The sequence below is a fragment of the Solanum dulcamara genome, chromosome 5 (genome assembly GCF_947179165.1).
Source record: "Solanum dulcamara chromosome 5, daSolDulc1.2, whole genome shotgun sequence".
NCBI classification, from domain to species: domain Eukaryota; kingdom Viridiplantae; phylum Streptophyta; class Magnoliopsida; order Solanales; family Solanaceae; genus Solanum; species Solanum dulcamara.
The window spans coordinates 77,469,420-77,698,506 of record NC_077241.1 but is presented as its reverse complement, the minus strand read 5'-3'; the positions used below and the strand labels follow the sequence as shown (position 1 = coordinate 77,698,506).

The 229,087-nt window shown below is 34.3% G+C and overlaps 22 protein-coding genes, 2 long non-coding RNA genes, 2 other non-coding genes and 1 pseudogene across 48 annotated transcripts; 14 read left to right on the top strand and 13 right to left on the bottom strand.

The window, feature by feature from the left end:
• Positions 1-3,925: 3,925 nt before the first annotated feature.
• Positions 3,926-5,881, top strand: LOC129890050 (5-amino-6-(5-phospho-D-ribitylamino)uracil phosphatase, chloroplastic). The gene has a single exon (XM_055965557.1). It carries the CDS (start codon positions 4,566-4,568, stop codon positions 5,706-5,708), a length of 1,143 nt encoding a protein of 380 aa, XP_055821532.1. The 5' UTR covers positions 3,926-4,565; the 3' UTR covers positions 5,709-5,881.
• Positions 5,882-14,173: 8,292 nt separating this feature from the next.
• LOC129890049 (glutamate--cysteine ligase, chloroplastic) lies at positions 14,174-22,010 on the top strand. The gene is made up of 16 exons (XM_055965556.1): positions 14,174-14,421; positions 15,312-15,649; positions 16,351-16,501; positions 16,715-16,822; positions 17,846-17,938; positions 18,377-18,460; positions 18,667-18,735; positions 18,814-18,884; positions 18,968-19,036; positions 19,828-19,921; positions 19,993-20,082; positions 20,172-20,252; positions 20,539-20,631; positions 21,225-21,305; positions 21,387-21,456; positions 21,630-22,010. Exons 2-16 carry the CDS (start codon positions 15,321-15,323, stop codon positions 21,716-21,718), a joined length of 1,572 nt encoding a protein of 523 aa, XP_055821531.1. The 5' UTR covers positions 14,174-14,421; positions 15,312-15,320; the 3' UTR covers positions 21,719-22,010.
• Positions 22,011-25,724: 3,714 nt separating this feature from the next.
• Positions 25,725-52,190, top strand: LOC129890048 (lysine-specific demethylase JMJ17). Its single transcript, XM_055965555.1, has 34 exons — positions 25,725-25,918; positions 26,030-27,409; positions 30,642-30,699; positions 31,534-31,656; positions 33,233-33,290; positions 33,421-33,557; positions 34,204-34,362; positions 34,453-34,539; positions 35,045-35,221; positions 36,158-36,310; positions 36,404-36,595; positions 36,687-36,758; positions 37,215-37,310; positions 39,376-39,459; positions 39,552-39,668; positions 39,749-39,956; positions 40,038-40,102; positions 40,354-40,412; positions 40,499-40,630; positions 40,734-40,890; positions 40,963-41,295; positions 42,196-42,375; positions 42,523-42,584; positions 43,634-43,712; positions 44,542-44,688; positions 44,796-44,929; positions 46,573-46,693; positions 46,779-46,852; positions 48,156-48,300; positions 48,532-48,681; positions 51,004-51,099; positions 51,180-51,275; positions 51,368-51,570; positions 51,879-52,190. The coding sequence occupies exons 2-34, from the start codon at positions 26,079-26,081 to the stop codon at positions 52,111-52,113; spliced, it is 5,520 nt and encodes a 1,839-aa protein (XP_055821530.1). The 5' UTR covers positions 25,725-25,918; positions 26,030-26,078; the 3' UTR covers positions 52,114-52,190.
• A 387-nt stretch (positions 52,191-52,577) lies between these two features.
• Positions 52,578-55,987, top strand: LOC129888584 (uncharacterized). 2 transcript variants are annotated; one of them, XR_008766688.1, is made up of 3 exons: positions 52,578-52,804; positions 52,899-53,011; positions 54,892-55,987. XR_008766688.1 is itself a non-coding variant. In XM_055963536.1 (2 exons), exons 1-2 carry the CDS (start codon positions 52,696-52,698, stop codon positions 55,500-55,502), a joined length of 720 nt encoding a protein of 239 aa, XP_055819511.1. In that variant the 5' UTR covers positions 52,578-52,695; the 3' UTR covers positions 55,503-55,987. The 2 variants fall into 2 exon arrangements, 1 of the variants encoding a protein (XP_055819511.1); XM_055963536.1 differs by lacking the exon at positions 52,899-53,011.
• A 1,189-nt stretch (positions 55,988-57,176) lies between these two features.
• LOC129890046 (uncharacterized) lies at positions 57,177-60,485 on the top strand. 2 transcript variants are annotated; one of them, XM_055965552.1, is made up of 3 exons: positions 57,177-57,490; positions 58,684-58,767; positions 59,307-60,485. In XM_055965552.1, the coding sequence occupies exons 1-3, from the start codon at positions 57,292-57,294 to the stop codon at positions 60,179-60,181; spliced, it is 1,158 nt and encodes a 385-aa protein (XP_055821527.1). In that variant the 5' UTR covers positions 57,177-57,291; the 3' UTR covers positions 60,182-60,485. The 2 variants fall into 2 exon arrangements, with proteins under 2 accessions (XP_055821527.1, XP_055821528.1); XM_055965553.1 differs by lacking the exon at positions 57,177-57,490 and adding an exon at positions 58,188-58,597.
• A 93-nt stretch (positions 60,486-60,578) lies between these two features.
• On the top strand, positions 60,579-65,412 carry LOC129890047 (uncharacterized). The gene is made up of 4 exons (XM_055965554.1): positions 60,579-61,095; positions 61,811-62,037; positions 63,651-63,713; positions 64,425-65,412. The coding sequence occupies exons 1-4, from the start codon at positions 60,854-60,856 to the stop codon at positions 64,631-64,633; spliced, it is 741 nt and encodes a 246-aa protein (XP_055821529.1). The 5' UTR covers positions 60,579-60,853; the 3' UTR covers positions 64,634-65,412.
• A 2,342-nt stretch (positions 65,413-67,754) lies between these two features.
• LOC129890043 (uncharacterized) lies at positions 67,755-71,765 on the top strand. Of its 5 annotated transcripts, none has more exons than XM_055965547.1 (4): positions 67,755-68,211; positions 69,614-69,667; positions 70,131-70,193; positions 70,766-71,765. In XM_055965547.1, the coding sequence occupies exons 1-4, from the start codon at positions 67,980-67,982 to the stop codon at positions 71,596-71,598; spliced, it is 1,182 nt and encodes a 393-aa protein (XP_055821522.1). In that variant the 5' UTR covers positions 67,755-67,979; the 3' UTR covers positions 71,599-71,765. The 5 variants fall into 5 exon arrangements, with proteins under 5 accessions (XP_055821522.1, XP_055821524.1, XP_055821523.1 ...); XM_055965549.1 differs by having other exon boundaries at positions 69,608-69,667; positions 70,775-71,765; XM_055965548.1 differs by having other exon boundaries at positions 69,608-69,667; positions 70,772-71,765.
• Positions 71,766-76,898: 5,133 nt separating this feature from the next.
• On the top strand, positions 76,899-78,734 carry LOC129888583 (uncharacterized). Its single transcript, XM_055963535.1, has 2 exons — positions 76,899-77,182; positions 77,813-78,734. Exons 1-2 carry the CDS (start codon positions 77,011-77,013, stop codon positions 78,592-78,594), a joined length of 954 nt encoding a protein of 317 aa, XP_055819510.1. The 5' UTR covers positions 76,899-77,010; the 3' UTR covers positions 78,595-78,734.
• Positions 78,735-86,036: 7,302 nt separating this feature from the next.
• LOC129890042 (AT-hook motif nuclear-localized protein 5-like) lies at positions 86,037-91,313 on the top strand. The gene is made up of 5 exons (XM_055965545.1): positions 86,037-87,046; positions 87,739-87,806; positions 88,297-88,428; positions 90,488-90,649; positions 90,742-91,313. The coding sequence occupies exons 1-5, from the start codon at positions 86,587-86,589 to the stop codon at positions 90,955-90,957; spliced, it is 1,038 nt and encodes a 345-aa protein (XP_055821520.1). The 5' UTR covers positions 86,037-86,586; the 3' UTR covers positions 90,958-91,313.
• Positions 91,314-91,447: 134 nt separating this feature from the next.
• On the bottom strand, positions 91,448-92,660 carry LOC129890041 (putative ripening-related protein 1). Its single transcript, XM_055965544.1, has one exon. The coding sequence runs from the start codon at positions 92,277-92,279 to the stop codon at positions 91,704-91,706; it is 576 nt and encodes a 191-aa protein (XP_055821519.1). The 5' UTR covers positions 92,280-92,660; the 3' UTR covers positions 91,448-91,703.
• A 1,628-nt stretch (positions 92,661-94,288) lies between these two features.
• On the bottom strand, positions 94,289-97,440 carry LOC129890040 (probable phospholipid hydroperoxide glutathione peroxidase). The gene is made up of 6 exons (XM_055965543.1): positions 97,152-97,440; positions 96,034-96,110; positions 95,170-95,231; positions 94,868-94,986; positions 94,564-94,731; positions 94,289-94,481 (listed from the first exon to the last, which is right to left on the bottom strand). The coding sequence occupies exons 1-6, from the start codon at positions 97,410-97,412 to the stop codon at positions 94,449-94,451; spliced, it is 720 nt and encodes a 239-aa protein (XP_055821518.1). The 5' UTR covers positions 97,413-97,440; the 3' UTR covers positions 94,289-94,448.
• Positions 97,441-98,917: 1,477 nt separating this feature from the next.
• On the bottom strand, positions 98,918-100,988 carry LOC129890039 (probable xyloglucan galactosyltransferase GT20). Its single transcript, XM_055965542.1, has 3 exons — positions 100,679-100,988; positions 100,541-100,576; positions 98,918-100,294 (listed from the first exon to the last, which is right to left on the bottom strand). The coding sequence occupies exons 1-3, from the start codon at positions 100,986-100,988 to the stop codon at positions 98,994-98,996; spliced, it is 1,647 nt and encodes a 548-aa protein (XP_055821517.1). The 3' UTR covers positions 98,918-98,993.
• Positions 100,989-101,704: 716 nt separating this feature from the next.
• Positions 101,705-113,180, bottom strand: LOC129890038 (phosphopantothenoylcysteine decarboxylase-like; annotated as a pseudogene).
• A 1,466-nt stretch (positions 113,181-114,646) lies between these two features.
• Positions 114,647-116,771, bottom strand: LOC129890037 (xyloglucan-specific galacturonosyltransferase 1-like). Its single transcript, XM_055965541.1, has one exon. The coding sequence runs from the start codon at positions 116,754-116,756 to the stop codon at positions 114,765-114,767; it is 1,992 nt and encodes a 663-aa protein (XP_055821516.1). The 5' UTR covers positions 116,757-116,771; the 3' UTR covers positions 114,647-114,764.
• A 693-nt stretch (positions 116,772-117,464) lies between these two features.
• LOC129890034 (probable phosphopantothenoylcysteine decarboxylase) lies at positions 117,465-128,604 on the bottom strand. Of its 9 annotated transcripts, XM_055965531.1 has the most exons (6): positions 128,333-128,604; positions 125,951-126,102; positions 122,891-122,979; positions 120,402-120,692; positions 118,394-118,740; positions 117,465-117,974 (listed from the first exon to the last, which is right to left on the bottom strand). In XM_055965531.1, the coding sequence occupies exons 5-6, from the start codon at positions 118,727-118,729 to the stop codon at positions 117,681-117,683; spliced, it is 630 nt and encodes a 209-aa protein (XP_055821506.1). In that variant the 5' UTR covers positions 118,730-118,740; positions 120,402-120,692; positions 122,891-122,979; positions 125,951-126,102; positions 128,333-128,604; the 3' UTR covers positions 117,465-117,680. The 9 variants fall into 9 exon arrangements, with proteins under 9 accessions (XP_055821506.1, XP_055821501.1, XP_055821500.1 ...); XM_055965526.1 differs by lacking the exon at positions 120,402-120,692; XM_055965525.1 differs by lacking the exon at positions 120,402-120,692 and having other exon boundaries at positions 125,978-126,102.
• A 1,457-nt stretch (positions 128,605-130,061) lies between these two features.
• Positions 130,062-132,186, bottom strand: LOC129890033 (xyloglucan-specific galacturonosyltransferase 1-like). The gene has a single exon (XM_055965522.1). It carries the CDS (start codon positions 132,169-132,171, stop codon positions 130,180-130,182), a length of 1,992 nt encoding a protein of 663 aa, XP_055821497.1. The 5' UTR covers positions 132,172-132,186; the 3' UTR covers positions 130,062-130,179.
• Positions 132,187-132,884: 698 nt separating this feature from the next.
• LOC129890035 (phosphopantothenoylcysteine decarboxylase-like) lies at positions 132,885-140,149 on the bottom strand. 7 transcript variants are annotated; one of them, XM_055965535.1, is made up of 6 exons: positions 140,019-140,149; positions 139,848-139,889; positions 139,625-139,701; positions 138,817-138,905; positions 133,813-134,159; positions 132,885-133,394 (listed from the first exon to the last, which is right to left on the bottom strand). In XM_055965535.1, exons 5-6 carry the CDS (start codon positions 134,146-134,148, stop codon positions 133,101-133,103), a joined length of 630 nt encoding a protein of 209 aa, XP_055821510.1. In that variant the 5' UTR covers positions 134,149-134,159; positions 138,817-138,905; positions 139,625-139,701; positions 139,848-139,889; positions 140,019-140,149; the 3' UTR covers positions 132,885-133,100. The 7 variants fall into 7 exon arrangements, with proteins under 7 accessions (XP_055821510.1, XP_055821513.1, XP_055821508.1 ...); XM_055965538.1 differs by having other exon boundaries at positions 139,677-139,701; XM_055965533.1 differs by having other exon boundaries at positions 139,625-139,889.
• A 1,247-nt stretch (positions 140,150-141,396) lies between these two features.
• Positions 141,397-149,722, top strand: LOC129890031 (glutathione S-transferase T1-like). 2 transcript variants are annotated; one of them, XM_055965520.1, is made up of 8 exons: positions 141,413-141,501; positions 145,708-145,858; positions 146,128-146,201; positions 146,326-146,386; positions 147,714-147,767; positions 147,951-148,030; positions 148,545-148,750; positions 149,170-149,722. In XM_055965520.1, exons 2-8 carry the CDS (start codon positions 145,794-145,796, stop codon positions 149,362-149,364), a joined length of 735 nt encoding a protein of 244 aa, XP_055821495.1. In that variant the 5' UTR covers positions 141,413-141,501; positions 145,708-145,793; the 3' UTR covers positions 149,365-149,722. The 2 variants fall into 2 exon arrangements, with proteins under 2 accessions (XP_055821496.1, XP_055821495.1); XM_055965521.1 differs by lacking the exon at positions 145,708-145,858 and having other exon boundaries at positions 141,397-141,501.
• Positions 149,723-150,314: 592 nt separating this feature from the next.
• LOC129890030 (glutathione S-transferase T1-like) lies at positions 150,315-155,535 on the top strand. The gene is made up of 7 exons (XM_055965519.1): positions 150,315-150,520; positions 151,466-151,539; positions 151,638-151,698; positions 152,076-152,129; positions 153,265-153,344; positions 154,091-154,296; positions 155,012-155,535. The coding sequence occupies exons 1-7, from the start codon at positions 150,456-150,458 to the stop codon at positions 155,222-155,224; spliced, it is 753 nt and encodes a 250-aa protein (XP_055821494.1). The 5' UTR covers positions 150,315-150,455; the 3' UTR covers positions 155,225-155,535.
• A 10,404-nt stretch (positions 155,536-165,939) lies between these two features.
• Positions 165,940-169,876, bottom strand: LOC129890029 (probable copper-transporting ATPase HMA5). 2 transcript variants are annotated; one of them, XM_055965517.1, is made up of 5 exons: positions 168,367-169,876; positions 167,999-168,253; positions 167,797-167,919; positions 166,890-167,375; positions 165,940-166,611 (listed from the first exon to the last, which is right to left on the bottom strand). In XM_055965517.1, the coding sequence occupies exons 1-5, from the start codon at positions 169,756-169,758 to the stop codon at positions 166,195-166,197; spliced, it is 2,673 nt and encodes an 890-aa protein (XP_055821492.1). In that variant the 5' UTR covers positions 169,759-169,876; the 3' UTR covers positions 165,940-166,194. The 2 variants fall into 2 exon arrangements, with proteins under 2 accessions (XP_055821492.1, XP_055821493.1); XM_055965518.1 differs by having other exon boundaries at positions 166,448-166,583.
• An 8,051-nt stretch (positions 169,877-177,927) lies between these two features.
• LOC129890028 (probable copper-transporting ATPase HMA5) lies at positions 177,928-184,124 on the bottom strand. Its single transcript, XM_055965516.1, has 6 exons — positions 183,767-184,124; positions 180,777-182,168; positions 180,438-180,692; positions 180,237-180,359; positions 179,174-179,653; positions 177,928-178,630 (listed from the first exon to the last, which is right to left on the bottom strand). The coding sequence occupies exons 1-6, from the start codon at positions 184,049-184,051 to the stop codon at positions 178,211-178,213; spliced, it is 2,955 nt and encodes a 984-aa protein (XP_055821491.1). The 5' UTR covers positions 184,052-184,124; the 3' UTR covers positions 177,928-178,210.
• Positions 184,125-188,378: 4,254 nt separating this feature from the next.
• TRNAG-GCC (transfer RNA glycine (anticodon GCC)) lies at positions 188,379-188,449 on the top strand. The gene has a single exon. It is a non-coding gene; the product is annotated as a tRNA-Gly (tRNA).
• Positions 188,450-188,456: 7 nt separating this feature from the next.
• Positions 188,457-188,544, top strand: LOC129890907 (small nucleolar RNA snoR114). The gene has a single exon (XR_008767091.1). It is a non-coding gene; the product is annotated as a small nucleolar RNA snoR114 (small nucleolar RNA).
• A 13,960-nt stretch (positions 188,545-202,504) lies between these two features.
• Positions 202,505-204,942, top strand: LOC129890027 (uncharacterized). Its single transcript, XM_055965515.1, has 2 exons — positions 202,505-203,510; positions 204,631-204,942. Exons 1-2 carry the CDS (start codon positions 202,732-202,734, stop codon positions 204,698-204,700), a joined length of 849 nt encoding a protein of 282 aa, XP_055821490.1. The 5' UTR covers positions 202,505-202,731; the 3' UTR covers positions 204,701-204,942.
• A 3,147-nt stretch (positions 204,943-208,089) lies between these two features.
• Positions 208,090-214,804, bottom strand: LOC129890026 (uncharacterized). The gene is made up of 12 exons (XM_055965514.1): positions 214,303-214,804; positions 213,384-213,512; positions 212,327-212,419; positions 212,162-212,241; positions 211,478-211,591; positions 210,391-210,464; positions 210,204-210,280; positions 209,628-209,711; positions 209,456-209,548; positions 209,241-209,348; positions 209,051-209,122; positions 208,090-208,683 (listed from the first exon to the last, which is right to left on the bottom strand). The coding sequence occupies exons 1-12, from the start codon at positions 214,582-214,584 to the stop codon at positions 208,234-208,236; spliced, it is 1,656 nt and encodes a 551-aa protein (XP_055821489.1). The 5' UTR covers positions 214,585-214,804; the 3' UTR covers positions 208,090-208,233.
• Positions 214,805-215,765: 961 nt separating this feature from the next.
• LOC129888582 (uncharacterized) lies at positions 215,766-218,267 on the bottom strand. The gene is made up of 3 exons (XR_008766687.1): positions 217,767-218,267; positions 216,861-216,902; positions 215,766-216,024 (listed from the first exon to the last, which is right to left on the bottom strand). It is a non-coding gene; the product is annotated as an uncharacterized LOC129888582 (long non-coding RNA).
• Positions 218,268-223,131: 4,864 nt separating this feature from the next.
• LOC129888581 (uncharacterized) lies at positions 223,132-225,627 on the bottom strand. Its single transcript, XR_008766686.1, has 3 exons — positions 225,127-225,627; positions 224,221-224,262; positions 223,132-223,384 (listed from the first exon to the last, which is right to left on the bottom strand). It is a non-coding gene; the product is annotated as an uncharacterized LOC129888581 (long non-coding RNA).
• Between the last annotated feature and the right edge of the window lie 3,460 nt (positions 225,628-229,087).

Genomic DNA, 229,087 nt, shown 5'->3' with positions numbered 1-229,087 from the left:
CTAACATAATACTCCCCCTTGGATGTTCACAAAAAAAAAATCTAGTGAAAGAATAAATCTATATAGATGTTATGACTTGTTACTAGGAAAAACCTAGTGGGAAAAAGCCTAGTAAAAAAAATACACACATCTGGTAATACGCCTTGAGTGCTGTCTCATTAAAAACCTTACCAGGAAAACCCAATGGGACAAAACCGTGGTTAAGGGAAAAAGAGTGCAGCGCGTATTTTACTCCCCCTGATGAAAACTTCATTTGATATTTTGGAGACGGCGCATTCCAACCTTATGCCTTAGCTTCTCAAAAGTTGATGTTGGTAATGCCTTTGTGAATAAATCTGCAAGATTGTCACTTGAACGAACTTGTTGTACATCAATTTCACCGTTCTTCTAAAGATCATGTGTGAAGAATAATTTTGGTGAAATGTGTTTCGTTCTGTCTCCTTTTATGAAGCCACCTTTCAATTGAGCTATACACGCGGCATTATCTTCGAATATAATTGTGGGTACTTTAACAATATTTTCCAGACCACATCTTTCTTTGATGAACTGTATCATCGATCTCAACCACACACATTCTCTACTTGCTTCATGAATTGCTATTATTTCAGCATGATTTGAAGAAGTAGCAACAATGGACTGTTTTGTAGATCGCCATGATATAGCAGTCCCTCCGTGTGTAAACAGATAACCTGTCTGAGATCGAGCTTTATGTGGGTCTGATAAATAACCTGCATCTGCATAACCAATAAGGTCTGCGCAACCTTTGTTAGTATAAAACAAACCCATATCAATAGTACCCTTCAGGTATCGCAAAATATGTTTGATACCGTTCCAATGCCTTCGCGTTGGGGATGAACTATACCTTGCTAGCAAATTAACAGAAAATGTTATGTCAGGTCTAGTTGCGTTAACAAGATACATAAGTGCACCAATAGCATTGAGATATGGTACTTCAGGACCAAGAATTTCTTCATCCTCTCTTGGAGGTCGAAATTGATCTTTTTCCACTTCAAGTGATCGAACAACCATTGGAGTACTTAATGGATGTGCTTTGTCCATGTAAAATCTTTTTAAGATTTTCTCAGTGTAGGCAGATTGATGGACAAAAACTCCGTCTGCTAAATGTTCAATTTGTAGGCCTAGACAAAGTTTTGTCTTTCCGAGATCTTTCATTTCAAATTCTTTCTTTAAATATTCAATCGCCTTTTGGACCTCTTCAGGGGTTCCAATAAGATTTATGTCATCAACATAAACGGCGAGTATCACAAACTCTGATTCCGTTTTCTTAATAAAAACACATGGACAAATGACATCATTTATATAGCCTTCATTTATCAAGTACTCACTGAGGCGATTATACCACATACGTCCTGATTGTTTTAAACCATATAATGATCTTTGTAGTTTTATTGAGTACATTTCCCGAGACTTTTTACATGCTTCAGGCAATTTTAATTCATCTGGAATTTTTATGTAAATTTCATTATCAAGTGAACCATAAAGGTAAGCTGTAACTACATCCATTAGATGTATTTCAAGATTTTTATGTATAGCTAAACTGATGAGATATCGAAAAGTTATTCCATCCATAACTGGTGAATATGTTTCTTCATAATTGATTCCGGGTCTTTGAGAGAATCCTTGTGCAACAAGGCGTGCCTTGTATCTTACAATTTCATTTCTCTCATTTCGTTTCCGCACAAAAACCCATTTATAGCCAACTGGTTTTACACCTTCAGGGGTTTGGACTACAGGTCCAAAAACCTCACGTTTAGCAAGTGAGTCTAATTCTGATTGAATTGCCTTTTGCCATTCTGGCCAATCACATCTACGTCGACAATGTTCGACGGATTTAGGTTCAAGACTTTCACTATCTTGCATAAGGTTAATTGCAACATTATATGCAAAAACATTATCCACTGTAATTTTTGATCGATCTAAATTTATCTCATCACCGGTAGAACTTATTGAAAGTTCTTCATTCACTTGAGTCTCGGGTTCACTGATTTCTTCACGAATATCAGGATTACTCAAACCTTGACCTTCTTCAGGAAGTTCGTGTGTAGTATCATCTTTATTCTTTCTTACGCTTCTTTTTCTAGGATTTTTATCCTTTGAACCCAATGGTCTACCACGCTTCAGGCGTGTTTGAGATTCAGAAGCTATGATACTAGTAGATGGTCCTTTAGGGACATCAATCCGGATAGGTACATTCACTGCAGGGATATGTGACTTAGTTATCCGTTTCAAATCAGTAAATGCATCTGGCATTTGATTTGCTATTTTCTGTAAGTGAATGATCTTCTGGACCTCCTGTTCACATGTGCGGGTACGTGGATCAAAATGTGATAGTGATGAAACTTTCCACGCAATTTCTTTTTTTTTTTGGGTTCCTTTTTCTCTCCCCCTAATGGTGGGAAAATTGTTTCATCAAACCGACAATCTGCAAATCGAGCAGTGAATAAATCTCCAGTCAACGGTTCAAGGTATCGAATAATGGAGGGTGAGTCAAACCCAACATATATGCCCAACCTTCGTTGAGGGCCCATTTTTGTACGTTGTGGTGGTGCTACAGGTACGTATACCGCACAACCAAAAATTCTTAAATGGGCTATATTTGGTTCATGACCAAATACTAATTGTGACGGAGAATATTTATTATAATGTGTCGGTCGGAGACGTACAAGTGCTGCTGCATGTAAGATAGCATGACCCCAAACAGTAATTGACAATTTTGTTTTCATTAGTAAAGGTCTTGCTATCAATTGTAGGCGCTTTATAAATGACTCTGCAAGGCCATTTTGAGTATGAACATGAGCAACAGGATGTTCAATTTTTATCCCAATTGATAAGCAATAATCATTAAAAGCTTGGGATATAAATTCTCCAACATTATCAAGGCGAATGGCCTTAATTGGATAATCTGGGAATTGCGCCCTTAATCTTATTATTGGTGCTACAGGCACATATTCGCGGGTGGAAATATGGAGTATGTTTTTTCAAGTTTATCTTGTTCCGTGATTTCATCTCCGCATAAAGTTAACTGAGCTATAATTCTAAATAAAGCAGAATTATATTCAGTTATATTTTTAAAGTCCATCAGTCTCAGATTTAACCAGTCATAACGTGCTTGTGGAAGCATGACCAACTTCAGGTGGTCATACCTTTCTTTTAAATTTTTCCACAATTTCAAGGGATCTTTTAATGTAAGATATTGTAATTTAAGACCCTCGTCAAGATGATGGCGGAGGAAAATCATAGCTTTTGCACGGTCTTGACTAGATGCCGTGTTATCATCTTTGATGGTGTCTGCCAGACCCATCGATTCAAGATGAATTTCGGCATCTAGTGCCCATGAGGAGTAATCTTTTCCAGAGATATCCAAAGCAACAAATTCAATTTTGGAAATATTTGTCATTTTATAAAAATAAAATTAAATAAAACTCTTACCACTTTTGTTACCTTGAAAATTAGCCGGAGTCTCGTGCTGATAACGTGTTATAAATATACTAACTTGACAAATTATAACATAAAGAGAGTAAGAGTATATAGAGAAAGTAAAAAAAGGAAGGAAAACATAGCAGAAGTATATATCTTAAATTATATCTGTATTTCGATCTTGCCAATCATTGGCAATTTATAGGGAAATTACTTGCTATGAAACAAGTAAATTATTATGCTAGTGGGCAACTAACATCCACTAACACCCACTAACATCCACTAACATAATATGTCTAAAATTCTAATTAAATTTTGATTGCATTATAAAAGTGTGAGAAATGAAGTACTTCATATTACTAAACAAAATAATACTTCGTATTTTAGGGTCAAAAAGTGTTATAAGAGCAAAAGTGAAAGCAACCCAAGCTTAAACCGACACGTGTCCTTTTTTTGACCCGGTTCAATCTTGGCCGGCAACTACCGATTCAATTTCTTTTCCTTCTCCTTCTCTATAAACCACACCTTTTCTAAATACCATTAGGAGTACTATTCATAATAACCCAAAAAAAAAATCTTTCTCTGTATTTTGCTTTCTTCTCCAATTCACCTCAGGTTCCTCCTATCTTTATCACTTTGTAAATATAAAAAAAAATTAAGTTGTTAGCTTATTAGTGTATATTGTTCACAAATCTCAGATTTTTAGATTAGGATAATTTTATTTGTCTGAAATCTTTTTGGGATTTTCCTTTTTTTGTGTATATTCCGATTTGGGTTTGGGTGGGCTGCTCTTATCTTTCCTTTTTCCTTAAGTAATCTACTTATTACGTGTTGATTCTTGAATTGGCGTGTTGTGAACGAAATTTTGGTTGTATTGTGTTATTTAATGATGGCTATTGAGTAAAGTTTGGATCTTTATTGTTAAAAGGGTTGTTTTCTTTGTTCCCCTTGGTCCCTTTACTTGTGTGGTGATTTGGGGGAGTTTAAAAGTTCAAAAGTTCAATTGGGTTTGTTGGATTTATTGAGATTGTGTTAAGTTGGGGTGATTTGAGTGGTTTTGTGGTGGAAAGTTTGATTCTTTGAAGTTAAAGATTTGGTGTTGGTGGGGTGTAAGTTAGTTAGTGAGGATGGTTGAATCAATTGGTGCAATGTCACTTTTAGGGAGGGTGCCAGTTTATGGAGTTAATTGTAGCAAAGATGTGTCGAGTAAAAGGAAGTCGATCGATGTATGTCGATTTCCTTCTGCTGATTTTCTTGGCAGAAAGCTTGTTTGTGATTCTAATTTACTGAGATTAAGAGGTGATTGTGTAAGGTTTTCTTCAATTAGAGGTCAGGCGATGGAATTGACCAAAGAGGCATATTCGTACAGAGAGGACGAGAGAATATCTAAAGATTTCCGTTATCGGATTGAGACTGGTGTGGATAGAAAGCCGGGGAAATGGCCACCAACGAATAAAGCTGACAATCCAGCTCTTCGTAATCCATTGCTTAGACAAGAGAGGATGGGTTGCGGATGGTTAGCAGCTATATTTGAATGGGAAGGTGTGTTAACTGAAGACAATCCAGATCTTGAGAAGCAGGCATGGTTAGCTCTGTCTCAGGAAGAAGGAAAATCACCTCCTCCAGGTTTTATTTTGAAGAGAATTGAAGGAATGAAGAATGAGCAAGCAATATCAGAAGTTCTCTGCTGGTCAAGAGATCCTGTACAAGTGAAGAGAATGGCTACTCGGAAGGAGGAGATTTATCAAGGGTTGCAGGGGGGAATTTATAGCTTCCGTCCTGGATCACAGGAGTTTGTCAATACCCTGATGCACTATAAGGTGCCAATGGCTTTAGTGTCTACACGCCCGAGAAAGTATGTCGAGAATGCAATTGGTACCATTGGCTTTGAAGGGATTTTTAGTGTCATTGTAGGTGCAGAGGATGTTCACAGAGGGAAGCCTGATCCGGAGATGTTTGTCTATGCATCACAGCTTCTACAATATATACCAGAGAGGTGTATTGTGTTCGGGAACTCAAATCAAACTGTGGAGGCTGCACATGACGCTCAGATGAAGTGTGTCGCTGTTGCCAGCAAACATCCAGTGTATGAGCTTGGTGCTGCTGACTTGGTTGTTAGGCACCTTGATGAGCTCTCAATCGTTGACCTAAAGAACCTTGCTGCTGTTGAGCTGACTGAATTTGGATCCAGTGAACCAGAGTTGGAGATGGAAGAAGAGGATGATCCTTATCCTCCATCTGCAGTGGCCGTTGATGATGGTTTCTGGTGACATCTCCCCAATGTACAGTAGTTGCGCTTAATAATATTCAAATAGGATATAGAAAAATGCAAACTAAAATTGCAGGTCAAGAAGTGTATCAGAAGGTGGTCTACATTGGGCTGCCATTAATGTGACTTTGTATGTGATATTTGTATTATATGTATATCTTCTGACAGTCGCTACTTGCTTTTGGATTTTAAGATGTAACTTGGAGTGTTTTAAAAGGTTGGACATAAATAATAATGAAAATAAGATGTATATGAATGGCTCCATTTCAAAAAAGATAAATATGAATGGCTGAAAGCTTTCCCTGGAAAAAGTGAACTCGCAACACAAGCGTTGCTGTGTAGTTATCTTGTCGAAATCGTATTTATCTTTTAGTTGTAGCAGTGAATGTGCTGCATATGTTCCTTAGCTTATTACCTCCTTTTTGTTTCCTGGTTTTCTCTGGCTAGGCACCATGATTTCCACTGCACATTAGTGGAGATCCTCGAGTCCTGATGAGTTACTTTCTTGAATGTCTTAAGACAATTGTGCTGCATACTAGTGTTTTACTTCTGGTGTCCAATGTTTGCGATAATAATTATGTTTCTTAGCCTCGTGGTCAGGGTGATGCTTAGCAACATTTTTGCCAATCAGCAGTAATTTTATTGTGTTATTTGGTAGTTCGTTTGTGAGCAGCTTGATTGTCATCAAGAAACTAGTTTGTTGTCTTCCATACGATACCTGAGAAGAAACAAGGATAAGTATCCTGCACACTCCAAACAGATCATGAGTTGATGTTTAGTGATAAAGGGGCATATATTTTGATGGTTAAACAGGATCTGGAACGCTCAGTGAAGAAGATAACCTCGGAATAGTTCAGAATTTGCTCGAAGTTTGGATCGAGAGCAGTTCTGTTTTGAGCCAACCTTTCCCCATGCTGTTGCTTCTATGTTGTGATTGTATGAATGGAAATCAAGAGGCAGTTTCCCCTTTATATTTGAAGTTTAAATGATTAACATTTAGAACTTTATCCTGCACATTTAGTCATGTTGGTGGGTGGTAACTATACACTTCTGAATAGAATCTTGTTTCTCTAAACCATGAAACAAACAATACACTGGGACAAACAAGGTGGAGAGTTGCTCGAGTGGTAAGCACCCTCCACCTCCAATCTTGAAGTTGCCAGTTCGAGTCACCAAGGGAGTATAGTGGTGACACCCCAATGGATGGGTGTAGAAAAGGCCAATACACTGGGAATGAGAACAACTAATGGATGGGTGTAGAAAAGGCCAATACACTGGGAATGAGAACAACTAATGGATGGGTGTAGAAAAGGCCAATACGCTGGGAATGAGAACAACTAAGGGAGGAAAGGAGAAAAATCCATATGCATGAAGAAGCATATGTTTTTGGTGGTTGTGTTTGTTGATATATTGTCTTTATTTCATTTTTTAAAGGAGAAATGCCTTAAATCTTCAACATATTTGGTCAGAAGAACATTGGTCTGAGTGGATGTAATAATAATAGGGCTGTTATGTTCATTTATAAACTTGTTGAAGAGATGAAATATAATTAAGGTACAACTTTTTTATCAGAGGTTGAATCGATCATCATTAAAAAAATTAAGACATGTAATACTTAAGAGTTTATTTAGTAGGTGGAGACTTGGAGGGTTGGAAAACCCCACGGAAAATCTTTTGTCGTGTCACGCATTCTTTGCAACAAATTGCGGTGGGCTGTGGGGTTAATTGGCTTTTGTCGCCCAACCCATTATAGTTTGGGCCAGATGCGTAGCTCAGTTGTTTAAGGCCCATTTCATAATAAAAGACATGTAATAAAATTAAGGGAAAACTAAATCCATGCCTCATAAAAGCAAAATAATTACAGATAAATACCTTTTTACAATTCATACATCCCAAAGCATGAGATTCATGATCAAGATATCGTCGCAGTATCATATACTGACATGGTATCATTGAGGCGGCTTCAATCCATAATGATATTACCACAGTATATTTATATACTGTCATGGTATCATTAATGTCTACTTCAATCCTTCAGCTACATCTCCATGAATCCAACATTTATTGGCATGGTATCATTAAGGATCATTCCATACAAATGTTAAATGATACCATCGCAGTATATACAGTATCATAATGATTTTTCTAAGTCATTCGATATTACACGAATGATACTACCACAGTATATTTGTATATTTTTATGATATTAAAAATTCCTAATGAGATACTTTTAAAATCTTCAATGATACCATAACAATATATTGATACATTATCGATATCATATATGATTGAACTATTTTTTTAAGAAATAAAAATAAAACAATTAAGAAAAAAATATTAAAATCACAATCTTATTTATTAAACTAATTAGTAAATATATTCTTTGTGATACTCCGTCGGCATATTATATAAGACCGAGTTTAATCCTCTGTGATACTCCATCGGTATATGATACCCTATCGGTATCATGTAGGGTGGGCGCAGACGTCAGCGTGCGAATTTAAAAATAATTAAAGAGGTACAGGGATAGTTTGCCGAATGGGTACTGAAAGGAATTATTTTGGGGTGGGGTATGAAGTGGTAAATAGTTTGTTTAAAAAGTCTATTTATATAATTTTTCCTAAAATTAAATATCGTTGATTTGCCTGTTATTTATAATTTCTTCGTCTCTTCAATACTTGCTTGCATTTTAACCATTCAGAATTTAGAATTTGTTTTAAAGTTAAATGGTTTTAAAAAAAATAGAAGCTTAGTCGAATAAACTATAATTTTACAAGTTAGAAAAAAATATTATTCGCCCCGTGTATTTGAAAAAAAGAAGAATGAATTCACTCATTTCATCTTTTCTCGATAAAAATATATTTATAATTCTTTTTGTAATTTTCTTTTATACTAATAGAAAATGATGGTTCTTCAAATTTTACGATAAAGTTATAGGTGAACTCTGTGCATTTATCACATAATCATCTATCTGGATTGAAATAACTACTTCGATGAGAAGATAGTTTAATAGTCTAATTCTAGGTTATTATTTTTAAAATATTTTTTTTATTGATCCTCGATTTAATAAATTAGATAGCATTCTTTAGTTAGTTCAAATTTATCGAGAACTATTATTATTTAAAATAATTGCGCTTTGCATAGGAACTTGGAAGAATTTTCAGCTAATGATTGCTACACACCATAAATTGTATTTGGTACTACTTTTTATATATATAAAAAAATAGTTGGTGACCTTTTTAATTAAAAACAAATAAATTGCTCTACCAGACTACCACATTTGCGTCATCAACACATTAGTTTGTTGGAATTTAACTTTTACAATACTTATTTAGACATATTACATATGCACATAGGTAATGCAAACATCATTTATATTGCTCACTAAAAGTCAAAAAAAAAACAAATCTCTTACCAACAATCTATGAACTTTTTTTGACATTCTTTTTTTAATCTTAAAGAAAATAAAAATATCACTATTATGAGATCATCATTTTTTGAATATAAAATTTAGTTACCATACGACGTATAACTAATATATAATGTGTATCCATTATATACTAATTATATACCTGTGCGCTGTTTGATCCTAAATATTTTTTGAAAAAAACTTGAAAATTAGCGTTTGATCATATAATTTATCATTTATTTGATAAATATTTCCAGTATCCAAGTTCTAGAAAAAATTAGAACTTAAAAATTTGGGATGTTTTAAAAATTTAAAAATTACTGTGATCAACCAACATCATTAAATAATATCTCTATTTATTAACAAATAACCGGATTATTCCTTTCTACTATATCTATAAAAAAAGGAAAAATATTTAAATATGTTATCGAACTTTGAAAAAAGGCTTATTTATGCTACCCGTTAAAAGTTTAGCTCGTTTATGTCATTTTCGTTTGAGAAAAGACTCATCCATGCCATCATTTGTAAACTGAAAATATTTTTCGTTTTGTAAAATTATTTTGTACATGTTATCAATTATGATTTGACCACGTCATTAACTAAATTATTATTTAAAATGAAAAAGGTTCAACTAGGCCATCGAACTTTGAGAAAAGGCTCATCTATGCCATCCGCTAAAAGTTTGGCTCATCTATGTCATTTCAGTTTAAAATAATGACATGAATGAACATTTTTTCAAACGAAAATGACATAAATGAGTCAAACTTTTAACAAGTGGCATAGATGAGTTTTTTCTCAAAGTTTGATGGCATATTTAATCCTTTTCCCATAAAAAAAAATGTCCATCAACCCTTCTAAATATCTATTTCTTTCTACGAAACACGAACAACTATGACTTAGACATGCAAGTGAAAATAGTTGTTGTTTGTGCCGTATTACATAATTTATTGCGTGAAAATCAAAGCTGTGATAAAATATCCACTGAATATGAAAGTGATGATATGATTGCTGAGCAATCAACTCAGAGTAACAATATTACTTCGTCTTCTCGGTCATCTGATCTAAAAATGAAAGCTTGTCCGAAAAATATTGTTCGTAGAAGGTGGAAAGATTTTATAAAATAATAGTTTATTAACCTTCTTCGAAAAAGAATAATTTGATTGACAAGATTGAAAAAAAAAATTATTTTTAATTCGATCAATGCATTTCTCTTGCCCATATTGTCATTTTGTTGTTGTTGATTGTTATCAATTACGTTATAATTTTTTTTAACGGAATATGTTTATTATAAAATGATAACACAAACTTATGAGTATTTTTAAGAGATAAGTGTCAAAAACATACATAAACTATCCCTCTTTTTTGAATTTATACCTAAACTATTGGAAGTGTGAGTTTCAAACCTAACCTATCACTTCTAAGTTTGAGAAACACACCTCAATGGTATGTGTAATACACTCTCTCTATTCTCTGTATTTTTTGAATTTGTTTTGTCACATGGCTAAAATATTCTATATTGATAAAAATTAAATAAACTATTAATATTAGTTAAAAGTTAAAACTAAAGTATTTTTATCCCCCAAAAAAGAAATTATTTTTTTTAAAAAATGAAATTATTTTTTTAAAAAAGTTATTTTTTTAAAAAAGTTATTTTTCTCACTCATGTATATGTATTTAACACAAAACGAGAAAAAAATTGAAAGCGGAGGATTAGGTGTAGCTGGGTAGATTTTTTTTGAAAAAATATATAAAAATAATATCTAAATTATTATTTGAAGGGGGAGGGAGAAGATGAAGTAAGAATTTTTTTAAAAAACTTTTATAAAAGAAATTTAGAAAATAAAAATAAAATGAAAAAAATTGGTGGGTTGGGTGGGGGTGGGGGGTGGGGGGATTGGGATTATGGTGAGAAAAAGTGGAGTAGGGTAATAAAAATATTTTTTTATTTTTTTTAGGATGGGATAGTAATACTTTAATGTTTAATTTTAACTAATTCTAAGATTTTTTTTTGTCTAGGTAATTTTTTTTGTCTATTTGGAGTGTGATGTGACAAATTTTTTAAAATAAAAGAGAGAGTGTAGCACGCACACCATGGTGAGAGTGGAATAACAGAGAGATGTGTGTTTCTCAAAAACTAAGAAGTGATAGCTTAGGTATGAAACTGAAAAAAAAGGATAGTTTAGGCGTGTTTTTGACACTTATTTATATTTTTAATAATTTTTAGAATTTACGGATATAAAATAACATTTTTTTAAATAGTCAAATATTTTTTGAAAAAAATTGTGGCCACATAATAAAACTTGACCAAAACTTTACTTAAAAATTACTTATCAAGAATATTTGTAAACTTAGGCAAAACGCTAGCCTATTATAATTTTTTTGTTTAGTTGATATTTGAAACTATCGAAAGTTGAAATTTTTTTTTTTCACCAATGACTTTATTGGTATTTTGACACTTGTCTTTTCGGAAAATATAATAAAAATATTGTCCATAAAAGAAAAGTGGCCCTAATGTATATAGACCGTTCAATCTAAAGGTTACTTAGGGTAGTTTGGTAATCGGGGAAGGATAAAATGAGATATTTTGTTGGAGTATTTTATTGGCAAATTATACCAATAAGTAAATGTATACTAAATAATTAGTCAACATAATTATAATTTATCACTAATATTTAACGTTAATTATGGTTCGAATTTGTATAATTCGCACGTTTGTATAATTCAAAAATTGTATAATATAATTTGTATAACTTTTGTATAATGTAATTTTGTATAATATAATTTGTATAAATGTATAAGTTCAGATGTTTGTATTTATATAAATTCGTTATTTCGATTTTATACAAAAATAGCTCGATTATTCGCCAATTATAAAATCTACGAATTATACAAACGAGACAGCTTAAACTATAGTTACGTAAATATGGAAATAAAGCTAAAAAACATAATAAATTGGTTATTTGTGAAATTTTATATGGAATAATAATTTTATCATTTTAATATAAACGGTGGATAAATTAATCCTCATATAAGTTAATACCTCATACCAAAAGCTTAAAAATGTCGTGTATGTTTTTCAATTTCAATAATAGAAAGCAAAAAGGACTCTGCTTGTGCTTCTTTAAGAAACCAAAGACAATCTACAGACAAGTGAGGCTTGCTCAATTGGTTAAGCACCTTCACCCACGACCGGTAGGTCCTAGGTTCGAGTCACATTGGAGGGCAAGTGTGAAAACACTATAAATCCTCCAAAATGAGAGGTAAAAAATAAATAAAATAAAATAAAAAATAAAAAAAAGAAGACAATCTACAAGTATGACTTTATTTAAACTAAACTCAAATACTATTAATCAAGAAATGCATTCACAAATATAATTAATCCTTTTTTATTTACTTATTTTATAATTTAAACCCCAGCATTCCAAAAAAATAATAAATCTAAATCATATCAAGAGTAGAGTATATTTCAACCTTGAATGGTACTTAATATCATTTTTTTACTCTTTTTTTTTATGTAAATGTAAATGAAAAAAAGGCAAAATGTTTTTTATTATATTAAATAAAGTTTAAATTATTTATAAAATCAATACAATTGATATGAAAGAATACACTTATTTATACTATAATAAAATAAAGGAAAAAATTGTCATTTCACAAAATATTTTAAGCTTAATCACATTTACTATTATAGAATATCGTAGTACAATTTAAGAATCTTTGTATTCTTTATTGAACACATAAACAATTAGGCCCCTTTTGGGAATCAATTCCAATTGAACGTGGCACAACACATGTAATTATTTCTTTGAAATTTAGTATAATCAAGATTACGTCTGGAATTTATTATTTCAAAATAAAAAATAAATAAAGTCAATAATAGAGTCAACTAATAGTAACAATTGAATTTAGATTACAAGAATAATAACTTTATCAAAATGATGAAAACTTGAAAAGTACTAAATTTAGATTACAAGAATAATAACTTTATCAAATTGATGAAAACTTGAAAAGTACTAAATTTAGATTAAACTATTAGCGTCACTACTTACGTAAATGAGATAAATAAATAGCAAGTATTATCCGTGATTATTCTTTACGGTATTAATTTTTTAATTCGTTGCCTTCTACAATCTCTTTAATACAAATCAAAAAATGAATTACTAGTTAGATTAATTTATTATATACAGTTTCCAATTTTAAATATTCGTGATATAAATAAACAATTATATTCATAACACTTAAAGAATAATTACACATGATTTTATTTAATAACCTGCATGCATCAAAAATTCTATCCGTGAAATCAAAATTAGCGGAAAATATTAATTACTAAACAATTGACAACAAATACATTATTTTAAGAATCTTTACAATGAACTAACTTATCATTACCATAAAAAAAAAGTGATAACTTATGCTCCTTTCTTAATCAGAAGTATTGATTTTGAGCTTTGATATAATTTTTTTTTTGATTGAAAGTATTTTTCCTAAAAAAGTCCTACGAAATGCAAATTCAAATAATTAGCTGAACTTCAATGCACGTATCGTAGATATCGGAGAAAATTCTTAATAGAAAATGATTCCGTCGAAAATCCCTATAAAACTTAAATTCAAATAATTAGTTGAACTTCAATACACGCACCGCGAGTATCCGAGAAAATTCTTGATAGAAAATGATTTCCTCGAAAAAAACCCTACAAAATGTAAATTCAAATAATTAGTTAAACTTCAATACACGTAAGGCAGATACCACGAAAAATTCTTGATAGAAAATGTTTTCTCAAAAAACTCTACAAAACACAAATTCAGATAATTAGGTGAACTTCAATATACGTGGTATCAAAGAAAATCTTTGATAGAAAATACTTCTCTCAAAAAATCCTACATAATACAAATTTAAATAATTAGTTGAACTTTAATATACGTACACACGGAGAAAATCCTTGATAAAATATGCTTCCTAGAAGATTTCAATACATGTACCAGATGAGGACGGGAAATAAAAAATGCGGGACCACAGAAAAAACTATGGATAGTGCCGCACCTTTTAGTTCCCCGTGCCACATTAACCATTCTTTTTCATTCAATCTGCTACAGTACGCTCTCCAAAGCTAAAAGAAAAGCAACAAAATTAAAGAAATGGGAGTGATAGAGCTGTAGCCGCCCCAGCACACCAAAACAATCCAAATCATTTTTGCTGATACACAATTTCTCTCTCTATATATTGGAAGGTTTCTTTGAATTTCTAGTCACTTCTATAGAACAAACCCTACAAATTCTCTCTTTTTCTGTTTACTGAGCCAAGGTATCATCTTTTGTCACCCTTTATGCTGGTTTCACTTAGTTTTGTTAATCAAGATTCAATTTTTCTGCAATACCCATGATTCTTTTGTTTGTTGTTGTTGCATTTCTGTTCAGTTTTGTTTTTTTCTTTCCTCATGGAGTTGTTTTGGTTAATCAAGATTCAGTTTTTCTGAAGCCCCATGATTCTTTTTTTAGTTTTGGTTGCATAGTTTTGTAGTAATTCTTGTTTATTTCTACGTGGGTGTTGATAGTATTGATTAAAGATTCAAAATTTATACATGTGGGTCGTGGTAGTCTGAGTGAATGGCATGCATACCTAACTAGAAAGGAGAAAAAGACAAATGCTTTAGATAATGTGCACAATACTTGTATCATAGACTAGACTGCTATACAAGTTTCAGTTTTTCGAGTTCTTCCGATTAATTTTAAGTGTCAAGTGAAATGACAGTGTAAGATTGCATTTGATGGTCTGTGATTCAAGTATAATTGATGCATGATAGCGATACCAAGGCACATTTATTTTATTGTATCCGTGTAGTCAATATGGAATGAGGAGGAGGGGAGGGGGAAGTTTACAGTATGTAAAATTTTAGATCACTGTAATGAAAATTTCTAGATTATTGTGATTCAAATCTTTTGTTGCTTCTATAGTATGCATTAATTAACTTTAATATTCATTCGGATTGGTGATTGAACCTGCTGGATAGTTGGGTTTGCCCTATGCTCAACCAAGAAGCGAGAGGTTTATCTTGCTGTGTCTCGTACAGTTGGTCTAAGAATAATGTCGTGCTTTTTCTACTTGAGGCACTATAATCTGAATTCTGTGTCCACTCAAATGGTACAACATTCTTGTTAAAAGTATTCGACATCATTTTTTCCTGTGATTTTCAGGCACAAAGCATGGCCTTGATGTCTCAGGCTGGTTCTTCACATTGCATTTACTCTGAAAAGATAAGATGTATTGGTGGACAGAGCAACATCACAAACAATATGGATATGTTCAAAATGAAGGAGATATGCTTTGGCGTGGATATTTTTTCACGGAACTCCTCAAGACGAGTGCAAGGGAATTATTTGAATCACATAGGAGTGGGAAGTAGACGAGGAGGCCTGGCAATTGTTGCTGCAAGCCCTCCAACAGAGGATGCTGTTGTTGCAGCAGAGCCATTAACAAAAGAAGACCTTGTAGGATATCTTGCTTCTGGATGCAAATCCAAAGAAAAATGGAGGTTCGAAGTTAAAATTTTCTTAGTGTGCTTAAATGTCAGTTGCATGTAGTTCGCCAAAAAGATGAGTATTCATTCTCCCGTTTGGCCTTTATAAGTAGATTAGTTTTTTCATTCACCATATATATGCTTTGATTGTCTTTCAAGTATGTTGAGTAATTCACGGATCCATCTTCATCGCTTGTGTATTTTTACTGTATGGCCTTTTGTTATGCAGTTATTCTTTCTTCAGCTTCTGTTGTAATGTATGATATGGTATATGTATTATATACTTTTTGTATATCATTATTGTGGTTAGTTTTCATTTTCCATTTCAAAAAAATAAAATATCATGTGTAAGTTCTCACTGTCATGCATTTCAAAATGTGGGTACGAGGGAATTAAGACTTGATACCTGCTTTTTCATTGAACTAACAATTTGTACCATTTGGGAAACTTGAGCACTGGAAACATTAATCTATTTCCTAGGACACTTCTGTTTGTAATTTCTTGCAAATTTTGAGTTGTTGAAATTTTGGTGATAAAGTTTATGAACATGGAGTTTCGGGAGACATTTCCGTGGATCAGGTAATTTGCATAATTGTGGTAGCTAGGATTCTGCTTCACATAATTTGGATATTTTGTTTTACTTAACTCTGTGCGTCTGGATCTAGACCATATCAATCAGTTCAACTTTTCTTGTTCTCTCAAAACTCGATGTGCAGGATAGGCACTGAACATGAAAAGTTTGGTTTCGAGTTTGGAACTCTGCGACCCATGAAGTATGAACAAATAGCTGACTTACTAAATGGTATTGCCGAGCGGTTTGATTGGGAAAAAGTAATGGAGGGTGACAAGATTATTGGCCTGAAACAGGTAGAATGTGAACTTGGTGCATGCAAACTTTGGTTCAAAATATTCTAGGATGAATTCATCATGTCTCCATACAATGTATTCTGCAACTTAGCATGAATAGAATCATAATTTCCCGATTCATTTTGTTCTCAAGTGCAAGTCTGTAGTAAGTAGTAATTCTTCCGACTTTACTTTAGCATAATTGATGGATAAATTTGCACTGCCTTCGCACAGGGAAAGCAAAGCATATCATTGGAACCTGGTGGTCAGTTTGAGCTTAGTGGTGCACCACTTGAAACACTGCATCAAACTTGTGCAGAGGTTAATTCACATCTTTACCAGGTTTGTACTTTTGAAACTCCGTCAATTTCCTTTTTAATGAAATATTGGGCACGTAAGATCTTTCTAACTATAATCTGCACTGGGGACGTGTAAGCAAACTTTAATTATGCGATAACTTTGCTTGGAATAAAAGGGAATCTTATTTTTGAGTTGGAGAAACCCTACGAATGTGTCGATCATTTTTGCTTCAGGTGGTTGATGACTTATTACACTAGAGATTCTTTACCCAGTATTCTGGTACTTCTGATCAGAGTCTCGAGTTGTATAAGAAAATCTTGCTGCAAAGAACATTGTTGGGGTGAAAGTACAGTTATGACTTCCTAACTGGTCCTTTCAATGAACATTTGGAGGGAACAAAACAGAAGCTATTCATCTCAGCTTTGACGTTTATCTATCTCAACCTTGCCCAAGCAACCTTGTATCCAAAATAAGGGTTTCACTTATTCTCTTGGAGCTTCTTGGTCTCATATCTCTTGTTTTCCTCGCTTTGTTAAGTGTATGAACATTGTCCTTTAACATATTGATAAACATAACCATTGTGTGAAACTGCAAATGAGCTTGGGTGTCAACTTCAAGCGAGTTTGACATTGTGTTTCTCAGATCATGAAAGTTCATTTGTTTATTTTTTTCTATTGATATATCAAGGTATTATATTACTACTAAGAACCATGCATCTGTACAAAGATCATTGTTCCAAATATCATAATTACACACGCAAAAAAAAAACGTTGCTCCAGAACACTTATACACGACAAAATAGATCTCTTAAGCTTCCAAGAGACCTTTCTTTAAATCTGGTTTCTTAGATTGTCTTAACTACCTTTTGATGTCTTTTTGAAAGTCACTAAGATCCTGCATATTCCTTCTCTCCTTGATCTTTAATTTTGGAACTTTCTCACTGTATGTGCCCGTCTAGTGTGCTTGCAAAGGACGTAGGCCCTTTCTCCCCCAACCCCAGGAGAAATCTGCACGGATAAAATTTAAGTTTTGCTTATATGTAATAGTTTTCGTTTAATGGCACAGGTTAAAGCTGTTGCAGAAGAGATGGGAATTGGATTCTTAGGAACTGGATTCCAGCCAAAGTGGGGACTGAAAGATATACCAATAATGCCGAAGGTAAAACAATATGCTGATTGATGCTGTAACCAAAAGATTTGTTTTGCGTGTTGGTAACTTAGCATCTTATCTCTTTGAGACTGCTATTTATCAGTGAAAAGATGTTAGTTTTTTTGTACTCGACCATTTCACATATTGGTTCAGCATGTCAAGTGCAGTAAAAGCCTGTTCCTATTGTAATTTCATGGTTCATTGCTATTGTATGTTATTTTGATTTGCTGCTGTAATTTAGAAATAATATTTGCACCATCTACCTCTATTCATATTCTATACTATATACAACATCATGTGCTTCTCACACCTCAATATTACGTGTGTTGTCATCTGGTCTTTTAGCTCTGAAAGATATATGTAGTTTTTTAATTTTTTTCAAGTATGATTTGACCTCTTAGATCTGCGATCAGCTGGTATTTTCACTGACAAAGTACTTTGACTCAGGGGAGATATGAGATTATGAGAAATTACATGCCTAAAGTTGGCTCACTTGGGCTGGATATGATGTTTAGAACATGCACTGTTCAGGTAAGCTAAATGGTTTTATTTTCTTCTTTTTATTTCGTTGCATTTTGATGGGATTCCATTGCCCCTTTGCCATTGGAGTGCAGCATCCAAAAGCTATATATAATTCTTTTCTTTTTGCCCCATTTGTGTCTGGGCTCCACGTCATGCTCTGCATGGTAGCATTCTCTAGCAAGTTGAATTAGTATGTACGAATATGTTGTTGACAGGTAAATCTGGACTTTAGTTCTGAAGCTGACATGATCAGAAAGTTTCGTGCTGGGCTCGCCTTGCAGCCTGTATGGAACCTTTGTCCTTTCTGCCCTTTCTCTCTCTACATGAAAGTTATGTAGTTATCTGACTATATAATGAAACAGATTGCTACAGCTCTATTTGCAAATTCTCCTTTCACTGAAGGAAAACCTAATGGTTATCTCAGCATGAGAAGGCATGTGTTTAAAAATATAGTTCTTGTTTCTCTGAGGACTATAATCAGAGTTGTACATAACAAATTTTTGTTTGTTTCACCAGCCACATTTGGACCGATACAGATAATAACCGCGCTGGGATGCTTCCTTTCGTCTTTGATGACTCTTTTGGGTAAGCTCTCTTGTTTTGGCAAATACTTATAGTTTCTTTAGTCGTGACATATTATTTTCTTTCTTCAGTCGAGATTACGTTTGTTAAAGTTGGAGGGCAGATGGTAGGGGCAGTAGGAATCATATTAACATTTTCTTTTTCTTGTGGTATTTGTTAATTAATTCCTTAAACTACTCATTTGTCTAACCTGATTGTTTTGAAAAAATGAAGAAACGATTCAACCTTTTTATTTACAAAGAAAAGGGTAATTTAACTTACACTATTTAACCACATATGTGCCCTGGTGCATAATTATATAGTACATGTGACCACATGAAGGAGACATTCCTGTTTACTAGCAATTAACTTCACTTTTTTGAATGCTGAGTTGAGGTTCATTACAGGCATTTATGTCTTCACAGTATGATTATCAGCTGGAATTGCACATTCATCTTTTTGTTACCTAAGGCTGCTGTGGGATGGTCATTTTATGAAAAGGCTTCTTGACTTGTCAGAAAAAAGCGTGTTTCCTAGTACTTTTAAGCGCATGGTTCTTTTGTTAAATGTATTTCACGGTGAATGTATTTGTCGTACATTATATACGAGCTAGGTTAGGGAAATGGATAAGATTTTGTTGGAGTTTGAATGGGCTGTCCTAACCTGCTTTGAGGTTCGCCAACAGTTTTGTGATGGGTTAGGAATCAAATGAAAATGTGTATTTAGTGTTAACGAATTCATTCTTTGTCATCTTCAAAACTTCCATTGTTGAAATTCATTGTCACAGCAAACACTTTCTTTTCTAATGGGCACAGGTTTGAGCAGTATGTGGATTATGCACTTGATGTCCCTATGTATTTTGTCTATCGGAAGAAGAAGTATGTTGATTGTACTGGATTGTCTTTCCGGGTATGTTATTTATAAACATAACAGATTTATAAATGTCATTCTCTTGTGCTTATTTAACAACATTGCTGCAGGACTTCATGAATGGAAAACTCCCGCCTATTCCCGGCGAATATCCTACTCTTAATGATTGGGAGAATCATCTCACAACAATATTTCCTGAGGTATGCGAGCTTCATCGAAGAAAATGTCCTTTACTACTGGTTTGTCTATGTATGCTTATGGAAGTTTGAACTCGGATTAACTTTATCAGGTCAGACTCAAAAGATATCTGGAAATGAGGGGTGCTGATGGTGGGCCTTGGAGACGGTTATGTGCATTGCCTGCATTCTGGGTATGAAATTAGTTTTTTTTAGGATTTATGGTGTTGATTTTTGTAAAAGAAGGCAACAAAAACGAGTATTACTCAGTAAAGCAACAGGGAAAGGGAGAATAAAATATGGTAGTGCTCACCTCAACTCACCTCCCTCTGAGAGGAACTTCTTACTCTTTCTCCTTTTTTTTTTTCTTTAGATAATGGTAATTGTACTCTTTTTCCTGTTTATTGGACACTTCCAATGTTTGTTATGGGCTACCTGGAACCAAATAGCTCAGTTCATCATTTTTTCGTTAATTTTCAGGTGGGTATACTCTATGATGAGGGGTCTTTGCAAAGTGTTTTGGACATGACGTCTGATTGGACTGCGGAAGAAAGAGAGATGTTGAGGAATAAGGTAAAATATCCTTACTCATTGTAGATTAGCATGCATTTCCTACCTAATCTGTAATTAGCTAATGTATCCAGGGCTGCTGATATATCTGCACTTTTTGTGGTGCAATTCACTGTTTTATTGTTAAATAATAATTCCTTCTTTTTTTTTCTTTCTATTTTTTGGTTGAAATCTTCTCATGATGTCAAATTTGAACTTCAGAAATTGTCAACATGTTAGTGCTTGAGAAAATGAGAAAGCATTCAATTGTCTTATTGTTGAGTCAATATTCAATTTTCTTTCCGTTATCTTGTCAATGTTGTGTGCGGAAATTGTCCATATGTTGCTTGAGAAAAGAGAGACTGTAATAGGCCTTTATTTAGTTTTTCAACTGTGAAATCCTATCTGTAATAAAATATGCTTGCTTCGCTCTTCTCCTTGTGGATCTTGGACAAGCAAAAATCATTTGGAAACAAAACGGGGCAATGTGACCATGAACTCTCCTTCTAAGGAAAAAGCAGTTGCTTTTCATCAAGTTATAATTTTCAGTTCATCAGATTTGTCATTAATAATTCATATGGAATATTGGAGATGACTAATATCATCACATTTAGTAGGTGCCAAAAAGTGGTCTGAGGACTCCTTTTCGAGATGGATTGCTTATGCATGTTGCTCAAGATGTTGTCAAGTTGGCAAAGGTGGGCTAAAGCTTCCAATGCTCCATGGCTTGGCATATTTCTACATGTTTACTAACTTATTAGTTGCTTTCTGATCTTCAGGAAGGCCTGGAAAGAAGAGGGTTTAAGGAAACAGGATTTTTGAATGAAGTAACCGAGGTTGTCAAAACAGGCAAGTAACTTATTTAACTACGTAAAATTTTGGTTGACAGATTGTCTCTTTGAACTCGTGTTAGTATCTCTTTACTTGTTCTCTGGATACAACAGAATGTCAAAATGATACGTTATTTAAACTGCTAGAGCTGTTTAGAATTTCAATTGAACCGTTCTTTGTTCTTCTGGTAGGTGTAACACCAGCTGAGAAACTACTGGAATTGTACCATGAGAAGTGGGGACAAAGTGTGGATCCTATCTTTGAGGAGCTTCTCTATTGAAGTTGCTTGAGAGTGCCATTTCAATTCTGTCTTTTTTCCTGGGTTGTAAATGATTTCTCAATTTCTTTTTGAGAGTTATGTCGGCCGATTTTGTCCACTGTTAGACAAATAATCTAGCTAGCTAGATTAAGATATGTAACATGTATCTATGGCACGAAAACGTCATATGTAGCTCTTCCCTTGGATCTGATCAATCTGGTTCCAAATAGCATTTGGATACACTGGGACATACATTTTCCCCAGAATAGTAACATACAAATGCTAAAGAAATAAATGAATCTTGGCTGACCCACTTTTACTTCTTTCTGCTTAGACTGTCCCCCCCCCCCCCCCTCCCCCTCTGTCCCACCCACCTCACAGTGATGCACCGCGGAATTAAATGCCTATTTAGCAGCAAAGTTTACTGTAATTTTATCAGGTAGATACTGCATTACTGTTACTACAGCCATAGGTAGCAGCTACATTTGCAACAGTGCTAGCTGCACCATAGAGTATCTGATGCACAAGGTTCAGCCTTATCCAAACAACATACCTAGTGTAATTCCACAAGTGAGGCCTAGGAAAAGTAGTGTATACGCAGGCCTTACTCTTATCTTGTGGTGAAAAGGTTGTTTGCGATAGATCCTCGACTTATCTATGGTTGATTATTCATATTGCTTGATCAGGATAAGTAGCAGGACTTTGTCATGTCAAGATTGAAGTGGTGGATCAAAACAAGACTTTTAGCTATGGTGATTTAATGAAAAACAAAGACTTTAGCTCTTTCAGTATAGTGGACTTCCATCTTCCTGCAGGTCAAACATGTAGAAATTTTGTTTCTGAAGAGCTGCAAAGTAGCATCTTTATGAATGTTAACAAATAGGAAACTAAGATGAGCGGATGACACATAGAATATAAGTAGGTTCTTGTGAAAATTAGCAGGGATCCGGTGGATGAATAGCTGAGGTATGCGAAACTTCATGAATATAAGTTATGAAGCTGGTGGAAGGGTAGCAAGTATCTGGTGCAATAGTCGATGTATGTGGAAGCTAATAGCAAGTATCTGGTGCAATAGTCGATGTATGTGGAAGCTAATAGCAAGTATCTGGTGCAATAGTCGATGTATGTGGAAGCTAACTTGACACCTCCATGAACATAAGTAGGCACTTGTGAAGTTGGTGGGGAAGCTAATAGCAAGTATCTGGTGCAATAGTTGATGTATGTGGAAGCTAACTTGACACCTCCATGAACATAAGTAGGCACTTGTGAAGTTGGTGGGGAAAGTAGTAGGTATCCGGTGAATTAATTGAGATATACAAAAGCTAATTTGACGCCGCTATCATATAAGTAGACTATTGTGAAGCTAGTGAAATAGTCTAGATATACGAAAGCAAATTTAACACAACCATGATATAAGTAGACTCTTGTGAAGCTGTATCCGATGGAATGGTCGAGAGGCTCTTGTGAAGTTCGTAGAAGGTAGCAATTAGCTGGTGGAACTTGATATAAGTAAACTCTTGTGAAGTTGGTGGAAGGGTAGAAAATATCTAGTGAAATAATCATGATGCGTGAAAACTAACCTAGTTAGCAAGTATTTAGTGAAATAGAAGTCTAAGCACACGAAAGTAATTCAGACACCACATATTTTTAAAAAGTGAAATTTTTTTAAATGTCATATTTAATATAAGAAATGTCATATTTAACTAGGCTCTGAGAGCTTAAGGGCTACAGTCAATTTGTATATGATTGGGCCCAAAAAGTTCATATGGGCCCAAGTGGCTTTACCTTTTTACAGCCCACCGTTTTTTCCTTACGGGTCAAGAAAACCACGGGCCAATCAGCGAAAAGCCCTAGACAGTTTTTTCCACAATTAAACCCCAATCACAACTACTTGACGCGCACATCAAGAGCGTGCTGACACGCCAAAATCTTATTCTTAGCTGAGAGGTTAAATAAACAAATACTAATCAACGTTGACTTGACTTGACTTGGTGTTGAGAAAAAAAAATAACAAAATTATTTTTATTTGGCATTTATGAGATAAGTTAAAATGAAATGGCCAACAAGAGGATTACTTACATGGTAAACATTTTTTACCTTGTGAGTTTGAGTCATTTACGAAGCGAAAATGTGAGAGTTTTTAGGGTGGGATTGATAAAATAAATAAATGAAATCGAGGATTATGATTGGAGGTTAGTATGTAATCAAATGTTATTTTTTTTTCCAGTATTAATGTATTGTAATTAACTCTCTTATTGTCAATTTTTATTTTATTATTACTAATTGCGTTCTGTGGATTGATTATCACAACACTATTATTATTATTACTATTCTTTTCTTCATTATTTTTTACATGACTTTTTTACCAATGCATATATTTTCTCACTGATTTGATGTGTTTTAATTGAATCGAGAATTTTTTTTAAAATAATTTTTTTACTTTAACAAAATTGATAAAAATAAAATTACGTATACAACACTCTTTTTATACCTTACTTATTAAGTTAAGCCGGAAATGTTGTTCTTGTTATTGGTGGTGGTTAGCCTAATGTAATATTATACCCCGTTTATCAATTGTGTTATTTTAAGTTGGGTAAAAAGAAGTTCACAACAATTTTGATTTAAAAAATGAACAATTAATTTAAAATATATATATTGTGAGAAGAAATAACTCAAGTTACAAATAATTTGGGTTCAGTAATTTATAATAAGATATTAAAATCTATTAGTTTCATCAATTATAAGAAGGAGAAAAGAAAGAGTTTTTGTCCTTATTTTAGTTTTAAAAGATCGGGTTCAAATCTTTTTAAATATGGAATCACCTTTATTAGTAAATACTTTATTTTTAATGTAAAATTATTCAGTGTAGATTCGAATTTAATCAGACTTCAATAAGCGTATTACTTAACACAGTGTGAAAAACATCAATTATTTTTTTTAAAACAAAGATATTAACATGCATTACTTTATATATTTATGCTACCGTAGAATCACTTATAAAAAGATATTAAACAATTAGTAATTCAACTAAATAATAAATACCACGTGAGAAACTATTTTTATTTTTTCATATATAAATAGCACTGTGTACCAAAAGAACTACACATTTAAATACTGATATGATTGAGAAAAACTTGAAAAGAAAACCCAAAAAGTTGACATACAAGGCTGTGTTGGGATGAATAAATTTCTTCATTTTAATCAAATTAAAGATCTCATAGATTAACAACAACAACAAAAATATATTTAGTGTAGTTCTACAAATAAAGTCTGGAGAGAGTAACGTGTATGCAGATCTTACCCACCTTATAAATTAAATTAAATAGAGAAGTTATTTTCGATAAACCCTCTACTTAAAATAAAGTATTTTCAAGTGATTTGAAAGTGGAAACACAAAATAGAAAGCAGTAAAGGTAATGATGATAAAATAATACGATAATCGAAACATAAAAACACAGGTGATAATCAAAATCGAAGAAAATAAAACTAAGAGAATAATGGTAATACCATTGATAAGAAAGAAAGTCCAAGTACAATCACCAAACCTATTTGGCAGGAGAACAATGGAACGCTCAACTATCAACTAACCTTTTACTCTAATTCTCGACCTCTAAACCCTTCGATCTAAAATCATGCCCTCTCAATACTAATAAGTTCAATTTTTAAGCTTTTCAACATTGCAGTATTCATTGTCTTGTTAAAATGACAAGTTGAGACATAACATTTCATATATAGATTAAGATAAACTCGCAAAAAAAACAATATTCACTTCTAATCTCAAGTTTGAGTCCTAATAAAATTTGTTTTGATAGATTTTTTTTTTAAATAATTCGATTAATCAGAATATCAATATAATATCACACGTCAAGTCAGTGGGAAACTAATTCTCTACCATCCTCACAAAGGATCAACCAAATATCGTGACCTCACGCTCTTAGATTCTTCAAGTCCCATAGATTCCTTGACACTGTTCCCACAAACCTGCAGACGAATTAACCTACAAAAGCAATAAAAATAAAAAAAAGTTAAAAATTAAAAAAAAAGGAAGAAGGAAAAAAGCTAAAAGAAGACTTAACAAAAACACCGTTTTCTTTGGTTTCCAACTAACGAGCAAACAAGAGATATCTACAACACTAAAACACACCCACGTTGGGAAAGGGAGTTTTTTTTTAGGGACAAGAATCTATCAAGACTCAGTTTTTATGTTTTCTTTATTCAAAGGTATGTTAAAGATTTCAGTTTTAATAGTTTTTGTTCCTTTACATTTCAAGAATCTTGAATTTTTAAGCGATTTGAGATGTATATGAATGTCTGTATGGATCTTTCCTGCAGATTTTGTTATTAGGTATTGATTATCTTGATGACATAGTAGTTGACATTAATGGGGAGAGGGAGACCTAGAGCTGTAGAGAAAGGGGTGTTAGGGCAAAATACAAGTGCATCCCCAAGTGGGTTATTGAATATACCACCAGGGCCAGTATATTATCCAACTGAGGATGAATTTAAGGACCCTTTAGAGTTTATTTACAAGATCAGGCCAGAGGCTGAGAAATATGGTATTTGTAAAATTGTCCCACCTAAGAGTTGGAAACCCCCCTTTGCATTGGATTTGAATTCCTTCACATTTCCGACGAAAACGCAAGCTATTCATCAGTTACAGGCTCGGTGCGCGTCTTGTGATCCGAAGACCTTTGAGTTGGAATACAATAGGTTCTTAGAAGATCATTGTGGGAAGAAGGCGAAAAAACGTATTGTGTTTGAGGGTGAGGACCTGGATTTGTGCAAGTTGTATAATTTTGTCAAGCGGTTTGGAGGGTACGATAAAGTAGTGAAGGAGAAGAAGTGGGGCGAGGTTTTTAGGTTTGTTCGGCCTGCTGGGAAGATTTCAGAGTGCGCCAAGCATGTATTATTCCAATTGTACCTGGAACATTTGTATGATTATGAAGAGTACTATAATAAGTTAAATAAGCTGGGAAATAGAAGTTGCAGGAGAGGAAACCAAAGTGAGAGGAAACGGGAGTCAGACTCCCAATCCTCAAGTAGTAAGAGAAGGAGAAAGAACAGTGAGGGTGATCAAACTGAAACATGTAAGGCGAAGGAAGAAGAACACGATCAAATATGTGAGCAATGCAAAAGTGGATTGCACGGGGAGGTGATGCTTCTCTGTGATCGGTGCAACAAGGGGTGGCATCTGTACTGTTTATCACCGCCTCTGAAACAAATTCCACCGGGGAACTGGTATTGCTTGCAATGCTTGAATTCTGAAAAGGATAGCTTTGGTTTCGCACCTGGCAGAGAGTTACCATTGGATGCATTTAGGCGCATTGCTGATCGTGCCAAGAAAAAATGGTATGGTTCCACATCAATTTCACAGGTGCAATTAGAGAAGAAGTTCTGGGAAATTGTGGAGGGTTCAGCGGGGGAGGTTGAAGTGAAGTATGGCAGTGATTTGGATACTTCCATCTATGGTAGTGGATTTCCTCGTCTAACCGATGAAAAACCATCATCAGTTGAACCAGGTACATGGGATGAATATTGTGCTAGCCCATGGAACCTCAATAACTTACCCAAGTTGCCAGGTTCGATGCTTCGAGCTGTACATCATAGCATTGCTGGTGTTATGGTGCCTTGGCTGTATATTGGAATGCTATTCTCTTCATTCTGCTGGCATTTTGAAGACCACTGCTTTTACTCCATGAATTATCATCACTGGTACGAGTGCCAATTATTCTTTTTTATCCTAAGTCCATTTTTTTGTTCCTACAAAATAAATGACTAAATGGTAAGTTTGATCAGAACCATATTATTGTGTAATTTCTCTACTTCTTTGTATACGGCTTGTTAAGATTTATAGAATTATTTAATTTATAGAAAAAAAACACTCTTCTTTCACTTCTACTGAATAGCGAAATGAATACAGTTCAGAATCTTTAGACTTTATGGCAGACAAACAATAGAATAAGATCTGCGTAGAAGGTTTGCTGTTGATTTAGAAAAGAATTAAGTTTGATTCATTAAATGACATACAATCACTCGTAGAAATGTCACAGACCTCTATCTAACCGGTAGTTTCATCTAATTTACATGTGCATGCAATAAAAGATACGTTATTTGCTTAGTTGCGATGCTATGGAACTTCTTTCAGATACTTTTTTGCTGTTGAATCTTGATATTTGTTATTTTGCATTATTAACTAATGTGATGTGATATGCCTTCCATAATAAGATCAGAGATTTGGCATGATGGTAATATGTCTGAATATTACAAATGTTCTTCATAAAATCTGCTTAATGTTGTCTACTGGGTTTTCACCATATACAATTTGCTTTCACTAGGTCCTATTCAACTGTGTTTGGCTGATGTAGTTTCATGGTCTTTCTTAGTTTTTTTTAGTGACCAAGAAATTCCTTGGGGCCGCCAACCTGTAGGACCAACCGCAAACTTCAAAACTTGGGATATTGGGCCCACCCCTCTATCCTTCTCCATTAAATACTAGGCTTGGAGGTGGCCAGCATAGCTTTTAATGCTGAGGAATGCAAATGTTACCAGTTCCAAAAAAAATAAAAATACTAGGCTTAGTTCGGAAGGTGTAGGGCTCGAACTTGTGACCTAAATTACACGTTCCTTAACCTTTGCCCCTTAATTAAGCCCTTGGGGCATGAATCTCTATTCATGGTCTTGCTTAGGTTGCTAGCTCACTGGCAGCTTCATCACTTATATCCTCCTCCTTTGACTTCTCCTCTTCTGCTCAAGTGTTTTATAATACCCAAGAGCTTATCTCATTCTTTGCGCAGAATAGGCTGTTTATAAATTATGAAAAGTGTAATCTACATCTACTCCTTTACTAGTAGCTTGCATGTCTGTCCAATGAGAATAGAGATTCTAAATTATTTCTTGAAAATGCTAGTGCATCTGTAGATGTCCATTGACTTTATATCGTTTTTTCATCTCCCATTAACCAATTGATTCCCCCCTTGTTCTTCTTTTCGAGTAACCTTTCCCTTCTGTAAACTGCGATGTGATCACTTTCTATCCAACCGAGTGGAGCTTCCCTTTGACCTTCTGCACCCCTCCCCAAAGACACGCACATCCGCACACATATATTTCATAGTTCATTGGTTATTGAAGTTTAATTACAAGAATGACTAGACCTCAACCCGGAATAGTTGGGATCGGCTATTTGAAACCTCAATAACCATTACACTTCATTTGGGCCTTTTTCATTTTAATACTTGAGAATTTTTCTGTTAGGACAAACTAGCTCTCTAATACTAGGGGGGATTCTTTCTCACAGTAATCCATACGGTGACATATAGCTTCTACTAACTAAGTGATATCAACAATAACTAGATTTTTCGTCCTAACTATTTGGTATAACTTATATGGATACATTGCTTCCATTGTGTTCTATACCTTGCTAAGTCCATGTGAATTTCAAGAGGTTTAAGGTCTTTAAGACAACTCAATGATATTTGATTTTAGGTTTAAATTTTAATTTGTCTCTTTTTTACACTTCCAACTATCATAGAGTCATATCGGGTGGTGCATTTCTTTGTTTACGTAGGATATGACCAAAAATCTCTTTGGTGACCTGACCTTATCTATTTTTTCATCCGTGTGTTCTACGTGCACCTTCTATCAGATTTGTCATTTTTAATCTTGTTCAAGTATGATTACACTCTTTTGTTTGGTAAGGTAAGTACTTAATTAGAAAAAGAGTTCCGAGAAGGTACCAAAAAGGTTACAAGGAATGACTACACACTCTTTTAAACCTCCGAAGTACCTAGGTATGATCTCCTTTTGTCTTCTGGGTACTTCGGATCGATCAGGCTACAATTTATCCATTTTCCGTTCTTCTAGGTGCAAGAAAATGTTACTGCTAGTATTAAATGAAATTTCTGTATCTGAGGAGGACATATACCAATGATTGACGGCTTAATATTGTCATAGATTGATCTAAATATATTAAATTTAATGATACCAAATGAAATTCCTTAAACTAACGTAAGATGCAACACGTGTAGTTATTATTTTTTGATTGTTTAAAGTATTGTATTAATCTCAGCAAAATGTGCTTTAAAATATTTACAATAGGGACTATATTACTGAATATGTAATGAGCTCAAAGAGTCAACCATGGTGCCACGTTGCACGTGAAAATGTTTTGCAACGATGCTGACAAACCCTGTTATGAATATTGTTGTCAATTTTTTTCTTCTGTAATTCAGTGGCAGCAATGATGCTAAACCAAGCAGAGAGACTTGACATTATGAAATGTAGGTTTGAATTAGGTTCCACTTGCTTTAGTACCATTCTGGAATTGGTTTCATCGCATAATGGATGAATGAGTATTTGGGAAAATAGAGGCCTAGCTTACTTCTTTTTTCCTTTGTTGGTTGTTGATGCTCCTGTTTCTCTCCCTTCAGAGCTCTAGAAAAAGCAATTTTTTTCATTATGCAACTTCAATTGACACCTCAGGGGGTCAAATGTTTGAAAAGTGACGGAGGGTAATGAAGTTGCTCATGTTGATAAAGTTAAATTGAACTGATCAGAGATCTGAAAGGTTGAGAACAATATAAAGTAGAATTCAGTTGGAAAAAAGCAAGAAATAGTACCGAACAAAACAAAAGGATAGTGCAAAAGTAATTTGAAGTACTTGTTGACAGCATACCAAGTGTATCAGACAACAATTCTTGGGGTTTTCCTTTAGGCATATTGATTATGATTATTAAGTTGGAAATGTCTTATTAACATGTCTGAGTTTGTGCATCTTGTCTTCGTAAATCTATTTGCATTTCCCTTTGATATCTTTTCTGCAGTCACTTGATTGATCTTATGATGTTGTTATGACGTTTTTTATCTTGTGCATGACCAGTATCTTGATAGTCATGTAAAGAATCTTGATAAATTTATCAGTTAATGAGTTCTTCTTGCTTCCTTTCAGGGGAGAGCCAAAATGTTGGTATAGTGTTCCTGGAAGTGAAGCCCCAGCTTTTGAGAAGGTTATTCAATGAATACTTCCTGTCCTGTATTAGTGTCATGGACTTTGCTTCTGTGTATAGTGCAAATTGTGGGTTATAAAGTTAGAACAGATCTCTTCTACTGTGAATGGAAATTTGGCTCAAATACATGTTGACCCAAGTTCTTGATATTTGAATGTTGGGCTTTTAGGAGATATTTAGCGTAATGATTGCTTTGTCTTTTTTATTCAAATGGCTTTTTGGGAGACTTGAACAAAACTGAGGCAAGTGTAAAGTCATGGGAAATATTGTTTTTCTTCATACTATTTGGATCTTCAATTTTATCGATTTGTATCATCTAATATAAGTAAATGTAAGTTAATTTAATTTGTAATTCCATGTATAGATGAATGTGTTTTAAGGTCAGTTATTCTAGCATATGAACTTGATAGATGTAGAGCATAGCTGGAGTCCTGCTAAACCCACAGGTACCTGATGACTAAATACAATAACATGATTAACCAACATTCAGGGCTTTGCCAGAAGGTGCTCCGGAAGATGTTAATAATCTCGATTCATTAGGGTATAAGTTTAGTGTCTGTAGTGTTAAGAAAATTGTTGCATATTCCTTTATTACATTTTGGCATAAAGAGATTACTTTTTCACTTTCCTTGATCATTGCATAATGGCAAGTTATTTTCCTGTTTTAGTCGCCAAAGAAGTGATAAAAGAATACTTGATTGCTGTTTCAATTAACTTTTATCAGTGTTATAATGGTTTTTATGTGTAGCTTTCCCTTGTATATTTCAAAATTTTGACCTTTTCTTTTGACTTACTCAGCTGGTTGCTGCCCTTTAACTAGCAATTTTTGTGCAGGTAATGCGTAATAGCCTTCCTGATCTGTTTGATGCGCAACCAGATCTGCTATTTCAGCTTGTAACCATGCTGAATCCACGTGTGTTGCAAGAAAATGGGGTTCCTGTTTATAAAGTGTTACAGGTTTGTTGTGGGACTTTATACTCAGATCTTGCTCCTTCTGTTTTGCTTTGTCTTTTTACATTGTATTTTTCTGGTAATTCCTCCCAAAATTCATGGACGATGTCATAATACTGCATTTGAGTCTTTCTCTTTGTAAATAGATGAACATGACAATAAGGAGAAGCTGTCATGAAAGTGGAAAAAAAGGAGAGTTTCTCATATGAGTTCTCTTCTTTTTTACTGCGCCAAACTCTCTTTTCACTTCCAAACATACATTCAACTATTATATGGGCAAGGATTTACTTTCTATAGATACTGTAGCTTAGGGTTTAGTTGAGAAACTAGGAAAATAAGCTTATCGTATTCAATTGAAAGTTGGAACTTAAATTATCTTCCCATGGCCCAAATACTACACTACAAAATAGCGAAATAAGAAAAATAAGTGCGTCATCACTCCTATGCCACCCACCACTAATGCATCCAATATCAGGATTTACGAGGGGTATCACACCAATACACTGTGAAAAAAGAGTTTTAAATTTAAAGACATCTTTTTCTAGGGTCACATGAGGGGCGCACTTGTAGGAATCTGAAGCTGTTTAGTTCGATTGAATCTGAAGATTGCAAAAAGGATGAGGGATGAGTAGGTGATAAACAACTGGGATTTTACTTCACCACTACATATTACGTTTACTGTATGCTTTTTTGAGTATGATTTTTTTTATACTTCCAAAAACAACTTCTGGTATATTCTTTGAAGCTTGTTTTCTCTTTTATTTATTCCTCCATTTTATTGGTAAAATTCTTCCACATTTTTCTCTTCCTTTTATTTTGTATATTATGAATTTGGCCTCCAAGCTTCATTGCCAAAGGTGCTTGGGATCCCTCAAACCCATCAGGATTTGGTTTTCTTGGCCTTGGAACTGCCTAAATACTACGTCATACGACAAGGATGCTATTCACATGGTGTATACTGTAGGAGCCTAATTCTAGACTTTGGTCACATATTTGGGACCATAAATTATAAGTAACACAATGTTTTTTCCTTTCCTGGTCTATAGTACCTAATATGTGGTCAAAATGCGCCTTTAGGGCTTTGGTCTAGTGGTAAGAGCACAAAGTGTGATGTCTGTTTAGGCATGCCACATGTGTCATGGGTTCAAACCCTGCTGCGAAAAAAAACTTGGTATTTAATTGGAGAATGGTAGTGGGGTACACTCATTATCCACTGAGTTTCTAATGCGTTTGTCCCTGAACCTTAAAGATTTCTCTGTTATAAAAAAATGTGGGAGAAATGTTAAAAGTCTTAATACCAACCAAAATAGGATTTTTTATTTTTGTCAATAAAGTAAAAAAATACTAAAACTTCTGATGAATCTCACAATCAAATGATCAAAGATCTTCAACAAATTATAAAGATATATATTATGATTAGGCTTTAACAGCAAGCAGGAACTCGATGAGCAATTCCCTAAACAGTACTTACAATCCCCTTCATGACTGCCATTCCAGGAGTAACTGAATTTTAAGCTTTTCCCGTTTTGCATTTTCCATTTTCCATTTATGTGGCTTGTATTTGCTTGTTTACTTGGTGCAGGAGCCTGGGGACTTTATTATTACCTTTCCCAGATCGTATCATGGAGGCTTCAACTGCGGTGAGCCCAGATTTTTTGCTAGTTTATCTCTGATTTGGAAAAAAATTCAAAGGGTTCTTTCTTCTTCAAATGGTTAGTCATGTATGATGCAGCTCTCTCCTGTAGTCTTACCTGCATCTTGAAATTGCAGGCTTAAATTGTGCTGAGGCTGTCAATTTTGCCCCTGCCGACTGGTTACCTCATGGCGGTTTTGGAGCAGAGCTTTACCAACTTTATCGCAAAGCTGCTGTTTTGTCTCATGAAGAGCTGCTCTGTGCAGTAGCCCGGGTTTGTATCCTTGTTCCCTTTGCCATTTTAATGTTGGAGGTTCCAATTAGGAGAAATATAATAAATTACCCCTTCCTTTGGAACCCCACCACTCAAATCCATGGTATGCTGTGGACAATGCTATACTCATTTGTCTTTTGCCCGCAGATGTAGAAGGCTGCTCTTTTGCATGCTTTATGTGGGGGATTTTATCTAGTTACTAATGTATTCATATTCTTTCTTTTGTGCTATTGTGATTTTTTCCCATTTGCCTAAGCCTTGGGGGCAGAGTTAACTGGTACATGTGCTGGTGGGAGGTAGTTGTACCCTGTTGAAAAGTCAAGGTGCAAGTAAACTGCCTAGACGCTACTGTTATTAAATAAATGTTATTTGTGATTCATTTCCAAGTGAGTGGGATTACTCTTTGGTACTTTAATTCCACATTACCAATGGATGGTGCACTAAATTTTGTGACGTAGCTGTTAGACTGCTTCCATTGCTTACAATATTTTCTAATTTTTCTACTGAAACTTATGCTATGGTGCTTTTTCTGTTGAACTTCTGTTTTCATATTTTCATTGCTTTGTATTTGTAGATAACTTTTCCATGCTTCTGTGTATATTTAAATTTTAATCATGCCAATTTAACAATTTTCATCACCTTGCAGAGTGAATTTGACAGCAAGGCAGCACCTTACTTAAAAACAGAATTGGTCAGGGTCTATTCTAAAGAGAAGACTTGGAGAGAGCGGCTTTGGAAAAATGGCATTGTCAATTCTTCTCCCATGCCGCCTCGTATGAAGCCTGAATACGTGGGCACTGAAGAGGTACTTTAACTTTGATGTTGCTTCTTGATTTCTTTGATTATGAATGTGTTCTGAAGTGTTTTTTCACAAATTTTACCTATCTTGTTGAAGGATCCTACATGCATCATATGCCAGCAATATTTGTATCTTTCTGCTGTAGCATGCAGCTGTGCACCATCGTCTTTTGTTTGTCTTGAGGTAAGCATTGTTTATATGTGTGGAAAATACATTGTTTTCCTCGTCTCTCCTCTTCCTATATGTCTTATGCTTTTGTGAGTTCTGTCTGTAGAATGTTACTCTGGTCAAATTCAAGCTAAACTTAGCTGATCGTTGATGCATAAGATCATCTTTCCTTGTAGGTTGTATGTTCTAGCATCTAGGAGCTAGAACATTCTCAGCATTGTCCTATAATGTATAACAATTTTCACATCATTTTGCAGCTTTAATTTTGTCAATTTCAGAGCCTAAAATGAATTATGTAGTTCTTTTTGCTTTTGGGTGGATTGTTGTTGTTGGGGTGTGTGTGTGTGTGGGGGGGGGTATTTAGTGAGTACACTGCTGAATGCACTGCTGTACTGCAGTCGGCATTTTGAGTGTAATCACTAAGCACTTATGCCATATTTAGTCGTAGTCTGTTATGTTCTTTGTCATCAATTTTGGTGCTTGGTTATGCTTTCTTGACTTAATATGACTTTCTTTGCAGCACTGGGAACATCTGTGCGAATGTAAGCCACAAAAGCGTCAACTCCTTTTTCGTCATACCCTCACTGAATTGAATGATATGGTGCTTATTACTGATAAGAGTAATCATGAAGAGGCTGCAGAAAATATCAGAGGGCAACTTCTGTCGTCCAACGATCCACCTGCTTTGTCAAAAAAGGTTCTGATTATCACTTCTCAATATGGAACCTTTTTTTGGTCAATTGTCTTGTTTTTCATATTCATTTGATTCCCTTGTTTTCTGGCCTAGTGAGTATCAAAACTTGCTTTTGGACCCTCTCTTCGACCCTACACAGTGTTCTGCATTTTGTTGCTAGCTTTTCTAATTACCTGTATATTCCCATCTAACCACTTAAGCTGCAGAGATTTCTATACCTATGTTTTCAGCAGATCTGTAGTAATCGGTTTTTAGTTCAAAAGAGGTGTAGTGGGGGAACGAAGGTTCTTGCTTTCTGTTGCTTGATATTATTTATAGCAAGCAGAACACAATTATATTTCTTGGTATCAATAATTACTAGGATGGAAGGACATGCTCAATGATTCTATACCAGTGTTTAATCAATTGTGCTCTGATCTTATATATCTAAAATGTTAATACTACTAATTTTCCTTCGTCATCTGTTCATCTAATACAATATCTTTGGAGAGTTTACAACTTTGTGTCAAAGACTGGTAAGAATTTTCTTAAATTTCTCTCTCACTTTCCTTTTCCCTGTCTGATTTTCTTGCTATCGCACACCCTATCTTCTGAGTTGTCAATAAAGAAGCTTAACTATCTTAATGATACTAGTGGTCAAGAAGCTTAACGATCTGAATGATACTAATGGTCTTGGTACATATCCTTCTTGAACCTTTTCTGCTCTGTTTGGGAAGTTTCTAGACTTTGATAGGCTGATACCTCAGTGAGCTGTTCACATCTTCTGAGTCACTTGATACTTTGAGATGTGACATCTGCAGTCTGTTTCTTGCATATTCGTGATACAGTGTGTTATATAGTCTTAAGATAAGAAATAGTTCTTGGTAATATGTGGCTTCTGCAAACTTATAAAGTGATAGCTTCTAACTGTTATTGGCTCCAATCAATGATCAAATGTAGATAAAAGGTGGCTGTATCACTCACATGCAACTTGCTGAAGAATGGCTAATAAAGTTCAGTAAGCTTTTCCAAAATCCTTATTCTTCAGATGCTTATCATCGTGCAATAAAGGAAGCCGAACAGTTTATGTGGGCTGGTCATGAAATGGATCCAGTGAGATTTCAGCCATTTCATTTTCTATAGCTTATTAGTCTTTTGATTTTATAACTGTCTTAAACTAAATATCTATATGCAAATGGGGTTTAGGTAAGAGATTTGGTGAAGAGGTTAATTGATGCTCAGAGTTGGGCTCAAAATGTCAGGGACTCTCTCTCTAAAGTAAAAGCTTGGGTGTCTGATCACAATAGTGATGTAGTGAAGGTGCAGATGGAAGTTGTTGACAATTTGCTCAGTTTAAATCCCGTACCCTGTAATGAGCCTGCACATCTCAGATTGAAGGTGAAGTGCATTTTGTTTCTGATTTTACCTCCCTTTATATGCAATTTAATTTTGCACTGGGTCTGATAATCCGAGTATGCTTTGTGTACAGGATTTCCAGAAAGAAGCGAGCCAGCTGACTCTGGAGATTGATTCTGTTCTTTCATCATGGTCAAATATTCTTGTAAGCCAGTACATTCACCTTGTTGATAGTTTTCTAAGTACAGTGTGGTTTGATATTCTATGTATCCCTAGTATTTTTTGTTGCTGTTGCTGTGCTGCATTAGCAAACAGAATATTGACAGGAGCTAATGCTGCTTTTTGAGAATTGTAGTTCAGCTTAGGGTATAATTTCAGGCTTTCGTTATGACATTTATGGCTAATATAGTTTTATTCTCCCCTCTCACGCCCAAAATAAAAGAAGGGAAAACAAGGTTCCTTCTCTCTGAACCTTTTATCTGCCTTTGGCATCTGGTCATTTCATACTTCTTACATTTTTGGATTGTTTGGAAATGTTTCTTCTTTCCTTTGAGGTTTCTAGCAAAGTCTAAAGGACATATTCATTGCCGATTTGGGGTTTGGAAGTGTTGCTCATTCTGTTCTCTTATGTTTGTTAATTATTGTCTCATTGCCTTTACAGGTATCTGATTTGGAAACCTTGTACTCCAAGACTGTAGATTGCCCCATCTACATCAAAGGAAGTGAGGAATTGTTGCGCAAGCTGTCTTCAGTTAAGGTATACCTTCTTATTATGTATAGTTTTTTTTGAAAATTCTTATTTTGTAAGTTTTACGTCTTATATATTGTTGATAAAGGTTACCTGGCTGATGTTGCCAATTTTTATGTTTTAGTAACATTGGCACCGCCTTGTTATTTTCTCCTAGAGAAAAAAAAACATTAGAATCAAATCAAAGAAGATTGGGAGACGAGGGGAAAAAAAGAAGATAACTCTGTTTTTGTGAACAAAATCTTTTGCTTAGAGAAATAATAAATACATAAAATAGAAGACAAACCCCCTGAAGTTTGGTTCTTTTGTCAAAAGAAAAGTTTCTGGTTGTTTTTGTTGGTGTATGTTCAAATATCATGAAGTAGCCTTTTGTCTCACTGTAAATGCAATTGAATGTTGAAAAGAGGATCAGCATATTTATGATCGTCCTTTGTGTTCCAACTGGTCAGTTGTTACTTTTCCTCACATTCCTGCTGGCACTTTCAGTTGCCGCTTTTTCTTTGATTTCTGGTCTTTTTTGTTCTTTGTGCAAACCTTGGAAATTACGTTGAAGGTATAAGATCTTGTGAGGTGAAAAGATGTTAATGCTTGTCAATGAAGATAGTGGTACTTTCAATGGTCATTCTTGCAAATAGTAGTATTGTTATCAAAGAACTGGGAGTGATAGCGTTCCAGTGCATGTACAAGCTTGTTAAAGGTTTTCTCATAGGTCATGCTGGCTTTTACTGTGAATGAGATGATAGAGGTTAAGCCCCAATTAGAAAGATGAGCTTTAGTGATTTGGATAGATTTTAAAAATGAAAACAAAAGATAAAGTTTGAGAATATTTTTTATGTTGACATTAGAACCAGCAAATATTTGAAGATGAGTTTGAAGATACTAGCATTCTAATCAGAAAATTAGGTTGAGTTGTCTCAGTTAGTTCTTTTTTTTTTTGTGTAAACAGAAAATATGGGGTGATATAGGAGACGTAAAAGATTTAATTGGCAATGTATAAGTTCTCTGTTTTTTGAATAGGGTTTTTTGTCTTCTGCTGTAAGTATGGTTTGTAAAGTTATTAACTTAGCATTGTTTTAGGTGTTAAGTTATGATTTTATTCAATTGGTTACCTTTATCTCAAAAAAAGAATCATCAAATATTTTCTTTCCTGCAAAGACTCGTTTACTTATCCAAATTATAAAAGCAATGAGAAGAAAACTCACCTGGGGTCGGCACTGCAGCTTTTAGGGTTCTCTTTTTTCTTTTTATATTCGCCTCCTTCAAGGATCAGGATTGGCCTGTTATAGAAAGATCATACAGGTTTTCTCCATCTACATACAATAAGCAATCAATTCACGGTTAGTCCGAGCATTCAATATCTAAAAGTTCCCGCTTCACCTTTGTAAACCAGATCAACACATCCTTTCCATTGGTAGCTGTTACAATGCTGTAGGTTTTTTTCCTTCCTGAGAATAGACTCCTTTGCAGACTTACTGGACGATGTAAGAATATCTGATAACTTGATTCAGCCTTATAAAAAACTGATGAGTGATGTCCTGATTCAGTGGATAATCCACATAGGAGGCAATTAGCTTTGGAGATGGTCTCCATTTTCCTATAGCGCATGTTGGAGCACAGATAGTTAAATCTTCAAAATATTTTTCTTAAAATGTCTATAAAAGAAAAAGGAATTCTTTTCCCTGTCAAAAAACAATAAAAGTGAAGTATCCTTTTGGCATAGTTTCAGCATTGATTCACTTTAAGCTCAATTGAATTGCATTTAAGGACACACTTTAAATTCAATTTAGAATTACATCTGCAACCCATGAAATGCTCTGTATTTACATATGCAACTGGAAGTGACACACATTCACTGGTGATGCTTTGGATGTATGGCAACTGCTATCTGAATCACCTTTTGCTGTTTCAGATGTCTATCAACTTTGTGTCTTCTTGCTAGTAGGATTATAAATTTGTTCGAAGGGTAGCTCTGTATGATGTGACTATTCGCTTGCTGTGAATTGTCATTTGCTGCCACAATCTTCAGAAATAGAATGGGTTCTGCTTTAAAATCTCACATATTGAGCTTTTTCAGGCTTGGGCTGAAAGAGTAAGGAAATGTGTGTCTGAGACTTCTGCTAGAGTTGAGGCAGATATTCTCTACAAGCTAGAGAAGGAGGTGAATTATTTATCTTTGCTTTCTGTGATGCTGTCTTTCTTTTTGGGATTATTTGTTTTGTGATTATTCTATTACTTTTTTTTTGTTTCCAGAATTTAAGCCTTCAAGTGCAACTTCCAGAAGGTGAAATGCTCCTAGATTTAATTAGACAAGTTGAATGTTGTCAATCTCAGTGCTGTGAGATGTTGAGAGGTTCTCTCAGTGTCAAGGTTGTTCCTACCTTGTCAAAGTTTGAATAGTGTTGATGGATGTAGAACATTGCATAAATGCCACATTTTATGTTGTACAGGATCTTGAATCGCTTCTCAACAAATGGGGTGGTTTTGCGGTTAACATTCCAGAGCTTGAACTTCTGAGACAATATCATAAAGATGCTGTGTCTTGGATTGCGCGTGCTAACAAAATTCTATTGGGCATCAGCGAAAGGGAGGATCAAGAAACTGTAGCTCATGAGTTAACTTGCATTCAAAAGGATGCAGCATTGCTTAGAGTTAAAGGTTTGAATATCTTAGTCGATCTTTTGTTTAATAGCTGTGATCTAATGCAAACATCTAATATTTCTCACGCTTCTGACATAGTTGACGAGCTTCCTTGTGTGGATATTGAGCTAAAGAAGGCTCGTTGTAGGGTAAAAGCTCTGAAGGTAAGTAGAGTGGTCATTCTTTTCACTTTCTGTGGATCGTTGAGTTACATTTTCCGCGCTCTTATAATGTCCTATTCCCCTTTTCCCTTTTTCTTTCTTGGTATTTGATTCTTCTTATGGTTCATGATTGCTTTGACATCTAATCATTTATGTGTACCTAAAGTAATTCATAATTCATTGCAATATTTTGGTCTCATAAATCTCTAGTTCCTTCCTCTATCTGAATTTTCTGAAATTCTTCTTTTGTTCAGGCATTTCGTTGCACAATGTCCATGGATTATATTGAGCAGCTGTTGATGGAGGCTAGCATGTAGTATTACAATTTTTGCTTTACTAATAATGATTGTCTTGAAAAAACTATTGTTCACCCCATTTGATATGTGAATATATCACCAGATTGCAGATTGAGAAAGAGAAGTTGTTTACAGATGTTTATGAGGTAAAGGCAATTGCTGTATCTTTAGAGGAAAGAGCCAAGCGCGTCCTTGAGAATAAGGAAGACATATCTGAATTTGAGGATGTTATAAGGTGTTGCCTCCTTCCCTGATTTAGTTATTGTTTTGTATTTCTTGTGTGTGTTTGTGTATTCCTTTGACTTCTCGTGTAATTTTTATGTTTTGCAAAATAATAGGGCTTCAGAGGAGATATTTGTGATACTTCCTTCTCTTGATGAGGTGAAGTATGCGGTATCAATGGCTAAGTCTTGGCTATCTAGGTCACATCCCTTTCTATCACGTGATTCCACGGCACTTGGCTCAATTCCTTCTCTTGAAGTTGAGACTTTGAAGGTTAATCACTTGCAAACTCTGCCTTTGTGAAACATACCCAAGCTCTTACATCTTTTGTTGTAATTTATGCAGATATTGGTATCAGAATCTAAGCTTCTGAAGGTATCTCTGAGAGAACTACTGATGATTCAGACATTGCTTGACACTTGCACCAGGTGGGAGCAGGATGCCTGCTCTGTGTTGCATGATACAGAGTGGCTGTTGAATGTCGAAACTATAGATGATGCAATATTGAGCAAACTTGATAAAATTGAAAAACAAATTCAAGCTATAGACTCATTTGTAGAAGCAGGTCAGGGTCTTGGTTTCAAGTTTGATATGATTCCAAAACTTCAAGACGCTTGTTCTACTCTTCGTTGGTGCTTTAGGGCTCTATCTTTTGCTACTGAAATTCCAACACTTGAGGTAATTAATTGTCTCATAAAATTTCTGTTCAACATAAAACAGATAGATCTGGACATTGAATTGAGGTTTTGACTCTTCTTGTTATGGCTGTGCATGCCCTCCTTACTATTGGGGTAAATAGATGTGATTTTACTAGTTTTCTTTGTGCTTCTTTGGTATCCAGAGCCTAAATGTTTGTTGCTGGTCCCATATTCGGCCTCTGGTAGCGCCCATATTCGAGGATCAATAGCTCTAATACCTTTTAGTATGTCATCACCGTGGAATTTAAAAGTTTACAGTGTGAATTTAGTTATTGATGGTTAGCTATTTGGAGCACAATTCTCTTTTAGCTACTTTGCAAAGTTAAATGGTATATCTCTTTGGTTCATGTAAATCTACCTGAGTTTGGAAACTACAGGTGGTGGTATAGTTGGAGCACCATTCTTGTTCACCTTATCCTTTTGTTATGTTGGCAAAACTTTAAGTTGTAAACAGTAAGCTATGTTGCTGACCTGAAGATAGTAGGTCACTTACTTAAGCAACACCTCATTCGAGAGTATTGCTAGTGTGACCGCGTATGACACCCCCAAAACCCTTCTCCCATTTCTCCTTCCTTCATATGCTTGCCAACTACCATGTTGTTAGGAGCTTAAGACTTTTTCTTTTCAATTTTTGTGGGTTATCAGTTGTTTTTTCTTCTTTAGCCCCTAATTTGGCACATCAGACTGTCTTTTTGATTAAAAAGATCTTTTGGCTCTGTCTCTCCACACGTAAGCCTTTTAATTCCATAGTTTGTCTTACCCCTGTATAATGGATTTGTTGCTTTTATGGTGCACCTGGTTAATAGATTTTCTTACTGTTCATTTGTCCCTCTTAAAATATGGCGTATGTGCTTAAGTTTATTTGTTAACATTGCTGTAGGAACTGAAGACAAATTTGGAGATTGCGAGCCACCTTCCTCTCATGTATACAACTTGCAGTTTGTGTATTGCCTTAATTGATTGGGTGAATTGGCTTAATAGAGCTTTGGAAGTCTGCATTCAATCTACTGCTGGAAGATCCAACTTAAGTGACGCTGAAGAAGTTCTCAGACAGTATCAGGTACTTCTTTATCCATTTTCTATAGCCTTTATGGGGAATTATTCCCTCCTTGTTTGTGTTAGGTATTTTGATGTTACTACCGTTTGAACTTTTATTCTACTTACATGTGAAATTTCATATTCTATATTTGGTGCCTTCGTGCTGCAGAACATTTGTGTCTCATCTCCGGCAATGATTAGTCAGCTTCAGAAGGCTATTGAGAAACACAAGTAAGTTTTCCACTGATACAGATTTCATGTGTGTGGGTTGTGTATCTGCTTGTCATCACATTTTCATGATGTCCAAAAATAGCTTCTTCAGCTACTATCAAGTGTGGAATTGGAGAGACCTAAATTTCTCCATGTTATTTACAAATAATACCATAGGTCTGATATCTCATACTATAGGTAAAATATCTTATGCTTCTTCAGTTTTCTTTTCTAGGATTCCACTGGTGAATTCATGCAAGTATCAAGTTTGCTCTTTTGAGAAAGTATCAATATCTGAGATTTAGTTCCATGCTACTTTCTACATTCTTTCCACAATTTTCACTACTTTTTGAAGTAAAATTTGTTACTTTTATTTAAGAATTATAATTATAATTATAATAACAATAACTTTTATCTTATTTAGTCTCTTGCTTCTACTGAAAGGTTGGGTTAGGATTCCAGTTGGCATCTATGAAAAGTTAGGACCGTTCTGTTGGTAGAATTTGGCATTAAACCTACTGCACCACCATCCCTGTACATACCCTTTCTACCCTGCCTGGTAAAAGAAACTATAGGAAATAGTCAAGTATCAAAAGCAATGACACGTGAATGAAAGTATAACTGAGAAGATAGTCGTGTACAGAGTTCTAAAGTAAAAAGGGAAATGGCTATTACAGAGTTCGCTGGCAGACGCACTGCCACATCTATGTTTTTCATCTTGTTTGCTTTTCGCTAAGTTCTTTTTCTTAATTAGTTTTATGAGTTTAGCTTTGTTTACCGCGTTGTTTTGTTGTTGTTGCCTTTTTTCCTGAGGGCTATATAATGTTTTCTCTATTATTTGCTATGTCCTTTTTACTTCAGTATGTTCCTTTTCATACTGCTTTGATATGCATTATTTGAGCCAAAGGTTTTTCAGAAACCACCTCTTTACCTCAATGAGGTAAGGGTTCGGCTATGTACATTGTACCCTCCCTAGACCCTACCCTCCCTAGACCCTACTTGTGGGATTACAGGGTATGCTGTTGTTGTTAGTTTTATGATTTTATCACTTACAATTTAAATTTCTGCAGCTCATGGCTGGATCAGGTGCATTCATTTTTTGTCCTTAACTTTAGGGATCGATCATGGGATCTGTTGCTGCAGCTTAAGGTAACATATCTTTGTGTGCTGTATTTTCTTTCTTCTCCTCAAGGTCAACATTAAATTTTTGGTTTATGTTAGACTAGGTTCCTTCTCCCTACTACAAGTCGTAACTTTTATTTTTCTGGAAATTTTGTTATTGAGGTATTTTTGTTGCTTTGGATTTCCAATTTATGAGTTTTTATTATGCTGGAAGTTGGAAAAGTAGTTTAAATGTCTCATCTTTCGGCTCTGTTCTCAGTAACTTTTCTATAGATTGTTAAATTTGGTATTTGAATTTTTCCACCAAATGAGAGGGGATAACCAATAATATTCGTCTTCACTATGTTTTTCCTTCCTCTAAATCCTATATCACACCGCGCATAATATAACAGCAGTCTAAATTATCCCCCGCTATCTCGCAATCCATTTGGACTGGAGTTATTGTTTTCTTACTTTTGATTCAGATTCGTGCTTTCAGTTAACCTTATGGAGAATTATTCGGCAGGACATCTTGTCTGGAAATTTTCGTCCTTCTACTATGTGTCAGAAATTGAGGAAGCGAAAGGAAATGTAGAAACACACTAGTGGAGAAACTTATTGAGAATTGATAATGAGAAAATTCCCGTGGATTTGAATCATTGGTTTATTAACTGGCTTGTTGTCCACAACTGTGAACTTTTATCCATTGAACTGACCCAAAAATACTGTCAACCTCTCCAAGTAATTAATGTCGATCCAATTTCATGGTTCTTATACTTTGAAACTTCAAACACGTTTTCTCGTACCATATATTGGTATCATGTGATATTCATTAATTTCATGGTTACTTAATGTCTGGTGATTCGAATACGTTCAGGAAAAAGGGAATAATGATGCCTTCAGTTGCTCAGAATTGGACATGGTTTTCTCTGAGGTTCATAAGACAGAGGAGTGGAAGCGCCGGTGTGAGGAGGTCTTACACCCTTCAGTTAGAGATGCTCACCTGCTTACTGCTCTTTTACAGGTTTAAAGTTGTTTTCTCTTTTTATTTTGTTCCAATTGAGCTTTGTTGATTGGTTATATAGCTATTATGGGGGTAGATGTGTAATGCAATCTAATGGAATTCTGCAGACTAAAAATGCACTTGAGAGATCAATCAACATTTGTGGGAAATCTAATCACACCAATGCAAGGGCGTCATGTATATTCTGCTCACTTGATGGTGTGAACCAGAAGCTTTTGACATGTTCTACTTGCAATGACTGGTACTTTATCTGGCTAATTAACCTAAGACTTTTGTGTTTCTCAAAAAGATTTAAGATAGATGTTTGGGAAAGGGGATTTTGAATGACTGCGTTATTTATCCAGAGCGTGATATAATACTTAGAACCTCTATGGTTTAACTTCCAAAAACATTTTATTTTCAGAAGTACTTTTATCAAAATAGCTTTTCAGATAAGTACTTTTGGAGAGTACTGATAGTTTGTATATGTTCAATTTATATGAGAAGTGTGTTTTCTGATATTTGATAAACATATTTGTTTGGTCAATCTCTTTAAGAAGTGCTTGATTGTCGAATTACCAAAAAAAGACGGTATCAAGGGTCATTTTTAAATTAGTATTATTAAAATGGAGAAACAATTTTAAATATTTATTATGCAAAATTTTTATTTATGCTTATTATATTTATTTAATTAAAATAGAAAACATAAATAAAAATTACATACTTAAAATTTTAATCAATATAAATGTAGTTGAAGGAAAGAAATGATATTGAATATCTTGTATAATTATTTATTTTTTCCATATTATTTAAATATATCAAAATACATCATGAAATATAAATTAAAATTCCACTCTAGAAGAAGGAGAAACGGTATAAAAAAGAAAGGAACAGGGAAGAGGGTTTTACTTATATTTGAGAAATAGATGGATTGAGTTGATATCAAATAGTTTGGTAAATATAATCTTTTGGCAAGGATATGGTTGTCGAGAACGCCCACGTTCAAAAGATGAATGTAGCGGAGATGAGGATACTTAGAGATGAATGCGTGGGCATACTAGGTTATATATGATTAGGAATGAAGTTATACAGGAGAAGGTGGAGTGTTCTGTGGCAGACAAAATGAGGGAAGTGAGACTGAGATGGTTCGGACATGCAAAGAGAAGGTGCTGGATGCGCTAGTAAGGAGGTGTGAGAGTTTGACTGTAGCTGGAGTTAGGAGAGGTAGGGTAGGCCGAAGAAAAAATGGAGGGTGGTGATTAGATAAGACATGGTTCAACTCCAGTTTATTGAGGAAATGACCGTAGATAGGAAGGTAGAAAGTTAGTTGGTAGTCGAGTGTTGTCGCACTTTATGTGGAAGAGACAGAGAGATAGCCTCCTCTCCTTAGTAATCACGTAGTTCCTTATTCTTTCGTGTTTATTACTATCTGTTGCTTCATTTTCTTTGTATTTTGCTATTTTGCTGTCATATTGTTCTTGCAACCTCTTTTGAAATTCTTTCTTTTGAGCCGATGATCTATTGAAAACAACCTCTCTACTCCACAAAGGTAGGGGTAAGTTCTGTGTATACCCTACCCTCCCCAAACCCCATTTGTGGGATTACACTGGGTATGTTGTTTGTTGTTGCTTTTATTTTTGGAAGAAGCACAAATTTGTAGCTTCTTCCTCTACAACAGAAAATCTGCTTATACTACTTCTCAAAATCACTTTCCTTCTTGACCGTGCACCTCAAATCTTAAAAAAAGTGCTTTTAGATTCCAAGAAACTTGGCCAGACGGGCTATTAATTTCTTTCTTCCAAGGGAAAATGGGACTATTTTGTCGTTGAACAACTATTTTGTCATTATTTTTCATCTGAGATTGCTTTCGTTATCACTTATAAACAATGTTATGCTTTTATACAGCTTTCACTTGAAGTGCATTGGATGGTCACCAGGAGATGCCAATGATTCAAAAAAATTTATTTGTCCTTATTGTCATTTTATGAACAGTGGAAAAATATCAAGAAATGCAAGTGATCCTCTGGTATGCTCAACCCAGTAGCTCTGTGATTGAGCTTGCACTTACAGTTTTGGTAGTAATGTGTGATTTGTCGTTTTACTTGTTCCAGAATATTGGAAGGAAAAGTCTCAAGTTGCACAAGCTCGTTGAGCTCTTATCAGATGCTGAAGATCTATGTTTATGGTACTGACTAATAACCTGTTTCAATTGAAATTTTATGCTTAGAAGACTCCGAATTGCTTTTACAAACTGAGTAGGATGCTAGGATACCAATTGTCTTGTTTTCTTGTTTCTTTGACTTCTCATTTTGGTTTGGACAATGTGGAGCTCTGGCAGTTAGTGGATGTTGTATTAGGCAGCTTTTGATATCCATCCTTGTATTAGTAGTTTGTAACTTTTGATCTTAGAATATATGATAGAAATTCTGGAAATTGAGAATAATTACCATTTGAGATTAAAGATATGCGTCTAGGAATTTGCGTATATGGATTTTCAATTTGTTTCCTCCTGTACTATTTTGACTAAGGTATAAGGTAGGTGAAAGGAGTATGATTTAATTTCCTGATGTTTTCAAGTGTCTAACAGAATATCCAATTAAATCTGAATGGATTAATGGAATTTTTGCAGTGGAGATATTGTCAATAAGCTTTGCTAATGATCTGGATATATGGTGGAGTTTGCTTGATGTTGGTGTTATATGTAAATGGATCTGAAGCAATGGTGTAGATCTCATGGGGTCCTTTTAAGATTAGGAAGGGGCACACCTTAGGACTCCCTATAAATTGCTGCTTGTTTTTTATACTACACTTACCTTTCTAAAAGAAGTGTGTATTTAAGTATATTCCGTCTGTGAAAGTAACAATAGAGCTAATATCTGAAAGGCATCATTAAGACTGGTTAAGGTGCTTATTTATATGTAAGCCTCTAACACATTATGGGATCAAGATTTAAATTGTCGAAATCTGAATTAATCAGTTACAAATTCAATCAGCTTTTCCAAAATTTAAAAATTAAATTAACAGAGTGAAAGCTGTCTTCAATGTCTATCCTACGCATGAGGTGTAGCATGTTTACCTCAGAGTTTATTTCCTCTCTAGCTGTCACTCGAACTCCTGCAAAAAAGTGGACATCAAGTGGTGTTTCAGGATATACATGTTAAGGAAATAATAGGTACATCCTTTCTTTGCCGCTCCAACTCCTTCGAAAAGGTTCTCCAAGAGAAAGACTATGCTTACTCTAAAGCACTTGAATCACCTAGTTTGCAATAAATGGCTTATGTTAGCTTCCTTCTCTGCCCACTCCCCAAAAGAATAAACCACCTTCCATCTTTTTGTTCTCTTGTGAAGGGGTGGGGTTTCTTCTTTGCTTCTTTGAACTTTATTGTGCATCTATTGTGTATAACTTTGCTCTTACAAATATGTGTATTTACACCGGCACCTCACGTTCTCTAAAGTGTTTCACTTAACCATTGACATTCTCCTGGCAGGATTCAGGAAAGAGCTGTACTTCATCAAATTGTTCAAAAAGCTCTCGATTTCAAAGCTCGCATAGAAGAGATTGTCAAGTTTGTTTTAGCTTATCCAGATAAAGACCTTAGCATTATCGCTAAAAAATTCTGTGTTGCTTTGAAGGTACCAAATGTCTTTTCAGTATTCAGTTTCAATGACAATATTAGTGTAGTGACCTATTTTGAGTCACTGATATGATAATGCTTTCTCCTGCTGATGTATTTCTTTAGTGGTGTCTTCATCGTTGTGAGCATATGGTTTTCTATTGTGTCTTTTGCCTTCATAGCCATTTACCACTACTTCCTCAGAGTATTAGCCTTGGAACTTATTTTTCACTTTCTGTTGACTGCATAGGCTGTACATGTTGGTGGTGCCTATGATTCTGAGGCAAACAGCAAACTTGAGTTGGCATTAGCAAGAACATCCTGGAAAATCAGAGCTCAGAGATTATTAGACGGTTCACAGAAACCCTCAATTCAAGTGCTTCAACGGCATTTAAAAGAGGTGTGCTGCACTTTATTTGTGTTTTGATTTTTCTATTTATTTCTCTTGGAGTGCTCCTGCTCCAGTGCACTTTCCATATGGGTTATAGCTCGTATAATAATATTCAATTCTTGTTTTTGTCTTTTCAAAGAAAAAATGGAGAACTAGGGTCTACTCACATGGACCTTTCATTTGCCTTGTCATACATGAAAAGAATGTTTGAGTGTGCTGCAATAAATCCTTCAAAGTAAACTTAAAACCTGCAAATTATTGCACCCAGGGTGTGGCCTAGTAGTCAATGAAGTCGTTGAGAACGCTGAGGTCTCAGGTTCAAAACTCAGTGGAGACAAAAAAACACTAGGTGATTCTTCCCATCCATCCTAGTCTTGGAGGACAGAGTTACCTGGTACCTGTTGTTGGTGGGAGGTGGTAGGTATCCCGTGGAATTAATCGAGGTGCGCGAAAGCTGGCCCGGATACCATGGTCATTAAAAGAAAACCCTGTAAATTATTTTATGGATCCACACCCATATCACATACTCATTTCCAAATCCTTGTAACATAGTTGTGGGATATCAGGAAATGGGAATTAAATATAATAAAGGTGCCAATTTTCTTATGATCATGGGCAATTTTCCTTTACTTTTAGTGAATTGTAAAGTTTCAGGATTCCCATTAGATTCTTGTGCCACTCCAGCAATCTTGTATTTAACTCCCGACTTTCTCTCACTTTTTTGAAAGTCCTATTATCATTCTTTTCTGTTCAATAAACAGTTTTACTGGAGGAAGCATCAAGTGAGTACACAACAACATCACCCCAGTGAAATTCCACTAAGTAGGGTCTGAGGAGGGTAAAGTGTACGCAAACCTTACCACTACCTCGTGGAGGTAGATAGTCTGTTTCCGAAAGACTCTCGGCTCAAGTGCATCAAACTCACATAAAAGAAGAAGAAAACAATGAAGAAAGCATAGCAGTTAATAAGAAAAGCATTGTAAACTCTATCAGAACGAAATAATAATACCATATGACAAGAACTACAAGGGTACGACTAGTACTACGATAGACACTAGCAAGCCTAAACTTTTGCAAAGCAAGACAATACTCTACCCCTACTAACCTTCCACCCTATACGCGATCTCCACTCCTTCCTATCTAGAGTCATGTCCTCGGTTATATGAAGCTGTGTCATATCTTGTCTAATCACCTCTCCCCAATACTTTTTCGGCCTACCTCTACACCTCCGCGTACCCCGTAGTCCCTACAACCAACCTCTTGCACCTCCTCTCTAGGGCGTCAGTGCCTCCTCTTCACATGTCCAAACCATCTCAGTCTCGCTTCCCTCATCTTGTCTGCCACAGAGTCCACTCCCACTTGCTCCCGGATAACCTCATTCCTAATATTGTAGATTAAATTATTATAGCAAACCCCAAACTGAAGCATCAGAGACTCCCCTTACACCTATTTCTCTGAAGAAGTAGCGGTCAATTTCCTATGTGTAAATTCAAAGTGATCTACAACCTCCTTAATCCACACCACCTAATTCCTGCCCTTCTTCTCTACAATTTTAATCTGCTAATTCCATTTCTTGCAGTTGCCTTCTTGACCTTTGTCCAAGTCCTGATCTAGATTCTTCCTCTGTATCCATATATTTGCTTTATAGCAAAAAACTGGTGCATTCTGCCTATTACTCTAGTTCTATCATGCTCTGGTGCCTTCTGCCTCTACCGTAATCTGGTTTAGCTCGCTGCACATTGGATATTGCTGGTTGTGTAATCTGGCCCCTCCTTCGTGTGGATATCTCGCCTTAAAGAGTTATATTGTTCACCACATTATTTTCCCTTGTATGCCTGTGTTCTACCCCTTTTGGGGTCATTGGGTATTGATGATAAGATAATAGGGGCAAGATTTGGTATTTGGTAGATTGTACTAAAATCAGGGCTACGTGGGTGTAAGTACAATATTCAGTTCCAGACGCACTAACGGTCCTGATAAAGTTTCAGTAGTCAGTTAACTGATTTCTGAATGAGCTTAAGAAAGTAATTACGACACTTCAAAAGCCTTGGCTGTTTTGAGTTTTCTCATCAGGCTCACTGTCGAAGTAAGTGGGCTCTACTCTCGGCAGTTTGTTCACCACTACTGAAACTTCCGTTCTCTTTATGACGCTCATGAAACCTTAATGGAATACATTTGTTGCCCTTTTGGCTATGATAAAAGCATACTGACCTTAGTAAATCATTTCTTGATATTTTTCGGCTTATCATTAGTGCGAGGTTTGATTGGTAATCGCTTGCAACCTAACTTATTATAGCCTAATATGTTGATTGTTCAATACTACTACTTCAGGGACTAGCTGTCGGCATTCCTTCAGAAGATTATTTTAGACAGATCCTGGCAGAAGTGAAGAACATTGGGTTGCAGTGGGCTGATATTGCAAAGAAGGTAAAAGTTTACATGTAGTGCATCTCAGTGGTTATGTTCTTGATATATGATACCATCCTTAACCATTTTCCTTGTAACAGGTTTCAACAGATGGTGGCACACTTGGATTGGATAAGGTTTTCGAGCTCATCAAGGAGGGTGAAAATTTACCCGTGTCATGTGAAAAGGAGCTTAAGGTAAAATGTTTAGAAACCCACTCCTGTGTAAGGTGAAAGTTAAGCATAGTCGTGTGACACATCTAATTAGGACATGTTTTTGGAACATGCAGTTACTTAGGGATCGGAGTATGCTTTATTGCATTTGTCGGAGACCTTATGATCAGAGACCGATGATTGCTTGTGATAAATGTGATGAATGGTATCATTTTGATTGCATCAAGTTATCCTCACTGCCAAAGATCTACATCTGTCCTGCATGTTGTTGCATGGAAGGAGAGGATTTTGCATCAACGTCAACAAGCGGCGAAGAGAAGTGAGCACTCTCTCCTTTTTCCTTTACCAAAACTAGTAATTGCTTGAAGAAAATAGCCCATTGGTGTTCTTGGAAAACTAAAGTAAAGCGTGCTTCTAGAGGCGGATCTAGAATTTAAACTTTGATAGGTTCAAGGTTCCAAGTTCTTTGAAACCCGGTCTATACCTGTATGCATCCAACTACAACTATAGACATAAACATAAAAAGTATTGGTCATCAAGATGAACCCCTCTTATATGGTCAACAAACTCATACTAATGGTAAGATCTGTTGCGATATGAGTTTCTGACAGCTCATTTGAACTGCAGGGTTGTCACTGGTAAACATGAGGTACCTCAGACACCTTCTCCGCGACACAGAGAATCAAGAAGGAAATCAAGAAAAACCAAATGGGAGAGAGTTGATGTTGCTGCTGATGCATCAAGAAGTACTAGTAATATTGAACAGTTGTTCTGGAAAAATAGGAAACCTTATAGACGAGTAGCTCGTAAACGATCACATTTTGAGAGCTTGTCTCCTTTTATTTTTGTGCAAAATAGTTAATCCGTGTAAATACATTTTTCTCTTTTATTTTTTTTAATTCAATTGATCCTCATTTTTTTGAGCTTTTTTTTTGGCCATCCTTTTCACTTCCCTTTTGATGATGATCACAATAGTATCATCTCGCAATTTCTTACTTAAAATATTTGTTCATGCACATATATTTGCAAGTCAACTATTTAAGTTTAAATAGAAATAATACTTGAAACACTTAAAAATAGGAATATTTTTAGTTCCCAGCTTTGGGGGACTGCGAACATTTTATTAATTTTGAAATTTCACAATAAATTGGTCAGTTGATGCAAATATTGTTGAAATAGTACAAAATTTGTCATTTTCCTTTTCTTTCTCATTCACTTTCTCTTTGTACTGAAATAGTACAAAAAGGCACAAAGTGTGTACTGAAATTTATTTTATTCTCATAAAAAACTGAGTAAAATCTTGCCTTGATGGCTAAAAGGACCATTTTTTCCACCATACCCCTACAGCTTAGGCTTAGTTTTCACAGAGTAAATAGTAGTACTACTACTTTCTGTTTTTTTTTTAATTTCTTGAAGACAATATTCAAGCTCCATTAAAAGAAAGATGGTAGCAACAAGGTCAAGTTTACAAGCACCTAGCTCTTCTTCAACACTCCAAGGTCGGTTTCCCTATAAGAAGAAAAGGAGCTACAGAAAAGTCTCTAGGATTTGCGGTAAGTTTTTTCTTCTAATAAATTGTTGTATTAGGAAGGTGAAATGTAGAACTTGATTGAAGAAAGCAAGTTTCATACCGAGAGTTTTCTACAGGAACCATCATCAAATGTTAAACGAAATACACCTCAACTATTGGTGGAAACAACTTATAGTTGATGTGATAAGTATTTTGGAGATAGTTTAGATAGGAAACTCGTGCAGTTCAGGTATGAAATTCGAAAAGCTGAAAATTAGGATATTTTATCCGTATTTTTGACCATTCAGTCATTAGAAACAGACAAAAAATCCTTTACATGCATGACTTTCAGTTTTTTCAAGAGGGTATTTAACATTTTGTGCTAGCTGTGTAACACAAATTGGCAACCTGGGGTGCCCTTCATTTTCTTGTTTCTTCACTGAAGCATCAAAAAGATGCAATCTTTACAAGATTTTAGTAGTTTCTTGGCATTTGGGGTTCTACAAGTAATATCATGTATTTCTGCATTCAAAAAAACAAACCTCAGTTTCTTAGGCTCTGTTGGCACCCGGTTTTGTGTGTGTGAAGAATATCGAAATGGGATGTGATAATATAGAGTCTGATTTGTGTATATAGATGTAACTTGCAAAAATATTAACAGTAATTAAATCAATGGATTTGTTTCAGGTCAAATTATGTTATTTGCGTAATGTAGTGAACAGTGTCGTTTTATCCTTCGGTTCAAGTAGATCAGAATCACTTGGAAGTGTTTGTTAAAATGATTCCTTTTACACTTCCTCACAGAAAAATGTGGTTTTCGAAGTATTTAACCATTTTCTAGCGTTGATAAAAGTCTTTATAATTTATAAAAGGTTTGCTATCCTAACCGTTCTTAAGAAAAAATGATTAGTTATTTGTGGACGAAATTAGAGTCTAGTCCAACTATTTGTAAGAAGTTTCCTCTAATTATTGTCTCAAAAGATTATCCACTACTAAGTGGTTACAATTTTGACAAATCTTGATTCACCTCGCTACTCTTCATAATAGTGGCAAAACTATGTTGATTGAGTGCAATTTCTAAATGGCAGAATACTACCAATCTAAATCAAAGGTTCCAACAGTGAAAGTCTGCCCCTGTAGGCGGGCTGCTTAGGTCCAAGTTGACTTTTTGCGAAAGGGAAAATGGGCTTTCTGTTAGAGAGTGATTGAGAGAAATTTTCAGTTGGGAGCCATTCTTTTGCAGCTAGGAGACATTGTTGTGTTGTCCCTTTCGAGCGGTTCCTTCTTTTCTTTTCCTCGTCCTACTCCTTTTCCTTCAGTCCTAGTGCTAAGAGGGCATATTCCTTGTACTTAAGCATTCAGTTCCCTTTCAACCGGTAAAATCTTTGCAAGCGTATTAACTAATCTTTTCTTCTATTCTTTCTAGTATAAGATTGCAGCTTAGTTGATTGAGTTGAGCAAAAGTGTTTTGTAATCGAGCTTTCAATGATTGGATTTGTTTGGATGGGATGTAGTAGGCTGCTTGTATGTTCTATGTTGGAATTTTGTATAATAGAACCTTCCTTTTCCTGAGCAAAGTAGGGATCTTTTTGTCATCATATTTGCTAAGTTTCATCCTGTCCATAGCAGCTTCTCCTTTTCTTGCACAAGGTAGGATGAATCCCTCATTTATAGCAGTCTTAAATTTGGTGCTGTTTTCATATCGCGTTGTATGTCCTGCTAAATCATTGAAGGTGCAGAAGGAGTCAGGTAGCTTCTTTTTGGCTGCCAGAGCTGAAGTCAATGGAATGGACATTAAAATTTCCGTGTGCTTGTATTCCTGCATAATATGAGTATCTCTATCATACTTTTAACTGAGTTTCTCTGTGTCATTTCGACTTTTTAGTTGCATTCTTAACTACAAGAATGAAATACTAACGCAACGACCTCTGTTGGAATTCGTTCCTTTTGTTGGAATATCATGCAAATATTTCAACATCGAAGCTTTTTGTTGATAGGTTTTCCTTCTAATAAGTTGTTGCATTAGGTTGCGTGTTGATCCTCAAAGACTAACTTCTGGAGGATCACACGTCCGTTTCATTGTTTCTTCTGATATCTTAAACTTAACTGTTAATATTGCTAATGTGACAGTGCCAACAAAAGCTCCAGCAGTTCCCTCACCACCTGTGCCTTCAATAGGATCAAATGAAGATACTCCTTTGTGTGTTTCAACAAGCACAAATGCATCAAAGCCCCCACCTCCTGTGCCACCGTTGGGGTCAACCAGTGATAGGACTCTCCTAATTCCTTGTGATGAAGAGGAGGAACAGAGAGAGACAAAGTTAAAGTTAAATCCTTTATCAAGACTGAAGGCAGCAAAAGAAACACATACTAATGCAAATGGACATTCTTCCCAAATGCATGAAAAATCGAAGAAAGTGATCAGTGATGAAGTCAAGTCTATGTTGGTGTCTCATCTCACTTCTGGGATGACTACTAGCGTGGATGACATGGTTACTTTAGCCAATCATGCTTTCACCACATTGAATTGGTTTGGTGCTTATTATGGTTCATTCTACAAAGATGTCAAGGACTTGATTGCTTGCAAATATGATTTACTCATTATTGAGAGAAAACTAGATATGTTATCTATTGCAGAATTGGAGAAAAAATATCTCGACATTGTTATTTTTGCAGATGATATCGAAGAGGAGATTGAACACATTCAAGTGAATCAAAAAATGGATGAGGAGAAAAAGTAACCTCTGAAGATGCAAGAGAGCTGATTCGCAGACTGGAACGTGAGGTTGCTGATATTGAACAAGACGAGAAGTGCTTAAACCATGATGAGAAAAAATACAAAGCAGCCCATAAGATTGCACAAGCTAAGGTATAAATACTTGGTACACAAATGGAATGGAGGCAGCTAGAGAAATGCAGAAGGAAATTGAGCGGCACAAGAATGAAGCTCTCCAAGGGTTTGAATCCACCACTCAACGCCTACTGTCTTACAAATAGCATTTGGTGCAGTTGCTCCTCAAAGTTTCTTGTTCAGTTTTTAAGTACATACAATTTGGACTTAAAAGAATCAGAATGTTCTTTTCTTCAGATATCATATCAACTTTTATTCTATTATGAGTATTGGCTGTTTAAAAAGTTTGATGTCATAGAAAAAGAGAAGTAAAAAAATGAAATGATGGCAAGGCTTTATTCAGTCTTTTAGCATGTACAATCTTTAACTTGTGGCATCAGATTGCTTTTTTTTTAAAACTTAAATTTCATATCTCATTTTTTTTTAAGTATGAGAATGACTTTACAAATGTCTTTCGTTTCAAGTTAATTGTGCTAAATTATTTTATCCCCTGTTTAGTTATGGATATTAATTAGTCCAGAGAACCATTTTGTACTAAAATAGCGGGATTAACTAATTGAAAAGCAAAATAAAAACAAGAGAACAGAGTAAACTGTTAATGGCAAGATATTGTTTTTGAACACCATCATTATCGGATCAACTCTATACGAGAGGCGAGTGGTACTAGGAGTACCTACGATTGCACAAAACTGTTAATTAAAATTTTTCATTTTCTGTCCATTTGATTTTCTATTTTTAGAAGAAAAAAGAAATCTACTAACTTATGTAGAAAATGATCAAGAGCCTTATTGATTAATCCGAAAATCAAATCATTAACGATTAATAATTACTTTTTTTGTTTCAATTTCTATGACTCACTTTTCTTTTTAGTCAATCTCAAAAAATACAAATATTTATGACTTATTTTAAACCGCAAATTATAAATTTTTTTTTTCTTAAACTCTGTGCCAAGTCAAACTATATCATATAAATTGGGATGGAGGGAGTAATAATCTGATACGTGACACTTTTTAGTTTCCGATAATTAATTTTATTTAACCTTGAAGCTAAATTGGATTATATAAAATTATATGGAAAATACTATAAATTGTAGTATAGTTTGTCTCTTTGAGTGAGGAAGAGAGTAGCTTTGTATAGACAATTTTGAGTCATGTTCATTGTCTTAAGCTTATTATTATTTCATTTCATTTTATTGATTGGTTCTAGCTCTAAAGAACATATATATGGAGCTATGTCAACTTAACGTATATCTTGTTGACTAAACGATTGAGTATACCATGACTAAACTGAACTCCTGCCTCCCTCATCTCTTTCAAATTTATGTTTCAATATCTTCTTGTCATTTCTCCCCGCAATCTCCCTTTTTTATTTTTATTTTTTTAAAAAAAAATATGAGAAACCTGAACTGAAATAAATAATTGTTCGGATGGAAAGAGCAATGACCAGTTACAGGCTTACAGCTAAAAAGCTGATTCTTTTTTTCCCTTCCCAATATTTGCATGTCCTTTTTTCCCACTCTTTTAATTACTTCTCTGCAAGAAAATCCCACCATTTTGTCATTATCTCCACCTTTATTACTCTCAAAGAAACAATCTTTTTCAGTCATCTTCTGTCTTGAAAGCTCATTCCTTTGCTTTAGAGTTACTATTTTTCTTTTGCAGTCAAAAAATCACCTAAGAATGTCAGAGGAAAATTCTGATTCAGAAATAATACCTGGGATAACAATACCTTTGGCCAAGATTGTACCTAAGAGGTGTAGTTCAAGAAAAAGGGCACCCCCAACTTTCTATGTGCCCACTCATTTTCGTCCTTCTCCACGACTACACGGCCAAGGTTTACGACGTGGTCCAGGTCGCCCTCGGAAACAGAGCTCAGATGGTGAGCACTAGCTAGAGATAGCTAGCCTTCTACTTTTGCTAAATGATTTTTATATCTAGTACTACATGAGTAACATTCTCTTTATTTGGTTCAAGGTTTCTTTGTGGGGCTTCTAACCGTTGTTTATTATGTTTAGTTGATCCCACTATTTTGTGATGATGTTACTGTTTTGCAGTGCTTTTTCTATTAGTTATGTTTTCTTTCTTTTATTATTATTTTGATTTGTTTTACTTGCTTTTTCTTGTAAACAACTTTTATTATTATTTTGATTTGTTTCACTTGAGTCGAGGGCTTTTTCGGAAGGCAGTCTCCCAGCCCCACTTAGTGGACTTCTGGTATGTTGTTATTGTTGAGTCGAGGGTTTTTCCACTGTACGGGTAAGATTTGTGTACATGTTCTTTCCAGACCTCACTATTTCTTTGTGGGGCTTAGTATTAAAGTAGTTTTACGGATTCTAGGGCAACCACCTAAAGTGCTAGTAACCACCTATTGTGCGTCATTCGCATGAATGCCCCTATTTTGGATGGTGTTTTGTTTTTGCCCTCAAATTTGTAGTGTTGAATTTTTGGCCTGAAATATGTGGTCTTTAATTTTTGTCCTCTAGCCGGATAACTTTTTTCCTACTGTTCTTATGTGTCTTAAACTTTTTGCCTTGCAAAAATTAAGTCATAGATGCCAGTATTTTGACTCACAAATTTTCATTAAATGAGTAGCAGGAGCAAAAGTTGAAGACCACCATAGGGTCAATCCGTGCGAAAACTTGATTTCTTATCACATATATGGGATTTGGGCCAAAGCTACTCGGTTTTGCGGAAGCCATTTTTTAAAGCCTACATCCGCCCCTAGTTCACTGTATTTTTCATCCCTATGTAAATGATACCAGTGAATGAGGAGACTTTAAACTGATTGGTGAGAGTTCATATAGTGTTCCCAATATGATTAGGACTGAGGCATAGTTGTATATAAATAGTTGAAACCACAAAAAAAACATGTGTGAAGTTCTAACTTAGGAACACTCATCTTCACAAAGTAAAAGCTTACGTCTTTTTTGTAACTAAACGTTCAGTTAGTTTTCAACAAATTCTAACTTGAAAACATCCTGCTTCAGTAAGTTCTATAACTGTTGAGCATATATCTTTTTCCTTTACTTCTTCCAATTTCTTAAGCTAAACTTTCCCATGTTGATGTTGAAGTGCCATCCATGGATACAACACAAAGTCCAGCCTCGCGACCTTCGCGACGTGGACCAGGTCGCCACGGAAAACAGCGATCAGAAGGTGAGCCTTCTCCTTTTCCCATACTTTTGCCTCTAATTAATGATTTTAAATTGGTTCGAGGTTTCTTTTCCTTTTTTTTTCTTTGTGGGGGTTACCATTAAAGTAATTCACTGTTTTTTTTTCCTTCTTAATTCCTGTATAAATGAAATGATACAAGTGCGCAAGATAAAACGGGGATCAATGCTTTCACCAGTATGTTAGTATTACACTGTTAGCTCTTATTTATTGTTTGAGCTTGAGTCATCTTCAACAATCCAAGATTGTTTTCTGTTTCCCAAGTTTTCACTATGTATAAAATTTTACATTTTCCAATATGAATTAGAATTGTGTCACAAAGACGAAACTTTTTGGTGAGTAATATGTAAGCCAACAAAAAGATACACAAATGACAAAAAGTTTGCATTTTTCAGTAAGTTCAAACTTCGAAGTGTACATCTTTTTAAACTTAAGATTTAGTGTGCTTTGAATAAGTTGTAAATATAAAGTATATATCTTGTAAACTAGCCTTAGTTTTAACTTTAAATTGTTAATGCTGTTAGCTCTAGCAGTTTCACCACCTCCAGCATCACCATCGGGGTCGACCAGAGATAGTCCTTTGCAAATTTCAGCGACAACAAGTACTCCAGAGGCAGTTGCCCCAACTCCATTAGGGTCAACCAGTGATAGGCGTACTCCAGAGGCAGTTGCCCCATCTCCATTGAGGTCAACCAGTGATAGGCCTTTGGAAGTTCCCTCTGGTGAAGAGGAGACAAAGTTAGATGTAACGCCGTCAAGAATGCTGATGCATCCCCCAAAGACAAATCATTCACCCCAGATTCTTGATGAAGAATCGAAGAAAGTAATTCTTAAAGTCAAGTCTTTATTGGTGAAGAAGTTACTTACTTCTGGGAATAACGTTGACTACTTGGTCCATCAGGCCAATACTACCTTTAGATATTTGAAAGGGCTTGGTGTTGATTATGTCTCTTTTTACAGAGACATCGTAGAACACATTAAATATCGCTGCGATTTGCAAGACACAGAGAAAGAAGAAACTATGTTGTCTTTGTCAGCACTGCAGAAAGCATATGAAAATGATATACTTAGTGTAAATCTTGTTGAGGAGGATTTGGGGCGCACTCAAGGAGAATGGGAGATGGCCAAGGATAAAAAGAAAACTTTGAAGAAGCAAATCAAGGATCTGAAGAAAGAGGTAGCACGTATCGAACATGAAGAAGAGCGTCTGAAACGTGACGAAATAAAATACAAAGAAGCCCATGAAGTTGCAAAAGCGAAGATGCAAGAACTTGGTACTCAGTTGGAGGCAGCTCAAGCAAAGAAAAGGGAAATTGAGCAGCGCAAGAATGCAGCTCTCCGAGGAATTGAATCCACCACTCGACACCTAAAATCCACATTTCCTGATGATCTCAATTAGTTGGATTTTTGATACTCACTGAACAAGCTCCCTACTAGATGAACTGAAAGTCCCCTTGACCATCTTGAACTGTTTTGGGATTTCATTTTTGCAGCAGCAGACAAGAATTGTTTCTTCGTTTGGTTATCAGCGTGTAGTAGATTCTCCTTTAAAGTTTCTTGTCATGCTTTCCGTCTTTTAGCATGTACAATCTTGCAGCAGCAGATTGCTTTTTTACTTCTGTTTTATGTCAACTTCCTATATTCTAGTATGAGAATGACTTTTAACAAATGTCATTTTTTTCAAGGGAACATCCATAAAGCTATTGTGTTCTTCCGAACCCGTAATTTTGACTACATATGTGCACTTGCATTTAATTATTCTTCAAAAGGTGGACGTGCATCTATATTGTAAAAAAAAAAGTATGGACCACAGCTTAGGGGTTTTTGTTGGAGAATCTTTTAATGACATTTTCCTAATGGAAAATTGACAGCTCCATTGTTCTGTTTTAACTTCTTGGTTGGGTGATCAGATTACTATTAATTTGTTCATTTGCATGTGTAACACCCCTGCAGTTGGTCTTCAAGATCGCGTGGCATCAGTAAAACCATCAATTCATCAGTCCGAAGCTAAAGGATGTTGGATTAGTGCTGTGGTGAAAAGTCAGATAGGCCAAACCAATACTCTCTAGCTATGCAGTCACAGTCAGGATTAATAAAAGAAGTGAAGTCAGAAATTGAAGATGTTGCACCTGATATTATTCAAGGAGGTACTGATGAAGGTCCTCATACTACTGTCGTTCAAGAGACCAATGTTTGTCCCTCGATACAAGAAGGACGAACGACTGGCTGTAGAGTGATTTCCATTGTTGGCTCAACCGCAGAAAACTCACCAAATGAACTAGTCCTCAAATTCGGGGTTGATATAACAATAGAGTGAGTTCCACTGTTAGCTTTATTTTTTAAGCAAGTTTTCAGTGAGTTCCAACTCTAAAGCATATATCAAGTTCTAAATTTGAAGCATACATCATCAAAAATAAAAAGATTTAGTTTGTTTCATTATGTTCTAACTTCCAAACATACAGATTGTTTTCATTTCTCAGTAAGCTTTAAGTTTAAAGCATGTATCTATCACTAAAGCTTTAGTAAGTTTTCTTTAAGATCATTTTGAACTTATTACTTAGAATCTGTCACCCATCGCCTGAAGTTCGTAAAATTTAAGTTATATGCTAGCTAATATATCATAGTGATTGAAAATAGATTGATCATGTCGTTTTGTGTTCGTGAAGAAATATGATTGACGGGGATTCATGTAATCGATTTCAATTTGTTTTGAATTGGCTATTGTTATCATTAGCATCATTGTGATTCATTCGTTTTAATTTAAGAGTCTTATATTTCTTTTTAATTTGTTTGAAAGGAACGTAATGTTCGATATTTAGTAAAATTTTCACGACTTCTTTTTATTTTTTCATGTTATATACTTACCTTATATGACTTGGTCAAAGATTACCACATTTGAGGCGCAATCGGATTATATTATTAAATCTAAAATTTAATATAAGAACATTCTAGAGTCTTTTTCCCACACTTAACTACTTCATTAACTACTTCATCTACACCTCATTCTATCAATCATTTTCCCATCCAGAAAAGCCTTTTTTCAAGTAGAAGTAAGGATGTCGGCGGAGAACAATGAAATACCACCACCACCTGTGATTCCAAGACTTTTGGCCCGGATTTCACATAGGAGGCACAGTTCAAGAAAAAGGAATTCCCCAGATTTCTTTGTTCCCACCCTGTTTGGCCCTTCTCCAAGATTACATGGCGAGGGTTTAGGACGTGGTCCAGGTCGCCGTCCAAAACAAAGATCATATGGTGAGCTAGCTAGCCTCTTACTTTTGCTTAATAATTTTATATCTGCTACATGATCAGTAATTTAGTTCAATGTTTTTTGTGGGGCTTAGTATTAAAGTAGTTCCAGAGGCAGATTCATAGGATTCTAGGGCAACGACCTCAAGGGTGATATTTATTTGTTTTTTAATTAAACTTTTATACATAATCAAGGGTTGTTTGTATGATGGAAAAGGGATTACAGTCCTGGTATAAATTACGGGATTATTCTATTATGCATTTGGTTTTGATTATTACTTAGTCCCGGAAACCATTTTGTACTAAAATAGTGGGACTATCTATATCCCATATAGAATGTGGATAAGCTAAGTGTCTGTCATGTTCCTAGATTGAGTCATGACATTTTTATAGTTGCAAAATTGTAATTATCGAAAATGTATTGCTCACGTTGTTCCTTGTATTTATGAAGAAATATGATTAGTGGGGATTCATGTGTTAATTCTTCCACATCAGTGCGGGATGGGTGCTTTGGTCTCCTTATATGGACTTTGGCAATCCTCCCCTTAGAAGCTAGCTTTTGAGGTTGATTTAGACTCACGTGCTTTATCTATCATCATGTAATCACTATCAATTTGTTAGGAATTGTGGTATAGTTATTATTATCATGATCGTCGTCATGATTCATTCGTTTTAATTGATGTGTCTTATATCTATCATCATGTTCGAACATGTAAAGATATGACATCTAGGCCTAACTCAACCTTAAAAGCTAGCTCAAGAAGAGATAATTGTCCAAGTTCATATAAACAAATCACCAGTCCATTCCACATTTGTGGGACTTTTATCCACTCTAACATCCCCCTTCACGCCCAGGCCCAACTGGAGCGTGGATCAGGAACCTAAACGGGGATGAGCCTGGCTGGCTCTGATATGATGTCAAGAAAAATAACCTCACACAATTTACTCAGAATAAAAAGAGGTTCACACAAGTGTTAACATAACACTTGTGTCTCACAAATTCTCTCATTAAACAAAACTCTCAAAGCCCCTAAGACTACATTGTGGATGCTACCAAGTTAGAAGGAATGAACCTATATTTATAGAGTCATAAACATTTTTCTACAAGATAAAGGATTAGCCAAATATGAAGACTTTGTATTTTTCTTGTAGGAAAAGGAAAACCCAATTATGCTTGGAAAGTCGGGCAAACATATAATTCTCCCCATTGGCCTGAATTTCTAAGAAAATAAATTTGCTCCTTCTTCTTCACATAATCTTCTTCAAACAAAATTCTCCAACAAAACATTTTTCATTACTGTCCAATAGGTTGCGGTTAGAACTAAACCCGCCAAGATGAACGTCAATTTTTAACTTGCTCTGATACCATGTAAAGATATAGCACCTGGCCTAACTCAATCCAAAAGCTAGCTCATTAGGGGAGGATTGCCCAAGTCCACATAAGCAGATGACTAGTTCATTCCCCAACCAATGTGGACTTTTACCCACTCTAACAAAACTGTTAAGCATAAATCCAGCTAAAGCTTCAGTAAGTTTGAATTGTAAGCTTATATGTTTGTCCTTTACTTCCAATTTCTTAAACTAATCTTTCTGTGTCTTTGATGTTATGAAAACAACAGAAAGTTCAGCCTCACAACCTTTGCGGCGTGGTCCTGGTTGTCCTCAGAGAAAGAGATCAGATGGTGAGCCTCCGCCTTTCCTCACTCTGTACTCATGCCTCATGAATATTCTATTTTTTTCTCTGTTGGGGGCATATTTAGACTGTTCACTAATTTATTAAGTTCCTCTATAGATGATAAAAGTGAACAAATTTGTAAAACAGAAAAATATTATCAGTGAGGGCTCATATTAACAACCCAAACTTTGTTTAGGAATTAGTGTTGTTATTATTGATGTATTATAAAATGACAAAAGTCCAATATATATCATTGTACTGGTGCTATAACACTACTTTTTATTGTTTATTTTTGTACAACCAAAACTGCTGAAATGATAACCGGCCACCTCTATTTTCATTTCCCACCCTTTTGATAATGGCAGAGAAAAACTCCTATCTAGAATTTCATGTTAAAAGGCCATGTAGTTTAAGATATAGAGCTTCCCGAGATCTCAGCTGCATTTTGTGTGATGCCACCTATAGAACGTCTTGGAGGAAACAGAGAACATTACTTACTCTTAGCTCTTATTTATTTTTTGAGCTCCACTCATCTTCAACAGCCCATGTTTCTGCATTCTCAAATTTTATGTGTTCTACTGAAGTATTATCGTGTGTTTCTTCATTCAAAAGTATATGAACTACATTTTCGTAGTAAATTCTTGAATAGGTTCTGTTAACAGCTATGTTTCATTGTTTCTTTTAATATACTGAACTGTTGACATTGTTAATGTGACAGTGCCAACAAATGCTCCAGACGTAGTTCTCTCACCTCCTGTGCCACCAACTGGATCAAACGGAAATATTCCTGAGCTAGTTCCCCCACCTCCTGTGCCACCATTGGGATCAATCGGTGATACGCCTTTACAAATTCCATGTGATAAAGAGGATGATCAGAGAGAGACAAAGTTAAAAGCTGAATCCTTTATCAAGACTGGAGACACCTAAACAAACACATTCTTCCCAAAGCCCAAATGCCTGAAAAATCGAAAAAAGTGGTGACTGATGAAGTCCAGTCTGTGTTGGTGTCTCATCTCACTTCTGGGACGACGACCAGCGTGGATGACATGGTTAATTTTACCAATTCTGCTTTCTCCACATTGAATTGGATCGGTGCTGATTATGGCTCATTCTACGAAGATGTTAAGAACATGATTTCTTAAAAATATGATTTGTTCATTGCAGAGAGAGATGGAAATATGTGTTCTGTTTCCGACTTGGAGAAACAAGGTTTAGATGCTGTTCTTCGTGCGTATAATATTGAAAAGGAAATCAAAAATACTCAAGCAAAACAGGAAAAGGATAAGGGAAGAAGGAACATTTGATGATAGAAATAGAACTTGAAGAAAAATGTTTCGCGAATTGGAACAAGCGATTTCCACATTGGAACGAGAGGTTGCTAATATTGAACAAGATGAGAAGTGCACGAAAGATGAGGAGCAAAAGCATAGAGCAGCCCATAGGATTGCACAAGCTGAGGTAGAAAAGTTCAGTACCCAAGCAGAGGCAGCTAGAGTAGTGCTGAGGGATATTGAGCAGCGCAAGAATGAAGCTCTCCAAGAGATTGAATCCATCACTCGAAGGCTACTGTCTTATGTAAATGGAGAGAAGTAAACATGGAATGATGGTAATGCATACTTGTATGTAAGTCTCTCTAGTTGAAAATGTTTTATGTTTGGGATCTAGCAAAGTAGTACCAATTTTCAATATTTAGGACCTCTCTTCTACATTTTACCTTTTAGTTTTTAATAGTTGCAAAAGATTGACCTCATTGCTCTCTATTCCTCCGCTTTGTGATCTTTGATCATTTATATTGGCTATTTCAATGTGTAATGTCTTGCTTTCCTGAATGTCGACATATAGCAGGGAACAAAGATTCCAATTGTCTAAAGAAGACTTTTGTCCTTGTGGTGCTTAGTAGACAGAGTTATCCGATATCTATGTTGGTGAAATGTAACAGTTACCTTGTGAAATTAGTCGAGCTATGCGTAAGCTAACCCCAATATAAAAAAAAGTAAGGACCACAGCTTGGGGTGTCTTTGTTGGAAAGTATTCTGATGTATTGGTGACATTTTCATCTACTTGCAAGTTAGTTGTGGCTCCTTGTGTTTTTGAAGAAATATGATGTGGTGCTTAGTAGACAGAGTTACTCAGTATTTATGTTGGTGAAATGTATCAGGTATCTTGTGGAATTAGTCGAGCTACGTGTAAGTTGGCCTCGATATAAAATGTTAGAATTAACAAGATTCTAGATAAATTAATGTAGCAACTTGATAGGTGAAAGTTTGGTAAACTTTGACATCTTTTCACAATGTGATGTTATGGATGACATAAAAAACTAGAATTTATTCCTATAAATAGGTAGCTCTTGATTCATTTATAACACATCTCTCATCACATCTCTCTCTTGTCTTCTCATATTCTAAGCCATTTGTAAAATACATTAGAAGAGTAGAGAAGTGATAGAGCAATTCTCTTAGATGTATTTGGGATCTCTCCCATTTCTTTGTTAATATAAAGGCAATTGTTTTCTGATGGACGTAGGATCATTATGATCCGAACCACATTAAATATTTTAATTCTTCCTTATTCTTTATATTTTCACATTTCTGCAGTAAGGGCCATAGCTTGGGGGGTCTTTGTTGGAGAGTCATCCGATGTATTGGTGACATTTTCATCTACTTGCAAGTTAGTTGTGGTTCCTTGTGTTTTTGAAGAAATATGATGTGGTGCTTAGTAGATAGAGTTACTCGATATCTATGTTGGTGAAATATATCAGGTACCTTGTGAAATTAGTCGAGCTACGTGTAAGCTGGCCCAATAAAAAAAAAGTAAGGACCACAACTTGGGGGATCTTTGTTGGAGTCTTTCAATGACCGGTGATATTTTCATCCACTTGCAAGTTAGCTATGGTTCCTTGTGTTTTTGAAGAAATATGATTAGTAAAGATACGTGTAATCGATTTTAATATGTTTAGGATTGAGATATAGTTATCGCCAATCATCAATATCGTCATGATTCGTTCGTTTTAATTCGTGTGTCGTATTTTTCTTTTTAAGTTGTTTGTAAAGAATGTCATGTTTGATATTTAGTAAAATTTTCATTATAATATTTTTTCATGTTATATACTTTACCATAGAAACGACAGAGTCAAATATCAAAATTACAAGATTCGAGGTGTTATTTGATTATATCACACGTATGTTAAAATATATTTCAATTAGTCAAAATTTAATAGATTGTGGATAAATTTTAAAAAGATAGGGACAAACCTTAATGTTGAGTTTAGAAAAATTTCATGTGATGGAACAGACATCAACAACAAGAATGTTGAGTACTTGAGTCCATAAGAAAGGGGAAAGGGGGTATTTTTGACACTTTAGCTTATGATAAAGAGTTTTAAATCCGCTAAACACACAAAAAATGTTGGAATATATAAATAAGTAGGTCTCACACTTTAGTGATGATTTTAAAGTCTATGAACCTAGACTCAGAGTAGACAATATTACTAGTCGCTCAAAACTTTATAATTTTTGATCATACAAGATTAGAAAATAGCATTACTCACCATCCATTTTTTACCTAACATTTTTTAAGGAGCAATAAATAAAATAATAATTTTACTATATCATTTTTTAAAAATATATTTTTAAAATATAACTATAATTAATAATATGAATAAATTAGAAATTAAATAATTAATTATTTCTTAATTTTTTATAATAAATATTTATTTTTAGTACAGTGAAAAAATAAAAGTTAGTCAGTATGATTTAAAAATAGCATAATAAATAAACATGTTATTTAAGTTGGCTTTCTCTAACATCTACGCCCTTCATTTTTGATCTACACAAGTAAATATTTTAATTTGTATAAAATTGAATAAGTAGATACACATAGGACACAAAGTTGACATGATGAATATATTTATTTATTAAATTTTAGATAGTTAATTTGTTTACATGTATACTACTAAAATTAGAAATCATAGTAGCGATGTTGAGGATTATAAATTTTATTATGCCTTTAAAAATCTCGAGTTGCACTAATTTTCTTTTCTTTTTCCCACTACTCCTCTGCAAGTCTTTTTTTTGTTTTTTGTTTTTTCGTGATGTGTGTTTCTGCAACCAAACCAAAATCACTATAAGAAAATTCCACCATTTTTTTTTATCATTAGCTCCATTTTTTCCACCATGTCTAATCCCTCTTGAATCTTTTCCCCTTCAAGAAATCAGCTCATTTTTCATGTATTGAAAGAATCCTTTGTAAGCAGCAGAAGGAATCAACAATATAAATGTCAAAGATAATGGAAATTCCACCTGGGTTTACAAAACCTTTGTGCAAAAGAATTTGTATTAATGATACATACATGCAAGATGATAAGAGCAAAACTGGCTCTGTTAATGAACTTTCTGGTAAAATGTGCAGTTTAAGAGAAAGAGTCCCCCCAAATCCCTTTATTCCCGTCCATTTCCGGCTCCGTCCACGTGTCCCCCCGGGTAGCCCTCCCAAACAGAGATCAGATGGTGAGCTTGCTAGCTACTTTTGCTTTATGATTTTCTAACTTCATCACTAACATTCCCTTTTTTGTGGGTCTGCATTAGAGTCTGACTACATTATTATTGGACATGAGTAACATTCTATTTTGGTTCAAATTTTGTTTGTTGGGGCTTACTATTAAATTATTCTCTCGGTGTCAATTTATGTGGCAGCTACGGAGTTTAAGAAATAAGGGTATGCTACCAAATTGCCCTTATTAAATTTACTTTAATGTTTACTTTTACTTGATTTTTCTTTGCAATAAAGTACTTAGGCTAAAATGGAAATTGTGTCATTAAATAGTTGTTAAATAAGGAGATGTGATATTCTTTTGGGACTGATCAATTGAGACCCATTGAGTAGCTTTTAAATCCCTATTATTTTTTTTACCTAAAATATCTACTCTCATTGAGAGTGGATCATTTTATTGATGTAAATAAGAGCTAATACAAAGAAGGAAATGATGTATATCACCCCTTCTATGAATGGGAAACAACAACATATCAGGTGTAATTTCATGAGTTGGGTCTCTCGTAGGGAGCACACAAATCTTACCCCTACCTTTGTGGGGGTAGTGAGGTTGTTGCCCATAGTAACAGGTAGAAGAGAAAATAACAACAGCAAATTAGCAAGATAAACACAATAATCAAAGTAACAGGTAGTAGTGAAATTGAATAAAAAGAATAGCATGCAAATAATACGTAACACTTCTAAATAAGAAGATAAAAAAGGAGGTTTATGGATGATAATGTTGATCTATAGAATGATCTTTATGGAGGACAGCTTAACTTCTTCAAATCTCTACTTACACCTTAGACTTCCAGACTTGCCAGATTAAAATACTAGGTAGAATTTGAAGAACCATTTCGTCAACTTGAATTCCCTATATAAATGATGAAAAGCTGGAAAGATGCAAGAAGACTGAGGAGGCGCTGGAGTGAAGTGATTCCAGGGCTGGGATCAATGAATTTAAACGGAGCAAGAGATCATATAGCCGTATAGCTGTCCCCAATTTGTTCTAAGAATGAGGCGTCAAGCTGGTTTTCCACTTATAAAGCTTAGATATGAAAAGGGAAAAGGGGGAAATAAGAGAGTATGAAATAGGTGAGACAACAGAAAAGTGTGTTCCGATCCACTATTAGTTGTATTTTCTTTAACTTCAAAGCAAAAGATTTGGTAAGTTTTCAGTAAGTTGCAACATAAAGCTTACATCTTTTTTTTTTACTAAAGAAAGGTTTAGTAATTTTCAAGAAGTTTTAACTTTTAAAACGTCCTGCATCTTTTTAAGCTAAAGCATCAGTAAGTTCTAACATTTAAACATATATCTTTTTCTTTTACTTCTACCGATTTCCTTAACTAAATCTTTCCATGTTGATGTTGAAGTGACAGCTTCGCAACCTTCACGCCGCGGACCTGGTCGCCCTCAGAAACAGAAATCAGATGGTGAGCCTCCTCCTTTCCCTGCCCCGTACTTTTGCCTCACGATTAATGATTTTAAATCTAGAAAACTAACATTTTGTTTTGGTTCAAGGTTTCTTTTCCTTTTTTCTTTGTGGGGGTTACTATTAAAGTAGATGAGATGAATAAAAGGAGAAGCATGATCATTGAGAGTTCATATAGCCGACTAGCCGTCCCCAACTTGTTTAGGAATGAGGGTAGTTATTGTAAACGAATTTTCATACTGGTATGCCATGTGTATAGCTTTGATGTGAAAAAGAAAAAGGGGGAAATAAGAGAGTATGAAATAGTTGAGACCACAAAAAATGTGTTCCAGTTTTAGCTCTATTTTCAGTTAGCTAAAGCTTCAGTAAGTTTCAACCGTTAAGCATATATCGTTTTCTCTTCCAATTTCTCAAACTATATCTTTCCATGTTGTTGATGTTGGACCCATCCATGGAAACAACAGAAATTTCAGCCTCACAACCTTCACGGCGTCGCCCAGGTCGCCCTCGGAAAAAGATATCAAATGGTGAGCTTCTTCCTTCCCCGCTTCGTACTTTTGCCTCATGATTAGTGATTTTAAATCTAGTAAAGTAACATTCTGTTTTGGTTCAAGTTTTCTTTTCCTTTTTTCTCTGTGGAGGTTAATAATATTAAAGTAGTTTACTTTTTTAAAAAAAAAATTCCGCTGTAAATGATAAAAGTGCATTTGATCAATTTTTAAAGGGAGAAACATGATCAAAGAGGGTTCATATAGCCGGCCTGAACTTGTTTAGGAATTAGGCGTTGTGGTTGCTTATAAATGATAAAAGTCCAATATATATCATCGTACTGGTGCTATAAAGCTATTTATTTTGTTCTTGCACAATCTAAACCACGGAAAGGAGAACCGGTCACCTCTGTTATCATTTTGTCTTCCATCAACTCTTTTCACCATTTTTTCAGTCCAAAAATCATTCACTCATATTTTCAGGAAAGTTCCTGTTAAAAGGCTGCGGCTTTACGTTTTGCCAACATGAAATAGAATTATGTTATAAAGATGAAATTTCTCAGTAAGTTTTAACTTTAAATTGTTGATGTTGTTAATGTGACTGCCACAAGCTCCAGCAGTTTCACCTCCTGCACCACCATCGGGGTTGACCGAAGAAGTTCCAGTACAAATTTCTGCGACTGCAGGTGCTCCAGAGCTAGTTGCCCCACCTCCCGGGCCGTCTTTGGGATCAAGCAGTCATAGTCCTTTGGAAGTTCCCTATAATAGTGAGGAGGAACAAAGTGAAACAAAGTTAAATCTAAATCCTTTATTAAGACTGAAGAAACCCCCAAGGACAAATTGTACACCCGAGATGCTTGATGAAGAACTGAAGAAAGTGATTCTTAAAGTTGAGTATTTATTGGTGCAAAAGTTGCTTACTTCTGAGAACGACGACGTAGATTGCATGGTTCATCAGGCCAATACTACCTTTACATATTTGAAAGGATTTGGTGTTGATTATGGCTCTTTTTACAGAGATGTCACTGAATACATTGAACATCGCTACAATTTACATGATGCAGAGAGACAAGAAACCTCGTTGTCTTTCTCAGTGTGGGGGGGAAATTATTTAAACGCTATGCGAAATGTAAATGATGTTGATGAGGTTATCGTTCGTACTCATGGAGAACATGAGAAGGTCAAAGAGAAAATGGGATCTTTGAAGAGGCAAATAGAAGTTCTGAATCAAGAGTTAGCACATTTCGAACATGAAGATGAGCGTCTGAGACGTGATATGATAAAATATAAAGAAGCACGTGAAGTTGCAGAAGCCAAGAGAAAAGAAATTAACACACAGTTGGAGGCAGCTCAAGCAAAGCTAAGGGAAATCAAGCAACGCAAGAATGCAGCTCTCGTAGGGATTGAATCCACCACCCGACGCCTAGAGTCTACATATCGTTGATGATCTTGGTTAGTTGTATTTTGTATGCTCATTGAACAAACTCCCCTTCTAGATGAACTGAAAGTCCTCATGACTATCTTGAATTGTTTTGGTTTTCACCTTTTCTGGCAGCTAACAGGTTGTTTCTTCGTTTAGTTATCTATGTGTAATAGATTTTAACTTGTGGAGTGTTAGTAAACTGTATTGTAAATATTAAAAACAGTAATAACAACTAAAGGTAATAAAACACAGAATCTGAAAAATTAATGCAGGAACAAAATCGAGCCCACTGAATGCACAGTGTGTCCTTAAGGAAATTATTCCCCTCAAAGTACCCGAGGTTTTGGAATCTTTCCTTGCAGGATAGAACGATTTACTCATCAAAGTAGAGGTACTGCAAATCTTTGATGACTGCGAACCACTTGAAGGATGTATATCACACGATTTTAGTAAATGCAGAAAGAAGAAGAAGAAGATGTTATTTCAGAATTTTCGTATGGAACATTCTGAGGATTAACAGATATATATAGACTGTTTACACCTTTTAAGAAAAGGCACCTGTTGGGAAAAGGTTTGCCTATTGAGAAAAGGTTTGCAATTTTTCGGACAAGGTCAAAAATTCGTTGGAAAAACGGAGGGAGATTTTAAATTAATCCGGAAAAGAAACGGGTCGCGGGTCAGGATTTTTTCACTTAATTAATTAAATAAATAAATAATATTAATTAATTAAAATTTAAAGAAAATTTGGTCCAAAAAGATTATCAATCCGAAGCCGAAGCCGAAGCCGTAGCCGTAGCCGTAGCCGAAGCCGAGCCGAGCGAGCGACGACGACGACGGCGCGAGGGGAGACCCTCTTCTTGACCCTTTAGCAACATGAAGGAGTGCTTCTATTTTTAAGTAGGAGACTTTTCATTTCCACCACTTATGTGTACCAAAGCTTATTTAATAAAGCAAGAGAGAACATATCATTTTTCTCTCCACTATTTTTTCCCTCAATTTCCCATTCAAACTATCAATTAAACCCAACATGGAGTCGGATTGTTTTTTCAACTTCAGTTTCATGGATGGTATTGATTCTATCTAGGGGTGGAAAATCAGCTCATAAAATCACTATGCATTTTAAGTTTTGGTAGGTTAATTATTCGTTTATTTTAATTAATTGGGTTCATTTGATCTGCTTCTGTTATGTCATCTAGACTGACCTATAATATCTTTATAAAAACGTTATTTTTTAAGGGGGGTTGGAGTTATTTGGAAGCAGTTCCCCTGCTAATTTGAAGACGAGAGTGAGGTACAACAAGGCCATTTCTGTCCACCGCCCTTCTCACGGGAGCGAATTTCTACGAGTTCGATACTTTTCTTGATTCGGGATGATCTTCTCTCAAAAAGAGAGAGACCAGAGATTACAAAGGAAGATATTCGGTTCAAAAAAGATACGGCAGTCAGAACAGCTTCAGTCCAAAATTAACCAAAGAAAGACTATACCCGGCGTCCCTTCCTCTCATCAGGCAGCTATCTCGAGCTCATTGAACACTAACTTTCTTCTTTTTCTTCCCGGCTTGCCTCGCTCTCAGGTTGGCCTTTCTACTTGACTAAGTAGTATTCCACTCGTGCAGTGGGTAGCCCACTTTGCTTCGTTGCTCTGCTCGCTCCGATGATTCGCTCGTGAAAACCCGGGTCGGTCGGTCCTCCATTCATCCTTGTCAACCAACCTGGCATGTTCAGACCGGGGCGCCTCGACAATGATGTAGTCGTAGTAGTCCTCTGATGGGATCCTATCCTAAAGGAGAAGGAGGAGGAGTAGGAGCTAGCTTTAGGGGCGGAATCGAAGCGCCCTGGGATTGTAGTTCAATTGGTCAGAGCACCGCCCTGTCCAGGGATTTTGGTTTTTAGTGTCGGGGGATCACTTCCTCGGGTATAGGTCTAACCACCTCAACTCCCCGTTTCTGGCATGCTATAGTTATTAAAGTCTCCCTTGACTTAAAAAAAGTAATCTTTCTCGATAAAGTCGGGAAGTGGTTTAAGAATAAGAAAGGACTTTAGAATCGGATGCACTCGCCCAGCGAGAAAGGCCCTGACCAAGTAAAGTATAAGAAAACAAAATTAAAATCTTTGCGAGTATTTTCAAGGCACTTGTTGCGTAGATAAGTAACCACTTAAAATTTTTTGTGTGTGTTCTCAAGATTTGAAGAGTATGGAGGTTGGATAATTATATAATAGTTAGTAATCTAACAAAATATATTAAAGTAAGGCGAAATTCATCGGTGGCCCCCTAAAGTAGGCACCAACTTTTATTTAGACACCTAAATCAGGAGATGTTCATTTTAAACACCCTAAGTAAGGGTCGAATGTGTCATCTTGACACTTTTTTGACAATCATCAAAATATATTAAGTGTGTGTAATACACTCGTCTGACGTGTCAAAAAGCAGCGAATTAAATAAAGACACGTGACATAAATATATATATATATATATATCAAAAATAATTATCAAATAATGACTTTTGAATAGAAAAAAATGACCAATAATTTGATAAGACGTGACATTTTTTTATCCAAAAAAAGTAAAAATTAACAACTATTAACCCCCACCCACCCCAACCCCAACCCCACCCTGTCGTCATCTTTTTCAACCCCACCCACCCCAACCCTAACCCCTCCCCCAGCCCACCAGATCTTCTTCTCCTCCAACACCCACTCAACGCTATCCATATCATCTAAAGAGGAAAATATGGAGCTATAATGGCAAACGAAAATACAAATCAAATTGGGTCAAAAAATTCGACGAATCTCCATTTTTTCCGGCAAGATTAATACAAATCTAAAATTACTCACTAATTAACCCCCACCCCCACACCCTATCAGTGGTCTTCCAATACCACCCACCCCGCCGTCGTCTTCTCCAAAATCGATATGCTTCGTTGTTCAAGTTTTTTTCCAGAAGATGGTTAAGTCGCCCCAAAATTTTGATAGAAATTCAGACATAAAAAATAAACTTAAGAATTTAAAAGTAACAAGAACTAAAACAAGTAACTGTAAATACTGATGGATACATGTAACAATATTAAAAAATGAAGAAGAAGAACAACAACAACAAAAAATAATAATAATAATAATAATAATAATAATAATATATATATATTAAGAAAAAACAGCTTTTACGCGTCTCAGATAGGTGGAAAACACGCGAGGTGACAACTGTGTAAAAAGTGTCAAGATGACACGTTCGATCCTTACTTGAGGTGTCTAAAATAAACATTTTCTGATTTAGGTGTTTAAGTAAAAGTTGGTGCCAAGTTTAAGAGGTCACCGATGGATTTCGCCTTAAAGTAATGAATGAAAAGAAAATTTAGATTTTATTACGTTGATGATAGGTAGAAGATATTTCGTGAAATTAGTGCATGCGAGCTGGCAAAACGAAAGCATGGACCACAACTTATTAGGAGTCTTTGTTGGAGAATCTTTTAATGACATTTTCATCTATTTCCAGTTTCAGTTCAAATAATTTTTACAGTCAATTTCTGCCAAAAAACTAATTTGAGGAAATATGAAAATTTGATCCCTTGTCATTATCACAACCATTGAATATGTTTCCTCACAAGGCTAAAGATAAATAGAGAAGAAAACTCTGAACTTTCCATTTGTATCATTTGCCAAAAAGAGCTTTACCTTTTTCTTTGTTTTTTATTTATTTATTATCCTTCACATTTATAGTACACAATAGGGATAATGCATAATGGATAAGTAACTCGCGGATTGAAATTTCAATGACACACTTTAATTTAAGGTAAAAGGGTTAAAAATATTCTTAAACTATTTAAAATGAATAAATATGTCATTTAATTATAGTTTGGTCCAAAAATATTCTTGCAGTTAATACTTTGGTTCAAAAATGCTCTTATTGTTATTTAATGGATCAAAAATATCCTTTTTTTAAATAAATAAATTATTTATTTGCTTTTTGAACACATTTTTCCCTAATAATATTTCTTTTATTAGTAAATGTTTATTCTATTTCAATTAGAAAAAAAAATAATTAAAAATATTTCTTATTTATATAATTATTTTTTATTATTATTTGAATAAAAATTAATGATGGATTTGTTATGATCTTAAATTTATGACATATATTATCCGTTTAAACTTATAGTACATGAAATTATTCTTTTTTAATTGATAAAATGAGATTACGAAGAATAAAATAATCTCCGACATTATTATTACTTAAAGTGGTTTAAAAGGGAAGAGAACAAGAATAAACTTCCTTAAAAGTAATAATATTATAAGGAACAAGATTTGTTTTTAATATATATATATATTTGAAAAGGAGCATTTTTGACCTATTTTATAATAATAAGGGCATTTTTGATCCATTAAATAACAATAAAGGTATTTTTGGACCAAAGTATTGACAACAAGGGCATTTTTGAATCAAACTATAAATTAAGGGTATTTTTATTCATTTCAAATAGTTTAAGGACATTTTTGACCATTTTTCCTTAATTTAATTAGTGCTCTATTACTCTCGAACTCAAAAATCACTTGATTATTGATTCTTTTTCAAAAAATCATTAAACTTTAACTTTTAACTCAAACGTCACTTAACTAACTATAAGTGTTTTTACTTACAAAGTGATACAGTCTATTTAATTGAATTTTTTTATTAAAACTTGCTGACATGAATTTTTTATTTCTAAACAATTTTTTTTTAAAAAAAACAACATTTAAACTACTTAATGACCTCCACTAAAATATAATATTAACTCTTTTATTTTACCCTTATTTTCCTAAATTTAATGCGTCAATAATTTCTAATCCAGTAATAACCATTATAAACAATATATTCAAGATCCTCCTTTCTCATTGACCACGTTTCCCTCCACTAAGCAATGAGTAAATAATTAAATAGGAACAGCAAAATACTAAAACAATTTGTTTTTAAATAATCAGCGACAATTTATTTGATGGATGAGAGGTGCTACTTCATATTTATGTCAATGATAAAATAATATACGACCCTTTTTTTTTTAAAAGGAGAATAAAGGTAAAACGATTAAATGATTTAAATCGATATTTATTTATTTTTACAACTTTTGTTACAAATAAAAATTTTATGAGTAAAGTAAAATATTTATAGTTAAGTCAAAATTAAGTGACTTTTTGATAAAATAATTATGACTTGTATTATTAGAAATCAAATTTGAATGATCGAGCTATTATCTCTTTGTTTCTTGCAGCTTTTCTTAGTTTTGTCTGTGTGCTTTTCCCTTTCCCCACAGTTAATTGATCTCCTTCCCATTTCATCCTCTGTCTTTCTTTTTTTTTTACAGCTAGCTCTTTTTTTCCATCTTTGAAATCCAAAATCATTTGCCTCTTTTTTTCTTTGGTGTCTCGAATTACCAATCTTTCATTAAAAATAAAAAAAAACCAACAATGACAGAGACAAATTTTTATTCAGAAATGACACCTGGATTTGCCAAGATTGTGCCTAGAACCATTGAAACTCCAACAACTTATCATCATCAGAGTGAGAAATGCATGGATGATTTCGAAAGAGGTGGACGAGGTCTCCCTCAGAAACAACAGATACCACTTTCAGCAGAAGGTGAGCTTCAATTTCACTATTTTGCGTTTATGAATTTTAAATTCTAAAAAAAATATTCTAAATAAATTATTTATAAGATATTTAATGGATCTTAACATAAAAATGAATCTAAATTAAAATTATTGAGTTCGGCCGAATCTCTAAAGCCCACTTTTGCCTCATCACTAGTATAGTTTACATTCTGCTTTGGTTCAATGTTTCTCTTCTTTTGGAGGAGGGGATTTAAATTTTTCTTTTTACTCCTCCTGTTTATTTTTAATTATTATATTTGGATTTGACATATTTATTAAAATAATAATAATTGATAGGACTATTTTATTATATTATCCTTGTTAATTGATGTTTGATATTAAATCTTGAAAAATGATTTAAAAATAAGTAATTAATGTTGAGAATAAAATATAAAAACAAATAATTACTTTTCTTAATACGTTAAAAATAACAAGTAAAAATAAAAATTTATTTCTAAAGTAATGAACAAATAAAATTGAACGTATTTTGGGAAGGGAAAAGGGAAAACAGGGAGCGCACCAAGTTCAATTGAACCCATAAAGTAAAGCTTTAATGTTGTTGATTTCGAAGTAAAAGTTTCAAAAAGTTGTAAATCTTTTCATGTTGTTGATTTTGAAGCGTCATCGATGGCAATGCCAACAATTCCATTGGGATCAAACATAAATGCGCCTGTACTAATAATAGATCATGAAGAACACAAAGATACAAAGATAAATCTGAATCCGTTGTCATTACTAAGTCCACCACCAAATCCACGTCTTCGGATTAATGATTTTTCGTCTTCCCACATCAACGATGAATCAAAGACCGTAATCTCTCATGTCAAATCCGTTTTGGTGTTCCAACTCACCTCTGGAAGCACAAAAAACGTTGAAGCAATGGTTAAATGTGCGAACAACGCCTTCTTCAACTTGGATTTTCTTGAAGCAGATTATTCATCTTTCTACAACGATGTCAGAGATTTCATCGCATATCACTATGATTTGCTCACAGCTAAGAAACAGAGAGAAATGCAATCTTTTCCTGCTGAGCTGAAGACGAGATATGAAGACATGATAATTTGTGCAAATGATCTTAAAGACGAGATCTTTCAAACTCAAGGACATATCGCGATGGTCATGAAAAAGAAGGAAAATTTAGAAAAACAGATAGTGGACGCGATGGAACTAATTGGTAAGCTGAAAGAATGCGTAGCTGTTCTTAAACAGGAGGAAGGGGCTTTGAAATACGAGGAACAAAAATGTGTTGCAGCGTATGAGATTGCAAATCATGAGTTGCAAAAAATCTGTACTCAGGCTGAGGCAGCTAAAAATATACTAAGAGAAATTGATCAGCGCGAAAATGCAGCTCTCAATGGGATTGAATCAGCCTTTCGTCGTCTGAAATCCATACAATCTTAACTTTAGTTTCAGAAACAGTGTACACTTTTTATCTGTTTCGCGTATTTTATGCTGTTTTATTTGAGCTTTTTAGAAGTCTAGTAAACTAAATGTGAATATGATTCTAGCTTCAGTCATTTCTATGTGTTTAAGTCGTTACGTATTGGTGGAATTGTCTGAAAATAGAACTTATTTTACTCTAACTCCTGACAACCAGGTTTGTAAGTAGCAAATCATCGGGGATTTCAGATAGTTTCTTTTCAAGTTTGGCAGATTAAGTGATACGGAATTAGATAATTATAGCATTACTGATAATTTGTGTTTGAAAACTGTTGTTACGAAGAAGTGGAACCTTTATCAGATTACCAATTAGAATATCAAAAAAAAAATATACACATAAATACCTAAAACAGCCTGATTGTTTTATAATTTTTTTAAAAAAAACTATTAATGTATTAGATATTTGAGGTGTTTGGTCAAACTTGTAGGGGAAAATTAGAGTAGTACTGTTGAAATTGTTTTTCCAAAAACTATAAAAAGAAATAGTTTTTTCTTTTAATCAAAAGTACTTTTGGAGCCTGACCAAACATAAATTGTTGTTCTATTATACTAGAAACATTTTTCAAATTAATTAACCAAATACAAAATGTTGTTCTCTTCATTTCAAAATAAGTGTCGTTTTAGCACTCCAAAAGAAACACAGGCATGTGTAGTTATAGTGTTTTTCTTGAGCTTCTTAGCATACTGAAATATACTTATTTATACAAGATTATTGACTTACAACATGGGATACGTCAGAAGTTGTATTTTGTACTAGTATATGGATTAGGGTGAACATAAATATCGAAAAACTGAACGTAAAACTTCGGTATTAGGTTTGGTTCGAACCGAAGAACAAAACTTTTAATACCAACAACTGCTACTGTTGGTGTAGGCTTGTTGATATGGTTTTTTGGCAATTAGAATTAGGGACAATTTCAAATATATACAATAAACTAGTTTACAATAAATATAGTCATATTTTATTTACATAAAAAAAATAGCCAAAATAATAAGAAATATACAGTGACTATACAATATAGTTTGTCAAAAATCATAGAAACTAGAAAGTATACTTTGACTATACAATATAAATTATTTATACATGAGGTATACACTGAATATATATTATGATACACTCAAAATCTGAATATAGCTTAACTATACATAAAATATACACCAACTATACACGTCTATACACTGAATGGCCATTTTTTGATAATTACTTTTACCGAATGACCATGTAGTATAATTATCCTTTAGAATTATTGGTCTGCATTAAGGCCCAATCTTTTAAGAAAAAGCATAAAATAACCCATTTTGAATTGGAAAAATTACTTGATTGAGTACTTTTTAAAAATTAATTACTGATTTTAGTGATATTTTTTATTTATTACAATTTATAGCAATACTATGATAAATCTACACTTGTATTAAAAGTGAATTATGCATACAATATAAATGTATTATAAGTGTTTTAAAATATATATTATGTTTATGTAGTAAGAAACTAACATAATGTATTATAAGTCTATTAAAGTATGTGATACATGTATTATCCATCTATAAAACTTGTATTATATATGTTTTATAAATAGTTCTATGCAATATGTATTAAAACTGTATTATAAATGTATTATAAGTGTTCAGTGAAATATATTTTTTATTGCTATAGATGATAAATATTTTCTTAATATTTTTTTTATTGCTATAGATGGTAAATATTTTCTTAATATTTTAAAGCCCATTAGGCGCATACCGAAAAATTGAATCGAACCGAACAAAATTAATTAAATGAATAATTAAATATCTAAGAACCGAACCAAATTAATTCGGTTTCTTATTTAGTACCGGAGAGACTAAATTGAGATCAAAGAATAAATAATGATAATTTAGTCAAGTTATCATTTAAGTTAATGTTTTCTTAAGAGGTATAATTGATTTGATAGTGTGAAGCTGGAATATATAGTGCTTGAAATGGAGAATAAAATGTTAAGAATACTTTGTTGAAGTTCAATTATTTTGTTTATTTACTAATTGAAAATTGACAAACTCCATTTTTGTATTTTATCTTATAATAATTTGGCAATTTACACATTTGCAGTCGGTGTTCAAGATGATGTGGCCCTATCAATTCGTCTTCGTGGTCTTCCCGCCGTCGACGCTCCTTTATCACGTCCAGTGATTTCTAAGGCAAATGAGACATTCATGCCTCATGAAAAGTTTCAAGTTATGGAGACGTTGTCTTTTACCTCTGCTGAGCTTTCGGGGTGTGGATCCAAAAAGAAACCTCCACCAGGGCCATATTACCCGTCCAACATAAAACATCGGCCCACTCCACAGAATCAAATGCCATGGTGTAAGCAACCCCCTGTTCTAAATTTTCTTTTCTCATTTAAAGTTTTATCTAATTTAATATAGCAGATAAAATTACCTGATACCTGATGAGAGGTAGCAGGTGTTTTTTAAAATACTCGAAGTAGCCCAATCATCAATGAAATGAATTAGAAATCATGAGGTTTTAGATTCAATTTTTTTTATTTGTCCAAATATTTGATGATAAAGTTACCCGATGCTTGTGTTTAGGAGCGCTCATGAAAAATCAAAAAGTTGAACCAAGTTAAATTAAACCGATGGTAAAAAATTGACAATTAGTTTGGTTTCATTTTGATTGTTACTTTTAAAATTGACAAAATTTGAGTTGATTTTAATTTAAGCAAAAAATAACCTAAAACCCCAAATCAAATCAAACCAAACCAACCCTCCCCCTATCTCTCTATATATACACACACATATTAATATATATTTTGTTGATTTTACTGGGTATGTTTACAATAAATTTCAATGGGTGTGTTATTGTTGTTTTACAATTCATGTTAATCTTTTGGATTCTAAATTCGTTATCTAGGTGTTTGTCTTTATAAAAAAATTAATTATTTGTCTTTACTTTCTAGTTTTATTTCTAGTCCTTAATTTGATAATTCAAAAATGTATTCATATTCAAAATAACTTGTCTCTGAGTCATTGCATTATTTAATTTAATTATTAAGATATCATGCTAAATAGAACTTTTTAATTTTTTTACACACAAAAAAGTTGTAATAAGTTTTGATAATTATATATATATATATTTGGCTTCATAACACTAGCCTTGTTGTGGTTTGCATTATTATGTTTATCTTCCATGTTTTTATTTCTTTGTAACAATTTTTTAAACTTATTTGTCATCATTATTTGTTTAAAACAATGATCTGATAAATTTGTCTTTCTAATATACATTTCCCTGTAAAATGGTTAAATTATTGGACAATACAAATGATTTTCTGGAAAAAGCTAGCTATATAGTTTCTTCGTTTTAAAAAAAAAGTAATTCATTTGGTAGAGTTATTTTAGGATATAGTCAATCTAATATGTGCTTGAAATGGAGAATAGAATGTTAAGAATACTTTGTTGAAACATTCATTTTGTCTATTTACTAATGGAAAATTGACAACTCCATTTTTTTAATTGTAACTTATAATAATTTGGTAATTTATACATTTTCAGATGGTGTTCAAGATGATGTGGCGTTATCGATTCGTCTTCTTCGTCTTCATCCTCCTCCTCCTAATACTGACATTGATGGATGCAACCCAGTTAATAGTTCTGCTACATAAATGGTGAGGGACGAGTTCATTAATTGGTAAGAGATTTTCGTACCTTTTTGATTATGTGATAAGGTTCAAGTGGGAAACTATAAGCATTTTGCTAGTATTGATATGAAAGATATGTTACAGAAGGTTACACCTTACACTCATATAAATGTTTACACATATATTTATGGGGTGTTGATTTATTCACTGTGTACTTGTTTTTTTAGTGGGTGATGATTTGTGACTTAATTTGTTTGATTACGTGGAATGAATCTGTCTATTTGTTTTGTGATTGTGATTATATATTTGATACTAATTTCAATCGATTTATGATGCCTATTAGTACATAGTGTTTGTACTGATACTATTTCGACACCTTTTTTGAGTGCAGACTGTGATCTAGAGACGTCAGCTAGACCTCACATTTAGCTGAGTTACTACCAAATGTGAGGATGAGTTACTTCCGTCAAGGCTGCCGCAAATCCTCTTCATTTTTATGTCTTTTTTTCAGACATTAAACTAATTATTTGTTGTTTTGCGAGTCTTAAAGACTATTAGAATGTTAAGCACCTCCACCCACGACCGGTAGGTCCTGGGTTTGAGTCACACTGGAGGGGAAGTGTGGAAACACTATAAATCCTCCAAAATGGGGAAAAAAAAGAAAAAAAAACAATCGAAAGGAAACTAAAGCATGGCAGGCTAGGACCTCATCAACACCATCCAACACCCCTCATTACCTGCAGCAGCCATACTTCAGACAAAATCTTTGGAGCCCCTTGTTGGTTTATTTGTGAATATAGGCACAAAAGAAGATCCTCTACTAGCTGGGCTGAACAACCACAGCATCAGTGACCTAGGTACAAGGCAGCAACAGTTCTACTCCATAACAATAGCCACACTCAAAGCTACTGCATCTTCAATTTGCAGCAGGCAACAAGCTTTTTCAAGGCCTTCCTCAACAACTCCAAGGATGCTGGTTGCTACAACTCAATATACTTCCTCTACCTTCATCCTCCTTAGCTGATATATGCTCAATCCTGAAGTGGATGCAACCTTCCATTGGGACTTACTTGGTATGACAAGACTAAAAAGGGCAAAGATGAAAAGAATTTTCTCACCCCATGCGAGATAGAAGGTTCATATACTTGTTCTTCTTCAATTTAGCTATGTATGGTACGTAGCATAGTTAAATAGGACTAGTGTAAGTTACTTTCTTGTTTTCTCATGGAAGGGGAGAGTCTCCCTCATTTATGCTTTCTTAGTCGATTTGTACCGGGAGGAGTCCTCTCATAGGTTTACTACTTTCTAGTTATAGTTAGTCTTCTTTTTGTATCGGGAATGAGTTAGCCGACCTTAATAGGTTAGCCGACTTATGAACCACCATAGGATTGGAGGTAAGGTTTATGTCCCCTTCCTTGTATTTTTACTTTATTTATTTATGTTAAGGCTTGGGGGTGATGCTCAACCCCTGACTGTGCACGAGAGGTGGGAGCCTCGTGTAGGGTCTGTTCCCATAAAAAAAAAGTATTGATTTGCCTACAGAGGAATTGATGTGGATTGCAGTCACGATGATTTGAATCGCAACATAATAACTTTTTGATAAGTGCCTTGTAAAAAATAGTAACCTATCAGAATAGTTAAGTTGGTGCAACAAATACTATTTCATAAGGAAAGCCAAATATCGATTTCTCGTGGTACTATCTTTACAATCGAGTTCATCAAACTAGATTTGTCTAATGCCATTTAAATTTTCTATTTGATTGTGAGCTATTACTGAACTAAATTAGCCATAGTTGAAATTGATAACTATTTTAATTCATATATTATTAGTGGGTGTTTGTTTGCCATTTTTTTTTTTGTTGCAAAGCTTAGTAAAAAAAATAATGTTATATTAGTGTAATTTTACAAATTAGGTTTGAAAAAGATAGCGCATATGTAGTTTTATTCCTATCTTATTAGAGTTTGTTTCTAATATTCTTAAAAAATAAATAAATCAAATATGGAAAAAAATTATTAAAAAATAGACATATTAAACATATAAAAAAAAGTAATAACAATAAATATTACAACATTCAAAGTTACTCAAATAGCCAAACACCATAGTTTCATAAAATAAGCATCTTTTAACTTTTCAGAAATTTTATCATAAGATTGCTGTTGAGTTCATAATTTTTTTAAAAATTTTTTTTTAGTGAAACTTGGTACTCCCTCAATTTCAATTTATTTATCTAATTTTGTTAAAATTATTTTAAAAATATATATATTTTTTTCTTTTTAGTAATTTTTATCTCAATTTTACATATAATATGCTTTAGACTATAAAATTAAAAAATATTTTGATATATTTAACATATTTTTAATATAAAATTATAATTTTTTTATTTTCTTAAATGATCCCTATAAGTGGAAATATGAGGAGCATGAAATATAATTTTGCATTCCTTGAACTAATAAAATTTAATTTTCCTCCTTTGTTTGACTATATGTTTGTCCTTTTATTCAAAGAAGTTTGACTCTCTGTCTTTCTCTCTCCTCATCTATTTAAAATCACTATGTTGTCTCTTTCTTTAATGTCCAAAAAGCAAAGGTCTCTCAATAAATTCATCAGAGAGTACATAACAGGCCTTGCATTTAAGAGAGAGAAAATAGAAAGGAAAATGCCAAAAACAATTTCTCTTTCTCTCTCATCACTGTTTTTCCTTAAAAAAAATTAAGATATGATAATACTCTCTCTTCTCGCTTTTACTTATTAAATTTTAATTTGAGATACTTATTAAAAAAATAATAATTGATATAATAAATTTATTATTTTATTTTTATTAATTTATAAAGTTTTAAATATATTTATTTACTATATTTTTTTAAAATATTAATTTAATATTAATAAATTGAGGAATATAATAGATTTTTTTTTAATTTATCAAAATTGATAAGAAAATAAAGAAATTAAATTAAAAAATATTTGATAAGTAAATAAAAACGAAAAGAGTAATACTAATTTGACAAAGACATTTTGGTACTTTAGGTGCACCAACTGTCCTCCAATCACCCCTTAAAGAAACTCCCCCCACACAATTTTTTTTTATTAAAAATAACACTAATTTGAAAGCCAAAGATTAAAAACCATATATTTCTATTTGGGCTAAGACTAGATTAAAATTTGCATATTGCAAGATTTGTCCATTTTTAGAGAGTTAAATTCAAGACTTTTAATTAAAAGTGAAGGTATTTTAATTATTTCATCATAATCTATGTTGATAATTAAAAAGAGTACTATTATTTTTTGATAGAAAGGTGAGAATGAATTTTTTTTTAATAGGAAATATTATATCCCCCGATGAACTTACAAGTAAGTTGAGGTAGTACTTGATCGTAGATTTTTAAATATTTTTGAAAAATTAGATTTGGTGAAATTTGTAAATTTTAAGTTTCAACTTCGATTTATGAGAAAACGGAAGCTAATTAGATATCATAAAGAGATTAAAATCACAATTTTCTAACAATTGAGGGATCAAAATTGCTAAAGATAATATATTGTGTTTCATAATGTGACAAATCTAGGAAGCTCCCTTGGTGGCCTACAAATTTAAAATAATGAACTTTAATATATATAGGGGGAAATAATAAAAAAATAATCTAAGAAGCCCTTTTGCACCAAACCTGACTTCTTAAACCCTTTTGGCCTTTGCCAAACCCCAAAATAAAATAAATGCATTTATTCTACTTCTGTGAAAGAAAGGTGTCTTCTCCTTACTTTAATTCAAAAGCTGAAAATTTTCTACTACTATTTCATACTTGCTTTTGTCTTTTACCCTCCTCCTCTCTTCCTGTTTTCCCAAAAACTCAGTTTATCACCTCTTCTCTCTCATTTCAAATCTAGGGTTTTCATTTTTTCTTTCACTTTTCCTGTTTGGTGTGCCTTAAGCACAGGTTTTTCTTACTTTTTTCACTCTAAATTACTATTTTGGTGGGGTTTTAGAACTAGAAATTCTAGGCATTATTTAAAGTAAAGCTTAAATGTATGATCTTTGGAAGTTCTGTTGGTTCAAAATTCAATCTTTATGTTTTTTCAAGATTTCATTTTTTACTAGTTTTTAGCTTCTTCATGAACTTCCTGGAAAACCCATCTTAAACCCTTCTGAGGAGTATAAGAAAAATCTTATCTTTTTCATGGTTTAATTAGATTCTGTTGTTGGGTTTTGTGTTTTTTGCTTGTACTTTGTGTTCCATTTTGAATTGGTTGATTGAACTACAAAATTTTCCCACCTTTTTAGTTAGTAAATAGAAGGATCCAGACTCAGTTTTTTTCTCTTCTGGAGTTTAAATTTTAGTGAGTAAATGCATGGATATAAGGGAAGGGATGGCACTATCTGGTTCTGCAGCTTACTATCTTAACAGAGGGATTAGTGGTTCTGGTTCTAGTGTGGGTAGTGGGTCTGGGACAACTACAGGGGTACCTACACCATCTGGTTACAAGTCCCTTACAAATGCTAACATTGCGGCTCAATCCAATATGGGGAGTGGTAGTGGTAATGTGAACTCAGGATACCAAGTTGAGAACTCATCATCCAATTTTGGTCATGGGGTTAGCATTAGTATGGCCTCTAGTGTTTCACCTGGTAGTGATCCAGTGAAAAAGAAGAGAGGTAGGCCTAGGAAATATGGTCCTGATGGGACCAACATGTCTTTAGCATTGTCCCCTTTGTCTAGTAACCTTCCAAGTGGGTCCATTACTCCCGGGCCAAAGCGTATCAGGGGCCGGCCTCCCGGAAGTGGGTGGAAGCAACAATTAGCTTCTGTTGGTGAGTTATGATGATTTGAACGAGTGTGTTTACTGTATTTTATCAATGTGTTACTTGAATGATGGTTGTTGTCTCCTACTATCTTGCTTGATAGTTTTTTAAGTTGTTGGCTAACTATAACTTAGAATTTTTCTATTTCTTTGTTATACTTATTATGTTGATGCTACATTTATGAGGTGGTATATGGCATTCACGTTACATGTTTAGCATGTGACCATCATTCTTATTCATGTGCTTCACCAGTGTTGAGTTCTTGGTCCTTCTAAGTATGCTAAATTGTGTTGCCTGTCATCCAGAATCAGGGCATATAGTCAGAATCTTGTTAACATTTAGAAGAGAGAAGATAACTTCATGCAAATCAAACTATTTTTCGTGCAGATTCACTTACTCTCATTTTGTTAGAAAATTTATTCTAATGTGGCATAACAGAATGATTTGCTTGAATTGCTTGGATGTGTTACGCTCGGCATGTTGATGGCTACATATCACACAATAATGATATTGAACTTCCCCTTCCCGAGTTTAGGCCCCATCACTCTTGGTAGGGAGGATATAGGTGTTGGGGTAGGTGGGGAAGTTCTCTCTAATATTTCCAATCATGTTGGTTAATTTATATCTCAACTGATGTTTTAACTCACAAGATATCATATTTATTTGGTTATAGTTTCTGAAGATTAAATTGCTTGCTGCAGGTGAATGGATGAGTAGTTCTGCTGGACTGGCTTTTACTCCTCATGTTATACACATTGGTGTAGGAGAGGTATTGCTTTCCCACATGTTGTATGTATAACTTTTCTTTCGTTGATAAAATAGGGTAATTTTGTATGTATATATTTTTTTGGTTGAGAAAATGCTAAAAAGATTGTCTATAGCATATGGCCGAACTATTTTTTATGATGTTTCCCTTTTTTGGATCTTAGGGAATCAAACTGTGATTTTGGCATGTGATGTTTGTTACCTGACAAACAAAATTAAAGTTAATGCTCTGTGTTTTTCTTTCTGACTCATTCCTATGGTGGGTGGTTGAGGTGATGCGAACAAGCAAAGAAGCACTTTTGGTAACCGAAATGGAACAATGTAGACATTGTTGGTCCAGAAGGAAGAACTTTTTAGATGTGGGAAAATGTGATTTGACTGTTCCATCTTAAACCATATGCTTAAACATTCTATATCATCAACTTTTTTAACCTGTATTTTATGTTGTTTGATGTGAAATTCACTTTGAAATAGACTCTCCTTAAACTTCTCAGGATGTTGCGGAAAAATTGTTGGCATTTGCACAGCAGAGGCCTAGGGCTTTATGTATCTTATCTGCTAATGGCGCAGTTTCAGCTATAACGTTATGCCCCCCTGCCAGTTCTGGTGCCACTGTTACTTATGAGGTTAGACTTTGTCCGATATTTTGTGATTTACTTAGACTTGAAGAGTTGTAATACCAGTGAGTTAGTTATTGAGATATTTTAGACTGGGATTTTACATAAAGTATTCACCCTTGGAGATCCTAATCAAGAATATGGGGAAGTGAAGAGATGATAAATATCAGTAGATGAGGTATTGAAAATTGTAACATAGTAATAAATAAAATGTTGTATGTGCCTTGATCAAAACTTGTTGAAACCGTGGAAGAAGCGCGGGTAAATTAACTAGTTTTATTTTTAAATGCTGAGATGTTGAGGCATATTTTATCTGACTACTAGAGCATTGCAACTCCCCCCCCCCCCCCCTTTATTCCCCAATTGGTTCTATTTAGGGAGAATAAAGAGAAAACAGGAAGTGGGTGGGCTCTTTGCTTTGTGGGTGTTACTTAGGAGCTTTAGGTTTCTTCTGAAAGTACCGAACTGTTGATATGCGATAAGGAGAGATCTGGGATACACTTCAATTTTAAGAGTTATTAGCAGGTGGTTAAAATCTCAGATATTAGGATGATGATGTCTGATTGCGACTGACAATGTGCATTTGATAGGGACATTTCATAAGCTTGTCTAAAACAAAGCAATATATTGTTGTGATTGGGGTTCAGGGACCTTTCAACCTTAAAGATTGACATATGTTCTGTAACATTTCAATGGAACAAATTTAGGTACTAGGTAGTAGTGCGTTGTCTTGCTACTGCCCATACTACTAGTTGTAGTATTGCTCCTATAGTTTCTTGTCCTTTGATTTCTGTTACTAGTTGATATTTCTTGCACTTGAATTATCGTATTATTTTGCTGTAGTTACTGTTCAGTATGCTTTGTGATGCTTTCACTTCTGTTTATTCTCTTTTTGGACTGCTATGGCAAGGTCTGTGTACAATCTGCCCGCCCTAGACCCCATTTTGTGGGCTACACTGGGTATATTGTTGTGCGTATAAACTTGATCTCTTGGAAACTGGAAAAAAGTACTTCCTATCGTTAGACATGAAGATAACATATCACATATGTGCTATAATTTCTTATTTCAAAGCTATAATTTCTTATTTCAAAAAGTAAGTATTTCAATTCTTTATTTATCTATTTGCTCGATTGTTTGTTTGTTATTTTTACTTGTTTATAACATACTATATTTAACAATATTGCTTACATATGCAAAAATCCAAACTAACCTTCTGTAACATGTTACCTGGTCATGTAACCTGTATCTTTTATATTTAATTTCACTCCAATGTTAAAGACCTGAATTGTACTTATTTTACTGATTCCAAGAAGTATGAGCTTTTCTTTTTTCTCTATGTTTATTGTTAGAATGTTTGAATTTTTTTCTTCTTCTTTAATCTAGTTGGATTGTACTAAAAAATTTCCTGTATCTAAAAGAGATGGAAGTTTTTTATTGGTACATGATACTGCCTGTGATTCTTCCACTTGTTTATCAACTTTCTTGTTTAATACTACAATGATCCATGCATAATGAGTCGTTGGATGCCTAGGAAGAACACAATGAAAGTCAGTGCTGCATTAAATTCTACTTAAAATGATAGTATAAGATCCATATCATCCTTAAGAGATTTATTATTATTCTTCCTAACAATGGTTTAAATTATACTTACCGAAACAAGAAAGCAATGGTTTTTAGATTTAGAGAAAGATGTGTTTTTTTTTTTGATGCAGAACTACAAAGGCATGGATATGAACATGAGATATAGACATTTGATGCTGTAAATCTAACAAATTTAGCAAGTTCTTCGACATATTAGTCAATACAATAATCATATACCAAGGCTTGGTAACTTAATGGTGTACTTGAATACTAAATCTGTTACCTACTTATAAAAAACAAACTAATGTAGTACCCATGACTCGAGAACCTTAACCTTCAATAAATTGTTTTGTTTTACTCATCAGCATGTACATATTATAGCAATCACCAATTTAGGTTAACTTGCCTCTCCTGTCCTCTCATTTCATTATAGTAAAAAAGTTTCCACATGTATCATAAGAACTACATGTTTCTTATTCTATGCAGGGCCGTTTCGAGATACTATGCCTGTCTGGTTCTTACTTGGTTGCTGAAACTGGTGGCCCACGCAATCGCACTGGTGGTATAAGTATCTCAGTTTGTAGTCCTGATGGCCATGTAATTGGAGGTGCTATAGGGGGTAGGCTTGTAGCAGCCAGGCCTGTTCAGGTGTTTGCTTTAAGCTTGTTTCTCTGGCTTGTAGATCAGATATTTGTCATCTGTTTTCTGTGTAACAAGCAACTGAATAACATTTGCTGCAGGTAGTCGTATGCAGCTTTGTCTATGATCCAAAGGGAAAGAGCAAACCAGAAAGTAGCACTAAAGACAAGAAAGAGTCTGCTGAAAAGTCATCTACACCAATTGGTGCCACTCTGAATGAAGGTCCTACTTCAGGGTCTGGTTCAGGTGTTTGGCCTCCAAGTTCCCGACCAGATGTAAGAAATTCCCAGACCGAGATTGACCTGACGCGAGGATGACACAATTTGCTGCAATGCACACATGAGGAGTTTGTATATATGTGCTATTGTAAATGAAATGTGCCAGGGGATCAAGCTCAACTATTTTAACTGTCTGCTGATTAGTAGATGATGGATTATGCCAACTTAGTAACAAAATTCTTCCTTTAGGTACTGTTTAGTGGCAAGGTAGAGGATGGTATGGTTGTTAGAAGTAAAATGCATTATTGCTTCTTTAGAAGGTTAACTTTGTTGGACCAAATTAAATCAGGAAAAGTGGTGGAAGTGCTTTTTGTCTCTTTTTTTATTGTTACTTGGAATTTTTTTAGGTTTTTGGAACAAATAAACAGTCCAAACATGAGTCTTTTTTGTCTCCATGTCCTGAAGCAAAGTTATTTTCTTTTTTCCTTCAAAAATTGTTTCCATTTTGGCTAGCGAACTCTTTCCCCTATCGTATATGCTGGTGGTGGGGGGAGGAGGATGTTAAGTTTGGTTTGCTTCGAGAGACCGGATTTCTGCATACAATCCACATTTAAAGAGATCTATATGATTTTCTTGGCTCAAAGATACGTGGAAGTAGATAAAAAAAAACAAGAAAAGAACATTGTTATTGTTGTGATTACATAATGAAGAGGAAAACTCAACTTTGCTATCAGTTCCTTGGGGATGTGCAGGGTATTTATTGTACCAAGGAAACTAATGATGATATCCAGATAACTTTTTTTCTTTTACGACGTAGTGTGACAAAGGAATGATATCAAGATTCATTATTCAGACCAGAAGATTTCAAGCCAACCCCAGTCTTTCTTTGGAACATGTAAAGCTTTCCACACTGCTTCAGAAGCATCAACAATGTTGTTCTGGCAAGGTGGAAGGTATGCATGTGGAGAATCACATCCTTTACCCGAGTCACATTCATCGACAACCATAGCTTTCACACTCCTCCCATTCGCATGGATGGTAATGTTCTCAAAACAACGTCTCCCTTTACCGTACCACCCCGTGGACAGAGCCACCACAGGGACAGAGTTGTGGTAGTACTTGCCACTACATTCTGATGGACCACCACCATCACCTCCTTTGTCAAAGTTGTTTATGGTAAGAATTGCCTTTGTGTGACCAGAAACTGGAGGTGAACATTTGTAAGTAGTGTAAAATTTTCCTTCTTTACAACATTCATCACCAGGGCTACATTGATCTTTTGGGGGATTTTTTCCTTTGATCTTTCCACTTGGCTTGCAATTTTGAGGTTCCACTATTAATGTGCTGCTACAAGCCATGGAAATTGCAAGGATCAAGAAAGCAATAAAATGAACTAGGCTAAGGTAACTCCCCTTGTTCATTGTCGCACTTTGTTTCGTCCAAAATTGTTTGAGAATGTTAACTTGATTTTTTTAATGTTGAAGAGTTTATACAATTGATTTGCTATTTATAGAGAGTTTTCCACCAAAAAATGTTAACTTTTGCCGGTTAATATCTTGTTTATTCTTGAAATGCAAATAGTGGTGGTCATGTAAATGCAAATTATGGAAACGATGGGGAATAAGAAAACAAATCGACAAGAACAATAATCTCCTGGGAAAATTTCAAAAGGGAGTGAAAATCTACTTCCATTTTAAGAAAAAAAACAAAATACTACATATTACAACAATAACAATAGCATACTCAATAAAGTTTCACAAGCGGAGTCGGAGATTAGTAATGTTATATGCATATCTTATCTCACCTTTGTAGAACAGAGAGATTGTTTTCGCAAGACCCTCGACTCAAGAAAATAATGAAAGAAATACAAATTTCAAAAACGATAATGAAAATATTGAAGAAAGAAAAGTAATAATAGCAAAAAAAATAATGTTCACCAAAGTAAAAGAAACAACAGTAGCAATAGAATTGAAGAATAGGATAACGCTAGCGTAATAATACTAACCCTGTTACTGATAAAATAATCGACTACCTTCTAATTGCTTATGTTTACTATTATACTTGAATTTCATGCTCTCCTATCTAGAATCATGTTTTCGATGAGCTGAAGCTGCATTATGTCCTGTCTAATAATTTCTCCCTAATTCTTCCCCCGCCTATCTTTTATCTCTCTCAAACCTATCACCATCAACTTCTTGCACCTCCTCACAGAGGAGTCTTTGCTCTCCCTCTTAACATGTCTAAACCAACTCACCCTCGCTTTCCGCATTTTGTTCACCATGGCTACTCTCACCTCTTGCCCTTATATCTTCGTTCCTAATCTTGTCTCTCCTCGTATGTCCACACATTTATCTAATTCTAATACTACGAAACAAATAAAATTTACAAAAATGCCACATCTACAACACAAACAACAGAATTGAGCATATTTTACTCGTATTATTCGATATCTAATAAAAAGCCAAAACTTTCCTAATCGTAGAAGTTCCTAGACATTGTTACTTTTCTTGTACCGTTAATTTCTATTATTTTTACTCCATTGTGTTCCATGATTTGGATTTACGTGGCCAATAAGTATTATTGGGTGGAAAATGTTTCTATAAATTCCAAACCAACTATATTAACTCTACACTACACAAAAAAGAAGAAGAAAAATACCAAGTCAATTTTTTTCTCAAACTCATTTGTGCAACAATGAAGAAGGGGACTCAATTAAGCCTAATTCATTTTTGTTGCTTCCTTGATTTTTATTTCCATGGCTTTTAGTGACATACTAATTGTTGAAGCTCAAAAGCACAATGGTCATATGAAGGCAATTTTAACAATTAATGACTTTTCAAAAGGTGGTGATGGAGGTGGTCCATCAGAATGTAGTGGTAAATATTATCATAATTCAATTCCAATAGTAGCTTTATCAACTAGATGGTAAAATAAAGGAAAAATATGTTTTCAAAAAATTACAATTTATGCAAATGGGAAGAGTACAAAAGCTATTGTTGTTGATGAATGTGACACAAGTAGAGGGTGTAAGAATAATATTGTTGATGCTTCTTAAGCTGTGGAAAAAATTGGGTGTTCCTAAAAAAGACGGGCTGGCTCGAAATTCACTAATCTGACTAATGGATTTAATCTTGCTCAAAATTCACTGATTTAACTAATGGATTTGATCTTGGTTTACTTGCCTTGATCGAGCGATCATCAAGTCTACTAGTTGATCGAAAAAATCCCATAAAATTCGTATAAAGAACTTTTACAGTAATAATACTTGTTCATTTTCTTGCTACTCATGGATGTGTATGCAGCTGTTTGAACTACATTTAACATTAGTAATCTGCTTATACTGGTTTCCCTGAGTAGACACAATGTAACTAGTCTTGAATAATCTTCTCTAATACCAAAACTATGTTCCTGAGCTTGTAAAGGGTAAACATCACAATAAGAGAAGTATATTGAATATTGAAATTGTACAAGCAACACAACATAGTAGTGTAGCTAAACAAGAAGAAAATTACATCAAACATAGAGCTTATTTGCTATAATATGCTCATTATTTCTAGCACAAAATGCAGAAACAGTGCAGAGTCCAGAGTTTAAGCAACCCCCAAGAGTTTCTTGATATCCTTCTGCAGAATACAATAGCTATATTGTCAGTGAACAATTCTAGAGTAAGGAAGACAATCATAGGACAGGACACTGGATTCTTACCTCCATACTAGCTGGAGAAGTGGTTGGAGAGTAGCGATGGACGACGTTTCCTCCTTTGTCAATGAGGAATTTGGAGAAATTCCACTTGATACCTTCCCCAAAGAACCCACCTTTGCTTGATTTCAGAAACTTATACAATGGAGCAGCATTATCGCCATTCACATCAACCTAGATATTTAAGCGAAGATGTTAGTACATACTACTTGCATCATCTATTTGTAGCATTCTTGAATGGGCCTATATCCTAAAAAATAATGGAATGATATGCAAGACTAGAAGAGAAGAAAATTTATGCAATTGCAACCTTATCAAATATAGGGTACTCGGCCTTGAAGCGAGTGCAAACCATCTGCTGGATATCTTCAATGCTTCCAGGCTCCTGTTCACCAAACTGGTTGCAAGGGAATGCGAGAATCTCCAAGCCTGTGTAACAGGGAGGACATATTATTAACAAACTAAATTAGGAATTAACAACCATTGTGTTGAGTTCTCTTTGCAGTAGGATAAGCGCCTCCATTGCTGGGGGATTGATAAGAGTGTGGGTCTTTCTCAATAGTTCGACATACAGCAGCAGCACCAGTTTAAATTTAGGAGAACTGAACAAACCTTGATCCCTGTATTTCTTGTACAACTCCGTCATGTCAGTGTAGTTCGAATTAGTCAGGCCACTGCATCAGAAAATGGAAATCAGTTAACAATCATAAGCAAATGTTAAACAAGATCACAGAATGATATCATCAATACAACAAATATCTGTTCAGACTTTTCAGAGTAAACTTTGCAATGAGATCAAAATATAAAGAAATGAACAAGACATTTTATCTGAAGATGCACAATCACTTGTCATTAGCTTTACCAACAAATAGCACGTCGTTTGAGTCGGTGACCTTGGACCAAGCATGGCAAGAATGTTTACTCAGGGCTCGAGTACAATAATATCATAATTTCTCCTAGGCTCAGTTTTTTATAAAATGCATAGTATTTCAGCATGGGAAAGGAACGGTTATGTAAGATAAGGCTAAAGTTTAACAGTTGGTTAACTTTACCAAACAGACATGCCAACGTAATAGTTTGGTGAACACCGTAAAATTTAGACCACACTAAGTTGATCTAACTGCAGACATATGGAAAAATAACAGGTCCACAAAATGCGCCAGATCAAACGGACTGTATTCGTACACAAGCAGAAAGAGGAGTATGAAACCACAAAATGTAAATAAACAGAAGTTGAACAATTAGTAGTATGTGTTCTTTCAGTTGATCGATAAAAGACAAATGGTTAATGTGGACATCTCATCGGGTTACTTTCAGTCAATTTCATGGAAAACAGCACATGGGAATTTCATCAATTAGGAAGAGGAGCAAAACGAATGATTATTTCTCTCATCAAAAGTTCCCACTGAAATCTAGGAATATAGCCAAAGAGGTCTCAACATATAATGAATAAATAACTATGAAGCTAATGCATACCACTGTGATGCAACATTGACAATGATAAGGACTTTGCCCCTGTAAATACTGAGTTCAACGTCCTTGCCCTTAGCATCCTGTAAAAATAAAATGAACTTCATTTATCCAAGATTTTATCAAGTTTACAGCCCAAAACTGTATAATCACGAAAAAGAACTACTCTCGATCAATACCGTATTTATCAATATCAAAACAGACCAAAAACCAAACTTTTTGACAATAAAGAAACAAAAACAAGCTCCAAATTTAGATAAAAGATGCAGCAACAAGCCTTAGTTTGCTGCTAGCACCAAGTTGATACCAAATATCATAAGATTACACCCTCTGCTATTTTTTTCTCTCTTTCTGATAAGTCAAATCACTTGTACTAATAGCACTTATATGGTTGGAAAAGGTATACATCACACGATGCTTATGTGGTTCAACCCCATTCATCAAACAACTTATCTCAGCTATCTACACACCGAGGCTATCTCTCTTAACACCCAAACCATAAGTGAATAAAAAAGATTGATATTTTACACAGTTAGCTTATCATGTCAATTCAAATTTATACAAACAAACAAAGGGCTAATCACTTGAAAACGATGCCTCAGAAAAGGCAACCCAATGCACTAAGCTCCGGCTCGGGGAAGGGCTGGAATACAAGATCTATTGTATGCAGCCTTGCTCCGGCTCGAGGAAGTCTGGACCACAAGGGTCATTGTAGGCAGAGGTCTGGACCACAAGGGTCATTGTAGGCGGCCTTACAGTGCAGAAATGCACGAGGCTGTTTCTACCTCTCGAACCCATGACCATAGACCAAGAAACTAAACAAAAGCATAAACAAAAAAAAAAAAAAAAAGCGACCATTACACAAAAGAAAACAAAAATGAATGATCATTCACATTCTTTGCTTATGTTGGTGATCCATAACCAATATAAAAAAAAAAGTTCAAATCACCCACTACCCCAAAAATTGATACAAATCACACCACATAACTCAATTTCCTAATCCAAACACTAACAAAACAAAAAAAAACAAGATTTCTTCAAAACCAATTAATCAAAATAAGCAAAATTAAGCAATTTAGAAAAGAAAAGAAAAACCCCAAATCAAAATAAGCAAAAGTTCTTACCTTGACAGTGAAATCATAAACAGATTGAGGTTTGCTGGATTGACTAGCCATGGTATGATCTGATCTTAAACCCCACAACTCAAAACCTTTAGAGGTAACAAAAGAATTGGGAAAAACTGTATGGATCCGCTTAGAGAAAGGTGAAATAGGAAGATTAGACACAGAATTGAAATGGGTTGAGCTTATAATCGAAGAAAATCGCCTTAGAAAAGTGAACTTTTTCTGTGGGATGAGAAGAACACGAGCTGTAGAACAAAGCATTTATTGCTGAATTTTCTTTCTGGAAGATGCTTATAAGGTCGACATAATATGTGTGTGCTGTATTTAGATACGAGGACACGGTTTTACACGTGGCATGGAAATAAAGAGACACGTGGCATAGTATAATGCAAACACGTTTTAGACAACATATGATAATTTTTATTTTTATTTTTTTACATATGTTGTCAATATTAATTAATAGATTTTATGTATATTCAATATTAATATTAATTTCGTTTTATTGGATGGTATTTATTATGTGCTACAAATGTTATGTATCGATTAACCTTCGTTAATTGGCTAAGTTTACCAACGATTAAGCAATTTCATAGCTATATAGACTAAAGAGGATCAATGAATTATTCTTTGTTCGATAATATTTTTAGCAAAATTTTTGATTTAACTATTTTAAGAAAATATTTTTATTTAATTTTGACTAGACTCGGATGATTTGATTATTTATTTTTATTCACATAAACAATGATGTGAAGGTATATGCTATGAACAATGTATATGAAACCATATTATAAAAGTTGTGCTTGTGCATGTAGGTCCTACATGTCCAATTGTTTTACATAATTTTTTTAGTCAAAGTTGTGTTCTATTTGTAATTTAATGGATAAATCTTTTGGAACACTTTCGAAGATTCCAACAAAAGAAAAAAAAAACAAGTCTTCTTTTTCCACTTGTTCAGACAATATGGATAGAGTTATATATTTATATTGTCCAAAATTCATTTCAACAATGGAGAGAGAGAGAGATTATTAGAAAATTAGAATTGAATTAGAGATAAATATTAAGTGTTGAACAATATTTTATGGTGTGAGTTGATTTTACAAATAAGTAATTACATGTTTAAATTAAATTATTAAAATTGATACAATAAATAGTTGATGTGTTTGATAAAAAATTAGTCATAGTTACCATGAGTAAGATGTCCCTTTTAAAAATTTACACATTAGAAAGTAGTATCTATATAAGGAGATCAAGGAACGGAGAGGAAGTTAGGAGTTTTATTTTAGAAAGAGTTCTTAGGGAGGATGTGAACACCGTAGCTGAAGATGTCAAATCAACACCCTAAGCGATCATTTCAGATCAATTCTTCGCTGCAATCGCTTCGATCCACCCCCTCGGTGAAAAACTTGTTGATGACTCAAGGTTTTCTTGGTTGGGCCATGAAAATCGGGTTGCGAGAATGCATGTTCTGATGCTTGCACAGGCTCATCTTCTTTCTTGGTCAACAACCAAGTACATTTCTAACAAGTCTATCTTTTTTTTTCGGGGAAAGTCGATCTGATACCTTCCTCAGGGTACTCAACAACTCGGTCGGGCACATTCAGAGCATTTACAATACACGTTCTCTACGAAGGGAAGGGGTTGGGTACTTGGTTAGGAGCGTTTTCAATATGATGTCAAGAAATGCAGAAGTCTACAAGGAAGATTATTTCAAACTTCTTAGGTAGTGTTTGGACTAGAAATGAACTTATCTACGAAACAAAAACAAATTGAGTGAGAAACTTATAATTTATCCTCATTTTTCCTAATACAAAAGTATGATACATGTATAACAAGTCAATACTGTCATAATTCCAATTTGTTCAATCTTTGAAACAAATTGTTTATAGTTATTGAAAATGCATCTTGAAATTTCTCTAGCTTAGATTTTGGATCTCCATATACTAATCCAGGTAACAACTCATATATTATATAACTTCTCATGTTCTCTCTTTCTTTTGTTGGAATTTGCATAAGCCTCTCCACAACATTGACTTTCATTCTCCTCACATCTTCTTGATCTATGAAAACTGAGTACTTTTTATGATCTTCTGGTAAATGCCATGAGTATTGATAGTATGCTGTAAAGGGATCAAAGATCACAGGTATACAACCTGATATCAACGAATCGAAAACTGATTTTCTTGTTGGACTGTCCCCTGGAGGCTGCAAACAGAATTCAGATTCCATGAAGAGTCCTATTATCGACTCTGGCTGATCACATTTGCCTAAATTGCAATTCAAGAAAATACATTCTTGATCATTGGCTGATGTGCATTGGTTGATCAAGATTGACCTTATGTTTTCTGGTGCATCAGGCCTTGCTGCACTAGCGAAGGACACTAGGCTTTTTCGATTTGACTTGATGGTTCTGTCCTGCCACGCGATTATATCATTGTCTGATTGTGGATGGAAATAAGTAGGATGTGGTATTCCTATGTCGTTAACTTGCCATGGTTGTCGTTCAATCAAGAGCTTAACCGGATTCTGCATTTCATCTAGTTCCAAGAACCTACTTCCCCATATGGTATTGCTATATCTTCTGAAATCCCAAGAAATTTTCCCTAAAACAAAGACATGATCATTACCTGATTTTTGAAACCAATGCTTCTGTGATTCTAACCATCTTACAAGTTCTACTCCCAACGAGTCTTTGACATCGTTCGATACATTCTTGAAATGCCATCTTAAAATATCAAGTCCACCATAAAAAGGCACATAAAACAGCTTTGCTTCATCTGCATTGTGAACTCTGCAAGGATGATTGAGAACGCGCGAATGAAATATCAGCTCTAGTGAATACTGATGTGTCTGATACCATCCTTTGCCAAGATTCTGTATTGGTTCGCCCATTGCATCGTTGCTGAAGTACTTGCAGAGGTTGACCCAAGGATTTATATCTGCACATTGAGCTACCAAGTCTTTGTTGAACTTTGTTGGTAAATCATACACATAAATTCCCCTGCCATCGCAAGTTGCATTATTTTTGCTCGTTGCTGCCCATGAACGATGCACCTGCAATTGATCCTCCACATCATTATAAGCTATCACTAGTTCCTCATCACCACTTTTAACCATACTGTTTCTGAAAGAAACATTTTTGTTTCCTGAAAAAGAATCAACAGTTATTGTACTTTCTTGTTTCACACTAGGAATGGATGTAACACCATTATTGACACGCGAAATTGGGATGTCAAGAGGACTAGATTTTTGTAGTGAAACATCAACCACATTTGATATAGTATCAATTGATGTGGAACTATCATTGACATGCGGAATTGGGATGTCAAGAGGACTAGAAACATCAACAACATTTGACGTGGTATCATTTGATGTGACACTATCATTGACACGCGGAATAGGGATGTCAAGAGGACTAGATTTTTGTAGTGAAACATCAACAACATTTGAGATGGTATCAATTAATGTGGAATTTTCATCGACTATTGCTATTCGAGTGTCTGAAGGACTAGATTCTTTTGACGCGGTATCCTTTTGATCAACAAAAACAGAAGGAGAAGTACCATTGAGAGGAGAAACTACGGTGTCAAGATTTGGTTCAGTGCCAGCAGAAATGCAATAAAGATCATTGAGTTTACGCGATGAGATGCAAACATGTACTACTTTACCAGAAATAATGGTAGTAGAAGAAGACCATAAGAAGATAAGAATCAAGATAACGACTATAGATGGAATCCTAAACAGAAGTTTAGCTAAAAAAGAAGAAAAAAAAAAACTTTCTTCTTTATGTTCAACTCTTTTGTTAATCTTAACTTTCTTCTTTGAAACAGAAATTGCCATTTTAGTGGCTGCTAACAATAAAATTTTCTTGTTCTTTTGCTCTTCTTTTCTACTAAGGTGAGTATTATTTGTTGTGCCATAAATAAATTGGGTATAACATGGTAGCACGTACTAAGATGAAAAAAAAAAAAGAATCACAATATTTGCAGGCACGTTTATATGTTCCATTGCAGTTGCATGTATTAGAAGGAATTAACAAATAAAAAGTCAATGTATCCCTTTCTGTATATTGGTCCCATTACTTAATTAGTGGTTACCAAATTTTGTTTACCAAACTCTGAACATAATATCCTTGAAATCAGTTATTGATGTGCTGATTAATTAAAAAATTGATGAAATAAAACAGGTGATATGAATAATGTTTGTTAATTATACATAAAGATGTAGATATGCCATGAGGATTTATTAATTGTCCTGATCAATACCTCATTCTCTCTGGTTCAGAGCTATGGTTGATTGTGAACGATGGGTCGTCACACTCATCTGATATGTTAAAATTGTGCATCTGAGCTCTCTTTTTTTTGGCCTTCGGGTTGACATATTTTTTGTTTCCACCATGATCTTCCCTATTTTCTGGTAACAAAGTGAAACACAAACACACAAAAATACACACATATTGTGACCCAAAGAAGCTACGTCAATTCCCCCCATCACACATTTGATTGTTCATGGAGATCATGATCACATACATAATTAGCAACAGTTACTATATAGAGTCGCATAATATTCTCATTCAATTGACTAGGATGAACGTGAACCTTGATTGAAAGTTAGCTCTTGGATACAAACAGACACTAGGTAGGTGATGAAATTTAGGAGAAAAATAAACACAACTGGTGTATGCTAAGTAACATTGCTCCAGCTCCTGAATTTCAACAATATCTATCACTTGTACAAACCAACAAATAAAATTTAATGATCTGTGGATCACGCCATGTTGATGCCACCTGATTGTGACCGTGACTCATAGAAGAGTCTTACAGTTGAGTAGATGAGAGAGGGTTCAGCCATTGCTCCATTTCCATAATCTCCACAAGCTAGTCTCTTTGAAACTGGTGGTATGAGAGAGATTCCAAGCTCATCAATTACCATAAGGTGTCGTTCTGTGAATGGATTATTCCACATCAATGTATTCATGGCTGGTGCCACAAAAAGGGGTTTATTGTAGTCCCATGCTCGTACGATGCAGGTTAACAAGTTATCACATAGTCCACCAGCAATCTACAGTACAGAAGGCATATGTCAGCTTATTTGCAAAGTAGAACGCAATGTAAGCTAATAACATAAAGCAACTTATAAACCATAATACCACAAATTCTTTTTCATGATGTGGGGAATTGAATTGGTGTCTTTCTTAATGTTAACCTTCCATCATGGATATGTTCAGCTAGTATGTTTAACATTGTTGATAGTCCATTTTATAAAGAATTCCGCCACTCATGCTACCAAAATCTTTCAGGATAAGCTAATTTTATCATATCTTCAATAAAATTATCTTTTCACTCCCTATTTTAAGCTTTGAAGACCATCCGATATTACTGTAACCTACTAGGATAAGGGAATAAATTGTATTTTTGAGGCAGAATGAGTGTTACATGAAAAGAAAATTCAGGAATAAAACCGTGGAATGATACATCACCTTCCCAAGTGTGTTTGCTGACAAAGGGGCAATAACCATAATATCAGCCCACCTGTGGAGCTCAATGTGTAGCACACTATCACCAATCTTCTTCCAAGTGGACCATTCCTCCTCGTCAGTATAAAGAATGACATCTTTCGGAAGTGAAGCTTTGTCTATGAAATGAAGAGAAGGTTTTGTTGCAACTGCTTTAACTTCTGCCCATTCAGAAAAACAACGACATAGATTGGCAAACTTAATAGCAGCCACACTTCCACAAGCAGAATACGAGGTCTCCTAGGTGCACCGTTTATCTGAACCGGTTCCATCTCTGAAGTCACAGGCTCCATATCAACCTAACCTGTGAAACAGAAAAAAAGGATTCTTTACTGCACCAATAGAAAGATACAAGTAATTGTACATGCGTGCAACTAAGGGGAATGCCAGCAGTAGATAAGAAAGAGAACATCCCCTGGCAACTTGCTTCACAATCATAATTCTTTGGACTTAACTCACCCTAGGTGGGGTCAAATCCATGCTTATCTTAATTTCTCAAACCCATTTTAACCCTAACTCTTCACGAACATCAAAAAACAGTTGGCCACCAGATGATCAGCTGATGTAGTTTCAAGGATTTGGACTTGCTTACTGTTCATGTTGCTCTACTGAACTGGTTAATTGGTCCTTAATTTGCTAAATTGGATTGCTGGTCTTTCATTCTGCTGAAATAGCCCTCCGCTTGACTAAACTAACCTAAGCTTAGCTAATCTTCTTTTTACCAAGGGTCACATCGTCATTTTTTACTGGAAGTTCCAACTGATGTGCCCATTCTTGTAGAGAACTAGTTGTGGACCAAGTCACTGACCGTAACGACCTTCTAATATTTGATCAAAGGCTGTAACTTTCCTACCATCACGGTAATTCTAGATTTCTCATCTAAGAAGGTGAGCTTCAAACTTGTCTTGATGCTTCATGGATTGGATCCAAGTTATCACCATCAGTTTCTTTCTTAAGTGTTATGGGCTTGGCAAATACTTTATGATGACCTATAGCTCAAAAGGCTAATTCTGGAAATCTTACTTGAATTTCATGGCCCAATCTCTTCTAGTCCAAGGCCATAATAAAAAACCGGCATTGGCAATAGGTTTATCAACAACGTGTTTCCTTTTATTACCTTTTTTTCTAGAAAAGGACAAGTTTTCAAGAACACCCACCCCAACACATTAGGATAAGAGCAGACAAAAGGACAGTATCGATTGAGGGAAAAAAAGGACATGACCCATCCATAATATGTAGTGTGTCTAATAAATTAGTCATTGAGAAAGAGAAACATTAATATAAAATGATACGCTTCCAACTCTGCATATTAGAGAAGATTGTGAAGGCACATGGGAAAACCTCTCTGCATATGTACTCAAGAGTTTGATTTTTCAAAGAATCTACTTAGTTTAAACAACAATACCTCAAGTCCAACTTATTTTGGTTAGGCCATATTAATCATCTATTTATTTATTTGTTGCTTCTTTTATTTTTTCATGTATCCAGATAAGGTAGTTATAAGATGGATGAATACTAAGCTAGTGCATCAAAAAACACAGTTACAAGTTCTGCAAATCGAAACAATCATATCTAACATGGCATCTACATCGAGTGCAAAGATCAGGTTGCACCATAAAACTAGCTAAGTAAAGGCTCTAAACTTAAGACTAAGTATGCTTCTCTTGTTGCCTTCAAGAATTCTGCTATTCTTTCTATCCAAATTGTTCACCAAATAGCATGTGGTATTGTTGCTTCTTTTTAATCTATATGTTGTTTCAAAACACGAGGGTCTCCAGGAAACAGCCGTCCTACCTTGGTAGGAGTAAGGTCTGCGTACATTCTACCCTCCCCAGACCCCATGTTGTGGGATTTCACTGGGTTGTTGTTGTTGTTGTATGTTGTTTCAAAACACTTAAGTAATTTCATCAGTCTCTCTCTCCAAAACACTTCACTAATTTCATCTGTCTCTCTCTCTCTGACACACACACACAGAACCACACAATCACTCATTTATTTAGTTTTAAATACATCAGAATTCACTCCCAAGGCACATTCTCTTTTTTCTTAAATTTTGGAAGGAGGTGGCGAGAAGAGAGAGCTCATAACCCCCTCCCCCCAAAAACAGAAAAAGAAAAAAGAGGATCAACCAATCAATAATCAGCAGGATGTCAATACCAAACTAGTGGGACATGCTATATCAGTGTTTTTGGAAGCGCAAAGCGGAAAAAGGCGACTCTAACTCAAGCCAGATAGCAGCAATCACTCGAAATAGTCATGGAACACATGCAAGTCCAGATTGAAAGATAAGGAAGGCAAGTCAAAGCGGAAAGAAAGCCTTAGCCGGAGCAGTAGCCAGAGAAGCAAGGCTAAAAGTGGTCTCAGGCATTCCAACTGCATGAAGGATCTGCATTGCTTAAAGCGAGAAGCGAAGATAAAGCTTGCACAGATAAGTAAAATAACTAAACTGAAAGGAACTCAATAGTCATAAGAGAAAAAAAAAATCAAACACAGCTAAGAATTTCTCAAACTACTGAAGAAAATAGAGAGCACATGAAAAAATAAAACAGTAGCATACCTACTGAAGAAAAACAGTAGAGAGTAACTCTTAGCTTGTATAAACAAATACATTTCAATTAAATTAACAAACTGAAAAAAGAAGAAGGAAATAAAATAATTTAAAAATTCAATTTAATTACTTCAGTGAAAAAAAGACAAAGAAGTAATAAATTAAGCTGAACACATCAGAGAGCGCTAAAAACAAAGCAGAGAAACACTAAGAGAAGAAGAGAAAAAAGAAAAAAAGTGCGACAGCAGCAACAGATAAGAGAAAGAAAAAGAAGTTGCAGACAGCAATATCATAACAGAAAAGAGAAGATAAGGAGGAGAAGAAGAAGTAGAAGAAGAATAACTGGAGCTAGAAGAAGATAACTAGAAAGTAGAGAACCCTAGTGCAGGAGAATGTTGCACACAAAGAAGGATAGAAATAATTCGACTAAATCTACGCGTAGATGCTACCTCCCACCAACACATGCATGAAACCAAATCGCATCACTTAGCACAATTCAATGAGATACATATATGTGTATAAATTTATATATTACCGTGCGTATATCTTAATTCTGATTAGAATTAAACTGGTATTGGTTCACAATAACAATTTATATAATCTCACTTTAAAGAGATCAAAAAAGCCAAACATATGATCTTAATATCTTAATAACATGAAATCTAAACAATAGCAGGCTAATATGCATCATCATAAGAGAACAGATTCTAAACCAAATTAACAAGTGCAAGACGAAGACCTTTGGCAACTGGAAATAATTATCACTCAAGTTACGACAAAGAAGAACTGAAAACACTTGAGAGGTACCATCTGATTAAACATTCACTGGGAATTTGAATAGAAAATAGGCCAAAATTATCAAATTTCATTCGAACTACATCACATTATAAACACGGCAGCTTTCAACTAAACAGGACAGAATGAGATCATAGAACTAAAATAAATCAGCAATATAAACACAGTACAATTTTCCAAGCCGATTCACGCTCAAACAATTATAAATTTCCATAACTTAATAAGCAATGAAGAAGAGATCTGGACAGTAACATTATAGATTCCAGATTTATGCTAACCAATACATCAAATTTTGAACCAGAACAATACCAACAAAGACAACATATTGTCATCAGATGTTGAAACTAAATGAACCAGATTGCTGCCAATATAAACACTTAATCGTGCCACAGATTACAACAACTCTAAGCAACTAAACTATGCTTTCTTTGATTCAATATGGAGATAGGTTCAACTAAAATCAAGCATAGAGTGGGCAGAACAGTTTGGAATCAAAATAAACTTGAGGAGAAAAGAAAACATGCTCGAACTAGGCAGATTTTAAAGTAATAGGGCAAATATTTGTCATTAATAACCCCGTCAATGAAAATTTTTTTAGCAGAGAAGAGTATACAAGCAAAGAGAGCTTCAAACAAACAACAGAGGTATGGCAAGATTCAAATGATAAAATCCGAAGCAAAACTAGACCAAGTGAACATGAATTGAGCTTAAAACGGAATGATATAGATTAAGACAGAGGGAACAAACAGCCATGAACTTGAGCAGACTATAATCTGGAATATAAACTTAAAAGGACATGATCATGTTATAAGGAACTGCATAATCATTGAACTGCTCATGACCGGATTGAACTCAAGCTAATAACATCAAGAGGTAAGCCATGAGAATCTAACGAGCTAGATAGAAGTTTAACAATAGCTGATTCAAAAAAAATGCAGAATAGAACATTTTAGGAGCCCTATATCAGAATTGAACTAAAAAGCAGTCCAAGTGAATATTCAAGAATTACAAAGCTAAGTCATTAATGAGATTAACTTAAAACCAATAGAGCAGTGAACCAGTAGCTAAAATCAATATTGGAACTAGTTCGATATTTATTAGGAAGATGTGTCAGATAGAAATGAAATATCAATTCGAAGACTTCAAATCTTCAATATTTAACAAGAATAAAACTAAGAAAGTGAAAGACTATAATAACAAAGGAACTAACGGTAGATAGAATGGAAGAACAATTTCTAACTAATATTCATCAATACCACCAGATTCATACTCTCAACAACACATAAACGAAAAATAAATAAAGAAACTGGAATCAATCAGAAAGCTAAGAAGAGTTTACCTCTTTTTGGGCAGTAAACTGAGAACTCGAGTTGGCTAAAGACGATTCCACCACCAAAAATGGACTCCGGCAAAGCCTCCGGGGAATGACTAACAGACCAAAAGAGAAAACAAAATTTAGACTTACGATTTCCTTTCTATAGACCCGAATCTGTAAAAGCACTCTTTCTAGCTTAGATTGCTATTCTCTCAAAAATAAATTCAGCCAAGAACCCCTTCCAACAGTGAATGAGGGGGTTTAAGTAGGAAAGGATTTGGGGGAAAAAACAATAGGAATTTTGGGAGTTTTTCGGATAGATTTCAAAATTCGAAATTCGCATCCCCTTTGGGATAAGGAATATCCCATATTCCAGTCCCAAAATTCCAATTCTTCAACAGATTGGGACGAATCCAAAGCGAGGTGAACGGCTAGGATTGAATAGAAGCTTCTCGAAGCCACTACGTGGCTCAATCTCGCGAGCCAAAGACGAAACGCAGGGAGCCAAAGAAGCTTCGAGCATGTTTTCGTTTCTCCTCAAGTTTATTTTGATTCCAAACTGCTCTGCCCACTCTATGCTTGATTTTAGTTGAACCTATCTCCATATTGAATCAAAGAAAGCATAGTTTAGTTGTTTAGAGTAGTTGTAATCTGTGGCATGATTAAATGTTCATATTGGCAGCAATTTATTGGTTAGCATAAATCTGGAAGCTCTAATGTTACCGTCCATATCTCTTCTTCGTTGCTTATTAAGTTATGGAAATTTATAATTGTTTGAGCATGAATTTGCTTGGAAATTGCACTGTGTTTATATTGCTGATTTATTTTAGTTCTATGATCTCATTCTGTCCTGTTTAGTTGAAAGCTGCTATGTTTATAATGTGATGTAGTTCGAATGAAATTTGATAATTTTATTTTAGTTCTATGATCTCATTCTCTCAAGTGTTTTCAGTTCTTCTTTGTCGTAACTTGAGTGATAATTATTTCCAGTTGCCAAAGGTCTTTAGTCTTGCACGTGTTAATTTTGTTTAGAATCTGTTCTCTTATGATAATGCATATTAGCCTGCTATTGTTTAGATTTCATGTTATTAAGATATTAAGATCATATGTTTGGCTTTTTTGATCTCTTTAAAGTGAGAATATATAAATTGTTATTGTCAACCAATACCAGTTTAATTCTAATCAGAATTAAGATATACACACGGTAATATATAAATTTATACACATATATGTATCTCTATTAGATCTCGTTGAATTGTGCTAAGTGATGCGATTTGGTTTCATGCATGTGTTGGTGGGAGGTAGCATGTACCCGTAGATTTAGTCGAATTATTTCTATCCTTCTTTGTGTGCAACATTCTCCTGCACTAGGGTTCGCTACTTTCTGGTTATCTTCTTCTAGCTCTAGGTATGCTTCTTCTACTTCTTCTTCTCCTCCTTATCTTCTGTTTTCTGTTATGATATTGCTGTCTGCAACTTCTTTTTCTTTCTCTTATCTGTTGCTGCTGTCGCAGTTTTTTTCTTTTTTCTCTTCTTCTCTTAGTGTTTCTCTGCTTCGTTTTTAGCGCTCTCTGATGTGTTCATCTTATTCTTCAGCTTTATTTTATTACTTCTTTGTCTTTTTTTCACTTATGTAATTAAATTGAATTTTTAAATTATTCTATTTCCTTCTTCTTTTTTCAGTTTGTTAATCTAATTGAAATGTATTTGTTTATACGAGCTAATAGTTACTCTCTACTGTTTTTCTGCAGTATGTATGCTACTGTTTTATTTTTTCATGTGCTCTCTATTTTCTTCAGTAGTTTGAGAAATTCTTAGCTGTGTTTGATTTTTTTTTCTCTTATGACTATTGAGTTCCTTTCAGTTTAGTTATTTTACTTATCTGTGCAAGGTTTATCTTCGCTTCTCGCTTTAAGCAATGCAGATCCTTATCGCTTTTTTCCGCTTTGCGCTTCCAAAAACACTGATATAGCCTGTCCCACTAGTTTGGTATTGACATCCTGCTGATTATTGATTGGTTGATCCTCTTTTTTCTTTTTCTGTTTTTGGGGGGAGGGGTTTATGAGCTCTCTCTTCTCGCCACCTCCTTCCAAAATTTAAGAAAGAAGAGAATGTGCCTTGGGAGTGAATTCTGATGTATTTAAAACTAAATAAATGAGTGATTGTGTGGCTCTGTGTGTTTGTGTGTCAGAGAGAGAGAGACAGATGAAATTAGTGAAATGTTTTAGAGAGAGAGACTGATGAAATTAGTGAAGTGTTTTGAAACAACATATAGATTAAAAAGAAGCAACAATACCACATGCTATTTGGTGAACAATTTGGATAGAAAGAATAGCAGAATTCTTGAAGGCAACAAGAGAAGCATACTTAGTCTTAAGTTTAGAGCCTTTACTTAGCTAGTTTTATGGTGCAACCTGATCTTTGCACTCGATGTAGATGCCATGTTAGATATGATTGTTTCGATTTGCAGAGCTTGTAACTGTGTTTTTTGATGCACTAGCTTAGTATTCACCCATCTTATAACTACCTTATCTGGATACATGAAAAAATAAAAGAAGCAACAAATAAATATATAGATGATTAATATGGCCTAACCAAAATAAGTTGGATTTGAGGTATTGTTGATTAAACTAAGTAGATTCTTTGAAAAATCAAATTCTTGAGTACATATGCAGGGAGGTTTTCCCATATGCCTTCGCAATCTTCTCTAATATGCAGAGTTGGAAGTGTATCATTTTATATTAATGTTTCTCTTTCTCAATGACTATTTTATTAGACACACTACATATTATGGATGGGTCATGTCCTTTTTTCCCCTCAATCGATACTGTCCTTTTGTCTTCTCTTATCCTAATGTGTTGGGGTGGGTGTTCTTGAAAACTTGTCCGTTTCTAGAAAAAAAAGGTAATAAAAGGAAACACGTTGTTGATAAACCTAGTGCCAATGCCGATTTTTTATTATGGCCTTGGACTAGAAGAGATTGGGCCATGAAATTCAAGTAAGATTTCCAGAATTAGCCTTTTGAGCTATAGATCATCACAAAGTATTTACCAAGCCCATAACACTTAAGAAAGAAACTGATGGTGATAACTTGGATCCAATCTATGAAGCATCAAGACAAGTTTGAAGCTCACCTTCTTAGATGAGAAATCTAGAATTACCGTGATAGTAGGAAAGTTACAGCCTTTGATCAAATTTTAGAAAGTTGTTACGGTCAATGACTTGGTCCACAACTAGTTCTCTACAAGAATGGCCCATCAGTTGGAACTTCCAGTAAAAAATGACCCTAGGCAAAAAGAAGATTAGCTAAGCTTAGGTTAGTTTACTCAAGCGGAAGGCTATTTCAGCAGAATGAAAGACCAGCAATCCAATTTTTGTTAAATAAATTTTAATTTATAATTAATTTTAAATAATTAAATTGTAATCAATAGATGGTCACCACGTGTTTAAAAAAATTATTCAAATTATTTAATTAAAATTCTATTAAATAAATTTTGATTTATAATTAATTTTAAATAATTAAATTGTAACCAATAGATGGCCACCACGTGTTTAAAAAAACTATTCAAATTATTTAATTAAAATTCTGTTAAAAGGGCCTAAAATGCCCTCGAACTATTGATAATGGCACAAAAATACCTCTCATCCATCTATTGGGCCTAAAATGCCCTTTTCTGTTAAAGAAAAGGTCAATTTTGGACCTAAAGGTGGATGTCAAGGACATTTTAGGCCCAATAGATGGACGAGGGGCATTTTTGTACCTTTTTCAATGTTTCAAGAGCATTTTAGGCCCTTTTTCCGTTATTTAAATTGAAGTCCTAATATCTAGAAAGGGGTATTGTAGAGGTTAATATACTTAATGTTGTTGGTCTCTTTTACCTTTTGAAAATAGCTTTCACTTCTTACATGTATTTCCTTATTTGAACTATATTGGAAGTTTAAATATTTAAGATTTTAAAATTAATATTTTTACCTTGTATAAATTTTACTTAAATTATGATAAATAAATAAAAGAATTTAAAAATAAAGAGGTTCTTGTTTTTTAATAACTTTTTAACCTTCATATATGAAATTCTTATCTTTTAGATAGGTATAACATTTATTTTTACTATCAAGTTATCAATTGCTATTTTCTAATAATTTTGTTCTTCTTATATATAATTTTATTGATTGACATGAGACATACGTGCAAAACACGTACACTAAACTAGTGTGTGTGCGCGTATATATATATATATATATATATATATATATATATATATATATATATATATATATATATATTTGTGTCATAATAAATCATCTCATCAAGTGTAAACTGAATATCTGATAAATATTATTAATATTAATAAATTTTAAATGGTGTTAATTTAATGATTTTGAATTTATGTTATACAATAAATTGTTACATTTGTATGGTCGTAAATTATTTCATCTTTATTCTCTCGAAAACCTAATGTGAGGGGCCTCATTGATGTCCATATTAAGAAAAACATTTAAGTACATAATTTGAATCGTACTTTCCACTATTGTTCTTTGTAAAATCATGAATATAACTTTACAAGTAGTGTGATTTATCTCCAAGAAAATATAAAATTTCAAATGAAAAGGCAAATATGAAAAAGGTTTCAAACATCTATCTTGAACTTTGAACAATTCAATTATTTTGAACAATGAAAAATCCTTTAAAAATTCACTTAATATGGAATGGAGGGAGTATATGATTTTGAACCATTTTCATTTTATGAGTTAGTTTTTGAATTAAATTAGATTCAAAATCTATTTCTTATCATGTATAATGTATTACAAAAGTCAATATCCTCCAAATTTTTTTACTCGACTTGGATCCTTATATTATGTTATATTTTTGGACGCGCAGGAGAGGGAGGGGGTTGTTGAATTATCCCACATCAATTCACGAGAGATCGGAAATTAATCTCTTTATATAATTTTGAACCATCATCCTCTCATGAATTGACTTTTTAGATTGAGTTAGGCTAAATACACTTTTTAAATACTTAACAAGTTAGGCAAACATTTGTTTTTTTTGCGTGGAAATAACAGTGTGTGTCCCATGAATAGACTGCATTAACAATGGACCACAAGTATATTGTATGCAGCCTTTCCCAATGCACTAAGCTCCGGCTCGGGGAGGTCTGAACCACAAGGTCCATTGTAGGCGGCATTGTAGGCGGCCTTACAGTGCAGAAATGCACGAGGCTGTTTCTACCTCTCGAACCCATGACCATAGACCAAGAAACTAAACAAAAGCATAAACAAAAAAAAAAAAAAAAAAGCGACCATTACACAAAAGAAAACAAAAATGAATGATCATTCACATTCTTTGCTTATGTTGGTGATCCATAACCAATATAAAAAAAAAAGTTCAAATCACCCACTACCCCAAAAATTGATACAAATCACACCACATAACTCAATTTCCTAATCCAAACACTAACAAAACAAACAAAAACAAGATTTCTTCAAAACCAATTAATCAAAATAAGCAAAATTAAGCAATTTAGAAAAGAAAAGAAAAACCCCAAATCAAAATAAGCAAAAGTTCTTACCTTGACAGTGAAATCATAAACAGATTGAGGTTTGCTGGATTGACTAGCCATGGTATGATCTGATCTTAAACCCCACAACTCAAAACCTTTAGAGGTAACAAAAGAATTGGGAAAAACTGTATGGATCCGCTTAGAGAAAGGTGAAATAGGAAGATTAGACACAGAATTGAAATGGGTTGAGCTTATAATCGAAGAAAATCGCCTTAGAAAAGTGAACTTTTTCTGTGGGATGAGAAGAACACGAGCTGTAGAACAAAGCATTTATTGCTGAATTTTCTTTCTGGAAGATGCTTATAAGGTCGACATAATATGTGTGTGCTGTATTTAGATACGAGGACACGGTTTTACACGTGGCATGGAAATAAAGAGACACGTGGCATAGTATAATGCAAACACGTTTTAGACAACATATGATAATTTTTATTTTTATTTTTTTACATATGTTGTCAATATTAATTAATAGATTTTATGTATATTCAATATTAATATTAATTTCGTTTTATTGGATGGTATTTATTATGTGCTACAAATGTTATGTATCGATTAACCTTCGTTAATTGGCTAAGTTTACCAACGATTAAGCAATTTCATAGCTATATAGACTAAAGAGGATCAATGAATTATTCTTTGTTCGATAATATTTTTAGCAAAATTTTTGATTTAACTATTTTAAGAAAATATTTTTATTTAATTTTGACTAGACTCGGATGATTTGATTATTTATTTTTATTCACATAAACAATGATGTGAAGGTATATGCTATGAACAATGTATATGAAACCATATTATAAAAGTTGTGCTTGTGCTTGTGCATGTAGGTCCTACATGTCCAATTGTTTTTCATAATTTTTTAGTCAAAGTTGTGTTCTATTTGTAACTTAATGGATAAATCTTTTGGAACACTTTCGAAGATTCCAAAAAAAGAACGTTTAAGACACAAAAAAAAATAAGTCTTCTTTTTCCACTTGTTCAGACAATATGGATAGAGTTATATATTTATATTGTCCAAAATTCATTTCATTTCATTTCAACAATGGAGAGAGAGAGAGAGATTATTAGAAAATTAGAATTGAATTAGAGATAAATATTAAGTGTTTGAACAATATTTTTTGGTGTGAGTTGATTTTACAAATAAGTAATTACATGTTTAAATTGAATTATTGAAATTGATACAATAAATAGTTGATGTGTTTGATAAAAAATTAGTCATAGTTACCATGAGTAAGATGTCCCTTTTAAAAATTTACACATTAAAAAGTAGTATTTATATAAGGAGATCAAGGAACGGAGAGGAAGTTAGGAGTTTTATTTTAGTAAGAGTTCTTGAGGAGGATGTGAACACCGTAGCTGAAGATGTCAAATCAACACCCTAAGCGACCATTTCAGATCAATTCTTCGCTGCAATCGCTTCGATCCACCCCCTCGGTGAAAAACCTGTTGATGATTCAAGGTTTTCTTGGTTGGGTCATGAAAATCGGGTTGCGAGAATGCATGTTCTGATGCTTGCACGGGCTCATCTGCTTTCTTGGTCAACAACCAAGCACATTTCTAACAAGTCTCTCTTCCTTTTTCGGGGGAAGTCGATCTGATACCTTCCTCAGAGTACTCAACAACTCGGCCGGGCACATTCGGATCACTTACAATACACATTCTCTACGAAGGGAAGGGGTTGGTTACTTGGTTAGGAGCGTTTTCAATATGATGTCAAAAAACGTAGAAGTTTACAAGGAAGATTATTTCAAACTTCTTAGGTAGTGTTTGCACTAGAAATGAACTTATCTACGAAACAAAAACAAATTGAGTGAGAAACTTATAATTTATCCTCATTTTTCCTAATACAAAAGTATGATACATGTATAACAAGTCAATACTGTCATAATTCCAATTTGTTCAATCTTTGAAACAAATTGTTTATAGTTATTGAAAATGCATCTTGATATTTCTCTAGCTTAGATTTTGGATCTCCATATACTAATCCAGGTAACAACTCATATATTATATAACTTCTCATGTTCTCTCTTTCTTTTGTTGGAATTTGCATAAGCCTCTCCACAACATTGACTTTCATTCTCCTCACATCTTCTTGATCTATGAAAACTGAGTACTTTTTATGATCTTCTGGTAAATGCCATGAGTATTGATAGTATGCTGTAAAGGGATCAAAGATCACAGGTATACAACCTGATATCAACGAATCGAAAACTGATTTTCTTGTTGGACTGTCCCCTGGAGGCTGCAAACAGAATTCAGATTCCATGAAGAGTTCTATTATCGACTCGGGCTGATCACATTTGCCTAAATTGCAATTCAAGAATCTACATTCTTGATCATTGGCTGATGTGCATTGGTTGATCAAGATTGACCTTATGTTTTCTGGTGCATCAGGCCTTGCTGCACCAGCAAAGGACACTAGGCTTTTTCGATTTGACTTGATGGTTCTGTCCTGCCACGCGATTATATCATTGTCTGATTGTGGATGGAAATAAGTAGGATGTGGTATTCCTATGTCGTTAACTTGCCATGGTTGTCGTTCAATCAAGAGCTTAACCGGATTCTGCATTTCGTCTAGTTCCAAGAACCTACTTCCCCATATGGTATTGCTATATCTTCTGAAATCCCAAGAAATTTTCCCTAAAGCAAAGACATGATCATTACCTGATTTTTGAAACCAATGCTTCTGTGACTCTAACCATCTTACAAGTTCTACTCCCAACGAGTCCTTGACATCGTTCGATACATTCTTGAAATGCCATCTTAAAATATCAAGTCCACCATAAAAGGGCACATAAAACAGCTTTGCTTCATCTGCATTGTGAACTCTGCAAGGATGATTGAGAACGCGCGAATGAAATATCAGCTCTAGTGAATACTGATGTGTCTGATACCATCCTTTGCCAAGATTCTGTATTGGTTCGCCCATTGCATCGTTGCTGAAGTACTTGCAGAGGTTGACCCAAGGATTTATATCTGCACATTGAGCTACCAAGTCTTTGTTGAACTTTGTTGGTAAATCATACACATAAATTCCCCTGCCATCGCAAGTTGCATTATTTTTGCTCGTTGCTGCCCATGAACGATGCACCTGTAATTGATCCTCCACATCATTATAAGCTATCATTAGTTCCTCATCACCACTTTTAACCATACTGTTTCTGAAAGAAACATTTTTGTTTCCTGAAAAAGAATCAACAGTTATTGTACTTTCTTGTTTCACACTAGGAATGATTGTAACACCATCATTGACACGCGAAATTGGGATGTCAAGAGGACTAGATTTTTGTAGTGAAACATCAACCACATTTGATATAGTATCAATTGATGTGGAACTATCATTGACACGCGGAATTGGGATGTCAAGAGGACTAGAAACATCAACAACATTTGACGTGGTATCATTTGATGTGACACTATCATTGACACGCGGAATAGGGATGTCAAGAGGACTAGATTTTTGTAGTGAAACATCAACAACATTTGAGATGGTATCAATTAATGTGGAATTTTCATCGACTATTGCTATTCGGGTGTCTGAAGGACTAGATTCTTTTGACGCGGTATCCTTTTGATCAACAAAAACAGAATGAGAAGTACCATTGAGAGGAGAAACCGCGGTGTCAATATTTGGTTCAGTGCCAGCAGAAATGCAATAAAGATCATTGAGTTTACGCGATGAGATGCAAACATGTACTACTTTACCAGAAATAATGGTAGTAGAAGAAGACCATAAGAAGATAAGAGTCAAGATAATGACTATAGATGGAATCCTAAATCGAAGTTTAGCTAAAAAAGAAGAAAAAAAGAAACTTTCTTTATGTTCAACTCTTTTGTTAATCTTAGCTTTCTTCTTTGAAACAGAAATTGCCATTTTAGTGGCTGCTAACAATAAAATTTTCTTGATCTTTCGCTCTTCTTTTCTACTAAGGTGAGTATTATTTGCTGTGCCATAAATAAATTGGGTATAACATGGTAGCACGTACTAAGATGAAAAAAAAAAGAATCACAATATTTGCAGGCACGTTTATTTGTTCCATTGCAGTTGCATGTATTAGAAGGAATTAACAAATAAAAAGTCAATGTATCCCTTTCTGTATATTGGTCCCATTACTTAATTAGTGGTTACCAAATTTTGTTTACCAAACTCTGAACATAATATCCTTGAAATCAGTTATTGATGTCCTGATTAATTAAAAAGTTGATGAAATATAATAGGTGATATGAATAATGTTTGTTAATTATACATAAAGATGTAGATTGCCATGAGGATTTATTAATTGTCCTGATCAATACCTCATTCTCTCTGGTTCAGAGCTATGGTTGATTGTGAACGATCGGTCGCCACACTCATCTGATATGTTAAAATTGTGCATCTGACCTCTCTTTTTTTTGGCCTTCTGGTTGACATATTTTTTGTTTCCACCATGATCTTCCCTATTTTCTGGTAACAAAGTGAAACACAAACACACAAAAATACACACATATTGTGACCCAAAGAAGCTACGTCAATTCCCCCCATCACACATTTGTTTGTTCATGGAGATCATGATCACATACATAATTAGCAACAGTTACTATATAGAGTTGCATAATATTCTCATTCAATTGACTAGGATGAACGTGAACCTTGATTGAAAGTTAGCTCTTGGATACAAACAGACACTAGGTAGGTGATGAAATTTAGGAGAAAAATAAACACAACTGGTGTATGCTAAGTAACATTGCTCCAGCTCCTGAATTTCAACAATTTCTATCACTTGTACAAACCAACAAATAAAATTTAATGATCTGTGGATCACGCCATGTTGATGCCACCTGATTGTGACCGTGACTCATAGAAGAGTCTTACAGTTGAGTAGATGAGAGAGGGTTCAGCCATTGCTCCATTTCCATAATCTCCACAAGCTAGTCTCTTTGAAACTGGTGGTATGAGAGAGATTCCAAGCTCATCAATTACCATAAGGTGTCGTTCTGTGAATGGATTATTCCACATCAATGTATTCATGGCTGGTGCCACAAAAAGGGGTTTATTGTAGTCCCATGCTCGTACGATGCAGGTTAACAAGTTATCACATAGTCCACCAGCAATCTACACTACAGAAGGCATATATCAGCTTATTTCCAAAGTAGAACGCAATGTAAGCTAATAACATAAAGCAACTTATAAACCATAATACCACAAATTCTTTTTCATGATGTGGGGAATTGAATTGGTGTCTTTCTTAATGTTAACCTTCCAGCATGGACATGTTCAGCTAGTATGTTTAACATTGTTGATAGTCCATTTTCTAAAGAATTCCGCCACTCATGATACCAAAATCTTTCAGGATAAGCCAATTTTATCATTTCTTCAATAAAATTATCTTTTCACTCCCTATTTTAAGCTTTGAAGACCATGCGATATTACTGTAACCTACTAGGATAAGGGAATAAATTGTATTTTTGAGGCAGAATGAGTGTTGCATGAAAAAAAATATTCAGGAATAAAACCATGGAATGATACATCACCTTCCCAAGTGTGTTTGCTGACAAAGGGGCAATAACCATAATATCAGCCCACCTGCGGAGCTCAATGTGTAGCACACTATCACCAATCTTCTTCCAAGTGGACCATTCCTCCTCGTCAGTATAAAGAATGGCATCTTTCGGAAGTGAAGCTTTGTCTATGAAATGAAGAGAAGGTTTTGTTGCAACTGCTTTAACTTCTGCCCATTCAGAAAAACAACGACATAGATTGACAAACTTAATAGCAGCCACACTTCCACTCGCTGCAAGCAGAATACGAGGTCTCCTAGGTGCACCGTTTATCTGAACCGGTTCCATCTCTGAAGTCACAGGCTCCATATCAACCTAACCTGTGAAACAGAAAAAAAGGATTCTTTACTGCACCAATAGAAAGATACAAGTAATTGTACATGCGTGCAACTAAGGGGAATGCCAGCAGTAGATAAGAAAGAGAACATCCCCTGGCAACTTGCTTCACAATCATAACTCTTTGGACTTAACTCACCCTAGGTGGGGTCAAATCCATGCTTATCTTAATTTCTCAAGCCCATTTTAACCCTAACTCTTCACGAACATCAAAAAACAGTTGGCCAACAGATGATCAGCTGATGTAGTTTCAAGGATTTGGACTTGCTTACTGTTCATGTTGCTCTACTGAACTGGTTAATTGGTCCTTAATTTGCTAAATTGGATTGCTGGTCTTTCATTCTGCTGAAATAGCCCTCCGCTTGAGTAAACTAACCTAAGCTTAGCTAATCTTCTTTTTACCTAGGGTCACATCGTCATTTTTTACTGGAAGTTCCAACTGATGTGCCCATTCTTGTAGAGAACTAGTTGTGGACCAAGTCACTGACCGTAACAACTTTCTAAAATTTGATCAAAGGCTGTAACTTTCCTACCATCACGGTAATTCTAGATTTCTCATCTAAGAAGGTGAGCTTCAAACTTGTCTTGATGCTTCATGGATTGGATCCAAGTTATCACCATCAGTTTCTTTCTTAAGTGTTATGGGCTTGGCAAATACTTTGTGATGACCTATAGCTCAAAAGGCTAATTCTGGAAATCTTACTTGAATTTCATGTCCCAATCTCTTCTAGTCCAAGGCCATAATAAAAAATCGGCATTGGCAATAGGTTTATCAACAACGTGTTTCCTTTTATTACCTTTTTTCTAGAAAAGGACAAGTTTTCAAGAACACCCATCCCAACACATTAGGATAAGAGCAGACAAAAGGACAGTATCGATTGAGGGAAAAAAAGGACATGACCCATCCATAATATGTAGTGTGTCTAATAAATTAGTCATTGAGAAAGAGAAATATTAATATAAAATGATACACTTCCAACTCTGCATATTAGAGAAGATTGTGAAGGCACATGGGAAAACCTCCCTGCATATGTACTCAAGAATTTGATTTTTCAAAGAATCTACTTAGTTTAATCAACAATACCTCAAATCCAACTTATTTTGGTTAGGCCATATTAATCATCTATTTATTTCTTTGTTGCTTCTTTTATTTTCTCATGTATCCAGATAAGGTAGTTATAAGATGGATGAATACTAAGCTAGTGCATCAAAAAACACAGTTACAAGTTCTGCAAATCGAAACAATCATATCTAACATGGCATCTACATCGAGTGCAAAGATCAGATTGCACCATAAAACTAGCTAAATAAAGGCTCTAAGCTTAAGACTAAATATGCTTCTCTTGTTGCCTTCAAGAATTCTGCTATTCTTTCTATCCAAATTGTTCACCAAATAGCATGTGGTATTGTTGCTTCTTTTTAATCTATATGTTGTTTCAAAACACTTAAGTAATTTCATCAGTCTCTCTCTCTCTGACATACACACACAGAACCACACAATCACTCATTTATTTAGTTTTAAATACATCAGAATTCACTCCCAAGGCACATTCTCTTTTTTCTTAAATTTTGGAAGGAGGTGGCGAGAAGAGAGAGCTCATAACCCCCTCCCCCCAAAAACAGAAAAAGAAAAAAGAGGACCAACCAATCAATAATCAGCAGGATGTCAATACCAAACTAGTGGGACAGGCTATATCAGTATTTTTTGGAAGCGCAAAGCGGAAAAAGGCGACTCTAACTCAAGCCAGATAGCAGCAATCACTCGAAATAGTCATGGAACACATGCAGGTCCAGATTGAATGATAAGGAAGGCAAGTCAAAGCGGAAAGAAAGCCTTAGCCGGAGCAGTAGCCAGAGAAGCAAGGCTAAAAGTGGTCTCAGGCATTCCAACTGCATGAAGGATCTGCATTGCTTAAAGCGAGAAGCGAAGATAAACCTTGCAAGATAAATAAAATAACTAAACTGAAAGGAACTCGATAGTCATAAGAGAAAAAAAATAATCAAACACAGCTAAGAATTTCTCAAACTACTGAAGAAATTAGAGAGCACATGAAAAAATAAAACAGTAGCATACCTACTGAAGAAAAACAGTAGAGAGTAACTATTAGCTTGTATAAACAAATACATTTCAATTAGATTAACAAACTGAAAAAAGAAGAAGAAGGAAATAGAATAATTTAAAAATTCAATTTAATTACTTAAGTGAAAAAAAGACAAAGATGTAATAAAATAAGCTGAACACATCAGAGAGCGCCAAAAACAAAGCAGAGAAACACTAAGAGAAGAAGAGAAAAAAGAAAAAAACTGCGACAGCAGCAACAGATAAGAGAACGAAAAAGAAGTTGCAGACAGCAATATCATAACAGAAAAGAGAAGATAAGGAGGAGAAGAAGAAGTAGAAGAAGCATACCTGGAGCTAGAAGAAGATAACTAGAAAGTAGCGAACCCTAGTGCAGGAGAATGTTGCACACAAAGAAGGATAGAAATAATTCGACTAAATCTACGGGTACATGCTACCTCCCACCAACACATGCATGAAACCAAATCGCATCACTTAGCACAATTCAATGAGATACATATATGTGTATAAATTTATATATTACCGTGCGTATATCTTAATTCTGATTAGAATTAAACTGGTATTGGTTCACAATAACAATTTATATATTCTCACTTTAAAGAGATCAAAAAAGCCAAACATATGATCTTAATATCTTAATAACATGAAATCTAAACAATAGCAGGCTAATATGCATTATCATAAGAGAACAGATTCTAAACCAAATTAACATGTGCAAGACGAAGACCTTTGGCAACTGGAAATAATTATCACTCAAGTTACGACAAAGAAGAACTGAAAACACTTGAGAGGTACCATCTGATTAAACATTCACTGGGAGTTTGAATAGAAACTAGGCCAAAATTATCAAATTTCATTCGAACTACATCACATTATAAACATGGCAGCTTTCAACTAAACAGGACAGAATGAGATCATAGAACTAAAATAAATCAGCAATATAAACACAGTACAATTTTCCAAGCCGATTCATGCTCAAACAATTATAAATTTCCATAACTTAATAAGCAACGAAGAAGAGATCTGGACAGTACCAACATATTGTCATCAGATGTTGAAACTAAATGATCCAGATTGCTGCCAATATGAACATTTAATCATGCCACAGATTACAACAACTCTAAGCAACTAAACTATGCTTTCTTTGATTCAATATGGAGATAGGTTCAACTAAAATCAAGCATAGAGTGGGCAGAACAGTTTGGAATCAAAATAAACTTGAGGAGAAAAGAAAACATGCTCGAACTAGGCAGATTTTAAAGTAATAGGGCAAATATTTGTCATTAATAACCCCGTCAATGAAAAAAAAATTAGCAGAGAAGAGTATACAAGCAAAGAGAGCTTCAAACACACAACAGAGGTATGGCAAGATTCAAATGATAAAATCCGAAGCAAAACTAGACCAAGTGAACATGAATTGAGCCTAAAACGGAATGATAAGATTAAGACAGAGGGAACAAACAGCCATGAACTTGAGCAGACTATAATCAGGAATATAAACTTAAAAGGACATGATCATGTTATAAGGAACTGCATAATCATTGAACTGCTCATGACCGGATTGAACTCAAGCTAATAACATCAAGAGGTAAGCCATGAGAATCTAACGAGCTAGATAGAAGTTTAACAATAGCTGATTCAAAAAAAATGCAGAATAGAACATGTTAGGAGCCCTATATCAGAATTGAACTAAAAAGCAGTCCAAGTGAATATTCAAGAATTACAAAGCTAAGACATTAATGAGATTAACTTAAAACCAGTAAAACAGTGAACCAGTAGCTAAAATCAATATTGAAACTAGTTCGATATTTATTAGGAAGATGTGTCAGACAGAAATGAAATATCAATTCAAAGACTTCAAATCTTCAATATTTAACAAGAATAAAACTAAGGAAGTGAAAGACTGTAGTAACAAAGGAACTAACGGTAGATAGAATGGAAGAACAATTTCTAACTAATATTCATCAATACCACCAGATTCATACTCTCAACAACACACAAACGAAAAATAAATAAAGAAACTGGAATCAATCAGAAAGCTAAGAAGAGTTTACCTCTTTTTGGGCAGCAAACTGAGAACTCGAGTTGGCTAGAGACGATTCCACCACCAAAAATGGACTCCGGCAAAGCCTCCGGGGAATGACTAACAGACCAAAAGAGAAAACAAAATTTAGACTTACGATTTCCTTTCTATAGACCCGAATCTGTAAAAGCACTCTTTCTAGCTTAGATTGCTATTCTCTCAAAAAACAATTCAGCCAAGAACCCCTTCCAACAGTGAATGAGGGGGTTTAAGTAGGAAAGGATTTGGGGGAAAAAACAATAGGAATTTTGGGAATTTTTCGGATAGATTTCAAAATTCGAAATTCGCATCCCCTTTGGGATAAGGAATATCCCATATTCCAGTCCCAAAATTCCAATTCTTCAATAGATTGGGACGAATCGTAAGCGAGGTGAACGGCTAGGATTGAATAGAAGCTTCTCGAAGCCACTACGTGGCTCAATCTCGCGAGCCAAAGACGAAACGCAGGGAGCCAAAGAAGCTTCGAGCATGTTTTCGTTTCTCCTCAAGTTTATTTTGATTCCAAACTGCTCTGCCCACTCTATGCTTGATTTTAGTTGAACCTATCTCCATATTGAATCAAAGAAAGCATAGTTTAGTTGTTTAGAGTAGTTGTAATCTGTGGCATGATTAAATGTTCATATTGGCAGCAATTTATTGGTTAGCATAAATCTGGAAGCTCTAATGTTACCGTCCATATCTCTTCTTCGTTGCTTATTAAGTTATGGAAATTTATAATTGTTTGAGCGTGAATTTGCTTGGAAATTGCACTATGTGTTTATATTGCTGATTTATTTTAGTTCTATGATCTCATTCTGTCTTGTTTAGTTGAAAGCTGCCATGTTTATAATGTGATGTAGTTCGAATGAAATTTGATAATTTTGGCCTAGTTTCTATTCAAATTCCCAGTGAATGTTTAATCAGATGGTACCTCTCAAGTGTTTTCAGTTCTTCTTTGTCGTAACTTGAGTGATAATTATTTCCAGTTGCCAAAGGTCTTCGTCTTGCACGTGTTAATTTTGTTTAGAATCTGTTCTCTTATGATAATGCATATTAGCCTGCTATTGTTTAGATTTCATGTTATTAAGATATTAAGATCATATGTTTGGATTTTTTTCTCTCTTTAAAGTGAGAAAATATAAATTGTTATTGTTAACCAATACCAGCTTAATTCTAATCAGAATTAAGATATACGCACGGAAATATATAAACTTATACACATCTATGTATCTCTATTAGATCTCATTGAATTGTGCTAAGTGATGCGATTTGGTTTCATGCATGTGTTGGTGGGAGGTAGCATGAAACCGAAGATTTAGTCGAATTATTTCTATCCTTCTTTGTGTGCAACATTCTCCTGCACTAGGGTTCTCTACTTTCTAGTTATCTTCTTCTAGCTCCAGTTATGCTTCTTCTACTTCTTCTTCTCCTCCTTATCTTCTCTTTTCTGTTATGATATTGCTGTCTGCAACTTCTTTTTCTTTCTCTTATCTGTTGCTGCTGTCGCAGTTTTTTTCTTTTTTCTCTTCTTCTCTTAGTGTTTCTCTGCTTCGTTTTTAGCGCTCTCTGATGTGTTCATCTTATTCTTCAGCTTTATTTTATTACTTCTTTGTCTTTTTTTCACTTAAGTAATTAAATTGAATTTTTAAATTATTCTATTTCTTCTTTTTTCAGTTTGTTAATCTAATTGAAATGTATTTGTTTATACAAGCTAATAGTTACTCTCTACTGTTTTTCTGCAGTAGGAATGCTACTGTTTTGTTTTTTCATGTGCTCTCTATTTTCTTCAGTAGTTTGAGAAATTCTTAGCTGTGTTTGACTTTTTTTTTCTCTTATGACTATTGAGTTCCTTTCAGTTTAGTTATTTTACTTATCTGTGCAAGGTTTATCTTCGCTTCTCGCTTTAAGCAACGCAGATCCTTGTCGCTTTTTTCCGCTTTGCGCTTCCAAAAACACTGATATAGCATGTCCCACTAGTTATGAGCTCTCTCTTCTCGCCACCCCCTTCCAAAATTTAAGAAAAAAGAGAATGTGCCTTGGGAGTGAATTCTGATGTATTTAAAACTAAATAAATGAGTGATTGTGTGGCTCTGTGTGTTTGTGTGTCAGAGAGAGAGAGACAGATGAAATTAGTGAAGTGTTTTAGAGAGAGAGACTGATGAAATTACTTAAGTGTTTTGAAACAACATATAGATTAAAAAGAAGCAACAATACCACATGCTATTTGGTGAACAATTTGGATAGAAAGAATAGCAGAATTCTTGAAGGCAACAAGAGAAGCATACTTAGTCTTAAGTTTAGAGCCTTTACTTAGCTAGTTTTATGGTGCAACCTGATCTTTGCACTCGATGTAGATGCCATGTTAGATATGATTGTTTCGATTTGCAGAGCTTGTAACTGTGTTTTTTGATGCACTAGCTTAGTATTCACCCATCTTATAACTACCTTATCTGGATACATGAAAAAAAAAAGGAAGCAACAAAGAAATATATAGATGATTAATATGGCCTAACCAAAATAAGTTGGATTTGAGGTATTGTTGATTAAACTAAGTAGATTCTTTGAAAAATCAAATTCTTGAGTACATATGCAGGGAGGTTTTCCCATATGCCTTCGCAATCTTCTCTAATATGCAGAGTTGGAAGTGTATCATTTTATATTAATGTTTCTCTTTCTCAATGACTATTTTATTAGACACACTACATATTATGGATGGGTCATGTCCTTTTTTCCCCTCAATCGATACTGTCCTTTTGTCTTCTCTTATCCTAATGTGTTGGGGTGGGTGTTCTTGAAAACTTGTCCGTTTCTAGAAAAAAAAGGTAATAAAAGGAAACACGTTGTTGATAAACCTAGTGCCAATGCCGATTTTTTATTATGGCCTTGGACTAGAAGAGATTGGGCCATGAAATTCAAGTAAGATTTCCAGAATTAGCCTTTTGAGCTATAGATCATCACAAAGTATTTACCAAGCCCATAACACTTAAGAAAGAAACTGATGGTGATAACTTGGATCCAATCTATGAAGCATCAAGACAAGTTTGAAGCTCACCTTCTTAGATGAGAAATCTAGAATTACCGTGATAGTAGGAAAGTTACAGCCTTTGATCAAATTTTAGAAGGTTGTTACGGTCAATGACTTGGTCCACAACTAGTTCTCTACAAGAATGGCCCATCAGTTGGAACTTCCAGTAAAAAATGACCCTAGGCAAAAAGAAGATTAGCTAAGCTTAGGTTAGTTTACTCAAGCGGAAGGCTATTTCAGCAGAATGAAAGACCAGCAATCCAATTTTTGTTAAATAAATTTTAATTTATAATTAATTTTAAATAATTAAATTGTAATCAATAGATGGTCACCACGTGTTTAAAAAAATTATTCAAATTATTTAATTAAAATTCTATTAAATAAATTTTGATTTATAATTAATTTTAAATAATTAAATTGTAACCAATAGATGGCCACCACGTGTTTAAAAAAACTATTCAAATTATTTAATTAAAATTCTGTTAAAAGGGCCTAAAATGCCCTCGAACTATTGATAATGGCACAAAAATGCCTCTCATCCATCTATTGGGCCTAAAATGCCCTTTTCTGTTAAAGAAAAGGTCAATTTTGGACCTAAAGGTGGATGTCAAGGACATTTTAGGCCCAATAGATGGACGAGGGGCATTTTTGTACCTTTTTCAATGTTTCAAGAGCATTTTAGGCCCTTTTTCCGTTATTTAAATTGAAGTCCTAATATCTAGAAAGGGGTATTGTAGAGGTTAATATACTTAATGTTGTTGGTCTCTTTTACCTTTTGAAAATAGCTTTCACTTCTTACATGTATTTCCTTATTTGAACTATATTGGAAGTTTAAATATTTAAGATTTTAAAATTAATATTTTTACCTTGTATAAATTTTACTTAAATTATGATAAATAAATAAAAGAATTTAAAAATAAAGAGGTTCTTGTTTTTTAATAACTTTTTAACCTTCATATATGAAATTCTTATCTTTTAGATAGGTATAACATTTATTTTTACTATCAAGTTATCAATTGCTATTTTCTAATAATTTTGTTCTTCTTATATATAATTTTATTGATTGACATGAGACATACGTGCAAAGCACGTACACTAAACTAGTGCATGTGCGCGTATATATATATATATATATATTTTATTTGTGTCATAGTAAATCATCTCATCAAGTGTAAACTGAATATCTGATAAATATTATTAATATTAATAAATTTTAAATGGTGTTAATTTAATGATTTTGAATTTATGTTATACAATAAATTGTTACATTTGTATGGTCGTAAATTATTTCATCTTTATTTTCTCAAAAACCTCGAAAACCTAATGTGAGGGGCCTCATTGATGTCCATATTAAGAAAAACATTTAAGTACATAATTTGAACTGTACTTTCCACTATTGTTCTTTGTAAAATCATGAATATAACTTTACAAGTAGTGTGATTTATCTCCAAGAAAATATAAAATTTCAAATGAAAAGGCAAATATGAAAAAGGTTTCAAACATCTATCTTGAACTTTGAACAATTCAATTATTTTGAACAATGAAAAATCCTTTAAAAATTCACTTAATATGGAATGGAGGGAGTATATGATTTTGAACCATTTTCATTTTATGAGTTAGTTTTTGAATTAAATTAGATTCAAAATCTATTTCTTATCATGTATAATGTATTACAAAAGTCAATATCCTCCAAATTTTTTTACTCGACTTGGATCCTTATATTATGTTATATTTTTGGACGCGCAGGAGAGGGAGGGGGTTGTTGAATTATCCCACATCAATTCACGAGAGATCGGAAATTAATCTCTTTATATAATTTTGAACCATCATCCTCTCATGAATTGACTTTTTAGATTGAGTTAGGCTAAATACACTTTTTAAATACTTAACAAGTTAGGCAAACGTTTGTTTTTTTGCGTGGAAATAACAGTGTGTGTCCCTTGAATAGACAGCATTAACAATGGACCACAAGCATATTGTATGTAGCCTTATCCAATGCACTAAGCTCCGGCTTGGGGAGGTCTAATTTTTTTTATAGATAATTGGATGACTGAAAAAAAAGTGCATTTCTGCACGACAACCCATGACCATAGACCAAGAAACTAAACAAAAGCATAAACAAAAACATAAAAAAAAGCGACCTTTACACAAAAGAAAACAAAAATGAATGATCTTTCACATTCTTTGCTTATGTTGGTGATCCATAACCAATATAAAAAAAAAGTTCAAATCACCCACTACCCCAAAAATTGATACAAATCACACCACATAACTCAATTTCCTAATCCAAACACTAACAAAACAAACAAAAACAAGATTTCTTCAAAACCAATTAGTCAAAATAAGCAAAATTAAACAATTTAGAAAAGAAAAGAAAAACCCCAAATCAAAATAAGCGAAAGTTCTTACCTTGACAGTGAAATCATAAACAGATTGAGGTTTGCTGGATTGACTAGCCATGGTATGATCTGATCTTAAACCCCACAACTCAAAACCTTTAGAGGTAACAAGAGAATTGGGAAAAACTGTATGGATCCGCTTAGAGAAAGGTGAAATAGGAAGATTAGACACGAAATTGAAATGGGTTGAGCTTAGAATCGAAGAAAATCGCCTTAGAAAAGTGAACTTTTTCTGTGGGATGAGAAGAACACGAGCTGTAGAACAAAGCATTTAATGCTGAATTTTCTTTTTGGGTGTGTTCTGTATTTAGAGATGAGGACAAGCTTTTACACGTGGCATGGAAATAAATAGACACGTGGCATAGTATAATGCAAACACGTTTTAGACAACATATGATAATTTTTATTTTTATTTTTTTTACATATGTTGTCAATATTAATTAATAGATTTTATGAATATTCAATATTAATATTAATTTTGTTTTATTGGATGGTATTTATTATGTGCTACAAATGTTATGTATCAATTAACCTTTGTTAATTGGCTAAGTTTACTAACGATTAAGCAATTTCATAGCTATATAAACTAAAGAGGATCAATGGATTATTCTTTGTTCGATAATATTTTTAGCAAAATTTTTGATTTAACTATTTTAAAAAAATATTTTTATTTAATTTTGACTAGACTCGGATGATTTGATTATTTATTTTTATTCACATAAACAATGATGTGAAGGTATATGCTATGAACAATGTATATGAAACCATATTATAAAAGTTGTGCTTGTGCTTGTGCATGTAGGTCCTACATGTCCAATTGTTTTTCATAATTTTTTAGTCAAAGTTGTGTTCTATTTGTAACTTAATGGATAAATCTTTTGGAACACTTTCGAAGATTCCAAAAAAAGAACGTTTAAGACACAAAAAAAAATAAGTCTTCTTTTTCCACTTGTTCAGACAATATGGATAGAGTTATATATTTATATTGTCCAAAATTCATTTCATTTCATTTCAACAATGGAGAGAGAGAGAGAGATTATTAGAAAATTAGAATTGAATTAGAGATAAATATTAAGTGTTTGAACAATATTTTTTGGTGTGAGTTGATTTTACAAATAAGTAATTACATGTTTAAATTGAATTATTGAAATTGATACAATAAATAGTTGATGTGTTTGATAAAAAATTAGTCATAGTTACCATGAGTAAGATGTCCCTTTTAAAAATTTACACATTAAAAAGTAGTATTTATATAAGGAGATCAAGGAACGGAGAGGAAGTTAGGAGTTTTATTTTAGTAAGAGTTCTTAGGGAGGATGTGAACACCGTAGCTGAAGATGTCAAATCAACACCCTAAGCGACCATTTCAGATCAATTCTTCGCTGCAATCGCTTCGATCCACCCCCTCGGTGAAAAACCTGTTGATGATTCAAGGTTTTCTTGGTTGGGTCATGAAAATCGGGTTGCGAGAATGCATGTTCTGATGCTTGCACGGGCTCATCTGCTTTCTTGGTCAACAACCAAGCACATTTCTAACAAGTCTCTCTTCCTTTTTCGGGGGAAGTCGATCTGATACCTTCCTCAGGGTACTCAACAACTCGGCCGGGCACATTCGGATCACTTACAATACACATTCTCTACGAAGGGAAGGGGTTGGTTACTTGGTTAGGAGCGTTTTCAATATGATGTCAAAAAACGTAGAAGTTTACAAGGAAGATTATTTCAAACTTCTTAGGTAGTGTTTGCACTAGAAATGAACTTATCTACGAAACAAAAACAAATTGAGTGAGAAACTTATAATTTATCCTCATTTTTCCTAATACAAAAGTATGATACATGTATAACAAGTCAATACTGTCATAATTCCAATTTGTTCAATCTTTGAAACAAATTGTTTATAGTTATTGAAAATGCATCTTGATATTTCTCTAGCTTAGATTTTGGATCTCCATATACTAATCCAGGTAACAACTCATATATTATATAACTTCTCATGTTCTCTCTTTCTTTTGTTGGAATTTGCATAAGCCTCTCCACAACATTGACTTTCATTCTCCTCACATCTTCTTGATCTATGAAAACTGAGTACTTTTTATGATCTTCTGGTAAATGCCATGAGTATTGATAGTATGCTGTAAAGGGATCAAAGATCACAGGTATACAACCTGATATCAACGAATCGAAAACTGATTTTCTTGTTGGACTGTCCCCTGGAGGCTGCAAACAGAATTCAGATTCCATGAAGAGTCCTATTATCGACTCTGGCTGATCACATTTGCCTAAATTGCAATTCAAGAAAATACATTCTTGATCATTGGCTGATGTGCATTGGTTGATCAAGATTGACCTTATGTTTTCTGGTGCATCAGGCCTTGCTGCACCAGCAAAGGACACTAGGCTTTTTCGATTTGACTTGATGGTTCTGTCCTGCCACGCGATTATATCATTGTCTGATTGTGGATGGAAATAAGTAGGATGTGGTATTCCTATGTCGTTAACTTGCCATGGTTGTCGTTCAATCAAGAGCTTAACCGGATTCTGCATTTCATCTAGTTCCAAGAACCTACTTCCCCATATGGTATTGCTATATCTTCTGAAATCCCAAGAAATTTTCCCTAAAACAAAGACATGATCATTACCTGATTTTTGAAACCAATGCTTCTGTGACTCTAACCATCTTACAAGTTCTACTCCCAACGAGTCCTTGACATCGTTCGATACATTCTTGAAATGCCATCTTAAAATATCAAGTCCACCATAAAAAGGCACATAAAACAGCTTTGCTTCATCTGCATTGTGAACTCTGCAAGGATGATTGAGAACGCGCGAATGAAATATCAGCTCTAGTGAATACTGATGTGTCTGATACCATCCTTTGCCAAGATTCTGTATTGGTTCGCCCATTGCATCGTTGCTGAAGTACTTGCAGAGGTTGACCCAAGGATTTATATCTGCACATTGAGCTACCAAGTCTTTGTTGAACTTTCTTGGTAAATCATACACATAAATTCCCCTGCCATCGCAAGTTGCATTATTTTTGCTCGTTGCTGCCCATGAACGATGCACCTGCAATTGATCCTCCACATCATTATAAGCTATCATTAGTTCCTCATCACCACTTTTAACCATACTGTTTCTGAAAGAAACATTTTTGTTTCCTGAAAAAGAATCAACAGTTATTGTACTTTCTTGTTTCACACTAGGAATGGATGTAACACCATCATTGACATGTGAAATTGGCATGTCAAGAGGACTAGATTTTTGTAGTGAAACATCAACCACATTTGATATAGTATCAATTGATGTGGAACTATCATTGACACGCGGAATTGGGATGTCAAGAGGACTAGAAACATCAACAACATTTGACGTGATATCTTTTGATGTGACACTATCATTGACACGCGGAATAGGGATGTCAAGGGGACTAGATTTTTGAAGTGAAACGTCAACAACATTTGAGATGGTATCAATTAATGTGGAATTTTCATCGACTATTGCTATTCGAGTGTCTGAAGGACTAGATTCTTTTGATGCGGTATCCTTTTGATCAACATAAACAGAAGGAGAAGTACCATTGAGAGGAGAAACCGCGGTGTCAAGATTTGGTTCAGTGCCAGCAGAAATGCAATAAAGATCATTGAGTTTACGCGATGAGATGCAAACATGTACTACTTTACCAGAAATAATGGTAGTAGAAGAAGACCATAAGAAGATAAGAATCAAGACAGTGACTATAGATGGAATCCTAAATAGAAGTTTAGCTAAAAAAGAAGAAATAATGAAACTTTCTTTATGTTCAACTCTTTTGTTAATCTTAGCTTTCTTCTTTGAAACAGAAATTGCCATTTTAGTGGCTGCTAACAATAAAATTTTCTTGATCTTTTGCTCTTCTTTTCTACTAAGGTGAATATTATTTGCTGTGCCATAAATAAATTGGGTATAACATGGTAGCACGTACTAAGATGAAAAAAAAAAAAAAATCACAATATTTGAAGGCACGTTTATATGTTCCATTGCAGTTGCATGTATTAGAAGGAATTAACAAATAAAAAGTCAATGTATCCCTTTCTGTATATTGGTCCCATTACTTAATTAGTGGTTACCAAATTTTGTTTACCAGACTCTGAACATTAATATCCTTGAAATCAGTTATCGATGTGCTGATTAATTAAAAAATTGATGAAATAAAAAGGTGATATGAATAATGTTTGTTAATTATACATAAAGATGTAGATTGCCATGAGGATTTATTAATTGTCCTGATCAATACCTCATTCTCTCTGGTTCAGAGCTATGGCTGATTGTGAACGATGGGTCGTCACACTCATCTGATATGTTAAAATTGTGCATCTGAGCTCTCTTTTTTTTTTTGGCCTTCTGGTTGACATATTTTTTGTTTCCACCATGATCTTCCCTATTTTCTGGTAACAAAGTGAAACACAAACACACAAAAATACACACATATTGTGACCCAAAGAAGCTACGTCAATTCCCCCCATCACACATTTGTTTGTTCATGGAGATCATGATCACATACATAATTAGCAACAGTTACTATATAGAGTTGCATAATATTCTCATTCAATTGACTAGGATGAACGTGAACCTTGATTGAAAGTTAGCTCTTGGATACAAACAGACACTAGGTAGGTGATGAAATTTAGGAGAAAAATAAACACAACTGGTGTATGCTAAGTAACATTGCTCCAGCTCCTGAATTTCAACAATTTCTATCACTTGTACAAACCAACAAATAAAATTTAATGATCTGTGGATCACGCCATGTTGATGCCACCTGATTGTGACCGTGACTCATAGAAGAGTCTTACAGTTGAGTAGATGAGAGAGGGTTCAGCCATTGCTCCATTTCCATAATCTCCACAAGCTAGTCTCTTTGAAACTGGTGGTATGAGAGAGATTCCAAGCTCATCAATGACCATAAGGTGTCGTTCTGTGAATGGATTATTCCACATCAATGTATTCATGGCTGGTGCCACAAAAAGGGGTTTATTGTAGTCCCATGCTCGTACGATGCAGGTTAACAAGTTATCACATAGTCCACCAGCAATCTACACTACAGAAGGCATATGTCAGCTTATTTGCAAAGTAGAACACAATGTAAGCTAATAACATAAAACAACTTATAAACCATAATACCACAAATTCTTTTTCATGATGTGGGGAATTGAATTGGTGTCTTTCTTAATGTTAACCTTCCATCATGGACATGTTCAGCTAGTATGTTTAACATTGTTGATAGTCCATTTTATAAAGAATTCCGCCACTCATGCTACCAAAATCTTTCAGGATAAGCCAATTTTATCATATCTTCAATAAAATTATCTTTTCACTCCCTATTTTAAGCTTTGAAGACCATCCGATATTACTGTAACCTACTAGGATAAGGGAATAAATTGTATTTTTGAGGCAGAATGAGTGTTACATGAAAAGAAAATTCAGGAATAAAACCGTGGAATGATACATCACCTTCCCAAGTGTGTTTGCTGACAAAGGGGCAATAACCATAATATCAGCCCACCTGCGGAGCTCAATGTGTAGCACACTATCACCAATCTTCTTCCAAGTGGACCATTCCTCCTCGTCAGTATAAAGAATGACATCTTTCGGAAGTGAAGCTTTGTCTATGAAATGAAGAGAAGGTTTTGTTGCAACTGCTTTAACTTCTGCCCATTCAGAAAAACAACGACATAGATTGGCAAACTTAATAGCAGCCACACTTCCACTCGCTGCAAGCAGAATACGAGGTCTCCTAGGTGCACTGTTTATCTGAACCGGTTCCATCTCTGAAGTCACAGGCTCCATATCAACCTAACCTGTGAAACAGAAAAAAAGGATTCTTTACTGCACCAATAGAAAGATACAAGTAATTGTACATGCGTGCAACTAAGGGGAATGCCAGCAGTAGATAAGAAAGAGAACATCCCCTGGCAACTTGCTTCACAATCATAACTCTTTGGACTTAACTCACCCTAGGTGGGGTCAAATCCATGCTTATCTTAATTTCTCAAACCCATTTTAACCCTAACTCTTCACGAACATCAAAAAACAGTTGGCCAACAGATGATCAGCTGATGTAGTTTCAAGGATTTGGACTTGCTTACTGTTCATGTTGCTCTACTGAACTGGTTAATTGGTCCTTAATTTGCTAAATTGGATTGCTGGTCTTTCATTCTGCTGAAATAGCCCTCCGCTTGAGTAAAACTAACCTAAGCTTAGCTAATCTTCTCTTTACCTAGGGTCACATCGTCATGTTTTACTGGAAGTTCCAACTGATGTGCCCATTCTTGTAGAGAACTAGTTGTGGACCAAGTCATTGACCGTAACAACCTTCTAAAATTTGATCAAAGGCTGTAACTTTCCTACCATCACGGTAATTCTAGATTTCTCATCTAAGAAGGTGAGCTTCAAACTTGTCTTGATGCTTCATGGATTGAATCCAAGTTATCACCATCAGTTTCTTTCTTAAGTGTTATGGGCTTGGCAAATACTTTGTGATGACCTATAGCTCAAAAGGCTAATTCTGGAAATCTTACTTGAATTTCATGGCCCAATCTCTTCTAGTCCAAGGCCATAATAAAAAAATCGGCATTGGCAATAGGTTTATCAACAACGTGTTTCCTTTTATTACCTTTTTTTCTAGAAACGGACAAGTTTTCAAGAACACCCACCCCAACACATTAGGATAAGAGAAGACAAAAGGACAGTATCGATTGAGGGGAAAAAAAGACATGACCCATCCATAATATGTAGTGTGTCTAATAAATTAGTCATTGAGAAAGAGAAACATTAATATAAAATGATACACTTCCAACTCTGCATATTAGAGAAGATTGTGAAGTCACATGGGAAAACCTCCCTGCATATGTACTCAAGAATTTGATTTTTCAAAGAATCTACTTAGTTTAATCAACAATACCTCACGTCCAACTTATTTTGGTTAGGCCATCTTAATCATCTATTTATTTCTTTGTTGCTTCTTTTATTTTTTCATGTATCCAGATAAGGTAGTTATAAGATGGATGAATACTAAAGCTAGTGCATCAAAAATGATACACTTCCAACTCTGCATATTAGAGAAGATTGTGAAGTCACATGGGAAAACCTCCCTGCATATGTACTCAAGAATTTGATTTTTCAAAGAATCTACTTAGTTTAATCAACAATACCTCACGTCCAACTTATTTTGGTTAGGCCATCTTAATCATCTATTTATTTCTTTGTTGCTTCTTTTATTTTTTCATGTATCCAGATAAGGTAGTTATAAGATGGATGAATACTAAAGCTAGTGCATCAAAAATGATACACTTCCAACTCTGCATATTAGAGAAGATTGTGAAGTCACATGGGAAAACCTCCCTGCATATGTACTCAAGAATTTGATTTTTCAAAGAATCTACTTAGTTTAATCAACAATACCTCACGTCCAACTTATTTTGGTTAGGCCATATTAATCATCTATTTATTTCTTTGTTGCTTCTTTTATTTTTTCATGTATCCAGATAAGGTAGTTATAAGATGGATGAATACTAAAGCTAGTGCATCAAAAAACACAGTTACAAGTTCTGCAAATCGAAACAATCATATCTAACATGGCATCTACATCGAGTGCAAAGATCAGGTTGCACCATAAAACTAGCAAAGGCTCTAAACTTAAGACTAAGTATGCTTCTCTTGTTGCCTTCAAGAATTCTGCTATTCTTTCTATCCAAATTGTTCACCAAATAGCATGTGGTATTGTTGCTTCTTTTTAATCTATATGTTGTTTCAAAACACTTAAGTAATTTCATCAGTCTCTCTCTCTAAAACACTTCACTAATTTCATCTGTCTCTATCTCTCTCTGACACACACACACAGAACCACACAATCACTCATTTATTTAGTTTTAAATACATCAGAATTCACTCCCAAGGCACATTCTCTTTTTTCTTAAATTTTGGAAGGAGGTGGCGAGAAGAGAGAGCTCATACCCCCCTCCCCCCAAAAACAGAAAAAGAAAAAAGAGGATCAACCAATCAATAATCAGCAGGATGTCAATACCAAACTAGTGGGACAGGCTATATCAGTGTTTTTGGAAGCGCAAAGCGGAAAAAGGCGACTCTAACTCAAGCCAGATAGCAGCAATCACTCGAAATAGTCATGGAACACATGCAAGTCCAGATTGAAAGATAAGGAAGGCAAGTCAAAGCGGAAAGAAAGCCTTAGCCGGAGCAGTAGCCAGAGAAGCAAGGCTAAAAGTGGTCTCAGGCATTCCAACTGCATGAAGGATCTGCATTGCTTAAAGCGAGAAGCGAAGATAAACCTTGCACAGATAAGTAAAATAACTAAACTGAAAGGAACTCAATAGTCATAAGAGAAAAAAAAATCAAACACAGCTAAGAATTTCTCAAACTACTGAAGAAAATAGAGAGCACATGAAAAAATAAAACAGTAGCATACCTACTGAAGAAAAACAGTAGAGAGTATCTATTAGCTTGTATAAACAAATACATTTCAATTAGATTAACAAACTGAAAAAAGAAGAAGAAGGAAATAGAATAATTTAAAAATTCAATTTAATTACTTAAGTGAAAAAAAGACAAAGAAGTAATAAAATAAGCTGAACACATCAGAGAGCGCTAAAAACAAAGCAGAGAAACACTAAGAGAAGAAGAGAAAAAAGAAAAAAACTGCGACAGCAGCAACAGATAAGAGAAAGAAAAAGAAGTTGCAGACAGCAATATCATAACAGAAAAGAGAAGATAAGGAGTAGAAGAAGAAGTAGAAGAAGCATAACTGGAGCTAGAAGAAGATAACTAGAAAGTAGAGAAACCTAGCGCAGGAGAATGTTGCACACAAAGAAGGATAGAAATAATTCGACTAAATCTACGGGTAAGTGCTACCTCCCACCAACACATGCATGAAACCAAATCGCATCACTTAGCACAATTCAATGAGATATATATATATATATGTGTATAAATTTATATATTACCGTGCGTATATCTTAATTCTGATTAGAATTAAACTGGTATTGGTTCACAATAACAATTTATATATTCTCACTTTAAAGAGATCAAAAAAGCCAAACATATGATCTTAATATCTTAATAACATGAAATCTAAACAATAGCAGGCTAATATGCATTATCATAAGAGAACAGATTCTAAACCAAATTAACATGTGCAAGACGAAGACCTTTGGAAACTGGAAATAATTATCACTCAAGTTACGACAAAGAAGAACTGAAAACACTTGAGAGGTACCATCTGATTAAACATTCACTGGGAGTTTGAATAGAAACTAGGCCAAAATTATCAAATTTCATTCGAACTACATCAAATTATAAACACGGCAGCTTTCAACTAAACAGGACAGAATGAGATCATAGAACTAAAATAAATCAGCAATATAAACACAGTACAATTTTACAAGCCGATTCACGCTCAAACAATTATAAATTGTCATAACTTAATAAGCAACGAAGAAGAGATCTGGACAGTAACATTATAGCTTCCAGATTTATGCTAACCAATACATCAAATTTTGAACCAGAACAATACCAACAAAGACAACATATTGGCATCAGATGTTGAAACTAAATGAACCAGATTGCTGCCAATATGAACACTTAAATCGTGCCACAGATTACAACAACTCTAAGCAACTAAACTATGCTTTCTTTGATTCAATATGGAGATAGGTTCAACTAAAATCAAGCATAGAGTGGGCAGAACAGTTTGGAATCAAAATAAACTTGAGGAGAAAAGAAAACATGCTCGAACTAGGCAGATTTTAAAGTAATAGGGCAAATATTTGTCATTAATAACCCCGTCAATGAAAAAAAAATTAGCAGAGAAGAGTATACAAGCAAAGAGAGCTTCAAACACACAACAGAGGTATGGCAAGATTCAAATGATAAAATCCGAAGCAAAACTAGACCAAGTGAACATGAATTGAGCCTAAAACGGAATGATAAGATTAAGACAGAGGGAACAAACAGCCATGAACTTGAGCAGACTATAATCTGGAATATAAACTTAAAAGGACATGATCATGTTATAAGGAACTGCATAATCATTGAACTGCTCATGACCGGATTGAACTCAAGCTAATAACATCAAGAGGTAAGCCATGAGAATCTAACGAGCTAGATAGAAGTTTAACAATAGCTGATTCAAAAAAAATGCAGAATAGAACATGTTAGGAACCAGTAGCTAAAATCAATATTGAAACTAGTTCGATATTTATTAGGAAGATGTGTCAGACAGAAATGAAATATCAATTCGAAGACTTCAAATCTTCAATATTTAACAAGAATAAAACTAAGGAAGTGAAAGACTATAATAACAAAGGAACTAACGGTAGATAGAATGGAAGAACAATTTCTAACTAATATTCATCAATACCACCAGATTCATACTCTCAACAACACATAAACGAAAAATAAATAAAGAAACTGGAATCAATCAGAAAGCTAAGAAGAGTTTACCTCTTTTTGGGAAGCAAACTGAGAACTCGAGTTGGCTAGAGACGATTCCACCACCAAAAATGGACTCTGGCAAAGCCTCCGGGGAATGACTAACAGACCAAAAGAGAAAACAAAATTTAGACTTACGATTTCCTTTCTATAGACCCGAATCTGTAAAAGCACTCTTTCTAGCTTAGATTGCTATTCTCTCAAAAAAAAAATCAGCCAAGAACCCCTTCCAACAGTGAATGAGGGGTTTAAGTAGGAAAGGATTTGGGGGAAAAAGCAATAGGAATTTTGGGAATTTTTGGGATAGAATTCAAAATTCGAAATAAGGAATATCCCATATTCCAGTCCCAAAATACTAATTCTTCAACAGATTGGGACCAATCCTAAGCGAGGTGAACGGCTAGGATTGAATAGAAGCTTCTCGAAGCCACTACGTGGCTCAATCTCGCAAGCCAAAGACAAAACGCAGGTAGGAAACGGCTAGCGTACTGTTTGGGGGTTTGTTGAGGAAGAAGACCGATATGCTGTTGTAGTGTTTGGGAATTGGGAAATTGGTGTATGTATATGTTGTGTTGAGAATTGAGTTGGTGGGAATTAGAATTGGTGTGGTGGGCATTTGGTATATGCTGGAATTGAGTTGTGGGAATTGGTTTTTTTTTTTTGTAACAGATAACATTCCACTGAAGAATGAATTGTTGCTTAATCTTAGAAGACCAATTATCACTATTGCATAATTAAACATAGAAATTACACGAGATTAAAAAGACGTTAACTCCAAAATTGAAAAGCTAAAAAAATGAAGCACTGAGTAGAAATTTACCTAATTGAGCAAAGGCTTCAATAAATTTATAAGCAAAAGTTGTTATGTTTACCTATCTTAGCTCACTTGATTGAGATCTGTAGCAGAGATAAACAGTAGCAAGTACCATGAATTGCAGAAAAAAATGGGAAGAACAGTATGTGGAGAAAGTAAAAAAAGTATAATTGCTAAGCGGAAGAAGAAAGGTTTTCTATGACTTCAGCTTAAATTTTTTGAAACTCACTTGCTCCGGCATAGTCCGGCGACGGTGATCGGAGTCCGGTGTCTTTCAAAGGGCGGGATAAACAAAGGAGAAAAAATGTGCTTTAATAGCTTTTCCCAAAAAGCCTTTAATTTCTGGCCCAAGAACAACTTGGGCTCAACCAACAATCAGGAAAAATATTGGGAAACTTACAATCGGCCTTAGATGAGCGAGATCGTAGAATATATGGCTTGATTGATGCCTTCGAGCATAGGCTGGATCAGAATTTTCGGAGCACATAGAACCCACTCTTTGAAGCTTGAAGAGTTATCTCAGAATAAACTTCCAAAATCAATATTTATAAAAAAAAATTCTGACTGAATACTTATAATAATATATGTATAATATAGTTTTAATACATATTATAAAAAATAATTTATAAAACACATATAATACAAGTTTTATTTATGGATAATATATTTATCATACAATTTAATACACTTCTAAAATATTGTATCGATTTCTTATCAAACAAGTATAATATATTTTAAAATACTTATAATACATTTATATTGTATGCATAATTCATTTTTAATATTTTCAAAAGTTAGTTAAATAATTTTTTAAATCGTCGGATAACCGTGCGTTAGCGATCACTTTGAATGCTTAACACCTTTTCAAAGTGGAAATAAAAATCCCGTACTTTTTTCTCTGAATTTTTAAGACTTAAATCTGTTAAGGTCTTTTAAATTAAGTTTTCTTAATTTCTTTAAAAAATTAAGTGACGACTCTTCTTTTTCTAAAATTGATTTTTTCAGTAAAAAGTTGAAATTAATTTTAAACCGTCTTTTTCCGATAAAACAACAGATTTATCATAATATTGTTATGTATTGTTGTAGATGATAATAAATAAAAAGTATCGCTAAAACCAATAATTATTTATTAAAAAATATTCACTCAAGTAATTTTTCCAAAAATATTTAACCTTAAATGTTCTATTATTTTCATATCCCTTTTTATTTTAAAATTCGTATATCCATGGAATATCACAAAAAATAGATTTTCTACTAATTTAGAGTTTAATAAATAAGATTGTGATTTTAATAATTTTTTCGTAATTGTTTCATTTTTATTTCTTAAAAAAAGAGCTCAATTTTATATGATACCAATATGGTATCAATATACCGAGGAATATCATAAAGAATTAAACTCAGTCTTATATGATAGCAATATGGTTTTAATATATCGATGCAGTATCACAAAAGATTAAATAATAGCAGTGATATTAACGTCATGCGTGAAATAAGATAGGAAAAACTGAGGTAAGAAGGTAAATAGTTTGAATCATCAATCCAATAATTTAAATTAGATTTAATTTAAGTAAATAATTTCACAATTAAATCTATTATATATAATTTTCCTTTAAATTCCGGAAATTGAAACAACAAATACCATCTTCACGTATAAATTTATACGTTCGTATCGTAATAATAAATTATACGTACAAGTGATTTCCTACCATTCAATGAAAATCTTTAAATTGGGCCGCAGCCTAATTTGACCACTATACCTCTCCAGTTGACTTCACTGTGATGCTAAGTTCATTCTTGAAGTAGTGGCAGATTACAGAGATGACGCTGAGATTATACGGAGATCGTTATTCACATCCTTGTCGTGAAGTTATCATATTCTGCAAGTAAGCATTTCTTTAAAACTTCAATATTTTTTCTAGTTTGAAAGCTCATCATGGAGATTTTAATGATTAAATGCAGTATTAAAAAACTAAATCTTGGATCCTTCTCTGCTTAAATGGGATAGAATTTTTTTTGAACACCTTAATTATATTTGTAGGAGTAGTTTTGAAGCTCAAATTGGAGTTCTATCGACGTAAAGCTATAAATAAGGATTTCTAACTTATGATTTCTACTAATAAGCCATAAGCTAAGTACATCCAAAGAGGCTCGTAGTATTTTGGGTATTGATCCAGAAGTTTAATCGATAGGAAGTGTTTTTTTTTAGTTTCTTATATGGCAACTATAAATCACATGTTCGACTCTAGGAAACATTCATGAATGCTTGCATTAGGCTAAGTTCATTACATCACACTCCCGGACCTTGTGTGAAGCGAGGTGGTTTGTGTACTGTGTGAAGCGAGGTGGTTTGTGTACTGGATTGCCCCTTTTTTTTTGTACTCTTAAATTTGTTCTAATTACAAAGCTAAAATGGAGCTTTTAATGACTAATTAGCCAAATGAAAAAGGGCTAAAAAAACATTCCCCTAAACTATTGGAAATAGAACAAAAATGTCATTCACTTGGATTTTGGTTCTTCTGAACTATTAGAAATTAGAATAGAATAGATATGCCCTCAGTGTTAGCAAACTGATCCAATTATGTCTCTATCCTGTTAACGGACTTTCAGGTCTGATGTATCTCCCTTTAACTTTTTTCTTTGTTGAGATAGACTCTACCCTAGGAAAAAATGGTATCCCACTTATTTCTTTTTTATGAACCTTGCATTATAGCTAACACATATTGAATAACTTCTGCGAATTTGTGGATTAATCTGTCCATCACTTCTGCGATATTCATATGCTCTAGGTGAAAATGCCGATTTGCGTGCAATTTAGCTATTTCATGAGTATCTGCTACCTTCTTCTAGTATAAATATTGTTCTCGTCCAAACACTAGATAGATGTAACTCACCTTTTTTTCTTCGTTGAGATTTGAATCCAGTTTTTTTATGAATTTTTATCCTTCTTTATTAAGAGTAACAATTATGGCATGCATATATGCTCTTAACTTTCCATGGAGAAGAAAGCTCAAAAACAAAAAAAGGTACATATTTCCCGTGAAGGAGAAAGCACAATACACAAGAAATAAGTGAGGTACCATTTTTTCCAAGGTGGAGCCCATCTTAGCAAAGAAACAAGTTTTAAGAAGGGATACATCGGACCTGGAAGTCCGTTAACGTGATAGGGCATAATTGAACCGGTTTGCTAGTATCTCTGCTTTTTTTTCAATAATTCAAGGACATTTTTGGCCCTTTTCCGTTTTTCAAATAGTTAAGTGGTGAGAAAGTTTCCTTGTTTTATTTGAATTCCAAACTTAAAACGGGGTTGTTAATGCTTAATTTTATTAGCAAGTTGAACGGGAAGAAAGTTTTCTTGTTCTTCTGGATATCCTTGATTCTGTTTCTAGTTTTGAAGCTCAAAGTGGAGATTTAATTGATAATTTTCCAAAAGGTTAAATGGAATAGACTTTGAGGAGGTCCACACAGATATCTCCAAAAGGCAGCACTTGACTCGTGAATTCAAAGGTTTGTCTTTTTATCAACTCTATATTTCCCTGGAAAAAGGGGTTGATTTTGTTTCTTAATTTCAACATCATTTCAATAGTCATTACTAGTATAGCTGATGACAAAGTGATGATTTCTCTGGGTTGTGGTTCTATCTTAGGATAGAAGTCTATCAACTGAATGCACTTGATTCTGAGGTCTTATAGAAAAACCGTTTTTCCTGCTGAATTTAGGTTCTGGATGAGAAGGATCGTGAGCGGATATTAGGTCCATTCAAGAGAGTTCTGAAGTGGCTTGATGATACAAAGAATGTCATGGCACCTCATTTCGAAGAAGTACACTTAACCCTCTACAAAATTAAAGAGAAGTTCCAGAAACAGTGAAATACTGTCGGAAGTAAAATTACTCGATCGGACAGAAAACCTGTCCTGCACTCAAAGATGTGACAAAGCTATTAGGAAACCAGACGCCGCATTATTTTCGCAGCATCACCATGAAGCATCTAGGATAAATGTTTCTTGTACACACTGTATTTTGAAGCTGATCAGGAAGAGAATTCTGGTCCGAGCTTTCCTACTGTTATTTTGCTTTCAATACTTCCCTTTCCTCGGTATTTTCATCATTTCTTCTTCACTCTTGTATTTTACAAACCTGTTTTTGAAAACGCTTTTCTTGAGTCAAGCAGATGCTGCATTATACTCGCAGCATCCTGAGTTTTCCTTTTTCTTTATGTATATTTGTAGTCATAAGATATTTTTGAAAATATGTAATCAGAGAAGCCAAGAGTTTTGAATTTTGTGGAAGAATGTCATTTGCAAGGTGAACTAATAGCTCTTCACCTGTGCATTTTCCTTACTGCCTACTTCAGCTTTGTATTTTCTAATGTATTACTCTTAACTAATATTGTGCCCTCCTCTGTGGAAGATAATATATATCTCCTAGAATTAGTTAAGGTATGCGCAAGTTAGTCCGAATTATTAAAGAAAAAAGCTTTGTTAAATCTCAAGTGTTAAATGATTTGCAATATATAGAAAGATGTCTGATTAAATTATCAATCAATGTTAATAGAATGTGATTTTTTTACAAGTAGAATTCTTTCATTATTGATACGTAACAAAATAATTATTTAATATTAATTTACTCATATTATCCGGGATTTTTTTTTTTAAGAAAAACTTTATAAATTTCTAAAATTTGAACCTTCACCATTACAATTCAACCTCCACATAAATAATGAAATTGAATTCCACTATATAAAAATAAAAAATAAGGCCAATATTTTTTTATTAAAATTATAAACTGGACAAAAAAGTGACCAATTCACGAGAAAAAGTCCAAAATAGTCCATTATCTTTGGATTAAGACTCAAAGTCATTCTTAAATTTTTACATAGAGGACTAATAGTCCTTCATGTTTGCCATATTGGTGCACTTTTAGTCCTCCCTCAAACTTTTGCCTATTTTTTAAATTAATTTTGTCCAAAATTTTATGTATGGAATGATCAATCATATTTTTATATATATTTAGTAATAATAATAACTCCATGTGAGAGAAGGTGAGAAGAAGAACACATTATCCTGTTTAGAAGGAATATTATTGTAGCTAAACTAAGAAAATATTGGCATATGACATTGCAAGAAAAAAAATTGTACTATTGCACGTGAAATCGACGTGATGAACCTCTCGAATTATAGTTGCAATAATATTTCTACTAAACAGAACAAGATATTTTTCTTCTCACCTTCTCTTACATTAAATTATTATTTCTACTAAATATATAAAAAGATAATTGAACATTTCATACATGAAATTGTAGACAAAATCAATGTTAAAAAATAGGCAAAAGTTTGGGGAGGACCAACAGTGCACCAATATTGCAAACATGAGGGGCTATTAATACTCCATGTGAAAATTCAAGGATGAATTTGAGTCTTTAACTCAAAAATAAGGGACTATTAGGGTTTTTTTTTCACTGGATGCTAAGATGGATGTGCGTACACACTAGGAATGATAAAACCTGGAATGAGGTTATTTGGGAGAAGGTGGAAGCGGCATATGTGGTCTACAAGATGAAAGCGAGACTGAGATAGTTTGGGCATGTGCAGAGGAGGGGTGTCGACGCCCCAGTTAGGAGGTGCGAGCGGTTGGATTTGGGGGCTATGTGGAGGAGTAGGGGTAGACCGAAAAAGTATTGGAGAGAGGTGATTAGACAAGATATGGTGCTACTCCATATTACCGAGGACATGACATTAAATAAAAAAAAATGGAGGTCGCGGATTAGGATAGAAGGTTAGTAGAAATAGAATTGTGTCTTGCTGTGTGTCAGTTTAGGGTGGTCTTAGGTCTAGACTTGCATTTATAGTTATATTGCTATTGCCTTTGATTATCGCAATACTTTGCTATTGTTATTGTTCTCTTCTTGTAAATTTTGTATTTTTTATTTTTTTTATTTTTTATTATGCTACATATATTATTTTTGTCCGCTTTGAGTAAAGAATCTTACGAAAATAGCGTCTCTAACTACGAGTTAGTGATAAGATATCTTATACTTACCTCAATATGTTGCTGTTGTTTGGGCTTTTTCTCACCAATTCACGCACCCCCAGTTGACTGCAGCAGCAGCAGCAGCGTATCTCCATTATACAATCTGAAAATTAGAAAGCGATTTCTCAAAAAGGAAAATTTGAAACAGATGACATTGAAATTATACGTTGATCGTTTGTCCCAATCTTGTCGGGAAGTTATCATCTTCTGCAAGTAAGCAATTTTTTCTTGTTTTCTTTGAATTACCTTTCATTTTTCTATAGTTTTAATGATTTTATTTTACAAAAAGATTCAATCAAATAATTGGATCTGACTCTGGTTATAGTTTGTTTGAACACTTTTATTTGTATTTGTTAGAAGTAGATGTGTTTAGGATGAAGGAAGATTTGTTTTTTGATTTCTTTGAATATTCATAATTCTGTTCTTATAATTTCAAAGCTCAAAATGGAGTTTTTAATGGTTATGATTATTTTCCCTAAAAGGTTAAATGGAATAGAGTTTGAGGAGGTTTACATACGTCTCTCCAAACGCCAGCAATTGTCTGCTGAATATCGAGGTTTGTATTTTTGTTAATAAACTGTAAGTTTTTGGACATGTAAACTTATGGTTTTTGTTGTTTTGTTGTTTGTTTTCTTAATTTTCAACATCATTTCAATAGTTTCCTCTGAATTCGTCTTCAGAAATTAACCCTATCCAGCAAATACCAGCTATAATGGATGGAAGATTCAAGCTTTCCGAAAGGTAATTTCATCTTCAACTGACATTTAGCATTTTCCTATATTGCAACTTTATCAATGTCTTTTTTTTTTTCGCTGTATATATATGTTGCATGCATCCTAAGCTTAATTCGAAAAATACTCATACTGTTATATCTTCGTTATATATGTTGCATACATCCTAAGCTTAATTAGATAATACTCATACAGTTATATCTTGAAAACATTGTCAATATCATTATTAGTTGTATATCTCGCTAACTTTCATAGTTTTATGTTTTCTCCGGTGCATATCTACTACAAAAGGCAAAATTAGAAAATTCTCACACTGTTAAGTTTAGAAATGTTAATAAAAGCTTATATGTATTGTGCTAGCCCTATGGGGACACAAGAAACTACCATAGACAATGCCTGTGGAAACAAGTATGTTAAATAATTTTTGGGCAAAGGGTTAAATTTGCCCCTAAATTATGCGAAATGAAACAAATTTTCCCTTCGTTAATAGTTTGGGTCAAATATGCCCTCACCATTACTAAAATGGGTTAAATTTGCCCTTATTTTCTAAAGACGGAAGCTTAGGAACCGGTGATGCCACGTGTCCTGCATTCAAGGATTAACTTTTGTAAGTCCTTATAAAAAAAAGGATTAATTTTTTAAACGAAGGGTAAATTTGAACCTTTTGCATAGTTTAGAGGCAAATTTGACCCCCTTCCTAATTTTGAGTTTTTTTAAGTTCTCCTTTCTCTCTCCCCACCTCTACCTCTACCTCTACATCCAATCAACATTTCTTCCTTCTTTGACCCCTGTGCGGCTATACACCTACATTAAAATAGTATTCTATAGCGCATTTTCACGTGGTGGTGGAGGTGGTGGGGAGAGAGAAAGAGAAAGAGAAAGAAAAAGGGAAGAGAAAATTATGACAGTGGTGGTGGGGAGAGACTACGAGGAAGAAAGGTGATTGGTGGTAGAGTTAGTGGATGGGAGTGAGGAAGGAGGAACAAAAAGTTAATTAAAAACTCAAATTTAAGAAGACTGGTCAAATTTTCCTTTCGTTATAAAAAAGTTGATCCTTAATGGCATCACCATGTGATAAGCTTATGTTGTTCGAGAATAAGGGCAAATTTAGCCATTTTAATAACAGCGAAGACATATTTGACCCTAACTACTAATGTGAGGGCAAGTTTTTTCCATTTCACATTGTTCAGGGTTAAGTTTGTCCCTTTTTCCATAATTTTTTCGCGGTGATATAAGGCTGGACTTTTTTTTTTTGATCTTTTGCTGAATTTCAGATAGAGTAATTTATGACTTTGATAACATGTAAAATTTTAGTTAACCTACTTTTGTGTTTGCAGTCATGCAATTCTTAGATACCTGGCTTGTGCATTTCCACGGATTGCAGATCATTGGTAAGTTCAGCAACTTCAGGTTTTTCAATATATACCTGAATTGAATGTTCTTTTTAATCATGGTAATGACAATGAATAATCTTTAAAGCTCTTGTGCTTGACAATGAGTACATGACAATATGAATTATGAATCGATCTTTTCTGCACTTAACATCTCTTGTTTCTTAAACCGTCCTATTGAAGGTATCCAGCTGATTTATACAAAAGAGCAAAGGTCGAATCTGTGTTGGATTGGCATCGTACTACCTTCCCCCGCGGTCCAGGTGCTTATATCAGAGATTGTGATTATTTTAGTTTCCAGTTGGAATGTGATATCTTGCTTGAATTAATTTAATGGTGAATCTTGGGATTTTGGGAGAACTTCGACAACAAAATTGTAAAGGTTAAGTCAGCATCTGAGTTAAATTTTTATCCTAAAATGAGATTAACCAGGGAAATTTGTTTATATGATCAGTTCGAAAGAAGAGCAACATGCATGTTATAATGCTCTTTGTTAAGATTCTGGCTACTACCTAATCAAGACTCTTTGCAAGTCTGCGAGTTTCTTACTGTCTTTACATTTTAGTAGCTATTTCTTGTAATTGAAACAATTGCCCTATGTCAAAACTCTAGTTGTAAGTCTAGTCGATTATGATGGTGACTGTTTTTCCAACAATGACGGTGACTAATTATGATAAAAGTGATTTCTTCTGCAGCATTTTGTGATTACTACTTGTTGATATGCCTCTCCTTTTAGCTATTTTCAACACTTTCCTCAAGAACCGCTTCTGTTTTCAGGTTCATATGTCTTTTATTCTGTTCTTGCTCCTAGTGTTGGGTTGCCTTTGAATTCAAAAGCAGCAGCAAGAACTGAGAAGAACCTTATAGCAGCTCTTGCAACGATAGAGTCTGTTTGGCTCCAGGAAAAAGGACGGTTTTTGCTTGGGAGTAACCAACCTTCAATTGCAGATCTTAGCTTAGCGTGCGAGATTATGCAACTTGAGGTAAAGAGATTTTCCCTTTTTTTTTCTGCTGTTGCTTTATAATCTTTTGATTCAAAGCATAATTGTCTGTTGCTTCGGACATTATTTAGAACAAGCTTGCCTCAATTCAGAACTATGTTAAATGTTGCTTTTCTCTCCATCAGCTCGTATAAATGTCCAGTGGAGTTGAATAGTAATACATATGGTAAAATGACGAATGCCCTTAAAATTCCCTATTCCAAAACACGAAGAGGTAATCATCCTGTATGTGTCGTTTCAGTCAGCCAGTCATTTGCTTCTATATAGTCATTACTAGTATAGCTAATGATGAAACGATGATTTGTCTCGGTTGTGATTTTATCTTAGGATAGAAGTCTTATCAACTGAATGCATTTGATTCAGAGGTCCTGTAGAAAAACTTTTTTTTCTGCTGAATTTAGGCTCTGGATGAGAAGGATCGTGAGCGGATATTAGGCCCATTCAAAAGAGTTCTGAAGTGGCTTGATGATACGAAGAATGTCATGGAACCTCATTTCGAAGAAGTACACTTAACGCTCTACAAAGTTAAAGAGAAGTTGCAAAAGCAAAGAATTACTCAATCAGGCAGAAAACCTGTCCTGCACTCGAAGATGTGACAAAGCAGTTAGGAAACCAGACGCTGCATTATGCTCACAGCATTGCGGATGATTGTTTCTTGTACACTGTCTATCTATTTAAAGCTGATCAGGAAGAGAATTCTGGTCCGAGCTTTTCTGCTATTATTTTGCTTTAGATGCTTTCCTTTTCCTCGGTATTTTCATCATCGCTTTTGCACTCTTGTATTTCCCAAACTTCTTTTTCCCCAGACATCACACTGGGTTTGTTGTTGTTGTATTTGTATTCATAAAATAAGTGCACAGTATGCTAATCCTGGTGCATACAATATGTAATCAGGCAAGCTGAGTGTTGCTTAATATTGGCAACAGATATGTTATTTCTTCACTGTTTAAATTATATGATTTTACTGATCTATAAAGTGGAACCATGAGGTCTCAGGTCCCTTCGATTCAAGTCATGCTGGACAGATTTATTTGGTACGTATGTTGGTGGAGATAACATGTACCTATCTCATGAAATTAATTGAGGCGTGCACAAACTGTCTCGAACATCAAAACTATTGAAACAAAAAGATCATTAGCTATGAAAATACTGCCAATCAAATTATCAACTAGCAAGCAAATTGCTATGCAACTCCATTTCCATGAGATATAGTTGATCTTGGTTAAATATATAGATGACTTCTTAAACTTGTCAAAACTTTTTATTAATGCCACACCTTTAACATATTCTATTACCTTCTTCTGAACTAGGAAGTTGGGATAATTTTCATAAATTGTAGAGCTTTTTACGTTTATGAATAAAATTACAACTTAAAATTTTTAAATTACACATTCAAATAAAATTTCAACTTCAAATCAGATCGATTTCAAATCGGATCCGAACAACAGTTTTGATTTTAAAATACGAGAGTGACAATTATTATTATTAGAGTCAATATTGGGCGTCAATTATTATTATTATTAGAGTTAATATTGGGCGTCAACCTTATCTGACCCGTCTAGGTGGACCCAACCTTAGGTTACCAAATTTAGCAGTGGCGGTAATTCAATTCTCAAATCTGAAATCCGATATTCAGCTCACGTCGCCGGCGGTGAATTCGTCGGAGTTAATTTCCGGTCAGAGAAAAATGACGCTGAAATTATACGTAGATCGTATGTCCCAACCTTCTCGTGCAGTTATCATCTTCGCCAAGTAAGGAATTTTCTTTTTTTCTTTCCTCTAGATTTTTAAAGCTCGTAATGGAAGTTTTAATGATTAATTTTCCAGAAAGTTGATTAATTCCGTTAGATAGGAACAGATTTGATAAATACTGAGAACTCTCGGATAGAGTATTAGAACGGAAAGATCCATTAGATAATGAACTATTGGTTCTAAGTCATATCTGATAATTAATCAACAATTCGAACTTTGAAGGGCTATTTTAATTCTATTTGTAGCTTTGAATCTCTAAATGGATTTTTAATTAGTACTAGTAGTATTATTTTTTTCCAAAAGGTTAAATGGGGAAGAAAGTTATTATTTTTATTGTTTTTTGGTTTGTTTTGAATACTCTTGATTGTGTTTCTGATCAAAGCACAAAGTGTAATTTTTAGTGACTGATCTTCCAAAAATTTAACTTGTGATAAGTTTTTCTTGTTTTCTGTGAATTCTCATAATTGTGTTTGTAGCTTCTGAGCTTATGAACACAATAGCATCCCTAGTGTAATCGTTGAAGAGTCTTGGTTAGGAGGTGATTACTCTCGATAATTTCATATGTTTTGTATATTAGTTTTTCATATATAGGTCAAGAGGGGATTTGTTAATGATTAATTTTATCAACAAGTGTCAAAACTAGGCTGATCGACCCCCGTTAACAGTAAATATTCAGAGAAGATGAAACACAGAACACAAGCAAAGAGGAAGTCTCATAGTTGGGGAATGAAAAACTGATTTCATTCTTTATTGATTGTGTATATTTACAGCTAATCAACAGCTTAAACAACTGCTAAGCTAACCACTAAGCTAACTTGTAGTGCTGACTCAGCATTACAGATAGATACATTTCTTTTCTTTATTATCTATTGTTGTTTTTTCTGGATATTCTGTTTCTAGTTTTGAAGCTCAAAATGGAGTTTTTAATGATTTATTTTCCGAAAGGTTAAATGGAATAGACTTTGAGGAGGTACGAATAAATCTCTCCAAGCGCCAGCAGTTATCTCCTGAATTTAAAGGTTATAACTTCACTTTTCACTAGAAAAATGGTTTTGATATATTATTTGCTTCTTAGTTTCAAGATAATTTCAAAAGTTTTCTCGGACTTCATGTTCAGAAGTTAACCCCATGAAGCAAGTGCCAGCTATAATGGATGGAAGATTTAAGCTTTCCGAAAGGTAATGTTCAGCTTGAACTGAAAATTTAGCATTTTCCAGTATGACAACTTTGTCAATGCCTGTTGTTCGCTGTAGATGTTGCATACATCCTGAAGCTTATTATTTAGTCTTTCATTCTTGTAGAACTTGTTTGAAGAGTTCACCTAATCACCTGTGCATCTACGCTACAAGAAGCAAAATTGGAAAATGCTCATTCTCTTAAGTTTAGAACGTTTTTGTTAAGTTTGTATGTAGTGTGCACCATGCGGGCACAAGTAACTAAAGTGGAAAATGTCTGTGGAGACAAGACATTTTGATCTTTTCCTGAGTTTCACTTAAAGTATTTTATAACTTGGATGACATTTAAAAGTTAGCTAACTGATTATATGTCCTTGCAGTCATGCAATTCTTAGATATCTGGCTTGTGCATTTCCCGGAATTGCAGATCATTGGTAAGTGCATCAACTTATTTTCAGTATATACCTCAGTCAAATGCTTTTTATCATGGAAATGAGTACTCTTTGAAGCTCTTGAACTTGACATGGAATACAACCCCAGGCAGATCAAGAATTTAAACTTGATGGGTTCAACTTTTATGCTGGAGCCATCACCTAAATATCTAAGTTCCATGTCAAAATGTTGGTTTTAGCAGAATCCATATTGCATCTGCCTCTGAACATGGCAATCAGCACTACGAATGGAACTATTCTGCAGCTGGCAACTGTGTGAATTTAATCCCACGTGTACCTGTTATTTGATTGCTAATTGCTTGTTGGGTTTCTGATTGGGAGTTAAAAAGTAGAGTTTTGCTAAGAAACGCCGTCTGGTTTTGCTGAGAAACCCGTCATTTGTATCAAACCAGTAATAACATGACACATGTATTCTGCATACTCTTTTATCACCTAACTATGGTTAATTAATGTGCATTTTCATCTCATTTATTACTTAACCATGGAAAAGTGCATTGGTTTGGTGTAAACACCGGATGCGTGCAAGTTTTGACCTCAACAGACCAAAGAGCACTCCAACAGAAAAGAAGAACAAGTAACATGTTACTCCATCTATCCCAATTTATGTGGCATCCTTTCCTTTTTAGTCTGTCCCAAAAAGAATATCACCTTTCTATAATTGGAAACTAATTAATTTTAAAATTATGTTTTTATTCTTAATGAATAATTTATAGCCAAACAAATGTCCAAGATTTGTTTTAGACCACAAATTTCAAAAGTTATCATTTCTTTCTTAAACTTTGTGCCTAATTAAATAGTGATTGGGACGAAGAAAGTAGCAAATTGGAAAATACCAACTCAACAAATGAAGTATCATTACCGAATAATAAACAAACCCTATCAAAATTTGAGAAGAGATGAAAGTTAACTAACAGAAATCGTTAATTGGAGTCTCTGTACTGCACCAACCTATCTGAAAAAGAAAAAAAAAAGGTATATCTATGGTGCCTATGAACACTGTAGCTCTTCATTTTTAGTGACAGACTAATGTACACTCTCTTAGGTTGTATAAATGCTTATTCTGGTTACTGTTTGCTTTCTGCTTTTAACTCTTATTCCTTACACTGTCCTATTGAAGGTACCCGGCTGACTTATACAAAAGAGCAAAGGTAGACTCTGTGTTGGATTGGCATCACTCTAACTTGCGTCGCGGTGCAGGTGCTTATATAAGATATTGAGATTATTTCAGTTTCCAGTTGAATTTTGACTACTTTACCTTGACCTTACTTGAGTAATTTAGTGTGAATGCTGGGATTTGCGAGAGCTTGGGAAAAAAGATGCTTAAGCTTAAGGCAATGTCGGAATAAAATTTTATGCCAGAATGAGATTAATCAAGGAAATTTGTTTGTATGATACGTTTTAGAAAAGAGCAACTGCTAAGATTCTTGCTACCAACCTAATGCGAGATAGTTGCTGCAAGCCTGCATGCTTCTATGTCATCTTTAGTAGTTGATTCCTATAATTGAAACAACTGACCATGTGAGTCTAGCCACTTAATGATGGCCCTTTTTTTATTCAACAATGATGGTGACTAAAACCACTATGATAAGTAGCTTTTTTTTTGATAACCGTGGTGTCCGGGTCAGCTTGGGCATACCTCGACTAATTCCACGGGATACCTGTCACCTCCTACTGGCAACAGGTACCAGGTAAGGTACTAGGTAACTCTGTCCCTCGAGGCTAGAACAGATGGAAAAAAATCACCTGGTATTTGTCTCTACCGAGATTTGAACCTGACACCCTATGGTGCTCAACCCACTTCATTGACCACTAGTTCACATGCTTGGGTGCTATGATAAGTAGTCTTTTCCCCAGCGTTCTCTGCTTATTATTTGTTGACAACTTGATATGCCACTCTTTTACCTGTTTCCAACAGTTTTCTGAAGCAGTGCTTATGTTTTCAGCTGGATATATCTTTAATACTGTTCTCGCTCCTTCTTTTGGGTTGACTTTGGATCCAAAAGCAGCAGCAGAAGCTGAGAAAGTCCTTGTGGCATCTCTTGCAAAGATCGAGTCTGTTTGGCTCCAGAGAAAAGGACGATTTTTGCTTGGGAGTGGCCAACCTTCAATTGCAGATCTTAGCTTAGTATGTGAGATTATGGAACTTGAGGTAAAGAGAATTTCCCTTTTCCTGCTGTTGTTTTACATCTTTTGATCCAGAACATAAATTATAAAAAGGAGTCTTGTTGCTTTGACATTATTTGAGCGCTCTATAAGTTGATAATTTCAATAAACTATCATCTCAAAACAAGCTTGTCTAAATGCATGTCACTTGCCCCTGGAGGGAAATGATGCATACATGCGAAACCTTGACTTAATTGTTTTTGCACAAAGTGCAGTCATTGACATTCAAAACTGTGTTGTTTTCCCCTCCATCATCCTATATGAACTTCCATTTAAATTAAATATTAATGCACATGGTGGTATGAGGGATGCCCTTTTAAGTCCCTATTCTAAAAGACTAAGAGATAAAAATATATTTTATTCTCTTCTCTAGGTCAGGTCAAAGGTTCATAAAACTGGTCGTGACCACCAATTGTTCCCTTCGCCCTCATCCTTGCCTTGGTTATCTATTTGTTTTCTTGGCTTCCTCTATGAGTAGTTTCAGTCAGTCAGTCATGTTTGTTTGGAAAGGTTATATCCTTCGATAATGAAGTGCTGTATAGATGCTTCGGTATGGTCTTTACCAGGATAGCTGATGATGAAATGATGATCTTCTCTCGCTTATGGTTCTTAGGATACAAATTTTTGCACTCGATTTGACTTGGAGAGATATAGTACTTGTTTCTGAGTTCTTGCAGAAACTTCTTTTCTGATGAATTTAGGTTTTGGATGAGAAGGATCGTGAGCGGATAATAGGCCCATTCAAGAGAGTTTTGAAGTGGATTGATGACACAAAGAATGCCATGGAACCTCATTTCCAAGAGGTACATGTGATCCTCTTCAAAGCTAAAGAGAAGTTTCATAAGCAAAGATATGCTGTAGGAAGCAGCATTCCTCAATCGAGCAAAAAACCTGACTTGCATTCGAAGATGTGAGAAAGCAACTAGGATTCAGGTGCTGCACTGTGCTCATAGTATCACCGTGCACCATGACACAATATGGGATAAACAGTGTCTATGTGAAAGCTGATACAGGAAGGAGAATTCTGATCCAAGCTTTCCTTATTCACTTTCTCTATGCATATGTGCTTACAAAATAAGTGTCTATCAATTGATAATCCTAGTTCACAACATATGTAATCAGACAAACTGAGAGTCCCTTACTCTTTGGTATACATCTATTATTTCTTCACTGTATCAAATATATGGATTCTGAATATTATATAAGCATGTCACTTGCAAGGTGAGCTATTTCTAGTGCCTCTCTGGTGCATTTTCATATTTTCTATAACTTCAGATACTTTCTAACGCATTACTTAAGGAACACCAATTCTCTTAATCTTGGCAATGAATCTGTCACTTGCAAGCTAAGAATGTCCCTTGCAACTTGCAAGGTGAACTAATAGCGCCTCACTGATGCATTTTCCTTACTGTCTACTTCAGGTTTTGTATTTTTCTGATATTGTGCCCTCTTCTGATTCTTGTGGTCTAAGGCTTAAGACTTTAGTTTGGTAGAGGAATTCTGGAAAAATTGCCAGTGTTAAATCATCTCTTACATGAAGTAGATGTCTATCAAAGTTTCAATAGAAGAATTTTATAGTTTGCTTATCAGTTGTAGCTACTGTTTTGGTTTAGTAGTTGTATATGTTCACTAAAAGCATCACTCAGTAGGAATGTATCTATGAATACAATTGCAATTGTTACCAACTTTTATCACTTGTTTTCGGTCGTTCTAATGGATGTATCAACGCATACAGTCTTGATGGATACAGGGGTGGCAAAATAAAACCCAACACGCCCAACCCAATCAAACCCATTAAAAATTGGGTTGATATGTAACCCAAATTGGCTCATGAGAAATCTTGTTAAAATATTTTAAAAAAACTTTTTTTTTTCCAATTTGATATGTTATATATAGTCATAATAAAGAAAAAAAATAATTTTATTAGGTACTAAAATAGTTTGAAAGAACAAATAAAACAATTAAGCTTAGTAAAAATGGGGTTGGGTTGGATCTTAACCCGTTATATAACTCATTATCTAACTCATTTTGACCTAAACTAATTTGGGTTGGATTGGGCTGGGTCTTGACCCAATTGCTGTCTTAACCCATTATGACCCACCCAAACTTGACCCAACCTGCCCAATTGTCACTCGTAGATGGATACAATCGTGATAGGTTGTATGCGTTTACTTAAATTTGTTGTATCAATGCATACAGTCACGATAAGTTGTATGGGCTCACTCAACATATTATATTCTCTCTCCTACAACGAAATAAAGTGAAGATACATGCCAGATACACTTGTATGTCGCTGTATTTCAGTGATCACACTTGTACTTTATGAGATAAAAAGTATGATACACTGAAATACGGTGATAAAATTCGGACTTCTTCACCCTTAAATTTTTATTTGAAAATTCCACTAAATGTACTCCAAATCTGCACAAAAATTCCTCAAATTCAAGATATGAACTCTTTGTAATATATCTAATCTTTAAAAACAACATCATTTAAAATCAATAACAATTTTAAAAATCCATAATTTATAAATTCATACCAACGCGTATCATAAAACAATTTATGGTTTGAGATTCATTTATGTTATTTCTTCACTGTATCAAAATTGCTTAGTGTCTCCATGTTTTTTTTTTCTTGTTGAACATAGTACATTAAGAGAATGATTTAACAACAAATAATCCACTGGTTGTATCTTTTCTCCCAGTGGATTTCAATGGGCACATCGGGTCTATTTCAGGAGGGTATGATGATGTACATGGGGGCTTTGGCTTCGGGGACAGAAATGGAGGAGGAATCTCACTTCTGGATTTCGCAAGAGCTTTCGGGTTAGTGATAGCCAACTCGAGTTTCCCAAAGAAGGAGGACCACTTGGTAACCTTCTGTAGCTCAGTGGCTAAAACTCAGATAGATTTTTTACTCCTTAGGAAGGATGATAAAGGTTTGTGCAAAGACTGTAAGGTCATCCCGATCGATAACCTTACAACCCGACATAAGCTCTTAGTGATGGATTTAGGGATTAAGACGACGAGGATGAGGAGGGTCGGGGAAGAACGACCTAGGATCATATGGGAGCCTGGGATAGTAGTGGGGATGCGAACGGTATGTGGGATATGACAGCTAGTTGTATTAGGGCTGTAGCAAGGGAAGTGTTAGGAGTCTCAACAGGCAGTCGTAGACGGCATCGAGGGGACTGGTGGTGGAATGAAGAAGTGCAAGGGAAAGTGGAAGCAAAGAAGCTGGCGTATGCTAAGTTGATGGAGAGCAAGGATGAGGTGGAGAAGTGGACGAATGGGGAACTGTATAAGATAGCGAGGAAGGAGGCAAAGTCGGCGGTTGCAACGACAAAAATGGCAGCTTTTGAACGCCTTTATGCTGAACTAGAAGAGAAAGGCGGGGACAGGAAGCTATTCAGGCTAGCCAGGGCCCGGGAGAGAAGGGCACGCGATGTGGATCAAGTGAAGTGCATTAAAGACAAGCACGAAAAAGTACTGACAGAGGAGACCCTTATCAAACAAAGATGGCAGTCTTACTTCCATAAACTTTTGAATGACAGTGGGGACACAGAAATTGTGTTGGGAGATTTGGAACATACAGGAAGGAGTCACGATATTGGGGGTTGTAGCAGTATTACGGTCGATGAGGTTAAAAGTGTTGTTCGTAGGATGCGCTGGGGAAGAGCGACTGGACCTGATGAGATTCTTGGAGAATTTTGGAAGAGTGCGGGCTCGGTAGGTTTGGAATGGCTGACTAGGTTATTTAATGTCATCTTTACGACTACAATGATGCCCGTAGAATGGAGGTCGAGCATCATGATCCCTCTATACAAAAACAAGGGGGATAGCCAGAGTTGCGACAACTACAGAGGTATCAAGCTTCTAAGCCATACTATGAAAGTGTGGGAAAGAGTGGTGGAGATGAGGGTGAGGAGAGGCGTGTCTATTTCAGAGAACCAGTTCGGATTTATACCGGGACGCTCAACTACGGAAGCCATCCATCTTATGAGGAGACTAATGGAGCAATATAGGGAGAGAAAGAGAGACTTGCATATGGTATTCATCGACTTAGAAAAGGCTTATGATAAAGTCCCTCGAGAGATACTATGGAGATGTTTGGAGGCTAAAGGTGTACCGGTAGCGTACATAAGGTTGATCAAGGACATGTACGAGGGTGCCAAAACCAGGGTAAGGACAGTAGGAGGGGACTCAGAACACTTCCCGGTGGTGATGGGGTTGCATCAAGGATCAGCCTTGAGTCCGTTTCTATTTGCCTTGGTGATGGATGTATTGACACGACAAATTCAAGGTGAGGTGCCATGGTGTATGCTTTTTGCGGACGACATAGTCCTCATCGATAAGACTCGTAGCGGAGTTAACGCTAAGTTGGAAGATTGGAGAAGCACCTTGGAGTCTAAAGGTTTTAAGCTGAGTAGGACCAAGACAGAGTACCTAGAGTGCCAGTTCAGTGAGACACCTCAGGAGGTTGGCGCGGAAGTTAGGCTCGGGGACCAAGCCATCCAAGGGAAAAGTAGTTTTAAGTACCTTGGTTCTATAATGCAAGGCAACGGGGAGATCGACAAGGATGTCACACATCGTATTGGGGCAGGATGGAGGAAATGGAGGCTCGCCTCCGGTGTGTTGTGTGACAAGAAGGTGCCACCACTACTTAAGGGCAAGTTCTACAAAGTGGTGGTTAGACCAGCTATGTTATACGGGGCGGAGTGTTGGCCAGTTAAGGTCTCCCACGTGCAAAAGATGAAAGTTGCCGAGATGAGAATGTTGAGATGGATGTGTGGGCATACTAGGAGCGACAAGATTAGAAATGAGGCTATTCGAGACAAGGTAGGAGTGGCCTCGGTGGAAGACAAGATGCGGGAGATGCGACTTAGATGGTTTGGGCATGTGAAGAGGAGAGTCCTAGATGCACCAGTGCGGAGATGTGAGAGGTTGGCCATGGATGGTTTCAGAAGAGGTAGGGGTAGGCCGAAGAAATACTGGGGAGAGGTGATCAGACAGGACATGACGCATTTACGACTTACCGAGGACATGACCTTAGATACGAGGGTGTGGAGGACACACATTAGGGTAGAAGGCTAGCACATAGTGGCATTTCTCCCCCTTAGCCGTAGGCGTATTAATGCACTATGATTCCTTGTACTTTGGTTTATGGTATTTATGTTACTATCTAATAATACCTACTGCTTTTTGTGCTTTGATTATTTCGTTATCTATTTATCTACTTTTAATACTCTTGTCTGACCTTTTTTATGCTTCTAATGAGCCGAGGGTCTTTCGGAAACAGCCGTCCTACATTGGTAAGAGTCAGGTCTGCGTACACTTTACCCTCCTCAGACCCTACGATGTGGGATTGCACTGGGTTGTTGTTGTTGTTGTTGTTGTTGCTAGCTACTAAGTTAGCAGCCAAGAATTACTTGTTGGGTTTAATAGATAGTTTGAATGGGAAATTGAGGGAAAAGAAGTGGAGGAAAAAATAATCTGTTTTCTCTTGCTTTATGAAATAAGCTTTGGTCTCACATAGGTGGTGAAAATAAAAAGTCTTTTACTTAAAAGTAGAAGCACTCCTTCATGTTGCTAATGGGTCAAGAAGAGGGTCTCCCCTCGCACCGTCGTCGTCGCTCGCTCGGCTTCGGCTTTGATAATCTTTTTGGATCAAATTTTCTTTAAATTTTAATTAATTAATATTATTTATTTATTTAATTAATTAAGTGAAAAATCCTGACCTGTGACCCGCGATCCGTTTCTTTTTCGAATTAATTTAAAAAAATATTTCCCTCCGTTTTTTTCAACAAATTTTTGAAAGGTTGCAACTTTATCCGAAAAGTTGTAAACATTTTTTCAACAGACAAATCTTTTTCCAACAAGTACCTTTTCTTAAAAGGTGCAAACAGTCTATATATATCTCTTAATCCTCAGAATGTTCAATACGAAATTTCTGAAATAAAATTTTCTTCTTCTTTTTGCACTTCCTAAAATCGTGTGATATACAGCCTTCGAGTGGTTCACAATCACCAAAATTTGCAGTACCTCTACTTTGGTGAGTAAATCGTTCTATCCTGGGAGGAAAGATTCCAAAACCTCGGGTACTTTGAGGGGAATAATTTCCTTAAGGACAAACTGTGTATTCAGTGGGCACGATTTTATTCTTACAATAATTTTTCATATACTGTTATTACTTTCAGAAGTTATTGTTACTGTTTAATATTTTCCAATACAGTTTGCTAACAATCTTAAGGAAATTACTGTTATTTTTTTTTCTTCTGATTAAACTGTATTCTGTTTTTGAAGACTAAAACCTGTGTGGTTTTCTACTCCGTATGAAATAAATATTCTGACTTGAAGAGTATAAAAACTTTATTGGAATATTAAAGTTCATACTTGTACAATGATTTGAAGAGTATAAAAACTTCATCGCTGTTTTTATAAAAGGTCTGGTATTCTGAAATATTAAGACAGTTTGTCTATTTTAACAGTGAAAAGAAATGACAAGTGATACTGCTACTACTTCTGCGATTGTTGCTGCAACAAGCCGCAATTCTGTGCCACCGACAGAAAAATTAGAAAAATTTTCTAGAGCCAACTTCAAAGGATGGCAGCAAAGGGTGTTCTTTTGGCTTACCACTCTTGGTATGCAGAAGTTCACCAACGAAGACCCTCCTGTGCCCGCTGCTGATACACCAGCCAATGAAAAATTTATGATTACTGAGGCATGGACACAGACGGATTTTCTATGCAAGGGCTACATCCTAAGTGCTTTGAATGATGATTTGTACAATGTTTACAGTGCTGTGAAAACTTCTAAAGAATTGTGGGATGCACTTGAGAAGAAGTACAAGACTGAAGACGCATGCTTGAAAAAAATTGTGGTTGCTAAGTTCTTAGACTATAAAATGATAGATAGCAGAACTGTTGGAACTCAAGTTCAAGAACTACAACTTATTTTTCATGACCTTATTGCTGAAGGTATGGTAGTTAATGAAGCATTTCAAGTGACTGCGATGATAAAAAACTTGCCTCATTCGTGGAGAGATTTCAAAAATTATCTAAAGCACAAGCGCAAAGAAATGAAGTTGGAAGATCTTGTGATTCGTCTCAAGATTGAGGAAGATAACAAAACAGCAGAAAAGAAGTCGCATGAAAATTCAACGATTATGAGAGCGAACATCGTTGAAGATGCTGCTCCAAAGAATAAGAAAAGAAAGCAACCTTTTGGAAAGAATCAGGAGCAGAACAAGAAAAAATTCAAGGGCATTTGTTATAATTATGAAAAAGTTGGCCATAAAGCTCCAGATTGTCGTCTTCCAAAAAAGGACAAGAGAAAGGGACAAGCCAATATGGTGGAAAATAAAGAAGGTATCCATGATCTATGTGCAATGTTATCAGAATGCAACCTAGTAGGTAATCCCAAATAATGGTGGCTTGATTCGGGAGCTACTTCGCATGTGTGTGCAGTCCGAGAAGCCTTCTCTACTTATTCTCCTGCAGCACCTGATGCGATGATCTATATGGAAAATTCTGCAACTGCTAAGGTTGAAGGATATGGGAGAGTATTTCTGAAAATGACATCCGGCAAGGTGTGACGCTGAACAAAGTTTATCATGTTCCAGAAATGCGAAAGAATTTGGTGTCTGCCGGTCTTCTTATCAAGAATGGATTCAAGTGTGTTCTAGTTTCAGACAAAGTAGTTGTTAGTAAGAATGAAATGTATCTAGGAAAAGGCTACCTCACTGAGGGTCTTTTCAAACTAAATGTAATGGTTGTTGATGATAATAAAGTTCAAGCTTCTTCTTACTTACTTGAGTCAAATAATTTATAGCATTCACGATTAGGACATGTCAATCATAAAACCTTGCGAAAACTGATTAACTTAAATATATTGCCTAACTTTGATTGTAATAAATCAAAATGTCAAGTATGTGTTGAATCTAAGTATGCTAAGCATCCTTATAAATCTATTGAAAGAAATTTTAGTCCCTTAGAATTGATTCACACAGACATTTATGATATGCAGTCTACACCAACTCGTGGTGGGAAGAAGTATTTATAACTTTTATTGAAGATTGCACTCGATATTGTTATGTGTATTTGCTTAATAGTAAGGATGAAACAATTGATGCATTTAAGCAATACAAGAACGAAGTGGAAAATCAATTGAATAAAAGGATAAAAATGATTAGAAGTGATAGGGGTGGAGAATACGAATCTCATTTTGAAGAGATATGTTTAGAATATGGAATTATTCATCAAACTACTGCCCCTTACACACCATAATCAAATGGAATAGCGGAAAGGAAAAATCGAACATTAAAAGAAATGATGAATGCTTTATTAATAAGTTCCGGTTTACCGCAGAACTTGTGGGGGGAAACTATCTTTACAGCTAATTGAATACTCAACAGAGTGCCCCACAGCAAAACACAAACTATTCCATATGAATTATGGAAAGGAAGAAAACTCAACTTGAAATATTTCAAAGTGTGAGGGTGTTTAGCAAAGGTCCAAGTTCCTTTGCCCCAAAGGGTAAAAATCGGACCAAAGATCGTGGATTGTGTTTTTATTGGCTATGCTACAAACAGCAAAGCTTGTCGATTTTTGGTTCACAAATCGGACAATCCTGAAATTCATGTTAATACGGTAATTGAATCAGATAATGCTGAATTCTTTGAAAATATTTATCCGTATAAAACTAAATGTGAGTCCTCAAGTGAAAGATCTAAACGACCGCGAGAAGAACCAAAGGAAAGTAAACCAACCGAAGAGGATCCAAGGCATAGCAAACGTCAAAGGATATCTACTTCCTTTGGACCAGATTTTGTGACATTCTTGCTTGAAAATGAGCCTCAAGCATTTAAAGCTGCAATATCTTCTTCTGATTCAGCATTTTGGAAAGAGGCAATCAATAGTGAGATTCAATCAATTTTGAATAATCATACATGGGAATTGATTGATCTTCCTCTTGGAAATAAACCTTTAGGATCAAAATGAATTTTTAAAAGGAAAATGAAAGCTGATGGCACTATTGATAAATATAAGGCAAGACTTGTGGTCAAAGGTTATAGACAAAAAGAAGACCTTGATTACTTTGACACATACTCGCCGATAACAAGGATAACATCTATTCGGGTGTTAGTGGCACTTGCAGCTGTATATGGTCTTGAAATCCATCAAATGGATGTTAAGACGGCTTTCTTAAATGGAGAATTGGAGGAAGAAATTTACATGGAACAACCTGAGGGTTTCGTAGTTCTAGGTAAAGAAAAGAAAGTGTGCAAACTTGTTAAGTCACTTTATGGACTTAAACAAGCACCTAAACAATGGCATGCGTAATTTGACCAAACAGTGTTGGCAAATGGATTTAAGATTAATGAGTGTGACAAATGTGTTTACATTAAAAATACTCCAAATCATGAAGTCATTGTTTGTTTATATGTTGATGACATGTTGATAATGAGTAAAGACATTGCCGATATAAATACTACTAAGCGTATGCTTAAAAGCAAATTTGACATAAAAGACTTAGGGGTTACTGACTTGATCTTAGGAATTAGAATCCATAAAACTCCACAAGGTCTAGCATTATCACAGTCACACTATATTGAAAACATACTTGATAAGTTCAAGTATTTAAATTTTAATGTTGCAAAAACTCCAATTGATGTAAGTTTTGCACTTCAAAAGAATAAAGGTAAAAGTGACTCACAATTGGACTATGCACGAGTTTTGGGAAGTTTGATGTATATTATGAATTGTACACGACCAGATATAGCATGTGCTATTAGAAAGTTGAGTCGATTCACGAACAATCCCAATCAAACTCATTGGATGGCAATGAAACGAGTCTTGGGGTATTTGAAACACACCCAAAACTATACTTTGCATTATAATAAATATCCCGCAGTAATTGAGGGATATAGTGATGCAAACTGGATCACCGGATCATCTGAAGTTAAATCCACAAGTGGATATATTTTCACCATTGGTGGAGGAGCAGTGTCTTGGAAATCATCAAAACAGACATGCATCGCCTGCTTTACAATGGAGTCTGAATTTATAGCTTTAAATAAGGCTGGTAAAGAAGTTGAATGGCTTCGAATTTTTTTGGAAGATATTCCATTTTGGCCCAAACCTTTGGCACCCATATGTATACATTGTGATAGTCAAGCGGCAATAGGGAGGGTAGAAAGCGTTATGTATAACAGAAAATCATGTCACATTCGACGGCGACACAATACTGTTAGACAACTACTCTCTAGTGGTGTTATCACTATTGACTACGTAAAGTCAAGAGATAATGTATCAGATCCACTAACAAAAGGCCTATCTCGAGAGACTGTTGAAAAATCATCGAGGAGAATGGGGTTAAGGCCTAGGACAAGTCATCATGGTGGTAACTCTACCTAGTAGACTGGAGATCCCAAGAACTAGGTTCAAAGAGATCAAACAAAGTTATGATTGGCGGTTCAACATTGTCAAATAACTCAATCCATTCTCGTGATGATGACAATGTTCAGAAACAAAGGATAAAACCTTAAGGCTTTTTAATGAGTTAATACAATATTAAAGATTTTTTAATGATTATCTAAGTCTGGCGGAAAATGACTAGATAGTGTGTCTATAGGACTACACGTTTAGAAATCACCTATGTGAATGTGAAGTATAAGCCGCTTCAAGGGGAATGACGGTAAAGGCCCAATCTCTATGCATTCACGAAACCAGGCGGTGTTCATAGCTGAAAAGAACACAACCGTGAGAACCATAGATGGTTGATGATTAATTGTGTGACTTATGTTGTCTAGTTATACAACAAAGTTCGACGGTTCAAAAATATCGCATCTACCGATTGATCGAGTATATCCTATATAAGTTCACTATGGAAAGTTCAAAGGGAAACCTACTTATCCAGATGCAATTGATCTTCGCTTGTATATCACACACTTATCCGTGCATTCCTTTATCTTGTAGACATTCCCCATTCATGTGGGGGATTGTTGGGTTTAATAGATAGTTTGAATGGAAAATTGAGGGAAAAGAAGTGGAGGAAAAAATGATCTGTTTTCTCTTGCTTTATGAAATAAGCTTTGGTACCACATAGGTGGTAGAAATGAAAAGTCTTCTACTTAAAAGTAGAAGCACTCATTTATGTTGCTAAAGGGTTAAGAAGAGGGTCTCCCCTCGCACCGTCGTCGTCGTCGCTCGCTCGGCTCGGCTTCGCTACGGCTACGGCTTTGGCTTCGGCTTCGGATTTGGATTTGGATTTGGTCAATTGATATGATTGATTGATAATCTTTTTGGACTAAATTTCCTTTAAATTTTAATTAATTAATATTATTTATTTATTTAATTAATTAAGTGAAAAATCCTGACCCGTGACCCGCGACCCGTTTTTTTTCGGATTAATTTAAAAAAATATTTCCCTCAATTTTTTCCAACAGATTTTTGAAAGGTTGCAAATTTGTCCGAAAAGTTGCAAACATTTTCTCAACAGACAAATCTTTTCCCAACAAGTACCTTCTCTTAAAAGATGCAAACAGTTTATATATATCTCTTAATCCTCAGAATGTTCAATGCGAAATTTCTGAAATAAAATCTTCTTCTTTTTCTTTCTGCACTTCCTAAAATCGTGTGATATACAGCCTTCGAGTAGTTCGCAGTCACCAAAATTTGCAGTAACTCTACTCTGGTGAGTAAATCGTTCTATCATAGGAGGAAAGATTCCAAAACCTCGGGTACTTTGAGAGGAATAATTTCCTTAAGGACACACTGTGTATTCAGTGGGCTCGATTTTATTCTTACAATAATTTTTCATATACTGTTATTACTTTCAGAAGTTATTGTTACTGTTTAATATTTTCCAATACAGTTTGCTAACATTACTCAACTGTGATTCCTTGTAAATCAAGTGTGTTCAGCTTTTTAGGCTTCTTGTAGTTTTTCAGCAGAAGAGAGCTGCAAACAACACTCACTGAAGAGGCAGCCATTGCAGCCCCAGCAATCCATGGTGGTAAGCGAAAATGAGTAGATGGGAACAGAACACCTGCAGCAATTGGGATGCCGAGGAGATTATATCCCAAAGCCCAGAAGTAGTTGAGATGGATTCTCCGGAAAGTTTTCTTAGAAAGATCGATGGCTGTTATTACATCTTTCAAGCTGCTCTTCATAAGAACAATGTCAGCTGCCTCAATTGCTATATCTGTGCCTGCACCAATTGCTATTCCTACATCAGCAGCCACAAGTGCCGGTGAGTCATTAGCTCCATCTCCTACCATTGCCACAACTTTCCGTAAATCCTGTGGACTACCATTGAATCATATGAAGAAAATGTTGGGGCAGAATTCTAATATTGAAACCATAATTTTTCGGGATTCTGTTTGCAAACAAGTTATACTGGGATAGTATAACTTTAGCCTTACGTTTCACTTTTAATTTGGCTAAAACTTTTAATGATAGCAAATAACATTCTGTTGTTATAATTTTTTTTTTGTGTGTGTCGCGCACAAATTCTTAAAATTCTAACAGAAGATGGATATTTGAATGATGGAAACTGAGTAATTGAATGTGTTTCTACCTGTAGTTCCTTCACTTTTTCCGCTTTCTGTTCAGGTATGGCTTCTGCAAAAACATTTTTCCTCTCAATTCCAACTTGCATGGCTATGGCATTTGCTGTTCCCCAGTTGTCACCTGTTACTATCATGCTCTCAATGTTCATGGATTTGAGAATGGAGATGACTTCTGGAGCCTCTGGCTTCAACGGATCAGAAACGGAAAGAACACCAATCAGCTCTTTATCGATAGATACAAGTATGCCAGTTTGAGCCTGTCCTTCTGTTTCTGTTAATGCTTCTTCAGCTTCAACTGGAATGGCAATTCCCTGCTCCATCATCAAGCTTTTGTTCCCCAAAGTCACTTCTTTGTTGCAGATGATAGCTTTCACACCATGGCCAGTTATGGACTCATAGTCCGAGGCTTCAGGCCACGGAAGGTTGTCCTCTCTCCCTCTTAATTTTTTTGCATACTCAACAATTGCCTTGGCTAAGGGGTGATCACTATTTACCTGTCAATTTAAAATGCAGTACATGACACTTAAATTGACGTCATGTTGATAACTAAAGGCTAACGACTTTAATTTCTTGGCATTGAAACCTTTAAAATTCCAAAAGACAGCAACTAATCATTTATGTTAAAGTTTAACTAAAAGCAATCTATTGCTATCTGTTGCTGCATTTGTTTTATATCTTGTTACTTTGCTGTCTCTTGTCTTACAATCCTGTCGGATACTTCCCTTCTGAGCAGTGGATCTCTAGGAAACAAGCTCTCTACCTTACAAAGATAGGATAAGGTCTGCGTACATCCTATCCTCCCAAGACCCCACTAAGTTGTTGGTGTTGTTGTTGTTTAGTTTTACTAAAAAGAGGCTAAGTTTTACGAGATGAATTGACCTTTCCGATGAGAATCATAAACAAGAAATATCCTACCTCAGCAGCAGCAATAAGTTCATAGAATTCTTCAGGTACCATAGTTTTGAAAAGCCTAGTATTGACAACCATCGGCTTGCCAATAGTAAGAGTGCCAGTCTTGTCAAAAACTATACAGTTTACCTGTAGAATGAACCAGTTCACCAAAAATTCATTAACAAAATTTGGATTGTTAAAAAGAAGAATGAGTTTGAATTCAGACCTCTTGTGCACTTTCCAATGCCTGACCACCTTTAATAAGGACACCGAGGGAAGCACCGACTCCAGTACCAACCATAACGGCCGTGGGAGTAGCTAGGCCGAGTGCACAGGGGCAAGCTACCACCATGACAGAAATGCCAAACTGCAGGGCAAGCTCAAAGCTATCCATGGAAGAAGGAATCCAAGTTCTTGGATAAGAATTAAAAGTTCCAGCTAAAAACCAAGAAACCCAAGTACAAAATGAGAGAGCAATGACCTGAGAAATCGGAATTAATCACTAATTTTCAGCCAAACTAGTATATGATTGGTTAGTTATATATATATGTGCATATTGACAACAATGAACATGTAAGGGGTTCTTAATCTCACAATAGGCACAAAGTACTTGGAAATGTGGTCAGCAAATCTTTGCACAGGAGCTTTAGCCATTTGTGCTGATTCAACCAACCGAACAATCTGCGATAAAGCAGTTTCTGACCCAACCCTTGTTGCCCTGATGTGTAATACCCCATTCTCATTCAAAGTCCCTCCAATCACCATGTCACCTGTCTTTCTAGTGACCGGACGAGATTCTCCTGTTATCATGCTTTCGTTTATATGGCTTTGTCCCTTGATGACAAGACCATCACAGGCTACTTTTGAACCTGGAATGGTTTTAATCACATCATTCTTTTGTATCAATCGGCTATCAACTTCTTCCTCATTTACCACATTGCCTTTGTCATCTAGAGTTAGCAGTGTTGCAGTCTTTGGGGCTAAATCCATAAGCTTAGCAATGGCCTCAGATGTCTTTCCTCTAGCCAAAACTTCCATATATTTTCCTAATAGAATGAACGAGATAAGCATCGAGCTAGTCTCGAAAAAGTCATTGGCTTTAAAAGCTGGACAAGTAGCAGCTCTTAGTACAGAATAGACTGAATAAAAATAAGCTGCATTTGTTCCTAATGCAATAAGAACATCCATATTTGCATAACCATGGCTCAAGGCAATATAAGCACCAATATAGAATTTTCGACCAATGATGAACTGCACCGGTGTAGATAATGCCCATTTTAGAACCTGTTCAACGGTTAGCATGTTGACAACCTTAGTTTCCAAAACATTTTTCAGACCAGGAATGTACATAAACACCATTGAAGTAAAAAACACAGGAACTGTAAATACTAAACTCCAAAAAAAAGCTCTGTGATATTGCCTGATTTCTTCATCTCTATATTCTTCTCTTTCTCTTCCCTGAGGAAATATATATGCCTTGAAACATCCTGATCCAGTTGATTCAATAGCACGAATAAAGTCTCTAGGTCCTGTTACATCTGTAGTATAAGAGACCGATAACTTCTTGAACTGCAGATCAAAGTCTATTTCTTGAACTCCTTGTATTGCAAGAAGGGAATTCTTTATCAGTTTAATACAATTTTCAGTGTTAATTCCATCAACTTTTAGCAGTATTCGACTGCTATCTCCTCTTGTACTAATCAATATGCCTTCGAATCCTGTATTTCCAATAGCTTCCAATAACTGATTGTAATCAACTATTTTTGGATCATAACAGATTTCAGCTTCTTGAGTTGCTAATGCTACTCGTGCTTTCTGTACACCAGGGGTTACCAGTAATGCTGATTCAAGAGTTGTGGAACAAGAAGTACAAGTCATTCCATTTACTTGAATTCTGCATACTTCAGAGGACTTCTCGTGAATCATCTCTTCTTCAATCAACTTATTAGCATGAAATCCAACCTCTTCTATGGTCTCACGGATCATCTCCTCCTAGTCATATTAACATAAAGAATTTCAACCTCACAAAATTATATAGAGTGCTTAGTAGAAGTGACCACTTTTTGAGAAACCACATACTAACCAAGCATAGAGATTGAACTAGTTTTTGTATTAAAAAAAAAAAAAGACTTACTGTGTTAGTGTTATATATGTGATATACTATATTACAGTTCATTTCCTTCTAGATGTATCATATCATATTAAAGGTAATTCAGTTCACAAAGCATCTCACGTTTACGCAGTGTTTGGAAAAGACTGCACTCCAAAGAGGTATGATATAGATAATTTACCCTGACACAAGCATCAATGACTGAAAACACAGTTCAAAGTAACACATAAACAACTTTACTATTGCTACACGATTCCTTTTTTAACTTCATATTAAAGTTTCTAAATGGAAGTGGCATTTAGAATAAGTACACTATTAAACTTTTATAAATGGAAGTGGCATTTAGAATAAGTACACTATTTAACTTTTAATGTACTTAGCACTTAGCACGCAGGTCCATTAGTATTTGTCTAATTAATTAAAGTGGCATTTGAGGATAATCTTTGCTAATGAGACTTAGCACTTAGCAGGCAGGTCCATTAGTATTTGTCTAATTAATTAAAGTGGCATTTGAGGATAATCTTTGCTAATGATAAAAATACATATCCACTTATGAAAAAGAAGGTTTTTTTTTTTCCTATATGCATTTCAAATCCAAAAGACAGCACAAAACACTAAAAAGGAAAAAGGTGAATAAGAAAAGAAAAGGCTTCTTCAGAAAAAGTAGATTGGAGAATATTTTCCCACTAAAGAGCATAGATTTAATTACTGCTTTACAATTAGCAACTTCCAAATTGTATCTCAAATTCACAAAAAATACTCTATAGCTAAAACACAATAAATAAAGGACACTATGAAAGAGATGTTGCCATTTATAATTGTTTTATTTATGCAGGTGCTTACAACATTAGGCATGCACTAATTACAAGTTTGAGTTGGCACTTACATATATTTATAGAGGGGATAAGCCAATCATTGAAGAGGAAAAAGACTTGACATATTTGTGGGGTTTAAAGTTGTGAAATTAATGGGTTTTTCTTTACTAAATTATTTGTGTAATTTTACATCAATAGCATATTCTATCCCATAAGTGAGGTTCGAAGAGGATGGATATGTGTAGACCTTAGAAGTTATCCTTAGCTCCTACCTTTGTTTAATTTTAGCAATTATAATAGCCCCCCTCTCTAAATTATTAAATTCGTCGATTTGGGGTGTATTTGGTATGGGGGGAGATCACTTTCCCAAAAATATACCTTTTTCGTACATTCTTGATGAAGGTAGAAAAAACAAGTTTCAGAGGTTATCTTCCCTCGCCTGACCTAACCCTCCCTCCAGCCCACCTGCTCTCGGGCATCTCACCCCCACCCTAACACCCTAGACCCCCAACTCATCCCATGCAACCCCTCCTCCATTTCTACGTACATCCACTTTCACAGTGTTCATCTAAATTATTATACAAATATTCTTGTTATTTCGATCAGAAAAGTTACTTTTCAATTATTGAAGAAACTTATCTACCAGTCAAACCAAACATAGACAAATCTAGAATTTTTAGAATATGGGTGCATCATTTAGCCTTCATATAATATGAATGTTAGCAAATAATATCTTACCAATTTAAAATATATATATAATATAAAATTTTACTAAAGATCACATATTCACATGTCCATTTTTAGGCTATAAATTCGCCACTGCAACCAAATATATAAAAAAAATTAAATAATACTTTTCTCTATACCAAATACACTTTTAATATCGATATTGAATTATGAGAAATTTTCGTATATAGTCATTCAAAAATATTTTAATTATGCTTCATAGTTATAGTTTGCTAATTACAATTCATAGCTATAGGCCTATAGTTATAGCATCGTTTGTATAATTCGCGCAATATTTGTATACGCTTATATGATTTGCTATACAATTCGCATTTTTTGTATAACGTTTGTATATTTTACTATACAATTCATGCACAATGTTTGTATAATTTATTATACAATTTGTAGTATTTGTATATTTCACTATACAATTCGATTCACGCACAACATTTGTATATATCGTTCAAATTATACAAAACTCAACTGTATGATCGCGCGAATTATACAAAACTCAAACTGTAGTTACAGCTAGATGTTTGTCGCGACCCATAATTAATTCAAACTATAGCTATGTTAGCTAATTAACTAGTATATGTTTGTTTATCCGCGTAATTTTCCCTTGAATTATTTAGGGAAGAAATTATTAATGTTCTAACAATAACTAGAGAGATTACAAGTCTACATCACTCTAGGACCATTGTTATTCATTGAACCTAATTAATCGGTGATCATATACACTTGCCCCATTTGGTTTCAATACTAATTCATATAAATTAATTATAGTTAAGTAATTTAAGGAGGTGAAAATGTATATTAATTAATTATAGTTAAATGTTAAAAGTTTATTGTTTATGTACATACATATAAAGACGAAACTAGAATTTGAATTGGATTTTTTCGACAACTCAGGAAATTGATAAGTCCTGACTTTTTCAAGGCAAGGCATCAACTCGAATCTGGACAACTCATTGAATTGTTGGGTGCAACATATTCATGGGCCGTCAAAACAAACTTCCAATTTGATCAGAAGAGCCTAACTAGAGAGCTTTTTATGTTTCCTCAAATTTCAACTAACGTAACTTTTTTTTCTCAATCAATTTGATTATTTTTTTTTAATTTTAAGATAAGTAAAATAGTAAGTCGCTAGGCAAATTTCAATACACACGATACTAAGAATCTCCAAAGATATCAAAAGCACCTATAATATATATCGTACAACTATTTAAATAAAAGCTAATAGATTTGCGTGAATCCATAGATTATGCGCTAGATGACCCACTACATGATACTTCATCACAGAGGGGCACGTGCGTAATGTATATTTTCTAAGTATACTGTTAGAAAGACTCCACATTAAATAGATGATAATCTCTATTATTTAGGGGCACTCATATTCAAATTAAAATCCAAACTATGCATTATTATCTTTTGAATAGGGCACACAATGTATCATAAATTAAAGTTTAAGAGGAATATTTCGATAACCTCTTAAATTTTTGAGTAAATTGTATTTAAATATTTAAATTACAGTATGTTTTGATTAAGCACCTAAACATATGATAAAATATTTTTATTAGATATTTATGGTTCTGATACAAGTTTTGGAAATGTTTCATGCGTTTTCTCGGACGCTTATTACATAAATATGTTAACTATCTAAAATATGTCATCTTCTTAAGTAGGTTATAGAACAAAAAATACATAAATCCTAACAAGTAAATCATTTTTTTTGTTTGACATTTGCCAAACACCGATATTTATTGAAAATAATTGCCTCTATTGTTCTTGTTATAGATTTGAGATAAAGTTTTATTTGTTACTACAATATATCTTTATTCATGTAATGCAATGATGTCTCACTTAATGAAATTTCACCGGACGTTATTATTATTATTTATGTAAGGCAATTTAAACTAATCAACAAAACGTAACATTTACTTGTCAAATAACTTTATGAGGATTGCTTTTCTTCAAAAGTATATACTCCCAATTTCTCAAATTATGTAACACATTTTTTTTAGTCAATTTTTTTAAAAAATAACATATTTCTTTAACAATTTAACTTTTAAATAACTATTTTATCCTTAATGAGATAATTTATAACCATGTATCACGTAAAATATAGATATGTAATCATGTAGCAACCAGAAAATTTATGGGATTAGCACTGTTGGTTCAAAAGCAACCACATATTGGTATGTATATACATACAATTTTTTCCTTTATTAACTTGCAATTTTTATATTATGGATGTTATTTTTCAAGTGGGCCCCACTTAAAAGTGGGCAAGTTGCCCACTTGGTTTTTACTCATTTTATGGCTATAAATATAGCCTCTTTCTTGTGCAATATGAGAAAAAAACACAGATACGAAACATTACTCTTCTACTTCTTTTTCTTCCTCTTATTCTCTCCTTCTTATTTTGCTAAGTTAATTTATTTTATAATACATTATCAGCACGAGTCTCTATCGCTTTGAGCTATATTTTTAAGAAGGTAACAAAAAAGAAAAATATGGATATGCTTCAAATTTTATTTGGATCAATGATCAATCACGAGGATATATGTGTAATTGATAGTGGAATAACTCATACTATTTTTAAAGACGAGAAATATTTTTCCAACTTGCTTAGAAGAAAAATAAATGTTACTATAATTTTTGGTAATTCAAAAATGATTGAAGGCTCCGGAAGAGCTACAATATTTCTGCCTAAGGGGACAAAAATTGTTATAGAAGATGCATTATTTTCTTCTAAATTTCCAAGAAACTTGTTAAGTTTTAAAGATATCCGCAGAAATAGATATCATGTTGAGACACTAAATGAAATGAATACTGAATATCTTGATATAACCAAGAGTGTCTCAGGCCAGAAATATATTTTGAAAAAATTACCAACTTTATCGTCTGGCCTATATTATGCAAAAATTAGTGCAATTGAAGCACATATGATCGTAAACAAGAAGTTTACTGATCTAAATACATTTGTGCTATGACATGATCGAATAGGTCATCCTGGATCAATAATGATGAGACGAATTCTTAAAAATTCAACTGGACATCCGTTAAATAACCAGAAGATTCTTACGAATGAAGAATTTTCATGTGTTGCTTGTTATCAAGGCAAATTATTTGCCAGACCATCGACCCTGAAGGTTGACATCGAATCTCCTGACTTTTTAGAGTGTATTCATGAAGATATATGTGGACCTATTCATTCACCTAGTGGATTATTTAAATATTATGGTCCTAATAGATGCATCATTTAGATGGTCTCATGTGTGCCTCTTATCATCTCGCAACCTGACGTTTGCGAAGATGTTAGCACAAATAATAAAATTAAGGGTGCAATTCTCAGATTATCTAATTAAGACTATCGCCTTGATAATGCTGGAGAATTTACATCCCAAGATTTTGATGATTATTGCTTATCAATTGAAATAAAAATTGAACATCTTGTTGCTCATGTTCATACTCAAAATGGCCTTGTAGAGTCATTTATTAAGCGTCTACAATTGATGGTCAGACCTCTACTAATGAAAATAAAATTATCAATTATTGTTTGGGGTCATGCTATCTTACATGCAGCAGCACTTGTACGTCTCAGACCAACACATTATAATAAATACTCTCCGTCACAACTAGTATTTGATCATGAGCCAAATATAACTCATCTACGAATTTTTGATTGTGCGGTATACGTGCCTGTAGCACCACCATAACGTACAAAGATGGGCCCTCAACAAAGATTGGGCATTTATGATGAGTTTGACTCACCCTTCATAATTCGATAACTTGAACCATTGACTGAAGACTTATTCACTGCTCGATTTGCAGATTGTCGATTTGATGAAATAACTTTTTTGCCATTAAGGGGAGAGAAAAGTACCCCGTAAGAGAGATTGTGTGAAAGGTTTTATCACTATCTCATTTTGATCCACGTACCCGCACATGTGAGCGGGAGGTCCAGATGATCATCCACTTACAGAACATAGCAAATCAAATGCCAGATGCATTTTTACTGATTTGAAACGGATAACTAAGTCACATATCCCTGCAGTGAATGTGTTTATCCGGATTGATGTCCCAAAAGGATCATCTATTAGTACATAGCTTATGAATCTCAAACACGCCTGAAGCGTGGTAGACCATTGGGTTCAAAGGATAAAAATCCTAGAAAGAGAAGCGTGAGGAATAATAAAGATGATACCACACAAGAACCTCGTGAAGAAGGTCAACATTTGAGTAATCTCGATATTCCTAAAGAAATCAGTGAACCCGGGACTCAAGTGAATAAAGAACTTTCAATAAGTTCTATTGGTGATGAGATAAATTTAGATCGATAAAAAATTACGGTGGATAATATTTTTGCATATAATGTTGCACTTAACCTCATGCAAGATAATGAAAGTCTTGAGCTTAAATCCGTCGAAGAATGTCAACGTAGATGTGATTGGCCAAAATGGCAAAAGACAATTCAATCAGAATTAGACTCACTTGCTAAACGTGAGATTTTTGGACCTGTAGTCCAAACCCCTGAAGGTGTAAAACCAGTTGGCTATAAATGGTTTTTATGTGAAAACGAAATGAGAGAAATGAAATTGTAAGATATAAGGCACGCCTTGTTGCACAAGAATTCTCTCAAAGACCCGGGGTTAATTATGAAGAAATATATTCATCTGTTATGGATGGAATAACTTTTTGATATCTCATCAGTTTAGCTGTATATAAAAATCTTGAAATACATCTAATGGATGTAGTTACAGCTTACCTTTATGGTTCACTTGATAATAAAATTTACATGAAAATCCCAGAAGGATTAAAATTGCCCAAGGCATGTACTAAGTCTTGGGAGATGTACTCAATGAAACTGCAAAGATCATCATATGGTCTAAAACAATCAAGGCGTATGTGGTATATTCGCCTTAGTGAGTAGTTGATAAATGAAGGTTATATAAATGATGTCATTTGTTCATGCGTTTATATTAAGAAAATAGAATTAGAGTTTGTTATACTCGTCATTTATGTTGGTAACATAAATCTCATTAGAACCCCTGAAGAGATCTAAAAGGCGATTGAATATCTAAAGAGAGAATTTGAGATGAAAGTCCTTGGAAAGACAAAATTTTGTCTAGGTCTGCAAATTGAATATTTAGCAGACGGGGTCTTTGTCCACCAATCTGCCTATACTGAGAAAATCTTAAAATGAATTTACATGGACAAAGCACATCCATTAAGTACTTCAATGGTTGTTCGATCACTTGATGTGGAAAAAGACTCATTTCGACCTCCAAAAGAGGATGAAGAACTTCTTGGTCTTGAAGTATCATATCTCAATGCTATTGGTGCACTTATGTACCTTGCTAACGCAACTAGGTCTGATGTAACATTTTCTGTTAATTTGCTGGCAAGGTATAGTTCATCCCCAACGCGAAGGCATTGGAACGGTATCAAACATATTTTGCGATATCTAAAAGGTACCACTGATATGGGTTTGTTTTATACTAATAAAGATTGTGCGGACCTTATTGGTTATGCAGATGCAGATTATTTATCAGACCCACATAAAGCTCAATCTCAGACAGGCTATCTATTTACACACGGAGAAACTGCTATATCATGGCGATCTACAAAACAATCTATTGTTGCTACTTCTTCAAATCATACTGAAATAATAGCAATTCATGAAGAAAGTAGAGAATGTGTGTGGTTGAGATCGATGATACATTTCATCAAAGAAAGATGTGGCCTGGAAAATGATGTCAAAGTACCCACAGTTATATTTGAAGACAATGTCGAGTGAATAGCTCAATTGAAAGGTGGTTTCATAAAAGAAGACCGAACGAAACATATTTCACCAAAATTATTTTTCACACATGATCTCCAGAAGAATGGTGATATTGATGTACAATAAGTTTGTTCGAGTGAAAATCTTGCAGGTTTATTCACAAAGGCATTACCAACATCAACTTTTGAAAAACTAAGATATAAGATAGGAATGCGTCGTCTCCAAAATATCAAATGAAGTTTTCATCAGGAGGAGTAAAATACGCGATGTACTCTGTTTCCCTTAACCAAGGTTTTGTCCCACTGAATTTTTCTGACAAGATTTTTAATGAGGCAACACTCAAGACGTATTACCAGATGTGTATACTCTTTTTCCTTCACTAGGCTTTTTTCCACTGATTTTTCCTAATAAGGTTTTAACGAGGCATAACATCTATGGATATTGAAAATAACTATATATATTTATATATATTTATTCTTTCACTGGAATTTTTCTTTTGTATAGAGATCCAAGGGAGAGTTTTATATTATGGATGTTATTTTCCAAGTGGGCAAGTTGCCCACTTGATTTTTACTTATTTTATGGCTATAAATATAGCCTCTTTCTTGTGCAATGTGAGAAAAAAACACAAATACGAAACATTACTCTTCGGCTTCTTTTTCTTCCTCCTACTCTCTCCTTATTTTGCTAAGTTAGATTATTTTATAACAGCAATAACATAGTATAAGAAATGAATCACTAGTACTTGAACTTGCCTTACAACTGGTGCATAGAAACTCAGTGATTATTCAACATATTTACATGTTCTATTAATGGAAAAAGTTAAAAAGTATACAACATACATTAAGCTCCCGCTATATATGCGTCGGACATCTAATATATACAGCTTACCATGCATTTCTGCAAGAATCTGTTTTCACGGCTTGAATCGATGACCTGGAGGTCAATCGCAACAAATTTTAGCTATGTACCTAGGTTTCCCCTTCAATATATTTACAGAAATTATGACACAACAGTTATTCCTCCAATCTCAAGATTATCAAGCTTTTTAGGCCTCTTGTAATTTTTCAGCAAAAGAGAGCTGCATACAACACTTACTGAAGAAGCAGCCATTGCTGCCCCTGCTACCCATGGTGGCAAGCGGAATCCAGTAAAGGGGAAAAGAGCTCCGGCAGCAATTGGAATGCCAAGAAGGTTATAGCCAAATGCCCAAAAGTAGTTCAGGCGAATTCGACCAAAAGTTTTCCTGGAAAGGTCAATAGCAGTGATGACATCTTCAAGATTGCTTTTCATCAGGACAATATCAGCTGCCTCAATAGCTATGTCTGTCCCTGCTCCTATCGCCATTCCAACATCCGCTGCAACAAGCGCTGGCGAGTCGTTAATTCCATCTCCAACCATTGCAACAACTTTTCCCAAACTCTGTTGATTCAATTAAGATGACTTAAGCACCAGCATAACAAAATTAATAATACTCGCTCCATCACATTTTACATGGTCGGTAATTGATTAACCACAGAATTTAAGAATGGAAAAATTTTGACACATACCAGAAGTACCCCTAGAATTTGTTGTGTTAAACATGACATGGCATTTCTATGGCTATAAGAACATGTCACTAATGGTAAAACACGAAGTAGATTCAGAATATAGAAGGGCATAACATAATATATAAACACACTCAAACTTGACATCAGCCGACAAGTAAGCACTCAAACGGGACACGTAAATTTGGAGGTGTCTAAACGATCATTTTGTAAGTTGGAGTGCTCAACTAACACAGTGGAGACGAGTTGAGGTGTCTAAATGTGCACTTTCAAAGTTAAAGTGCTTACTTGTCAACTGAGGCCAAGTTTGAGTGTCTATTTATGTATTATGCCATTTGGTAACTCAGGCAAACTTAGGCTAATTCTTTAAAATCAAAATGTGTTTATCTTTCAGCAGATTCATGGCTCAAAATTTTACCTGCAGTTCCTTCACTTTTTCGGCTTTGTCTTCAGGTTTTGCTTCTGCAATAACATCACTAATCCCAACTTCCATAGCAATGGCATTAGCTGTTCCCCAGTTGTCTCCTGTTACTAGCTTACTTTCGACTTTCATACACTTAAGAAGAGAAATGACTTCACGAGCTCCGGGCTTCACTGGATCTGATATAGCTACAACCCCACTCAGTACACCATCAATCGATACAAGAACTCCAGTTTGAGCCAATTCTTCTGTTTCTGCTAATATTTCATCGGCGTCAAGGGGAACGGAAATGCCTTGATCTAACATCAAGCTCTTGTTTCCAACTATTAACTTTTTGTTGTGGACAACAGCCTTCACACCATGTCCAGTTATAGACTCAAAGTCCTGGACTTCAGGCCACCGAGGGTTCTCCTCGTTCTCTCTGAACTTTTTAGCGTATTCGACAATTGCCTTGGCCAAGGGGTGCTCACTATTTTGCTGAAATTCAAGTGTAAGTTATCAAAAAGAGTTCATACCAATTCACTGACTACAAAAATAATACTCCCTCCGTGTCAATTTGTTTGTCTGGTTTTGACTTGACATGAAGTTTAAGAAAGTAAAAAAAACTTTTGAATCTTGTAGTCTTAAAACTAAAGATATTTAGAATGTACCAAAATGTCCTTCAATCTTATGGTCTTAAACAAGCCATGTGGAAAGTTAGAATTAAAGAGTTGCCAAAAAAAGAAAGAGACATTCTTTTTTAGACGGATTAAAAAGGAAAATATGAGAAACAAATTGAAATGGAGGGATAACCTCACTATGATATGGCCTAAGCAGAGTCAACAGGAGATCCATACCAGAGAATTATCTTGATAAATCTAGTTTAAATAGACAAACTGCTTTAAAGATATGTGCGAAAAACTTTTAACTGGATGTTAAGTGACAAATGGAAGGCTCAAAGAACAGCTTTATAAGTTCCTCTATCAGGGCAATGGAAACATGTCTAAGTCAACAAGGGAGATAGAATTAGGAGGGCAAACATCAGACAAGAAAACACCACACAACGGGGCTGGTAATGTACCTCAGCTGCCGCAACCAATTCATAAAATTCTCGAAGTACCATAGATCTGAAAAGCTTTGTATTTCCAACAACTGGTTTGCCCATTGTAAGAGTCCCCGTCTTATCAAACACAATACAGTCCACCTACAGAAAACATATGATGATTTAAATTTTTATGATATGGCATTGTGGGAAGCACAGTTGAGAATTTTCGGTGCATACCTTTTGTGCGCCTTCCAAAGCTTGCCCGCCTTTAATCAGGACACCTCGAGAAGCACCAACTCCTGTGCCAACCATGACAGCAGTTGGAGTAGCAAGACCAAGGGCACATGGGCAAGCTATGACCATTACAGATATACCAAATTGAAGGGCAAGCTGAAAGCTATCCATAGAAGATGGAATCCAGGATTTAGGATAGTGGTCGTACTTCCCAGCAAAAAACCAGGCCAGCCAAGTGGATAAGGAGAGAAGAATAACCTGAAATTGGAAAAAAGATCAACAACTCTCAGAGAGTCATAAAATGATAACATAAATCTTAACAGGAAGCCAGTAAATACTCACTAGAGGCACGAAATATTTAGAAATATGATCAGCAAATTTTTGAACAGGAGCTTTAGCCATTTGTGCTGATTCAACAAGCCTAACAATCTGTGAAAGAGCACTCTCTGATCCAACCCTAGTAGCTCTAATGTGTAGAACACCGTTCTCATTCACAGTCCCTCCAATCACCATGTCGCCTTTCCTTTTGGCCACTGGCCGAGATTCTCCAGTTATCATACTCTCATTTATGTGGCTTTGTCCCCAGATGACAAAACCATCACAGGCTACTTTTGCTCCAGGAAGGATTTTGATCACATCGTTCTTCTGTATCAGCTGGCTATCAATCTCTTCCTCTTTCACCACATTTCCTTCGTCATCTAACTGTAATAATGATGCTGCCTCAGGGGTCAAGTTCATGAGTTTAGCAATGGCCTCGGATGTCTTTCCTTTGGCCAAAACTTCAAGATACTTGCCGAGTAGAATGAAGGAAATGAGCATTGAGCTGGTCTCAAAAAAATCAGTAGACTTGAAGCTTGAAGAAGTAGCAGCTCTTAAAACCGAATAGACCGAGTAAAAGTAAGCTGCATTTGTTCCCAAAGCAATCAAAACATCCATATTTGCAGAACCATGACGCAGTGCTTTGTAAGAACCAGAGTAGAAACGTCGTCCAATGATGAATTGCACGGGAGTAGAAAGTACCCACCGCAAAATCTCTCCAATGCTAAGCATGTTCACGACTTTAATATCCAACCCATCCTTCAGACCAGGAATATACATGAAGACCATGGAAGTCAAGAAAACAGGAATTGTAAAAACCAAGCTCCAGAGAAAGGATCGACGACAGTGTTTTATTTCCTCCTGTCTATGGGATTGTTTCCCGCCTCCTTCAGGAAATATTGTTGCCTTGAACCGTCCAGAACCAGTTGACTCAATTACTTGAATAAAATTTCTAGGTCCTATTGTATCTGATTTATAAGAAACAGATAACTTCTTCAGCTCAGGATCAACATCAACGTCTTCAACACCTGGGAGTGCTCTAAGAGAACTTTCAATAATGCTCATGGAATTATCAGTGTGTACTCCATCAACTTTCAGCAATATTTTGCTCCTATTTTCTCCTGTGCTAATTAATACAGCTTCAAATCCAGTATCTTCTATGGATTCTAAAAGCTGATTGTAAGTTGTTATCCACGAATCATATTGGATTTCAGCCTCTTCGGTTGCTAATGCGACTTGTGCTTTCTGTACACCTGGGATCAATTGCAAAGCAGATTCAACAGTTGTGGAGCAAGAAGTGCAGGTCATTCCTTTTATACGTATCCGGCAGACTTGGGAAGTTTTATCATTTGTCTCCTCTGTAATCAAAGTAGCCTGGAATCCAACATCTTCTATTGTCTCACGGATTGTTTCCTCCTACACATTTGGGAAGGTATTCTTAGCAACTACAACAAACCACTCATCTAAAGATCCTACAACTTAAAGAATTGTAGCTATAGTATTTCTCCGAGAAGTGAAGTAAATTGTTCATGTCTTTTTCAGTATTAATGTGGCACGTGATATTAACAAATTGCAACGCTAAAGAAGTCTGGAAAACAAAATCGATTTCTACTTCTGGAATTACTTCTGTATAACGCAGGGTACATGGTACTAATATGTAAATGCAGATTTAACAGGGCAATAAGCATAATCTTTTAGACCAACATCATTGGTTCTGAATGTGAAGTGAAATAGATGAATCTAATCCCATACAAAGCTCGTCGCTCTAATCAAACTCAGCCATGCTAAATTCAGAATAGACATCCATAAAGCACCACCTCCCAAGTGATAGAGGGACAAGCAAAGTTAATGGAGCTCAAAAAGTTGGAGAACCATTCAGGATGATAATATTGACAATTCGGTGAGTCATTTGAATAGACTAGACAACAGAATTCCACTTCATCCGACGCAACCAACATTCAGCCAAAAGTAAAAACTTAAAGGAAGAGCAAAAGGGATTAAGGATCTGGACTTTAACAAGTTTGCTTAGAACATACATAACATAATCAATGGAGTAACTCACTTCTGTATAAACAACCAAGATGCTTAAGACATACATAACATATTCAATGCAGTGGCTTACTTCTATAAAAATCATAAAATAAAATATAAAAGAAATCTTCAAACTCTACCTAATAAGTTCATATGATCAGCAAAATCCAGAAAAACTTGAAAAAAGAAACAATTTTGTACTCCCTCACCAATTTAAAAAAAAAAGAAGAGAAAATTCTTGCAGATATAAGTTTGTCTTTTGGAAATAACCTCTCTACCTCCCTGGGGTAAGGGTCTACGTACACTCTACCCTCCCCATACCCCATTTGTGGAATTACACTAGGTATGCTTTTGTTGTTGAAATAAGCACAAAAAATGGACTCACACTGACATAGCTAAGGCAAAAGATAACTCAAACTCTGTTGTTCAATAATCTTAAATCTCAATATCCCTTTGTAGAATTTCTACCTAATAAGCCTATATCATTAGCAGAATCCCCTAAAACTTCCAAAGATCAATTTTTTACATTCTGTCACCCATTAAGAAAAAACCCGAAAAATTTCTTGCAGAAATAAGTAGTTTGAAATAAACACAAAAAGTGGACTCACACTGACATAGCTAGGGCAAAAGATAACTTGAACTCTGTTATTCAACACTCTTAAACCTTAATTCCCATATGAGCCAAATAAAAAAAAAAAACTAGGGCGATTTCTTTCCGTCTATTTAAGACTCGGTGGACAGAGTTAACCAATACATGTGCCTCAGGTGCTGGTAAGAGGCAGCAGGTACCCATAGAATTAATCAAGGTATATGCAAGCTGATTCAAACACGGTTATCAAAAAAGAAAAATCATAGACATGGATAACCCGTTCTACGTAATAATCCAATATCATTACCAGAATCCACTAAAACTTCCATAAACATCAAACTTTTACGTAATTTCACCAATGAAAAATCCCTAAATCAAGAATTGGACTACTCACATTGACAAAAGTAGGGTAAAAAATAACTTGAGCTTTGTTATTCAAAACATCAACAACAGCTTCTTTAATCCCAGAAAGTCTCTTTACTGCCTTTTCTACAGATCCAGCACATGCAGAACAACTCATACCATTAACTGAAAAAATTGCCTTTTTTTCTTCACCAGAAGATACAGAAAAACCCTTTGGGTATTTGGGCATTGACGGGTAATGTGGCTTTGGGGAATAATCTCCATAACTGCTCTCATTTCTTAGACATGAAAGTGAAAGAAACTTAGCACTCGCCATGGATGAAAAGGTGAAGCTTTATTTTTTTTGTTTTTTATGCTCTCTGTGTTCGATTCTTGAATTGTTTTTTTTTTTTTGGGGGGGGGGGGGGGCGGGAGAGAGAGGGGCAACAGAGTTTGGTGTCAAGGAAAAAAGAAATATGTACTATGAAATTTGAATGATAAAATAAATAAAAATTGGATTTTTAGTTTTGCTTGTAAAGCATGCAACTTTAATATATTTGGTTGGTGTAATAAAGTTGAGTATTTTGAAATATTTTAGGTCTTGAAATTAGCATTTTCTATTTTAAGCATAAAATAAATTGCAATACTAAATAAGCCTCATGCGACTAGTTTAAATAAGAAAATTTGTAGCAAATTTCAAACTCAAAATCTTTTATTTAGAAAATCATCCGCTCAATCAACTCGATCACCCTTGAGTTTAAATACACAATCTTTTCAATATCATTTAAGGCCAAATTAAATTGTAGATTAAAAGCTAAACTTTAGTATTTTTATTTTTCAAATTCAATTTAACTTTGCCTCCAAGTTAAGCGGATAGGAATGGGCCCATTTCCGTTGCCTTCGTGGGGAATTTGAATTTGAGGACCAAGGTTTCAACATATATTGTACATGTTTTTTTTTTTTTCCGATTAGACAATGTTTGATATCTAGATATTAAAATATAATTGTGCATTTTGGATTCGCATTAAAAAATTTCACATAAGAAATAAATCATTTCCTGTTAAAGAGACTCCGATCCATATGCAATTTCAACATACAATAATTACGTATATAACTTTTTAGGCTCCCATTAACTTAATTCAACCACGTCTCCTAATGTATATTGAAATCATTTTCATAAGTCAACCGTTTGTTGTTGTTGTTACGTGAAAATGAGGCAAAAATATAAATGATATTAGAATTTTATACCAACACAAGCTAAGTCCAAAACTGTAATTTTTTTAGAGAAGAAAAAGACATCCATATACATATATATATATATATATATATATGAAATCCATGAGATTACTTGGGATGAGACTTTTTTTCCCAAAACTGTTGGGAGTAACACAAATATCAAATTTGAAGATTTGTTTTTTCTTTTTCTAACGATGGTATTCAATAGCTTATGTGGACTTCGACTATTCCTCGGCAAGCTACGTGTCCAGTGCACGGAGAACTGTCTTCGGTCCCCCAAACTTACTTACTCGTGGCAACCTTCCATGTATGTAAATATTTTGCTTGTTGTCAATTAATATGTCCTTTATTGATCCTAAAAGAGAGCTAATGCACTAGTTGTAGTAGCAGATAAGAGTTCAATAGTTGACCAAAACTTAATATTTATGTTAAGTTTGGAACTAAAGTTTTCTCATCATGCATCAAAATGGTTGTTAATAGAACGAACACTTCTGGTTGTTAATTTCATTCAATATTTAGAGAAGACCAGAACCAGAACCAAGTCCATAACTATGTTACTACTCAATACAATTATATTAAAAAAAGAGAAAAAAATGGGAGGAATTGTCATTCAAATGATGTTCTAAAACTCTTAACTGGATCACGACTAATAGAGTATAGGGAAATTTTCGCATATAGTCACTCAAAAATATCTTAATTATACTCCATAGCTATAGTTTGCTAATTACAATTCGTAGCTATAGTTATACCAACGTTTGTATAATTCATGCAGTATTTGTATACATTTGTATAATTCGCTATACAATTCACAGTTTTTGTATAACGTTTGTATATTTCACTATACAATTCATGCACAACGTTTGTATAATTCGCTATACAATTTATAGTGTTTGTATATTTCGCTATACAATTCGATTCGCACACAGAATTTGTATAAATCGCGCGAATTATACAAAACTCAAACTGTAATTACAGTTATATGTTTGCCGCGAGCCATAATTAATTCAAACTATAGTTATGTTAGCTAATTAACTAGTATATGTTTGTTTATCCGTATAATTTTTCCTAGAATATATTCCTACTTGGAGGTTGAGCTAGACCATCTTTGATCGAAAAGTCAACTTAACTTAGAGTGTTTTCCACACCCTGCCCCTCTTAAATTTACCGGTGAATGTGGTGCAAACTCACAAAAGACTAAGGCAAGTCCACTCTCAATTCAACATAAGCTTGGGATCTTTCTTTCTTGAAGCATTTCCTTGAAGTCAGGTCTTTCTTCTCTTCTTTAAAGCCTGGAGAAGGACTTTCTTTTCTTGACTCGATTCAGAGTTTAATCACACTAAGCTAGAGCCCAACTAGTTAGGGGTGTGCATTTGATTTTTCGGTTTGATTTTGTGTTATTCGATTTCGATTTTCGATATTCAATTTTGAAAAAGTGTAATCCAATTCAAACCAAAAAAAAATTGTTTAGGTCGGTTTTTCTCTTTTCGATTTGATTTTTTTCTGTTCAGCTATTTGGTTATGTCAATAATTAATAGCATAATCAAAGTTATTTTTGCATGCTTAAAAAAAAGTTACATACAAGAAGAAGTAATAATATTGAATCTCATAAATATACTTCCTAACATAAGTCACGGATAAAACGTTAAAATACAATACTTAAATTATACCAATAGATGTCCAAACATAAAATGTAAACTAAATCATAATAAATCTTTCAATGAAACTAACTCTAATTTAAAAATATTATAACCGAACAAAAAAATCACGTCGAGCTTGAACCATCAATTCAACTCATGTGGTTAATTCAAACTTTAATTCTTAGCCGAAATATATATATTTCAAAATCCGAAACCAAATCAAAAAATCAAAAAAAGTAAATTCGTGATCCGAAACCAAATCAAAAAATCAATCCAAATTAAAATTCAATTTAATTTGGTTTGATTTTTCAATTTAATCCGAATAATGCACATCTCTATAACCAGGGTGAGAGAGATAGGAGAATAGGGACGGAAAACCAATGTCACCAACTTAACTAACACTCTAGACCAAATCTCATAGATATTTTGTCCTAATAAATTGTGTTAAGGCATTTCAAACAAATAGCACCAGTGGTCTAGTGGTAGAATAGTACTCTGCCACGGTACAGACCCGAATTCGATTCTCGGCTGGTGCAGTTTGAAGGCAATGACGCAATTTGCACTAAATTGTGAACGATGGGTCGTCATAACTCGTCTGATAATTCAGATGTTTAAAGTTGTGCATCTGAGCTTTTTTTCTTCTTTTTTTTCACGCGCACTAAAATAATATATTATCGAAAGAAAAGTAAACATTACTTTTGTACACTTTAGATTCCGGACTCACCTATTCATCCCCCATAACCCTTGTTGGTAAACCGAAGGTTATTCAACAAGCCATCACTTGTAAATAACCTACTCCTAGTAAGTGCATCATCCAACAAGGCATGAACACAAAAACAGTTGGAAAAGAAAAGGGCAAGACAAAACAAGTTGAAGAAACCACCTATATATTGAAGTGACGATAATTCAGATGTTTAAAGTTGTGCATCTGAGCTTTCTTTCTTTCTTTTTTTCACGCGCACTAAAATAATATATTATCGAAAGAAAAGTAAGCATTACTTTTGTACACTTTAGATTCCGGACTCACCTATTCATCCCCCATAACCCTTGTTGGTAAACCGAAGGTTATTCAACAAGCCATCACTTGTAAATAACCTACTCCTAGTAAGTGCATCATCCAACAAGGCATGAACACAAAAACAGTTGGAAAAGAAAAGGGCAAGACAAAACAAGTTGAAGAAACCACCTATATATTGAAGTGACATTATGGACTCAAACATCTTTGATGTAACCTTGTATGTAGTTCGGAATTGGATCCTTCAAAAATATTATCGAGTGTGTGTCGTTATGCATTTTAAAATGACTCCACAACATTTCTGGAAGATTCAAACAAGGTAGCATACCTTCATATGCGATTTCCTTCAACTTATTCTATAGTTTTCTCATAATCTTCATCTATTGAATCATCATAATATATCAACTTCAAGGTACTCAACTTGGGACACCAGTTTGGATAGTACCAATGACTATCAAATCGTGTAAACTGGCAACATTGACATAAAGTTGGTTCCTTCCTTTAAATAACTTTAGATCATTTTTTCAAAAAAAAATTGACTTATTTCGAAAAGTTGATATTTTCAGGTTGTGTGATTTTTGTGTTAGTATACTTAAAGTTTAGTGATTTTTTGGATTATAAAGGATGATTAAGTGATTTTTATGAAATAAAGTAATAATTGTGTGACCATCTGTAATTCGGATACATGGTAAAGGCAAATAAAATAAAGAACGTATATTTCTGATAATGTTGAGATTCAATTGTTATTAATTATATGTTAGACATTTGAACAAGTTGCACCAGTGGTCTAGTGGTAGAATAGTACCCTGCCACGGTACAGACCCGGGTTCGATTCCCGGCTGGTGCAAATGAGAGAGCTGTGATATTAAATTGCACTGCTGTGAACGATGGGTCGTCACACTCATCTGATTATTCAGATGTTAAAATTGTGCATCTGAGCTCTCTTTTCCAATTTTTTTATTTACGTTCATTTTTATTTGTCATTTTGATTCAATTTATTTCAGGCTTTTTTGAAAAAATCAAAACCAACCCAAATAAAATTAATTTGGTTCAACTTTTTTAGTTTGAATAGAGTTTTATTCAAATCATTAACCCCTAAATGATTTTTTATTATTATTCCTTTTGAGGTTCAGGTCGATCTGAGTCTCCCCTAGGTTCTTTTGTTGGTATTATTAATTAGTACTTTTTTTTAAGTCGATTATGTTATTATTCAATAGTTTAGAAATATTTGATACAACAAATTACCTTTACACGACTTTAGGCCAATGAATTAAGCAGATAAGAACTTAGTGTAGTTTCATTTGTGGTTTGTAAATTATGTTTGAGTATATAAAAACTTTATTTCCAAAAAAAATTGCTATAACTTGATGTGTTTTCATATTTTTTTCTTTTTTGTTTCTTTCTTTCCTTCAAGTAATCTAATACAGCTCGACTATAGGGACGACTATTTAAGCATGAAGGATACAAGCTTTGATATGTTTATTAAATGGTATAATTAAAAGGGAAATTACGCGAATAAGCAAATATATATTAATTAATTAGTTAATGTTATATTCCAAAAAATTGTAAGTTAAGATCCGAGCCGATGACTTCTAATTGTATATATGCTTTACAATCAATTCCTAAATATTCTAGGTGTATTAGAGGTGAATTAGGGTCATAAGGAAACTCTAGTACTAAGTCGAGTCTAAAGATCCTTTACTGCTTGAGTTTTCGGATAAGATCATATGAGGGTTAACTTCAAATGACTATATCTATCAGAATATTAAGATTTATGTGGCTCATCACCTATCAAATTAAATATCTACTTATCCTCTTTCCAACGTCACCAAGTTTGCCTCATTTGGAGCTCGGAGTAGAAAGTTATGATCATTTTACTAAAGGGTGTCCGTACAGGACAATTAGGCGAGCTGACTAGCCATTTTCGTGACTCGTCGAATGGTTATGCGAAACCCGGTTTAGCTCACCGAATGGATCCAAAATCCTCCAGAAACTGTTATTTTAGGCGAGCTAAAACCCATTTTGGCGACTCGCCAAATGGATCGACAGGGAGACCTCCAGCTCGCTGATTTGGCAGATGAGGCTCATTAGAAAGTCGTCTTTTTTTTTAATGATTTTCTCACATTCCCAGAAGGGTATTCTTGATCTTGTACCCTTAATTAACTTCCCTAAGTCTATCTTATAGTCTTATAACCTCCCCATTCATTCCAAACCCTCAAAAAAATTAAAATTTACACGTTTGAAGTTATTTCAAGAGGAGAAAAAGTTAGGGTTCTAAGAGCATTCGTTGAGTTTTTCAAAGTTCTTCAAGAATCTAATTCTTCCAGGTATGTAATGCCAACTAAAACGTGGATTGTGTTCTTCCATGAATGTTTTCTTGAATTTTTCTAAACTCTTGAATATTTTTACATACTATTAATTGATTGATGATTTTCATGACTTGAACTCTTGAACAATTACTTTATATATTTTATTTCATATGACCCTAGTTATATTTTGATCATAATTGAATATTTATACTTAATGATTTAGTCTAAAGCCTTGAATTGTGAATACATGATTGTGATTGGAATGTGAGCATGATGATAGTCTAGATAAAACTTGATAGTTTTTGCATCTTCATTATTGAACTCAATTGAATGGTCTCAACTAAAGGTTGTCCATAAATGATTGTCCCAACTACTCATAAATGAATGATTTGGAAATGATTGAAAGATTGATTGTCCAAAGTGATTGATTAGATAGGACCGATGAACTAATAAAAGTCCATATGAGACTTGTTGATTGGTTTGATCGGGATTGATTGTCTTATGAGCATTGAGTCTTGGGAGGAGTATCGAGCACCGAATTGGGTTAGAGTAAGTAATAGCTCGAACCCAATAACTACGAGCTAGCGTAGGAGGGGATTGAACCGTTAAAGTCGGATGTTTTCCTTTATTTTAATGTCCTGAAAAAGATAGGGCTTGATTGGATGATTTTTCCTTTACCCAGGCAAAGTACTGGACGGTTGTGACAACAACAACAAGCTTGTTGTATGGTCACTAGTTCATAAGTGATTGTTTTTGGATAAGAAAAACTCCCGTATAGGTCTTGATAGTACTCGGATTGGATTGAATTGTATATGATTGGTCTTTGTCTAAACCTTACTTTTTCTTTAGACTTATGACATCCTGATTGAATTTCTTATCTTTCTAATTGAGATATCTGATATGGTATTATCCTACCTTATGCACGTTTCATTCTGTCATATTACAAAGTCGTACATTCCACGTACTGACGTTCATTTGGATCTGCATCATTTTATGATGCAGAGACAGGTACTAGAGGTCATCAACAAGTGCGTTGTTGAGGATCTATTCGTATTCAGCTGATTGGTGAGTCCTCCCTACTTTCACGAGGATGTCACTCTTTTCTCATCTAGTTTTAGAGTTTAGACTTTTACTTTCATTTGATTTGAGGTAGCCATGAACCTGTCATTGACACCATCTAAATAGTAAAGATAGAGGCTTCATAGACCAGATAGTAATGGATTTGTTTCGATGTCTTTAACTCCTGATTAGTTATCTTTCAAACTATGTTTCTGATTTGAATGATTGAGATTGTTGATTGAGATAGCCCAAGATTGTTTTTCTCTTAAACTAAATCTTCCGCTGAATGTGTGATCAGGCCAAGTAGTTCGCTTGAGAGCTAGCAATGGTTTCTGAGTACCGGTCACGTTTAGGGTACCCTTCCGAGGCGTGACAGTTACCATAGCTATAGTTTAGCTAATTTATAATTCGCCACTATTATTTAGCGTTAATTACGGTTCAGGTTGTATAATTCTAAATTTGTAGAACTTTTTTATAATGTAATTTTATATGATATAATTTGTATAATTGTTTAAAGTTCAGATGTTTGTATTTGTATAAATTCTTTATTTCGAGTTTATACAAAAATAACTCAATTATCTACGAATTATATAAATGAGGCAGCTTAAACTATAGCTACAGACTGTAAATATACAAAATTATAACTAAAAAATCTAATTAAATTTATTATAATGATTATTTGTGAAATTTCCCATAATTAAAATGCATAGTAAGTTGTTCGAACACCGTGAAGAAAAGTGTTGAGGTAATAGGTAATTATGATCACAATGATGTGATGTTTAACAGTAGAGAGATTAATATAATCTTGCAAGTAATTCTAGTATGTGTAAAAATCTGTCATAGAAAAGAAAAAAGTACACATTGTTATGAATTAACTAACTTGACAATTTTATAAAGGAAGAAGAACAAGAGAATATGTATATAGAAAGTATTAATAGAGAGAGTAGTAATATAGAGAGAGTAATAGTAATTCTTTCTTTTATGTGTTTGTGTGTTTTTACATTGAAGTTTAAGGCTATATTTATAGCCATATTTACAAGTGGAGGAAAATATTAATGGGCATTTTACCCACTTAAAAAGTAAATGGACTATCCACCATTTTAAGTGGACAACCATTTTACTTGGTTGATATTACTTGGTTGATAATACTTGGTTGATAATACTCCCCCTTGGATGTCCACGAGAAATGTGCCTCGTTAAAACCTTATTAGGAAAAACCCAGTGGGAAAAAACCTAATGAAGGAAAAAGAGTACACATATCTGATAATACGCCTTGAGTGCTGCCTCATTAAAAACCTTATCAGGAAAACCCAGTGGGACAAAACCTTGACTAAGGGAAAAAGAGTACAGCGCGTATTTTGCTCCCCCTGATGAAAATATCACTTAATATCTCGAAGACGACGCATTCCAATTTTGTATCTCATTTTCTCAAAGGTTGAAGTTGGCAATGCTTTGGTGAACATATCCGCCAAATTGTCACTTGAACGAATTTGTTGGACATCTATTTCACCCTTCTTTTGAAGATCATGAGTGAAAAAGAATTTTGGTGAAATATGTTTTGTTCTGTCTCCTTTGATGTATCCTCCCTTCAGTTGAGCTATACATGCAGCATTGTCTTCATACAATATTGTTGGAGCGTCTTTTGTCAAAGAAAGACCACATGTTTCTTGAATGTGTTCAGTTATTGATCTTAACCAAACACATTCTCGACTTGCTTCATGAATGGCTATTATCTCTGCATGATTTGAGGAAGTGGCAACCATAGTTTGCTTTGTTGAACGCTATGATATAGCTGTACCACCACATGTAAATAAATAGCCTGTTTGCGATCGACCTTTATGGGGATCAGATAAATATCCCGCATCTGCATAACCAATCAATTGTGACGTGGAATCATTTGAGTAAAACAATCCCATATCAATGGTACCTCGAAGGTATCTGAATATATGCTTAATTCCATTCCAGTGTCTGCGTGTTGGTGAAGAACTAAATCTTGCTAACAAGTTTACTGAGAAAGCTATATCTGGTCTAGAATTGTTGGCAAGATACATTAATGCACCAATTGCACTAAGGTATGGTATTTCAGCACCAATAAGCTCTTCATCATTTTCATAAGGCCGAAACGGGTCTGTATTAATATCAAGAGATCTCACAACCATTGGAGTACTCAATGGGTGTGCTTTATCCATATAAAATCTCTTTAAAATATTTTCAGTATATGTTGACTGATGGACAAATATCCCATTTGTAAAATGTTCAATTTGTAGACCAAGACAAAATTTTGTCTTTCCAAGATCTTTCATTTCAAACTCCTTTTTCAGGCATTTTACTGCCTTTGAAAGTTCTTCTGGAGTTCCAATAATATTTAAATCATCAACATATACTGCTATTATGACAAATTCAGATCCAGATCTTCTCATAAAGACACAAGGGCAAATTGAATCATTTTTATATCCTTCTTTTAGCAAATATTCGCTAAGACGATTGTACCACATTCGCCCTGATTGTTTCAACCCGTACAAGGATTTTTGAAGTTTTATTGAGCAATTTTCTCGAGAATCCTTGTATGCTTCAGGCACTTTGAACCCTTCGGGAATTTTTATAAAAATGTCGTGGTCCAATGAGCCATATAAATAGGCAGTGACCACGTCCATTAACTGCATTTCAAGCTTTTCATGAACTGCCAAATTCATTAGATACCTGAAAGTAATTGCATCCACCACAGGGGAATATGTTTCCATATAGTCAATGCCAGGTCTTTGCGAAAAACCTTGGGCTACAAGTCGTGCTTTATATCTTACGACTTCACCCTTTTCATTTCGTTTACGCACAAAAACCCATTTGTGCCCTACTGGCTTGACACCTTCAGGTGTTCGAACTATTGATCCGAAAACTTCACGTTTTTCAAGTGAAGTTAACTCTGCTTGAATTGCATCCTTCCATCTTGGCCAATCATTTCTCTGTCTGCATTCATCGACAGATTTTGGTTCAAGATCCTTATCTTGTTGCATTATTTCAATGGCAACATTATAAGCAAAAATATTATCGACCACAATATTATTTCGGTTCCACCGTTTTCCTGTCGAGACATAACTTATTGAGATTTCTTCATTCTCATTATTTTCAGGTACTTGGACCTCCTCGGTGGTATCACCATTTGTTGTGTCTCTGGGCTCTTCTTGAGCACTCGCCTCCAAATTATGATCATCTTGATCATTCATTCCTTTCCTTTTTCGAGGATTTTTATCTTTGGAACCAAATGGTCTTCCACGTTTTAAGCGTGGTCTAGACTCATTTGCCTGAACAAGTTGTCCTACCAGGACATCAACTCGAACTTGAGCATTAGCAGCTGGGATATGCGATTTAGTAACCCGTGGAAGGTTAGTAAATGCATCCGGCAGTTGATTTGCAATATTCTGCAAATAAATCATCTTTTGAACTTCTTGCTCACATTGATTTGTTCGAGGATCTAAATGAGATAGTGACAATGAATTCCAATCTATCTCATTTTTTATCTGCTTATGTTCTCCCCCTAATGTTGGGTATACTGATTCATCAAAATGACAATCAGCAAATCTTGCCGTAAATAAATCTCCAGTCATAGGTTCCAGATATTTTATAATAGAAGGAGATTCATACCCAACATATATTCCCAACCTTCTTTGGGGACCCATCTTTGTGCGATGCGGTGGAGCAATTAGGACATATATCGCACACCCAAATATTCTAAGATGGGATATATTTGGCTCCCTTCCAAACGCCAACTGTAATGGGGAAAATTCATGATAATTTGTTGGTCTTACACGCACAAGTGCTGTTGCATGCAAAATAGCATGCCCCCATACTGAAATAGGAAGTTTTGTCCTCATTAGCAATGGTCTAGCTATCCATTGGAGGCGTTTAATGAATGATTCCGCTAGACCATTTTGTGTATGTACATGAGCGACCGGATGCTCAACTTTTATTCCAATCGACATACAATAATCATTAAATGATTGAGATGTGAATTCACCAGCATTATCAAGACGAATTGTCTTTATTGCATAATCTGGAAATTGTGCTCTTAACCTTATAATTTGAGCTAACAATCTCGCAAAAGCCATGTTGCGAGTTGATAATAAGCAGACATGTGACCATCTTGTAGATGCATCTATCAAGACCATATAATATTTAAAAGGTCCACATGAAGGGTGAATTGGCCCACATATATCACCCTGTATACGTTCCAGAAACGCAGGGGATTCAATCCCAACCTTAGTTGCTGATGGTTTGATAATCAGTTTTCCTTGGGAACAAGCAACACAAGAGAATTCCTTAGATTGAAGAATTTTCTGATTCTTCAAAGTGTGCCCATGTGAATTCTCAATAATTCTGCGCATCATATTATAACCGGGATGGCCCAACCGGTCATGCCAAATGATAAAATCATCAGAATCAGTAAACCTTTTGTTTACAATGGCATGTGATTCAACAGTATCAATATTTGTATGGTACAACCCAGAAGAAAGTGCAAGTAATTTTTCGTGCACAATTTTCTTCTCCATATTTATTGTAGTAATATAAAGGTATTCAACCTTTCCTTCATTTGCAGTCTCAATATGATAGCCATTTTGGCGAATAACCTTGAAACTTAACAAGTTTCTTTGAGACTTACTACAATATAATGCATTATCAATTACCAATATCGTTCCTCCAGGTAGTAATAAGGTTGCTTTTCCAGAGCCTTCAATTAATTTTGTACTACCAGATATTGTATTGACATAGTCCTTTTTCATAATCAAATGACAAAAATATTTCTTTTCTTTTAATATCGTATGAGTTGTGGCACTATCCAAAATGCATATATCTCCATTATTCATCTTGAATCCAATTGAACACTGATAAATTTATTTATCTTCATAAAATAAAAATGCATTGTAAGAAATAAAATAAGTAACAATTTTGCTAGTAAAACATAAGTCCCTTTTTTAAAAAAAAGTTAAATTATGGTAATTTAGAATTTAAAAAAATTATATGATTCAATTATGATGAATGTTACAATAATTTAGTTTATGGAATTATATACTTATTAACCTTAAATAAATATTATACACAAGTATTAAAAACAAATATAAAATATTATAAAACATTAATATAATATTATTCATCATGTATAGATAATTTGTTTATTGACAAAAATAATACAATCATTATATATTATTAATGTCTAAAACATTAACAAGAATAAATAGTTATTATAATGACATTAAATAAGGCGAATATTATTTTTAGTAACAATATGATATTAAGATTAAATAATAGCACACTAATAGTAATTAATTACAACATTGTAAAATAGCACAATGTAATAAATAATATACAATTATCATAAAAATGTAACCTTGATTATTATTTTTTTTTTCTTCAAATACATAAACGTAAAAACACAATAATTCGAAGTACATGATAACATATTGAAAAACATGAAATTAAACATCAATTAAGATCCTTAAAAAAATCTTCAACCTCCAAATGAGTAATATCATTGAGGTCATTAAAATCATCATCCCTTAAGGCCATATTTGCTTCAATATTATCATTATTCAAAGGCCTTGCCTCAACATTATTTTCGAACGCCAAGTGTGACTCTATCCGAGCATTAGAAGAAGAGGCACCACCTCTATTTGCCTTTCTTTTAAAAGAATTTTGATAAAGTCTTACAAAATGCTCAGGCGTCCGACATTCATTTTTCCAGTGGCCTTTCATGCCACAACGATGACAGTTACTTTTTGAAGGGCCATTTTGAGAACTGATATTGTTCTCCCTTTTATGTTGACCACCACCACGACGATTATTATATCGTCCTCTGCCATTGCCACGCCCACGCACATTATTATGACCTTGATATTTATTATGTCTTCTTTCAGACTGGCCATGTGCTTTTACCATATTTGTCTCCGATAACGGAGCAGTTCCAGTGGGACGGGCTTCATGATTTTTCATTAAAAGGGCATTATGTTGTTCAGCCACCAGAAGGCATGATATCAATTCAGAGTATTTTTTAAAACCCTTTTCACGGTATTGCTGCTGTAATATTACATTAGAGGCATGAAAAGTAGTTAGTGTCTTTTCTAACATGTCCTCATCATTTATATTTTCCCCACATAATTTTAATTGGGAAGTTATTCTAAATACAGCAGAATTATACTCAATTACGGTTTTAAAATCTTGAAACCGTAAGTGCATCCACTCATAACGAGCCCTTGGCAATACCGTTGCCCTGAGGTGGTCATACCTCCCTTTTAAGTCTTTCCACAATTCAAGTGGATCTTTCACTGTCAAGTATTCCATTTTTAGGCTTTCATCTAGATGATGACGAAGGAAAATCATAGCCTTTGCTTTATCCTGACTTGATGCTGTATTTCCTTCAATTATAGCATCACCAAGACCCTTAGCGGTAAGGTGAATTTCAGCATCAAGTACCCATGACAAATAATTTTTACCAGAAATATCAAGAGCCACAAATTCCAATTTTGACAAGTTTGACATGATGAAAATTAATTTGAAAGTAACAAAGATAACTTAAAAATTAAATTTCTTTAGTAGATATACCTGATATAGAAGTTAATTTTCTGAAAAATTAGAGCTTCGTGCTGATAACGTGTTATGAATTAACTAACTTGACAATTTTATAAAGGAAGAAGAACAAGAGAATATGTATATAGAAAGTATTAATAGAGAGAGTAGTAATATAGAGAGAGTAATAGTAATTCTTTCTTTTATGTGTTTGTGTGTTTTTACATTGAAGTTTAAGGCTATATTTATAGCCATATTTACAAGTGGAGGAAAATATTAATGGGCATTTTACCCACTTAAAAAGTAAATGGACTATCCACCATTTTAAGTGGACAACCATTTTACTTGGTTGATATTACTTGGTTGATAATACTTGGTTGATAATACACATAACACTTTTTTCAACTGGTCTTTTAATTATGATACGGTGATTTGCCACTTAATGATATTTATAGGCCTTGCCCCACTCTTAAAAGTAAAAAAGCTAGGTACATTTTTTTTTATTTGGTGTCTAATCTCATATCAATATTTTGATTAAATTTGGATCACTTAATCCAGAGTCTATTCGGGAATGAAGCTTTTAATAGAATTTTATTTATAGTCGTGATTCAAATTGAGACCTATAATTAAGAGTGAAATAATTTCATTATTCCACTGTAACCCAAACTACCCCCTTAGTTTGGTTATTTGGCCAACTAATGGACTTTACAGTTGAAAGTAAATAAATTGAAAAAGACCAATTAACCTTTAATCTTGTCAAAAAAAATTGGAGAATGGTAAAATAAAAAAGAGAATAAGGTTATTTACCCATCAAAAAAAGTTATTAGTATTTCATACCTATTCTGTTGGTTATCTATTATCATACTATTTTTTGTTACTATTATTCTATTTCTTTATTGTTTTTAACATATATTTTTTATTATTGATTTTCTTTTCATATCCAATTTGTTATGCTTTTCTTGAGGTTGGGGTTTTTTCAAAGTCTTTTTACCTTCATAAAATATGAATAGTGTGCACATCATATACTTTTTTCAAATCTCACTTATAAAATTATATTGATATATATTTTTATCGTCGTTATACCTATTTTGGTTTATCAACTTATGTTTTCAATATTTGTACTAGCTTGCTTAGTTTTTTATTTAATTTTTTAATGATTTATACTTGTTTGGATAGACAACATTTTGTATTCCATTTGTAAAAGCAACCCACCCAAAAGAAAAATATTATTTAGGCGGCTCTCCATTATATTATTTTACTATCCATCCTTCACATCTGCAGCTGTATTTTATTTTTTGTTGGAACAATAAATTAAATATTCACTCATGATGATGTAATCCAAAGGCAAATTTTTCAAAGTCATATAACGGGGTCCAACACGTGCACTTTTTTTTCTTCAAATACCTTTTGGTGAGTGGTCTACAAACATTCTTAGGGTGCGATTCGTGAGCTAAAATTTTCACTAAGTAAATTTAGAATATAAAAAAGTAGAATATACGAAAAAGTCAATAGGAATTCAATATTTACTATACATGCATAAAAAAATAATTGTAATCATGTATATATAGATAATGTAATTTTTAATCAGAGTGGATTCAGATATCCCCCTCGGCCCTTTCTAGGTGCGGCCCTTCCCAAACCCTGATAACAAGAAATACTTTATGCACTAGATGTCCTTTTTAAACCAAGATTACGTTGGTGTTAAAATAAAACTAATTAAAGTGCATTTGGGAAATTATTACTAAAAGAAAAAATTGAATACATATGGGCTAGAAAAAGATGAAAAACCAACAATGTTATTGACCAAAAAATTCGTTTTTAGGACTATATATTTCAAAAAATATATATTATGCATTTACACTACGAATCCATTTTCCTTGTGTTATATATATATGTTAAAGTCAAACAAAACTAAAGACTGATATTCAAACTCATTAAATTATATAGACTTTATTTTATTTTCTCTTTTATATGTAAAAAACTTCAAAACGTATAGCAAAAGTAAATGTAAAGGTTTTGATAGTTACATTTAGCTACTAATATCTTCAAAGTTTTAATAGGAGAAATATTTTATTGGATATAATAATATAAGCAGGATATTATATATGAAATAACTCAAATTTTATGAAGAAAAACAGAAATTCCTTTTTAAAATATTTTTACTTAACACGTATATGGGAATGTCATTGTCAAAATTGATCATTTGATTCACCACTAAAACTAAAAGACATAATTTGATTATTATTTTCAAGTCTTTGTTTCGCAATAAAATTAAAATAATTCCACTAATTATTAATGTTTGATGTGTCATCATTTTCTAATTATTTATATTTTCATTGTCATCATCACATAAATTCCCCTGAAGTTGTATCGAAAAGTCAGTTACACACTTAAACTATCATAGCGATTTATTACATACCTAAACTACTTAAAAGTGAAACTATTACACACCTAAACGTATAACACCACTCTCATAGTATGTGGTGTATTACACTCGTTGCCACGTGGTGCCACGTCATCACCACGTCAGAAATTATAATTTTTTTCTTTTCTTTTCTTTTCTTTATTAATTAACTTTTCTTTTATTAACTATATTTTATACTAATTAACTCCTAATTAATTATTAACTATACATCCAATTTTTTTATATTCTTTTCTTTATTAATTAACTTTTCTTTTATTAACTATATTTTATACTAATTAGCTCCTAATTAATTATTAACCACCCATCCAATTTTTTATATTTCTATTCTTTTCTTTTCTTTATTAATTAACTTTTTTTATTAACTATATTTTATACTAATTAAATCCTAATTAATTATTAACTACCCATCAATTATTAACAACCCATCCGATTTTTTATATTTCTTTTCTTTTCTTTATTAATTAATTTTTCTTTTATTAACTATATTTTATGCTAATTAACTCCTAATTAATTATTAACTACCCATCCGATTTTTTATATATTTTTTTCTTTTCTTTATTAATTAACTTTTCTTTTATTAACTATATTTTATACTAATTAACTCTTAATTAATTATTAAAATCTAGCGCGCTTTTTTTTGCCACGTCAATTGTAGGGGGTTATAATTTTACTTTTAGGTAATTTAGATGTGTAACAGATCGCCATAATAATTTAAATATGTAATTGACTTTTCGATACAACTTCAGAAAGAAATTTATGCCTTTTTCATATATAAGTTGTTGGTTGCGTAAAGAAGAGATATATCAATTCATACCTCATTAATGGTATCATATATTTGGTTGACAAGCGGCGATGTGGTCCTTTTTTAAAAAAAGTTTTTTATTAGATTTTTTATATCGATATCGACTAGTCTAGATTTGTGCCTATAAAATTTATCGTCTTCAAAGAGAAGTATTACTATATGACTTATAAAAGTAGCATCCAAAGAGAAGTATTATTAATTTTTTTCTTATCATAATCTTATCTTAAAAGCAATGGTGCATTCGTCTTTTCAAAATTGTAAATTCGCCTCTTTTTCTGAATATCATTTGCGATGATTTCATTTTAAATCAAAAAGACAGAGAAAAGGGAGAAAACAATGAACAACGAGGCAATTTTGTTAATCCCTCTATTAAAAATCTCAATTCATCTAATGGGTGAACTCTTCCGTCCCGAAATAAGTATTATTTTAGTAAAAATAAGGATCGATTTAGGAATTCAATTCAAAAATAATATTAATTGTGTTCAATCTTTATATTAGAGAGTTATTTTTTCGTTAATGCTCAATTTCAAGAAACATATAATATATATATAAATAGGGGTAATTTAGTAAATTATATCTTATATTTATTTTTCATAATGGGCGTGACATTAGAAGGGAGTATTTGACAAGGCGGAAAGTCTAAAAAAGAAAGATTTTTTTAAAAATATAGGTCATAAATATTGATATAATTATAAATCGTCTCAATTAAAAGAGAAATTTAAAAATAATTTTTATTAATAAATATAAAATGATTCTTTTTTTTCAAACTGATTAATAAGAAAATAATAATAAAAAAATTAAAATATAGGTCATAAATATTGATATAGCTATAAATCATCTTATCCAGAATAATAAGAGAAATTTTAAATTAATTTTTATTAATAAATATAAAAAGATTCATTTTTTTTCAAACTGATTAATAAGAAAAGAATTTCACATGAATTAGGATAGAGTGGTTAATTGTCTTTTCTAATTAGTCATTTATCCATCATAAATTTACAATTTATCTGGAAATGTAATTTCTTTCTTTAACTCCTTTCATTTGTTTGTTTTCTTTTAAATATATCTTAATATATAGTCAATTGCTGTATGAAAAGGGAAAATAGAGTCTTTTGATTCAATGGAAAAATATACACTTCTATGCTCACCCATCTAGAAACTATTGACTTTCTTTTCTCTTCTACATATTTTCTTACCATTTTTTATAGTAGTATGTGTCATTGCTTTCGATTCTAAATATATATTAGTCGTTTTAATAAATTTACTTCAAAAAATGACATTTATAAAAAAATTATTTATTATTATTATTATCAACATTCAATTTATTCTTATCGTTCAAATTAATGAAGTATTAATTAAGTCAGATGCTAAAGGAACGATTAACTTTAAATAACACAAATATTTTTATAATTAAAACTTTTAAATATTTTTCTTAAGATTCGAGCAGAAACCTTAAATGGTGTGGAAATAATCTCTAACAACCACTGATAATATTTTTTTTAAAAAAAAACTCCTCCTTATCAAACACCCTAAAAGATGTGAAAATAACTTCTTACAAATTAAATAAAAGAGAGTAATCTTCTCAGATTTCTTACAGATAAAAAAAAGATCTCTTATATATAAAAATATTTTTTTATAAAAAACTACAAAAAATAAAATTTCTCCCACTGACAATAAAAATAGAAAGAAAAGTACCTAACGCTTATATACTTGGATCCATCAAGATTCTACATAGTAGTACTTAATTATTTGTCCTTTTTCTTTTCATATAAGGTGCCTAACATACAAAAAGCAAGGCCAATTAAAAAAAACTTGTTTTTATTAAAAAGCAAGTTAGTAATACACATTTATGTGACTTCTACATACACACACATCACACCACAACTTTTTTTTCCTCAATTCTTTCCCTCTTTCAACACCTCCCTTCACCCCCAACCCCCCCTAAAAAATCCTCTCAAATTTCCTTCATCTAACAAACAATGTTTGATTCAAGAAACCAAAAACTCATTGATCATATACCCATTCTTGATCCTATTACAGCCTCAGATTACACTTATAACAACACTTACCAAAATTTTGCCACTAAAAATAAAGTTGGAGGCTTAGAAATGTCACAACAACATGTTGATTATGGTGATGATGAATCTGGTATTTGTTCACCACCTTTATGGAAAAATAGTCCACCAAGAAGCCCTGTTCACCCCTTTCAAAATTCGATGAATCATCGATCAATTTCACCTAGCTCTAGAGCTCTAGCTATAGCTAAAGGTCAATGGGAACTAATGGAAATGATCAAGAACATGCCTGAATCTTGTTATGAGTTGTCACTTAAAGATCTTGTTGAAAAAAATTCATTCTTGGAATCTAATCAAGAAGAATGCTTAATCAATAAAGAGGAGGAAAAGGAAAATCTTGCTAGTACTATTAGTCAAGAACATTTTATGATGCAACAAAGGGTGAAAAGTATAAAAAGACAAGAAAGTAAGGGGGAAATGATTAGAAATGAAAGTTTTGAAGAAAGGGGTTGTTGTCTAAAGATGTTTTTCCCAATTCCATTGGATCCAAAGAAGAAACAACAGATGAAGAAATCAACAAAAACAACTAAAGTTTCACCTAAGCCAATAGAAGTTTCAAGAAATTTGGAGAAAGATTGGTGGAAGAAGAGATTTTCTTGTTCAAGTGAGAGTGATAGTAGCAAAACAGGCAGCAGTACTAGTGAAAGTAGTGGCAGCAATGATAGCAGAACAAGAACTAAAAGGTATCTTCAAATTCTTGATTTCTCAATTCAATAAATTATTCATCTTGTTACTTTGAAAATTCTGAAGAGGGGTCTCGAAGCAAAGGTGAAGTTGTCTATAGTTCAGGGTTCGAGGTGTGGTATCAAGTCATTTAGAGTGACTGCCTTTTGGTATTTGATATCATTTGTGGTTTACTGTCTTTAGGTGATCGCACCTTATTGTTGTTGTTGTTAGGTTCCTTGCATATAGGTGTTTAGGGATTTCATTATTGATGTTACATTTTCCGCATCCTGGGTGAACTTCGTGCATCTGGTTATCCTTTTTTCTTTTTCTTTTTTAACTTTGAAAATGAGTTTGGAGGCATTGGGGGTTCTTGATATTATGACTTGCTGAATATATTGGCATTATATTTATGTGATAAGATTATTAAGGTGAAATTCTTTAACAGATTGGCTTTGGAATCTATTTATGAATGATCAAAGCAAAGATTGATTTAGATTTGTTAATGAATTAATCCTTTTATCTTCCTTTTGTTGTTCTATACTTTATTTAGTCAATTTTGCAGAAAATTGAACAAGACTTTTGACTAGTTTAATTTTGGCAAAAAAAATGTGTTTACATATTAGGACAAATAGAACAGAACAAAGAACAGATTTTTCTTTTCTATTTTTTTTGTGGGGGTGGGGGGAATCAATAAAAGAAAACTATTAAATATTTTCACTTATGAATTAGATATCATTATACCAAAGCAGGAAAGAATTTAATTAGAGAGATACTACTTTGTCAGATTCTGATTCCATGAATTTCAAATTTATTTAGGAAAAAAATCAAAGAATTTAGAAGCCTTTTGATTAGAACAATAAATTGAAGATTTTAGATATATCTTTCTTCTTTGATAAAAACATTCATTAAGATAAATAGATAATGCAGATTTCCTTTTTCACTTCCTTTGCACAAATAGCTCTTCAAGTATATAAATTAAGGATAATTAACCTTAATAATCGACAGATGTGTAATATATATACATATATCCATATATAATGTGTATGATCGTGTATAATCTATGTATATCAGTTAGAAAAAGTAAACAGTAAATCTGTCTCAAGCTAAAAATTGCAGTTTCTTGTTTTTTTAATGCAGGAAAAAGAAAGGATTTTTAACCAATTTCTGGTCAAGATTATGCTTTAGTAAAAGCAAATCAGCAGAGTGAAGACAATCAAAAATTCCTCTCTTATTTGGTTATGAGACCTGTAAATCATTTATACTTACAAGTCTTTATAGATGGAAAAAAAATCCTGTAAAGATCTTTGATAAGTAATAATCTTTTTTTTTTGTACTAGTAGATTTACTGCAGAAGTGTTTTGCAATGTATCATTGTATAATTCTTGGTTCTTGCAAGAATAGAATATTTCCAAACTACTGCTTTTTCAAGAATTTGAATTTATTATGTCACAGATCTTTCAAATTCTTCATAGATATAGTGTAATGTATCAATATCAGAGGTGATTCTTGAGCTTTGTTGCATTAGTCATTTTAAGTTAGTTTTAGTTGTTTCCCTTGAACAGGGTTAGATATTAGTTTTAGTTGTTTCCTTGAACAGGGTTAGATATATGCAATCTTATTTCTACCTTTATGGGTTAAATAAGCTATTTTAGATTGACCTTGACACCCCAAACGTAGGATTGATAATGTGAACGAATTCATACGGACGGAATTACATTGAGTTATAGCATCAAAAAAATAAAAAGTCTAGGACAATCATAAAAGTTTAGTCCAGGATCGATAGACCTGATATGACTCCTACAAAAGTTTCTCCATGATTTATCTAACATGATTACTTTGGTATTTTAGTGGTTAAAATCGGACAATTCCCGTTCCTTCGTCTCAATTTATTAGAAAATATTTAACTAATCAAAAAAAAAGATATTGAAATACTTGATCTAAAATAAGTCATAGACATCTGTGTGACTATAATTTATCAAAGGTAGCTGAAACTTAACGCGATGAAAAAAAAAAGAAAAAATTATCCGTGAAAAGTGTTCATCTTTGATTGACCTCGACACCCCAAACGTAGGATTGATAATGTGAACGAATTCATACGGACGGAATTACATTGAGTTGTAGCATAAAAAAATAAAAAGTCTAGGACAATCATAAAAGTTTAGTCCAGGATCGATACCTTTGTCCTACTTTTCTTGAAGGGACAATTGTCAAAGACCTGATATGACTCCTACAAAGTTTCTCCATGATTTATCTAACATGATTACTTTGATATTTTAGTGGTTAAAATCGGACAATTTCCGTTCCTTCGTCTCAATTTATTAGAAAATATTTAACTAATCAAAAAAAAAAGATATTGAAATACTTGATCTAAAATAAGTCATAGACATCTCTGTGACTATAATTTATCAAAGGTAGCTGAAACTTAACGCGACGAAAAAAAAATAAATGAAAAAATTATCCGTGAAAAGTGTTCATCTTTGATTGACCTCGACACCCCAAACGTAGGATTGATAATGTGAACGAATTCATATGGACGGAATTACATTGAGTTGTAGCATAAAAAAATAAAAAGTTTAGGACAATCATAAAAGTTTAGTCTAGAATCGATACCTTTGTCCTACTTTTCTTGAAGGGACAATTGTCAAGGACCTGATATAACTCCTACAAAGTTTCTCCATGATTTATCTAACATGATTACTTTGGTATTTTAGTGGTTAAAATCGGACAATTCCCGTTCCTTCGTCTCAATTTATTAGAAAATATTTAACTAATCAAAAAAAAAGATATTGAAATACTTGATCTAAAATAAGTCATAGACATCTGTGTGACTATAATTTATCAAAGGTAGCTGAAACTTAACGCGACGAAAAAAAAAATTATCCGTGAAAAGTGTTCATCTTTGATTGACCTCAACACCCCAAACGTCTACGTTTGATAATGTGAATGAATTCATACGGACGGAATTACATTGAGTTGTAGCATAAAAAAATAAAAATTCTAGGACAATCATAAAAGTTTAGTCCAGGATCGATACCTTTGTCCTACTTTTCTTGAAGGGACAATTGTCAAAGACCCGATATGACTCCTACAAAAGTTTTTCCATGATTTATCTAACATGATTACTTTGATATTTTAGTGGTTAAAATCGGACAATTCCCGTTCCTTCGTCTCAATTTATTAGAAAATATTTAACTAATCAAAAAAAAAAAGATATTGAAATACTTGATCTAAAATAAGTCATAGACATCTGTGTGACTATAATTTATCAAAGGTAGCTGAAACTTAACGCGACGAAAAAAAAATGAAAAAATTATCCGTGAAAAGTGTTCATCTTTGATTGACCTCGACACCCCAAACGTAGGATTGATAATGTGAACGAATTCATATGGACGGAATTACATTGAGTTGTAGCATAAAAAAACAAAAAGTTTAGGACAATCATAAAAGTTTAGTCCAGGATCGATACCTTTGTCCTACTTTTCTTGAAGGGACAATTGTCAAGGACCTGATATGACTCCTACAAAGTTTCTCCATGATTTATCTAACATGATTACTTTGGTATTTTAGTGGTTAAAATCGGACAATTCCCATTCCTTCGTCTCAATTTAGTAGAAAATATTTAACTAATCAAAAAAAAAAGATATTGAAATACTTGATCTAAAATAAGTCATAGACATCTGTGTGACTATAATTTATCAAAGGTAGCTGAAACTTAACGCGACGAAAAAAAAAAATTATCCGTGAAAAGTGTTCATCTTTGATTGACCTCAACACCCCAAACGTAGGATTGATAATGTGAACGAATTCATACGGACGAAATTACATTGAGTTGTAGCATAAAAAACAAAAAGTCTAGGATAATCATAAAAGTTTAGTCGAGGATCGATACCTTTGTCCTACTTTTCTTGACGGGACAATTGTCAAAGACCTGATATGACTCCTACAAAAGTTTCTCCATGATTTATCTAACATGATTACTTTGGTATTTTAGTGGTTAAAATCGGACAATTCCCATTCCTTCGTCTCAATTTATTAGAAAATATTTAACTAACCAAAAAAAAAGATATTGAAATACTTGATCTAAAATAAGTCATAGACATCTGTGTGACTATAATTTATTAAAGGTAGCTGAAACTTAACGCGACGAAAAAAAAAAATATCCGTGAAAAGTGTTCATCTTTGATTGACCTCAACACCCCAAACGTCTACGTTTGATAATGTGAACGAATTCATACGGACGGAATTACATTGAGTTGTAGCATAAAAAGACAAAAAGTCTAGGATAATCATAAAAGTTTAATCCAGGATCGATACCTTTGTCCTACTTTTCTTGAAGGGACAATTGTCAAAGACCTGATATGACTCCTACAAAAGTTTCTCCATGATTTATCTAACATGATTACTTTGGTATTTTAGTGGTTAAAATCAGACAATTCCCATTCCTTCGTCTCAATTTATTAGAAAATATTTAACTAATAAAAAAAAAAGATATTGAAATACTTGATCTAAAATAAGTCATAGACATCTGTGTGACTATAATTTATCAAAGGTAGCTGAAACTTAACGCGACGAAAAAAAAAATAAATGAAAAAATAATCCGTGAAAAGTGTTCATCTTTGCAGCAAGCTTCATTCTGCTTTCTACAAAAATTTAACCTCTAAAACCTAAGAACTTCAATATCCTTTCTACACAACAATTTAAACCCCAAAACAAACTTTGTTTAACATTGCAGTTGATTGATTACCTATACTTCTTGGCCTTGGCCAACTTTTTCTTCTTCTTCTTCACAGCTTTTGGTACTTTATGTTTCCGCGCTTCCCTTTTCTCTTCTTTAACTTTCTTCTTGTTCTCTTTTCTAGCTGCTTTCTTATCAGCAGCTGTTGGTTTCTCTCCATCAGATGATGAGCCTTCACTACAATCACTTTCATCGTCGTCATCATCTGACTCGGTCTCTGGCTCTGATTCACCATCAGATGGTTTGTCAATTTCAGCTGCAGCATTGGCATCTAATCCGCGTTCGTCAATTTGTTGGTGCTGCTGATTTTCTGTTGAAGGGTTTGTCCCTGAGAGAGCCTGCTTCAGACCTGTAATAGTTTTGTAGTACATGTCTGCTGTGTCCTCACCACTAATAATGCGTTGAACATCTGCTTCAGCGTCTTTCACACGATCAAGAGTCTTGGGAATAAATGACTGCAATATATAACAATGGCGAGAGCCTTACTCACACGGCAATCTTCAGAGACAAAGATCTTAGAAATCCACTGAGGTGTTTTAACAATTTATCAAAAAACAAGCCAAACCGACAGACAAATTTGTGCAAACATGGTGTGTCACCAATACGACAGCAGTTCCCTAGAAATGACGATCAATGTTTCCGCACTTTATATGGAAAAGAGACAACACAACACTATTTAGTTCAACATTCCTATCTGAATATCCCTTTCTGTTTTAGGGACGTCAATAAAAATTGTAATTACAATCCGACCACGCGTCGAAAGTTGGCCTTAACTTGCGATGATGGAAACAAAGAAGTTCAAATAACAAGCAGAAACAATACCTGAATAAATACGGAGTCAGCAATTTCTTCTTCAGCAGTCATCTCACCTCTAGCCAAAATTCTCTCTTGAACCTAGTATATTATTGTGGGGAAACAACAATTTTTAAAGATTCCAAGTCATTTGAATATAAAAGAATTTGAATCATCATTTAGCATGCATTCGATTATCCAATGCATGTATGAGACATACCTTCTCCAAATAGCTATCCACTGAATCATCATTAATAGAAGGATCAACTATAAAATCAAACAACTCCCGGATTGTCATAACAGCCACGCCATGTTTTTTAAAGAAGTCCTGCATGATGCCACCACCAGCACTAATCAATACTCATATAACTGGTGCCTAGCTATAAGTTAGTTTTAATCTGAAATTGTCATATAAGCTTTACAATGAGTACTCACAGAAACATGTACACAATCCTCTCGGAGGAAATCAAGTGCATGAGGATGGTCAAGATCAACTGATTGTGAAACATCAATAACATATAGGTGACCCTGTATAGTGTGAAGCAATTACAAGTTAGTGACTACAACTATTTAAGTATGGCTATAAATATTAGGGATAAAGCCCTACCTCGAAATATAGGATGTTATACTCGCTTAAGTCGCCATGCACCAGCTTGCATTTCTGATACAGAGTTCTCATTGCCATAATTATCTGGCAAATATAAAGAAGTTAAATGTATCAAATTTGGGTAGAATCACATGGCACAGTGCTCATTCTAAAAGCCTTGTTACATGTTAAAATATGCATTTCACATAATTAAGCAGTTGTATTTGCAATTGACATCAAGTGCTATCAGTGTTTCTAGTGCAGTATAGAATTCAAAGCTTAGTTTGATCAAGCCAATATGAACTCATATCTGATGGAAGAAGTCCAAGTGAAACAAGTACTTTTGGTTCAGCTTATCGGTTCTTCTCCCCCCAAGAATATTAAATAAAAGCATAAATTTAATACAAAAGGCACACCACACCAAAAGAAACTCCATTGTCTAAACAAACCACTAATAAGTCGAGAGAATAAAAGTTCTCTACAAAGTGGTCAACATATTTCGTCAAAGATCACTCTTATCGTACTGATAAAAGTAATCTTAGCAAGATTACAAGGTGTCTGGTTCAATAATCTTAATATTAAGAGATAGAAACAAACCTCCACATAACATTCACGTAACTTGTCAAGAGATAAAGCAGCATCCTTTAGTCGAGGTGCTGCCCAGCCTCCTTTCCCTATCAAACAAAAATTTTACCATCCTGTTAAACCACAGAGTGTAATGAATGGAAATTCCACGGAAGCACACATCAAGAAAAAAAAGTTGTTCGCATCCCGTGCTCATTACCTATGAATTCCATAACGAGAACATGAAGCCTCAAGAGAATTGGAGCTGGGCACCTGATTCCAGCTGCCCTTAACCTGCAGTTCCAGAATACTTTAGAATACGAGCAACAAAATAACATAAGTTGCCCAGCAAATGAAATTTGATACACAACTCAGTTTACACACATGAGTTAACTGGAAGGTAACCATTGCTAGATACAAAAATTTATTATGTCATTTATTTTTTGGTAAGGTAAGGTTCATTACTAAGGTGGAAAGATGGTACTATAAAAGGATACAAAAAAACTGCAAGGGGTGGACATGCAGTAAGTTACATCCTTCGTCTAAGTAAATCTAGAAATCCATATATCGGCTAAGACTATTCACCATATAACATTAACTCCAGAAATATATTTTGGAGGCATTTATCCTTGATTCTGTAGATATATGATCCTTCTGACTTCCAAAACATGTCTTGTTCCTTTCTAGTCATATGATCCAGAATATACATATAGGGATGCTTCTCCAGATCTGTTTGAAGGCTCTAGGAGTTCTCTGATGTTGCCAGCATTCCAGCAAATCTCTTACCTTCAGTTGCATTACCCAATAGATTCCACAGATGTTTAGGAACAAATCCCAACATTGTCTAGTTATATGCCATTATTTCTTAAGAAGTCATTAATGGAAGAGAAAGTTCTCCACCAGCATTAAACTTCAAAAGTTAACACATGTCCAGAAACAAGGACAAAGCATAGAATAGAATTCAAGGAGAAATTGCACTCCTCTTTTTATTTTTAGGTAAAAGGATGAATTGCACTCAGAAACTGTATAATGAGACTTTTTTAGCAGGCAAATATAGCTGTTTGACATCTCTGGGAGCAAATGGCTGACATTACACTATAGAACTTCTACTTTATGTGCTTCCATAATTAAGCTACAGTTCTCATTGGGTCTTTCTCTTCCATTAAGAAGCCAAGAAAAATAAACGACAAAAATTAAGAGAGGAGGAGATAAAAGGACAGGAGGAGAAAAAAGAGAGAGAGAGAGAGAGAGAACCTGTAAGGGCCGAAGGCTACGAGATCCAAGATTTGAGAATGAGACTTACGTACCTCATCAGATTCCTCATTTCTTTCTCAGCCCATGTTTTAACCATTTTCCGTGGATTGTGCTTGCAGTATCCATATCTGAAGCGATAGTCACCCTGTACATAGCGATCTCTATCCCTGAAGTTGCAAAGCACAAGTGCGGTGGTTAGCCGAGAAGATTAAACAAATGACAAAGTCCAATTAAGTTGTCAGAAAATGCAAAACTGCAACAGAAGGAAGCAAGCAAAATATGAAGTCAGAAATATCGTAGCACACATAACTAACAATATGTGATATAATTGGCGCTGAACTTACAACAACAACACACCCAGTTTGGTCCCACGAAGTGGGGTCTGGGGAGGGTAGATTGTACGCAAATCTTACCTCTACCTCAGAGGTTATGAAATTGGCGCTCAACTTAAGTAATGAAATTTAAGTCTTTCAGGTATTAGTACAATATGGATCTTAAAATGTTTTAAGATATTTATCTTTCTCGCTCTACATTCATTTTCACCGCAAATTTCTTGTGACTAACACAAAGTGGCAAATTCTTAATTTAATCTTTTCCATCATATTGCAAGTTATGGTGTGTGCGTGCACACAAACAAAAAAATGTTTTAACGGAAGATGACATAAGCACCATGCATAAAACTGTTACTCGAATGTTAAAAAATTTAAATAAAAAAGAAAAGAGGCCACATGGCATACTTGAAAACAAGAACTGAAGTTTTGTATACTTTGATCGCCAGTTCCTGACCATCGGCTTTTGTTGCATGATAAACATTGGCCTGTTAGACAGTAGGAACAGAGGTTTTAACTGCAACATTTTTAGTGAAAGAGAGAAAACAAACAGGTAGCAAAGTTATAGTTTACCTCTTTCCCAGTTGAAATACAGCCATTAATATCATGAAAGACACCGCGATTGAGCATTTTAAACAAAACCATTCGGGTTCTTGGATCAATTGCCTGGAAGAAAAAAGATAGATCTTTCGAAGATTTAATAATGTGGAATCCATATATAAACCTTTAAAAACTGATTGCATCAATATGCCATATGGCCCAACGAAAAAACTATGTACCTGAGAGAACATGTGCACAAAAATCAAGTCATGCTCATGTTTTTGGTTTGGATATAAATTTTCAATTGATTCGTACTTTTGAAAAATGACCTCAGATTTCATGTGGGTGTAGTCTGGCTCAGAAACTAGAGATTCTTAAGTTAACTTTGCAGTCAAGCATTTTATAAACTGGAATAGTAGCAATCACATGAAGGACAAAAAAATAGATGGACTACCTTCTATCAAGAATTAAGAGGAACTAAAAAAGGGAAGATAAGTGACCAAAAGCCTCTTTAGAAGTCTTATGTGACGCAGAAAATCCAGTTTTGGACTCGAATTCCCATAGACAAAGAATGTATTACCCGGAGGATGAGAAATTTTAGGTAGTTCATAGAAGGAAGTTAATGATCATTTAACCTGGTGAACAGCAGGAACTAGCTGAATACAGTTATATCTTTCAGAAGCTACATTCAGTAACTCTACAGTCGCGCAAAAATATCTAGACAGGAAACTTCACGATGCTGGATTACAACGAATAAACAATGTTGGCAGTAAAATATACTAAATCAATACAGATTCAGTAATCTAGTCAAGAATGCTTGGTCGCTCTTAACAAGTAAAAAATATAAGCTCACCAAATATTGATAACTCTAACAAAGAATTCTAGCTCATACATAAATTCCATTCAGTAGGCTGAGAAAACAACAAATAGCCCACTAGTGCACTTCATAATAAGTTGTAATCAGCACTCTCAAAATTACACGACCAGCAACAAAATAGTTAATTCTAGTCAATTTTCATTTCATAGGAGTCAACAAAAATGAACTTTGACATTCACAAATTGCCAAAGAGTTGTCAGTTTTCAGTCTTACCTGTTCAACAGTGGCGCGGTCTGCTTTCTCAGTCGTTTTAGTTTTACCAATAGCCATATCCCGGACACTTCCACGAATTGCAGTAGTCACAGAATTTGACATGCCAACTTTGATCCTCCCTTCCCATTCCTGCAAAATGTCAATTTACTTTGAAAGCTATAAGAAAATAACACAAGCCTGCTCGTAAATGGGAAGTTTTTGCTTCCTCAACTGCCCCAACTAGGCAACAAAAATCTAATATGACCTAATCTAACTCAGTCTCACTTTACAAGACATGTTTTCCTTAAGGAGATCATATTCCTTACGCTTCCACTTTTACATATACACTATCTTATTCGTTTCCCATCAATTAACATATCCTAACAGAAGTCAAAAAAAAATGATTTTAGAGGTGGAAAGGTAGAATTCCATCTTTCCTATGGACATTAGCTTATCATTTAAGAATATTTGTTGATAAAAGGCAATTTTCGTAGATTATATTTGCTTTGCTTATGGCTTTAAAATATTCTTTGTATCTTAAACCTGCCTATTCATTAAAACTTATGAGTCAAAGGGGTTCAAGAATTTACGGAGTTAAGATTAAAACAACATTAGCACAATGCAAAGAAAACAAAAACATATATGAAGCTCTGATATGATCAAGCTTAACTCACTAAACAATAGCACTACACTTGAATTCAAAGAAAGCAAAAAGATTTTTAAAAAAAAAGTTTCATACTTTTCTTGTTTAACTAAGCTTCAAAATTACCTCTAAAGGTGAAACTTTGATACGATTAAGCTTAAATTACAAACAATGTAACATTCAAAATCAAAAAATAAACAAAAGAGTTCCATTCTGTTCTTGTTTAACTAAGCTTCAAAATTACCTTAAAATTCAGCAAAATAAAAAATAAGAAGATTCAAACTTGTCAAAAATTACCTCTAATGGTGAAGCTCTGATATGATTAGCAAATTTCTGGGTACGATTAGAAAGGGGTTGTAAAGCAGAAGAATTGGGTCGAGTATGAAGTCCTCCATGAGCATTTGGGCGCCTTGTTTGGAGACTAAAAGCTCCATTTATCGATTCAGAATTATCTCTTGTGTCCAGATAATCCAAAGCTTCACCAATTTCAGAATCGGAACACCATAATAACTCTTCCTCTTCCAATTCCTCTAATTCTTCATCTTCAGGTATCTCTAATTTGAGAACAAGTTCCGCCATTTTTGTTTTCTTCAAGATTTTCTGTGGCGCTTTTGCAAGGGCGGCTCAACCCTAAAGCCACTAAAGCAGTAGCACAAAAGATGAAGGAGATACATACATACGTCAAAATGTTAATATTAATTGTGAAGCACCGCCAATTGCACACTTGGAAGAAACCCTAAGTAGAATATTGTTATGAAAAGTAGTGTATGTTGGAACTCACTTAAAAAACAATGTGCTCTTTTTATTTTCTTGCTCTTCAGCCTAAAAATAGCTTCTTTCAATATGTAATACAGGCACAAAAAAAAAATATCTCAATTCTCCCTTTCTCTTATTATTTCTTTTGTTAATTTGTTAAATTAATTTATTTTACAAAACGTTATTAGTATGAGCCTCTATCATTTTAAGCTATTTTAAAAGGGTAACAAAAGAATAAGAAATTTATTTTCTTAAAATATGAATATTGATAACACTGATAATATTTCTTCAATTTCCCAGAAGAAAATATGAATATTGATAGTGCTGATAATATTTCAATAATTTTCTTTTTATTTGTATGTACTAAATCATATTTTTTTATTTTTTTAATCCATTTAATAAATAAAATTTGTATAATGAATCATATTTTAATTATAATGTTTACTTTATTTCTTTTTGAAGAAAAATATGGATATGCCTCAAATTTTATTTGGATCAATGATCAATCACGAGGATATTTGTGTAATTGATAGTGGAACGACTCATGCAATTTTTAAAGACGAGAAATATTTTTCCTACTTGCTTAGAAGAAAAACAAATGTTACCATAATTTCTGGTAATTCGAAGATGATTGAAGGCTTCGGAAGAGCTACTATATCACTGCCTAAAGGGACAAAGATTGTTATAGAAGATGCATTGTTCTATTCTAAATCCCCAAGAAACTTGTTAAGTTTTAAAGATATCGGCAGAAATGGATATCATGTTGAGACACTAAATGAAATAAATATTTCACGACCTAGCCCCGTGACTAGTGTCCAAATTGGACCCTCGTATACACACATATTTTCTATAGTCAATCGGCAATTAAGCATGATAAAGGATTTATATGGGTAGCACGTTGTCTCAAACTGTTACTTATATATATACTAAAATCACCTATTTCTTGGGGAGTCTTAATTGTCAAAAATAAGATAACATAATATGTAAGCCGACAAGGCTTCCATTCTGAATGTAAACGTCCAAAAACATAAGTCATACTAGTACACCGGACAACATCTATATACAACCCACTCATATGTCTACAGACCTCTAAGAGAATTAACAATAGCATATGACGGGACAGGGCCCCGTCGTACCCCTAAATACACAAATATATACATTATAAGGATTAGTACCCAAAGTTTGGGCTCCGAGACAATAGAGCACTTCAAACTCGTTGAGTAGAATCCTAAGTTGGCGGCTCTCCAAAATGAGTATTTGTACCTGCAGGCATGAAATGCAGCCCCCCGAACAAAAGGGGGTCAGTACGAACTATGTACTGAGTATATAAAGCATAAAATACCATAAAGGAGATCACATCTGAAATAAAGATTCAAGAGTCAAGTATCATAATCAATAAATCACTGTACCTGTGTCTTATAAAATGAAGACATGCATATCATCATATATCGTACCTAGCCCGTTATGGGACTCGGTGTCACAATTATATCAATATATCATCATATGTATATATATACCATACCCGGCCCTCTAGCAAGGGACTCGGTGAATAGAGTAGTGTACACTGATACCGTACCCGGCCCATTATGGGACTCGGTGCCATAATCATATCGTCATATCATCATAATATCATATTATCATATCACGTACCCGGCCCTCTAGGAAGGGACTCGGTGAATAATGTAGTGGAATCCATACATGATAACATACCCGGCCTATCGTAGGACTCGGTGAATAATACCATAACAATATGCACGAATAAGGTATCATTAGCAACCTTGCGAAATTTGATCATTATCGGAGACTTAATAGAATAAGCAAAATAGTCCATCATTTGAAAACAAAGACAATAGTCATTATGAATCACATCAATTATGGATTATACTAAAATATGAATTATACCACAACATGAGTTATACCAACTAGGATGGCTGGAATCATACACATGAGTCAAGACATAACAATATAAATTTTGAAAATCAAGAACGGTAGCCATCCGAGTATATCTACGAATACGAGTTTCTTTGGAATTTAAGCATACGGCATTCGTTCGTTTCATATGGATCATGCCAAAAGAAGAAGATGTTAACTTTACATACCTTTAGCGTTTATACGTATATGTTGTCCAATATTGTCTCAACCTATATTAAAACGTTAAGCACTATGATTAAGCTATGGACAAGAATAAAACGTAGTCTATCGTTAGTAGGTTATTTCTAAAAAAAATTGGACAGCACCTCCCCTATACCGCTCACTTTTCCCACTTTCAAACCAGCCATATAATCATCAACCAACATAAACAATCCAAAATATTGACACAAAATAAGATTTATTATTCATGTTACCAAAGCAGTAAATTCGGAAAGTCAAGTACCTCACGTTGTATCTAAATTTTGAAAATGAAAACGGCAAAACTGGACTTTATAACCTTCATGAAATATTTATATCTCTGTCTTAAGTTTCCAATGCAAAAGAAATCAACTCAAAATTCATTTTCTACAAAGAGATATCATCAAAATACGAACAGCTATACATGAAGGAATTTTCAATCCAGAATCTGGACAGAATTTGTCTTATGATTCATGCTCAGTTTTCGACATAATAACAACAGATATAGACTAAGACATAAACATAAGAGTTGTAGGTACGTGTATTAGCTTTCCAAAACATGTTTAATATCTAAAATCGAAGGTCTACACAATGAGATATTCCAGAATTACTACCAGCTACTCAATTCCAAAAACGGGTTTGAACATTCACAATCTTCATACACCTTTTTCCTCCAAATTCAAGAACAACAACTCATCAACAACATCAAAACAATATCAACCATTATTATACATCATCACTAAGATAATTCCATCTATTTAATCTACCTAAAACAACCCTTTAATCCATAACTCTCAACAAATCACCAAACTAGTTTATAACACTATTTTCTCCGTTCTAATCCGTTAAAACTCTAACTAAATTTGTTAACAATGAAAAAGAGACTTTAATATTACCTTAAATTTGCAGCACCACATAAAATCTTCTCCTTATTGGCTGATTTCTAGCTCAAATTGAAGCCAACGCGACGTACAACAATTTTCTCTTCATGAGCTTCGGATTTCGGGACTTGAATTTTGGTCGGATTTGGGATTTCTCTCAAGAACTCCCTTTCTCTCTCTCTCTGGAAATTTCCAGAATTATGTTGGTCTAAAGTTTGAAGGAATAGTTACAAAAAATCAGATCTAATTTCGTAGGTATTGGGCCTGACCCGAATTAGAATTGGGTTGGGCCGAATTCACTATTTAGTTTGGCCTGTCAGACTTAAAACGTCTATATCTTATTACTCCGATATCACATTTCGTCCCACGACCTATGGTTGGAAAGATATTTCAATTATCTACAACTTTCATGTTGAGAGTTTTCCCAAATTCTCAAATTATAAAGAGGTTATGGCCTCCCGAAGTCAGCTTACCCGAAACGTGACTTTAAGAAAAACATATTTGATGGCTTCTATTTTGATTTGGCTTAAGGGTCCTTCTTGAGATGTATTTTACTACACATAAATTATTCATATAACTTGGCATCTACAACGAATCATGTCATTTTAAAATTCAAAATTAAAAGTCCTTGAATTTATAATCGTTAGCTTACGAATAATCCAAAATGCAAAAATACGGAATGTAACATTCTTTCCCCCTTTAGAACATTCGTCCTCGAATGTTAAACCCGCCTCATAAAGTCTTATAAGAGATTTGGGGGAATAGTCTTTTTTTTTCTTTTTTTTTTGCAACAACAAATAGTTTCATATGTCAATCAATATAATTAATCGAGAGGTTTAGATTACCTGTAGGCGTAGAAAACAAGTGAGGATACTTATCCTTCATCTCTTCCTCGGCTTCCCAGGTCATCTCTTCTCTATTGTTATTTTGCCATAATACTTTGACGGAAGCCACATCCTTAGTACGTAACCTTCTGACTTGGCGATCAAGTATAGCTATAGGGTTTTCCTCATAAGAAAGCTCCTCCGTCACCTGGATATCATCCATGGGGAATACTTTAGAAGGATCACCAATGCATTTGCGAAGCATCGACACATGAAAAAAAGGGTGCACTGCTTCCAAATCAGATGGTAGGTCCAACTCATATGCAACCTTGCCTATTCTACGAGTAACCTGATAAGGGCCAATGTAGCGCGGGCTAAGCTTTCCTTTCTTACCGAATCTCATTACCCCCTTCATGGGTGACACCTTCAAAAACACCCAATCACTAACCTGAAACTCTAAGGGTCGACGTCGATTATCTGCATATGATTTCTGTCGACTCTGGGCTGCTAATAACCTTTCCCGAATAAGCTTGACCTTATCAACAGCTTGTTGAATCATATCAGGTCCGATTAACTTAACCTTACCAACATCAAACCAACCAATAGGTGACCTGCACTTCCTGCCATATAAAGCCTCATACGGTGCCATCTGAATGCTAGAATGGTAGCTGTTATTATAGGCAAACTCAATAAGTGGCAAATGGTCATCCCAAGTACCTCTAAAGTCAATAATACAGGCCCGTAACATATTTTCTAGCGTCTGAATAGTGCGTTCAGCTTGCCCATTAGTCTGAGGGTGAAATGTTGTACTAAGATTTATTTGTGTTCCCAATCCCTTCTGAAATGATCTCCAGAAGCTAGCTATAAATTAAGCCCCTCTGTCTAAGATAATAGATATGGGAATCCCATGAAGTCTTACTATCTCTTTGATAAATAACCTCGCATAGTCCTCTATTGAATATGTAGTTCTAACTGAAAGAAAGTGGGTTGATTTTGTCAGCCTATCTACAATCACCCATATGGAATCATACTTCTGTGGAGTGCTAGGTAAGCCTGTAAAAAAAATCACATTAATTGCTTCCCAATATTTTCTCAAGTGTTCTCTTAGTTAATTATGCCGTTCATAGACCTCCTCCGTTTGTCGACTCGCTTTAGTTCATTATAACGCACTCCAAGTTCTACTAGTAAATCGAAATTTCACCAGGGTAATATTTTGGTACTCCAATATTCTTTCTTTACCCTACTATGACAATCCGTATTCTGGAATCCTCGGCATCATGTGTAACTTTCTGACTTTGACTTGAAGGTCTTTAACTATCATTTGTTTTTACCTCTTGATCTTGATCTTTTGGGTTGGTTATCAATTAGTGTTAAGGTTCCTTCATCTTATAACCTTACCGTCATCCAGTAACCAGTAACCCGCCTATTCTGATTGTCTCGGTTAAGTCATTTCATAATTTCCTTTACCCTAACTGGCAATATTTTAGGCATAATATCTTGAGTCATTTCTCTATTTTTGACTCAAACTTTTCTATTGCCCCTTTACTCTAATTTTCTCTTACTTCTCTTACCACACATACTATTGCAATCTTTATACGAATATGTGTAGGTGCTTAAATCAGCCCAGAAAATACCTAAATGTCTCCACGTTAGTCTTTATGCAGTCTCTATATTTTCTCTTACCTCTTTCAGTTGATATCAGGACTCACCTATGGCTTTTGCCCCCAATACTAATTATATCTCTATAGTTTTTCCTCAAACCATCTTATACTTTTCTTTGATGTATCCGGAATATTGCAATCGCATTGTGGTTACTAAATTCTTATTCTGCTTATCAAGTAATCACTTGATATCACCCTTAGCATACCAATATTCATAGGCTGCATAACCAATCTTGTAGAATTTGTACAACGTGTATTCAATTCTAATCATAGTCTTTCCTTCTCTTGGCTTATTCTGCTATAAATTTCTTATTGTACTAACACTCACTTGCTGTCTATTTTGTCATACTTGCATCCCTTCCTTTACTTACTATTAAGTTTTCTCATATTCTACCATATGAGAGATTTCTCTCCTTTGCTACTTGTATATCCCAATCTTATTAGCCGATAATTACGTTGCCAACATCTCAACCTCTAATCCAGTATAACCTTGCTATCATTTATAATATCTTCGAGCTACTTGTTACTATTCTCATGTTGTATTCGTCCTTTTTATAAGCATCCATCTTTTGATGTCACACTATCCAAGATCTTTACCAATAATTCTGAGCACCGTCTCAAATATCATCTTGGTTTTATTTTTCCATTTATTGCTGACTTTCAAATTTTTCTAACTTGTTCCAGCATGGGATCTCATATGAAGTTTAGGTGTTCACCTTAACGTGTTGCAGTGTCAGTTAATTTCATCTTACAGTTATATTTTTCTCATCCACTTCCCCCCTTTAGGGTGTACTCATATCATTATCTATTTATATTCTACTCTATGTCCCCATTTCAAATTTTCAAATTCATGCGATTCTTTTCCAATACATTATCTCTATCTTTCTTTATATCATCAATAACTTAGATTACCCATGTACGAAACATTAACACAATCACAAGGTGATGAGAATTCTCGATATATAGTACAAAATCTCGTCTGATAAATGGTACTCAAATGATATAATTAATGTAGCAATTCATTCAAAGCCACATTCCATTTATTCTAATCAGTAATTAGCTAGTGTTTATAATTGTTTTAAATTCTCTATTCGGTAGCACTTATATTCTAGTGATCAGTGTTCCAAGCTTTCTTATAACGCTATCTTTATCTCAATAGATATCACATGTTCCTCTAGTAAACTCACAATACATCCGTTATTTTTGCAAATCTACATTTCCTATCATTTAAGGATTTCACTATTTTTCGAGGTGAAGTCACATATACACAATACTCCTTTATGCCTTATACGCTTTCACCCTTGTCGTGTACCCAATACTAACTTTTAATCTTACTCAAAATCATATCCATTAGCCACTTTTCCGCTAGACTTTACTTATTTTCATAACGATTCTCATCATACTCACATTATATTCTGTTTTTACTCAATCCCATAGTGTAACACTTTTTAACCTTATTCACGATTCTTACTAAGGGTCAATTATACTCGGTGGAGTAAGCGTACTTAACCTTTTTGTAAATTATCCCTTAGTATCAAAACCCCTTTCGAATCATCCTAGCATTTCATGAACAACACATGAAATACATGATCCTGAATATTCCACAAGTTTATGTTTTCCATTCACCAGTTCCATCTCCAATTAATTGGTTAAGGACTAATAAAATGTTATCATAAGACATTCTTCAACCACCACCAAAAGGAAGCTAGAATCCAACGAGCACCACCGGACCTCTTAGTGCTTGATGCACCTGGTTTACCTCCAAGGTTATTCTTAAATTTTGAATGAATTATTTAATTCACAAACTAATTGTTGAGTGCCTTGTACTTCTCAATGGAAGTAAAACTTAATTATGAGACGTATTTTTTTTTCCTTCAACAAAAGCTTCTTTTAAGGAAAACATGCGATTGGAAGTTATCTTGGTTCGTTTAAATCAATTCTAAATAGGCTTTTTCCGAAATAAAATTTCCCAAATAAAAATGGTGTCCCTTAATGATGACATTGGGGTATTTCTTAACTCTTTACTACAACACAATAAATTTACCTCATGGTTATCAACCTTCAAAATATATTATGAACTTATGTCCCACTTTCTCTTCTTTTTTTTTCTGAAAAAAAAAAATGGGCAGAGTTTCCTCTGTATTTCTTACTATCTCAAAATCTGCACGCAGAAAATACCAACAATGCCTCACAGGTTCAACATATATATATTCATATCATATCGCAGCCACACAGGGCACCCAATATCAACAACAGTATGAAAATGATGGACTTACCTCTTATGTCCGACTCGAACTGCACCTGTTACACTTTCATGTCTACTTTTTCTTTCAATTTTCAACTTTACATTTCAATCATACTTCAATATGCTTACCTTATCCACCATACCTCTTTCGCATCATTACTTACCCGTATATTGTGTAGCTTCCAATATCATCAATCGTTTTCTTCTATCGATGTCGTTCTTCAGCTAAAATCAAAAGATAGAAAAAAAGAATTTCATGTCCTACGACTGGGCTCTATCGCACGATCTTAGATATGAAAGAAAGGCAACGTCCTAAATGTCCTGTAGCCTCCTGTTTATAGATGTGGTGCACAACACACCGATAAACAAGACTCTACTAGACACGGTCTGTAGACACTCCGAGGATGAACTGCTCTGATACCACTTTTGTCACGACCTAGCCCCGTGACTAGTGTCCAAATTGGACCCTCGTATACACACATATTTTCTATAGTCAATCGGCAATTAAGCATGATAAAGGATTTATATGGGTAGCACGTTGTCTCAAACTGTTACTTATATATATACTAAAATCACCTATTTCTTGGGGAGTCTTAATTGTCAAAAATAAGATAACATAATATGTAAGCCGACAAGGCTTCCATTCTGAATGTAAACGTCCAAAAACATAAGTCATACTAGTACACCGGACAACATCTATATACAACCCACTCATATGTCTACAGACCTCTAAGAGAATTAACAATAGCATATGACGGGACAGGGCCCCGTCGTACCCCTAAATACACAAATATATACATTATAAGGATTAGTACCCAAAGTTTGGGCTCTGAGACAATAGAGCACTTCAAACTCGTTGAGTAGAATCCTAAGTTGGCGGCTCTCCAAAATGAGTATTTGTACCTGCAGGCATGAAATGCAGCCCCCCGAACAAAAGGGGGTCAGTACGAACTATGTACTGAGTATATAAAGCATAAAATACCATAAAGGAGATCACATCTGAAATAAAGATTCAAGAGTCAAGTATCATAATCAATAAATCACTGTACCTGTGTCTTATAAAATGAAGACATGCATATCATCATATATCGTACCTAGCCCGTTATGGGACTCGGTGTCACAATTATATCAATATATCATCATATGTATATATATACCATACCCGGCCCTCTAGCAAGGGACTCGGTGAATAGAGTAGTGTACACTGATACCGTACCCGGCCCATTATGGGACTCGGTGCCATAATCATATCGTCATATCATCATAATATCATATTATCATATCACGTACCCGGCCCTCTAGGAAGGGACTCGGTGAATAATGTAGTGGAATCCATACATGATAACATACCCGGCCTATCGTAGGACTCGGTGAATAATACCATAACAATATGCACGAATAAGGTATCATTAGCAACCTTGCGAAATTTGATCATTATCGGAGACTTAATAGAATAAGCAAAATAGTCCATCATTTGAAAACAAAGACAATAGTCATTATGAATCACATCAATTATGGATTATACTAAAATATGAATTATACCACAACATGAGTTATACCAACTAGGATGGCTGGAATCATACACATGAGTCAAGACATAACAATATAAATTTTGAAAATCAAGAACGGTAGCCATCCGAGTATATCTACGAATACGAGTTTCTTTGGAATTTAAGCATACGGCATTCGTTCGTTTCATATGGATCATGCCAAAAGAAGAAGATGTTAACTTTACATACCTTTAGCGTTTATACGTATATGTTGTCCAATATTGTCTCAACCTATATTAAAACGTTAAGCACTATGATTAAGCTATGGACAAGAATAAAACGTAGTCTATCGTTAGTAGGTTATTTCTAAAAAAAATTGGACAGCACCTCCCCTATACCGCTCACTTTTCCCACTTTCAAACCAGCCATATAATCATCAACCAACATAAACAATCCAAAATATTGACACAAAATAAGATTTATTATTCATGTTACCAAAGCAGTAAATTCGGAAAGTCAAGTACCTCACGTTGTATCTAAATTTTGAAAATGAAAACGGCAAAACTGGACTTTATAACCTTCATGAAATATTTATATCTCTGTCTTAAGTTTCCAATGCAAAAGAAATCAACTCAAAATTCATTTTCTACAAAGAGATATCATCAAAATACGAACAGCTATACATGAAGGAATTTTCAATCCAGAATCTGGACAGAATTTGTCTTATGATTCATGCTCAGTTTTCGACATAATAACAACAGATATAGACTAAGACATAAACATAAGAGTTGTAGGTACGTGTATTAGCTTTCCAAAACATGTTTAATATCTAAAATCGAAGGTCTACACAATGAGATATTCCAGAATTACTACCAGCTACTCAATTCCAAAAACGGGTTTGAACATTCACAATCTTCATACACCTTTTTCCTCCAAATTCAAGAACAACAACTCATCAACAACATCAAAACAATATCAACCATTATTATACATCATCACTAAGATAATTCCATCTATTTAATCTACCTAAAACAACCCTTTAATCCATAACTCTCAACAAATCACCAAACTAGTTTATAACACTATTTTCTCCGTTCTAATCCGTTAAAACTCTAACTAAATTTGTTAACAATGAAAAAGAGACTTTAATATTACCTTAAATTTGCAGCACCACATAAAATCTTCTCCTTATTGGCTGATTTCTAGCTCAAATTGAAGCCAACGCGACGTACAACAATTTTCTCTTCATGAGCTTCGGATTTCGGGACTTGAATTTTGGTCGGATTTGGGATTTCTCTCAAGAACTCCCTTTCTCTCTCTCTCTGGAAATTTCCAGAATTATGTTGGTCTAAAGTTTGAAGGAATAGTTACAAAAAATCAGATCTAATTTCGTAGGTATTGGGCCTGACCCGAATTAGAATTGGGTTGGGCCGAATTCACTATTTAGTTTGGCCTGTCAGACTTAAAACGTCTATATCTTATTACTCCGATATCACATTTCGTCCCACGACCTATGGTTGGAAAGATATTTCAATTATCTACAACTTTCATGTTGAGAGTTTTCCCAAATTCTCAAATTATAAAGAGGTTATGGCCTCCCGAAGTCAGCTTACCCGAAACGTGACTTTAAGAAAAACATATTTGATGGCTTCTATTTTGATTTGGCTTAAGGGTCCTTCTTGAGATGTATTTTACTACACATAAATTATTCATATAACTTGGCATCTACAACGAATCATGTCATTTTAAAATTCAAAATTAAAAGTCCTTGAATTTATAATCGTTAGCTTACGAATAATCCAAAATGCAAAAATACGGAATGTAACATTCTTTCCCCCTTTAGAACATTCGTCCTCGAATGTTAAACCCGCCTCATAAAGTCTTATAAGAGATTTGGGGGAATAGTCTTTTTTTTTCTTTTTTTTTTGCAACAACAAATAGTTTCATATGTCAATCAATATAATTAATCGAGAGGTTTAGATTACCTGTAGGCGTAGAAAACAAGTGAGGATACTTATCCTTCATCTCTTCCTCGGCTTCCCAGGTCATCTCTTCTCTATTGTTATTTTGCCATAATACTTTGACGGAAGCCACATCCTTAGTACGTAACCTTCTGACTTGGCGATCAAGTATAGCTATAGGGTTTTCCTCATAAGAAAGCTCCTCCGTCACCTGGATATCATCCATGGGGAATACTTTAGAAGGATCACCAATGCATTTGCGAAGCATCGACACATGAAAAAAAGGGTGCACTGCTTCCAAATCAGATGGTAGGTCCAACTCATATGCAACCTTGCCTATTCTACGAGTAACCTGATAAGGGCCAATGTAGCGCGGGCTAAGCTTTCCTTTCTTACCGAATCTCATTACCCCCTTCATGGGTGACACCTTCAAAAACACCCAATCACTAACCTGAAACTCTAAGGGTCGACGTCGATTATCTGCATATGATTTCTGTCGACTCTGGGCTGCTAATAACCTTTCCCGAATAAGCTTGACCTTATCAACAGCTTGTTGAATCATATCAGGTCCGATTAACTTAACCTTACCAACATCAAACCAACCAATAGGTGACCTGCACTTCCTGCCATATAAAGCCTCATACGGTGCCATCTGAATGCTAGAATGGTAGCTGTTATTATAGGCAAACTCAATAAGTGGCAAATGGTCATCCCAAGTACCTCTAAAGTCAATAATACAGGCCCGTAACATATTTTCTAGCGTCTGAATAGTGCGTTCAGCTTGCCCATTAGTCTGAGGGTGAAATGTTGTACTAAGATTTATTTGTGTTCCCAATCCCTTCTGAAATGATCTCCAGAAGCTAGCTATAAATTAAGCCCCTCTGTCTAAGATAATAGATATGGGAATCCCATGAAGTCTTACTATCTCTTTGATAAATAACCTCGCATAGTCCTCTATTGAATATGTAGTTCTAACTGAAAGAAAGTGGGTTGATTTTGTCAGCCTATCTACAATCACCCATATGGAATCATACTTCTGTGGAGTGCTAGGTAAGCCTGTAAAAAAAATCACATTAATTGCTTCCCAATATTTTCTCAAGTGTTCTCTTAGTTAATTATGCCGTTCATAGACCTCCTCCGTTTGTCGACTCGCTTTAGTTCATTATAACGCACTCCAAGTTCTACTAGTAAATCGAAATTTCACCAGGGTAATATTTTGGTACTCCAATATTCTTTCTTTACCCTACTATGACAATCCGTATTCTGGAATCCTCGGCATCATGTGTAACTTTCTGACTTTGACTTGAAGGTCTTTAACTATCATTTGTTTTTACCTCTTGATCTTGATCTTTTGGGTTGGTTATCAATTAGTGTTAAGGTTCCTTCATCTTATAACCTTACCGTCATCCAGTAACCAGTAACCCGCCTATTCTGATTGTCTCGGTTAAGTCATTTCATAATTTCCTTTACCCTAACTGGCAATATTTTAGGCATAATATCTTGAGTCATTTCTCTATTTTTGACTCAAACTTTTCTATTGCCCCTTTACTCTAATTTTCTCTTACTTCTCTTACCACACATACTATTGCAATCTTTATACGAATATGTGTAGGTGCTTAAATCAGCCCAGAAAATACCTAAATGTCTCCACGTTAGTCTTTATGCAGTCCCTATATTTTCTCTTACCTCTTTCAGTTGATATCAGGACTCACCTATGGCTTTTGCCCCCAATACTAATTATATCTCTATAGTTTTTCCTCAAACCATCTTATACTTTTCTTTGATGTATCCGGAATATTGCAATCGCATTGTGGTTACTAAATTCTTATTCTGCTTATCAAGTAATCACTTGATATCACCCTTAGCATACCAATATTCATAGGCTGCATAACCAATCTTGTAGAATTTGTACAACGTGTATTCAATTCTAATCATAGTCTTTCCTTCTCTTGGCTTATTCTGCTATAAATTTCTTATTGTACTAACACTCACTTGCTGTCTATTTTGTCATACTTGCATCCCTTCCTTTACTTACTATTAAGTTTTCTCATATTCTACCATATGAGAGATTTCTCTCCTTTGCTACTTGTATATCCCAATCTTATTAGCCGATAATTACGTTGCCAACATCTCAACCTCTAATCCAGTATAACCTTGCTATCATTTATAATATCTTCGAGCTACTTGTTACTATTCTCATATTGTATTCGTCCTTTTTATAAGCATCCATCTTTTGATGTCACACTATCCAAGATCTTTACCAATAATTCTGAGCACCGTCTCAAATATCATCTTGGTTTTATTTTTCCATTTATTGCTGACTTTCAAATTTTTCTAACTTGTTCCAGCATGGGATCTCATATGAAGTTTAGGTGTTCACCTTAACGTGTTGCAGTGTCAGTTAATTTCATCTTACAGTTATATTTTTCTCATCCACTTCCCCCCTTTAGGGTGTACTCATATCATTATCTATTTATATTCTACTCTATGTCCCCATTTCAAATTTTCAAATTCATGCGATTCTTTTCCAATACATTATCTCTGTCTTTCTTTATATCATCAATAACTTAGATTACCCATGTACGAAACATTAACACAATCACAAGGTGATGAGAATTCCCGATATATAGTACAAAATCTCGTCTGATAAATGGTACTCAAATGATATAATTAATGTAGCAATTCATTCAAAGCCACATTCCATTTATTCTAATCAGTAATTAGCTAGTGTTTATAATCGTTTTAAATTCTCTATTCGGTAGCACTTATATTCTAGTGATCAGTGTTCCAAGCTTTCTTATAACGCTATCTTTATCTCAATAGATATCACATGTTCCTCTAGTAAACTCACAATACATCCGTTATTTTTGCAAATCTACATTTCCTATCATTTAAGGATTTCACTATTTTTCGAGGTGAAGTCACATATACACAATACTCCTTTATGCCTTATACGCTTTCACCCTTGTCGTGTACCCAATACTAACTTTTAATCTTACTCAAAATCATATCCATTAGCCACTTTTCCGCTAGACTTTACTTATTTTCATAACGATTCTCATCATACTCACATTATATTCTGTTTTTACTCAATCCCATAGTGTAACACTTTTTAACCTTATTCACGATTCTTACTAAGGGTCAATTATACTCGG

What these genes read in the sequence shown, in the direction of transcription:
- LOC129890050 (XM_055965557.1), top strand. Translation starts at nt 4,566, where the DNA reads ATGGTTGAATCAATTGGTGCAATGTCACTTTTAGGGAGGGTGCCAGTT.
- LOC129890049 (XM_055965556.1), top strand. Translation starts at nt 15,321, where the DNA reads ATGGCCTTGATGTCTCAGGCTGGTTCTTCACATTGCATTTACTCTGAA. An exon ending in TTAGAACATGCACTGTTCAG is followed by an intron (nt 18,461 to 18,666) that starts GTAAGCTAAATG and finishes TGTTGTTGACAG; the next exon opens with GTAAATCTGGACTTTAGTTC. An exon ending in GTACTGGATTGTCTTTCCGG is followed by an intron (nt 19,922 to 19,992) that starts GTATGTTATTTA and finishes ACATTGCTGCAG; the next exon opens with GACTTCATGAATGGAAAACT.
- LOC129890048 (XM_055965555.1), top strand. Translation starts at nt 26,079, where the DNA reads ATGGGGAGAGGGAGACCTAGAGCTGTAGAGAAAGGGGTGTTAGGGCAA. An exon ending in CTGTTTATAAAGTGTTACAG is followed by an intron (nt 31,657 to 33,232) that starts GTTTGTTGTGGG and finishes TACTTGGTGCAG; the next exon opens with GAGCCTGGGGACTTTATTAT. An exon ending in AAGGCTATTGAGAAACACAA is followed by an intron (nt 42,585 to 43,633) that starts GTAAGTTTTCCA and finishes AAATTTCTGCAG; the next exon opens with CTCATGGCTGGATCAGGTGC.
- LOC129888584 (XM_055963536.1), top strand. Translation starts at nt 52,696, where the DNA reads ATGGTAGCAACAAGGTCAAGTTTACAAGCACCTAGCTCTTCTTCAACA. An exon ending in AAAAGTCTCTAGGATTTGCG is followed by an intron (nt 52,805 to 54,891) that starts GTAAGTTTTTTC and finishes CTAATGTGACAG; the next exon opens with TGCCAACAAAAGCTCCAGCA.
- LOC129890046 (XM_055965552.1), top strand. Translation starts at nt 57,292, where the DNA reads ATGTCAGAGGAAAATTCTGATTCAGAAATAATACCTGGGATAACAATA. An exon ending in TCGGAAACAGAGCTCAGATG is followed by an intron (nt 57,491 to 58,683) that starts GTGAGCACTAGC and finishes TTGATGTTGAAG; the next exon opens with TGCCATCCATGGATACAACA. An exon ending in CGGAAAACAGCGATCAGAAG is followed by an intron (nt 58,768 to 59,306) that starts GTGAGCCTTCTC and finishes TAATGCTGTTAG; the next exon opens with CTCTAGCAGTTTCACCACCT.
- LOC129890047 (XM_055965554.1), top strand. Translation starts at nt 60,854, where the DNA reads ATGCAGTCACAGTCAGGATTAATAAAAGAAGTGAAGTCAGAAATTGAA. An exon ending in GGGGTTGATATAACAATAGA is followed by an intron (nt 61,096 to 61,810) that starts GTGAGTTCCACT and finishes TTTCCCATCCAG; the next exon opens with AAAAGCCTTTTTTCAAGTAG. An exon ending in TCAGAGAAAGAGATCAGATG is followed by an intron (nt 63,714 to 64,424) that starts GTGAGCCTCCGC and finishes TTAATGTGACAG; the next exon opens with TGCCAACAAATGCTCCAGAC.
- LOC129890043 (XM_055965546.1), top strand. Translation starts at nt 67,980, where the DNA reads ATGTCAAAGATAATGGAAATTCCACCTGGGTTTACAAAACCTTTGTGC. An exon ending in TCCCAAACAGAGATCAGATG is followed by an intron (nt 68,212 to 69,607) that starts GTGAGCTTGCTA and finishes TTGATGTTGAAG; the next exon opens with TGACAGCTTCGCAACCTTCA. An exon ending in TCGGAAAAAGATATCAAATG is followed by an intron (nt 70,194 to 70,765) that starts GTGAGCTTCTTC and finishes GACTGCCACAAG; the next exon opens with CTCCAGCAGTTTCACCTCCT.
- LOC129888583 (XM_055963535.1), top strand. Translation starts at nt 77,011, where the DNA reads ATGACAGAGACAAATTTTTATTCAGAAATGACACCTGGATTTGCCAAG. An exon ending in GATACCACTTTCAGCAGAAG is followed by an intron (nt 77,183 to 77,812) that starts GTGAGCTTCAAT and finishes TTGATTTTGAAG; the next exon opens with CGTCATCGATGGCAATGCCA.
- LOC129890042 (XM_055965545.1), top strand. Translation starts at nt 86,587, where the DNA reads ATGGATATAAGGGAAGGGATGGCACTATCTGGTTCTGCAGCTTACTAT. An exon ending in GTGCCACTGTTACTTATGAG is followed by an intron (nt 88,429 to 90,487) that starts GTTAGACTTTGT and finishes TATTCTATGCAG; the next exon opens with GGCCGTTTCGAGATACTATG. An exon ending in TAGCAGCCAGGCCTGTTCAG is followed by an intron (nt 90,650 to 90,741) that starts GTGTTTGCTTTA and finishes CATTTGCTGCAG; the next exon opens with GTAGTCGTATGCAGCTTTGT.
- LOC129890041 (XM_055965544.1), bottom strand. Translation starts at nt 92,279, where the DNA reads ATGAACAAGGGGAGTTACCTTAGCCTAGTTCATTTTATTGCTTTCTTG.
- LOC129890040 (XM_055965543.1), bottom strand. Translation starts at nt 97,412, where the DNA reads ATGCTTTGTTCTACAGCTCGTGTTCTTCTCATCCCACAGAAAAAGTTC. An exon ending in TTTATGATTTCACTGTCAAG is followed by an intron (nt 96,111 to 97,151) that starts GTAAGAACTTTT and finishes TTATTTTTACAG; the next exon opens with GATGCTAAGGGCAAGGACGT. An exon ending in CTTCTCCAGCTAGTATGGAG is followed by an intron (nt 94,482 to 94,563) that starts GTAAGAATCCAG and finishes TGTATTCTGCAG; the next exon opens with AAGGATATCAAGAAACTCTT.
- LOC129890039 (XM_055965542.1), bottom strand. Translation starts at nt 100,988, where the DNA reads ATGGCAATTTCTGTTTCAAAGAAGAAAGTTAAGATTAACAAAAGAGTT. An exon ending in TGTTTTTGTTGATCAAAAGG is followed by an intron (nt 100,577 to 100,678) that starts ATACCGCGTCAA and finishes TTGATGTTTCAC; the next exon opens with TACAAAAATCTAGTCCTCTT. An exon ending in TCTTGACATCCCTATTCCGC is followed by an intron (nt 100,295 to 100,540) that starts GTGTCAATGATA and finishes ATTCTTTTTCAG; the next exon opens with GAAACAAAAATGTTTCTTTC.
- LOC129890037 (XM_055965541.1), bottom strand. Translation starts at nt 116,756, where the DNA reads ATGGCAATTTCTGTTTCAAAGAAGAAAGCTAAGATTAACAAAAGAGTT.
- LOC129890034 (XM_055965531.1), bottom strand. Translation starts at nt 118,729, where the DNA reads ATGGAGCCTGTGACTTCAGAGATGGAACCGGTTCAGATAAACGGTGCA. An exon ending in CAGCAAACACACTTGGGAAG is followed by an intron (nt 117,975 to 118,393) that starts GTGATGTATCAT and finishes TCTGTAGTGTAG; the next exon opens with ATTGCTGGTGGACTATGTGA.
- LOC129890033 (XM_055965522.1), bottom strand. Translation starts at nt 132,171, where the DNA reads ATGGCAATTTCTGTTTCAAAGAAGAAAGCTAAGATTAACAAAAGAGTT.
- LOC129890035 (XM_055965533.1), bottom strand. Translation starts at nt 134,148, where the DNA reads ATGGAGCCTGTGACTTCAGAGATGGAACCGGTTCAGATAAACAGTGCA. An exon ending in CAGCAAACACACTTGGGAAG is followed by an intron (nt 133,395 to 133,812) that starts GTGATGTATCAT and finishes TCTGTAGTGTAG; the next exon opens with ATTGCTGGTGGACTATGTGA.
- LOC129890031 (XM_055965521.1), top strand. Translation starts at nt 141,437, where the DNA reads ATGACGCTGAGATTATACGGAGATCGTTATTCACATCCTTGTCGTGAA. An exon ending in GAAGTTATCATATTCTGCAA is followed by an intron (nt 141,502 to 146,127) that starts GTAAGCATTTCT and finishes TTTCCCTAAAAG; the next exon opens with GTTAAATGGAATAGAGTTTG. An exon ending in TACCTTCCCCCGCGGTCCAG is followed by an intron (nt 148,031 to 148,544) that starts GTGCTTATATCA and finishes TTCTGTTTTCAG; the next exon opens with GTTCATATGTCTTTTATTCT.
- LOC129890030 (XM_055965519.1), top strand. Translation starts at nt 150,456, where the DNA reads ATGACGCTGAAATTATACGTAGATCGTATGTCCCAACCTTCTCGTGCA. An exon ending in TAACTTGCGTCGCGGTGCAG is followed by an intron (nt 153,345 to 154,090) that starts GTGCTTATATAA and finishes TTATGTTTTCAG; the next exon opens with CTGGATATATCTTTAATACT. An exon ending in GTGAGATTATGGAACTTGAG is followed by an intron (nt 154,297 to 155,011) that starts GTAAAGAGAATT and finishes TGATGAATTTAG; the next exon opens with GTTTTGGATGAGAAGGATCG.
- LOC129890029 (XM_055965517.1), bottom strand. Translation starts at nt 169,758, where the DNA reads ATGATCCGTGAGACCATAGAAGAGGTTGGATTTCATGCTAATAAGTTG. An exon ending in CATTGGAAAGTGCACAAGAG is followed by an intron (nt 167,920 to 167,998) that starts GTCTGAATTCAA and finishes TTCATTCTACAG; the next exon opens with GTAAACTGTATAGTTTTTGA. An exon ending in AACTTATTGCTGCTGCTGAG is followed by an intron (nt 167,376 to 167,796) that starts GTAGGATATTTC and finishes TTAAATTGACAG; the next exon opens with GTAAATAGTGATCACCCCTT.
- LOC129890028 (XM_055965516.1), bottom strand. Translation starts at nt 184,051, where the DNA reads ATGGCGAGTGCTAAGTTTCTTTCACTTTCATGTCTAAGAAATGAGAGC. An exon ending in TTTACCCTACTTTTGTCAAT is followed by an intron (nt 182,169 to 183,766) that starts GTGAGTAGTCCA and finishes CCAAATGTGTAG; the next exon opens with GAGGAAACAATCCGTGAGAC. An exon ending in CTAAATATTTCGTGCCTCTA is followed by an intron (nt 180,693 to 180,776) that starts GTGAGTATTTAC and finishes TTCCAATTTCAG; the next exon opens with GTTATTCTTCTCTCCTTATC.
- LOC129890027 (XM_055965515.1), top strand. Translation starts at nt 202,732, where the DNA reads ATGTTTGATTCAAGAAACCAAAAACTCATTGATCATATACCCATTCTT. An exon ending in AGCAGAACAAGAACTAAAAG is followed by an intron (nt 203,511 to 204,630) that starts GTATCTTCAAAT and finishes TTTTTAATGCAG; the next exon opens with GAAAAAGAAAGGATTTTTAA.
- LOC129890026 (XM_055965514.1), bottom strand. Translation starts at nt 214,584, where the DNA reads ATGGCGGAACTTGTTCTCAAATTAGAGATACCTGAAGATGAAGAATTA. An exon ending in GTATTTCAACTGGGAAAGAG is followed by an intron (nt 212,242 to 212,326) that starts GTAAACTATAAC and finishes ACTGTCTAACAG; the next exon opens with GCCAATGTTTATCATGCAAC. An exon ending in CTGACTCCGTATTTATTCAG is followed by an intron (nt 208,684 to 209,050) that starts GTATTGTTTCTG and finishes TATATATTGCAG; the next exon opens with TCATTTATTCCCAAGACTCT.